Consider the following 288,358-nt stretch of genomic DNA (forward strand, 5'->3'; position numbering starts at 1 on the left):
CTAAGCTTGCACAGTGCACAGGCAGGGTGGGAACATGCTCGCCTGCAGCTGGCTGAGATTTGGCAGCGAGACTGAAGGAGAAGCAGGCATACCCCTCCCACCCCCACCCCTGCACCTTATTCCAGCCTCCTATCCACAGACTAGAGAGGAAAAGGACTTATTAAAAATTGAACATAATCACAAGTATCCTACATTTGAAATATGCATGTAGTCATTTTAATTCTGTTTGTTTGATTTAAATAATGAAATAATTATTTTTGTAAAGAAAAACTGTTAAATGTTAACCCCCCCTCCCGAAAAAATTTTTTGCACATGGAAGAAAATGTTAATCTAAGAAACTTTTCAAAACATATTCATTTAATATTTTGAGTGGTTTTACAAATATTTCTAAATGTAATTCCCATTGAATGCAATATTTTGCACTGCTGGGTCTGTCTCTTAAAACAATTATAGTCTTGGATAATGAAGTGGACTCCCAGACATAATTTGGATCCCATGTGAAAAAGGTTTAAAAAAAACCCTGATAGTATTCAAGTTATACATCTAAAATAGTTACATAGGTTTAATCTGTGTATTTATATGATGCTTATATAGTGCATATTGTGGTTTTCCTGGGAAGCTTTGAAAGTGCAGTAGAGGTATTGGATCTGTTTTCTGGAAACCCATTACCCATAAAGCTCTGAATTATGGAAAGGCCATCCTCCTGAGGACTCCATTTTATCCAAATTTGTAAACATTATTTTCTTTTTCTCTGTAATACTGTATTACAGTACCTTGTACTTGATTCAAACTAAGATATAATTAGTATATATATTAAAATATATTTACATGATTTTCTAGTCAACTTTAAGGGGCAGATTTATCAAGGGTCGAAGTGAATTCGAGGAAATTTTCGAAGTAAAAAAATTCGAAATTCAAAGTAATTTTTTTGGATACTTTGACCATCGAATAGGATACTACAACTTAAAATCGTTCAAATATTCGACCATTCGATAATCAAAATACTGTCTCTTTGAAAAAACTTTGACTTTAATACTTCGCCAAATTAAACCTGCCGAAGTGCTATATTAGCCTATGGGGACCTTCTAGAGAAGTATTTTGAAGTCGAAGAAAAATCGTTTCATCGATGGATGAAATACTTCGAATCATTCGATTCAAAGGATTTCATCATTCGATCCAACGATTTTACTTCGACCGCAAAGGGCCAAATTTGATATTCGAAGTCAAAGTATTCCAATTCGATGGTCGAATTTCAAAGCTTTTTCTACTTCGAAATTCAACCCTTGATAAATCTGCCCCTTACGGTTTGAAGATCCAAATTACAGAAAGATCCATTATCCGGGAATCCCTAGGTCCCGAGCATTCTGGCTAACAGGTCCTATACCTGTATTATGCTTCCTGATACTGTCTGTGCCCTATGCCATTAGCTAAAATAACATCTGACTGTATTTGATGATTTCACACAGTGAAGAAAATACCACATCTAATTTTACCCTAAAGTAACTCATGTCAACATGGGAGAAAAATCATTCCTGACTGTAATATTGCAGTTGGGCTAGTTCCTTGAATAACTAAAGGGTAGATAATACCTAGAATGAAAATGCCTGATGCCTGTTGCATATGGAAATTTAAAAAAAAAGAAGCTGTGAGTGAAATTCCAGGGAAGACAAAGATCAGCAGGTGGCTAACTAGTGTGATATTTTTATTGTATTATTTCCATAGTTCATAGTTGGCATGCTTTTAGTATCAGCTTGGGGAATTGTGAAAACATTCAACTCAATTCAGTGAGCAAAAATAACCTTTGCATTCATTTCATTTACATTTGAATTGTATATAATAAAAGGGAAATTTAATGGTTTTGCTTTATAGTTACACTAATGCAACATCTGAAAATGATTGTTTATATAGGTTTTCATTGTAAAGGTCACATGGCTTACAGAATTACAGAAACCTGTTCCATATTTTTTTAGCTTGGCTTATGATGTAACTTATTTACACACACACACACTTCTTCCTTGCTGTCATTGCCCATGCTTGCCATACTACTACACTTAGGGGCAAATTTACTTAAGGTCGAATATCGAGGGTTAATTAACTCTCGATATTCGACTGTCGAAGTTAAATCCTTCGACTTCGAATATCGAAGTCGAAGGATTTAGCGCTATTCGTTCGATCGGACGATTTTTATTCCATCGATTTTTGTTTGACCAAAAAAAGATAGCTAAGCCTATGGGGACATTCCCCATAGGTTAACATTGACTTCGGTAGCTTTTAGGTGGCGAACTAGGGGGTCGAAGTTTTTTTTTAAATAGACAGTACTTCAACTATCGAAAGGTCGAATAGTCGAACGATTTTTAGTTCGAATCGTTAGATTTAAAGTCGAAGTCGTAGTCGAAGGTCGAAGTAGCCCATTTGATGGTCTAAGTAGCCAAAAAAACATTCAAAATTCAAGTTTTTTTCCTCTATTCCTTCACTCGAGCTAAGTAAATGGGCCCCTTAATGATTTCTTAGTAGAATGCTACAGAATTCAGAATTCCAATTCTGTGAATAAAGAAATAATAAAGAATAAATTAAAACAACTAATGCTTGAAAATGGATAACTACTGCATGCCATCTTAAAAAAACATGTATTACATGAAAGTATATACTATTTACTGAATAAGCTGTTGCGTTGGGTACTTTGCTCCACAATAAGCAATTTGTTACTTTGTGGGCAAATTCCCCTGTAATTTATTTACACTCCAAATTATTACACTATTTTTTTTACTTATTTAAACTTATTTACACTTCAAATTAGAACTGCCAATATTTTGGTGTGCTGGTGTTGATTACGATCATTTGATTACCTGATATTATTGACTTGCTAATTACTGTGGAGTTAATGCAAGGAAGGAAGAAACCTACTGTGATGAACTACTTAACGGAGGTTAGAAAGCATTCTCCAGCTATATTATTAATCACATGTATACAATACAAATATTTCTTTGTTTGCCTTTCTTTGGTTCATAATCTGAGAAAATGGGTAAATGTATTTTTTTTCAACTACATACCCAGGTCTATAAAAGTGGAAAACATTTCTGAATAATGGGTTCCATGAATTCCATTTAAATAGTTATTGATTCTGAAGCATATGACAATTCACAGCATGCGCCCCCAAGCTTGTATTCATGAAAAATAACATCTCTTCACACATTGTTATTCTCTAATGCAGATACATATCACACACAATAAAAATATATTGTACCACCATTGTCACTCAAACACTTTCCTTTAATATGTTACAAATGCAGACTTCTATTTAAACTATGTGGTTATTTTTGTTTACAGGATATGAAAAAATGGCTTTACAAATATACAACCTGATGTAGAGCTCACTGATCCTTTACATCCTTGGCATGGTAACACAATTAGAAACCTTTTGGGCACAGTTTGTGGATAGCAACTCTTCAGTCCATTTTCCTGCTATTGATCTGCAATACATCTTGATACACAACAAGTCTCAAGGCAGAATTGCATGTTTGTTTCAAGTTTAACGGGGACATTGGATAAATAAAATCACTGTGACGTTTTTTTTAAGTGTCTAACTTCTTAGCATTGACAACTTGCAGTACTAACCACCTTCTATAAAATGTATATATTCCAATGGCACCTATAAATCATAACACAATTATGTGCTAAGTTACTCTTTTATTATACCTGGTAAATATGTTTGCCAAGTGTCTCTCCCTGCTTCCTTTGTCTGCCTGAGACTCTTCTCCATTAATTTGGTCTTTTCTCTTCTAGTTTCCAGCCTTTTATTCTTTTCCTGTCAAGCACACTCCTACCGGTTTTGTTTCTCGTTTTTCTTTGTCCAACAACTCTCCATGCTTTCTTTGACTCAAATTAAACCAAAATTCTCACAATATCAGCGTGCAAAGTCATCAGCCTTAAAGGACCAGTATCAAGAAATGTAATTATTTTAAAGTAATAAAAATATAATGCAGTGTTGCCCTGCACTAGTAAAACTGCTGTGTTTGCTTCATAAACATTACTATTGTTTATATAAATAAGCTGCTGTGTAGCCATGGGGGCAGCTATTCAAAGGAGAAAGGTAACACAGCAGATAGCAGATAAGCTCTGTAGAACATAATGCTATCTGTTATCCATTATTTATCCTGTGCCATATAGCCGTTTTTTCAATTTCCGCCGTTGCTACTCAGCAGCTTGTTTATATGAACTATAGTAGTGTTTCTGAAGCAAACACAACAGTTTTACCAGTGCAGGGCAACACTACATGATATTTGCATTACTTTAAAACACTTTCAGTTTTTGGTGTTACTGTTCCTTTAAGGTGGTAATATCTTGCCTAATTGTTAACAATCAGAACTCCTCCAACAATACAATTAGGCTTGCAAAAAAAAATGCAAAATGTTAGCCCTCATAGACAATAAAGAACAGAAAAAATAAGAATGCAGTATTTTTTTTACATACAAAATAAGATCTACACAGTCCCAATCAGATGAATAACAATGGTTCCGAAGCTATTTGCAGTTCAGAAAAGAGAAAATGAGTACTTTGTGCTCTGTGAAAAAGTACATGCAGGCCTCCTGTGATTCTTCTACTTTACAGATCTTTTCATAACAGAACATGCATTGTAAGTGCACTGTTTATATATATATATCATTGCAAAAGTATTCAGAACCTCAAAAACATTACTAAACTAAAATATTGTTCTGTGTAATATTTTTATTTTAATCACTGAAACGTAAAATTAGTTTTATATGTGATATTATTACACGATAAAAGTTTTCAGTTTTTGAAGGTATGTATGTTTTGAATTTGCATGTTATTCGGGTGTTTTTTTGGCCAATTCTAAGGCCTAGGGCACATGGGAGCATTGGCTCAGTTGCTCTCAACCTGTGTTTTCTTTGCAGGCTGAGATCTGCTCCTTGCCCCAGTTCCATTAACCTTCGCTGAAAAGTACAGTTTCTGCTTCAGTGCAGGCACACGCAGCAGAGTGGAGTGGAAATCTGTATAAACCCAGGCATTTTCGGTCCTACTTTACTAGTAATGTAGCTAACCCAGCCTATGTCCGGGTGCAGGATGTGCAACTGGGCCCCCCACCCACTCCAGAGGGAATTTTCTTACTGGCAGAGCTTGTGCATGAAGAAAGCTGCTTTGTTTTTACTTCTCCGACAGGCCTAGAGGGGGTGCGGAGCCAGGCGCAGTTGCACCCGCAGTAGCTATGCCACTGACCTTTATTCATCTCCACGTACACAAGCAGGAGCTGTACTTTCTAGTGCAGATCAACAGATGGGGCACAAAGTGGATCCAATTCTCTCAACCTGCTCTGTGTGCCCTGGCCCTAATAAGCAAATTTGCTCCAGTTTGTTCAAGGTAGATTCATTTCAGTTAAATATTGCAACTGATTCTTAATTGGAGTGATATCAGACCTTTGACTGTGCCAGTGTATGGTTTGGTATTGTTCTTGAGCTGTTCAGTGTTTTACCATACTTCACTGCAGAGCTGCATCTAGGGGTAGCAGGGGTAGGCAGGATAGGCAGCTGCCTAGGGTGAAATTCCCCTCCAAAAAAATAACTGCATAATACACACCACTCCTGTCTGTACTTTCTTTCTATAAACTGTTTGAAAGGGTGAGCAGGAGCAGCAGTGAAGGGGGAGGAGGCGCTAGTATGGGGAATAGGCCAGATGACTGGCTGTTGTGGTGGCAACACTGACAGACAGGTAGGGTTGCCACCTTTTCTTAAAAAAAATATTGGCCTTCCTATATTTTTATGGATTCCCCCTATTAATAATATTGGGATAAGGCTTAATTTTTACCCTATAGGCAGGTCAGCGGGGATGAGAGTACCTCTTAGCTTTGTACTGCTTCACCAGGCAGTAGTTTGAATGAGAGACTTTAATATGAATAGGAGAGGACCTGAATAGAAAAAGAAGTAATTAAAAGTATCATTAACAATAAAAGTGTAGCATTACAGAGCAATAATTCTTTGGCAGCAGGGCCAATGAATTGCTCAAGACTTGATCAAAAGGTGGATTTGCAAAACATGAGGATTCATTTTTACCCAAGCAGCATTCAAGATTTTGTTCTAAAATCAAAGTCATTTAAAAAATGGCGAGTTTCAGCGCTTTGAAGTCAACATAGGAAATTGTTAAGGGGACTGAATACTTAAGGGAACTGTATAAGATGAATGATGGCCTCCAGTCTTTAACGACCAAGCAATGAAAATACTGTAAGCTTTATTTAACAGGCGTCCTGACATTTAGTAACTTATATATAAAGGCTGATTTTTTAAAATCTATAATGTTTTAGAAATGTTGCTTACAAAATGTCAGAAAGACAAAGGGCTCCTAACATAACATAATATGTGGGTCATCTGATAGCGCTACCCACTGTCTTAGAATATCTCAATATAATCTATTGTTCCTTGCATCCCTTGTTATACACAATGGCAATGGTGTTAGTAAAATCTTGATTAAAAACTTAACATAAATTTTGAACATGTCATTTTTTATATAGTATAACTAAATCCTTCTACAAAAGTTACACCGTGTGAGGCTGTGAAGGGCAATGCTTAGGCAATGGATACCATCTAGTGGTGAACATTATTGTTTCTTAACTGCAAGCGAAAAACAAAGTTTCAGTCACTTGCAGAATTTGATCCAACTAAATCTGAACCAAATTAAAATAAGATTGTGGCACTGAACTATAGAGATTACCTGTTAGATCTATGGGATCATCTTTGCAAAGTAAAAAAAGTAACGTTCTAAATGTAAATCATGTTATTAATTAATTAATAAGTCACACAAGTTCGACCTTTATAACAATTGTGTAGCATGATGATCCATAAGATCCAGTATACGTTGGTACACATATTATTTGGACACTGATTAAAATGAGAATTGTACCTCTGAAACACAGAGCCATGCCTCATTTCACTCTGAAGTGTTTATGCATTGACACCTGGGGGAATATTTATCAAGGAGTGATTTTACACAGATCACCAGAGCGGAACTTATCAGCTCTCTATTCACTTTTATAGGAATTTTCAGGGTCATATTTAGGGGAAAATAAATTTGCTTTATTTATTCATTCCCTCTGGCAAACTGTAACGGGGTATATTTTAACCATTTACTCCTTTTCCTTTGGCAAACTGTGAGTTCTATTTTCACCCTATGATAAATATAGCTTTGTATTGTTAAAGGGCAACTATACCTACATGTTTACTTCCCATATGGATTTTGTCTTTTAAAGCTAAACACTTTTTTAAAAAAAATTTGCTTTGTTTTCCAATAAGCATCTGCAAAAGTATTACTGCAAATTATCTTTAGCCTAAGCAGATATACTATATAACAAGAATATACAAATATATAAGAATCCCCAGCTGGAGCTCTGGCTGCCAGCAGCTCCCACTACAGCAGTAATGTCCAACCAGTAGCTCGTGAGGAAAATGTTGCTCTCCAAACCCTTGGATGTTGCGCTCAGTGGCCTCAAAGCAGGTGCTTATTTTTAAATTCCTGGCTTGGTAGAACAAAACCCATTACAATGTTTAAACATTATAAAAATCTGAAATATTTTCAAGTTCTTTTTAAAACTAAAACCCAGAAATGCTTAACAGGCCCTATTCTTCTCTCATTTACCATAATAAACATCATAGCTAGCTCTGGTTCCCGACCCTCGTGCTTGGTTATGAATTGTCTGGTTGCTTCTAGCTCCTATCTTTGCTGGAGGTCTAACTACAAGCAAGACTTCTGTTACTGTGCTTAGTGTTCCTGCAAATTTTCCAAGTGGCAGTCTGGATTACCAATCCAACAGGTTTAGTGGGCATGACAGTGATATAGGCAGGATATCTTGAGCTTCACTTGGGATGTGATGCTTTATGGCCTCTGTAATTAATGTATTTGTCATGTTGCTAAGATTTGTTTTCACCTCCTTAAAAATGTCTCGATATAGAGGTAATAACCAAAAATAACTTCAAAGTAGTGGAAAAAGGTAAAATCTTTACTGCTGAGCATACATAGTTATCATCAAATGATAAGCTAAGGCCATAATGTTTGCACAACCTCACAGTCCCTGTCCTAACTCTGACTTGCTTTACACAACAAATATTTGAACTGGGACAGAACAAAGTTTGGATTTAGAATTTCAGGGGAAAAAGCGAGCTTATAAACATCATCCAGAAGTGGAGTTTGCTTCATTTGAAGAGAGTCTTCTTTTGGACAGCCAGGGGGGTTATACCGGCTTCAGGGAGACAACATGAAGCCCCTTGTGTGTCTCTTTTTATTATTCTTTACTTCTGAAATTAGAAGCTTTGACATAATAATAGAGGAGGCTCCCGAGTCAGCCGTAAGTATCACGTAGAGGTGTAACATGGCTTTATTTTATTGGTGTTGATTCACAAGTGTACTTATATTCTACTGTATTGTGAAGTATCATTATTATTTCACTTTGCTATGAGCTGTTATTGCTGAGGATTCAGGGTATATATGGGGCCACTTGCTGTGGATAAGTTGTTAGGTTTTTTTTTTTTTATCTTTCTTTAATTAACATTTTATGCAATGAACTGGTTGTACATTTCCCTTAATAAAACTACTCATGATGGATTTGGCGGTCCAATGATATATAGTTATCTTTTCTATGATTCTCAACCAAAATTTAAATATTTCATATATACAGGACAAAATATATTTTAATACATAGCATAGATTTAACATTACAGCAAGTCATACATATAAGAAGTTGTGTTACTGCACAAATAATAATTACAAAAAAAAAAGTATTTGTCTTAAACATCCACTCAACAGATTGGCGAATGTAGTCTGTGATTTTAAGTGAGTTCAAGTAATATAGTGAGGTGCACACTAGGTGGCACTACAGTAATTTTGTAAAAGGAATACAGAGACTATATTTGCACATTGAAACAGTGCTAAACTGTGCCATAGGAAATTGTTTTACCCACCAAATTGTTTTACCCTACCAAAGGTTTTTTCATCCAAGCATGAATATTATTTAATGGTCCTGCTATACACAAATATACTTTGGGGCAGATTAATTATGCTATGTAAAAAATGATGGCAAGTTTCCCACACATCTCCAGGCTATAATTTTAATGTTTTTTCTAAGAGCGACTTCCACCAGAAATTAAAGGTTGGCAGTGGTGTAAAAAAAGATTCACTATCAAGTATTTGGGGCTGTTTACGAAGAATTATCTTTGAATAGTGCTATAGTCCCCAGAAATCTTCTTTTTACAAACAGTAATTAATTTTTTTTCGACACCTCCTCAAAATCAGCAAAAGAAAAACCATTTTCGTACCACGCTGAGAATCCTTATCGTTTTGAAAGGCCACTTTTGCTTAGAGGGTTTTGTTTCTGTAACACCTGGGTCTACTGCTTTCTTCCATCAGGTGGTTCTGATTGAGTTTCATCAAAAAAAATAATCTGTGGCCAGAAATTCCTGTGTTGTGTTATAAATCTACTGCAGCCTGGCTATTTGTTTGCACAATAGTGAAGGAGGTACGAAAGGTTAAAAGAAGGGGGAAAACAAATCTGCAGATCATTAACAAATATATTGTTATGAAACAAGATCACTATTAGTCAATGAAATGAAAACAATAACACTATGGGGTATACTTATCAAAGAGTGAAGTTAGAGATCGCCACAGCCCACTATAGTGAAATTCCATCACTCTCCATTCTTTTCTATGGGATTTTGAAAGGCTTATATATCAAAGGGTGAACTTTCACTTTCACCCATTGATAAATACTCTTTTCGAAATCCCATAGAAATGAGTGGCAGAATTTCACTCTAGCGGACTCTGGCGATCTCTAACTTCACTCTTTGATAAATTTGCCCCAGTATCTGCAATATACAGTGCAATATATGATGACAATTCTTATCATTTTTATCTCTCCAAGCTTTAGTATGGTAAAACAATACCAGAACTTTTGATAAGGACCACTCTGCTTGTTCTACTAAATAGACATCTATAATCCTTGGACTGTAGGAAACTAAAGTAGAAGCATTACATTTATTGAAATATATTCAAATTATATGAAAGACATTTACCAATGGGACTGTGGTTTTTTTTTTGTATTGTGCCCTTTTGGCGCAAACTGCTTGGAAATCCAACTCCTTTTTCTCTAAATCTATTTTCTTTCCTAAGAGCGCTGGGATTTGTGGTTTTATAGTTAGCCAGCTCTTTCCATCAGCTAGATACGGTTACCACAGAGACCACCGTCCCAGTGTCCCTGACTTCTCCTCTTTGTGGGGTCCCTCAAATAGAAAAATAATAGACAGCTCTAACGGGACTTCTCCACCATCTACCATTTCCTAATCATTCTTATCTGTGAAATCTGAGCATTGCTATTACTTGATTGAATTAATTAAGAACGTACTTATAATTAAGTCACAATGAAGTGTTGTTAAGTAATTCATAAAAGTAATTAATTTTTTAAGGGGTAATTTAGAATTTACTCACACATTATCCCATGCACTAAATCACTTTATTAGGAATGAGATAGCCTGGAAACCAAGGAATTTTACTGAGCACTAAATCAATTTTATTGCGGATAAGAATTAGTCAGTCGTACAGAATTATTATTGCACTAGCACCTTATAATATTGAGTAATTGAGTAATTTATGGAAGCTAATCCCTGATTTTTTGTATTACTTTTTCTTCTCTTAAATATTAGTAAATATTAATATATGTTTAATGGAAAGAGGGGCATACTTAATCCTCCACTGCCAGAAATGAGTATATTTATATAGTTATATATATTTCCAAGGAGACTAGCAACACTGAGACTTTGTGCAAAGAAATAAAGATTATATTTTATGTGAGCATATAATTAGCCAACGTGATGTTTCTGTCCACTTCAAGGCAACCACACCCCACAATTCATTTAGTTTAAATAGCCAATGATAACCAACCAATTAAGGAGTGACATCACCATATCAAAGTGACTATTGCATTTTAAGTTACAATAAAATTGTTAGTCGTAAAAGTGATTAAAATACAATCATGCTCTAAAATTTCAATGCCAATCTATCATATGTATATAGGTGCTACTCATTAAAGTGCAAAGTAAGACAGTAAGGTTAAAAACATATGAGCAATCAATTACAGTCCATCTCCTAACTCTCTAGCTCAGTATTTGGGGACCCCCTCCCTATCTGAGTTTTCAGCTACATATCCATATATAAATAACCTTTATATTTACAACAATCACATATTTACCATTATTATTGTGGACTCAAATAGCCCAAAAGTTTAGGCACATACTTAATGAATTCCAAATACAGATATATAGCATGCTCATAAGTAAAGGGTATACATAACAACCCTCAATATTAGTAAGCCATACAGTTCAATCTGTGGGCAAACTGTACTTGAAGCAGAGTATATATATATATATATATATATATATATATATATATATATATATATATATATATATATATATATATATATATATATATATATATATATACACACACACACACCACCTTTGCTAGGTAAAAGTACATTATGTTTAAATTAATTTATTCTTTGTGTTAGTGTCCCTTTAATGATATTGGTGAAAAATTCTCCAATGAACTTACACACAACAACCAATAATAATTCTGCTTTTATAATTATAACTACACTAGGTAAGTTAAAGCAAATATGTGCATGCCATGGGTTGTTGCATTGGAACAATGTTTGCATATTTATATATTTTTTGCATATTGTATTAATGATTGATATTTTTAGATATTGATTTATATCTGAACAAACAGGCTCCAGTTAATATTTGAGTCTGGGTTTTTCAGATATAAAATTTAAATACTTTAATTCTAATAGCAATGTTCCTTTAAGCGGACAGTTCAGTTTATTATTGTGTATTTGCATGTTTGGCACTATGGACCTAAGACATTTTGCATTTTTGTGGGTGTGCATGTGGTTTTGGATTATTTGGGGTACATGGTAAAACAGAGCTGGTTAATGGATATTCAAGCAATAAGGTAGGATGCACAGTGGCAAATATGGCTGATATACAGTGTTTTTCTTCCCTATCGCTAGTTGTATACAGACAAATGTAAGTAAATCAGTAAATAATATTACACTGCTTGTGATTTTAGATTTTATTAATAAAAAAGAAACATTATATTGATGTGCAGGATTAAAAAATCACAATGTAATTCTCAGTCAGTTTCACGTCTTCTTATCCTTTTGCCTAGGACCTAGGTGAACTACTGAAAGAGTTTGAGCCCAGTCTTGCTGAAAGAAACAAGGTACATTCTGATCTTTGTCTCTACAATGTACATTGAATTGAATGCAAATTTTAAGGCAAACATTCATTACCCAACTTGTTATTCAGAAAACTTCGAATTGCGGGATGGATCACCCATAGACTGCATGTTCTCCAAATAATAACAGGTCCCTTACCTATAGTATGTTTGCTTGTTTTACTAAGGGAGATGGATGATTGGGGGAAGTAGGGAAGGGGCACTAAGTCCTCACTGTTGCTTTATTCCTACAGTTTAAACTGAGATGATATTACCTCCCAACTCAAATCATTATTGTTTGCATATTCACTGGATTGCACAAATCATACATGTTCACTTAAATGCACTTTTAGCTAGAAGTATTTATTCACCTACATAACATCTATAAAATTAGTCCACTTATCAGAAAATCACTTGTGTATTTCTGTAATTGTCTTTTTGCTTTTGCATAAATGTGGATATAATCTTTGCCCTTTAAATCGACTCTCGTGTATATGGCTTCAATACAGATAACAGAACTTGCACAATGTCTCACAGAGTTGGACTTAAACAAAATTTCACATGTACACAGTCCAATGTCTATGTTTCATGGCCATATATGTGTTTTAACTTGGAATCAATATCATATAGATTTGCAATGTGAAAAAAATGTGCAAAGTTCTACTCATATTTATATAAAACGAGAATACAATTTTTTTCACTGAAAATGAAAGTTGCAGGGGTAGGGCTAGTTGTTTGAAGCACGCAGCTGGAAAACACAAACCATAGTCCAAAAAGCTCTAAATAACCGGAAGGTCACCTCCCACGGACTCCATTTTAAAGGAATAATTTCCTTTTTCTCTGTAATAATGGAACTGTACCTTGTACTTGATCCCAACTAAACTGCATGAACCCATATTGGTAGCAAAATAATCCTAACAGATATATTTAAGGTTTAATTCATTTTTAGCAGACTTAAAGCACAAAGATCCAAATAACAAATAGATCGCCTATCTGGAAAACCCCAAGTCCCACACATTACCCTACCGGCAATATTATTAATAATAATAACAATAACAACCTCCATCCTGCAGTTGACAGGTTGTTCTCTATAGTACTTAATGCTATGGCACAGACACTAGACACTCAGCCTTGCCATTGCTTCACTGCTCCTATAGACTGCATTTTTGCTTCTTCTCTACCAAAGTTACACTTTTTAACATTGGATATCACAGTACAAACAATCCTGTAACCAAGCAATAATAACTAAAAATTAGTACCAAAGGCACAGAAGCAGGTATAGATAACTTATTTAACAACTGCATGGACCATTGGATTTTAGGATCACAAATCCCCCCTAAGATATTGGTTTCTATTGCAACTAATTTAATCATCCAAAGATAAGACAGGAATAAATATATATACTGTATATATACATTACCACAGCTGGTTGTCCCAAAATTTGTTAATGGCAAAAACTGAATGTTTCTCTGCAAATGTGTGATTTAATGTATATGGAGGCTACATTGGATGATATAAGAGTATCAAAGAATACATTAAATGTTAAGTCTGGAAAATATAATAGTTGTGATAAAGAGTAAACTATTTTTTCTTTTTCCTTTTAATAGAGAAGTGTACTCAGTGACGATGATGAGAGTGAGGTATGTGATTAACTAAACATCCAAGGTCAATTCTGGGTAACCATTAGCTTTCTATGACTGGAAGGTCACTAACTTGCTTTAGGATACAAAAATGTATAACTCCCTCTGTTATTCACATGTAGGACAATGATCTTGGTACAAAAAAGGGACCGAAACGTCGGTTTTACACACAAAGTAACTAATACAGAAGTTGTTTTGCACAAAAAAAGTCCCTTGGTGCTGTTTTTTTTTGTTCAAGTATATATATATATATATATATATATATATATATATATATATATATATATATATATATATATATATATATATATATATATATATATATATATATACCATTTGCAATTTAGTGGATCTAATCTAAAGGCACTATTTGGATTATTTGGATTGTCATTGAATCTTAAATTAAACTGCTGACAGGTACTATTCTATTTGCTAATTTCCGAGAAGGTTTTGGCTTTTCATTTGTTTTTTACTCCCTCCTACAGGTTTTTACAGAAGATGCAATTACTCTTCACAGCTACAAAGTTGAATCCACTATAACTTCACATTTTGTAAACACCATGATTAGAAGCAAAGTGGTGAACAATGCCAAGCATTCACAGAACATGGTATTTGATATCCAAGTTCCTAAGGGAGCCTTCATCAATAACTTCACTATGTGAGTTGTAAAAGTGTGAACCATGGTTAGCTATAAGCTTCCTATTTATATTGTATGCCACTAAGGTTGCCACTGGTCTTTTTAAATGTGTTTGTTTTGTAGTTAGCTTTAATTACTAATGCAATTCGTTTTTTTTTAAACATAACTATATTTCATTAGATCCTGCCAAAAAACAATTGGCTTATATCATTATTTGGTGGAAGATTGTTCTGATGCTTTTATTTATCACTGTGTTGTTATAAATTGACATTTTAAACGATTATATCTGTAAAAACAGTTTAGAAAAGAACTCCAAGAAATCCATTAGTTAGGAAGGACAAGCCTTATAGACACCATAGGCAGTAATTTCCAAATGCTGTCTCTGATAGAATACTGCTACATGTGGCTCCTTACCTCAGCTGGGCCTTTGCAGTAATATTGCAGGGTCTCCAGACTGACCTATAACTATCACACATACACTTTAGCAAATGATCTTGAGAGATTTTGAAAGAGCGAGTTGATTCATTAAAGGGATACTGTCATGGGGAAAACATTTTTTTTCAAAATGAATCAGTTAATAGTGCTGCTCCAGCAGAATTCTGCACTAAAATCCATTTCTGAAAAGAGCAAACAGATTTTTTTATATTCAATTTTGAAATCTGACATGGGGCTAGACATATTGTCAATTTCCCAGCTTCCCCTAGTCATGTGACTTGTGCTCTGATAAACTTCGATCACTCTTTACTGCTGTACTACAAGTTGGATTGATATCCCCCCTCCCTTTCCCCCCCAGCAGCCAAACAAAAGAACAATGGGAAGGTAACCAGATAACAACTCCCTAACACAAGATAACAGCTGCCTGGTAGATCTAAGAACAGCACTTAATAGTAAAAACCCATGTCCCACTGAGACACATTCAGTTACATTGAGAAGGAAAAACAGCAGCCTGCCAGAAAGCATTTCTCTCCTAAAGTGCAGGCACAAGTCACATGACCAGGGGCAGCTGGGAAATTGACAAAATGTCTAGCCCCATGTCAGATTTCAAAATTGAATATACAAAAATCTGTTTGCTCTTTTGAGAAATGGATTTCAATGCAGAATGCTGCTGGAGTAGCAGTATTAACTGATGTGTTTTGAAAAAAAACATGTTTTCTGATGACAGGATCCCTTTAAATAACTAACACAAGCAAAAAGGGGACTTCCTTTGTACACTGAGGGGGTTTACTAAAATCTGAAAATGTCTCACTATTTTCTTAAAACCACTTTGTCCAAACTCCCCCTTATATTTTTACCATATTTATGAATACATTTAGTTGAAAAAATCTGTCACAGGACTCGATAAAATTGTAAAAAATCTTAATTGTACGATTTTTTTCACATTTGACGCCCGAAAACTAATTATTTTTGGATTATCTCCCGAAAACCACACATTTTTCATATTATTGTTAACCAAACCCATCATGATATCTTCCAATAGGACATCTGCCATTGACTTCTACATGACCCCGGCAGGTTTGAGATGCAGTACTTTTTTATTCTGACTTTTGACATCCTCTGATTTAATAAATCTCTAAAAATTTGAGGGTTTTTTTCTCCGAAAAACTGTGTTTTTCCCCAGTAAAACTTTGAACAGAAAAAAAATCTGACTTTCCGCATTCACACTTTCCCCAACTGGCCTAACTTAGGGTCCTACCTTCTCAAGCCTCAAGCAGGAGATCAAATAAACAGAACCATTTATAGACAAGGGGACTGGGACTTCCCATGCTACTCTTGCTAAATTGAATACCTCCTTCCCACAGGGCATATGCTACACTTTCTCTCTGACTGGGACACAAGCCTAAGCCTTCCTACATTGTTGTGGTGATAACTCCAGTCCTGCTTAAAACATATATAAAAAAATATTTTTCAGGCAAACATTTATTGTTGACATGTTTAATATCTTGATGTGAATTTTCTGTCTATTTAGGAATGTAAATGGCATCACATTTAGTGGGTCAATTAAGGAGAAGTCTGTGGCCAGAAACCTGTACTCAAAAGCAAGGGCACGAGGCAAAGCAGCTGGATTAATGAGGTAAATAATTAAAGGGAGCATATTGTGTAAGAAAACAAGAATGTGCTATTGCATTATATGACTCAATAAATAAAAATCCACATCTCGCAATGTAATATTGTTACTTAAACTGTTATTGCAATGCGAATTTTAATTGTGCACTCTTAAGAAGAGATTGAAGGTGTTGTAATCTTTTGGAGCAAACATAACGACTTTTTCAGTAAGAAGTTTTATTACATTGACTGCGCATTGGCTCAAACTATAAAATTATCAAATGGTCTTCCACTGTTGGAAGTGGTCACTAAACAGTTTCCGGGTTTGCAAAAGCTATATTAAATTTGTGCAAAGCAAAATTTGTTCCCGCAAAGGCATAACTTTTCGCATTGCGAATAGTTTTTCTGTTACCGACTTTTATTGCATTCCCCCGTATGTGTCTATACTTTTGCCTGAAAATAACATATAACATTGTGTAAAGTAATGTAGTTTAAAAAAAAACAACAACTTTTTACTACTGCAAAAGTGCAGGAAAGGTATGCATAGGGGGAGAGGGGCAGCATGGCATGAACTGCCTCAGGGCAGCTCTTAGTATAGAATTGTCCATGTAAAAGGCAAAGTAGGATTAATTACACTTTAATGCTCATTTACAACCACAGCCATAGTTGTAGTCGCACAAAAATAGATGTAATCGTCGCATATATTGACAGCATTTATTGAGGTGCTTGTGTCCAAAAGACGCGCCTATCCCTGTATCCTCCTATAGCTTAGAGCAGTGATCCCCAACCAGTAGATCATGAGCAACATGTTGTTCTTCAACCCCTTGGATGTTGCTCTCAGTGTCCTCAAACCAGTTGCTATTTTTTGAATTCCAGGCTTGGAAGCAAGTTTTAATTTCATAAAAACGAAGTATAGTGCCAAGCAGAGCCTCCTGTAGGCTGCCAGTCCACATAGGGGCTACCAAATAGCCAATCACATCCCTTATTTGGCACCCCAAGGGACTTTTTCCTGCTTGTGTTGCTCCCCAACTCATTTTAAAATTGAATATGCTCACGGGTAAAATAGGTTGGGGACCCCTGGCTTAGAGTTACCAGATCACTTGAAACTCAGGGGCATTTCTAGAAAATACACTTAGAAGGGCTGCACTGATTTCACTTAAAGGAGAAGGAAACCCCCAGGGCGCTAAACCCCTCCCCCCCTCCCCTGTGCTGCCCCCCCTCCCTCCTCCCCCCTGGCCTACCTGTCCCCCTGGGCAAATGCCCCTAACTTTTTACTCACCCCTCTGCGCAGGTCCTGTCCACGGAGTTCGCAGTCGCCATCTTCTCCCACGCGCGTCTTCTTCCTGCTCTGACCGGCGTCTTCTGGCACATGCGCAGTAGGAACAGGTACCGGTACGGCTCTACTGCGCATGCGCCGAATGTCACGAAGTTTTCCGATTTCACTTCGTGACATTCGGCGCATGCGCAGTAGAGCCGTACCGGTACCTGTTCCTACTGCGCATGCGCCAGAAGACGCCGGTCAGAGCAGGAAGAAGACGCGCGTGGGAGAAGATGGCGACTGCGAACTCCGTGGACAGGACGCAGAGGGGTGAGTAAAAAGTTAGGGGCATTTGCCCAGGGGGACCGGTAGGCCAGGGGGGGGAGGGGGGGCAGCACAGGGGGGGGGAGGGGTTTAGCGCCCTGGGAGTTTCCTTCTCCTTTAAATACAATGAGTGCAGCCCTGCAACATGCATTTATTGTCCTCACGTGTTCTAGTAACTCTACCATAGTTGCACTTGGTGCCTCTGTGTGCACTTTATTTTAATGCAACAATCTAAAACGAACCATTCAGACATAAATTGTAGAATTAAAGTAGGAAAAATTACAAATCAGAGCATGTTCTGCCCATTAATTAACAGACAACAATAGTTATGTTGGAAATAGTAGTGATAGTCACCCATGTACTGTATATTGTAAGATAGGCAAGACATACAAAGATGTTATTATTACCTGTTGTTTCTAACTTGCCTGAAAGTTTTTTTTAATGATTATTCCAAAGGCCACAGATGGCCCAAAAATTGTACAGAACTTTGTTTCATATGACTATACCTTTGGTTCGATGGCTTAAATTTATTAAACTACTGTTTGGAATGCATGTGAAATACATTAGGAAGCTAAGCTGATGAAACGCATCAACCTTATTTACTTTATGTAATGTTAACCTTTAGGGGCAGATTTATCGAAGGTCGAGGTTAATTTTCGAATGCAAAAAAATTGAATTTTGAGCTATTTTTGTGTACTTCGAATAGTCCAAATTCAATTCGAATGTGAAAAAAATTCGAAAATTCAAATATCGAAATTTATCATGTACTGTCTCTTTAAAAAATCTACTTCAACCATTCGCCATATAAAATCTGCCGAATTGCTGTTTTAGCCTATGGGGGACCTCCTAGAATTGGTGGACTTTGGAAAATCTATGTTTTTTTGGGAAAAGCTTTGATTCATTTAGATCAAATGCAATATTCCTTCGATTTGTGCGATTCAAATTTGGGCGAATACAGACCTGTTAGATCGAAAACTGACCTATCCGACCCAAAAAAAACCTTCGACTTAATTTCAATTGGTCTTTTTGAATTTGAATTTCGAAGTTTTTTCAATTCGAAATTCGACCCTTGATAAATATGCCCCATAATGTTCACATGATTAAATGTGAACATTAACTGTTCAAGGGCTTAATGTTCACAGGCTTGGATACACAGCATCCACTGTAAAATAATCATTATTTTCCAATGCAGTTATAGGGAATACCTCACTCCTATAAGGGGTTATTTTATCCAAGTTTTGAAATGTGAGGAAATATTTCAGCATGCTGTACAAGTAGCAGTGCATAGGAACTTTAAGTAATAATTTAGGTAAATGATTAGGTAAAGGATATGCTTAGTCCTGATCATGTAATCTATAGTTTATATAAAAAATAACCAAACTTTCATTGTATGTTTACCATACATGATGTTAAAAAATGTACTCAGAATATGCAATATTCCTTAATCTCCAGATTTTGTTATTTATAGGACTAATTCCATGGATATGGAAAACTTTAAAGCGGAATTGAATGTGCCCCCAGGAAGCAAAGTACAGTTTGAAATTCATTACCAAGAAGCCCTGCGTCGGAAGTTAGGTGTTTATGAGCACGCTGTCTTTATTCAACCTGGCAGATTAGCAAGGCATTTAGAAGTAAGTAGCACAACCTAAATTGTAATATGTTATGTTTTCATTTCACAGCAATGTACAATATAAGGACATGGATCAATCAGCATCATTTAATTTATTGATTGTTGTGCGGGGTGACATTATAGTAGTGTTTGGAAATACACCCTATTCTAAAGTAAGACACATGAATTATGCTTGAGTGATTTTATATCCGTCTGTTATTTATTTTATATAAGTTGAGGAGGTTTTGAATCCTTTATATAGTGTATGGGTCCAATATATTTTAGGTTTTTTGGGTCTTAAGCACTAGCTAAATGAACCATCAAGTATACATATTAGAGGGTATGTAAGGTGCAGAGCACTTGGTGCACACTTCTATACCAAATATACCAAACAATACAGAGAAAAAGTTCAGGACTCATACATTTAAGTAAATATATTTCAGCATTGCAGCTGAGTTAAAAGACTTTCCTGATGAAGGCTTAAAATTAGATTTTTTTTTACTCAATAAACTGTACTTTTTTTGAACTGAGAGTGGTGATCTTTTTCTCTACTAAAAGCCTACTAAAATACACTTAACCATTTGGGAAATTAGTATTGTTTTGCTTGCAGCATAGATTTGTGTACCTTAGTACACCTAGTACTAGTTACTGCAATTACTATTATATTAGAGATCAAACAAATCTAGAGAAATTAAGAACTGTTATAGGACACAACTGGAAAACAGCTGTAACGGATTTTTTCAGCAAACCCTTTTTTGTTTATTTTTCAGGTTGATATTTATATTACAGAACCCCAAGGATTTAGTTTTGTTAATGTTCCCAAAACAATTACAGAAGGTTTTGCTAAACTCGTCAAAATTACACAAGGAGATAAAAAGGTAAACGCTTATGATGATCAATATTATGAATGATATGTATTACAGGTGTAGAAGGGGCAAACATACCTTAATTGACATGATTCTTCTTAGGTAGTATTGTTATTGGTAGTGCCATTATTTGTATTAATATTATTAACAACATATTCCCCAGCACTGGGTGTATACATCAAACATACAAATTGCATACATAAAAGCAAGCAATACAAAAGGCAAAAAGGGCAGTGCTCAAAAGATCTTACAATCTAAAAGATAAGGCCCTCAATGGCTACATGAAGAAGATTTTCATTGCTGACATACAGCCAGAGTTAGACAGAGCGATATCTTTACATTCATTGATTTGTTGCACTATGTACATATATCTGTACATTTAAATCAACTGGAAGTGTTCTGCTGAAAAGGAGAGTGATTATGGTTGTGGAAAACATGCCAATGGGGTTGTATGGCCAATTGGGAGGCTTTAATTACTACTCAAAGCCAGCTCCCAGGCAATCTAACCCTTCACTATTTTCAACCAATGAGCCTTTAATTTCATACCTGTACTTCAAATACTTCTTCTTTGTGCAGATGTTTTATAACAACCATATATAGACAAGAGTGGCAGGAAATACCAATTAATATGAGATAGAACCTCTAAATCTTGGACAGCTTTTCTTTTACAATGGTTTTGATCTCTGGCTCTCTGCCCCAAAATATGTGTTTTAGAATATTCCTCAATAATGTTCTTTGGCTTTCCTTTGCTTCTTCATAAGGCTCACATTTCATTCAAGCCAACTTTGGATGAGCAGCGACAATGTCCCACATGCTCCACCACAGCTGTGAATGGAAACCTTTTTGTAAAGTATGATGTTAAAAGGGAAGAAAGCAGCCACCTTCAGGTAAGTTCACAGTAAAATGTTCATGCAGGTATTCCTAAGGGTCCTCTTCTTCGGCGGTTGCCTATGTGTCCCCCAGGCGATTTTAATTTTAGCCGGCGGAGGGCAGGGAGAAGGCAGTTCGGGGAGATTGTCGCCCCGAAGAAGAGGAGATTTGTTGATGGGGTGACTAATCTCCCCGAATCTGGTCGTGTGGCCAGACCCTTAGTCCTGTCACTAAATCCTCACAAAAAGTAGCTGCTACTAGTAGCTCCAGAGCTAAAAGTAGCAGCTACATTTTGTGGCTACAAAAAACCCTGCCATAGACAATACTAGAACTGCCTCTTACTAAAATACACAACGGGGCACATATACTTAGGGTCAAATATCGATATTCGACCGTCAAAGTAAAATCCTTCGACTTCGAATATCGAAGTCAAAGGATTTACCGCAATTAAAAAACGATTAGATCCTTTGAATCGAATGATTAGAAGGATTTTAATCCATTGATCGTACGATTTTCCTTCCCCATAGGCTAACATTGATGTTCAGAAGGTTTTAGTTGGCGAAGTAGGGGGTCGAATTTTTTTTTAAAGAGACGGTACTTCGACTATCGAATGGTCGAATAGTCGAACGATTTTTAGTTTAAATCGCTTGATTCGAAGTCAAAGTCGTAGTCAAAGGTCGAAGTAGCCAATTCGATGATCGAAGTAGCCAAAAAAAACGTTCGAAATTCGAAGTATTTTTTCTTCTATTCCTTCACTCGAGTAAATGTGCCCCTAGTTTCTTAGCTAAATCAATTATCACTATTGTCTATTTTGTAGCCGTGACAAGTAGCTGCAACTAGTAGCTCTGTGTGTCTGTCCCTGAAGGCAGTGCAATATAGAATGTGTCACATCTTCCACTGATCATATAATAGACTATAGGCCTTGGTAGAATTCATGAAGTGCTTTATTGCTCTTTCTCAATTCAGTCACTGTTCTTCAGGTTTTCAATGGATATTTCCTCCACTTCTTTGCTCCAGACAATCTGCCTACTCTTCCTAAGAATATCTTATTTGTCATTGATGTGAGTGGCTCCATGTGGGGTCTGAAGATGAAACAGGTAAGAGGAAAGAAGCTTTACTATTTGAAACCAGCACACTCATCTCAGTATGATATAAAATAAGATAAATATGGAAAGAATTTACTTAAAAAATAAAGCAAGAAAATTAAGATCAATTAAAAGCAAAAATAAAAGGCAAAGCAAGACATAACGCCAGATGAGATTTATGTATCTGTTTGGGACCTTTGATTCCACCTCATTGGTTCTTTAGGCTATGGGCACATGGAGTTAAGGCTGTGCTGCTCTCAGCCTGCGTATTTTTGCAGGCTGAGAAAAGCGGATATGCTCCATGCCCCCATTCCATTTATCTGAGCTGCTTTCACCTGCATGCAGCAGAGTGGAGGTTGGCCCAAAGATGCCTCCTTTCACATATTTGGGCTGACATCCGTTACTGCTGCGTGTGAGTGCATGCAGGCGGATATAATTTAAATGAATGGAACAAGCCACGGAGCAGATCTGCCTCTCTCAGCCTGAAAAAATACGCAGGCTGAGAGCAGCAGAGCCTTCAGTTCCATGTGCCTTAGAGCAATTGTGGTTTGAGAAGTAAAATGAGGATCTTGCCTATACAGGGTTCATTACATTACTCCCAGTATTACATATAATGATGCAAATAAAAAAAGTCAATCCTCTACACAAAAGAATTCAAATAAAGGATAGGGCTGGGAAGAAAGAAGTAGTAAGCTTAGGGTCCTGGTCTTTCCCGTACTACCAAGTATTGGGGATCAGTCCATGAGTACAGTCCTGGACCTGGTACACCAAGACACAACCTTTCTTGACTAACAAACATTGCCTACGATAAGTATCACTGGTTCCCCTTTCCAATCAAGCTGCAGAGAATCTGTGTCTATTGTGGAATTAAAGGAACAATAACACCAAAAATTAAAGCGTTTTAAAGGAATGACAATATCATGTATTGTTGCCCTGCACTCGTAAAACTGATGTCTTTACATCAGAAAGAAAACTATAGTTCATATAAACAAGCTGCTGTGTAGCCATTAGGACAGCCACTCAATCAGAGGATAGACAGTAGATAACAGATAAATTCTGAAGACTCCCATTGTATACTACAGAGCATTTCTGTTATATGTTGTTTATTCTGTGCCTTTTTCTCTTTTTTTAGCTTTGAATGGCTGCCCCATGGCTACACAGCAGCTTGTTTATATAAACTTTAGTAGTCTTTCTGAAGTAAACACACCAATTGTACCATTGCAGGGAAACAACTTATTCTATTTTCATTACTTTAAGACACATTTATTTTTTGGTATTACTGTTCTTTTAAAGAGACTTCGTTCTCTTGAGGTGACTGCATATAGCAATATGAGTGTGGATAGCTTAAATGTGATCTTTTTTGTAGGTTTTACTGAGATTTACAAATTTACAAATGAAACAGGCTAAACTCAGGCATATGGTTCTGTGTGCACCAGATTCTGTATACACTTTTTGTAAAATATACATATATTTTGTGGAAATTTCCATATCAGTGTGCATGTCCTTTTAGACTGTTGATGCTATGAAATCTATTTTGGAAGACCTGAATTCAGATGACCAGTTTGGTATTATTGATTTCAACCATAATATTCGGTGTTGGAAGGATGAGCTGGTTTATGCCTCATCTGTAGAAAAAGGGGATGCTTCAAAATATGTTCAAAGAATCCAGCCCAATGGAGGTGAGTGTTAACAAATAGCTGATGATTGAAATATTTTCCTGATTGTTTAAAAAAAGGTGAAAGGAGTGTGTGTGACCCAGTGGTTACACAGCTCACAGAGTCACACTTCACGATCATCTTCTATTACTTCTGCACTCTTCATATAGCCAGCACAACTTGACTGACCTATCATACAGCCTCATAGGGGAGTAGCCCAAAAGCACACAGTGAAGGACCTTTTGGCACCTTGGACAATCTTTTTCTTGTGTAAGCCTCCAGGTAGACAACTGTTTACCTCTCTTCAACATTTGCTGAACAATTGCTCTTCAGGATCCCAGGACCCAACAGTCATATGAAAACTTTTGGGAACCCCTCTCAGCCTGCATAATAATTTACTCCACTTTCCACAAAAAACACAACAGTGGTATGTCTTTCATTTCCCAGGAACATCTGAGTACTGGGGTGTTCTCTGAAAAAAGATTTTTAGTGAAGCAGTATTCAGTGGTATGAAATTAAATTAAATGTGAAAAACTGGCTGTGCAAAAATGTGGGTACCCTTGTAATTTTACTAATTTGAATGCATGTAACTGCTTAATACTGATTACTGGCAACACCAAATTGGTTGTATTACTGTGTTAAGCCTTGACCTTCATAGACAGGTGTGTCCAATCACGAGAAAAGGTATTAAAGGTGGCCAATTGCAAGTTGTGCTTCTGTTTGACTCCTCTGAAAATGACAGCATGGGATCCTCAAAGCAACTCTTAAAAGATCTGAAAACAAAGATTATTCAGTATCATGGTTTAGGGGAAGGCTACAAAAAGCTATCTCAGAGGTTTAAACTGTCAGCATCAATTGTAAGGAATGTAACCAGGAAATCGAAGGCCACAGGCACAGTTGCTGTAAAACCCAGGTCTTGCAGGCCAAGAAAAATACAGGAGCAGCATATGCAAAGGGTTGTGAGAATGGTTACAGACAACCCAAAGATCACCTCCAAAGACCTGCAAGAACATCTTGCTGTAGATGGTGTATCTGTACATCGTTCTACAATTCAGCACAATTTGCACAAAGAACATCTATATGGCAGGGTGATGAGAAAGAAGCCCTTTCTGCACTCACGCCACAAACAGACTCACTTGTTGTATGCAAAAGCTCATTTAGACAAGCCACAATCATTTTGGAACAAAGTGCGTTGGACTGATGAGACAAAAATTTAGTTATTTGGTCATAACAAAAAGTGCTTTGCATGCTGGAAGAAGAAACCACATTCCAAGAAAAACACCTGCTACCTACTGTCAAATTTGGTGGAGGTTCCATCCAGGTCCGGACTGAGAATCAAAATTGGCCCTGGCATTTCAGGTACACAAAGGCCCAATCAGCCCACACCAGCCCACTTAATACTGACTTTCTATGGCAGCTTATAGCAGCCCCTCTGGTATTTGCCAGGACCCACAGATTGCCAGTCAGGGCCTGGTTCCATCATGCTGTGGGGCTATGTGGCTAGTTCAGGGACTGATGAATTCGGGGGTCAGATGAATTCAACCCAATATCAACAAATTCTTCAGGATAATGTTCAAGCATCTGTGACAAAGTTGAAGTTACGCAGGGATTGGATATTCTAACAAGGCAATGACCCTAAACACACATCTACAAAGGCATTTATGCAGAGGGAGAAGTACAATATTCTGGAATGGCCGTCACATTCCCCTGACATGAATATCATCGAAAATCTATGGGATGATTTGAAGCAGGCTGTCCATGCTGAGCAGCCATCAAATTTAACTGAACTGGAGAGATTTAGTATGGACGAATGGTGAAAAATTCCACCATCCAGAATCCAGACTCTCATCAAAGGCTATAGGAGGCTGTTACATTTGCAAAAGGAGGCTCAACTAAGTATTGATGTAATATCTCTGTTGGGTTGTCCAAATTTATGCACCTGTCTAATTGTGTTACGATGCATATTGCATATTTTCTGTTAATCCAATAAACTTTATGTCACTGTTGAAATACTACTGTTTCCATAAGGCAGTTATAAAATAGAAGGAAGTTGCAACTTTGAATGCTCAGCCAATGATGAACAAAACTCCAAAGAATTAAGAGGGGTTCCCAATTTTTTTCATATGACTTTAAATCTACATACTGGACTTCCCAATGTGGCAACACATTTGTCATGGCTTCTACCCTCCTCTCCACCCTTATATAGCCTCCAAGGCCTAGACAATTCCCTGCTATTAACTTCTCAGAGTAATCCCTAGACATAGCCAAAATGAAAATTACACCCAACTATGTACAAAATGTATTCTGTTACCTGACAGATGTTTACCATTATTGCCAATAGATATTGCCTAAAAATGCAGCTTTGTTAAATAGCACAGCTATGGTATTCATGTGATGTTAGTCTATATCTATTTCTGGTATGTGCTGAACCTGTAAATAGTTGTTTCATGAATTAAAGGTGTTAACTTGCTCCTCATGTTAACAGGTACTAACATTAATGATGCTCTGCTTCGAGCAATATTCATACTTAAAGAAGCCAGCAACAAAGGTCTACTGGAACAAAACTCAGTTTCTCTGATTGTGCTGGTGTCTGATGGGGATCCCACAGTAGGTAAGATGGAAATATCTTTATACTGTGAAATATCTTTGTAGTGGTAATAAAATTCTTAAAAAAAAACGTACAATCCTCTGTTATAACAAGTTCTCGTAAAGAAAAATGTTTTTTAAGACAAAAAAAATTCATTTCAGGTGAACTAAAACTGCCTAAAATTCAGAAGAATGTGAGGACAAATATCCAAGATGATATTGCTCTGCATTCCCTTGGCATTGGATTTGATGTGGATTATGATTTCTTAGAAAGACTTGCCCAGGAGAATCATGGAATGGCTCAGAGAATTTATGGGAACCAGGATACTGCTGCACAACTGAAGGTTTTTAATTACATAACTATGGCTTAGTAATTTTGGCAAACAAAATATGTATCAGAACTGTTCTTGCATTACAAGTGTTCAGTGTATGAAAAAGTGGCAGCTTGTAAGGGGTGATTTATTTTGCAAATAGAGGTGTAGTGTAGTACTGCATGTGGGCAGGCCCAGATTTGTGTGCAAGGCCACAAAGGCCCAGGCCCAGGGCTGTGAAATTTTAGGGACAGCATGCCACCCAGCTGCACATGGAATGAAGTGTTCCTGAGCTGCTCTCGCACGCGTGGGGTGCCTGCAGACTACAGGCACTAGGACCGCGAGGTCTCGGACGGTGGGTGCTTGTACTGTGAGGCCTGAGGGAGCCTGCATGTGGGCTGTTAGTTGCTTAGGATTAACAGGGGGCAGGTTATGGGTCCCTAAATGTATTATCCAAGGACACCAGTACAGTTTCAGACAGGCGTCTTGTTCCTAAACTAAACTGAATTGAGTAGATCGCTGAGCAGGACTTCCACAATGCTTCAGATTTGTTCAGCCTGTTAATAAATCCACATGGGCTATGTGCCCTTGAATGCAATGGGCTGGGCCTTCTGCTTTCCCAAACATTGGGGGAACATGATCTGTTTAACACACACGCATCTTGAGAGTGCACATTAGTTAGGACTGCCACCAGATTATCTCCAATTCTAAAGCATTGATTTCTTTTCACAATGCCTAAACCTGGTGTTTTGCTTGTGGTTCTTTGAGTCTCTTGGAAATAATTAACCCACAACACTTAAGTACAACCAAAGACTTTATACAGATAATAGAAAAAAAGATATATATCACCATTTGAGCAAAATAAGCTAGCACCTTCATCTGCAACAAGACTGGGAGATCCCGATTCAGTTGGCAAAGAAGCCTCAGTCAGCAGAGAATCCTCAAATGGTGCACCAAGGTTCCTGGGCATTATGCACGCCTACCCCCACAGGAGAGATCTCAGCGAACAAAATGGAGACCCCCGGTTTTATATACTTAACAACAGATCCTGCTTCCCATGGGCTCATTAGGATCTAGCCAGACTCCCAACAAGCACATCCGAAGCAGAGATCTTATCCAATCGGTTATTAGTATCTGAGTACGTATTCTGAATAAAGGAAGTTCTCGTGAGAACTTCATGACGTCATAAACATATTAGAAACTAATTGGAATCATAAACATATTAGGTCATTGAGTAATTAAGTTCAGTAGTTCCTCTCCTACAAAACTGTATTATACAAGTTATTGGGTTTGAGAGTTCTTTCCTACATAGTCACCTCATACAAGACATTTCTGAGGACACCTACTAAACAGCTCACCTTAACCCACGTTATTGTTTTGTCTTTTCACATTTTAGGTACCACTTATGGGCAAATGTCTTACAAATTTAATATATTCATTTTTTTACCTTTAGGAATTTTATAATAAAGTATCTACTCCCCTGCTGAAAAACATTGTTGTTAACTATCCAATGGAATCTGTCTCAGATGTGACCCAGAATAGTTTTCACAACTACTTTAAAGGTGATGAGATTGTTGTTGCAGGTAAACTAAAGCCTGAAAGTATTCCAAATCTAATGAGCATCGTTAGTGCAAGCTCGGTAAGTAATCAATTCAACTGTGCCAGAATCTAATGTTATATTTATGTCAAATAGTGATGTTTGAAATTAATGAAAAACATGCCTCCAAGATGCCTGCCGTTTTTTTTTTGTGCATACATTTAGGTAAGCAGTTTTGCATGTATCATGCTCCGCTCAGTAGTGCATTTCAAAGACAATAATATAATCACTATATATATATATATATATATATATATATATATATATATATATATATATATATATATATATATATATATATATATATATATATGATTCTTTCAATATATTTACTGCTAAATGTATGCAACAGTACAATGTGAATCACCATAACAAGTTGCACAGAGGGCAGCAAAGAATAATCATATACTCAAACATGAGTTAAAATCTGTTTCACATTTCAGGTGATCTCACAGTATTTTCTTCTTTTTCCATTCAGGCAAATGCTGACTTAACATATGAAGTAATAGAGAAAGCAGAAGAGCTAAAGGAACTATTTGAGGAGAGCAAGCATGCATTCCCTGACTTTGCCAGACAATATTGGGCTCAACTCACCATCAACCAGCTCTTAGCTGAGAGGTAAATCAATAAAATAAAAGTCCTTTTAAAACTGAAACCCAAACTATTTTGTTTGTTAAAACATTTATATCTATAATCCCAGTTAAAAATGTAATATGTTTTATTTTCTGTATTTCCTTGTCCCTGCCCTGCTCGCCTGCCTCCTCCCTTCTCACTGTACATGGCATGTGCATCAGGTTCTCATTTCTGGTGCTTAAGCTACATTTTGGGATGATATAAAAGCTGGCTAAAATGGCATATGCATGTAGGCTTTATGTGGATTCCAAAAGAATGAAGGAAATACATTTTAAATCATTTATATAGTGCAAATAAAGTTTTTTGCTTGACTAACACAATCAAAATAGGATTTAGATTAATATCTTAAGGTGACAGGTCCCCTTTAAAGTTACAATTTTAAGCAAAAGTCAATTCAGCTTCTTGTGGGCTCTGTGGTTTATAGTTTACAAAGTGCAAATGGCAGCTGGCTTGACACAAGCTATTTTATAGTAAGATCACACCATAAGTGTAAATTTGTTGTATTCAAATTCCAAAATATACAGACAGGTGAATAATTATGGGGTGCCATTTGTCCCAAATACATTCTGTATACAAAACCATCCCTAATACACAGAATGAATGTCTCTCATGGTATATAAGTATTTGTGACCATACACAGAGAAAAAAAATATACAAAAGACTTATTTCTATTAAAGAATGAAAACAAAATCTGGTTAGTGCACAAAAGGATGTCAATATATCACAAACTCCATTCTGTACAGTTTAACAAGCAATCTGTCGCCCAAATGTATAACCTCCATGTAACGGACGCACTTATGTGCAAAGTTACTTACAGAATGAATTATGTAAATACAAAGTTGGACATAATATATAATTGTGTAACTAACTAGTGCTTGTCAAGCTAGATTTGACTGACAAAATAGATATTTGTGACAGAAAGCAAGATTTTATAGTACAGGATTCATTCTTTCCACAAAATGACAGTTTTGTTTCACAAAACAGATAAAATAACCATTCTGTGAAGCAACACTGTCAGTCACATTCCTGAACCAATAAGAACAAAGCTTATTGCCATATACAAACAAGATGAGAAGTAGCCAGCTCTGCTCCACATGGCTAAGGCAAAGTATCTGACCTGCTATAGAGGGCGCCCTCTAATGTCCCCTGTGCTGCATAGTAATAAACATGAACAAACCTTTCCTAAAAGAGCTGCTGTTAAACACTACAGGTTCATAAATGGAAATTTTACAAATGGCTGAGAAATATAATGCTGCACTTATAATGATTGTAGAAAAAGAAAAGTATGCAAAACTTATATAAATATGATAATTTTAGGTGATATGGCTATTCTTATTGTAGTAACCTGCTTGTGTGGCCATTTTGGTTAAGGGCATTCCTGCTGTTTTGCCATTATCTTATGACTCACACCTGTTCCTCTTTCTGTCTAAGCTGAGAGTAATAATGGGACAGGCCACACCCACCTGCGATGTTGTATTAAATGTACCAGAAGTAACTGTGCTTGTCTGGCTGCTTTGCCTGACTCTCAGATAGGGTTGCCACCTGGCCGGTATTTTACCGACCTAGCCGGCAAAACACCTGCCAAGGCCGGGGCCGGTATTACAAATTTACCGGCAATGTAGCTGCCGGTAAATCTGTAATACCCTTATCAAAAGCCCTTGGCCTGCCCCCAATTTGCTGAAAACCTTTTTTTCAGCGTCTGTCCAATCGCGTGTTGTGGCTCCGCCCCCCTTTGACATCAGGGCAAGCCCCCTTTGATTTCACGACACACCCCCTTTATTCCCGCCCCCACCACGGCCGGTGGAAATCTTTTTGAAAGGTGGCAATCCTACTCTAAGAGTCAGTTTTAAGTTTTGTATATGATAGTTAGACTCCAATGTCTCCTCCTAGCAGTAATCTTGCACCAATTAGCTTGTAGTAGTCTCTTAATAATGTGCTTAGCTATAGTTCAACTACTACAAAATAGCTTTAGCCAGAGACTTGGGACTGATCATGTGCACACACATTGTGTTTAGTATGATGTGTAGGTTATATGAGCAGCCACTCCTGAGTACACTGGCTTCAGGACTTCAACTTCACCTCCTTTCGTGAATTTGGGTCTTTTCGCCGCTTCAGGACTTCAGCTTCGTCTTTTCGGCACTTCCACATTCTGTAATATGTGAAATGGCCGCATGGCTCGGGCGCTCGTAAAGGGGACCCGGCTCTTTGAAAAATGCAGCAGTTCTGGGCCCCCCTTCAGGCCCGGAACACTTGTCCCCCCTGCTGGCGGCCCTGGACATGCATGTGACATGGGCACAGTTGTGCTCTCTGCTCTAGTGTTGTGCCCCCCTCGACCCACTCTGATGTGAAAGGGTCAAAGGAGAAGGAAAGGTTAAAACTAAGTAAGCCTTATCAGAAAGGTCCATCTAAATATACCAGTAAACCCCCAAAGTAGTGCTGCTCTGAGTCCCCTGTCAAAAGAAACACTGCATTTCTTTCCTTCTATTGTGTACACATGGGCTTCTGTATCAGACTTCCTGCCTTCAGCTTAAACCTCATTGCCCTGGGCAAGAGCATGCTCAGTTTGCTCCTCTTCCCCTGCCCCTCCCTTCTCTACTGTAATCTGAGCCCAGAGCAGGGAGAGACTCAGGCAGGAAGTGATGTCACACCACATTAATACTGCAGCTCCTATCCTAAACAAACAGAGAGTTTTTAGAGCTTTTTACTCAGGTATGGTAAAACATTCTACAGAATAAATATAGCATTCTAGCTTGCACTATTGTGGCTAATCTATTGGCAATAAAATGCCTCCGTAGCTTTCCTTCTCCTTTAAGCACTGGGCAGGTAAGGGGACGGCATCATTAGAGTCTTTTGTTATAAATAAATATAAAGCATTGTGCAGCTTGTTGCTTCTATATAAATAGATTATGATCCCCTAAAATTGCCCCTCCTAAAGGACCCCCTTTTGTTTACACACAGTACTCAGGAGTGGCTGCTCATATAAACTACACATCATACTATATAGAGAATGCGTGACTGTGCACATGATCAGTCCCAAGTCTCTGGCTAAAGCTATTATGTAGTAGTTGAACTATAGGTAGGCACATTATTAAGAGACTACTACAAGCTAATTGGTGCAAGATTACAGCTAGGAGGAGACATTGGAGTCTAACTATCATATACAAAACTTATAACTGACTCTGAGAGTCAGGCAAAGCAGCCAGACAAGCACAGTAACTTCTGGTACATTTAATACAACATCGCAGGTGGGTGTGGCCTGTCCCATTATTACTCTCAGCTTAGGAAGAGGAACAGGTGTGAGTCATAAGATAATGGCAAAACAGCAGGAATGCCCTTAATCAAAATGGCCACACAAGCAGGTTACTACAATAAGAATAGCCATATCACCTAAAATGATCATATTTATATTAGTTTTGCATACTTTTCTTTCTCTACAATCATTATAAGTGTACTATTATATTTCTCAGCCATTTGTAAAAACTTCCATTTATGAACCTGTAGTGTTTAACAGCAGCTCTTTTAGGAAAGGTTTGTTCATGTTTATTACTATGCAGCACAGGGGACATTAGAGGGCGCCCTCTATAGCAGGTCAGATACTTTGCCTTAGCCATGTGGAGCAGAGCTGGCCACTTCTCATCTTGTTTGTATATGGCAATAAGCTTTGTTCTTATTGGTTCAGGAATGTGACTGACAGTGTTGCTTCACAGAATGGTTATTTTATCTGTTTTGTGAAACAAAACTGTCATTTTGTGGAAAGAATGAATCCTGTACTATAAAATCTTGCTTTCTGTCACAGATATCTATTTTGTCAGTCAAATCTAGCTTGACAAGCACTAGTTAGTTACACAATTATATATTATGTCCAACTTTGTTTTTACATAATTCATTCTGTAAGTAACTTTGCACATAAGTGAGTCCGTTACATGGAGGTTATACATTTGTGCGACAGATTGCTTGTTAAACTGTACAGAATGGTGTTTGTGATATAATGACATCCTTTTGTGCACTAATCAGATTTTGTTTTCATTCTTTAATAGAAAAAAGTCTTTTGTATAATTTTTTCTCTGTGTATGGTCATAAATACTTATATACCGGGAGAGACATTCATTCTGTGTATTAGGGATAGTTTTGTATACAGAATGTATTTGGGACAAACGGCACCCCATAAATAATTGCCTGGGTATTTGTCAATAGGTTAGTGTGACACAACAAAAGGCAGAGTCATATACTGTAGGATGGAAGAAAAAAAGGGAATATGGTATAATGAGAATTTTCTTGTATATAGTCATTGTTCACATTAATTAAAATGAACCCAAACTAGTTTGTTAAGCTGTTGTTGCCAGTTTTTCTATGTGAATTCAGTGATACATATATAACATTACATGGTGTGATCATTTACTCCCTGCAGGAATCTGGCAGTTACAGCAGCTGCTAAAAGGAACATTACACAGACTATACTTCAAATGTCTATTGATCATCACTTTGTGACACCCTTCACCTCCCTACTGATCGAAAGTGAAAATGGAAATGAAAGGATGCTGGCTGATGCACCTAGAGATCCCAAAGGAGGATGCTGTCAAAGTCAGTTTTCATTTTATTAAATCATAAGACACTATGGAGCATATTTAATTCAAATCATGCTTTGTGTTTTGTGGGAGACGTTGCTGGTATTTGCTAGTGCATTTTCCACAGACAACTATAGTGGTGAAAATATGCTGGAAAATTATATGCCATAATAATATTGCGCCACTGGGAAGCTGAAGCAAAAGGTATCAGGTGTGTGACATCACTTCGGGTGAACTGCAAGCAGAAAACGCCAGCTATACCTATAATAATCACTGACTCTTTGGGGGTTATTTATCAAAGTCCGATTTTATCTCAACATTTTCTGTTACAAACTCAAAAAACTGATCAAATCCACTTGGGTTTTTTGCGCTTATTTATTTTTGCTTTGTGGGAAAAAAATCAGATTTTGACAAATTTTTGGGATTTTTTACCAGAAAACTCTGATTTTGCTGGATTTTTCACCCGAAAACTCTGATTACTTATGCTTTTTGCCTGAAAGCTTTGGGGTATTGCACGAAACCCAGCACACATCAAAAAATCATTGGTACTTCTACCATTGACTTATATGCAACCTCGACAGGTCTGAGATGCCGGATTTTCCAATTCTGACTTTTCCATCCTCATGGGTTTAATAAATTCTGAAAAATTTGTGATTTTTTTAAAAGTCCTATTTTATTAAAAAAAACATGAATTTTTGGGATTTATGCATTTTCGGAGTTCAGTAAATAACCCCCTTTGTGTATTGCATAAACCAAGTAAGCTTCCACAGTGCCTACTTTTATGCAATACTTTTATACTATGAGCATGGCCACTGTTCTCTAGTTCTGCTACCAGAGCATTGTTTAAAAAAAGTCTACATGTGATTTTATTAAGAGCACAGTGAATACTAGTGGTCTATAAGTAAGCATTTCTACTATAAGGGGAGCAGAGTTAATTCCTTCTGTATACCTGGCAAGACCCAGGTTCATTGCCTTTAAATGCACTTAGGGGTATTTTTATCAGAGTGAAGTTAGTTCCAACAGATAAACTGAAAACAACTGAACTGAAAAAAATGTTTGAAAGGTGAACAACCCAAATAAGGATTCCCCAAAGCTGGCATTATGTTTAAAAACTCTTCATAATAAACATACTATTAGGCCTCGGTACATATTGAATAAAAAAATGTTTAAGTTTGAGACACTTCAAAAGTTAACTGCCCAGCAAATAATTTTTACGGAACACCTGATAGAAAAAGATCGGAATTTGGCTTCTTTAAGCAAAAATAAGTAGACTTGTGTCTTTTAATTACAAATATGAGGCTGCATTTTGGGATTGATCCAATCATTTATAACAAACTTTAAAAAAGCCAAGAATAAAAAGTGTAAATCGATTTACATAATTAGCATTGCCTCAAGATTTCCCAGTCTGATTTTTAATACATTAAAGACTTGACACTTAAGTTTTAACAAATGAGGACATGGTTAAATAATATTAAAAATATATATTCGATATAAAGCTTTTTTTTATATTGTTTCTTGCCCTTACATGTTGAAAATAACATTTTTATATTTTTTTTCTTTTCAACAGCATTGGTTGTGAATTCCAGGGTACCCCTAAATCTACCTCAACCAACGCCAGGGCCAGTAACTGAAGAATTAAAAAGAACATCCACTGAAATTTATATACCTAATGGACAAAAATTAGGTGTTTGTTTTTTTTTACTTCTTTACATAAGGTTGCTTTGTGTGAATATTTTATACTGCTTACATTTTGTAAAAGGAAAATGTCTGATGTTCTGTCATAAATTTAAAAGGTGTTATAGTTCTTTTTGAGACATCTAACTGCATGTAACCCCCTGCAGGTACGTTAGCCCATATACTTGCAGCTATCTGTTTTAAATAGCAGTGAGTCCTGTTTTGTTTCTCAGAAAAAAAACATGAAACCATTGATGAAACCATTCTTGAACGTTCAGTTTATTATTTTTTTATTATAATTGTTTTGTAATAAGTTACATTTTATTTTATCTTTTCTGCACCTTTTAAAGGAAACTAATTTAGTGATATATTACACACACAACTGCCTGTTTAACTGTAGGCCGTCTCGTTTTAGCTCAGGCGGTATTTGTAGAAGTTCTGCCTCTATCTGGAGCTAACTTGATCTGGTACATTTATATAAGATATTTAGAGTAGTAATACCCAAATTGAAACCTCTTAAGGTGGGCCAAATCGGTTATTGGGAAGGCTCAATCCAAGTGACAGTTAGGGGCCTATTTATCATGTTGTGTAAAAAGTAGAGTGAAGCATATAGCAACCAATCAGCAATTACATTTCAACAGTTAGAAAACAAAAGCAGAGATCTGCCAACAGGAGCAGTGGCAAAGCTCAGCCTGATGGACAGTTAAAGTGAGACAATGTCTATTTGCTCTGCTAGATACTTCTGAGAGCTCAGCTAGAAAGCTGGATGGCTAAAATACCATTGATTTCTTGTAACTTTGTTATAAGCTAAGGTGAGCTCCTTGTGCCCAAGAGGGGCTTGAACTAAAAAAAAGTCAGACAATCAATGACATGACTTGTATGTGGTTAATGAAATGTAAATTGCTTCTGTAAAAGAGGTTTTAGGCAAAAATGTACAAGTTAAAATTGGAAACAGTGGTCACATTTAGAACTATTATTTATATTATATTAACATGAAGATATTTTTTTGTCCTAGTTGATAATGATCCACACTTCATCATAAACTTGCCAATAAGTCAAATTAACGTTTGCTTTAATATTGACTCTCAGCCTGGAAGTATCCTGAACTTAGTATCAGATCCCAAACAAGGTAAGCAATGTGCAAAGATACATTCTGTGCTGTAATTTGATTATTTGGATTTTATGCAGAGTAATTACAACAGAGAAGTAACGGATCTTCAGCTACATGCAAACACAGGGAATTTATTTCTTTTTCCCGGGAATACAGTTGAATATACAGTAAACTCCCATTTTACAATGTAAAATCAGAGAAATGTACATAAATACTTTGGGGCAATATGATGTGATCAGATTTATTGTTGGCTGCTGCGGATACAGGTAAAGATTGGAGGCAATATGATGGCTGAAGAAGGGCTGTATGATGCATGGCTGCTGAGCTTGCTGGTACAGGTACAGGGAGCAGTAATATAAATGAAAAAATGTTGTACACTTTCTTGCTCTCTTTATTTAAAAACCATCATGGTAAGGAGGGAAATGGTAATGCAGGACAGGGGGGCACTGATTGAAGCTCTTGTCTAGGGTGCCAAACTAACGTGTGCCTGCCCTGGCAAGGATGTCACTCATATGTGAAAACAGCTAAGTCATATTAAGACATACCCATAAATCCATATGCCTCCTCCTCCCCTGTGTGTAATACAGTACCCCAGCATATGATTAAACACCTTAGGGGCCACTAACAATAATTTTCAAATGCTAACAACCCCCCTGAACAAATACCAAGCTTATGTTCCATAGGGATCATAGGTCAAGCAAACACAGGGTGCAAAGAGCAGGCAAAGTATGACACACACTGGGAGCATAGGGCAGGCAGAACAGAGCAGGAGACAGGAAAATCAGGACCACTCTAATATGTACTACATACAGTGACACAGTGCTGGTGCCCCATTAGCATTTTCAATGAGGTGTGAACAATGTGTATAGAAAAGATTAGCCAAACAGCACAGGCTGGTGTAGCAGAGATCTCCCCTGCATGTTTATTTCGTCAAGTGATGTAACGTTTCGGGGGCGTGCCCCTTCATCAGACATCTGATATTGCTGGGAGAGGCGCCGACCCCTCCAGCCAACACCAGGCACCTATTACCAGGAGAGACCCAGGGGAAATTAGGTAAAAAAAAATTGCTGTGTGAACAATGTGGGCAGTTCAGCAACCCCATAATGTTGCACCCTAGGCAGGTGCCTCTTCTGCCTACCCCTTGTTCCAGCTCTTGAATATGATGCAATGTTTGTTCTAGATACAAGAAAGTAGCATTTTCTATATGTAGTGAATATATTCTAATGATATTGAACATTAGTAATTCAGCATAACAAATGGTAGGGACTCAGGTGTAGGTAAATAAATAAAAAAAGATAAAGTGGTAAATATTATTCCTGTATTCTAATATTACAATGCTGCTATATATATGTGTGTGTGTGTATATGTGTGTACATAGTCAGTGTTTTGTTTCTGTACCATGTAGGAATAACAGTGAATGGGAAAATTATTGCGGCCAAAAAGGCCAAATCTGGCAAACTGAACACTTACTTTGGGACAATTGGAATGTATTTCAAGAAAGAAAACATGAAGGTTGAAATTAGCCCTGAGAAAATTACTGTGAAAGATGCATCATATAGCAGAACTATGTCATGGTCAGAATCAAGCAGTATGAACCAAAATGGGTAGGTTTCCAAAAAAGTTCATATTGGATAATTGTTTTTGACAGACGTTTTCGAAAGCATGTGACTTTTACAATCAGTATTAGGGCTCTGTGTATTATGTAGTGATTTTTAAGTCAATAAGGCAGAATTACAAGTATTTAACAGGTCAGAAATCTTCTTACTAATGGGAGAAATCAGAGACAGATTGTTTTTTTTAATGTAGGAAATGCTGCTATTGCTAATGGATTTTACTCATTATAAATGTTTAAGGTTCCTTGTATCAGTGAAGAAGAACAGCAACGTCACCATTACAGTTAATGAAAATATAAGGCTTTTAGTGATTCTTCATCAGGCCTGGAAGAAGCATCCGGTTAATGTAGATTTTCTTGGACTCTACATACCAAATGAAACCAAGTTGTCGGCTACCACTCATGGGTTAATTGGTATGTGCTACTTATTGATTCCTGTAAATCCAAGTTGCGCCAGAGGGACTTGCCCCGCCTTCAAAGGCACCCACAACATAATATTATATATATATATATATCTATACAAGTTAGGGACCGCCATTCGGGGTTTACCTTGACGTGGTATGGTGGCTTATCAATTTTATGATCATAACTTTGTAACAAAATAACCCCTGTTTTGGGTACATATGCAATAGCATTTATTATACTTATATATACTTTAAAGCCTTTAGAGTGCTCCCACAACCCCCCTGTTTTGATATTGTATATATATATATATATATATATATAGATATATAGATATATATATATATAGATATATATATATATATATATATATATATATATATATTTATATCCAAGATGTATGTCCCAAGGCTCAATAATAATTAAAAAATTAAAATTGTATTTCAGTTCACATTAAAAAGGTACATAGTGACCCCGCATGGCCCTCCTTATGCAGAAAATATAAAGGGATTAACCCAGCTTCCTTTACATCTCACTATTTTATACCTATACAGGGTCCTAGTGCCATTTCCTTTATTATTATCAGTCATATCAAATGTAATACTCGTAACATCATATCTCAATAATTAAATAATATAAGACATAGTGTATTCTTTGTTTAAACATGTTACAGTCTATAGGAAATAGTTACATATCTAAAAAGTTTTGCACTGAAAAATACAGTTATAGATACATAATAAAAGCCGTCACTAATCCATCAAGCCTCATCTATGCGTTGTAGAATAAACCGAATTCAATAGAACAAAGCAAACCCCATTCCTATTGTGTTTAAGGGGGAGATTTATCAAATTGAAAAAACTTTGAAATTAGAATTCAAACAGACCAACCGAAATTAAGTCTAAGTTTTTTTTGGGTTAAATAGATCCATTTTCGATCGAATTGGTCCATAATTGGCCGAATTCAAATCGAAGGAATATCGAATTCGATCGAATTCGATTCAAAGTTTTTCCCAAAAAAAACCTGTTTTTCAAAGTCCACCAATTGACACCAAATGGGTTCAAGAAGGTCCCCCATAGGCTAAAACAGCAATTCGCCAGGTTTTAGATGGCAAATGGTCGAAGTTGAATTTTTAAAGAGACAGTATATGATACATTTCGATATTCGATTTTTTTTTTCAAATTCGAATCAAATTTGGTCTATTCCCTAATCGAAGTACACAGAAAATTTCCCTGTACCTGATCATTTAAAGTTCTTAGAGACTTTCATATGCTTACAGGTAACACATTTGTGACTACCACATTTATAGTTGCCTATTGATGTGAGTGGTCCAAAATCCCTTTTCTGCTTCTCCTTTTTAAACAGACTAGGCGATAGCATGTCTTTTAGGGTATGCCCCTTTCAGGAATAACATTAATCCATATGCTCAATACCTTAAAAAAGTGCTCATTACCATAGAGAATGGTTAGGAACTTCTTGATAATTCTAAAAATCTCAAAAAAATTGTTTGCTGTATCTGATGGTAAAAAACACCTTTTCAGACCAATCTTTACTTTTCTCCCTATTTTTTGTGTAAGTGGATCTTTTCTATCACTCCTTTTCACTCTCTGAAATGCCTTTTGTATAGTTTTTTCCTTATACCCTCTCTCTTAAAACCTCCTCTGCATATCCCGTGCCTGCCACCCAAAGTCACTACCTATATTGTATACATATTGTGCATTATACTAGATAATGTATGAGGATATTAGATGTCACCTCGGAGTTCCATGACCTGTATAAAAGCACTCGGCCTTTGGCTTTGTCCCTTTATATGGAACTCCTTTAAAAATAGGTGGCACATTATTCACTATATACAGGTATACGACCTGTTATCCAAAATGCTCAGGCTTTCCAGATAACAGATCTTTCCATAATTTGAATCTCCATAACTTAAGTCTACTAGAAAATCATGTAAACATATAAACCCAGTAGGCTGGTTCTGAGTATTTATTATATCTCAGTTTGGATAGTGTACAAGGTACTGTTTTAAATAATACAGAGAAAAAGGAAGTCATTTTTAAAAATTTCAATTATTTTGATAAAATGTCTATAGGAGATGGCTGGAGTTCTCCGTATAACAGGTTTCAGAATAACGAATGCCATAAATATATCCTATTCAGAAAATAGTAACTCATTTTTATTGGAAAAACTTGCTGATTTAGAAATGTAATTACAAAGTCCAGAAACAAACAACTCCACAAAGAAGCATATAATAAAGAGCCCTTGTTTACTAAGCTTAGGACCTATCCATGGTGCTAGTAGGATCCACCCATTCCTTACAAATGCATGTTTGGAGCAAATAGACCAGCACCTTTGGATGTAAACCACAGTGTAGAGTGCAAAGTTTAATAAAAAATGGCACTAATATATCAGGGACATGTCATCGACCTATATGTACCTGCTCTATTAAAATTGACCTAAGTGCAGATAAAGTTCTCTATGAAATGCTCTCGCTGACAAATTAGCCAGCGTTCGGCTGCTGAGACGGAACTTTGCATTTTAGTGAATTAGCGTTTTGGATGTGAATTAACGCCTGACGAAGTGGCGCAGAGTGTTCACAGTGTTCGAAGATTCACCCTTTAGTAAATTTTCCCCACTTGGTCACTCTGATGGCTCAACAAGTTTCCTGGAACATGTCCAGTGCATTTAATTTACTGTTTTTATTATGCACTGTGAACTCATTCCATGAACAAGAATATTGGAAAAGGAACAATTAATGCTGAATAATCACAAACTGCTCATTCTTGACAGAGAGGCCCTTAATTACTTTTGGCAATACATTATGTTCCTCTGATACATGTGCTTGTACATATTATTTGTACTTGTGGCCTGGGTCTCTTGATCACTGCATTGATATGCCTGCAGGCAGCGCCAGAACTGGGGTGTGGCAGAAGGGGCAGCTTCAACTTTTTGGTTATTAATCTAGGAGCTCTTTCTTTACAACTGATTCCATTGCATTGAATACTTAAAGTGATACTGACACCTAGGGGCCCATTTACTTAGCTCGAGTGAAGGAATAGAGGAAAAAAAACTTTGAATTTCGAATGTTTTTTTTGGCTACTTCGACCATCGAATGGGCTACTTCGACTACAACTTCGAATCGAACGATTCGAAGTAAAAATCCTTCGACTATTCGATAGTCGAAGTACTGTCTCTTTAAAAAAAAACTTCAACCCCCTAGTTCACCACCTAAAAGATCCCAAAGTCAACGTTAGCCTATGGGGAAGGTCCCCATAGGCTTGGCTATCTTTTTTTGGTCGAACAAAAATCATTCGATCGATGGATTAAGATCCTTCATCAGTGCTAAATCCTTCGACTTCGATATTCGAAGTATTTAACTTCGACAGTCGAATATCGAGGGTTAATTAACCCTCGATATTCGACCTTAAGTAAATTTGCCCCTAAAAAACTACTTTATAAAATATGAATGTACATTAAAAGTTCCCTATAGGTCATGCTGATCATGCTCATCTTTTTTGTGATGTTTTATAGTCTGGCAGCATTTATTTGATATGTCCCAGATAATGATTAGTAAATAAAAGTTAATTTTTTATGATCAGTAAAACTGTAGGAACCATTTTACATTTTTCAGGGGACCAGGTAAAAAAATGTTGTAAAATCTGGGAAAATTTAAAATCTGGTAAAATATATGTATAATATATATGACAGGCCACAAAAAATGCAAACTGAGGGGAAAACTTAAAATCAGGGGGTATAAAATTGAGGTTACACTGTATATCTGATCCTAAGAGGAAACAGAAAAGAAACTGCGATATTGTACCTTTACTCTATATTGGTGTAATTCAGATGTCTAGGAAAAAGGATCCTAGAATATTTGACTCTCTCTTTATATATAAATACAAGTGTGTTTGATTTGTCTATTTATGTGTATCTCTATCCCGCTGCTTTCAGGCCAGTTTAGAAATGAACCTGAAGTCAGTGTTTATGATGTGAGAGCAGGGACTGACCCAGAGAAACCCATTGCTACAATGAACATAAATGGAGAAAAATTTTCGGTAACAAGGTGGGTATGACACATATCTTATCACAAGGATTTTAGTTTCAACCTTTGGCATGTCCCTTTATGTTCATACCATTACTAGTGACAAGTTCTGATACGAGTTTTTTATATTTATATTACATTTCATCTATTTATGTCCCAAAACCAGCTGATGTAGACAATTCATGAAATTGTGATTAAAAGGAATTGTACAGTGTAAAAATAAAAACTGTGTAAATAGATAGGCTGTGCAAAATAAAAAATATTTCTAATATAGGAAGTTAGCCAAAAATTTACTTTACAAGGGCTGGAGTGACTGGATGTGTAACATAATAGCCAGAACACTACTTCCTGCTTTTCAGCTCTCTTGTTTACCATTGATTGGTTACCAGGCAGTAACCAATCAGAAAATTAAGGGTGGCCACATGGGTCATATCTTTTTCTTTTGAATCTGAGCTGCATGCTCAGGATAAATTGCAAATTCAATGAACAGTAATGTCCCATGTGGCCCCCCTTCGGGTCACTGACAAACTCGGAGTTAGAGAACTGAAAAGCAGGAAGTAGTGTTCAGGCTATTATGTTAGACATCCAGTCACAGGAAGTTATATTCTGTTCTGTTAAGACATCAGTTCACTCCAGCCTTTATAGATTACATTATGGCTAACTAAATACATTATTTTTTTTTTTATTTTGCACAGCCTGTTTACTCTGTTTTTTATTTTTGAAAACACTGAACTGTTCCTTTAAAAAAAAATTCTTATTGATAAATACCAAGGGGGTTATTTATTAAAGTCTGAATGCCAAAAATTCGAAAAAAAAAATTCTTTTTACTGTAAAATCTGAATTTTAAGTGAGAAAATAACCAAAAATTTTTTGTGATTTATTATATCCAGAGGCTGCAAAAAGACCCATTTCAAATCATGATCTGCTCTGAGTTTCAGCAAAAAAACTGAAGAAATCAGGGGTTTCGAGCAATTTCATGAAAGAATTTGAGCGTGTCAGGCATAAAACCCAAAAGATTCGGATTTTTATTTTTCACAGTTTTCCCCCGAACCGTTGTTTTTTCAATGATAAATAAGGTCAAATCGTGAATTCTAGTTTGGCTGGACTTTTTTTTTTTTTTAACTTTTGATAAATAACCCCTTGGTTGTACAGAAGAACAGTGGTTATTAGCCTACAAGTTACAATCATGAATTTATGGTTAAAATATACATACTGTAATTTAAGTTTTTTAGTATTAGCAGCTAAAATATGACAGTTTTTTTTTTCTTTCTAAATCATATACTGAGCAGTTCCAAACTTTGAAATAAAACATGGGAGAGATTATCAGTTCTAGAATATCAGTTGAGCCTATTTGAAGCAAAACTGCATCTAACGTTGAACTAATTCTTTCAGAGGGACACAGAAGGAGTATCAGACACATCCTGGGCTGTCAACTAGTGTTACCTGCTGGTTTGTGCACAACAATGGAAAAGGCTTCATTGATGGACATTACAAGGATTACATCGTCCCGCAAATCTACAGCTTCTTTAAACGACATTGAAAAACGTGACATAACTTGAAAAAAAAAGTGTGTTGCATTTTGGCAAATATTTTCTTTTTTACTACGATGAGAAATAGTAATACAATACATGTTCGACTTAATAGATGGGCTAAATATTCCTCAAGGAAATTTCCATGTTTCACACCAACATACAATAAACATTAGCACTCCCCATACGGTATATCTGTTAGACAAATATACAAATCACCCATAGCCCACTTTTCAAAAGGAAGTGGTTTAACCAGCCCATAACAACGTATACTTAATGCAATTATTGTCTCTTTCCAATCACTAGTAATAAATAGACTAAGGTTAATATTTAAAACAGTCTCTTGTATTCTGTGCTCTCTAACTGAAAATCAGTTTAAGTATAAACCGTGTGTCTGTCTTTTGCTCTTCTATATAAAATCCATATTTTATGGCAGATTTTTTTTTAGATGGGCTTCTTGGCAAAAAGAATGTTTAAATTAGACAGATTCTTCAAACTATTCTTCCTCTAGTTGCTTTACTTTTTATGCAAAAAGGGAAAACGATTCAGTAAAATTCAATAAGGAACTTTATTAGAACGAAAAACATTATTTGGTTCAGCTTTTGGTCAGGACCCCCTTAGTTTGCAGTATGGATATATATAATATATTTTATTGACCATATTACAAAGAAAATGTAGGGTTGTGTGTGCTCTAATTGACCTATAAGCTAGGCTTCCATAATATTCTAAAAGAGCAAATAGGCATTCTTACAGAACTGAACTTCAGACTGCACTCTAAGGGGCACATTTACAAAGGGTCGAATTTCAAAGTGGTAAAACTTCGAAATTGGACCATCGAATTGTAGAAAATGAGTGAATTTAGCCGTTTTCGATCAAATTCAAACCGAATTTTGGTCTATTTGATGGTCGAAGTACCCGAAAATTACTTTGAATTTCAAAGTTTTTGAATTTGAAAATTCATGTCGAATTCACTTCGACCCTTAGTAAATGTCTACGAGACCAACTAGATAGGCCCAGCCTGTAGTTTGGCAACCATTGCTCTAAGCCAGGGGTCCCCAACTTTTTTTAACCCGTGAGCCACATTCAACTTTCAAGAGTTGGGCAGCTGCACAAGCATGACAAGTTTGTGGGTGGCGCCAAATAAGGGCTGCGATTGGCCATTTGGTAGCCCCTATGTGAACTATCAGCCTACAGGAGGCTCGGTTTGTCAGTACACCTGCTTTTAATGCAACCAAAACTGGTCTCCAAGCAAGAAATTCAAAAATAAGCACCTGCTTTGTGGCCAATGGGAGCAATAACCAAGGGGTTGTTGAACATATTGCTCACGAGTCACTGGTTGGGGACCACTGCTCTAAGCTAAGATAAAAATGCAGCTGAAGACCTAGAAGATGGTTGGTGTCAAATGTTTTGGCACCCAATATGAAAGACAATCATAAAATATGGCATCACAAAAAGTTATTAGTCATTTTTTGAAACAGCTAATATTCTTTTTATTCTTTCTTTAAGAATTTTTCTTCCACCCTTTCCTTCTTCTAGTTCACATATCTTATGCAGTCTTGCACACAATGCTTGTTTGAGATCTTGCCCCAGATTTTCAATAATATACAAAGCACAACACATCCATATTTAACAAGCTAGACTCAATGTGGAAAGTGCAAAAAAATGGTTGAATTGTCTATTTTTTGCACTCTGGCAGGACACAGGATTCTCCTTGAGTGCTACCTAGCATGTTCATTATTGAAACACACAGGCTAGGAAGCACCAGCGGCTGCAATGTGCAGGAGCACCTTTCTATGATGTTAAGAACAGGACTGCCATTCTGCAGACAGTGCTGTGCTTGAAACTTTGTGAGCAGTTGCAAAGGTGAAGGAATTAAACTCTTAAGGTGTAGTGATACTTATTTCAAGTCAGCAGTGTGAACTAAAACAATAATTAGGAAGAGCAAAACGTTTCGATTTGTATTTTAAAAACATTTATTTAATGTTCCAAAAAGGTAAACAACCGAGAATCATGTTAGAGCAAAATATTGAAATCTGGAATAATGAAATATTTAGCATTAACATGAAGTGTGCAGCCCAACCATTCTGCCATTTATGGTCTTAAGTACATAAAATATTTATTGAAACTCTGACACAGTAGAGTATTGTATCTTTCCAGCAGACACAGATCTGGTAATAGTTAATACATCTAGGCAACTTTGGATATGTCTTCATATGGGATGCCCTCCACTTTCCGTCCTTTTAATGGTCCCTGTCAAGAGACATTTGGTCAGTAGAGTGAAAAAAATCACACACAGACAAGAACTTGTTAAACAATGTTAATGACAATGTTAAACAGGAATTTTCAACCCGTACTTCTCTCAAGTTGTGTTTAAAATGCAACTCAAAAGCAGGCCCCACAAAATTAAATACATAGTCAAATTTAAAGAACAATTACCACCCTCTAGTAAAAAGTTGTTTTGAATGATCACACAAATATAGAAAATAGGTCCAAAAACATCCCAGACCTGGTATATGATGTAGCAAAACACATCTTTTGGTCATATTTATATGATTAAGACAAATTTTGTGATCATTTAAATAACCATCCCCGCATTTAATAGTATACCCTTTGATAGCCTTTTCTTATTTGTACAGTAAAGACAGACAGAGGTTTAAATGTCGCATCTTTATATTGCTTATGAAGTCTACAGATATGTTAACTTTGCCTTGGATAAGCTTCCTTCTAATTTAATAATTGATTCTGTCATGAACAGGTCATGAAACTCCATCCAAATCAAAAAAAGTGCCAATATCTTTTCCAGGAGTAAAACTACTCTACATTATATTTTATCTTACAGACACATGTAAAGACTTTTTACTAAATAACCTATTCCTTTAATTCCACCATAGAGTCTAGTATCCACAAGCTACACATATGGTCGACCAATGAATTAGGTTCCCTTATTAGTATCCTTCACCATTTATCAAGTAACAAAGTTCTGTTGCATTGTTCTGATAATGACAATATCAGACATATTCCCTCCCAAACTATATACTCACTGAGTCGATTTCTATTGTAGCAGAAAATCTCTTCTCAATGATGCCATCTAGGATTCCAAAATGTCCTTTGTAACCACCATTTAAAACAAGAACTCTCTTTCCTGGAAAAAGAACATTTTAGGTTGTATTAACTTTTTAAAATGTTGCATTATTGCTGTAACCTATATATGCTGTAACCATTGAGGTTCTCCCTTTGGCTGTTTTAATCAGGTGTTATTGTATATGTATTTAAATACTTCAATACCGTGCAGACTCTTACTATTCTTTATCCCATTTTTACAGTTGGTAAGTTTAATAACATTTTCCTAGCTGATCTTGTTATAGTTATTTTCAGGGTAAGCAAACTCTTTACCTGGTGCTGGGATAACTGTCTCTAAATGGCTCTGATCCAGCTTTAATTTATCTCCAGAATCAACAAGTTTCACAATTGCTGTGTATCTGTCAATCACTTCCTATATGAACAAATAATTCATTAGCTTTAGTTGTAGAACACATTTAGTAAACAAACATGTATCATGTTCATTGATGACTTAAGAAATACACATTTTTTAAAATAGGTTTTTGATTAGCAAAACTGTCATTTGAAAACCATAACATATATGCAATAGGAGCAAGGAGTGTATGAGACCCAGCCATAATGGTATTATAGGAATGAACATGGGATCACTTGGGGAATCCATAATTTCTAATTTGTTTTTACAAGCCCTATTCAGTTAATAATATTTTGTTGTTAAGATTCCATAACGTATGTCAAACCTCGACAGTGAAAAAAAAATCTGAATATTGCTACTTTATCGACCGAATACCGCAACTTTTCCGTGGTCGCAGGAAATCAGGATATCTTTGGGGCATCTCCCATTGACTTCTACAGGAACTCGGCAGGTTTGAGTTGGAGTTCTTTTTTATCTGGACTCTTAATGCCCTCTAGGTTTAATAAATCCTAAAAATTTACGTTTTTTTTTTCCACAAAAATATTTTGTTTTTCCAAAGGTCAATGAGAAAAAATTGGACTTTAACAAATAACCGCCTTACGGTCTGTATCATGTAAAAAAGTTATATGCAGTGGATAGTTTTTTAAATGCAATTATTTATAAACAGGAAAAATACATTACCTTTACTACAGCTTTTTTCTTGTAATATTTTTCTCCCAATCTTTTTGTAACAATTTTTACAACAATATCCTTTAAATAAAAAAGAAAATCCAGCTGTTAAATATACATAGGCTATTTAATATTCCAACATTATAAACATATAGTAAAAAAAGATGACTGGCTGACTAAAGAATGACAACTATAATGTTGTGAAAGTAAATTTAAAGGCTGGAACAAGCATTTGGCCAGCTGCGAGCATATTCCATTTCCTAAAATCGTGTAAATAATTATAATTTAGCAAAGGATAACTCACTGGCTGTAACCAATAATCTGTGCGCTCAGTCTTCTTCTTTTGTTCCTCCATCTACAAAACAAACTAACTTCAGTACACTCTTGCAGGTTCTCTCATTTGCATTGCATCATGAGTTGTATGAAAGAGGACCTGTCACCGTAAAAAATAATTCCACATCCTCTTTAATAATCTTAGTCAAGCAAAATAAACACACTTAATATTATTTCTTTAAGTCTTAAAAATTCACAATCACATCAAGCAGGCAGGAGCTGTTTTGTGGAAACTTTGTTATTAAGGCAAGTTTTAGCTCATGCCACTCATGTACCAGAATGGGGGCACCTGAATGGTGAGAAAGGAAAATTATGGAAGGGGTATATAATGGCATAAAAGCAGGGCAGGGAATATCAATTTATTATATATGATAGATATATATATATATATATATATATACATACATACACACACATACACACACAACAAGTATAGAAAACAGAGAAAAAAAGAGAGAAATTGGGTTTCATGTTTAATTTGAAATGGACTTTTATTAAACAGACTTTAATGTTAAGAAATCATTTAATCCAATAAGGTTTTATTCACTGCATTGTCAATACTGAACCCCTTACCTCCATAATCTCATCAAGAGCCGATTTCTTCTTCTTTTCCTTTGCTTGACCCTGAGAGGTGTCTTTTCGTTTTACTGAGCCCATAACAGCAGCAGACTTAAGTGCGTTGGATGCATGAGAACTAGAAAATAGGCATAACACTTAAATTTAATCTATAAAGACTGAAGTGACTGGATGTGTAAAATAATAGCCAGAACACTACTTCCAGCTTTGCAGTTTTATTGGTTTCCACTGATTGGTTACCAGGAAATGGTTACCAGGAAATAACCAATCAGTGACTTGAAAGGGTCATATCTGTTGCTTTTGAATCTGAGCTGCATGTTGAGGATCAATTGCAAACTCACTGAACAGTTATGTACCATGTGCCCCCCCCTTAATGTCGCTGACTAACTCAGAGTTAGAGAGCTGAAAACTATTATTAAGCCTCTCCCCTACAGCACTGAGACCATACAGTACCTCCTCTGATGAATTGGCCAATGGTGTAAAACGCGTCAGGAGGGAGTGGCTGACATGAGGTATGCAGACAGAGGAAGGACCGGCCATGTGGTATGATATGATGCAATGCCTTTATATTGATATTCACATGTTTTGATATTATTTGCTGTGGTGATTTTTCCCTAATAAATGTCTACAGTGAGTTACTCTGCATCTTTTATATTGATTATGTGCAAAATGATTTTTAGACCATTGCACAGTGCTCACTTGTAGACGGCATAAATCCTAAATTTTAAGTACATCTCAGCTTCAAAGAAGCGCACACTCCACAGACCAGAGCACGCGCTCCTTTGAAGGTGTCAGTCATTCGAACTCTCCTCTTTCTGCGGGTTCAAGGCACTGCAACCGGTCCACCAAAAAAGGAAGTGAGTGACCCTGCTTTATATGAAGCTGCATCAATTTTTCCAAGCAAACGGTACGGGCATTGGGCACCCGAACCACTAGTTGATATTTGGTGAGCGTTGTTTGTGGAACCCAAAAATAGTGGGTGTTTGGATATGAATGCCTCTTTATGTGTATTTACATTATTTTTTTATAAGCCTTATGAGCACCCAGATTTTTTTTTATTGAACATACAGTATATCTCACCTTGATGCAGTGGTTCCTGAAGTACCTGCTCCTTTGTTTAAATTAAATGCAACTAAAGACAAAAGAAAAACACATATGAAATGGGTTTTCAGCATGCAGGCTATAAATCACTACATGTAAACACATTTAAATAAAAGTAATTTAAAAAAATGATCTATATATATTTTTCCCCATACAATAAGAGTTGTTTAGATTTGCTCACAAATCTACATTAAGGGGCACATTTAACATGTCCAGATAAAGTTACAGATTGTTACCACTCAAGTTTAACAATAAAGGGCAAATTTATCCTTTCAGTCGAGTGAGAAAAATAGAAGAATTCCTAATCTAGGTCTGGTAAAATGTAGTGAGAATTTACAGTTCAACATTCCTGAGCTCAGGGCTGTTGCTGGGGTGTATCACCATCTAGAACAGAAAGTTTTTTTGACTACCGAAGCAGCCAAACACATTCTGTGGGCTATGGCAATCACTGCAAACATAGTGCATGTATTTCAACACTGATTCACTGAATCATGTAGATCAGGGATGATTCCTTGGAGATCACTTGCATATGAGCAGTGTCAGACTGGGATGCCAGGAGCCCACCAGAAAATGTTAGTCCAGGGGCCCATTCTCTAAACTATTTCTCCTCTTCCTCACCTCACTCAACCTCTATTTTTCAAGTCTCTTTTCTTTCTATTATTTATTATTCTTTATTTATTTATTTATCCATTCTGTTCCCATACAGAAGTAGGTAATGACCATGAAACAGGCCAAATGGTTAGAAGCAGGAGTTTTCCTGGTATCCCGGTGGGCCAGTCCGACACTGCATATGAGGCGAGGTTAAAGTGGATTTGTTGTACCTTGTATATACTCTCTCTTTTTTAATTATTAAAAAGCTGTCTTTATAATAGACAGTGGATGGGCTGGCTTTTATAGTAGATTAAGCTTTAAATTTATAATATCAAGAAGGGAATAGCGGGAATGCCAAGAGGCCTGATTTCATAAATGTCTCGGTTCTTTGCAGGATTGCTATCCAAGGACATTCACAATGCATTTTCTTTGCTTTTACTTAGCTCCTCCTGGTGTCAGAATGCTGAATCTATTCATAAATATGATTGGATAAGAGTAAATAAGAAAAAACAAACAAACCCAAATATTGGGGGCAGATGTATCAAGGGTCAAATTTCGAGGGGTTAAATCCCTCGAAATTCAACTGGGGAATAGAATCGAATAGGCAATTCAGGCGAATTTACGCGCCGGCGAATAGTCGAATGGGCGAATATTCGTCTGGCGAATAGTCGCACGATCGAATATTCGATCGAAGGATTTTCATTTGATCGAATGATCTATCAAATGCCTTTTTATTCAATCAAAAAATTAGAAAACAAGCCTATGGGACTTTCCCATAGGCTTTTAAAGCAATTCGGTAGGTTTTAGGTGGCGAAGTAGGCAGTCAAAGTATTTTTAAAAGAGACAGTACTTCGACTATCGAATGGGCGAATAGTCGCAGCGTTTTTGCGCTCGATCTATTCGAATCATTCTACTCAGGCGAATTTACGCCAATTCGATAGTCGAGGAGCACAAAAAAACTACTCGAAATTCAAGCTTTTATCCTTCTATTCCTTCACTCAAACTTAGTGAATGGGCCCCTTAGTGTCCTGTTAAATGTGACTTGAGATTGAGAATTTCTGCCTGACAGCAGCAGAAAACTTTAGGGAGGGATGCTAGTTAATATGTCCACATATCCTCATGGTTTGAAAAGAAAAACCTACCTTTCTCTTCCTCATTCTGTCTGCTCAATTCAGTGAAGGTAGGGGTGTTCTGCAAGTTCAAACAGGCAGAATTATAGAAATCAAGTGGTGCATAAAGCCCACATTGAAAAGATCATAAAAAACTGAACATCAAATATTTTCAATAATTAACATATGAAGGGGGATCTCACTGACTGCATACCAACAACTGAAAAAATAAAAGCATATAGTGAGATCCCCAAGCAATCAAAACAAAAAAAAAATATTTAATTTAAATAGTTAAAATACAATATCATTTATAACAACATAGGGAAGAGGTCTAATGTGTTTCGTGCCTACTGGGGCACTAACTCATAGGCTACTGGGCACACCACCTACACATAGCTTGTATAGGGGTTATGACCATTGGGGGTACACTCACATCTACCAATCAAAAGACTGTTAGGTTTGATGTAACGGTCTTTTGATTGGTAGATGTGAGTTGAGTTCTCTCTACAGTCTTTTGTTTTTTAACAGGCATAACTACCCAAAATAAGTGACCATCTAGTCCTTTAAATAGACTTTGGGTTAAACCAACAAAAACAGGGTTTTTTGGTCACCATCTAGACTACAGAGAGATTTGAGGACCATTTTAATCAAAGATGGCATTGTTACGATTGAAAAATTTAAGAGATTTGCTACAAAATAAATATTGGTAATGTTATGCAAAAAGCCTCATGGGACACCTATACCTTCTGGGGTCTGCTTCCTCTGTAGTTACACCCCTGCTAAGAAGATTTCTCTGAACAGAAAATCGGTTTCCTCTCTTTGTGCTGCATATAAAGTTTAATTCAAGAGAGAATGTTTGTTACATGGCTCCCTGCAGTTCTGTGCAGTAGGGATGCACTGAATCCACAATTTTAGGATTCAGCAGAATCTTGAATCCTTCACTAAATATTCTGCTGAATACCAAACCAAATTCAAATCCTAATTTGCATATGCAATTTAGGGAAACAAGGGGCAAAAGGCCAAATCCCAAACTGAATCCTGGATTTGGTGCATTCCTACTGTGCAGGCTAATTAATTAAATGTGTCCATTTAGGTACTTTTAAGTTGCTCACTGGCTTCAAAAGCTCTGTTGTTAGCTCCCTGATAGATTGATAAAAAACAACTCTTTCTTTCCCCTATGCCAGCCCCCCACTCCCCCTGCAATCAGCATCGGCCGTTTTATAACTTTTAAAGCTCCGTTCTCGATTTCACAAAGCTGCTTTCCTTCTGCAACTCCTCCCTCTCTCCCAGAAAGGCATGTGGAAATAAAGGTAGACTTTGGAAATGCGAGTTTCTTACTAGCCGCACATTCGTTTGTATACGAGCACAGACGCATGAGCTGTGACCGGAACCTTGGCGTTTGTTTGATTTTGAGATAATGAACGTAACAGATAAAATCCAAAAGAATAATTTATCAGGATTTTGACATACCTGTTCAACTCCTTCCAAGCCCTTTTTAACTTGATCCTCAATAAATTTAGCAGTTCTCTCTTCATCATCCAAATCTTGTTTTTTCTTTTTTTCCTGTTCCTGCTGTTTGCGGATTGTTTCTGGATCTCTGTCTATGTACTGAATGTACCAGCCTTTTGGAGTCTCATCTACTTTACAGTACCCTAAGTACAAAACCATCAGAATAGAAAGAATTAAGGCTGAGAAAGACAAATAGTCACGTAGCAGTGATTACTTACCTTCCTAAATGTATTTTTAGTACACATAAAAACTTTTGATCCTCAAGTGTCATCTATAATGCTTGCTATCTCGTAGTGTCAGATTGCTGTTAGTGATGAGAGATTGTGCAGTCCTCAACCAATTTTCAAACCTGCCTCATAGACATCTGGCTGATAGATATCTGCCTATACAAAGTCAAATAAGCTGCCAACATGCTTGGTCAGGACCAAATCAGCATACTGAATCTGCCCGTATGTGGCCGGATTTACTGATACAATCTGTAGGGGCAGAGTTGGTATATAAAATCTAACTGTGTATTTAATGACAATACATTACAAAATAGTTTTATTTCCTAGTATCTAGGAAGGCTAGATGTTGCACAACATAAAAATGACTTACTTTGCTCTAAAAGTCACATGCTACACCTCATAAAGCCATGTGTGTTTATTTTAAGACTTACAAATCCTACATATTAAATTATGTAAAATTACAAATATGTCAAATGCCATGCATTAAATGAAAATGATAAACACAATTTATAAAAATGTATCTGAAGCTTACCTTCTCGACCAAGCCATTTGGTGAAGTCTGTCAGTGTTTCCCACTGGGTGGCATTCATGTGAACATGCTCCCTATGGCCGATATATTCATTGTATACAATATTATTATGTACTCTCTTGGTTCCTAGAAGATTAAAAATAATCAAATTGTTATACGTCATGTATTTATTGATCCAATAACATTTCAGCGCGTTAAAAATAGTAAGTGAATCCTTGGGATTATCGTATAATTTGAAGGTAAAGTCAGGTGTTTTTAGTCAATGGGAAGACAATCAGGTGTGAGTGAGACCATGTTTAATTTAAAGGAAAAGTTCAGTATAAAAATAACTTAGTTAATAGATAGGCTGTGTAAAATAAAAAAAAATTGCAATACAGGTATGAAAAAGGTTATCCAGAATGGTCAGGACCTGGGGTTTCCAGATAACGGATCTTTCCATACTTTAAACATTAAATAAATCTAATAGGCTGGTTTTTCTTTCAGTAAGGGTTATTTATATCTTGGTTTTCATCAAGTACAAGAAACTGTTTTATTATTACAGAGAAAAGGGAAGTTCTTTCTAAAGATTTGGATTATTTTGATAACATGGAGTTTACGGGAGACGGCTTTTCCGTAATTCGAAACTTTCTAGATAACAGGTTTCTGGATAAACGATCCTATACCTGTATAGTTAGTTAACTGAAAATGCTGTAAAGGCTGTGGTGACCGGATGTCTAACATTGGTTACCAGGCAGCAACCAATCAGTGACTTGAGGGAGGGGGGCTGTTTGCTTTCTGAATCTGAGCTGCATACTAAGGATTGCAAACTCACTGAACAGTTATGTCCCATGTGGCCCCCCAAATATAATAATTTGTGTTTCATTTGTTTAACTAGATTTTATCCTACTTTTAGGACTTGTTTGAAGATAAGACTATGTTTTAGGTCACATCCATATTAAAATATAGAAAATTGTAAAGGGTTCACAAACTTTTAAGCACACACACGGGATATGCACATCATGCAATGCAGTATATACACATCATGAAACTCTGAAAGGATATCCAATGGCTCATTTACAAGTGTTCAGTGGAATCGTGGTCATGGAAAGTACTAGCTGCATGAAAAATAATACCCATTAAAGGTACTTGCACCTAAAGCTCCCTGTGAAGCAGCATAGCTGTGCTCAGCATCCTCTTTTGAATTGTGTGCAGTTCGCCTATTGACACACAGGAACCCTGGTGCTACTGCTCCCCTTGAAGGTAAACAAACTGATTCTACAGAAAACAAGCAGTTCCCCAATATCTGTTAGCGAAGTAAGCAAACTAATTGCCACAACAATACTGTATCCGCAAGTAAGCCAACTCTATGCACAATAATAATTACACAATTGCAACAAATAAGGGTGAAATGTATCTAGATACATTTCCCCATATTGTTACCAGCAAACCAGTTCAGATACCGATTGTTACAAAATACAGTTCCCCAATATACCTTAGACAACCCACCCGTACCTTGTTCCATTCCACTCCCTGTGCTTTTTTTTTTGGGAGGAGGGAGGTTGGTCTACGCAGGGTAGGGGTTTTTTTCTAGTACGGGTTTGTTTCTCTTTTAAAGGGGGTGTTCACCTTCAAACACTTTTTTCAGTTCGGTTGGTTTCAGATAGTTTGCCAGAAATAAAGCATTTTTCCAATTGCTTTCTATTTTCTATTTGTAATTAAGAGTACAAGTGGAGCTCACCAAATCTCTTTGTCGGATTTTCCCACTGGGTATCCTGTGCGTGATTTCCCAATTAGGTCAATCTGTAGAAATATGTAGAGGTGGGGGACAAATCCAAGGCAGCAACTGGACTGCAAAACTTATTTGTTGGGGATAGAGGTACACAATATGTTTCGGGCAGCGCCCTTTTCTATTTGTGACCGTTCTAATATTGATGTGTAATTTTTCACCTTCTAAAGCAGCTCTGGGGGGGGGGGGGTCATAGACGTTTTAACTGTTCTAAATTGATACATGCAATTGCTACATTTGTTATCTTTGTCCCTGCTGAGCAGAATTCCTGAGCTTTCTGAGTGTATCATCTAAATGTAGCAAATTGTAACAGTTCAGATGCTCCTGGAACACTGAGCTGCCAGACTGAAACACCAGAGACAGGAACATTAAACTTAAATTATGGGAAAATGGTAAAAAATAAAAGATGGCAAGCAATTGAAAAAAAAGTCTTTGTTTATGGAGAACAATCTACTGGAAAACAACTGAACTGAAAAAAGGGTTTGGAAGGTGAACAACCCCTTTAAGGTGGATGGGGAACTGGTGTCTCTAAGCAGAACTATAATGGTTCTCTTTCAATCCGTGTGTCAAGTATATTTTTTTGTTTCTGATAGTGTTTATGCACCCTATCTAAATAAGTCCAGTTAAATAAGCTTATACTAAAAAGGGGGGTTTCCTTATTTAGCTTTTTTTTTTTTTTACTTATGCCTAAGAATAAAAAACAAAAAAATTCAAATCATCTAAAAAAGGATAGTGTGTTATTTACTCACCAAAGCGACGTTTTAGCAATTCTAAAAATTCTGTTCGAAACTCACTGCAGGAAACAAAGCATAGAAACGTATGAATGACAATATAATGAAAACAAGTTTTGTGGCACTAAAGTGGATCATAAAAAATGACAATTCTTTATCTACAGCATTATAAGACCCAATTTATAAAATGATTACAACAGGAAAGTCTATATTATGTTGGATCATTCCAGCATGTAAAGAATTTCACCAGAATATATTTTCATGAACTATGCTTTCTATAATTAATTTTTTAAAAATGTATTACAAATGCTTCCATTATCCCCAATTTGCTTCCCATTTACCTGCTGTGAACCCAATATCATTGCCCAAAAAAATGCATGTGACAGTAGCAAGTGCCAAACATTGTATTTACCACAACCTAGGTTGTGCTCCCTAGTAGTGACCTTCGGGTCGGGCGGGTTCAAGCCGACCTCGCAGCTCCGGTTGCAGGTCTGGGTTGAGCTCTTCTTTCTGCTCTCCACCTTGCACTGCAGGTCTGCCAGCTTCTGACTTCCTTTTTTTTTTATATATATAAAGACGTGCGCTTTATCGCCCTGCAGGTCGGCGCGGGTCTTTAAAAGGAACACAGAAGATGCGGGCGCGCAAGGGTTCCCAGAGCACAAGTCACAAGACTTGAGGGCATCTGGGAAACCGACAATATGTCTAGCCCCATGTCAAATTTCAAAATGAAATATTAAAAAAAGGTTTGCTCTTTAAAAAAAAAAAAAAAAAAAAAAAAGATTTAAGTGCAGAAATCTGCTGGAACAGCACTAAAAAAAACTTTTTTCTGTGAACGTATCCATTTAAATTGTAAGCTCCACTGGGGCAGGGGATGATGTGAATAATGAACAATCTTAGTAAAATATATGTAAATAACTTAGAGCTAGAAAATTAGATGGATAATAAAAACTAAAGTTGGAAGGGCTACAATATCCCTTTGTTGGGTCCTGTGTTATACTTTAAACGCATAATTACAATATTAGCAGAGCTATTTCAATGAAACCAAAAGCCTGAAAGCACAACGGCACATACTGTATTCACCACAAATATAGAAAATGCAACCGACAATATTTCCTAAAACATTTTCATACTCACTCTGAAAAAGAATCCATAATCTGCTGAGGATTTTCAGAAGCAAGGAGCAGTTGTCTTTGGTGCGACTCAGACATGCAGTGGCATTTAAAGCCATTCTTAAAGAAAAAGAAAGATAATTATGTAGTAAAATGTATAGCACTGGTAGCAAAGTAATGGGCATGTGGGAGGCTGGCTGGAGATGCCTGTCCCCACCCCTGCTCTTCACTAATACAAAACGGACTAATGCAGTGAAGGGAGCTGTGGCATAGTGAAGGGAGAATTGCAGGTCTCTGGCCTACAAAAAACCGATGCAAACTGCATAAAAATGGCCAACTGCAGCCTTTTTTGGCACTTTTTGTGCTGAGCCTGGGTACACAAATGAGAAATGAGCCCCAATATCTGGGAAGTGGGAATTATCCCTTCTTTATTGTGGGTACATACAGTTTTAACAATAATGTTTAGATTAGGGGTCTGCAGCCTTTTTAACCATGAGCCACATTCAAATGTAAAAAGAGTTGGGGAGTGTTACAAGAATGAAAATAAGGTTCTGGGGTGCCAAATAAGGGCTGTGATTAGGATGTGGACAAGCAGCCTACTGGAGGATACTTTGGCAGTAAACTTTTATGCAAACTTGCCTTCAAGCCTGGAATTCAGGCCATTGTGAGCAACATGCAAGGGGTGATGTGTAACATGTTGCTCATGAGCCACTGGTTGGGCTTCACTGGCTTAGAAGAAATGCCATAATAAAACTATTGAATAGGCATAAAACTAAAGCACACCCACCCACCCTAGACTATTGCAATTGGCTTCATGACGGGTCATGTATAGGTGAGTATGAGCACATTTCAGTGATATAAGTGGACTTTGTTTAAAGAAACAGTTCAGTGTAAAAATAAAAACTGGGTAAATCAATAGTATGTGCAAAATAAAAAAACGTTTCCAATATAATTAGTTAGCCAAAAATATATAGTGAATAAAGTACCTCCTCTTGTAAATTGTAAGGATATTATAAGTTAACGAGGAGTTTGATGACCATATAACAACACGAGGCCGAAGGCCAAGTGTTTTTATACAGGTCATGAAACTCCGAGGTAACTTCTAATATCCTCATATTTTGCAACTGGGGGTACTTTATTTTAATACACAAATTTCAGGGAGTCATGTGACAGAAATGACATCAGAACTCACCGTTTATAAGGATATAATTTACAAGATATTCATGGCTTTTGTGTATTATAATACACAAAAGCCATGAATATCTTGTAAATTATATCCTTATAAACGGTGAGTTCTGATGTCATCAGTTATAAACAGTGAGTTTATATATATATATATATATATATATATATATATATATATATATATATATATATATATATATAGATACTCCATAAAGGCTGGAGTGAACAGATGTCTAATATAATAGCCAGAACACTACTTCCTGCTTTTCAGCTGTCTAACTCTGAGTTAAGATGGCCATAGACGCAAAGATCCCATAGTACGAATCGAGGATTCGTACGATTTTCGGACCGTGTGTGTGGAGAGTCCCGTCATTTTTTGTCCGGTGGAGATCGGTCATTTGGTCAATCGGACAGGTTAGAAAATTTCTGTCGGCTGCGGGTAATATCTCTGCATGTATTGCCGATCGTAGGATTTTCAGTGGGAGACTGTCACTAGCTTTGTTGGACATAACTTTCATACGATTGCTGTCAGGGGCAGAACATTGGCTGATCTTTATTTGATCTGAATGGTAAGACTTTGATCTGAATGGTAAGTGGCAGATCAGGAGATGGGGAAGTCCGATCGTACAATCTGATCTTTGCATCTATGGCCAGCTTTAGTCTGAGTTAGTCAGCGACTTGAAGGGGGCCCTCATGGGACATAACTGTTCAGTGAGTTTGATCCTCAGCATTCAGTTCAGATATAAAAGCAACAGATATGACCATGTGCCACCCCCCCCAAGTCACTGATTGGTTACTGCCTGGTGCATATTGCCAATCTGTTAGCCCACACTTAGCTAGATTTTAAATGTTTGTTTACATTATAGCACAACATTGGAGCACAACATTGGAGCAAAATTTGGAGCACAATATTGTAGCATAATTTGTAGCACAACATTGTAGCATAATTTGTAGCACAATTTGTAGCACAATTTGTATCAGCTGCAGATTACGCTATACTGTGTGTGCCGTATAAACCAGACTTCCATGTTGTTAGTGCTGAACTCACCTCGTCCCGGCACTGTTTCTGGCACATCTGGCAGTACCATCGCAGTTTCTGGAGTCCCTTCGATTTAATACGATTACCGATTGCCTTTGGAGAAAGAAAGTCCGCTTTCCCCATGGCTACTGTGAGTCCGTTTCAATCCGTCGGATTTACCCCCCACACACACACACACACACACACACACACACACACACACAACGTCTCTTCTCCCAAAAGCACTAAACGACCCAGATCACGGAGGGAGGAGCGAAACATTCAGGAGACCAACTACGAGGGGGGCTGCCCTTACTTGATATGGCGTCATATCGCGAGGTTTCCGTCTGGCGCGCGCATTTCATGACCCTGTTCCGTGCATGCGCGTCCTGCATAGACTGACCTTGCCTGCAGTCACCATGTTGTCCCGAAGCAGCTTCCTCGTCTTGCAGTCACAATGGTAAGTCTGCCTTTGAAATGTATTTGTAGCCCTAAATAAACAAGGTTGAGCGGGACCAAGAGATAAACAGTCGGTCTGGGGGTAAACTCAGTCTGCAATGATAGTTTTGTCGATTTGTCCCCTACTAGGCCGCGGCCGGTCCTTGCCTGACAGGCTGCCATGAAACGGCTACTGATTTGCAATGTGTGCCATTTAGCGCTGTGCCCTAGAATCGAGTCATTCGTTGCTTATTGTCGTTGTTTAGAATGCGTGTGGCTCCTGGAATAGACTGTTATTTGTTCTTTCCACTGTGCCTAAAAATAACGTAAAGTAATGTAGAAATGGGCAGCTTGACTTCTGATTTGTCTCCCAGAAGGATGTGTCTCAGTGACAGCAGCTTTGGCAGATTGTTTGTAGAGGTGGGAGGGTGTCAAGCAAATAGCTGTCAACTTGGTGTATCCTGGTTAAGTTGTTCCCATAGACTGGTGCCACATTATATATCATATGCTATATTACACACCCTCACTTTAGTACTTTGTAATCCCAGAGAAAAACGTTTCTTAAATAGTATCAGTGCCATATCTCCCCCCATGACCTTCACCTGTTGTTCGACTACAGCTTACAACCTCTTGTACATGGAAAGTCCTCCAGCTGACATACCTTTTTAACAGGACAGTAGCCATACTTCCGTGGCTACTTATGTGGAAAATGGGAAGTTCCATTGCCATTTAAAGAATTCTTAACACTCATTAACTAATGAGGATATTCATCATAGGAATATTTAAATAACTAGCATTTTGGTACATTATCTTCCTTTATAGTTGTACGAAAGTACACAGGTCACCTTGCTTTGTCTTCAGTTACTTATAAGAAAAAAACTGGTTCTAGTATATCAAATAAAAATATATTTTTAGAGGAAGCTGGGTATTTCCTGCATCACATATCTTCATTCTCATCACTTCTCTGAATATAACAGAAATTATATTTCAGAAAATAATGAGATACATTTGGATTTTGATAACCCCCATTGTGTTGAGCAAGGTGTGGTATCTCATAAGGTATCATACAGTATTATGAGTGTCTCATATCCAACTTACCTTTCATAGCAGGTGAAAATGTAGCAGTGTGTCTTCTCCTCACTGATTGATATCACATTAGTCAAAGTTGATTCACATGTTCATTTTCTATTTCATTTTCTGTTTTCAGGGGCCAGGGCCAGGTCAGGAATATGGCAACATTAAAGGACAGTAAGTATTGCTTGCTGGTAATGTAAAAGGAATTGTTTAATCACTTATAAATTATTTTGAGTAAAATAACCCAATTGCTGTGTTTTTACCCAGCTGATGCTCCTTTTAGAAAAAAAAACAGCACTGTCCTGGGGGGAAAATTTACTTCTGTTCAGTTGTATTTAGTGTTGACTGACACTTGTGCATGTGCAATAAAATCAGAAGCTTTACTTGGCTGTCTAAGATGGGGACGCCTGAGAATAAGGTAAAGTGGTGGTGAGCCGTTCTTTGTTTTTCTTTGGCCGGTGCTTCTTTTCAGGAAAAAAAGTAACAATTTAAGTTCACCTTTCCCTTAATGAGAGCAGGTTGTTCTGCAAGCTGTGGTGTATTTGATGGCTTTTTTTATCTTCTGTGCAACAGTTACAAGACGCCTTAAGTCTATCAAGAACATCCAAAAGATTACCAAGTCTATGAAGATGGTGGCAGCTGCAAAGTACTCCAGGGCTGAGAGGGAGCTAAAGCCTGCTCGAGTCTATGGAACGGGATCTCTGGGTAATATATGATAACCTGTATTTATTCATAGCCACAAAAACACTTCCTGCTACAATAAATATCCTAGAAATTTATGAAAATAATTTAATAACACTAGTGCACGACTTGATGTTACATTTATTTTACAGTTGAGACTCTTCTAGGTAGTTTACTTTTATTTTTGCATGGATTTTACGTGTTTAGTTAAAAAGATTTTCCACTGTTCACCCATAAATTAATGGTTAGTGTAAGCCAGTGGGAATAACACAGATTTTTCCATTCTAGCATTGTATGAGAAAGCTGAAATCAAAGCTCCAGAAGACAAGAAGAAGCACCTCCTAATTGGTGTATCTTCTGATCGAGGTCTCTGCGGTGCAATTCACTCTAACGTGGCAAAGGCAATTAAAAATGAAATCTCTTCCCTTTCTAATGCCGGAAAGGAAGTAATGGTTGTTGGAATTGGGGACAAACTCAGAGGACTGCTTCACAGGTAAATTTCAGTCTTACGTTTTTATAACTGTTCTGTTGTAACTTCTGGTACAGAAGCACAAAACATAATGTAAAACAATTTTAACCTACTTCTTTAGTTTTACTTTCCTTGTCCTTTAATTGTTTTATTTAAATTTCTCATGAACTCTGGCTGAAGATACTAAGATACTAGAAAATATTTTTTTATGCATGATTTGTCTCTTCCAGAACCCATGGCGGACATTTGCTCATAACCTTCAAGGAAGTTGGCCGGAAGCCACCGTCATTTGGTGATGCCTCTATTGTTGCTTCTGAGCTTCTCAACTGTGGCTATGAGTTTGATCAGGGGTCTGTGGTGTTCAACAGATTCAGGTTTGATAATTACATTCCTTAGTTGAGTAAAAATACAGTTGTATTTTCCAAGCATGTGTGTAAATTAAAACACAAAATAGGAATGGTGGCCCTTTTTACACACATTTTTTACTAAGGCTAACATATCCCTGCCTGGTCTTAGGGAAAATTTACTCCCAAAATTGCATTGGTCCTGCTGGCAGATTCTCTTGTGGATTTCTGTAGAGAAAATAGATTTGATAGATTCTGCTATTAAAGGAACAGTAACACCTAAAAATGTAAGTATTTTAAAGGAATGACAATATCATGTACTGTTTCCCTCCACTGGTAAAACTGGTGTTTTTGTTATAAAAACACAACTATAGTTTATACAGTATAAACAAGCTGCTGTGCATCTATGAGGCAGCCGTTACACGGTAGATAACATATACGTTCTGAAGACTCCCATTCTATATTACAGAGCTTATCTGTTATCTTCTGTGTATCCTGTGCCTTTTCTCCTTTTCAGCTTTAAGTGGCTGCCCCCATGGTTACACAGGAGCTTGTTACTGTATACTGTATAAACTATAGTAGAGTTTCTGAAGCAAACACAAAATTTGTACCAGTGCAAGGCTCTACAGTACATTATAGTTTCATTACTTTAAAACACTTTAATTTATTGGCATTACTGTTCCTTTAAAGGTGTGGGTTTAATGGTGAATTCTAGAGCATGTAGATAGACATCCAGCATTAGATTTAAACAGGCTTACTTCAAGGGGTGCACGCCAATTAATGTGTTTACCTTCACATTCTTTCAAACGACATGGAAAAGAGGTAGCAGCACTCCCATCAAAGAATAAAACCGCCTTTTATTTCAGAATTACATCTGGCACAGCAACGTTTCAGACCTCCTGGTCCTTTTTCAAGCTGACAAAGTATCTTATCCACAGAGTATATTTTAAGCTTAGCAATAACCATCTGTAACCAATTACAAGTACACTTTTTAAATACAATGTTAAAGTTCACTTATTTGTTACATAAAGGCTAACTTAACTTGCCTGGTGGTTTGAATAAGGAATATGAATTGTATCCTCTGTTATAAATATGGCATTCTGATTTTTAAACTGATTTTAATATGACACATTGCTTTGCTTCTCTTTTAGTGACTACTAGATACTATTGAAGCAACAAGAAGCTAAGTTAGCCTTTATGTAACAAATAAGTGAACTTTAACATTGTATTTAAAAATTGTAATTGGTTACAGATGGTTATTGCTAAGCTTAAAATATACTCTGTGGATAAGTACAACCACTAGAGGGCATTGCTAATGTGGGTATTTAAGGAAGTTACATTCTGCAGTTTTATACTTCAGCTTGAAAAAGGATCAGGAGGTCCGAAACGTTGCTGTGCCAGATGTAATTCTGAAATAAAGGCGGTTTTATTCTATGATGGGTGCTGCTACCTCTTTTCCATGTCGTTAAATGGTGAATTCTCTGTCCCTTTTGACCAAAGCCTAAGTACTCCTACAACCCTATTGTATTCTTGTACATTTCAACAGTAATATCCTGAAGCTGTAGCATGGCCTTCCTGTCATTGTTTTTTATAGAAAAGCATGATCCACCTGACGCATTTCACACCCTCTTGTGTGTAATCATAGGAATTTTTGCCAGCAATTACCAAAATTTGAAACCCAGGTGGTCCCACCCATTTGCTTATAAATACCAATTAGTAAGGTTAATTCTTTGGTTTACACTATGCTTTCCACGGAGACAGCATAATGTAAACCAAAGAATTAACCTTACTGATAAGCAAATGGATGGGACCACCCGGGTTTTAAATTTTGGTATTGAGTAATTGCTGGCTAAAATTCCTAGGATTAAGCACCGGACGGTGTGAAACACGTAAGGTGGATCATGCTTTGCTATGAAAAATGGTGGCTCATACGGGGTCAGTATGTTTGTATTTTTTACTATTGATTGAATAAAATGTAGTATTTTTATTTTTTATGAGCATCGGGACAAATTTTGTGTATTGACAACATTCCCAGAAAAGTGTGCTGCTATTATAAGTTGATAGACAAAGTTAAAAAAAATGTAAACTTGTGCCAATTATTTCAAGTTTTACAAAAGTGTTTTGTTATTTTAGGTCTGTTATTTCTTACAAGACCGAGGAAAAGCCTTTTTTCTCACTTGACACGGTTGCAAGTTCTGGTAAGCACTTTAATATATTAGATATACTCCATAGTACATTTTGCAAGACACATCACCCATAATTTTGTTGTAAGTTTCCCTGCCACCCTAACCATGGATTACATTTTTCTGAGGAGAAAATTTGTTGTTGCTCATAGCCATATCTATTGCATTTTGAAAACTGCATCAAATATGTATTATATCATAACAGCTTATAGTTTATTGTATTAAATGTATTTGTGTTTGTGTTGCTTGGTATCCTGAAGTACTGTAGTAAAGTGAATATGTAGTATATAAAGTTTTTAAATTATTTCACAATATCCATAACTATGATGCTAATATTGATAGTGTAGAAGAGACACAGGAGAAAATAATCTATGAATTTAAGAAGCATACAAAGGGTTCTTTGTAACAATTCAAAAAATGCCTGCTGAAGCATTTCCGAGTATCCTGATACCATTATTCCTGGATTTGGACAAATATTGAGTTTTCCAAAAACAAACTATTAAAAAAAACTCTTGACGTCTACTTTGTATATTTAAACCCGAGGAAATTCCTCAAACATTAGCTGTCCATATGAAAGAAGCAACAAGGGTTAAACCAAACCATGTAAAAAGCAGATATATGGTGAAACATGTTTTGGTACATTTTCATAAGTTTATCAAATCGCATGAAAAAACAGAAACACGTCTAATAAATGCACAGTTCTTGACTGCTCTGTTTAAAAACTAATGGCATCTCCCTGTAGTCTGTACCACCCTTCTAGCTGGGTGTGTAAAAGTGTTCCCAATAATTTTATGAGCTGTAGAAGATACTATCTCAGTGTACCATAAAGCAGGGCTATACAGCTATATAAAGAATGCTCACTATTGTGGATAAAACATAAGAAGAAATGACAAAAGTCTAGAATGTGAATATCGCTTAAATAATATGCTTCAGCATACATTTCCAAATTAGATTTCTCTATTTTGAAGTCTGGCTATTTATGCTTTCTCTTGCCTAGATTGGGGGACACAGGCACCATGGGGATGAAGATCCTGTTGCTTGGAGAAAGGACACTAAAAGGTTAAAGTGGCTCCTCCTCCTCCGGCTCTGGGCTTCATCCCCGCCTACCTCCTCAATCCTCAGTTTTCTTTTAGTGTCCTCAGAAGGAGGATGGACACTTCGTGGCTGGGAGCAATGGTACAGATTTATTCAGTATCATGCCACTACTAGGGGTCAGTGTTTCTCTTCCAGAACCCCTCCAGCCAAGGACTTCTGATCTGAAGATGCTCTATAGCCTTCCCGCTCTACGGAGGCTGCAGGCTGGGGAGCTCCCCCCCACACTACCCTGGGCACTGGTTCCCGCTCTCCGGAGGCTGCACCAGTAGCCACGACGGAGGGTATATCTTTTATTGAGCATTCCTGGCTGGCACGAGGAGGTAAGTCAATTCCCTCCTCCCTCCCCCCATTACATGCTGCCTGTCAGCTCTGCAGAAAGGCATTTAGTTTCACTTTCACTGCTATTCTCTCACACAGATTTTCCTAGGCATTTAGTTTCACTTTCACTGCTATTCTCTGACAAAGATTTCCCTAGGCCAGGGATGTCCAAAAGGTAGATGGGATCTACCAGTAGACCTTTAGCTGGTCATCAGTAGATATAAAGACACTGTCAACACACAGTTTGTCTAAATCACCCTCCTGTTTCATGCTTTTTATTTGATATTTATGTTAAGGTTACAATATAAATTTCCTCATGAATCAATATTAAGTAATATTTTCCATAGAACAGAATTCTAACAATGCTTTTATATATGTAGATCATAATGGGACAACAGCACTAAAAGTAGTCCCCGCATTGGTAACTCAGTGCCATTCCCAGCGATCTTTCGTGCCACCATCTGGCGCTGCGTCTATTTCATTGTGCACGAGTCGCTGCACACGCGCCTCACGGGCGCCATCTTACTAAGGTACTATACCAAAGCCCGGGAAACCTCTCTGGCAGCCATTTTGGATCCGCATCTCTCTCTCCAGTACTGAGCGTTTCCAGCCTCACTGTCTCTCACAGAGAAGAACAAGGCACCATTCCTTCCTACCTTGGTGAATAGGTAGTTACACTTCCCTTACTCTTTCTCTAGGGGATTAACACTTCCCTCTCTCTATGGGACCTACTGTGGGGTTTTTCACTACTTCCCTCTGTCTCCACAGATCGCACTCTAAGGGAGAAGTGGTTCACTCCTCTGGACTCTCCTAATATTCCCCAATATCTTACTTACTGGGTAGCACTACATAGTATAGCCATGCAGGCAGGGCAGATGACCAGTCCCTTCCCAAGCAGGCAACTGCATGTACCACCAATGCAATTTAGTATTTGGCATGGGCTACTTGCAGACCTAAATTTGCTAGTGTTTTGGCTGAGCCAATATGTGAAGCCTGTAAGACTGCAGCAGTCACTGCACAATTACAATCCCACACAGCCCTACCAGCCAGCTCTGCGACAGCTACGGCTAATCAAACGAGCTTGGATTCTGAATTGGTGTGCGCTCTATCTCTAGCTGGTCTACAAAACCTAGCCAGAGTTCCAGAGACTCTAGATAAGGTCCTACAGCATCTATCTACAGAGCCTCACAGACCGGTCACTCAGCAGTCGGCCACAAAGCGACCTCCCCTTTCCCCACCTGTTTTGCCTGATGAACAGGAAGAGGCATTGGGAAGAGGGACAGATCCTATCCGCAGATGAATAGGATCAGGATACCCCTAGATCACAATGAGAGGTCGAGAGCCTGATTCAGGCACACCCCACCTTTAGCAGAGCGAACCAATAACATTTTCAAGAGGCAAAAGAAGTCTTCTTGTGTCTTTCCAGCCTATGAACAGCTGGGTGACATTGTTAAAGCACAATGGAAAACGCCAGACCATAGAGTCCAATTTTCCATCGCTTTACTCAAACTTATCCTTTTACTTTACAGACCTTGGTCTTCACCCCCAGCAGTGGACCCACCGGTCTCTAAATTGTCAAAGACCACCACCATTCCAGTAGTCGACGCGGCTTCCTTTAACGATCCTATCGACAAACGTCTTGAGGGTTTCTGCAAGTCGATTTTTACAGCAGCAGGCAGAACTCTACGACCTATTATTGCCACCCCATGGGTATCCAGGTCAATGGAAGTTTTGGTGGAACAGGTGGCCCAACTCATGGCTCAGAAGACCCCTCCACATACCTCTTTCTAGCTCCGATAGCGGACACAAATACATAAATTTGCGTAGCAGTCCTGGATGCGGCTAAGCTCGTCACAAGGGCTTCGGCATAATCCATTGCAGCCAGACGTTTCCTTTGGCTAAAAAACTGGTCAACAGATCTTACCTTGAAGTGGTCTCTGCTTGGTCTCCCATTCTCTGAAAAAAAAAACAAAACAAAAAAAAAACTTTTTGGTGCTGAACAGAGAAGGAAAATTCTCAAGCTACAGAGCCAGAGGTCCCAACATGAAAAGCAACAAGCTCCGACCCGCCCCAGATTCCAGTCAAGGCAGAGCACTTCTTGGTCAGGAAGCAGAGCAGCACCTAAGCCCGCACGGGACAAACAGCCTCCGCATGAGGAGGTGCCCACCCCTGAAAGCTAAACCTTTGGGGGACGCTTAAGTCACTTTCGGGAGGTGTGACGGCATAGAGTACTGGAACCCTGGGTCCTACAGATCATTTCTATCTCATAGAATTTGCTCAGCTACCTCCGAGGTGATTTTCCATCTCAAGGCTCCCTACCACAGAACCCAGGCACTCAGCTTTCCATGGGGTTCCACACGCCTGACTGCCTCCGCGGTAGTAATGGCGGTCCCTCAAGGGTAAAAGGGGCTTCGGTTTCTACTTAAACCTGTTTATAGTACCCAAAAGGATGGATCTTTTCACCTGGTGCTAGACCTAAAGGCACTAAACGACCATGTAAAGAAGCACCACTTCAAGATGGAATCCATCCAGTCAGTCCTAATGTCCCTGGACATAGAGGATTTCAGGGCGGTGATCGACATCAAAGATGCATACCTGCATGTCCCCATACATCCCAACCACCACTGGGTCCTTCACTTTTCAGTGGCAGGAGAACATTGGCAATCCCTGGCACTCCCCTTCAGACTATCCTCCGCGCAAAGGCTATTCACAAAGGTCATGGCTGCGGCTCTAGAGGACCTGCGACTTCAGGGAGTGAGTGTCATACCATACCTGGACGACCAACTGGTAAAGGCCAGTTCCATGGCACTGGCCACAACTCATCTCCAGACACTAATGCTGTTAGGTTGGCAGATAAACTTCCAAAAATCTCGATTCATACCTTCCCAGAGTACAGAATATTTAGGGCTTGATCTAAATTCTTCATTGGGAAGAGCCTTCCTTCCCCAATCCAAGATCACCTCCATGCAGGGGCTCCTGTCATCTCTGCAGAAAATGGATCAGGTACCTTTAAGGTTGTCATGAGAGTGCTAGGGACTATAGTGTCATCCTGCGATTCCATATGCGCAGCTCCACACCAGAGCCATGCAGAGCCTTACTCCAACACCAGAGGAGGAACTGAGCGAACCTAAACTGCAGGATTCCCCTATCAGATCTAGTTTGAACCTCTATCAGTTGGTGGCTTTGACCAACAACACTTCCGTCAGGAAAACCCTTCCCCAATCACCAGTGGACAGTCATCACAACAGTTGCCAGTCTAGAAGGTTGGGGAGAAGTATTGGGAGACCTAACCGTACAGGGACGTTGGTCACAGAAAGAACTACTCCCCATCAACATCCTGGAATTAAGAGCAATCTACCTGTCATTGCTCCAATGGTCAGGCAGACTTCAAGATCTACCTGTAAGAATACAGTCAGGCCATGTGACAGCGTTGGCTTACATCAACCACCAAGGAGGCACAAGGAGTCAAGCTGCCCTCGCAGAGGCACAGCAAATTCTTCTGTGGGTGTAAAACACGGTACCCAGCTATCTCCGCAGTATCCCTGGAGTGGACAACTGGATAGCAGATTTCTCAGCCGAGAGACCTTAGATCAGGGAGAGTGGAGCCTACACCCAGAGGTTTTTTGATTCTGGCAAGGCGGGGCACTCCGGAAGTAGACTTAATGGCATCCAGGTACAACAACAAGCTTATGAGGTTCTTCACAAGAAGCAATGACCCTCTGGCCCTAGCATGGACACACTGGTGGTTCCGTGGCAGTTTCACCTAGCATATGTCTTCACACCACTGGCACTTCTGCCAAGGGTAATCAAGAAGGGTAGAAACAGTTGTAGTGGCACCCTAATGGCCACACCACACTTGGTTCGAAGAGCTCATAAGTTCATCAGTGGACGCACCATTCCACCTTCCAGACAGAATGGATCTGTTATCTCAGGGACTGATCCTCCACCTGAGTTCACCATGGCTGGATTTAACGGCATGACACTTGCAGCCATAATCCTAGCCAGATCAGGAGTTCCAAAAAAGGCCATACCGACCTTACTAAGGGCCAGAAAGCCCGTCTTCGCACGCATCTACCACAGGGTATGGAGGACATTCATATCCTGGTGTAAATCTAAGCCAAAGACCCACAGTCCTGGGACGAAAGTAGCCTATTGTTATTCCTTCAGGAGGGTTTAGAAATAAGGGCTGGCACTCAGCTCACTGAATGTTCAGGTATCAGCCTTATCTATCCTTTTTCAGCAGCAGCAGCTTGCAATGCTGCCCAACATAAAGACCTTCCTACAGGGAGCATTGAGGATGATACCTCCATACCGTCATACAATCCCTCCCTGGGATCTCAATATGGTACCTTCTGTATTGCAGGAGCAACCGTTCGAGCCATTGGCTCAATTCCATTAACTCTGCTGACTCTTCAGGTAGTTTTCTATTAGCCATCACTTTGGCTAGACTAGTTTCAAAACTAGCAGCTCTATCTTGTCGTCCACCATTTTTGATTTTTTACAAGGACAAGGCGGTGTTGAGACCTACCTTGGATTTCTTCCTAAGGAGTTCTATCTTAACCAGGACCTGCTGGTTCCTTCATTTTGTCCTGAACAAAAGACAAATTTGGAACAGTTACATACGTAGATGTGGTTCGTTCTCTCAGAACATACACCAGGGCTACCAAGAGTAGAAGGAAGCTAGACAACCTCTTTGTCTTACCAGAAGGACCACGGAAAAGCCTTAAGGCATCTAAGGCTACCAATGCAAGATGGATTAGGTCAACAATCTTGAAGGCCTATGAGGTACGAGGTAAGGCCACACCCTTCCGGGTTCAGCTCATTCTACTTCTTCACTCAGCACTTCTTTGTGGTTCGCCTCCAGGCTTCAGCAGAACAGGTCTGTAGGGCTGCAGTGTGGTCATCCACACACACCTTTTCCAAATTCTACAAGGTGCATACATTCGCCTCAGCCGAAGCGAGCTTCGGCAGGAAAGTGTTGCAGGTGGTTATTCCCTGAACACTAGGGGTAAAAAGTCCCGCCCTCATGGTAGCTTTGGACGTCCCCATGGTGCCTGTGTCCCCCAATCTAGGCAAGAGAAAAATAGATTTTTGTACTTACCGTTAAATCCTTTTCTCTTGTCCTACATTGGGGGACACAGGCCTTCCTCCCTGTATTAGTTCATGTTAATATTGATCAGGTAATATCTTATATAATTTTTGTTGTTCAAATACCAACAATTTCAAACAGCAGGTGGTTCATACCGTGCGTAGCTTGCATTGGGGTGGAGCTCCTTCTCTTCACATGGGCAATTGGTAGGGCTCGTCATCTCTTCTTCGGTCAGAAAACTGAGGATTGAGGAGGTAGGCGGGGATGAAGCCCAGAGCCGGAGGAGGAGGAGCAACTTTAACCTTTTAGTGTCCTTTCTCCAAGCAACAGGATCTTCATCCCCATGGTGCCTGTGTCCCCCAATGTAGGACAAGAGAAAAGGATTTAACGGTAAGTACAAAAATCTATTTATTTTTTATTTTCTCAACTAATAAGACTTACTTATCAATATGCATTTTATTTTGTTTTTAGAAAGCATCAGTGTTTATGATGACATTGATGCCGATGTGCTGAGGAATTACCAGGAATTTACTTTGGCAAATATAATCTATTACACATTGAAGGAGTCTACTACAAGTGAGCAGAGTGCAAGGATGACTGCTATGGACAATGCCAGCAAGAATGCATGTAAGAGTTTTGATTTTTATACTCCAAATTAATATAGTGCAAACTCACCATGACTGGTGGCCATTGTGCCTGGAGACTGTGCATAACATATGTATAGGTAGAGCAGATTGGCACATTAATCTGCACTTTCTAATTTCAGAATTAACTACACCCTTGGCGTGGTTAACTTTTTTTTTTTGTTTCCTTTTTCTGTGCAGCTGAGATGATTGACAAACTGACCCTGACATTCAACCGCACACGTCAAGCAGTTATCACAAAGGAACTTATTGAGATTATCTCTGGTGCTGCTGCTCTGTAAGTAAAATATATAAATGGGTTCCCACCTTACAATTCCTGTTCCACATTGTGTGCAGCAAAAAACTCTCTTGGAAAGTAGGTAGCTTATATAGTAGGTTATAGGTTCAAGGAGAATTTGCCTGTAAGTTTCATAAACACCAAAATACATTGAAAAATTGAAGACTCCATTTAAAAGGCTTTGGCATAAAATTTGCTAAAACATTTAAATGTCTTCCTACCATGTTTAGCACTTATTGCAAAGGAATTCAGATTGATCTATAATGTATCTCCAAAATTCTTCCTTAATCATTTTCTATTAAAAAGCAAGCACTGCATGAAAGTTGCTTTACCTACTTAGTGCGGTCACCTCATATTTACTCAGTCTATGGAAATCTCAGCATTTTTTAACATGTGTGTGCATGTGGGTACTTAGTTTTGTGTTACATCATTTGCCAAATGGCTAGATTGCTAGAGATTTTGGTAGTCATTAACTTGAAGTAATCTTGTAGTTTTGTAGTTTTGACCAGTAATTACAACTTTCCCAATTCACAGACTGTGGTAAGGAAATTTCAATTAAACTAATTTTGTGCTTATTTTTTTTTTTATATATATATAAAAACAAGACCAGATATATTTAAATGTTAAAGGATGAGATTTAAGCACAATTTACGGGGTCAGAATATTTTTATTCTGACCTATGCTTAAGAATTTTGTTAAAGGAAAACCTATATCCTCTGAACAATGCACGTCTCTTTAAAAATATATTCCATAAAACCACTCATCTGTTAAATCCTGCTTCATCTAAATAAACCATTTTTATAAAATATTTTTTTTAGTAGTATGTTCCACTGGGTAATCATAAATAGAAAATTGCTATTTTAAAAAAAAAAAAGGCCACCCCCTGGGATCATAGGATCAAGGTGCACACAAACAAACCATACATCGTAGGTCACATGAGCCAATTAACAGACAGAGTTCTGTCTTTTGCTTCTGCACTTCTTCCTTTTACAGTTAGAGCTGTAGTATTTCTGGTCAGGTGATCTCTGAGGCAGCACACAGACCATCATGAAATGGTGGTTCAAGGTAAGAGCTGTAAAAGGGCAATATTTACTTAAATATAAATACAGTAGAACCCCCATTTTTCAGGGTGTCAGAAAAAATGGTGTAAAATCCAGGAAAATGTAAAATGAGGGAAATGTATTATTCATAATAATATATATTTGGGACCACGAAAAAACTGTAATGTAAAATGAGGGAAAACTTAAAATCAGGGGATGTAAAATTGAGGTTCCACTGTAGCAGTTTGGTAAGATTCATTAATATGCAACTTAATTTGATATAAACTATTGCTAAAGTATTCATTTTGGGGGTATAGTTTTCCTTTTAAATAAGAATATTTAACTGCTAGTTTAAACCTAACCCGAATGAATGTGCACTGAACAAACATAATGGTATGATGTACGGCTAATGTCTTGTCCTGTGATTAAATTTTTAAACTAATTGTAGCCTTCCAAGGATTTCTTATGGCTACATTTTAATTGGCTGTTGTTTACATGTTGCATTATAGCATTGCAAATGTATGACATGAGTTGTCTGTCAGCATTGACTGCTGTTTGTTACTGCATGGTGTGAGATTTTTAACCTGCTTGTTTTGTTTTAAATTCAAAGAAATGTGAGTTCCTTTGCAAAAAAAGTAAATAGTTTTGGTGGGTAAATGTAATTGTTATCTTCATGCATTTAATTGTAATATGCATTTGAACACCATATTAAAATACGCCCCACAATTAGATATTGAGATACCGAGGCTAATCTTATGACAAAGTTGCAGCTGAGCTAAATGTAATAGCTGGTTCTAAAGTCCTCATATAATTATCTTAATAACCTCTGACCTAGTGACCCCAAAACACACTAATTGAGGGGGCAGTCCACAGCCAATCAGTGTTTTTTTTTTTTTGGCAAGACGCAGAACCTTTTTATTTCTCATACTTGTATGGCTGATGAGTAAAAACAGCTTGGGTTCCCCTGCTCTAACTATAGAAGCCTTTACCCTAGTGTTCCTTGCTTCACAGGGTACATGTAACTGTTTTACACATACAGCATGACCAACTGGTTATTTCATTTAACCTTGCCAGGCAGCATTCAGTAAAACTCTTCTGGTGCTCAAAATATAATTACCAATAACTTTTTAGGAAAATGGTTTGTTTTAAACCTCAGAAGGAAGGTTATTTTGATCCAAGTCAAATAGAAAAATTGTTTGTGCAAGGCATTGCAATAAATGCTCCTGAATGCTGTTGTGTGCATAAATAATTCTTCTGTGATAAAGCAGCTGCAGCATGGTAGGGCACAGTGTTTTTGTTCCTCAGGTGAATGAACAGAGCATTAAAGTGACTTTCATAGAAGCACTATAATAAAAACTTCCTTTAACTTCCCTTAACAGTGTACAACTTATATGAAATATAATATGAAAATAAATGATGCTGATAAAGAGCTAAAGTAAAAAGAAATGTATTGTTTTTTTTCAATGAAGAATGGTTCCAAACATATGATAAATCGTTGTATTGTGTTTTATTTTAGGTAATGAACCTCTTGTTGGCTTTCAAGACCTGAGGCTCATTCTTCAAGACCTAGAATGTGCTGGTTTATTTTAAGAAGATGAAAGAAATTGTAAATTATATTACAATAAATTGCTTACGTGGAAAAACTTTGTGTGGTAATCACTTAATCACTAATTCTGTTTTCCATTTATTATGGCTTTCAACATTTTGCATGAACAATTAAAATTTATTATGAATTATATGAATACCCTTAGTTGAAAAACAGTGTCATACAGTGTTTCAGGAAACACTGGTCTACACGTTCTGTACTGTCTTGTGCTAACAAGTGTAAAAAAAAAGACTCTGTAGGTTGAACTTTATTTGGAGGGGGGGGTCAAGAGTCAACACTAAACATGTTGTCTACTTATAATACAAATTGTGACCCTTTTATTGTATTTTTTATATATATTTCAAACACTGGTTTTTCAGCCAAGAAGCAAGGTAGAAGCCATGCCTCCGACAGCACTCCCCTGTCTTCTACAGGTTAAGGCAAATTACTACTGCAGGAGTTGCACATATATTTTCTAACTCTAAGAGCCAAGTGTCCAATTTTTCATTATTGTGCACAGCAGCACATAGACTACGGTCACGCCAACTGTTTTTGGGCCTGTGTATAAATGCAAACCGAGAAACGGCTGTTACATACTATTTTTCTTGGTTCTGTATCACCGCTAAGACTGCCTGTGTGCAAATACATGGAGCAGATTCTGGTATACTTTTTGTTTCAGCACTGAACTACAGTACATTAGAGGACATTATAGACAAATAGCAGGGGGCCTTTTTACCCATAAATTGGATCACCGTACCAGAGGCCACCCCTTTAGGTTAGAAGAAAATAAATTTAATTTGAAGCATCGTAGGCGGTTCTTCACAGTTAGGAAAGTGAGGTTGTGGAATGCACTGCCGGGTGATGTTGTGATGGCTGATTCAGTTAATGCCTTTAAGAATGGCTTGGATGATTTTTTGGACAGACATAATATCAAAGGCTATTCTGATACTAAACTCTATAGTTAGTATAGGTATGGGTATATAGAATTTATGTGAAAGTATGGAGGGGTGTGTGTATGGATGCTGGGTTTTCATTTGGAGGGGTTGAACTTGATGGACTTTGTCTTTTCTCAACCCAATTTAACTATGAACTCTTCTCTTTTGTCTACACTCTGCCTGTCCTTGGAGAGACAGAAGATAAGAGTGAAATGGATCTGTGTCAGGTGTAACTGTAGTCTTAGTTGTGTAGGAACAGCAGGGTCCTTATACCCACACTTTGTTAGAGTAATGAAAAGAGTAAATAGCTTAAGAATTACATAATAAACCTGTTAAGCTGGTTTGTAAATGTAGTTAAGATTCACTGTGGACAACATCACACTATTTTGTCTGTCCAACTGAGTGGAGAGCTACAGTGTGACTGTCCTTACAGTCATATGAAAAAGTTTGGGAACCCCTCCTAATTCTATGGAGTTGTTTCATTGGTTGAGCTTTCAAGTAGCATCTTCCGTTTAATATATAACATGCCTTATGGAAACAGTAGTATTTCAGCAGTGACAGTTTATTGTTTTAACAGAAAATATGCAATATGCATCACAACAAAATTAGACAGGTGCATACATTTGGGCACCCCAACAGAGATATTATATCAGTACTTAGTTGAGCCTCGTTTTGCAAATGTTACAGCCTCCTATAGCCTTTGAGAGTCTGGATGGTGGTATTTTTGACCATTCTTCAATACAAAATCTCTCCAGTTCAGTTGAATTTGATGGCTGCCGAGTATGGACAGCCTGCTTTAAATCATCCCATAGATTTTCGATGATATCCAAGCCGGGGACTGTGATGGCCATTCCAGAATATTGTACTTCTCCCTCTGCATAAATGCCTTTGTAGATTTGAAAGTGTGTTTAGGTTCAGTGTCTTGTTGGAACCCCTGCATAACTTCTACATTGTGACTGATGCTTGAACATTATTCTGAAGAATTTGTTGATATTGGGTTGAATTCATCCGACCCTCAACTTTAACACGGGCCCCAGTCCCTGAACTAGCCACACAGCCCCACAGTATGATGGAACCTTCATCAAATTTGGTAGCAGGTGTTTTTCTTGGAATGCGGTGTTCTTCTTACGCCATGCAAAGCGCTTTTTGTTATGACCAAATAACTACATTTTTGTCTCAGGTGTCCAAAGAACTTTGTTCCAAAATGATTGTGGCTTGCCTGGATGAACTTTTGGCGTGAGTGCAGAAAGGGCTTCTTTCTCATCACCCTGCCATACAGATGTTCTTTGTGCAAATTGCGCTGAATTGTAGAACGATTTACAGATACACCATCTGCGACAAGATGTTCTTGCAGGTCTTTGGAGGTGATCTTTGGGTTGTCTGTAACCATTCTCACAATCCTCCGCATATGTAGCTCCTGTATTTATCTTGGCCTGCCAGACCTGGGTTTTACAGCAACTGTGCCTGTGGCCTTCCATTTCCGGATTTCATTTCTTACAAACCTCTGAGATGGCTTTTTGTAACTTTCTCTAAACCATGATACTGAAAAATCTTTGTTTTCAGATCTTTTGAGAGTTGCTTTGAGGATCCCATGCTGTCACTCTTCAGAGGATAGTCAAACAGAAGCACAACTTGCAATTGGCCATTTGTCTAATGGAAGTTTAAAGTTTTCTTTTTTACCTCATTATGTCTTTCTACTGCAGCTCTGTGAAGGGGGACACCAATCTGTACACTGTTCTAAATTGATATATTAGTTGATGCATCTTAGGGCCTTCAGAGCAAAAACCCTGAGTTCAGCTGGTGTACAAAGGATAGTCAGTATTAATTTTCCACAGATGCTGTTAAGAATCTTCACCTGGTCATAGAGCTGCCAGACTGAAACCCCAGAAGCAGGAATCTTAGGGCGATTTTCGATGGATCATCTTGTGGCGACAAGTCGGATGTAGTTGCAGGCTTCAAAATATAATGGGATTGAATATAAAATCGCAGGTAAAAACTACGTTCCACAAAACACGACTTTCGAAAGGAGAAAGCTGCGTCTTCATCTGACAGTCTTATCATGTAATTTTTACCTGCGACTTTTCGTTCAGTCCCATTATATTTTGATGCCTGCGACTACATCCAACTTGTCACCGTGAGACTATCTGACGAAAATCGCCCCTCGAGTTCAGCCCTTCAGAAAAGTGTTAGGAAGGTGAACAAACCCTTTTAAAGTTACCCATAGGTCGTGTTTGCTTTTTGCTTCTAAATCTACTTTTATGAATAATTTACTTGAGGTTCCCAAACCTGATATCTGTATCTCTTTAAGACAGACTGCTGAAAGAAGCAAAATGTGCCAAAAGAATAGAAAAAAAAAACATTGAAAGAACATGTCTATAGGTAATATACTCTTACCTTCCTGTCACTCTTGGCAGAAACAAACACAATGCACTTCATGGATGGATTTCGTTAAATACTTTTTTTTGTTTTTTTTAAACCATGTTTTCTATATTGGCTTAAACCAATGTATTAGAGACTAGTTTTGATAATGTGCATACAATAATTTAAAATAGCAGCAATTGTTCCCTGCTTTATAGCAGATTCTGGCTTTGCAGTTGAGATTTCCTATCTGGAAACTAGATATCCAGAATGCTCTGAATTACAGGAAGGCCAGAGAGGCCCTTTTTTTAAGCAAATAATATGTTTTAAAGCGGATGTTCACCTTTAAATTCATTTTTAGTATGATGTAGAGAGTGATATTCTTAGACAATTTGCAGCTGGTTTTCATGTTTTATCTTCAGGTATATTCAGGTATTTAGCTTTTTATTCACCTCTCTCCAGTTTTTGTGCATCATAAAAGAGCCCAAACTGATAAATGAGTAATAAAAATGGTAGTAATAACCATAAATGTGTAGCCTTACAGAGCATTCATTTTTTAGATGGGGTTAGTTGACCGCTGTTTGAAGCTGGGGAGAGTCGGAGGAAGGCAAATAATCCAAAAACTATACAAAAAAACATGAAGGCCAATTGATAAAGTAGCTTAGAATTAGCCATTCTATAACATACTACAAGTTAACTTAAAGGTGTATCACCCCTTTAGTTTAATGGGATATGTGATAATAAAACTGTATTTTTGATAGTAAATGAGCTGCATATATTGATATTTGGTGGCAAAATTATTTATTGGGGTTTATTTAGTGCACAAATGTTTTTGTAGACTTAGAGAGATATGAAGATCCAAACTATGGGGGGGGGGGGCTTATCTGACAAACTCCAGGTCCCAAGCATTCTGCAAAATAGACCCCCCCCCAATATTACATACATTGCAAAAAAGGGGTCTGGGACTTGATCTGACATACATGTGTACTTTGCTCTGTTGGGGGGTGCGTGCAAGGCACAACTCCATGAATACTATTGCTTACTTTTAACACTGGGCCAGCTCCTCTTTTTCATGCTGGCATCTATGGTTATTCTAAGGCAGGGATCCCCAACCTTTTGAACCCGTGAGCAACTCAGAAATAAAAGGAGTTGGGGAGCAACACCAGCATTAAAAATGTTCTTGGGGTGCCAAATAAATGCTGTGATTGGCCTTTTGGTAGCCCTTATGTAGATTGTTAGCCTACATTGAGGCTCTGTTTGGCAGCACATCTGTTTTTTATGCAACCAAAACTTGCCTCCAATTCAAAAATAAGGCTACTTTTGATGCTACTGGGAGCAACATCCAAGGGGTTGGTGAGCAACATGTTGCCCAAAAGCTACTACTCCTTGCAGCTGTCTATGATTACATCCACTTTATGGATGGCTTAAGATTGTGTGCAGATGTAAACACAGGCACACCTCAGCTTGCTGAAAAATGGAAGCAGAGTAGCTGAGACACAGCCAGTGGCATAACTAACTACAGAGGATGGGGGAATGTCTGACTGCACCTGTGCTCCCCCCCTCTCTGGGCCTAGCAGCATTCTTCAAGCTTGTGCTCCATAAAAACCATTTGCTCTAGGAGGGAATGGGAGGGAAGGCCAGCAATAGTTAGTTAGGTTAGTGGACACAGCCAAGTGTGCCATTAGCCTTAAACCAGAGTTTTAATTTTACTAAGATGCTCTATGCATATGTATGGTCCCTGACAAGGCCTCTAGGATATGGCTGAAGATGCTGAATATCACTACACAAATTGGGGATTATGTGCACCGTATCTTAAGAAAGCACAGTTTTTTTATGCATGCTAACTAAATTTGGAAAAAAAGTGTCTCAATAGAATCTATAATCAGATTGTAATGGCAGTACACACTCAAACTGAGGTTATCAGCAAATCATATCCTTTTATTCAACAATAACAAGAGGTGGCTGGCCAACCTAATAAATTAAAACATTCAATTAAATAAATATATATTAAATTGCTAAAATCCTCAAATTTACCAACATCTAAAATGTGTGCTGCTCAACAGATAAATCCTTAAAATGTATACAAATATACAGGCAGAGAAAGACTTATCAGTAATACTTTTTCACCTTTCCTTAATGTACCTACTGTAACTAATTGTATTTGGACAGGCAATTGTAACTTGCTAACAAAAGTTACTTTTTAAGAAAGCCTTTGCTTAGGTTTAGCATCTAAACATTTTTTTAAAGGGATTATCAACCCCAAAAAATATTTTTGCTTAATAAAAGAACCCCTAATTCTAAGCAATATACACTCATTACAATGGTTTTTGAACAAATTGTATATGTTGTGCTATTGAAATCAGTGTTTGTCTGTCCCTCTCTAGTCTCTGCCCTGGTGGCTCAAACTGTTGAAACAATGTCAGACAAGGAAACTTGATTAACAGACCTGTCTTTACTGGGGAAATAAGACTTGAAACATTGTTTAAAAAATAACAACCAGGAGTTAAGGTGGCCATACACGGATAGATCCGCTCGTTTGGCGATGTCGCCAAACGACCGGATCTCCCTCCGATATGCCCACCTTGAGGTGGGCAATATCGGGCTGATCCGATCGTGGGCCCTAGGGCCCAACGATCGGATCCTAGCGTTCGCCAAACGGGCGGTCGGATCGCGGGACCGCATCAACTAACAGATGCGGCCGCGATCCGACGGGATTTTTAATCCCATCCGATCGAGATCTGGCCGACTTTCGGCCAGATCTCGATCGGGGAAGCCCGTCGGGGGCCCCCATACACGGGCCAATAAGCTGCCGACACGGTCTGTCGGCAGCTTTTATCGGCCCGTGTATGGCCACCTTTACACAAATGCTGCTTTCAATGCCAATTGTTTTTACAAACTTTAAAAGCACTAAACTGTTTAATAAATGCATAAGGGCTCTTACAGACAATCGTTTTTACCTGTGCTCCCCTGCGTTCTGATTTCATACGTTCAGCCGCAGGGGAGCGCACTGAATTCTTTTCAATGTGGCTGTACTCACACAGACGCATGTAAACGACAAACGCAGGAAAAATGCAACATGCTATGTCCCAACCTGCGTTCGGCGCTTACATGCGTCAGAGTGAGTACAGCCACATTGAAAAGAATTCAGTGCGTCTACTCCCGGCTGAACGCATGAAACCAGGACGCAGCGGAGCGCAGCTAAAAACGCTCGTCTGTAAGAGCCCTAATGAAAAGTTGCTTAGAATTATGTTTTCTGTTATTAGGTATAGGTTGACTTGTTAATTTCCTCTATGTTTGTTCTTTGCCAAGTAGGTAATTAGATTATAATAATCCTTATAAAGGGTGAGTAGTGATGTTATCAGTTTTAAATGGTGAGCAGTGATGTCATTTTTGTCACATGACTCACTAAAACGTGTGTATTATAATAAATAAAGTACCCCTTGTTGGAAAATATGAGGATATTAGAAGTAACCTCGGAGTTCCATGACCTGTATAAAAGCACTAGGCCTTCGGCCTCATGTTTTTATATGGTCATGGAACTTCTCTGTGACTTATAATATCCTTATATTTTACAAGAGGGGGTACTTTATTTACTATACTACAACACATATTCCTGCATTATGAACTCCTCATAATATGTGCACAATCTAATTAGTTTATATCAAATAAGATCCACTCGAGAGTTAAGTCAATGCAATTAAGTAATTAGCTACCTTACAAGGACTAAACATGCAGTTGCAGTACCTTTAATTTCCCTGTTAATATGAAGGAATAACAAAAAACATAGGCTTTTCCTTATTAACACAATAAGTAAATCAAAAGTTCAGCACAAGCCCCAGCCCCATTCATTGATAAAGGAGACATATAGGATAAATGAAAAAACCCTAATTTTGTAGGCAATTATGAGTAATATATGGTGTTGGTTATCTTTAAAAATAGCCCTTTATTAGAGGTCCCCATAGATGTTTTCTGGTCCCTGTCTGTGTTTCAAATGAGGGGTGGGGGGTGTCCTAACGATCCCTGCACAGTAGGAGGGGGACAGCCAATCACAGCCCTGCAGTCACACAAGCACAGACAGGCTTTAGTTCCCCATCAGGTCCTGCTAGCTGCTGATTGGTTCCTGTCCTACAGTACAGTGAGCTCAGAGCCAATGGCTCCCCTGCACAGCCTGGAAATTCAGGGAGCAAGAAGTGGAAGCGAAGGGAGGGATTATTAGGGGTTTTGTAGAAATATTCGATAAATCAGCCTGAAACACTGCTTTTTAAGCACAATTCTTCTATATGTAAATGAGTATAGTGCACTGGTACATTCTTATTTTCTACACAAAATGTCTCCTTTAAAATGGTGGTATTCTTTAAGTCACATTTAAATCTAGAAAAAGCTATAAACACCTGTTGTTATACTTTTGCTGTAGAACACAGCAGGACATTTCTTAGAAAATATACAAGTTTAGTTTCAAAATCCATACTTCAACAAAACCGTAGGGGTAGATCACCTTTGAGATAACTTTTAGTATGATATAGAGAGTGATATTCGAAGACAATTTCCAATTGGTTTGTTTTTTATTATTTTTTTGTTCTTTAGCTTTTTATTCAGCAGCTCTTCAGTTTGCATTTTAAGCAATCTGGTAAGTAGGGTCCAAATTACCCTAGCAACCATGCATTGATTCATACCTCCCAACATTGTGGAAGTAAAAAGAGGGACAAAAAATGTTTTCCCGCATGTAGCGCAGCAATTTTTTGACCACACCCCTTTCTGTGACCACACCCCCCTAATTACCATGTTCGTTTTACAAAATTTGGCAGGTTATGAAAGTTTGAAAATATTTCTCCTTATCTAAACTGTGTTTTTGTGTCTCAAAATTGTTACAAAGTATTTTATTTGCACCTGTTAGCTGTTCTGGGCTCTCTGCTAAAAGCCAGTTAAGTGAGAAACTTTGTTACTTTTTCTGGCTGTTCAGTGCAGAGAAAAGAGGTTGTTTCCAGTACAAATGAGGGACTGCGGGTTGTGCTGTCAAAAGAGGGACTGTCCCTCCGAAAAAGGGACAGTTGGGAGGTGTGTATATGATTTGAATAAGAGACTGGAATATGAATAGGAGAGGCCTGAATAGAAGGATCAGTAAAAAGGATCAATAAAAAGTAACACATAACAATACATTTGTAACCTTACAGGGCATTTTTTTTTAGAAGGGAGTCAGCAACGCCCATTTGAAAGCTGCAAAAAGTCAGAAGAAAAAGGCAAACTATAAAAAATAAATAATGAAACCCAATTGAAAAATTGCTTAGAATTGGCGTTGTATTATAGCATAATAAAGGTTACTTTAAAGGTGAATCACGCCTTTAATTGTTTGAATACAACGACTTTACCTTAACGCACTCCGTAAAACACATTTGCCTTTTTTCCTCCCAATGCATTTCTGCTGCAGTTTCCAAAAGCGAAATATGGGCTTTGTACCCAATCAAAGATGGACGCCCTCATCTTAATGCGTCACCTTGGAGTTTCCAAGGCTGATTTCCGAATTACAGATCGCAACCGGAAGTAGTGAGTTCTGTTGTCTGCAATGGATTGGTGGAGTCTGAAGTTTCTGGTCCAGAACAGCGAGGGGAGGAAAAGTAAAAATGGCGGCTGCGATGAAAGCGCGGAAAGGGCCCAGCGGTTAAACAAGGGAAAAACGTAGAACCCGGGGCTGGCTGACCGTGTAATGGGAGCGGGATAAGGCGGGATGTGCGAGAGCTACTCACGCTCGCTGTTGCGGGTGTCGGTGGCACAAATCTGCCAAGCTCTGGGATGGGATTCCGTTCAGGTTACCGCCTGCGACCTGCTCACCGATGTGTTGCAAAGATATCTGCAGCAGCTGTGCCGTGGAGCTCACCGCTATTCCGAACTATGTGAGTGATTCAGACAGTATGAAATGTCACTATTGGGGGCAGAGGACCAAGGGACAGCGTTAGGGTAGCGCCTGTTCACTTTATTAGCTGGAGATGTGTAGGCAGTAGCTTTAGCGGAGAATGGACATATGCTGTATAATATAGGGCTTAACACACAACCAGTACATAGGAGAAATGTTCCCGACATACACAATTTAGGAAACAGATGCAGAGACTTCTGGGAGCAATTGGGCAGTGTGGGGTTTCATTGTAGCAGTCCTGTATATTTACACTCATTGGGCCACTGTCAAAGTCAAGGCTACTGCTTATTAGACTACAGCAATGCCACATGGTAGCCTGATCTTCAATTCTGTGCTTTTAAGTTGAATAGGGTTTCATTATATGTATCTGCTCTGGAGCTGATGTGTTGTCAGAGTGCTAAATATGTTACTGGTTGGAATGTGCCACTCCTGCCTCTTTCCTTGTATTAATACAAGTCCAGGATTCTGTTTTTTTTGGCTATTGTTGCATTATTTAGATAAATGGCAGTCCTATGATCGCTCCTTGGGCCAGTGGTTTTCATACATCGTTACACAGTGGTTGAGGTTAAAAAAGGTATATGCCCATCAAGTTTTGTCGCTGGTTTTTCCTGGCCAGATGTATGGATTAGTCTTTGGATCAACATTGTACTAACGGTATGTGTCAGGAACTTTTTCTCCCTTGCAAAAAAGGCATCCAATCCTTTCCTGAAACAAACTAATGTATCTAATATGTCCAAAGATTTTTAGATTTTTTAAGATTCATTTGTGTCCGCAAACCTTATCCAGTTCACACTTGTATCCCTTCAAGCACAAATTTCAAAACCTAAAAAAAAGAGCCAACGGCACAGGACCAACAAAAAAAAAATGTAGGGCAATATTGTTTTAAACAAAACCACCTTAGTGCTCAGGATCTTGTATTTATTCCACCGCTGTGTAATAGACCCTTACTAGCTACATCACCCTTACTGTATGATAACTTTATCAACTTACGATGAAGCCTCCCTTCTTCTAATAACAAAGAATATACTCCTCCTCAAGTGAGATCTGATGGCAAATAAGGCATTTTTTGTATGGTTCCATTTATCAACAATGAAAACCTAATAGGCAATCTGTCGGGCCTGTGCTTCTATTTAGAAAAAAAATGCACCATGCCAAATGCCATGCCACAATTTTTTTTATCTTTTCACCTATTTACTGCAGGCATTCTAATACTGCAAGGCTAGTCTGGTCCAAGGAATCCCTTGGGAAATAAGGGTAAGATGACGGGTGATCCGAGATAGAAAGAACCCTGAAAAAGTGCAGTTTTCTCCAAAGACCTGCTAGAGGAAATGTGAGCCGTTACATTCCCTGGGGCTTGCATAACAAATTGGTACTCCTCTGTCTGTTAGGCTTTTCTTGTTCTTTAAGTGCCAAGAGTCCGTACAGAAAAGAACCACAGGCATAGCAGAGCTGAAAATATTTATTGTAAAATATAATTTCATAAAAAATCATTTGTATGAGAATCGGACAGCACCTGTGCAGTAGCATCATACAAGCTGTAAGCATGCCCATTCTGAGTTTCTCTTCTCTGTATTTAATCTATTTCTGTATTGTCTATTTTGTGTTTGGGTTACCTCCTGTGAATCTATAACTCCTTTTTAGGACAATACCTTGCTGCTTCTTGCTACTGGCTGACATTGCTTGCTACAGCTAAGTTTATTATCTGCAACTAAGTTTACTGAAATGATTAAATTCCAGGTGCATAACTTTACACTTATCAACGCTGATTCATTTGTTTTATATAATGCCATGACATGCCCAAACACAGATATATTGTTTAATACACTACTCCAAGTTAGTAATTAACAGAAAGATTCATGTTTTCAATACAGAACCTACTCCAGTTACAGAAGATATTCAGATAACCACTTTATGATACGTCCGTCAGTTCTAAATCCTTGAAAAATTAGCAAGACCAACACATCCTTAGTTTAGAAACCAAAATTGCATTGTCTCATACATCTTAAGCAGTATTAATTTGAATTAAGTTGGTTTGTGCTGTTATGAACTCAGCACTGTATGTTTTTGCAAAGTATAGATTGGGGCACAATGTGTGGTTGCTTTGCAGTTTAAGTAAGCTTTTTTTTTCTGGCGGGGTCTATACAAGTTTCACTTTTGTATTTTGGGTTTTCAGCTGTATAAGTCAGGAATCACAAATCTGGTATTGGGATGCTGGGGAATATAGTGTATATAGAGTTTAAACAACTTGGCAAAAAAAGTTTAAATAATACACCTGAAGATTACTTTTTTGAGTTACTTATAATTTTCTTTATACTTTTATAAAACAAAAAAATAAACATTTTTACCCCCTCTATTAGTTTCTCAGTAGATGGTCCATGAACTGCTTTGTTGACCTTTTAAACTGTTAGTTTGATTAGTTATACACTGTTGCATCACCCCAAGTAAACATGTGTTTCAACTGATACAATTTGATACATGAGTTGCTGCCATATTTGTGATGGTTATTATGTATTGGCTAATGTATTACATTTTGGTAGTTTAGAAAGTCATTGACCTGGTTTATAGAGAATGTGGGAAATTAAACACCTTCATTATGATTATTGCAATACAATTTAAATTGTAGTATAATATGTGTCAAAATCTGGCCATATGCAGGCCAACATTGGCTGCCAATATAGTCTCTCTAGACTGTGTTTGCTGCTTATTGACCTAAAAAATAATTTTTAAGATACAGTATGTCAGGAATTGGTGTTTTAAAATTCAACATTTTTACAAATTATAATGCACAGTTACAGTTTAAACACTGTAAACTTTAAAACATTGATACAAATGAAACCATAATTGAGCCCACAACAAAAATCTAGTAGCATATTGATTGTCAATTAGTGGATAAGTGTTTAATGCATACTTACCCAGGCAGATGTTTCTCAATCAGGTGCCCAGCATGTGACTTTCTACTCGTTTCGGTTATACACACTCTTTTTGCAGGGTTCCTGACCCTAATTACCTCATTAGCCATTAGAACTAGGGGATCTTGATACAATAACTGACGCACCAAAGTCAGCTCACAACTAGGGCTAAAGCTGGCCATAGATGCAAAAATCTGATCTTACGAATCAATGATTCATACGATTTGCGGACTGTGTGTGGAGAGTCCTGACATTTTTAGTCTGGCGGAGATCGGTCGTTTGGTCGATCAGACAGGTTAAAAGATTTCTGTCGGCTGTGGGTAATATCTCTGTATGTATTGCCGATCGTACGATTTTCAGTGGGAGACTCACTAGCTTTGGTCGGACATAACTTTCGTATGATTGCTGTCAGGGGCAGAACAAGGGGCTGATCTGTTCTTTTACTACTTTATTTGATCGGAATGGTTAGTGGCAGGTCGGGAGATGCATCTGTGGCCAGCTTTACAAAGCAGAGGAAGGCTATAAAAACATTATAAAACTCTTCCAGCTAACAATTTCCACTGATAATAATGTCATAAAGAAATGGCAGTTAAGAGAACTGTGGAAGACCAAGAAAACTCTTGAGAGAACTGCTTGCATGCTGGCTCGAGGCAGACTGTCCTATGACTGTAAAGTATCTGCAGGAAGGTTGGCTTGTGCAGGAGTTATGTTGCACTGTTCCATGTTGCAGCTTTGTTTGCACAAACATGATCTGTATGAAAGAGGAATGCAGGGGAAAACCTTACCTGCAACCTCATTACAAATGTCAGTGTCTAAGTTCTGTAATACAGCAGCTGGATAAGCGATATAGGCCTTTTGGAAATCCGTATTGGGACTGATTTATTAATAATGTAAATCTTTTGCCAGCTTTAGAAGAAAAAAAGATGCCAAATTTCTTAAGCACTTGCTAGGGGTGAATCCATTATCCTTTAGGGCTGTGGACAGCCAGTGGCACAGGAAACATTATATATTTTTGAGGGAAGGGAAACAGTCAACCAAAAAGCAGAATAACTCCAATACAATGCCCCTAAACATACCTCAAATACTATAAATGTTACCTGAAGAAAAGCAAACTGAAAGTTATGGTTTTGAAATGGACCTCGTAGTCCCCTGAATTGAACATCACTGAAAATATGTGGCTAGATCTTAAATATGCAAGATAGCCCAAGAAGGTCTTGGCAGTAAATCTAATGGTGGCCATACACGGGCAGATTAAAGCTGCTGATATTGGTCCTTTAGACCAATACGGCAGCTTATCTGCCCGTGTATGGGGGCTTCTGACTGGTTTTTATAATCGATATCTGGCCACTATATCGGTTGAGAAGGTTTAATTTTTCAGACGATCGACCTTTTGGAGCCCATTGCTCCTCGTTGTAATCATTGTTCGGCCCTAGGGCTGAACATTTGTCTATAGCCCTGCTGTTGGTGGGCATATCTGGGAAAGATCCGCTCCTATTATAGTGATTGGCCAGTTTATGAGTGGGCAAAAATCTCTACAACAAAAATTGAAAGACACTTGGCTGGAGACCAAAGGTGTTTACCAGTTGTCACATGTCCCAAATGGGTTGTTACTAAATACCGACATACTTGGGTGGCCAAACTTTTGCACATGGCACAATTACTATTTTGTTTGTTCCTGTATTTTAATGTTTGTGAAATTAAATTTACCTGTTAGATTAAAAAAAAGATTCTTGCAGTAGCTGTTTACTACTGTTTACTTACAAAATTAAATATGACATTTTTCCAGGGGCACCCACAATTTTAACTTTCAAATGTTTTCACTGTTTCATGTGAGTTCTGTCTTCTTCAGAAAGGTCTTTGACAGAATGCAGAGGAATTGTTCAGTGTAAAAATAAAATCTAGGTTAATATCCTTATAGAAAATTTAGTGACTGGACATAATAGCCTGAATCCACTTTCCATCAGTGACTTGAGAGGGCCATATTGGACATAACTGTTTGTTTTTTGAATCTGCTAAGGATTAAGAGTGAATTAATTGAACATTTGTGCCCCATGTTGGCTACCTTCAAGTCATTGACTAAGATGTAGCTATAAAGCAGCTATGTTAGCTATCCATTTTCTCCAGCCTTTAAATGGATCAATGATTATCTGCCTCTCCAATTTGAACTCTGTAGCTCCACTTCTTGCTATTACGATCATTTAACTTTTTTGGATTGTATTCTAACTTGGCCACCTTGCGCTTCATGAAAGTTTTTTGCTGACCAATCAAACTTTACAGCCTTGTATGCAGTTTTTTTTATTTTTTTCAGTGCTAATCTCTATTAAACCAAAAAGATTTTGCTTTCCTGCATTTTTCTGTTTTTTTGATACTTGTTAAGGCTTAAGGTTTGTCTAAGCTTTTTAACCCTTTAAAAAAGTCTGTCCCAGTTAATATGCTACCACATCTAAAAATGTATGTCTTATCCACCTCTTTAAACAATTGTGTCTGCAATGTAGTCTCAAAAGAAACGATGTTATGATCAATGCTCACTAACAAAGTTTCGTATGACATTATGTGCGTGTAATGGTGGCAGATGAGGCAACCATTATATGCAAAAGCCTTGGCTATTGGTGGCCTCAATCAGACAGGATGGAAATTATTTACTGGATGACTTTGAAGGCTTCCAAACATCAGCCAAAGGTTCTGCTGAATTGTCAGGGAAGAATTGTTTTGTTTCTATCTGCATATCTGACGATTCAGTTCTTAACATTAAACCTATCTTTCCTGTGACCAATGGTTGGAGGAAAGATTTGTATGGCCACTGCTGGGCAAATTGTGAGAATTTCCTTGCCAATTGCAAATCTAACTGAGCTGAATATATGTATATGTATATGTATCATTTGCTCCACCTCAGCTGAGCTTTCTTTTCTCCCTGAGAAATGTGTTTTCTAGCAGTTCTACTTGTTCCAGAAAACTAGTAGTATCAGCAGCAACATGCATAGAATGGCCAGGTAATGGTACACCTGCACAGTAGATGTGCTAACAGAAGACACATTTTTATGACATTAAACTATAACTAAAGCAGGCAAATTTTATATAAAACATACAAATTTACTGAGAATTGATTTGGGGACTTTAACTCAGGGTTGCTTACAATCTCAAATAACCCTATAGCACAAGTTAAGGTGGCCATAGACGCACTAATAAAATCATACAAATTAATTTTTGTTTATGCTGGGAGGCAAGAAAACTGATATATGCATTAGACTTAGATATTGGTCGGCTCATCGATCGCCCTGGCCGGAATATTTTGATCGGGCTCATTTGAAGGCACCAGAACATCAACCAATGTTAGTGCTGAATCGTCGGATACAGGTAGAATTCTCCTGTTTCTACCTGTATATCTGACAATTCAGCTCACAAATGTGTATTGAAATTAACAATCTTTTTTAGAAAGATCTTTTCCAGGAGAGATCGTAATTGTAACATCTATGGCCACCTGTAGTGGTTGGTTTGTGACATACTTATACATGGGTGCTAATTGATATATATAATAGGTACCATTTGAAGTAAATGAGTTTTCAGATGATGCCCCAGGAATAATGACTCTATGAATTGCCACCAGCAGTTTAAACACAGTGTGTGCATATAAATACATAAATAATATAGTGAAAAAAGTACCCCCTATTGTAAACTATAAGGATATTATAAGTCACAGAGGAGTTCCATGACTATATTTATACAGGTCATGGAACTCCGAGATTACTTCTAATATCCTCATATTTTCCAACAAGGGGTACTTTATTTATTATAATACACAAGCTTTAGCGTGTCATATGACAAAAATGACATCACTACTCGCCGTTTATAACTGATGACATCACTAGTCAATGTTTATATGGATACAATTTACAAGATATTCATGGCTTTTGTGTATTATATATCAATAAATTGAGCCATGCAGGTCATGCTGTTGTTCTTGTGTGGGTTGCTTATCTCATAGATGATGCATTGAAGAAATAGCCTTCTTGGAGATACTGCTAAACCTTTTTCTCTGAGTAATATTTCCTTGTAGTGACATCTTGTGGATACTCTACTGACATGCAAATGTTTGAAAGTACTCATGTACCAGATAATAAGACCGCAGCACCATTGTCTTGAATGAGTGTTTGTATGAAACCCGTTTGTTGTGAAAGGATCCATAAGGAAAAAATAATTTTGATAAAAAATAAGCATTAGTGTGTGCTTAAATAAATATTACTTTTTATTGAATATATGGCTTTGAGTGCTTACTACATTTACAGCTTAATTTATTTTGTTAAAATGAGCTGAAGGATGGCAGGTTGCATGCAAGTGAGCATTTGTTTTGTGGCCCTACCAAATTTGTAGTTTTCTGTGTGTGGCTACCTATGTTAGACTACTGAGCTATAGCTTTAAGCCACTCTCTAAACTATTTTACTAACATAATTTTGTGTGTAAAACTCACAGGGATGTGGAATTAGTTACTTGCATTCCATAATTATCTTCTTTAACTAAAATACCTTTTAATTTCTTTTCCAAGCTTTAACAATATTGTGCTGCTTACATTTTCCATTTACTGTCCCATCCTTAAGTGCTGACTCCTTCTGAAAGCACATGGCCAGGCAAAATGACCTGAGATGGCTGCTTACACACAAATATTACAAGTAAAATATATGCTTGTTGGTTCAGGAATTTAATTTTATATGGTAGAGTGGATTATTTGCAGTGTAAACAATGACATTTAGAAATAAAACTACACCATAAAAATCATGACCATATCCTTTTAACAAAGATTTGCCGTATCCCTTTAACAAAGAGCTTGGGTAGAAATGCTGTACACTGTTTTAGGGTTTTATAACCAGCCCAAGGCAAACACAGCCTTTAGCAGTGAAGATCTCTGTTACAGAATATGCCTCAGTAGCTCCCCATCTTTATTTCTGCTGATTCACTGCACATGTTCTGGACTTCTGAAGCTAAGTTTAACAACTGCTCAAAGCACACTGAGTAAGTGCATGTTAATTAAAGGGATACTGTCATGGAAAAACATGTTTTTTCCAAAACACGTCAGTTAATAGTGCTGCTCCAGCAGAATTCTGCACTGAAATTCATTTCTCAAAAGAGCAAACAGATTTTTTTATATTCAATTTTGAAATCTGACATGGGGCTAGACATATTGTCAGTTTCCCAGCTGCCCCAGTCAGGTGACTTGTGTCTGCACTTTAGGATCTAGGATCGAATTACTTTCTGCAGGCTGTTATTTCTCCTTAATAACTGAATGTGTCTCAGTGGGACTTGGCTTTTACTATTTAGTGTTGTTCATAGATCTTCCAGGGAGCTGTTATCTTGTGTTAGGGAGCTGCTATCTCGTTAACTTCTGTTTTTAGGCTGCTGGAGGGGGAGGGAGGGGGCAATATCACTCCAACTTGCAGTACAGCAGTAAAGAGTGATTGAAGTTTATCAGAGCACAAGTCACATGACTGGAGGCAGCTGGGAAATTGACAATATGTCTAGCCCCATGTCAGATTTCAAAATTGAATATAACAAAATCTATTTGCTCTTTTGAAAAATGGATTTCAGTGTAGAATTCTGCTGGAGCAGCACTATTAACTTATGTGTTTTCAAAAAAACATGTTTTCCCATGACCGTATCCCTTTAAGCTCACTATATAAAATACTCGGTATATAAAATGTGGCATGTCTAGCCATATTCGTTTTAAGGTTCTCCTTTAAAGACTACACAATTGTGTCTTGTCATTTAATATATAAACGTGCAGGGTACTTTTTGGATTAATCCAGATGATTAAACTGATACTTCCTTAAAGGAGAAGGAAACCCCCTGGGCGCAAAACCCCTCCCCTTTGTTGCCCCCTCCCTCCCTCCTCCCCCCTGGCCTACCTGTCCCCCTGGGCAAATGCCCCTAACTTTTTACTCACCCCTCTGCGCAGGTCCTGTCCACGGAGTTCACAGCCGCCATCTTCTCCCACGCGCGTCTTCTTCCTGCTTTGACCGGCGTCTTCTGGCGCATGCGCAGTAGGAAAATTTACCGGTACTGCTCATGCGCCGAATGTCACGAAGTGAAATCGAAAAAACTTTGTGACATTCGGTGCATGCGCAGTAGAGCAGTACCGGTAAATGTTCCTACTGCGCATGCGCCAGAAGACGCCAGTCAAAGCAGGAAGAAGACGCGCGTGGGAGAAGATGGCGACTGTGAACTCCGTGGACAGGACCTGCGCAGAGGGGTGAGTAACAAGTTAGGGGCAATTGCCCAGGGGGACAGGTAGGCCAGGGGGGAGGAGGGAGGGGGGGCAACACAGGGGAGGGCTTTTGTGCCCAGGGGGTTTCCTTCTCCTTTAAGCATTTTAACTATAATCACATACCCCTTTTCATCTGATCTTTTCATATGTTGCAGATGGACGTACAGATCCAGTTTTGGACGATGTTGGTCAAGCTTTCAAGTTGATGGGAGTAAATATTAACGAACTAGAAGACTATATACACAATATAGAACCAGTGACTTTTCCTCATCCAATCCCTTCCTTCCCTGTCAGTAAGAATAATGCTCTTCAGTTCCCTCCTCCTGGAAGCAAGGATGCAGAGGACAGAAAAGCATATATCCCAGATTACTTGCCTCTTATCATCTCTTCACAAGAAGGTACTACTGTGATTAAACTGATTTTGAATTAAAATATGTGCTTCAGTATCGTAAAGCTAATGTATGGCTAACTACATAGGCCACTGGTCCCAGCCCTTTCTGATATAGCCTGTTCTTTAGAAAAGGCAGTTAGATTATAAAATCAATCAAATGGGCCAGTTGTGTGAGGTGAATCTTGGGATTGTCACAAGTATTTACCTGGCCTGTAGCTGTTTCACTGTTCCTTTAGAAAGGTGTCCATGTAACTTCAGCCTAAAGGTGATTCAGTAGAATGGTTCTCAGGACTCTTGCATTTTCGAGCAATAATTACCTGGCCAGCAAGTACACTCACAGGCACATTCATCCTGTTTACTGTATTTTAAAAATCCAAAGCAGCATTGTTTTAACTACAGTGAAACGTCTGTTTTACACCCCGTGATTTTATGATTTCCCTCATTTTACATTGCTTTTTGTGGTCTCAACTATATGTTATGCATAAGACATTTCCCTTACATCTTCCTGAATTTTATACGATTTTTTGTTCCCCAAAAAAATTGGGGTTCTGTTGTATTTGTCCCACCTGGATTCCAATTTTTATTTACAGCCCATCTAGTAGTGGCTATGTGATTGCTGTTTTTAACCACCCAATTTATGTACAGTTCTATGGAAAATATTGAAGCCTTTTAAATAACTGTTAATAGATGGGATTGCGTTTTTTTCCGCTTGAAAATGTAATAATTTAGTTGTACTAGACCTGTTATCCAGAATGCGCGGGACCTGGAGTTTTCTGGATAATAACTCTCTAGAAAAACCCGGGGCCGTTGCAGTTTTCCGCTGATAGGAGCACTGGCCCCGGTTGTCAGGTAAGTATATACAATCACTTGAGGGTGCCTAACTTTTGTACATTAGTACAAATGAAAGTAAAAATTGATACACACCAATTCCAGTACCAGTAATTAAAAAAAAAAATCTTAACATTCTCACCTTCCTTTTGAGGTGATTCTTAATCATCCGTACCCTAGGAACTTTAAAAAGAATGTAACGTTTTTTGTTATTTTTTTTGTTTTTTTTTTAAAAAAAAAAAATTTCACATGGGAACCAAATTAAAGGCGGATGAAACCCCATCATGACCCTCATAATTTCCGTCACCATGCCACTCACGGGAAACTAAGATGGCAGATGCATACTGGAAATCGGGATACAATCCTCTTCTAGTGCATGTAGAAAATGAAGGTTCACTGGAGAGCAATTGTGTTTAATTTAAATTGCTTTTTTTCTGGGTGCATAGCACAACATGTTTCGGACCTCTTGGGTCCTTCCTCTGGTGCAGTTCTTCTAGTGCACATTGAGGCTCATTTATTAACGCAGCGCAGCGCTAAAAAGAGCGCAGAGGTCTGATATTTGCCCAGAGCATGCGAGTATTTATTAATGTTACGCACAACCCTGCAAGATACCTTAAAAAGTGCGATTCTGCGCTGTTGTAGACGTAGGCAGTTGAGACGGCGCGGAACTGCGTCTCAGTTGTCGCAATGCTTATAATAAATTGTGCGCTCTGGAAGTCCGCAAAGGTAAGGCTTAGTTGTGCGCATGTATGAACGCACATCTTACGCTACCTATCGTGCATATTGCATTCAATGTGCCCCACCTGCGTTTATTTTTACGCAAATATTTCTTTACTTCCAAAGGTTTTTCGGCATCCTGGAACTCTTAAAGGAACCTTGGTCTCTTTTAAAATGTTGGGGGCGAGACCTGGTTGCTTGTTCTCCTTTGAGTTATCTTTTAGTTTAACATTTGGTTAGTGCTTATCATTTTCCATTAGTTGTAGAGTTTGTTTTAATTAGCTTTTTATTTAGCAGTTCTCTTGTTTGCAGTTTTAGCAATGTGTTTGCTAGGGTCCAAATAACCAAGCAAACATGCATTGATTTCAGTAATAGATTCAGATATGAAAAGGTTAGGCTTTCAATAGAAACTGGAGTAATAGACACAGCATTTGTCATCTGAAAAACAAACATCCCCACCAACAGGCAGCAGACACTAATTGCCAGAACCCAATTTAGCAGTATTGCCCTGCACACATAAGTAAAATTGACATTCAATCAACATGAATTGCAAAAATGCGAACAAACTAGCGCAGCTATTTTGAAGAGCGTTACTATTACGCCACCAAGAGGCTGTCGTAAAAATTGTGGTGCTGTTGTGTGGGCGCAAATGTGCGAATATATAGACGCAACTCTGTGACGGCCGCAGTACAAGCGCATTGTAGCCACGCCCCCAGACACGCCCCTCTCAAACACGGCATAGTTTGCGACATAAATGCCCAATCTTTTGTGCAAAGCGCATAAAAAAAGCCATCGCAAAAGCTAAGTGATAAGCGCAATAACACGCAAATATATTTGCGGTGTCGCTTGTGATGGCGCAGTCAAATTTTGCGTCCAATTATGCGCTGCGTTAATAAATGAGCCCCACTATCCTTTGTGATCAGCCCTGGGACACTGACATGTCACCTACGCTGCTGTGCTACTTTGCTTTGTCAGACTAGGCTCTACTATTTTTTGGTAGCCCCCCTAAATACAAATTTCATCATCTTCACCTGGTTTTGGTTATTGCTAATTGCAGAACTGACTGTTTGCAAGCTCTAGTAGTTAGGGATGGGTGAATTTTTTCGCCTTGTTTCACCACAAAAATGACGCCCATAGACTTGTCTGGCGTTGTGCGTAAAAAAAAAAAAAGACGCACATCTAAAAAATTTCGCCGCACGACAAATTTTTGAGCGAAACGGGTCAAATTCGCCCATCCCTACTAGTAGTGTGTGCCGATGCCATGTGACCGACACTGTTTGACCTGCTAATGAAAACATTGTAGTTCTCTGTAACAGTGAGCATGTGGAGGATTGAAGGCAATGTTGTAAATAACTGACCGACTTTCAAACTATATAACAACTTATAATGTGCCACACACTACAGTCGTTCTCAAATGAGTTGCTTTTATGTTTTTTAATTACATTTTGTAATGGACTTTACTTTTATCAAGTCATTTGCATGGGAAAAAATATGAACAAGTTATTTTGCTGCACACTATTGATCTCACAACCCTAAATCCATTGCAGGCGATATGCACTGTTAAAGATCCCGGCAGATGCAAAATTTGCTTTGTCTGCACACTTCAGCTGCAAGGCAACTTTTCATCAGCAGGCGGCAGTATTGTCACATATACAAAACATCCTTAAACTTTCTTCTCCATAATTCACCTAATATGGATCTGTATTTAATAAGATAAAGTAAGGTTTAATAACTGCATATTTAACAGTTGATGAATTTGTTGAGTCCATATTAAGAACACGCACAGACACACTTTGACTTACTGCTTGTGGCTCCTTATTTAGGTGAAAGGTAAGTGCTACATAGTTCATAACAACCAATAAAGCAAACTATTAATTTCTTGCCAATAATTTGGGTTTCTCAAGGCCATAGTCCTTGGTTTGAGTAGGAATATATATATCGATATAATAAAGGAGTATTTATTTAAAAAATTCCTTGTGTGCACCGGCATCTACTTACCTATATTTGAATCTCTGGGAGCACCAGGGTATGTAACTTATCGGCAAGCGTGTGCAGTGGCCTTGCGGTGTGTGTGTATGTATGTGTATATATGTATATGTATATATAGATATAGATATATATATATTTCACATAGCTAAATGTCTGATTCAAATTTTATATTTAATATCAATTCTTTCAAAACGTTGAAATATTTTATTACTGTGTTTAGGTGCTTAATAACGAAATGTCAAAGTTTATACTTCTTTTTTTATCAATAGTATTGTACAGGTATGGGACCCGTTTCCCGAAAACCTGTTATCCAGAAAGCTCCGAATGCCAGTCTCCCATAGACTCCATTTTATCCAAACAATCAAAATTTTTGGAAATGATTTTCTTTTTCTCTGTAATAATAAAAACAGTACCTTGTTTTTGATCCAAACTAAAATATAATTAATCTTTATTGGAAGCAAAACCAGTCTATTGGGTTTATTTGATGTTAAAATGATTTTCTAGTAGACTTAAGGTATGAAGATATAAATTATGGAAATATCCATTATCCAGAAAACCCCAGGTCCCGAGCATACTGGATAACGGATCTCATACCTGTACTACATACATCTTTTATCTTAATGTTTACATTTTTTTTTTAAGCCTGACATTTTTCACGACTCCACTTGGTGTCGCCATTGATTCAATAAACGTACAAACTGCTTGATAATAATGTGAAGAACTGTCTTGTTATGGTAAAATCATTTTTAATTTGTCTTTAAAATTGTCACGTTCACACTACTGATTTTGCCCACATATCTGCCATTTATAAGGCTTGTGCCAAAACAATGCTTGTTTGTTAACATGCACAGCACATTTTTTTGCCGTGGGATCAACTATGCAGCTATGTGTAACTAAATCCATTTGTTTTCTTTATGTCTAAATTCTACTTCATTATAGTTCTGTAGTTGAGGTTGCATTTCTCCTTGCATAAAGCTAAGCTAATTTTAAATGGCAGTTTAGATAGTCCCCCCCCCCCTCTCCCCAAATTGATAAAATTCGAAGAATTGCTGTAGGCTTATAAACATTTAGACACATTTATCAAAGGGTGAAAAGACATCACTATTTGTCAGAGAACGCCACAGCTCTGTCTTCACTTGCATAGAATTTTTAGAGTTCTCCTTTGGTGACCTCTGCTTTCCTCCGTATAATTATCATAAATATGTTGCTTAATGTTTGCACAACATTAAAGAAATGCTGACAAATAATGTACTTCACATGCAGTGCCTAAGTACAAAGAAAAAGATAGAATTGTGGTGCTCTTTATAAAAGTACACATATAGGATAGTTTACCTAGGGTTTTCTGGATAAAGGAATTTATTTGTCACCACACCATAAGTTTGCTAAAAATAATTAAACCCAGCAGGATTGTTTTGCCACCCGTATCAATTTATGCCGATTAGTTACCATCAAGTACAAGGTATTTTATTAAAGAAAAAATTTGAAAAAAATCTTGAATTATATGCTTAAACAGACCCTATGGGAGATAGCCTTCCCATAATTTGGAGCTTTCTGGATAACGGGTTTGTGTTTAGGGGATCCTTAACATACTGCATTTTTTTGTAATGCATTGGGTAAAAGAGCAGCAATTTTAGTCACCAGGGGGTGCTTAAATTCCCTCCTCCAGTGTTTTTACATTTGATTCTCCTAAATACTTGTATGTTTAAGCAGTTTTATGGACATGATTAAAATATAATAGTCCTAGGCATGGTGATTTAAATAACAAAAAAAGAGAGCCTACATTTGGACAGCTAGTTCTAGATTGTTGTCTGTTAATGCTTAACCACAAAATCCAGCTCTGCTCAGAATTTTAATGGGAAAATCTCCTATAGCAAGCTGAAGGTTAGGATGATTCTACAGCATTTGGGCTATAACAAACCCAAATTTAATAATGTCCTGGTAAATCTTTCTATATGCCTCTGTATTTTACTTCAGTACAGTTGCTCATACTCGATGAATATTGGCAGTTCATTAGGAGTATAATTTTTCTTGATCTTGTATGATTGAATTTCTTTCTCTTTGCAAACACTTAATTCCCATGTACTTTTTAGTGTCACACTATATTTCAAGTCAGTAGTGATCAGTGGAGTTTAGCCCAGACTCTGTGTATTGAGCACAAGGTCAAGATAAGTTTTATCTGCATAGATAAGTCAAGTGCAATGCAATCAATACTCTTACTGTAAACTATATTGACAAAATGTATTTCTGGCCTCCTATACATTAAGCCTGGAAATGATTTTCTGTCTTGGTTCTTTAACAAATAAGGCTATATGTAAACTGTCAGCTCTTCCTTCTCTTTCCACTGTTTAACCTGATGCCCTTAACTGCATTTTAGAAAACTATGGTGGGTGTCTTTTTTCCTCTACTAATTACACTTTAAGGCAGGGCTAGTACTTCATACAAAATGTTTACTTTATCAATCTTTTTTTTTTTTTTTTTTGTTTATATGCTTTGATCAACATAAGTTAGTATTTAGCTGTATTTTATAGGGGAACAACACTGACTATAATTGTTTTATTTTTGTTGTGATAGAACATATATGAAAACTGATGGATAACTGTTTTTCATATACTTGTAATAGTAGTTTTCTAGTGTTTAGTTTGAGCTCTTTGTTTATTATTATATGAACCCATGCAGAAAAATAAACAAGACAATTTTGTCATGCTTTTTTGTAACTAAACAAATGACAAGATAATATAAACACTTAAAAAAAAAAAAGGAAAATGTATTCAAAGAAAGGTATTATGTGAAAAAAATCCATAGCCCATAATGTATTTCTATTAATAGCAATTGTTGTGCTTTTTTATTATTTGTATATCATTTTTTTTTTTTTTTTTTACATTTTTGAATTTTGGAATTGTTCATTGAATCTGCTCCACTGGTTTATAATTTGGATGTTCATTTTCTTCATACTGCATACACTTTTGTAACATGCCACAGGTTTATTTATTACAAAGTTTTTGGCCTATTAGTCAGTATTAATATGGAATAATCATTTTACATATTGTTTTGTGCAAATGTATGTATTGTGTTGTAGTTCAGCATTGATACTGGATATCCTCAATTTCCACAGAATTATCAACAGTAGTATACGTTTGCCAAAAGTAGTTTTCCATCCTCCTGTAGGGGGTTAATTAGGTTTCACTAGATATTTTTTTTTTTTTCTTTTTAAGAAATGTGGCCTCGAACAAAATAGGCAAAATGGTTCAAATAATGATTAAATATTTCTGTTAAACAGGACAATTGTTCAATTGTGAACAATCAGACTTTGATCAAATTCAACCAATTTTACTAATTTAAACAATGGTGTATAAACTGCCCCCTTTGCAGACATACACCAGCGTTACACTGATCATCACGTCAATGCATATGCTTTAGATTGTCAGCTGTCTGTTCCAGATGTTTTATTAAGCAGAATGAAAGGTTGATTTTATGTAGCTGTCCTTGTTGGCCCTGTTTCCACCTCTGACTTTTTAAAGAATGGTTTGGTACCTACATGGAGGGTTATTGGTCATAAAAAAGATTTTATGTATGAAAGTATAGTATATGACCTGTAGAATGTATCCAACCTTTAGAATAAAGGATTTAAAACACATTTTACTAGAATAATCACATAGTTTGCCAGAAAAAAAGACTATATCTGTATTCTCCCATGTGAGTTGGTAGAATTTGTGTAGTTGAATTCACAGAAATTGGGTGTTGGCCTTTAGAAGTCCTACTTACCAGCATAAAGTTGTAGTTTCTTTGTTTTCCTGTTAAAGTTTAGCAAGCCGTATTGCTATGGGTTTTTATATAATAAAATAAATGGGCTCTGATGTAGAGCCCTTGTGTACTGTGGTGTTTATTTTTCATTGACTTTATCCTACACAAACTCTCAATCATATTATGATTATAGATATTATAAATTATAATCATTTCTATAAGTCCACCATAGTCTGCAGCACTCTACAGAGAATTCAAATCAGTCCCTGCATAGGTAGAGCTTGCAGTCTAACTCCATATCACATTCACATACACAATGGTCAAGTTTATCAGTACCCAAAGTTCTCTTGTTTCAGTCCATACCAAACGTGTTTTTTTTTTTGTTTTTTTTTTTTAAATCTAAAGACAAAATACATTAATATAATTTTAATTTAAGATCTAGATGGCAAGTTTATCAAAGTCAATGGAGCAGTAAAGCTTGCTATATGCTGCAGGTTGACTGCAGACGTAACTTCTTTCTGGGCTCTTAGCTGGCTCTTTATTGTTATTGCTTTTGGGTCTGTGCCGTTTGTCTTAAGCATTAGAATTTGAAGAAACATTTGATATGTGGAATTGTTTATTAGAGGCTAAGGTCAGAAGGTTTTTCTTTGTTTAAGTTTTATCTTACAAACGTATGAACTTAATAAAATTGAAAAGGAAATAATGTGATTAAAGGCTTGTAAAAACTGTTGCAGGCAAAAAGGTCATCCCTTTAATCTTCAGTTTATAACTTTACCCCCCTTTACATGCAACATTCCTCCTCAAGGACAGTGGTAGGCTGTAACCCTTTTCAGAATCTGCCTTAGCTTTTATAATATATATTAATATATATTACTTTAAATGTATAATTATAATATAAAAAAAGTATGCTTAAATTAGTTCCCACTAGTAGATACAGAGCAGTGTCTCCATAACAATATAAATTGACAATATGTCTAGCCCCATCTCAGATTTCAAAATTAAATGTAAAAAATCTGTTTGCTCTTTTGACAAGAGTCTGCTGGATCAGCACTATTAACTGATGCATTTTGGGAAAAAAATGTTTTCCATGACAGTATCCCTTTAAACTTTGGCGCTTAAAAAAGTTAAGATACTTTTTCCTCCAGAATACTCCTAAATACAATTTGCATATATTTAAATAAACAGACTAGACTCCTGACCATAGACTGCTGCCGTGTTTAAACCTTTAAACGAACAACTGAAACTAGAGTCCTGCATGGAACCAATTTCTAAAATCCGGACCCGAACCTACAGCCTGCGACCAGCCCGCATATTTAGCCACTTTGATCCACTACCCAACCCGCAACTGCCTTATCCGCAACCTGCCGACCACTATCAAACAGGAAGTGACGATGCTCTAATTCGGAAGTGACCATCAAAAGTGGGCAGGAACAGAAACAAGTTTCGGAAAACCTTAAAAGGAGTAAAATATAGACAATATTACATAAGATAAGACATTTAGATGAGACTCGTGAGCCCGCAGACCCACGAGCCCTGCGGGTATACCCGCACCTGAAAATCCTCCCCTCATTCCGCAGGTGCCCACTTTTTTTACGGGTACCCGACCCGCTGCAGGACTCTAACTGAAACTATCCAGTGGAATGAAACTAAGCCATAACTGTAAAATCTGCAAACTTCTGCATTATTCTTCTATTCAGTTCAGTTCTATTCATATTCATCAAATCATTCTTCTTTTATTAAAGGAACACTATAACCCCAAAATGAATTTTTAAGCAACATATTTTATATCAAATTAAGTGGCATATTAAAGAATCTTGCCAAACTGGAATATATATTTTAAGTAAATATTTCCCTTTTACGTCTTTTCCTTTGAGCCACCATTTTATGATATTCTCTGTGCTGCCTCAGAGATCACCTGACCAGAAGTACTGTAGCTCTAACTGTAACACGAAGAATTGTGGAAATAGAGCTTTGTCTGTTAATTGGTTTATGTGACATAACAACATGTTTGGTTTGTTTGTGTGCACCATGAATCCTAGGATACCAGGGGGTGGCCCTTATTTTTTTAAAAATGGCAAATTTCTATTTAAAAGTCATACATTTAAAAGATCATTTCACGATAAGCTTGAACCTTTTAGAATTCTGAATGTCTATGGCCTTTCTATTGTGCTGGGTTTGACACATGGGAATATTTTGACCAACCTTACTTATAGCATCAAACACAAAGCTACCTGACACATAAAACTGCACTATTTACCATAGATTTTTTATTCCCATAATAAAAGTAATGGTTGCTGAGAATCGATACAGGGAAAACATTAAAGTTGCATTAATATGTTCAATAGCATTTTCATATAATTATCGGATTTGAGCATTTTCTGTGCAGCATTCTCAGTACCACTCAATAAGGAATTTTCTGTAATTTGTCTCCTCCATTATGGAGGCGCATAGAGGAGACAAAAAAAGATAGGAGACCAAACTAGCTGGACAAATATTTACCTCTGGTCAGTAACCCATGCTTTAAATGGGCCCATATGCGTCGGTGCCCTTAAAGGGAGAATGCCAAGTGGGTCATCAAGTCACTTGTAGTCCCAGATGCATCCCAACCAAGTAAAATGTACAAATGTGAAAATTTTAGTTGTGTTTTTTTTTTCTCTTCCTTCCTTCGTTCCTAATTGGTGCTGGACTGTTTGTCAGGCTGTATTCACACCATAAGATTTGTCAGCACTGGAGACAAAATGCTTTGAAACTTTGCCAAGAGTTTCCCATTCCCAAAATATCAGTGCCTATTGTAATATTCCTGTATTCTCTCCAAAACTCTCTGGAGCAGCTTAATCCTCCGTACTAGTGGTATGCACGTCCTGTACTATGTAATATTAAATTCATTGTTTTCTAATAAGTTACATGGTTTGAACTGTTGAATGCTTACATGACCTGCTGGAATTCATGGTTGGTGAAATGTTGACATTTTTTCTTTTCAGCCCAACAAACTCTGCTCTGTATGAGTTAAATTACTACACTCAGACGAGTTCACAGCAAATGGCTTTGCACATGCATACACCCAATCCGCTAGACTTGTTATAGCATTTTTTTCTTGGTTTTCCTTGCTGGGACCCTGCTGTGGGTGGCCTGACCTCCCTCTTTAACAGGTCAGTAACCCATAGTGCTTCTGTCTGCAGTCTACAACACCAGAGGCCACTGGTGGATTGTTTATGGCTTCACAGTGGCAGCACACTTAAGACATTTTGGACCCTATGCATACATAAACACTTTGCAATCAACAAGTTTTTGCTTTATCATTTGTTGCATAGCTTTAGTCTCACTTAGTAGCTAAATAAATGTTTTTATGTCCTTGTGCGTGTATTTGGAATAGAAATAATTCAGAAATTTGGAATTATTCTGGATACTGAATAATTCATGCAGGATTTGTGCAAATGTGAAAATTAAAATATAAAAATATTTTTTTTTAATGTATCATTTGTGAAAACAAAGGCTGAGTTCAGGTGTCCTGAAGATTTTGGTTGTGTTTGGCTAAACACAGCCAGATCTAATCCTATATATATATATATATATATATATATATATATATATATATATATATATATATATATAATCCAGCTGACGAAGATTCCTGTGCGGAATTGAAACGTTGGTCCACCAATAAACCTTTCAATGATCTAATGCTTTATTCAGTTTATTTGACTATGGAGTGCTGTCCACAATGGAGATGTTTATGTTTATATATATATATATATATATATATATATATATATATATATATATATATATATATATATATATATATATATATATATATATATATATATATATATATATATATATATATATATATATATATATATATATATAAAGTCCAGCAAATGAAAGCACTCACAGCTCCATTATAAAGTTGAAATTTAAAAGGTTTCTTTATTAAACCCACATCAGATCAACGCGTTTCAACCCCCACAGGGCCGTCATCAGGATAGTGCAACCAAGTGAAACACCCATTTTAACCAGTGGTAATCCAATCAGTGATGTGTGATCGTGATTACATCATCATTCATCTATTAACCCATGGCATACCAACTTTAACACCAATGTAATCACGATCACACATCACTGATTGGATTACCACTGGTTAAAATGGGTGTTTCACTATATATATATATATATATATATATATAATATATATATATATATATATATATATATATATATATATATATATATATATATATATATATATATATATATATATATATATATATATATATATATATACCCCAATATGAACACTTGCACTCCAAGTCTCAAGCCGGGTGCTTAGTCAATGTGTATTGTATATTTTTCAAAATGGACCAGCACACCGTTTATCTTCAATCAAAAATAGTGTTTATTCTTCATACACTGAATAAACACTATTTTTGATTGAAGATAAACGGTGTGCTGGTCCATTTTGAAAAATATATATATATATATATAATCTCTATATAGATATCTCTCTCTCTCTCTCTCTCTATATCTCTCTTAATGATAATAAAATATATAGACTAATAGTCTGTGATTAGTCAGATGAGTCAATGGGAGATGACCTTTCCTTAATTTGGAGCTTTCTGGATAACGAGTTTCCAGATAACGGATCCCATACCTGTGTATATATATATATATATTACCCAGGCAATTAACACATAGCATCACAGTGCATGGGGTTGACAAGGAGCTACTTATTCTAATAGACTTGAATGCCCTTCTTGTGATTTCTAGTTGCAATTTTATAAGACTATCGCTAATCTGGCAATCTGTTAGCACACTAGCACTTTATCATTAAAAGCAGAGTGTTAATGGGAATTTTAAATCGCTGCATACACAAGTGTCAAGTGTCCTCCAAATTATCAAGTGCAACAAATCACTATTCTGTTAAACATAATGTGAATTAAATCCATTGGTATTGTTATAAGTGAAGTCTGACGGACCTATATTATTTTGAAAGAAAAGAAAAAATCTACCTGCAATATTATCAAAAATACTGTGCTACCTTCAGAGCCAGGCATCTAGGTACGTTTCTTTCCTTGAATGCACCTAATTAGCCTCAGGGTTTTCATGTTGGACTGCTCTTAAAATCCCTATAAAAACAAAGAAATTAATTACCTCACTTAAAGGAAGGTCCTGCATAACCTGGCGAACATTCAATTAACTTTTTAGTGCTTGCTACTTAATGTTTTGCACAGCAAGCCAACCATGGAGAACAACTTTCCTTTGAAACTCCTGCAGATGCCCATTGCACGCTAGCGTTCCCGCCAGTCTGTTTCTCTAACTCGTCAACATTTTCCCATGATATTTAGGCCTTCTAGCAGTTACAAAACTGAGCACAGTTTCAGCTTTTGTGATGGCTATATTGTTCCCTCATGGCTGATGTTTTAAAGGAGAAGAAAAGTCGTCTTGCACTTGGGGGTGCCAAATGTTAGACACCCCCAAGTGATTGTATTTACTTTCCTAGAACCCCGGGCCGGTGCTCCTATCAGCAGAAAACTGCACTGGCCCAGGGTTCTTCCAGTGAGCACCATGGAGAGATCCTCTTCTGGCTTCTTCTTTCTTCAAATTTCCCAGGGCAGAAACTTGCGCAGTAGAACGAAATAGCCGAGTTAAAGTTCGGCTTTTTCACTCGACTGTCCATCTGTGGTGCTCACTGGTAAAACCCGGGCCGGTGCAGTTTTCTGCTGATAGGAGCACGGGCCCGGGGTTTCGAGGTAAGTCAATACAATCACATGGGGGTGCCTAACATTTGGCAACCCCAAGTGCAAGAAGACTTTCCTTCTCCTTTAACACAAAGATTTGCAGAACCTCTGTGCCAATGCTGATACACTGTCTATAATGTAATAAGATATTGGTAGCAATATAGCATGGGACATGTAGATGAATGCATGTTATAGTTCTTTGTGTTAAAAGAGCTTTAACCCCCAAAAAATAAGTGTTTTAAAGTGATTAAAATATAATGTACTGTTGCATTGGAAAAAATTGTGTTTTCTTGACAAATACTACTATAGCTGTGTAGCCAGGGGGCAGCCATTCAAAGCTGAAAAAGGGAGAAAAGTCACAGGTTATGCTCTTTAACATAATAAAATAGTATTATTGTATTATTGTATTGTATAATAGTGCTATGTAACCTGTGCTTATAATGGCTACCCCCATGGCTTCACAACAGCTTGTTTATGTAAACTATAGTAGTCTTTCTGAATCAAACCGAGAACTTTTACCAGTGTAGGGCAACAGTACAATGTATTTAAATTACTTTGATGCACTTGCATTTGTTACTGTTCCTTTAAAGGCTTGGGCCAGAATTCAGGTGGATTGGAAATGACATTATATACAATATTTGGTATCAGAGCAGAGTATCCATAGAACATTTGGTTAAGTGAATAAGCCTGCCAGCACAATTATGCTGAACTTGTGTGTAGAGAGTCTGTGAGTAATGACCAATACGGTGGCTGATGATGTTGAGATGTGACTAGTTATCTTTTTATATATATATATATATATATATATATATATATATATATATATATATATATATATATATATATATATATATATATATATATATATATATATATATATATATATATATATATATATATACACCCATCTAAGTTGGGTGCAGAGTCACAGATGCCATCTCAAAAGTAGTTCGGTGGTATGAGGATTGAAATGTTCAACCCCACCAGCCTTCCATAGGTAAATTCTGTATTTAGCCTTCAGAATAGAAACATAACTTTTCATTAATGACTTTCAGATAGTATCAAATGCTGCAAAATACAACACTTAAATCTATAGCTAAAGTGAAAGCCATTGATATCCCAAGGCATTTTGTGTTAAGAGCAAAACTTGAAGTCCCAGTGATGAATTGCCTTTAGTATATGGCAAAGCACATCTTGACTGTGTCGGCATAGATTTCACAGTAAAGCTTCTAATTAATAAGAATGGTAGACTGGGTATTTTATGGGAACTTGATATCTCCAGACAGGGCCAGTATCTTTGGATTTTCTTATTTTGTTTAATTAATATTTTTAACTGATCTATCAGCAGGTAAACCTAAGCACGGAGTCGCTATAGAGGGGCAGAAGAGAGTGATTACTTTGCTAAGTGCGTAGAAACTCGCTCAGAAAACAGAGGGAATTATCAGAGCCCAGCACAGAATGCAAAGGTTGGCCTGCTGAATACAAATAAAGCATTCACATGCAGTTCTGGCTCAGAGAGCTGGCACGGTTAGTAATGCTGTGATAAATGCACTGATAATTTCCAGCCTAGGAGTGCCATTGCAGACGTTTGAAGAAGGCTAAAAAGTGTCCGGTTGGTAGGAATTGCATTGCTTGGTTGAGCTTGTTGGAAATAACTCTTTCTCTGTCAATGAATATTTAAAGACTGAGTTGATTTTAATGCCACTGCAAATACTGCTCTTAAAAAGGGAAAATGCTGATGATGAGCAGGTATTTCATGGGCTTTACTACTGTACAGTTGGAACACCTGTAAAGGAAACAACATACATAGTAACATAGTAACATAGTAAGTAAGGTTGAAAAAAGACACATGTCCATCGTGTTCAACCTTTTTTTTTTTTTTTTTTGTTTATTAACTACCTATCTGCCAGTTGATCCAGAGGAAGGCAAAAAACCCATCTGAAGCCTCTCCAATTTGCCTTAGAGGGGGAAAAATTCCTTCCTGACTCCAAAATGGCAATCGGACTAGTCCCTGGATCAACTTGGACTATGAGCTATTTCCCATAACCCTGTATTCCCTTACTTGCTAAAAAGCCATCCAACCCCTTCTTAAAGCTATCTAATGTATCAGCCTGTACAACTGATTCAGGGAGAGAATTCCACATCTTCACAGCTCTCACTGTAAAAAACCCCTTCCGAATATTTAGGCGGAACCTCTTTTCTTCTAATCGGAATGGGTGACCTCGTGTCAGCTGGAAAGACCTACTGGTAAATAAAGCATTAGAGAGATTGTTATATGATCCCCTTATATATTTATACATAGTCATCATATCACCCCTTAAGCGCCTCTTCTCCAGCGTGAACATCCCCAATTTGGCCAGTCTTTCCTCATAGCTAAGATTTTCAATACCTTTTACCAGCTTAGTTGCCCTTCTCTGTACCCTCTCTAATACAATAATGTCCTGTTTGAGTGATGGAGACCAAAACTGTACGGCATATTCTAGACCTTTCCTTCTGCAGATAACTGCCTGTCACTATGAACTGGCATCCTCATAACATATTTTCCCACAAACGACACTGCTTTTCTTGGTATCCCACAATAAATACTTTTGTATTCTGATGAAAATATCTCCTTAATGCATTTCCCAGAGGTTGTTGTCGAGTGTCTATGATCATTCGGTTTATGATCACTGCTTTACAAATATACATGACATATTACATTACCTTCATGTTTGAAGCATTTACTGTATTTTGCGAAAAATGCAAAATCTGTCATTTTATATTTTGAGCATCTCAAAGCTACATACTTTATAAATGTATGTTGTATATATTTACTTGACGGATGTAAAATGCATACTTTGTCATTGTACTCCAGAGAAAGTGCTGGGTTTTCATTTGGAGGGGTTGAACTTGATGGACTTTGTCTTTTTTCAACCCGATATAACTAAGAGTTGCTGTTTTAGTAGTTTAAAGAATACAGGGTTGGTAACAAGGTCTTTGTACTTCAGAGGTTGTAGTTTCCAAAAATATTGTTTACTGTGATTATTTGGTAAGGTGGGTTTCACACATTACACAAAACAAAGCATGGGTATTGTTTGTAGAGGCTAAAGTGTGAACCATAAAATTCACATGCCCTATTTATAGTTTCTTTAACGTACATCGTTGGGTAAATGAAAGATCTGCTGTGTACTGAATTTAGCTGGAAAATATAGATTGTTAGTATGTATGGGATTTAACTTCTGTTGAGATGCTTTCAGCCTGCAAAAGTATATCTACGCATATGAAACTATCTACTTTTAATGACCACGTGGTATGGCGCCCAATGATTCCTTTGAATATTTGTCTTGGGAAAATACAAATACTTAAAGGTAAAATCACAGCCCTAATAGCGCTTACTGACTTGATCTTTTTATGGGTTTTCAGGTTTAAGTAGTTACTTTTTGCACTGGTTTGAATTATTTATTCACAAGCCTTTAATAACCTTTTTTTACCTCCTTGACCTTGACGACCTTTATTATAATTTATTAAATCCGTTTATAGACACTTTGTAGTGCAAGAGTTTGCTGATGTATGATTGCATGGAAAGGTCTATAGTGCATGTTATTACAGTGTCTATTAAGTAGGCATGTTAAACAAGTTTATGTTTTATGTTGCAGCATTGTGGGATGTAATCTCCGTGTCTCTGGCTTCAAGAGGCTGCTTGAGGCAATAACTGCCCCATAATAGCAGTAGAAAAATTGGCTCTGATTTTTATAGTTTGTAATATCTGAAAGCTACATCGTCTTATAAAAATGATGTTTCGTAAGGTTTAAAGCATGGGTCATGTGAAACACTGCATATGAAAAGAAATTTAGTTGTTTAATTGAATTTGTATAAACAGGTATCTATAGGCTATCGTATAACTTGGAAAGTAATACATAGATCAACACAGATCTGCTAATGGCCATATTCCACGCACACGCACACGCACGCACACACACACACGCACACTGGGCCCGTCACCCAAAACAATTATTCAAAATCCTATTTTATCACATTAGTCAAGCAAAATGAACTTTATTTACACTATATAAATTATTTGAATCTTGCTTCCTTCAGTCTGGGAATTCATAATTATAGCAAGCAGGCAGGAGCCATTTTGTGCACACTGTTATTAAGACGAGCCTTCCATTATCTCAGATTGTTAACCAGAATGGGGGACCTGATGTCAATCCACATGCCCTGGCTACACAATTATGCCTAAGGCATAGAGGAGGGGCAGACCATATTTGATTGACAGCTGAGATTTTTAAATGAGTTTACAACAGCTATGAATGCTTTAATAAAAAATAGAAATTGGATTTCATGTTTAATTTTAAAAGGACTTTTATTATACAGATTTTTGTGTCTGGGTGACAGGTCCACTTTAATTATATAAACTGTAGTAGAGTTTCTGCAGCAAACACACCAGTTTTACCAGTGCGTTGTACTGGTAAAACGGCAACACTACATCATATTTTTTTGCTTTTTGGTGTTACTGTTCCTTTAAAGGGGGAACTGTTATAATTTGAGCTTCAACTCATGGAAATAAGCAATTTTCTAAATGTAATCAATTAAATTGTGTACCATTTCTGAATTAATCTTGTAGCTCCTTAGAATCCTGCTTTCTGCAGGAGTCATAATATTTTTTTTAAAGACCAGAAACAAAAAAAAAATTGACCTGACATACTAATACTATTTAGTCCTATCCTATGTGTAAAATTATATTTGAAGCAGAAGTGACATAATATATATATATATATATATATATATATATATATATATATATATATATATATATATATATATATATATATATAATATATATATATATATATATATATATATATATATATATGTTTACTATAAGCTCTAACAAACTGCTCTTGGCCATTTGTGTTCAGTGGGTCAGTTGGACCATGCATAATACATATTAAAGGATTGTCCCCAAAAGCACTGGCAGAAAAACTACAGATATTTACATTTTAAAATGAATGTGTAAATGCTGCTATAGCATTTTTAGCTTTTGCTCTTACTTGTCTTTAATAAGAAAAAATGCATTTTCCTCTTGTTTCAATGCCATGCCTGCTTCTGTACATACAGATAAGAAACCTGCAGGGACTATAAACAAATTAAACCATCTTTATTGATTAATAGCCTGAATCCTCCTTGTGAACATTCATCTTCCAGATATGTTAGGATGTGTCACCTTGCACCAAATTAGTGGCTTAGTAGCCAGGCTTAATAGCAATTTTATAAACATCTTTGGGTTTCTAGTACAAAGCATTGTGCAGCAAAGTTCAAGTGAAAATAATAATTACTTGCATTAAAAAAAGTAAATTGCATTCAAAATTCCATCCCTATCCTATAGAAAGCTTTTAAAATCACTATATCAATCACGTTACGTTAAAGTAACGTTAGTGTTTCTAAGAGCAATGCAGAACTGACAATGAAGCCTGCTAAAACAAGATCTTGTAGCATGAATTCTATTATTGAAAGGCCAGACATCAGGTCCCAGGATTATTTTATTATGAGAACAACAAATTTGAAGTCTTTACAGGGACAGCGTACCTACCCCTTTTTAACACAAGCTCAGTGAATAGGGCTTCAGTTGACTTATTGTTTGCCTGTTGTTTTAATCACAAAAAAAAACCAACGGTGTTAATTTCTTGAGCTCAACAGGGCAAACGGGGAAATTGGAAGCTACTACATGTTCCTGGATATATTCCTTGATACGCTTAAAGTCGTTAAAGTAATCTGTCATCACGAGCACTGGAAACATTTTTTGTACAATATAGAAGAAATGACTACCATGTAGTGTTTTTTTTTTTTTTTCTAACAGTGTTATTTATGCTTGTATATGAAATAGTTATAAATATTAATACAGGTATAGGATTTCTTATCCGGAAACCCGATATCCAGAAAGCATCCAAATTCCAGAATGGCTGTCTCCCATAAACTCAATTTTATCCAAATAATCCAAATTTTTAAAAATGATTTCCTTTTTCTCTGTAATAATAAAACAGTAGCTTGTACCCAACTAAGATGCAATTAATCCTTATTGGAAGCAAAACCAGCCTATTGGGTTTATTTAATGTTTAAATAAATTTCTAGTAGACTTAAGGCATGAAGACCCAAATTACGGAAAGATCCGTTATCCGGAAAACCCCAGGTCCCGAGCATTCTGGATAACCGGTCCCATACCTGTACATTATTTTTAAAATGAGTATTCAGTTATTGCAATGTGTACTGCTAGGAGATAAGAAGTGGAACACCATTATTGCTTCTTGCATATGGGAGTCAGTGAGGTGTTTTTTCTTTTTTTTGTGTGTGAGGTGCATAATGGCCTAAAATCTGTGATAAAGCACAACATCTTAGATTTTAATCTTGCAGACTATTGGCATTGTCTTTTTTGCTGTACATGCGGGATATCATTTCTGCTTACTCACATCCCAACTTTTTTTTCCCCCTCCAGCCCTGTTACTATCCTCCCCCTTATGTCTCCTTTCCTGTGTTACATGGGGGTACACACAGGTTTTTTTTTTCCACCTCTCTCTTAGGAATACATGTCTAGATTGACGCCACCCCCTGCTTCACAGATCTTTAGAGCTTTCCAAAGAGTCAAACCTTGGAGACTAAACAGTCTCCCACATCCTCTGTGTCAAAGCCAGTAAAATGCTCACACATCACATTGCTTACAGACAAAGGAATGTTTAAATCATTTGCTTTGTGTATTGCTCTGCAATATGCTATGTTTATAGTATGTGGTATCTCCTATCCATCATATAAGGTTTAGGTTTAAATCGACATTTAGCTTACAAGAGTGTGGTTCTGTTATTGGAGGTTTTAATTTTGATAATGGAAAATGCATTCATTTCTATTCCTACTAATTTCGAAACTAACTGTTTTAAAAAAAAAAAAAAAAAAGTTTTAAATATATGTGGTGTTATTGACTTATAGAACAGAATGCTGTGACTTTTGACTTGTATGTCACCTTTTAAAGTCCAACAGCAAGTAGTAAGGGGTGTTTTAAGATTTTAATCTTAAAGGGATCCTGTCATCGGAAAACATGTTTTTTTCAAAACGCATCAGTTAATCGTGCTACTCCAGCAGAATTCTGCACTGAATCCATTTCTCAAAAGAGCAAACAGATTTTTTTTTTGTATATTAAATTTTGAAATCTGACATGGGACTAGACATTTTGTCAATTTCTCAGATGTCCCTGGTCATGTGACTTGTGCCTGCACTTTAGGAGAGAAATGCTTTCTGGCAGGCTGCTGTTTTTCGTTCTCAATGTAACTGAATGTGTCTCAGTGGGACATGGGTTTTTACTATTGAGTGCTGTTCTTAGATCTACCTGGCCGCTGTTATCTTGTGTTAGGGAGCGGTTATCTGGTTACCTTCCCATTGTTCTTTTGTTTGGCTGCTGGGGGGGAAAAAGGGAGGGGGTGATATCACTCCAACTTGCAGTACAGCAGTAAAGAGTGATTGAAGTTTATCAGAACACAAGTCACATGACTTGGGGCAGCTGGGAAATTGACAATATGTCTAGCCCCATGTCAGATTTCAAAATTGAATATAAAAAAATCTGTTTGCTCTTTTGAGAAATGGATTTCAGTGCAGAATCCTGCTGGAGCAGCAATATTAACTGATTCATTTTGACCTTTAACCTTTTTTGAGCCACATAAAAATATTCCCTCAGAAGACTGAGAAAGGCAGAGACTGTAAGTGAAGGCCTATAGTAGTGTTTAAGACCCCTTTCCTCATTACATCCAGGTTGAATGATCTGTTTTAATATTTCTCCACTAAGGAACAACAAAGATTAAGTAATGTGCGTTGACTTGTTTATCCGTTTGACTGATTTTAAAGCATCATTTGTGAATTGCACAGTTGATTGTATTTATATTAGGAAGGAGCATGACCCCAACAGTGTATTTCTATGCATGTATATATAACTGCTATTTTGCCTGTACCTAATAAGCATAAACCCCAATTTATTTCTGGAGTCCATTCTCTACAATTTTATCATCTATTATCATGTCCTGTGTGAGGGGTTTTTAATATTTGCATACAGAAGGAATTATTAAGGAAAGAAGAATATGAAGCAACAGGGTTAGTTGAAGAAAGCAGAAGAGACACAATAGAAGGTAAAGCTATAGCACATTTCATGTCCACTTGTGTATAGTCCCAGGTCTCTTGTATATCTAGCAATGGCTATATGGACAGGACTGTGCTATTTTATGCACATTTTGTCTGGTTTGCCAGTACTCTCTGCATGTAGAGGGAGCTGAAGCCTTTTTCTCTGCTGGATGTGCTATTCGTTTTACTTTTGATGGAAGCTACCTCCAGTCTCCCAACTTTGTTTAGTCTACAAAAGTACATTAAAGGCCAGGTAAAGTCTATTTCACTTGGGAAGGGGGGGTGCCAAAATGTAAGGCACCCTTTGTTAAATAGATGGCTATGATGTTTGATGGGCCGGTGCTCCTGTTAAGTGTGTGCACAGGCTGGTGAAATTTTCTCCTAAGTGCTAGCATTTCCTAACATCTTCATTCCTTTGGTGATTTGCGATCATGCATGCAAAATGGAGTAAAACTTGCCAAGGTACTTTTGTAGAAGCTGATCCACCTCAATCTTCCTTCTCTTCAGTCTTCTTTCTTCTGGGTGTAGGCAAGCTCATACGCAGTAGAGTGAAAAAGCCATCTTTCACTTTACTGTAAATGCCAGCTGAGAAGATTGAAGAAGCCATAGATGATGGCAACTGTGGATAGGTAAGTGATTTTAATCATTGGTGGGTGCCTAACATTTTGGCACCACGTCCAGTGATTTTAAATTTAGTTCTCCTTTAGGTTAAGGGCACATGGGGAGATTGTCGCCTGGCGACTAATTGCCTCTTCTTCTTAGCGACAGTCTCCCCAATCTGCCTTCCCCTACCTTCCCGCCAGCCACAATTAGAAATCTCCAGCGGGATGACACTCGCGGAGCTTCGTTTTCCAAAGTTGCCTCACAAGGAAACTTCGGGCAAATGTGTAAAATGAAGCGCCGCGAGTGTCATCCCGCTGGAGATTTCTAATTATAGCCGGTGGGAAGGCAGATCGGGGAGATTGTCGCCCAGAAGAAGAGGCAATTAGTCGCCAGGAGACTAAATCTCCCCATGTGCCCTTAACCTAAAAAAAATGTTTTTTAACATGTTATACTGTGCATTTGAATTTCATAATATTCCCTCATAATTAAGTGGATAATACAAGGATCGGTTATCTGGAAATTTATCTTCAAAGCATGGAAACGAGGCATCACCATCTGTGATCAGGCCGTGGCATTGTTGTAAATGTTCTCACATTTGTTAATAATGGGAGAACATGTTATAAATACCATGCTCTATATTTTATCAGTGAATTAAAAATCATGTATTTGTAGGAAAAACATTTAATTTGCCTTGGTAAATCTGGATGCTTTTACTCCGTAATATTACCTTTAGTTGTTCTTATCAGATCAGATATAACTGATAAATTACCCTCCATCTGCATCACCCACAAAAACTGCTATCTGATTGCATTGATTTTCTTTGTGGTTAGAGCAATGAAATCGGTTTTGCTTTTATGCTCCTTTGTGGAGTAATTCATTTTGTTTGAGAGAAAATCCTGTCTTCATTAATGTATGTTTACTCAATGTCCAAGAAATTATGTTTAAAGCTAACGATTCACCAATCAAATGTATGCTTTAAAGGAGAGCGAAGGTGTCCATACACCATATTGGTGGGATGATTAACTCCATAATCAGAAGATTTATTTGTCCGTAAAAGTCAGTTCCATCATAGGAGGCATTCACTTTGCTGAAATATAATTTGGTAAATAAGCCAAAATATGACAGCTCTTAATGAATACGGAGATGTCCTTTTTGTGTGTTTTTTTTCTTTTCAGAAATAGTGGCTAAAGTTCACTACAGAAGTAAATCTGCTTCAGTAATTAACATGTTCACACGCTTGCTATGTGATGTTAATTTGTTTATGCTGTGAAGCTGCTGTAAAGATTTTGAAACGATTTCCTATGTTGCATAAGGGCCATTTTACTCAAAAGACCTTCTCTGTTGCCTTTGTAGATTTACAATCTATTTTCATTTTCTTTTCTGTTTTAGATTTTTGACTTTCCATGTGAACTCTGAGTGAATGTAAACATTAACTTTGGGATATTTTGATGCAGACCTAGCAAATCTGGAGAGTATTAGCTGGCTAGGATTTTGAGGGAAGGAGTATTCCCTTGGTAATTTCCATGAACCTTCTTCCAACCCTAAGGTTTTTGTAACAGTCTTTGTATAGTATACAGAAAGCACAATAGATAAATTGCAACAAAGGTTGGATATTTTTAAAATATCCCTTTCTGTTCTCTGGTTCTCAAGTCAGCTCTCCTCTAGTTATTTTAATCAACGGGGTTAAGCTACATTTTTAAGCAATTCTAGCCACGAGTGAAAAAACATTTACAAATGTATATTGGAAGGTTAGCTTCCACCGTCAACACTTTTTCCAGTTCAGATAGTTTCTGATTGTTCACCAGAAACAGACTTTTTCCACTTACTTTCTACATCTATTTATAACCATTTTTCTAATATTGAGGTGTAAAGTTTCATTTTTCGCCTTCTAAAGAAGCTCAGGGGGAGGTCGATGACAATTTAACTGTTTTAAATTGATACATTTAGTTGATACATTTGTTATCTTTGTCCCTGCTGAGCAGAATTCCTGAGTTTCATTAAAGACAGCTGTTATAATTGATACAATAGTTGCTAATATTCCACAGATATTGCTGAGAAATGTATCAACTAATTGTATCAACTAAATGAAGCGCAACAGTTCAGAATGCTCCTGGATCACTGAGCTGCCAGATTGAAATACTAGAGACAGGAAAATTCAACTTTAAACTTACATTTTCAGAAAATGGTAAAAAATAAAAGGTGGAAGGCAATTGAAAAAAAAGTCTGTTTATTGTGAACGATCTGAAAACAACTGAACTGAAAAAAATGTTTGGTTTATTCAAAATGTTGCCAATGTTTTGCCAGATAGCAATCCGGCAGCCTGTGGTGATTAACCTTTCATGGTACAATAAGCTGCAAACTTGGTCTGGAGGTGCTTATATCTGTCTGTGCAGGAACAGGTATTGTAAGAGCACTGACTCTTTAGAAAAATTGAGCCGTAATATAACTAATAAATATTATTTGAGATTAAAGGGATTCTGTCATCATTTTTATGGTGTCGTTTTTATTTCTAAATGACACTGTTTACACCACAAATAATTAATTCTACGATGTAAAATTTCATTCCTAAGCCAACAAGTGTATTTTTCTTTAATTGTAATATTGGTATGTAGGCAGCCATCTCAGGTCATTTGGCCTAATCATGTGCTTTCAAAAAGAGCCAGTGATGCACTATGGAACTGCTTTCTGACAGGCTGTTGTTTCCCCTACTCCATGTAACTGAAGGAGTCGCAGTGGGACATGGATTTTTACTATTGAGTGCTGTTCTTATATCTACCAGGGAGCTGTTATCTGGTTACCTTCCCATTGTTCTGCTGATGTTCTGTTGGATGGGTAAGGGAGGGGATTATATAACTCCAATTTGCAGTGCAGCAGTAAAGAGTAACAGAAGTTTATCAGAGCACAAGTCACATGACTGGGAGCACCTGGGAAACTGACAATATATCTAGCCCCATGTCCGATTTCAAAATTAAATTTAAAGAAGTCTGTTTGCTCTTTAAAAAAACAGATTTCTGTGCAGAAGTCTGCTGGAGCAGCACTATAACTGATGCATTTTGGGAAAGAAATGGTTTCCCATGTCAGTTTCCCTTTAATTCTCTGTTATGCTTACTATCATCAGCAGGCCAGTAGCACTTAACTTACTTGTAAGGGCACAATAGCACAATCGGAGGGCTTTGGTGGTATTCAAGGGATTGTTCACCTTACTACAATTCTTTCAGTTGTTTTCTGATGGTTCACAAGAAATAAACCCTTGTTTTTCAATTACTTTCTATTTTATGTTTGTTTTTCTAATATTTAAATTTACATTTTCTTATTTATGTCTTATTAAAGCAGGGGGACCAGGTCGCCTATTGTAAAAGTTATAAATTGATCCATTTCATATATTGTGTTTGGCCCTGAGTTTCATTCAAGGCAGCTGATACAATACTTGCTAATATTCTACAGATGCTGCTGAGAAATGTATCAACTAATGTAACAGTTCACAGTCTGCACCTGGATTACTGGTATGCCAGGCTGAAACACCAGAGACACGAACATTAAACTTTAATCTTCAATTTTGGTTAAATGCTAAAAAAGTAATGGGAAAAAGTATTTACTTCTGGTGAAATAACTGAAAAACATTTTTGCAAGGTGAGATACTGAATAATGCTGAAAATGGCATCAGTTGGTAAGACCTTTGCAGAAGCTGCAGATAATGTATATTAAATCACTATTTAATTTATCCTATACAAATACTGTGGTTCAAAAAAACGCAGTCTCCTTCTTTAAGAAGTTAGCGAAAAGACAAGTCAACCACAGGAGGATGCCAATTTTATTAGACACCACGCTAACAAAATTTGCCAATATTCTGGGGCTTTTTGCTGGGCTTATGCACTGTGCTGTATGAATTCCAGTTCTATACAGACCACAAGGTATGCCTCAGGCTGCAGGAAAGATCACACTACCACACTCTGAAGCAATATATTCTAATCTAGATAAATTTTCTGTTTCCTGATCAGTAATCTTAAATGTGTCGGCACGTATAAAATATACCACAAAGTAATACTTTTCTTTTAGTAAAAGCATTAAACTTTTGTAGTTTAAACTTTTTGTAGGTTTTAAGTCCCTGTAAATCTCTCACTGTGCTTTAGTAGTGTTGAATTGTGTCTTGTAAATAGTTCGTTTAGAGAGGAGAAAGTTGCAGATGGTGTGCGTGTACTCGTCTTTTGGGCTGATAATGAGAATATAAATGATTTTGATAATTTTATGGAGTTTCAGCTTTATAAAGATGCAGGGTAACATCACTATAAAAATGTCTTTTTCAGTGCATTTGACTCCTAGATGTGTCTGTTGGTGAACCAATATCAGTGGGCTTGAGTGTATTGTTTAAATTTCATGTCTATTAAAGCGTATCAGAAACCAGAAAGTCTGGTTATAATGACTGCTCTGTCATCAAGTACAGAATAAGCCTTCGCACTGTGGAAGATGTAACCTGGTAAAACAGAGCATCACCTGACCATCCAAATTCCACACATTAAAAGCAAAGGGCAAATCAAAGTCGCATGCCATTAATGGCTCTGCACTTCATTCCACAGCCCTAGTTTATTATTTACTGTGTTTAGCTGGCGCCAGACAAGGAAGGAAAATATATATATATATTAAAAACCCTAATTAAAAAAAAAAACTACTAATACATAAAATAAAACAGGAGCCTGAAACATTTGGGTGTGTGATTTTTTTTTTTTTTTGTTTAATGATTCCGTTTTTCAACAGTTAGAGTAGCCCCCCTCTAGTTCGATATATATGTCTGTGTGTGTTTCAATAATTTGTGCATTAAAATATTCTGTGGGTGTGCTTGCCTGGTCATTGGCTAAATAGTCACCCCTTTATCTCTTGGTGCCAAAATAACCTTTTCTAACTCTCAGGTCATATTTAATACCGTGTGAAGCTTTATAGAAATGTAACAGTCTAAAATCTTATTATATATAATATGTGTGTGTGTTCAAGTCCTGTTCTATAATATCCAGATGCTGACTCTCCTAAGCATCTATGTAGCTTTAAATAAGTTATCTATGTAGCTTTAAATAGGTTTATTTGAGAGTACAATGAACTGCTACCTTAGCTGCTCCAGGCAGACTGTTACTATGGTTGAAAAAAAGACACAGCCATCAAGTTCAACCTTTTATGTTAATATCTACCCAGCCTAACCAACTACTAGCTAATTCAGAGGAAGTCAAAAAATCTATGTAATTTTCCTCAGAGGGTGAAATAATTCTTTCCTGGATTAATTTGTACTATGTGCCATCTCCCATAACCCTGTATTTCCTTTCTTACTAAAAATCCATCCGACCCCTTCTTAAAGGAACAGTTCAGTGTGAAAATAAAAACTGGGTAAATAGGCTGTGCAAAATAAAAAATGTTTCTAATATAGTTAGTTAGCCAAAAATGTAATGTATAAGGGCTGGAGTGACTGGATGTGTAATATAATAACCAGAGCGCTACTTCATGCTTTTCAGCTCTATAACTCTGAGTTAGTCAGCGACTTGAAGGGGGGCCAAATAGTACATTTCTGTTCAGTAAGTTTGTAATTGATCCTCAGCATTCAGCTCAGATTCAAAAGCAACAGATATGACCCATGTGCCCCCCCCTCAAGTCTCTCATTGGTTACTGCCTGGTAACCAGGGCAACCAGTCAGTGTAAACCAAGAGAGCTGAAAAGCAGGAAGTAGTGTTCTGGTTATTATGTTACACACCCAGTCACTCCAGCCTTTATACATTACATTTTTGACTAACTATATTAGAAATATTTTTCATTTTGCACAACCTATCCCAAGTTTAATTTTTACACTGTTTAATTTTTTTTTTTTTTTTTAATTTTTACACTGAACAAATCATTTAAAGCTATGTAATGTATCAGCCTGTACAACTGATTCATTCATTCCACAACTTTTTTCCTCACTTAAAGGAGAACTTGACCCACCCGCCTCCCCTCTGAATTCTGTCCCCCTCTCCAGAGTTCTGTTCCCTCTTGAAATAGTGACGGCACATGCATAAGTGAGTGGTGTAATAGTGCATGCACAGTTGGAGCAATCTTCTGGTTCACGACAAGTGCGCATGCGCAGAAAGATATGGCAATTGTTGAAGGGGAAGAAGAAGACATGAAGAAGATGGCGCCCGTTAGCTTCGCTGCGCTCACTCTGCATGTGCGGCCACTATTTCAAGAGACCGAATTCTGGGGTAAAACCTTACAGGGGGAGGCAGGGAGGGGGTCAGTGGGGACTTAACATCAGAGGGGTTTAGTTCTCCTTTAAAAAAAGAAAACTCCTTTTGAAAATTTAGCCTGAACCTCCATTCATCTAATTTGAATGGATGCAGCTTTATTTTAGCACAACTTTATAGTGATGTCCTTTTTTTGTTTCTTGCTTGTTCTGTGTAATTTCTGGGCCAGCAGATGAGCCTGGAGTGAGGTGGATGTGTTGTTATGTTGCCTGGTTTATTGCTGATGGTTGCTTAACAGATTAGATCAGCAGATGCTTGCTTTGTCTGTAGCACAGCTTTCTTTCCATTAGGCTGCAAGTCACATTGAGGTGACTGAATCTTATTGCTGGTCCAGGTGCAGCCAGTTGCACTGAGAGACTGTTTTCATGACTGACACTTTTCAAAGAAAGCAATCAGTGACAACTTCAGTAGCCTCTTTCACTGTTTAATTAGAACATCACTAGTCTTCTGTAGAGCAGGAAGGTGGGCAACATTTTTCTTTTTCCTTATTTTTCTTTTTAAATATAACACCCATCATTGTTCAAGCAGGCATAGACATTAAAGGGCTTCAAAGTACATCACTGGCTGAGTTGGCTGTCCATAAGGAGAAAGTGTGTACAGTGTTGAACGCAAAAGGAATATACTGATTAAGTTATATAGAATTTCTTTACCTAATGTAGAGTGCATTAAAAAATGACTTTATTCTAGTGGGCTAGTTAGTTTGTTTTATAGGCTTTCCTTTCCAAACTGCAGCACATGGTAGCTTGGCTTAGCATTAAAGTTTATGATTTATAAAACAACCGATTGTTGCTTTGTTTTGTCTTGGAGAACAAAAAGAAAGGTGCATACCAGACTTCCATAGAGGAGCCAGTCTGCCCAGGCTGAATATGCAGGTATTTACACAGCCTCATACAATTTAGTATTCTCGTCTAAATGTGGAAGAATTTGCAAGCGCTGTGATGGTGGTGTGAAAGCGGGAATAAGCAGGTATATAAACAGAATTCTTGAATAATGATTTCCTAAATTAATTGTCCTCGTACTCATGCATTAAATGAAGATATGTGTGGCCACTCTTACAATTTCTATTTGGGATATATTTTATCTCTTTTGTTAGTAACAACTTTAGACAAGATGACATCCATATGGTCTTTTGTTTTGTATTCAAGCTCCAAACCTGTAGTAATGTGCCATTCTATGGTCACATAGCTCTTTGGAGACTAATGTTGTCTTTATAAATCACAGTTGGGGCTGCCTTTTCCACTATATAAGTTTTATGAAATACAATTTGTGAACTCCACACAATAGAATATATAATCTGCTCACTTCTTGCATCCATATTTACATGGGACATTACAGTACTGATTGTACGCAGTGCCATGTGATCCAGCCACAAGATTCCTAATTTGATATTACCCTATAGATCTTAATAATAATGATGAAATGTTGTCTGTAGCTGTCAAAAAAGCTTTACAACGTTTATGAAAAACTATTGTATCATTGCAATTAGGTTAACATGATTTAATAATTATCCCTGTCGTGGTCAGTAATGGAATATGGACAGTTATCTTCAAGCTAATCCTCAAGTAATAGAATTGGAGTATCTCTGATTTCTCTCTTCAGTGTTCCCAGAGTGCAAAGGAATGAGACAACAATTATGGGAAGAGAAAAAAAAAGTCTTATCGAAGGCAATTAATCAAGAAATTTATATTGCAGAACAATTATTCAAATCTAATTTTAAAATAGCTTTGTAAAGCCTTAGGTCCTGAGATACTTTTTTCAGAATATTGTCGAGGTCATATTATGCGCCAGGCCAAGTTTTGCATTAAAACAAGTTGGTCAAGACAGCAAGTAGTAGCAAACGGTCAGCAGTTGGGTTACACTGAAACTATTAACGTTTTTTAAAAGTTATGACGATGCTTTTTCTGATCCATTTAAAAAGGTACCTTTTCTTTTAATGAAGCAGGAAAGTGTAACAATTGAAAATGAAGACCATTTTCCTTCAATTTTACTTCATAATGGGACAAAACACCAACTATCACTCACACAAGGATGTTAAAATATGAAAAAAAGTTTTTGTGGATTTTTAACGGAAATATTAAATTTAGGCTTTAGTAAATGGATATTATCAAAGTACAATGTTGCTTTTGTTTTAAATCTATTTTCCTTGATTTAGCACAAGATTCTGAAAAGGAAATCGCAATGTTGTACTAGCTTTTTAAACAAGAGCACACATTGTGTATCAAACACGTCTCTCTGCCTGCGGTTTTTAGCCAGCCATAGAGTAGATCCAATGTAATCAGCAGCTTCTTTACTGACAGGCACAGCTTTGGCCTAACTAAAGCTAGATAGAGAGAGATTGGCCTGAAAAACCTGAAATCAGGCATTTTTCAGGACAATCTCCATGCAGTGTAGCGGCACTCTGGCCTGTCAGTGCAGCCTGCTGATTACGTTGGATCCTGATTCTCTGTTATTGCCACTGTCACACACAGAGATTAGTCGCCCCAAAACGAATCTTCTTCGGAAGCTTTCCTTTGACAGTAATGTAAATCACCAGTGGGAAAACATATTTGAGTTGATTCAGCTTTCCGAAGTCTCCGCAAGTTGCCTTGCATGGAAAGTTTGCGAGACCTTGGCGATTCACATTATTATTGGTGGAAAAACTTTCAGAGGAGATTAGTTACCCACGCTAGAGGAGATTAATCGTGGGGTGACTAATCTCCTTGTGTGTCAGTTGCCTTATGCAACCCCATCCATATCTTGTTCCATTTTAAAGTGATGGATTCTTGGACTTGAAGTCATTTTCAGAGAATCTGTGCACCACCTACTTTGGTAAGCAGAGAATTCATTACTCTACAATAGATCAAAGTGAGGGAGGAGTTTCGTTGCGTCCTTCATCATAAATATATCATATATATATATATTCCATCCCAAAGCCGGCACTCTCGACAGCAGGTTAAAAAACAAAATTTCCAACATACAAGCAAGATCCGCACTCACAGGTCTTAAAAATGAATAAAAAAAATTTTTATTGTAGAGGGCTGACGTTTCGGCCTCCTCCGAGGCCTTTTTCAAAGTACATAATACATAATACACACGCATTAAATACCCAGGTTGGCGGGAAAACAGGCCAACTTGAAAATGACGTATACCCCTCATCATCAGAAATCGACTACTACTAAGTTGTCAAACGTTATACAATTTTCACATACTAATCAGTGACACCCAACAAATAACATAAATAACGACAAACTATTTGATACTAGTTAAAATCAAGATACTGTGCAACAAAGTTCTTAACTCCCTTTTTTTGGATTGCTATAACATTCATGTTGCTATCTATGTTACACAATGTATCGACCTATTGAAAAGAGGTGGGAGGTCTGTACTGGTGCTCCCTCAATCTTAAACATACTCATATCATTATATAGTATACCTTCCCAATAAACTAGACTTAAAAAAATGTAATTAAAAATCTAATTAAAAATTTAATTAAAAATCTTACAGTTGTTACCCGCCTGCTACAGCTATGTAATTAACCCACTGAACGGAGCTATCAACTATTGAACATTATCAAATCCCTCATATATTAAGTGACATCTCCAGGCCATTAATAAAGGAATACACTAACCAACCCCTAAGCTCATCGTGGTGGCTATGTTGTATATTTACCCAATCGATAGATTAACCCTTTCAGTGCCACTAACTAAACGACCCACACCCTCACCACTATAAGATCATCAAAAGTTAGCAACCAAAATTAAAATATGCTATAGAAAAATACATAAAATACAATAAATTACTATTAGACCGTGAAGAACATATGCATAAAAATAAAAAATCAGAGAATAAAGATATATATGTGTAAATCACCGTGTCACTAAACAATATATGTATAAATCCCAATAAACGCCCAATGAAAGTCACTGTGAAATCGTCCATAAAATAACCAGTGTGAAAGTCCTGGGGGTATCTGGTTGGTAGTCACTTCGGTGTGATATTAAAGAACACATCCATTAATCACAAACGTGGCAATCACCAGAGGGTATACCTGGCGGTATCTGGTTGGTAGTCATTTCGGTGTGATATTAAAGAACACATCTATATATATATATATATATATATATATATATATATATATATTATATATATATATATATATATATATATATATATATATATATATACTTGCAAAGAAGATCAGCACTTCACAGGTCTTAAAAAATAAACTTCATTTATTTAGCAACAGACTGACGTTTCGGCTGACTCATCAGCCTTTCTCAAAGTGCCAAATACAATTTAAACCATGTCTCGCTGGCGGGAAAACCACCAGCTGTAACGATATTGCATGCTTAGAGTTATAGTTAAATATCAATTAAATATTCGGCTATGATTACATCTGGTCGATTTGCATACAAAATATCAGTGCATACACATCAGATTTATTACACAGACGATTAAAAAAAAAATCACAAAAAGCAATAATGTTGTTAAAACTATCCTGTTGCTTCACAAAACTGTTCATAAATGTTACCAGTTCAATCTACATTTTTTCTATTCACCTTAAACTTGCACTCAGGGAAATGGTTAGTTAAATTGTTCCTGTGAAAATCATTGAGACAAACACAACGGGCTCCTCTACTTTAGTTGAACTATAAAACTTTACTTATATTGGTATCTTAAACAATATAAGTAAAGTTTTATAGTTCAACTAAAGTAGAGGAGTTTTTAATCTTGTATGTGTAATAAATTTGATGTGTATGCACTGATATTTTGTATGCAAATTGACCGGATGTAATCATAGCCGACTATTTAATTGATGTTTAACTATAACTCTAAGCATGTGATATCGTTACAGCTGGTGGTTTTCCCGCCGCCAGCGAGTGTTTAAAAGACATGGTTTAAATTGTATTTGCCACTTTGAGAAAGGCTGAGGAGTCAGCCGAAACGTCAGTCTGTTGCTAAATAAATGAAGTTTAATGCGGTATCCCAGTCCGTGACTTAGTCCAAAATATGGACAAAACATAAAAAGTCCAGACTCCAATTGCAAGCAAAAATTGCTGTGAAAAAACATTGGTGCGTATTACACTAGAACACTGATTACACCTAGGTGTAGGGATAATCAGTGTTCTAGTGTAATACGCACCAATGTTTTTTCACATCCTTATACAGGAAAGAAGTTTGATATACAGGGCCACTTCACTTGTGATTCAGAGTATGTCGTGTACATGTTGAAATGCCCGTGTGGGCTGGCTTATATTGGTGAAACCATACAACCGATCCGTGATAGGATCAGTCAGCATAAATCTACGATTCGTAAAGAGATGTTGAAATTGCCAGTTCCACTTCACTTTCATTGTGCGCAGCATACAGCAGCAGCCCTAAGATTTTTGGTGATAGTCTGTTGCCCCCCCACGTCGGGGGGGGCAACAGACTCTTGTTACTCCAAAGAAGGGAGAAATTTTGGATACATACATTACAGACACTGCATCCTAGAGGTCTCAATAGGGAATACGACTTGTATGCTTTTATGTGAATATGAATTTTGTGAATATGGGGTGGGCAAAGGGACTTTGTATGGTAACACACATGGAGATACTGTTATTCTTTTCTGATCCTATTAGGTTTGGCTCACTAATGATATGAGATATAATGTGTTAGGATGTCCATAGTGCTGAATATGTATTAATGACATGATGTTATGTGATGAGAGAGAGAGAGAGAGAGAGAGAGAGAGAGAGAGAGAGAGAGAGAGAGAGAGAGAGAGAGAGAGAGAGAGAAGACTGTAGCTCTGCAATAAAATATTTTATTTCATTTGAAAAAGCTGTGAATGCGGATCTCTTTGGAATGGAAATATATATATACATACATATATGCGTATATATACATACACAAGATTAGCATGCAGACCTGTTCTAAAAGATATAGAGTTCCCAGAGAGGCATGCACTCACTGGATTTACAGTGAGAAAAAAAGTCTTTATTTCAGCAAAGAAATTGCTAATGTGCTAGAGTGCTAGCCAAAACTTTAGCAGGCACCCTTTGTATGCAGATCAAATCACACTGGGTGCTGTGCTCAGTCCTGTGAGTGCGTGCCTCTATGGAAACACTCACTCACTTTTCTCTCATATTTTTTATTCATACCATACCCAGTAATGATCTACATTGGCAAGAATAGGTCATACACTTTTGATCATCTTTTGTAGGTCCTTACTACTACTCCTACTTTATACATATAGGAACATATAGGAACCTCTGTGTTTCCTAGCCGTACTCCTTTTTCCTCCTACACTCCAAAAACTTACATGCAGGTCAATTGGCTCCATATGAAATTGACCGTAGTGCCATGTGTGAATGTGATAGGGACCTTACACTATAACCTCCACTGGGGCAATGACTGATGTAAATGAATTATAATCTTTGTAAAGTGCTCAGTAAATGTGTTGACACTATATACAGTAAATAACAGGATTATTAGAAGTAGTGTAAAAAAGTGGGCATTTCATCTCTGAGTTTGATCTACATGTTTGTGTATGTATTGACTTATTAAACTTCCCCTTCCTTATCAGTACATGCAGTGTTAACTTTAAGAACAGAGATTAATGATTCCAATTTGTTTCATCTGACAGGCTGGGAATATTGGTGAGCATACTGTATTCTTAAATCAAATTTCATAAATCAAATCCTAAATAACCAGTGAGATGCGCTTTAAAAATCGGTGGTGTCAGAGCAAGACTGTTGGTACCCTAGTCCTACATGTATCCATAGAAACTCCAAAATCACGCTGTTATCTGGACTGGCTGCGGTTATTTGTTACAACATTATTACCATATAGATTAGTCCATTTATAAAATAATGTGTCATTTCTACTTTCCTTGTCCATGTAGCATCCTTTCATTACTCGCTAACTTTTTATATTTGTAGCTGGGAATATCGTGCATAATTTTTGAGGGATGGGGAGGAGAGGATGTTATATATCGCTGCAAGACTAATTATTATTTGAATGCTGTTACTTACTTTATTACACTTCTTCTTTGAATGTATTTGATGAAAGCTTGTTCATATTTACTGTTTTTGGTCAGTAAGGCACACATCATGTATCTATTAATGCTATATAATATCTGGTTCTCTATTTACTAGTACATTTTTAAACTTTTGTCATGTACTCCCATTATATTTAAACACTGTAACAAAAATAAAATATTACATTTTAGGAACCAGTTAGTGTTGGGATGTCACATCTCTTGCCATAGGGTCAATGCCTAAAGGAGATGTAAAGTGCATCCATCCATACATAAAAAGGCTGCTGTTAAAGTTACAGTTGTATGGCTCACTCCTGCTGGATGAACAAACCCTTTCCTAACAGTTGGGAGGAGCCATCCTCACTGTGCAGTACAGCAAGCCAAGGGCTTTAAAAAATAAAAAAAGGACCAACGTGTAAGATTTTTAAAATGGCATCTACATAGAGCAGCAAGAATAGAGAGGCTATGTACAATTTGGGGATTGTTATATCAGTATTTTAACTGTTGTATTTAGGATGGGAGGAAGATTGTAATGACCACCGAGATGTTTTACTTAAGTTCCATTTATGTATACTTTGTAAAAGCAATTAATATAATGATATATCTCCAATAATTAATATTGTTGATTTGTTTTTTTTTATCATTATTGCTTTTTATGCTTTGTTGAGAAATTTAACATGGGAGGGTTTTGTGTAAACACAAAGTAGTTTATGTATAATTGGTTGTAGTGCCGGTGTTTTATTGAATGGCAAGTGGTACTGAAAGTAGGAGGTGGCTTTTTATAATCTTTGTATACTCAATATATTCTCTCTTTCCATTTAAAGAGGAAGAAGAGGAGCAGGTGCCCACAGATGGAGGGACATCAGCAGAAGCTATGCAGGTTCCACTTGAAGAAGAAGAGGAAGAAGAAGGAGAAATGGAAGATGAAGAGACTGTCAATGATGAAAATTATTTAAGTAAAAGACCACTGGATAGTCCAGAAACTATGGAAATGCCTTTTGCAAAACGAACCAGGTTAATGAATAATAAAGGTGATATTTTAGATGGCTCTTTAGAACCTCGAGAACCACTTAGTTCAATTAATTCCCAGAAAGTTCCATCTGTGCTTTCCCCTGCTCATAAACTGGACAGTCAAGACCTAGATGTCTCTTCCTCTGACCAAATAATGTTAAGTCCTGTTTCAAAATCTCCTGTTCCTCCAACCAAACCCAGTGATTCAAAGTCTTTGATTTCCAAAACTAAATCAAAAGGCGGTTCTCCTGGACAAAAAATTAAGTCTCCTAAAGCAACCCCAATTCCATCAGTTCTTGGCAGTCCTATACGTTCACCAAAAAGTGGACCAAAAGAGAGAAAATCTCCTGGACGTGCCAAAAGCCCCAAGAGTCCTAAGAGTCCAAAAGTTCCTTTGGCTGCTCCGCTGCCTGCTGTAAAAACAGAAACTCCAAATCGGACTCCATTAGCTACTTTAAGTGAAAAAATTGGCAGAGAGAATATACAGGTAAAGCAAAATCAAACGCCGCTTGATTCTGACCAGTTAAATCTAGAAATCCCCTCAAACAAACCATCAATAGCTGATAATACCATTGAAGATTCAATTGATGCAGTAATTGCTCGTGCATGTGCAGAACAAGAACCCGATCCTTTTGAATTTTCATCAGGCTCAGAATCGGAGGGTGAGGTGTTTACTAGCCCTAAAAGACTCAGTATTTCGGAGCCCACCACACCTAAGGTTTCAGCATCTGGCATCAATCTGGGAAAAACCTCAAGTACTCCAGTACCAGCTTCTGGGGGCACCTCTAGTTCTGACATTTCATGGACAATGGATGACTCTATCAATGAAGTGATCCGAAAGGTCAGCCAAGAAACCCCAGCAAATACACCTGCAAATAATCCTCCATGTTTTTCTTCGCCTTCTGCTTCACCCCCTACTCCAGAACCTCTTTTGAAGGCTTTTGAAGACAAGGTTAAATTGCCTTCTCCAGTTGAACTAAAAAAAAAGACAAAAAAAGAACAGAGAACAAAAAAGAAGAAAGACAAAGACAAGCTAAAGGATAAAGACAAAGAAAGGAGTAAAGACAAAAACAAAGATAAATCTAAGGACAAGGAAAAAGATAAAGAAAAGGATGGGAGCAAAGATGGAAAAGTTTTATGGAAGGACAAAGATGCGGATACTGAGCTGCACAGATTTAAACTTAAAGACTTTAATGAGAATGACTCTAAAACCAAACAAAAAGAAAACTGTGGAAAGAAAGACAAAGAGAAACATAAGGATAAAAAGAAAGATAAGGAAAAGGGGAAGAAGGATAAAGACAAGAAAGAGAAAGGAAAGGACAAGACCAAGGAAGAAAAGATGAAATCTCCATCTACTCCTATTATGTTATCATCTAAGGACATTGCGTTGCCCTTGATGATAAGTACTCCAAATGCAGTCAGACTGCCTTCTCTGCTGTCCTCTATGTCCCCTCTTCTTCCAGAGAAACTATTTGAAGAGAAGGAAAAGCCCAAAGAAAAGGACAAAAAGAAAGACAAGAAAGAAAAAAAGAAGAAGAAAGACAAGGAGAAGGTAAAGGAAAAAGAAAAGGAGAAGAAAGAAAAGGAAAAAGAGAAGGATAAGAAGGAAAAAGAAAAACATAAGCATGAGAAGGTAAGCTTGCATTTGTGCTTAATAAAGCAACTGTGTTAGTATAAATGCTAGCACAGGTATGGGACCTGTTACCGAGAATGCTTGAGACCTGGGCTTTTCCGGATAACTGTTCTTTCTGTAATTTGGATCTTCATTACTTAAGTTTTGTTTCCCATGAGGATGAATTCTATTTGTTTGGATCAAGTACAAGCTACTGTTTTATAACAGAGAAAAAGGAAATCATTTTTAATCATTTGGATTATTTGATTATAATGGGGTCTATGGGAGACAGCCTTTCTGTGTTTTAGATCTTTCTGGATAACTGGTTTCTGGATAACAGATCCCATAACTGTGCAGTACTGCATTCATTTGGCCTTATCTGTAAAGCTCCGCCTAAATGCAATGTGTGTGAAATGTGAAACCCTTGTAGTTTCTTGTTGTGAAATTCTTAGCTTTTCTACGATTTAAAAGGAGGAGGGGGTGAGAAACCGAGGAAAGCAATAATAACAGATTAAATTGACAAGACTGCCCACTAGCCATCAGAAAGCTCCTGTCAGGAAGATAAACTATAAAGCTCACATGCCCAGAAGAATCCTAGCATTGAATGAAATTGTAAAGCTGATAGCTGATAAGTGTTCCTGAAATCCATCTTTCTCCTACTACAGGGATTATACTTTTATACACAAGCACACACTCAATCACACGCATACACACAATGTCTACCTCTTTAAATTATGGGTATTTTGGCAAGACTGCCTTGTGTATAGGGAAAAAATGTACAGCTAAAATTTGTTATGCTTAAAATGTATGTGAAAAGAAACCTAAATCTTTAACGATGGGAAAGAAAATGCAGCATACAATTAAAGGAACAGTTCAGTTTAAAAGTAAAAACTGTGTAAATAGGCTGTGCAAAATAAAAAAAAAATTCTAAAATAGTTAGCCAAAAATGTAATGTATAATGGCTGGAGTGACTGGTTGTGTAACATAATAGTCAGAACACAACTTCCTGCTTTTCAGCTCTCTAACTCTGAGTTAGTCAGCGACTTGAAGGGGGGCCACATGGTTCATATCTGTTCAGTGAATTTGCAATTGATCCTCCGCATTCAGCTCAGTTTCAACAGCAACAGATATGACTCATGTGCCCCCCCCCTCAAGTCTCTGATTAGTTACTGCCTGGTAACCAGTCAGTGTAAACCAAGAGAGCTGAAAAGCAGGAAGTAGTGTTCTGGCTATTATGTTACACACCAAGTCACTCCAGCCTTTATACATAATATTTTTGCCTAACTAACTATATTAGAAACATTTTTTATTATATTCAGCCTGTCTATTTTAGAGTGAACAATTCCTTTAAGGGGTGTAGATGCCGGTAGGTTTAATTAGTGCTTTATATTAGTTTGCATACCCTTGATCAGTTCACTTATTTTTCTGAATATCAAATCCTACACTCACATTTTGTTCAGTATTCTTGTTTCAGTGCATTGAAATTCAAAAGTTTTTTTTAATGTCATCTTGTTTTAGGTTATAAGGAAATATTAGGAAGTTAAATATTTTATATTAGTAATGACCATAATATATTAATACAGTGTAAGCATAATGTATGTAGATTATTTAGTCTAAAATATAGGATGTTTTCAAACAAATATAGCCTTTTCTGTTATGATGGTTTTTTTTTAATATCTATCATATTACCTTGTGTTTTTTTTATTGTTCTACTCATGAACATTGTCTAATTTCTACTTTCTATAGCAGGTTAAAGCAGAATTGCCTATCCCTGCTCCTTCTCCTGTTATCCCAAGGTTAACGCTGAGAGTGGGTGCTGGCCAAGACACGATGTAAGTGCTAAAAAAATTCAACAGATTTAAATGTAAATACTAAACATAAAGGAGTTTATTGGAGCAACACCTGGTCTCCATGACCTGTACAATCTCCTCAATCAGCCTGTGGACCAGCAGATTAGATGCAAATAACGTAGCGGTGGCAGATTTACTGAACAACATTTTAACCAGATTCTTGGTGCGACAGACTTGTGCAATGTGGCAATGGAAAACAATTGTGTTTTCAGACTATGGTGATTAGGTGCAGATTTTCGGTAGTTTGCAGAAAGTATGCCAGAAAAAAAAAAGAAAAATCTTAGTTTAATAAATAGGCAAATTTGTTTTCTGAGAATAGTCTGGCAAAGTTTCTCATCACACTTTAGTAAACCGAGCACATGTTATTGTTCCCCTTGAAAAGACCTTTTAAGTACATTTAGTAGAACAGTTATGGGATCTTTTATCCAGAATGCTCGGGACCTGGGGTTTCCCGTATAACAGATCTTTACGTAATTTGGATCTTCATACCTTTAGTCTACTCGAAAATCATGTAAACATTAAATAAACCCAATAGGCTTGTTTTGCTTTAATAAGGATTAATTAATTAAATATTAATTTGGATCAAGTACAAGGTACTATTATTGTATTACAGAGAAAAAGGAAATCATTTTTTTTTAAAAAATTGGCCTACAGTATTTGGATAAAATGAAGTCTATGGGAGATGGCCTTTCAACAATTTGGAGCTTTCTGGATAAAGCGTCTCCAGATAAGGGATCCCATACTTTTTTTACACGGGGTTCGTAGTTAAGACATGAAAATAAAGTCAAATGGATTTACACATTTTAAAAAAAAAAAAAAAAGACTGTAGCCACTTGCAGTTATTATAATATGTTATACCAACTCAAAGCAAAATGTTGCTGCCTACTGTGCATGCCGAGGCCAAGCTAGCTCTGCAGAGAAATGTACTGTATTCAATTCTAATGCAATTAGACCTCATTTTGTTCTTATCATAAATAAAAGGTCAGTCTGCAAATTAAGCTTATCTCTGGCCACCGTTTCCATAAACTGTTGCTATGTTTTTTTGCAGATCTTATCCACAGTGGTCTGGGTGGTGATAGCTCGTATAAACCTAATATTTAAAATTGTGAGAATTAAGGAATGTCTTACAGCATTCTCCAGATCACTAATTCATTTGATGCAAGTAGGCATTTAGCATATACCCTCTATGAGTAGAAATGTAACTGATTTGCCCCATATCTTTGAGCACACCAGTTTTATGGAAATAACTGACTGTATAGATCAAACCAATATCAATTGAGTTGTACAATTATTAAAGCACCACACTGGAAATAAGCATGCATCAGTTTGTAAGGCCAAAAATGCCTTTAAAAGTAAAGTGACCCCGGAAAACCAGATGTTATTTAGAAAATACACTTTCTAGTTTCAAAATGTGTATAAATGTTTTTGTACTCCAATCTACTACAACTTTAGCAAAGCTTTGAATATGGATGCCTGAACAAATGAATTCATAATATGCATAGGATTGTGTACCTGGTATGTAGGGGCCTCAAATTATGCCTCAATACAATTTTTTATGGCTGACATTTTATCTGTTCAAAATACAAGAGCTAACGTGGAATTCTGTGTAGTAAACACCCCCTAATACAGAGAGGAGGGCTGCCATGTGGTCTAAGGTGGGTGGGGAACCATCTGCAAGGACAGTGGTAGAATGACTATGAAGATTTTATGAACTATGGTAGAAACATAGTTTTCGTATCTCAGAACCCATAAAAGCACACCGAAGTGCTTTAGATCATAAAATCTACATTTTACGACCTTTAGTCCCTATTTTTACATAGATTATGTGAGCAGCAGAAGTTAAATGGCTAAATCAGGAGATCTGTTTGGCAGGATGGGCAAGTTTTCCCTATCTGAAGTTATATTTGCTTGTTCCAATCTTACCTAAATGTAAGGAAACATTAAATATTTGCCTTGCCTCTCAAAAGTGCAAATATAGCACCTTTCTCTCCATGGGTTATAAAGCTACCATTTTGGTGTTTGCATACATTGGAAGACTAGGGATCATCAGAGGCACATGCAAATTGTGTTTGCCCTTCACCTTGGCTTTTTCTGTGTAGCTGAGAAGGACAGGTAGCTCTTTAGTGACTTGCTAGGCTGTGGGTTTGCATTTCAGGCCAAGCATCTCATGACCCACTCTATTTATTGCTCTGTTTTGTGGTGGGGAAACAGGTAAAGGAATCCTAAAGAATATCCCTCCTTCTGCACTTTTTTATGAATAAACCTAGTGTCTGAAGCAGTTAGGCCAGCGTGACCAAATCCTCCATAAACGTAATGCTAGCAGCATGGGGCTATTGTGGGACACAGCTGTGGGCGGTGTTGGTTACTCTGCTAGAGATTGCTCATTCAACAGGAGTCTATGAAGGAGAACTCGTAGTGGAATTAAATAAGAAGGGGGAAAAAATGATACCGCAGAGAGAAAATGCTCAAGTATTTACCACAGCTTGGAAAATGTGAAACAATGGAGACTTGGCAATCACAGGCTGTTTTTATTGCTGTGCTAATGGGTCTCCAAATTATTTTACGGTGTGGAAGTAGGTGGTTTATTGCTGAAAAAAAAAAAATTAAAACTAACAGCTGCATGGTTGCTTTAAATACTGAGTGACTGTTAAGTGCAGAAATCTACAGCAATGGCCTTTTACCCAGTTTTATACATCTGTATTTAGGGATATAATCTGCATATCTTCATCAGAAAAGAAATTTAGAATTAAAGCATTTTATGAGCTTTAACGTTTTCATTGGGGTTTATAAGCAGACCAGTATAAGAGACCAGCTCTCCTTTGTTTCTACTTTAGTTCACCAGATTCTGCATATGTTTATTAACTTGGGAACCAATTTTGGGGGCACATGGTAAGTCTGGGGTGTTCCCTATTCTGGCTGGTAGCAGAGTCAGTAAAGGCAGGCTGGGAGGAAAATGGAATGGTATGAAATCTCCAGTTTCAGCTTTGAATTGTCTGATAACAGCACAATAAGAAACAGACCACAACAGTAAGAAGTAGGTGTTGTTTGGATTGTTAAGAGAAGCTGCATGAGTTATTAATGAGGTGGACTACAAAAGCCAAACACCACGGGAATTTAAATCTAATTACTGCACAGAAATAGCCAGTCTCTGATAAGAGGTTGTTTCTGTATATACTTTCCTGTGTAAAGATATCTTTGTCATCTGGCCTTAGTTAAGCAGTATTTATTTTGCAATGGAGTATGAGTCTAGTGCGGAACATAAATAAGGAAATTTTCATTTCCAAAGCTTAAATGATTACTTGGCACTGCCCATTTTTGACTGATAATTCGAGTATCTGAAACTGGACCCACAGCTTTCGTTACATTTGCCTGAATGGCTTGTTAAGGCAGGACTCTTTCATGGAGACTTGCTAGAGGTGTTCTTTCCAGAATTCATTCCTTCTATGACCAAGCTTTTCCAAGTACACAACCCTATGTGTACATGAATATTGTACAGGTATGGGACCCTTTATCCAGAATGCTTGGGACCTGGGGTTTTCCGGATAATGGATCTTTCCATAATTTGGATCCTCAAACCTTAAGTCTACTATAAAATCATTGTAAAATTGAATATACCCAATAGTCTGGTTCTGCTTCCAATAAGGATTAATTATATGTTAGATTGGATCATGTACAGGGTACTGTTTTATTATTACAGAGAAAAAGCAAATCATTTTTAAAAATTTGGATTATTTACTGATATACTGAATTAATAAGGCTTTTATTTGTAATCTGGATCACCCTTAAAAATAAATAAATAAACCCAATAGGTTGTTTTTGCATCAATATAGAATAATGCAACTCATTTTTTCCATTAAGTACACTGTACTATACAGTTATATTACAGAAAAAGGGCAAATGATGTGTTAAAATTTCGAATTATTTGCTTAAAATTGACTTTTTGGAAGATGGCCTTTTTAGTGTATCCATTTCTGGGTTAAGTGCTTTGCTGCACTTCGCCAGGTGTAGTTTCGCCAGCGGTATGCAAATTCACTAAAATGCGAAGTTGCGCTCAGGGAAGCGAACGGTAGCGAAGTTGCGCTACCGTTACTTTGTCAGGCAAAGCGAAGTTACGCTAGCAATGCCTAATTGGCATACAACGCAAAGTTAAAATATAATGGACGTGTATGCTGCAGCAACTACATTACACTACACAAGCCCAGGAAACCTTTAAAAAATAAAATAAAGGTCTTCTATTGCCCTACACATGTGCCCCCTGTATCATTGAGTTGCCATATGTTAGGTAATGTAGGGGGAAGGAGGGTACCCCAAAAAATATTTTCACTAATTTTCATACTATCACCCTTAAAAAAAGTAAAAGACGCCAGCGTTTTTTGGGACAAACTATCTGTTGTATTAAACTTCGCCTGGTCTGACCTGGCAAAGTAAAGTTTGGCGCATGAGGGTAACGTTCAGTAAAATGCACAAGTTAGTGAATTAACATAGTTACGTCCCTTCGCCAAAGCGCAGCTTCGCCTGGCGTAAGGGTGTGAAGTAGGTCCACTTCGCTAGGGAATTTATGCCAGCACCCGTTAGTAAATTGGCGAATTTGCACTAGCGTTCGCTGCTTCGCGCTTTAGTAAATTTGCCCCATAGTATTTCTTAAAAACTTCCTATGCTGAAAATTATAACCAATCTGTTAAAGAATCAGCTGGCCATCTGCCTTTAGTATAAAAAATAATTGTAGTAGTATTCTGGAAAATTGAATGGACATGGCCTAAAAAGTATATATTAAATATTTTTTTCTCTTTTAAGTGTCATCAGCAAAGTGGTATCTGCTCCAGAGTCTAAAGCAGGCCCTCCAGCATCATTGCCCAAATCTCCACCTCCTACACCATCTCCAGCTCCAGCGCCTGTTCTTGTTGTCCCCCCTCCAGCACCACTGGCTCCAGCGGCTGCATCACCTGCTCCAACTCCAGCCCCTTCTGCACTCGCGTCAAATGCTGGTTCCTCTAAAACCCCTGTCAGAAGTGTTGTGACAGAAACGGTCAGTACCTATGTGGTGAGTACACACCTTTTTTTGTCTTTCTTTTAACTGGCTGAAGAACACACTTTATAAATTGTAACTCCAGTTTGGTACTTGCTGCCATACTTTCTTGGATTATATGGGTAGGTCTTTATTTGTCACTTATTTTCAGTTTGATATAGATGACCTAATGAATATGCTCTTGATATTTTATCCTTACATTGTCCCCAATTTGTATTAATCCAGAGGAAGTCAAACACGCCCACAGTGATGTAATACTATCACAGTCTCAATCTGGAAAATAAAGACTTCATCATACCAATAATGTATTCACATTGTACATAATCTTGGATACAATCAGCAGCTAAAACCCCTCCTCATATACTGGGACACTTCAACTATAGGCATCAGTGACCTTATTCTAAAGAGCCCCTTCCTTGGCTGCTGGTTATATATACGACCCATGGCTGTTTAATCTGCAGTATAGCATTTATCAAAAATATTAACTGGCTTGGACCTCGTGCTGCTTTACTCCCGAGAATTTCCTTTTAATATTTTCTACTTGTTTCTAGGCAACTATGTTAGTAGTTCAAGAACTTTTCAGTTTCAAAATTGCTGCATTTCCAGCTTAATTTCACTTATCCCTGAATTCAAATTGTTAGATGTCATAAAGTAAACGGAAAGTTACTGAGTAACAACTTTTTATATCCTTGATCTTATCAGCAAATTGAATAGAACCATTTTGGCTAATAAGTAAAAATGCTAATAAGGAACAGTTTCCTATAGTGCATAGCATACTTATCTTGTTCTCTACTTGTAATGCACAACTATAAAGTGGCAATGCAATGATTTGTTCATGTACTGGACAATTCTGAAATAATATATTTACTTTGCTTTGAGTCTTCAATATATAAACATCGGTTAAATGAAGGATAGCTTCAAAGTCTCAAAATTCTTACTTCAGTTTAGACCACTCTGCTTTTTCTGCATCGGAGCCCACTGATGCACCCCTGCTATTGTTAGAAGCACTTCTTACTTAATAAACTCTACTGTAATTACAAAAGGCATTACACTAGATCCCTGTAAAGGTTGTCTCTTATTTGCTTGCTGAATACTGTAAAGATTGTACTACTAAAAACTCTATTTTAGATCCGAGATGAGTGGGGTAACCAGATTTGGATTTGTCCCGGATGTAACAAACCAGACGATGGCAGCCCAATGATTGGTTGTGATCAGTGTGATGACTGGTACCACTGGTAAGTTCTTTTGTCTTACAACCTACTTGTAAGGGCACAAGATTTGGGGGTATTTATTTAGTCGCCCAGCGACAAAGCGCCTCTTCTTATGACTACTAATCTCCCAGCAATGCCTTCCCGCCGGCTAGAATCGGCAGCGGAATGGCACTGGGATCGCTTTGTTTTCTGAAATCGCCCAAAGTTTCCTCGTGAGGCAACTTAAGGAGACTTCGGAAAACGATGAGCTCAGAGTGGCACCCCGCCGCCAATTTATATTCTAGCCGGCGGGAAGGCATTGCGGGAGGATTAGTCGACGGAAGAAGAGTCGCTTTGTTGCCGGGCGACTAATCTCCCCAAATAGCATTGTGTGTCTCTACCCTTAATGTTCTGTATTACTTTTCTCCCTTGCTACTGACTTTTTGCTAATCTGCCATTTTTGTTTACTAAAAATTGTAAATATGGGATATATAGCTTTTTTTCAAAACGCATCAGTTAATAGTGCTTCTCCAGCAGAATTCTACACTGAAATCAGTTTCTCAAAAGAGCAAACAGATTTTTTATATTTAATTTTGAAATCTGACATGGGGTTAGACATATTGTCAGTTTCCCAGTTGCCTCCAGTTATGCGACGTGTGCTCTGATAAACTTCCATCATTCTTTACTGCTGTATTGGAGTGATATCACCCCCCCCTCCCCAGCAGCCAAACAAAAGAACAAAGGGAAAGTAACCAAATAGCAGCTCCCTAACACAATATAACAGCTGCCTGGTAGATCCAAGAACAACACTCAATAGTAGAATTCAGGTCCCACTGCAACACATTCAGTTACATTGCGTAGGAGAAACAACAGCCTAAAGTGCTGGCTCTTTCTGAAAGCACATGACCAGACAAAATGACCTGAGATGATATTACAACTAAAAAATAAATACACCGCTGGTTCAGGAATAATATTTTATATTGTGAATGAGTGAATTATTTGCAGTGTAAACAGTGTAATTTAGAAATAAAAACTACATCATAAAAATCATGACATTATCCCTTTAACCTTTTCTTGTTGTTTCAAGCTTGTTTCAAAAAATGAACTCTAAAAAAGCAGCTTAACTAAGGAACTACATAAGAAAGGTTGTACATTATTTTTTTGTGTTCTCTATCAGTCCAAGATAGCCACAGTTCCTTTGAATTAAAGATCTGTGTCTCTGAAGATGCCCCCGTAGCTGCCCATCTTCTTTTCTGCTGATTCACTGCACATGCTCTGTGCTGCTGTCACATACTGAGCTTAGGGACCCACTCACAATATACCAAAAAAATAAAATAATAATATATACCAGCATCAGCTTATATGATAGGCCAACCTCGTTATCTGTGTGATAATTTGCTTCTTAACAGCTGTTGGGAAACTCCTGTGACATGTTTGAAAGCCTGAATCGTTATTACTATAGAGATGCTGAACCTTTAGGCTGCACCTATGAGTTCAGTATATAAAATATAGCATTTCTAGCCATATTTATTTTTAGGGTTTAGTTCTCCTTTAAATGAGACAACATTTTAAACTACGTGAATTTGTTTACATTGTTAGTGGGATGCAAGGAAACCTAGACAAACATACTCACTTTAAAATAACAAATTTGAAACCTTTTGTTTGCATTTTGCAGGCCATGTGTTGGATTAACTGCAGCCCCACCAGAAGATGATCAGTGGTTCTGTACCAAGTGTGAAAGCAAGAAGAAGGATAAAAAGCACAAGAAAAGAAAGCACAAAGCTCACTGATATTTCCAGTTGTCCTCACTTCTACCCAAAATGTGTGCCCACTGGCAGCAGCTCTTTGTGCAGTTGTGGATGTCACTCCTGGGCCAGACTCTTGAGGAATGCTGAGCTTCAGTCTGAAATCTTTCAAGACGTTTAGGATTGATGCGCCTGAGATCTGTTCAGCAACAGGATGCTGCCCTAAATTGTGATTACTCTTATTGCTGTTCCCACAACAGCTTTGTCTATATAGTAGATGTATTTTCATCTCAAAAAACTGAATCTGAAGCATATTTGATCAGAGAGAATTTAATGTGTAGTGTATGATTTTAAAACTGCTTTAGAAGGACTGCACCAAAATTTGCATTGAATCCCATCGCTGTACTGGATATATCCAAAAGAAAAGCAGTTCTAAGCCTGAACCCTTTACCAATATGTGTCAAGTACATATTTTTGTTATAAGAATATATAAATCATTTTCATTTTTTTTTTTGTGCTAATATATAAATAAAACAACTTCTGGCTTTGTGAAATATATATATATATATATATATATATATATATATATGTATATATATATGTATATATATATGTATATATATGTATATATATGTATATATATATATATATATATATATATATATATATATATATATATATATATATATATATATGTGTTTTTTAAAAACTGTTTCTACTGTATCCATTTATTTCATAGCGGATTTCACTGATAACTGTAATAGATTTTAGATTTCTTTTGGTTTTATGTTTTTTTTTTTAATCGTAGTTGGTGTCAGATTATTTGATTCATTATTACAATCTCTCTCCGTCCACATTATTTTTTTTTCCTTCTGTTGCACTGATATGCATTTGTACACTGTGCTAACTCCCAATAGTTGCCATGCAGGGACACATTCACCACGGTTGCAGGATGTGTAAATTCAGGAACATTCAGGCCTCTAAACATGTTTTGCCTTGTTTTCTAGGTCCTCCAGTGCTGGTAAGTGTACAGAAACATGAATCTGTTCGTATTTCTGCTTGTTTTGCACTAAATCCTAAAGCAGCATTATATGTGTCCTATTTCATCTGAGCATATGATTTTGTAAATATTAAAGGTGTGTCTGAAACATTATGTGCCTACGTTATTTTTCTGATTTTGTTGATGTAACCATAACGGAAGGTCTGTAACTGGTTTGAAATATGTAAATTACTGTAGTCAGGAAAATAACGGTGTATTACTGCCACTTTCTCTGCATGTGCTATACATAAATCCTTTGTAAGCAATGCATGCAGGGGGAAGTGCTTTGCTTTTTCTAACAGTCAGTTGAAATGCATTTGTTTTGGAAAAATAATTTTGTTGGAGTGCCTGCTTTTATAAATTGCAATTTTTATATGTCACATTATTTACAAGAATTCTGCCATTACTTTACACCTCTCCAGGCTGTGAAGACTTTCGGAAGTGTAAATGTTGTGTAAGGTTGCATATAAAATGCTGCCACTAAACACTTAGCGGGTTATTAATCAAAATCAGAGTTTATCTGATTTTTTAAAATAAAGCCCAGCCAAACTAGAATCCACGATTTGACATTATTTAGTATTAAAAAGGGGAAAAACTCTATAAAAACGAGCGAACCTCTGAATCGTACATTTTTTTTCTGATTTTCTTTTCCCAAATCGCTAGGTTTTTTTTCCCAAAAAGTCAGAATATTTAGTCGGATTTTCAGCTAATTCCAGCGCAGACCACAGAAACTTCCAAATAGTATAGGGACCTCTCCCATTGACTTATATACAACCTTGGCAGGTCTAAGATGGTGGATTTTTTTATTCTGGCTTTTTAAAGCCTCGGGGGGATATAATAAATATTGAAAAATTAAAGTTTGGGTTTTTTTTCATTAAAAATTCTGATTTTATAGTAAAAAAACCAAAAACATATTTTTTCAAGATTTTAGCTTTCGGACTTTAATAAACCCCCTTAGTGTCAGATTTTTAGAGCTCACTGCAGAAAAATCTGCCCACTTTCTATTAATTCCTAATGGGTTTTTAGTAGTGTATATATTGATGGGTAAAAAATCACCATTGATCTACATTTTATCCCAATAATACACATTTTTATTTCAATTATTTCCTTTTCTGTAATAATAAAACAGTAGCTTGTATTTGATCCAAACTAAGATATAACTAATCCTTATGGGAAGCAAAAACAACCTATTGGGTTTATTTAATGTTTGCATGATTTTCTAGTAGACTTGAGATCCAAATTACGGAAAGATCCCTTATCCGGAAGACACCAGGTCCCGAGCATTCTGGATAGCAGGTGCTTATTATCAAGACATTGACTGAATTGTCCCTGTGAGCCCTTAAGTTTTTCTATGTGAGCAGTTTCCATTGCACTTATACAAGTCTAGGACCTGTTATCCAGAATGCTCGGACCTGGGGGTACTTTCCAGATATGGGATCTCTCTGTAATTATGATTTCTATATCTTAACTCGGTTGAAAATTAAACATTGCATAAACCTATTAGGATGCTTTGGGCTCCAATAAGGATTAATTATACCTTAGTTGACCTGTAGGACTTTCTTTTGCATTTTTCCTGCAAATAAGACATTGCCACAAGTAATGTGATTTATGTGCAGTAAATCAAATGTAAGAGAAGGGGCTGGTATTTTCATGAGATTTGTCCAATCCACTTTCTGTTATCACCACTTGGGCCTGCAGTGTGATTGGATTATTTCATAAGCAAATAGGAGCCTGTTTGCAGAACAGGTGACTTGGTGTCCTTTAATTATTAATTAATACTGGATACAAAGAGGTTTATCACAGTCCTGCAGCAGATAGCAAAAGCCCCTTCATCCCTCCTGCCTTTGTTTAGGATAAGGCCAGTGGCATATACAGTGCTTTGTCCACTTAATGCACTTAACGCTAAACTATTGATTTTTGCACATATACAAAACACTGCTGACTGTAACAGATTGACCTTTTCTCCGCTGGTGTGTGGCAGTGGCCTAAATGCAGTATTTATGAATTTACACTTTGCTCTTCCTATCAAAGATGCTGCAGTGAATGTGATAAATTCCCCCTTCCCCCGCCTTTATGCTCTCCTTGAAAAATCCGTTATTTTATTGTTGTGCAAAGCTGTCTTTTAAAGGGATTCTGTCACAGGATTTTTTTTTTTTTTTTCAAAATACATCAGTTAATAGTGCACCTCTAACAGAATCATGCATTGAAATCCGTTTTTCAAAAGGACAAACATTCTTATTTAATTTTTGATGAGGAACTAGCCATGTTCTTAGTTTCCCAGATGCCCTCATGTGACTTGTGCTCTAGATAAACGTCAGGCGCTCTTTACTGTTGCACTTAATGTTGGGAGTGATATCAACCCACCAGCCTAACAGCAGAACAATGGGAAGGTAACCAGAAAACAGTTCCCTGACTCTGGCAATGCTTAAAAAAAAAAATGCTCCCATGCCCCACCTAGTGGCAGATATTGCACTCAATAGTAAAACCCCCAGGCCTGACTAATGTTACATTGAGTATGAGAAACCATAACATTTTGAAAGCAGTTCCATTTTGAAATGCTGATGCTTTCTAAAAAGCATAGGATCAGGGGCAATGACTTCAAATGGCTGCCTACACACCAATATTACAGCTTAAAAAAAATTAATGATTGGCTTTCGTCCCATATGATGTATTTGCTTATACACCCTCTAAGGCAGTGGTCCCCAACCAGTAGCTCGCGAGCAACATGTTGCTCACCAACCCCTTGGATGTTGCTTCCAGCAGTATCGAAGCAGGAGCTTATTTTTGAATTCCTGGTTTGGAAGCAAGTTTTGTTGCATAAATAAACAGGTGTACTGCCAAGCAGAGCCTCCTATAGGCTACTAGTCCATTTAGGGGCTACCAAACAGCCAATCACAGCCCTTATTTGACATCCTCATGGACCTTTCCCTGCTTGTGTTGCTCTCCAACTCTTTTTTACATTTAAATGTGTCTCACAAGTTAAAAAGGTTGGGGACTCCTGCTCTAAGGTATGTGTTGCACAGTATTTTGTTTTGTGTGTACCTCAAAGCAACACAGCTGTTTGCAGCAGTCAGTGAAGCAATTGAGTGTCATGGGCCCTACTACTCACACTCAGTGTAACCATCCTTGAAAAAGATGCATTTTCAACCATGTCAGAACTAGGGTTGATTCAATAACAAAAGGTGGCTTTTCCCAAAGGTCACTTTGCAGTTAATGGAATGAACCCCAGTGAATCTACAGGTAGTGCTAGCTTTAGGCTGTGTGAATTCACTGAATTATCTGTCATCTAATTATGACATTTTTACAGAGATTGTTAAGAGCTTAAAGGAGAACAAAACCCTAAAAATGCCATATTTTATATAGTGAACTTATTGCATCAGCCTAAAGTTTCAGCTTGTCAATAGCAGCAATGATCCAGGACTTCAATCTTGTCACAAGGGGTCACCATCTTGGAAAGTGTCTGCGACACTCACATGCTCAGTGGGCTCTGAGCAGCTGTTGAGAAGCTAATTGTCGCTAGGGTGACCAATTCCCCCCCCCCCCTGAATCTCCCAGTGTGCCCTTACCGTTCGGGGTCGTCGCAAATTATCAAGCAGAAAATTAGGTTGGCGGCACTTGATTTCTCCTCCCTGGCTATCTCCTATAGAAGGCAGGGAGGTGAAATCGAGCGCCGCACGATAGATCGTCTCCCTGACGCCGTTTCAGAAGAGGAGCGCATGCAGAGAATCGGTGTGTAATAATAACAGCTTTGCGAATTAAAAGTTTAAACTGTGTTGGTGGTTTTTTTTTCGTTTTAAAGAAACTAAATTTTAAAAAAAATACTGTTACTGCCCCTTTAAGCTTTAGTTCTCCTTTAAAATGTATTTTATAACGTTAGGGGCCTGAACAATAAGGTGAATCAGGCACTTGTGTTTAACTACCTTAAAAAATAAAATACACACCTATGTATCCTATGTTTTGTAAAACACAATAAAAATTATTGAAATAAAAAAAAAAAATACAATACACACGTTTGCTACAAGAAACTCACCTAGTAGGAGGAAGAGTATTAGCTAATAAGAAACCATGGGTAGCATACATGTACCATACATAGCTCCGAACGCTGGTTTCTTGCATCAAATGTGGGATTGCCCTGCTATATACAATTTTTTGAGGGAAATTTTGACTTTATGGCTTTAATGAACTAGCATTACCCCAAGTGCTCAACCCAACTACCTGCCTGCTAGGCCTCCATGACTCCCTGGTGCCCAGGATACACACCAGATGTCTAATGAGACTGCTGCTATTCTATGGCAGAAAGACGATTGCCCTGCATTGGATGGGCCCATCACACCAACCCTCAATCGGTGGATCAAGCTTGTCAACTCGCAATTGGAACTGTATAAACTCACAAACCTATCCAGAGGCTGCCCAAGCAAATTTGAGAATATATGGACTCCATGGCTTGACTCACCAGCCACCTCCTTCAACTAATGGACACTAAATCCAGCCATTTCCTCCATTCCTTCTTTACCCCCTTCTTTTCCGTTCTTTTAACTGTTAAAATTCAATTAAAAGCATTCTAATAAAAAAAATGTATTTTATGTCTCAAACAGTTTGCAAATGGTTCCATTGTTTATACTGTGTGGCTTTTAACATATATATTTACTTAGATCTGTTGCTCCCCAGTTTTGTCAAGTTAATACATCAGGGAAGCAGATTTACTGATCCTAGCAACTAGCCAAGGGTTTAAATGACAGACCAGAAGATAAACAGAACATTCACCACAATATTGTATTCTGCTGCACTAGATACTAAAAGTACATTTTGCAGTGAAATTCCCTTTTCAGCAAAGAATATACCCACAGGGGGTCACCATCTTGGAAAGTGTCTGTGACACTCACATGATCAGTGGGCTCTGAGCAGCTGTTGAGAAGCTAATCATAGGGGTCATCGCAAATTATACAGCAGAATATGAGGTTGGCCCAGGGTCAGAACTAGGGGTAGGCAGAGTAGGCATGTGCCTAGGGCGCAAAGCTGGGTGGGGCGCCAGTCACGCACCTTCTCTGCCTCTCCTACCCCCTAGTCCATTCCCGTCTCTAGTTGGCGTGTCAGTCTGTCCCGTTCAGGGCGCATCTTTGTTTTGCTTGCACGCAGTTTTTCACGCATGTGTGCTCGTGGTTTTTCACGCATGTGCGCTCACAGTTTTTTCGCGCATGCGTACACCTATTGGGCACTACGACCGGCCAGACTGCCTAGCAGAGGCGGGCCATGCCGGCCAGGCGCCCCCTCCTTCTCCTGTGGATCGTGGCACAGTGACACTCGCCGACTCCTTCTCCTGTGGCTTGGTGACATTGCACGCATATGGGCTGCAAAATTTTATGCGCATGCGCAGTGACGTCACACGCGCCTGTGCGCAGTGACGTCACACACGCGCGTGCGCATTGACGTTGCGCGCGTGATCGAAAGGGGAGCAGGCAAGCTGGGTGTAAGGTGCGTCCGGTCCAGAGGTTGGCAGAAGAGGCAGCTGCTCAGCGCCCCTCAATCGTTGCGCCCTAGGCAGCTGCCTCTTCTGCCTACCCCTAGTTCCGGCCCTGCTGCCTAGGATGCACGGCCCAGCTGGGTTGGCCTGTAATATAAGTTGATGCTACAAGGCTGATTATTAAATGCTGATGCTAATTGCACTGGTTTCTGTGCTGCCATGTAGTAATTATATGTATTAATTATTAATTAGCATTATACAGTGACAATTATATTCTATGTGAACTGTATATTAAGTGGGTCCCTAAGCTCAGTAATTGAAAGCAGCACAGAGCATGTGCAGTGAATCAGCAGAAAAGAAGATGGGGAGCTACTGGGGCATCTTTGGAGACACAGGTCTTTACTGCTAAAGGACTGTGGTTGCCTTGGGCTGGTACAGAAGCCCAAAACATAATGTACAACATTTCTAGCCAACTTCTTTAGTTAAAGGAGAATTCAACTCCTCCAACTAATAAAAACGATACCCTCTATAGCCCCCCCCTCCCTGCTCCCCCCCACACAGGTGTCACTTTCAGGGCATGCGCAGTTATCACGAAGCGGAAGACTGCTCCAACTGCGCATGAGCCAATATGGCGCTTACGTTCCAAAGATTACCGAAGCGCTAAAGATATCGCCCGTGAGCTCCATTGCGCTAACTCTGCACGAGGGGTAATTGCAGGCTTAGGGGCATTTACAGGTGTTAACACCTGTGGGGAGGGGGGACTATGGAGGTTGGGGTTTTTATTAGTTGGTGGGTTGAATTAACCTTTAAGCTTTAGTTCTCCATTAAGGGTTCAGATTTGGAGTGGCCAGGGACTCAAGACACATGAAAATTTCCACTCATAGCACCATTTGGCTGTTCATGCCAACCAATGATGGCAATACTCCTTGCTTCTTGAAATGGGATAATGAATACTATAGGAACACCATGGCAGGTAATAATGAGCTTGTGGCCTACCTGCCAGTAAAGTTGACCGATTAAGCTGTTGATTCAATCCCTTCAGACCTGGGCATCAGCTAATCAGTCAGAAATCAGCCACATATCCTTGAGCAAGGTTTGAAAATAGGATATTCCTCTCTCTACAGGTCTGCATAGGCTTCTGTAATGATCCGATAGTTGATCCAGAGGCCAAGAGATTGAATCAGCAAAATTAGCAAAGTGGCGCTTTATCATTGCTTACTGTGTTTCAAAATTTTCTGTACGGAAATTTCGAATTTCAAATGTTCAATATTTATAATAGGGATGCACCGAATCCAGGATTTGGTTCGGGATTCGGCCAGGATTCGGCCTTTTTCAGCAGGATTCGGATTCGGCCAAATCCTTCTGCCTGGCCGAACCGAATCCGAGTCCTAATTTGCATATGCAAATTAGGGGCAGGGAAGGAAATCACGTGACTTTTTGTCACAAAACAAGGAAGTAAAAAATGTTTTCCCCTTCCCACCCCTATTTTGCATAATCAAATTAGGATTTGGATTTGGTTCGGTATTCGACCGAATCCTTTGTGAAGGATTCGGAGGTTCGGGCTAATCCAAAATAGTGGATTCGGTGCATCCCTAATTTATAAAGTGCAAAAAAAAAAAATAGATTGTCTAATTTTGGGATCTAAACGTTTGCACGTTCATATAGAGTTCAATGGGAGTTGTCCTCAACAAACTTTTGAAATTTTTTTTTCAAATTACATTTTTTCCAAGATTTTAGATTTTTTTTTTTGAGAGCCTGTAGGCCTATTGGAAATGTTGAGTAGAGTATGAACTTGAGGCATTTGAGGTTTTTTTCATGGCTTTATTTAATTGAGTTTTTACATTCAAATTTTTAAATAAACAAACATCTAAATATGTAAAAACTTGAATTTAATCGAATTAAAAAAAGAAAACCACTATAATTTAAAATTTTGATAAAAAGTGATGAGTATGGCCATCTCAATGGCTCTTAATTGTGTTTATTAATTGCCTTTTTTTTTTTTTTTTTGAAACACTCGTTTTTGGGAGTTCCAAACAAGACCCTCTATTCTGCTGTTCTTTGAATGTATGACAAGTGCAAGAAAATGCTTCATGTTGCGTCTAAATGCAATGAAGCCTATAAAAAGCAACGTTGAACGCTCATGAGTAGAATATAGTGGGATCAATTAGTTGATGTGTTTAGGTGCGCTCAAACCTGTGCCTCAAACATAAAGAGAAATACCCATGTGCAAGAGCCCTAACAGTGGCTGCTTAGGCAAAGTCTAAAATTCCAAGCTAAGTAACATCTTTACTCCGCTTTTGTCTTTCCTACATACATACCTAGAATGACTGAAACATGCAGCTGTAAAGACACAAATATTAGGAACTATATTGTCCACTGAAAAACTCTAGTTCAATGAAAGAATCTGTAAAATAATGCAAAGGGTTTCCTGGGAACATTGTGTTTCCATTGGTTCTGAAAATTCCTTTATGCTGTAGGAATACTCCTCGTTGTCTGGGTTTTCCAGAGATAACACATAATGTATTACTGTATCACCTAAACCTGCTTTGTTCTTTTTTCAATAGGATGATTATACAAAAGATCTACTCACCAAACACAAGTATAAAATGAACATTGTGACATAGAAACCTCACCGGTCAGAATGATAATGAATGCGCTCGCTGATGGCAAGCTGCCTTCATTGCCTCGGCATTCAATACCAAAAGTTTTATGGCCCACTCCCTTTAGATTACTGTAGATTTCCAAACGTCGTGGAGCCTTATTGACCATACAATGTGCCTGATAATGGCCCGCAGTTTCATTATGCGCCTGGAATATTCTGTTCTTTGTGAGCCTTTCTGCTCAGTGACTCGTAAAAGAAGAAAAAAATTGTAAAGGAACTATTATCCGGCGAGAGAAGAGAAGAAAATGTAAGAAGAAAGTTTCAATGACAGAACAATTTGTATGAGATTAATTTGTGATAGGCGCTTTAATGGGAAACACTTGGTTGAAAAACCTGAAGCATATGCCCAGACATCATCTGACTTACATCATTCTTAAATGATTTTCTATTGCCTTTTCCATTTTGCAAACCTATTTTCTCCTGTCTCTTTTATTCTGGGGGGAAGCTCAGATGATTTTTTGATGGGGCAACATGCAGAAGGCCCTCAAGCTTTAACTTCACAGTAATATTTGTCACTTTTTGAATGATACTTAGCATCACTGTTTATTGTGACTAGAATGGAAACATAATCAGCAGTCACTAGAGTTATGTAGGAATTCCCTGTAGCTTCAGTTTTCAGAACCAAGGAGCCAGGACTTCTATTCCTCTCGCCAATAAAGAATTTGATTAACCCCATGTTTATATTTTTTTTTCCAGGTACTATAGTTTCCACCCACACTCTAATAGAAATAAACAGGCAGTTTAATTGGTTGCTGCTAAAAGTCAAAATAATATCTATGTACTATATGTAGTGTAGTACAGTAGTGACATATATTGTAAGCTCAAATGGGCAGAACTGCTGTGAATGATGTATAGCGCAAATAATTATAATATATATATATATATATAAAATATAATTATATTAAGATTATCACACAATTAAAAAATGTAAGTAGACTCTTTCATTATAATTATTTAACATCACAACGGCCCCTCATTTCCACTGTTATTGCATTCTTTCTGAGCAAACCCTACCACTATCCAATGCTAGCTGCTGGTTGCTTATTATATTTTATTTTCCCATGTTAAACTATTGCAGAAAAAAGCCCACAATAATGAATAAGAAAGTCAGAAATCTCTGAGTTTCCGCTGTTGCTCTTAAAGACCGGAGACTGAATGAAAAAGGAATAGGTTAACGCCACTACGCTGTTATATTTATGGAATCTATTCTCTGGAATGCTCTAAAATAAAGGAACCCAATTCAGTCCTATTTAAGTAAACGATTACAGGTATGGGACTTGTAATGTAGAATCCTTGGGACCTGGGGTTTTCCGGATAACAGATCTTTCCATAATTTGGATCTTCATACCTTAAGTCTACTAAAAAATCATTTAAGTATTAAATAAAACCAATAGTCTGGTTTTGCCTCCAATTAGGATGAATTATATCTTAGTTGGGATCAAGCACAAGCTACGGTTTTATTATTACAGAGAAAAAGGAAATTTTTTTAAAAAATGGGGATTATTTGATTATAATGGAGTCAATGGTAGACAGGATTTCATGTAACTCGGAGCCTTCTGGATATTGGGTTTCTGGATAACTGTACTATACCTGTACTATTTTAGTAATTACCCTTAATTACTTAATTATAATTATAAAACAATACCTTCTACTTCATTATAACAGATACAATGTTTTGAGTAGCCTTAAGGTATGGGTTAGAGAGAGTGTTAATGTTTTTTACTTACAAAGTCTACATAATTCTATAATTAAACCCATGAGATACATATTTTCCTTTTAAATGCTGCCTTAATTCTATCACTTTTCTCCAGTGTGCATTGTTTTTGCACATGTAGCTTTAAAAGCGACAGCCACAAAATCACATGTGATCTGTTGCTTAAGAACAATGTCACAATCATTAAGCTTTGGGTTTAATGTTGGTTTATGTACCTGTGCAAATTCTTTCCCATGACAACATAACTGAGGTGTTTATACAACAAGGGAAGGGATAGATGGCAAGATAATATCATAGAAATACTTTCATACTTATAAAAATATGTCGCTTGTTTACAGAATGTATATAGCATGCGACTGGTGAAAAAACCTCTGCTGTTTTTCTGGGTTTTGTTTTTTTAGCCTTTCACTAACTAATTTGTGAATAACATTGCTCAAAATAAAAAAACAATTAATGAGGAAACAATGCCATTCTCTTTCTCAATTTTTTTGATATCTAGAAACCTCTAAATGAAAAGACAATCTAAATATTTATGCAGAATGAAGCACCTAAACAATACTTGTGATCTTTAAAATGATAGCATTCTCTGCAACTGAGATCATACAATGTCACTCACTACGAAAGTACGTGAGTTATTTTTTGTGTCAATTTGGAATAATATCCAGCACACTTACAGCTTAAAGGATAAGTAAACCTTAAAAATAAGTTAATGTAAAATTGATAAAATTAATGAGAGTGCTGTTCTAAGCACTTTTGCAATGTACATTTTTTTTTAATTCCAAGATATTAAAGGAGACATTTATTGTTACATGAATTCATTTTGTTACAACAGACCCACCTGCTGGTCATTTTTGGACCAGTCTGACCAACAAATAGTCAAGGAAGTTGTCAGGAGAAAGATGCTCTGATGTTCTTCTAATTAGGAAAAAATTTAGAAACCTTTCTCAAATCTTTCCTAAGCACAAGAACATCAGAGCAGCCTCTTTCTTTCTCCTGACAACTTCTTGACTACTGATTGTCAGAATGGTGGGAAAATGACCAGCAAGTGGCGCTGTTGTAACTAAATTCATTCATATTAACAGTACATGTATATTTTGGAATCCTTAGAATTAAAATAAATAAATAAACAATGAATGAACATTGCAATAGTGCTTAGAATAGCACCCTCGTCAGTTTTACATTCACAAGGTTTACTTATCCTTTCACTGCTTACCTAAAGCTGTGGTAGCTGGGTCCTCAGGTCTGACAACACTTGCAATGTGCGTATTTAAGCCAGATATTGGGATATCCAAACTGAACTGCTATGAAAGTTAATACCCCATGCTGTAGTTTCAGATCATTTTGGAACTGTCAAGGGAGAGTCTGTCTCTGTCGATTCCTGTCTGCAGATTACTTCACACATCTGGTAGAATAGCTATGAAAGGCAACATACAGAATTAATGAACGTGCCAAGCCTGCATGTTCATCATTTCATCAAAATATGTTGACTGCTTTGTGAAGTCAAATTCCATTCTGTGAGTGGGGTGTTAGAGCTCACTGCCAGTGACGACCTCTAACACCTTATCAACTCATTACATCTTAGTGGCCTGTAAAACTATATTACATCACAGAGATCCTTGCTAAATCATTTTAGCAAATACCATGGTCCAGGCCCTCTCGCAAATTAAGAATATAACTAGAACTTTTTATCAGTGTAAAATGTGAATAAACTTTTGTATTGTATGTGGATTAGCAGGCTGGTCAGACTCAGTTTTTAGTTAATAATTGTGTTATATTGGTGTAAAGGAGAGCTGTAGTTTGTTTTCCTTTTGATTAGGGGTTCTTAGTTGCCATTGGTCCCTCCCTGGCCAATAAGGTCTTTATTTATACTGTATCATTTTCACAAATATATATTTGTGTATTTTGTCAGGAGTCAGGCAGGTTTAAAACATTTCATCTGAAAATGCACAATATTGACTCAGTTCATGATGAATTGGAAGATGAAGAAGTGAAGAGGAATAGCAGGTAGAACACCAATGCTTTTTTTAATGTTTTTAAATATTTTATTGGGCCCATTACTACCAATGTTTTTTTTTTAATCTTCATTGTGGGCCATAGCCATATGGGGCCCCTGACCACCAATAGTTTTTTTTTTAACTTGTTATTGGGGAGGGCCTTGCCACCAATGTTTATTTTTACCTTGTAGGGGGGACCCCAGCCACCAACAGTTTTAAGTGCCCATGTCTGTGTGGCTTTTTTCATTGTGGTGTAGGGGTGTGTGGGGCCTAGAAAATTTTGTTGTATGGGACCCAGTGATTTATGATGGCAGCCCTCGTTTCTAAAAGAAAAGTACACTGGCACTCGCGGCAATTCAAGCAGGGAGGACCCCTTGCGTATTTATTCCCAGGAACGCAACATTTCAGGGCTATACCCCTTTGTCAAGCAAATGCTTGACAACGGGGTATAGCCCTGAAATGTTGCGTTCCTGGGAATAAATACGCAAGGGGTCCTCCCTGCTTGAAATGGATCATACAACACATGCATCTTTGCCCTTAAGGTGACTATTCCATCTCATCCTTTTACAACAGCCTTTGACATAATTAACCAACTCATCCTAGATATGTATGTTTTTATTTATATAGTGCTACTTGTGTATGCACCGTTGTACATTAAAACAATACAATAATAGTGCAGTCAGCCTATGTCTGATGTCACAGCACAGCACTTGGATGATGGTGTCTAAAACCTTTCATGAGGACCAAAAACCTTCCAGTGAATCAGGCACTGCAGATGACCTCTCTTCTTACAAGAGTCAACAATTTTCTCAACTCCTTCAAAATCCTGGAGGCCTTCAACAGAAACAGGAGGGGGAGGAGAGGCAACACAGGTAAATACTTTCTCTACCACTTGTGGAGGGAAACATATAAGGAATCTAAGATGTCCATGATGGCAAGAAGATGTAACTTGACACTTGACATCACAGATGGCAGTTTTAGCAGCAGGAACATTAGCCTTTACTAAAGGTAGAGCAAGGGAACAGAGTCCAACCTTGCAGAAAAAGGGAGAAAACTCCAAGTATTTATGCTAAAGATGATTGAGGTAAACCAAGCAGTACTTCAGACCAGATATCATGATTCTGGGAAAGCAGCTAAGGAATTCCTCCAAAGTTTGGTTAACATTCTTTCAGGGCAAAGTACTGTACAGCTGAACAATAAATTTAGTAGAACAAACATAGGGTCATTGCAATAATAAGTACAAATCATTTTTCCAGGTAAACTCATTGGCCAGGATGCAGAGATCAAATGCATATTCTGCAACAGAAAGAGTACCTGGAGTATTATGTTTTGGTAGCCGAGGATGAGTAGAGTATAACAGTGCTTTATTAGCAGATTCCTGCAGCCATCACACTTCAACTCTAATACTTTAAAACAGTCTAGAAAGTACTATGTACACATTATAACTCTTGTGCACAGTGTCACCTACAGGCCCTTTGTATAAACACCACATATTCCCCCTATAGTAGGAAAGCATTTGGGCAAATGTAATAAACAGCAACAATTAAACAGTATGCATCTTAAAGCAATATTATGCACTATTCACATCACATAGTCCTTGGTCCATGCAGGTAGTTTTCTGATTCTCTCAGTACGCCTTATAGGTTCACTTTCTTCAGGCCTATTGCAGTGGACATCAGGAGTAGGAAAATGTCCTTCATCAAATGGAGCTTCTCCAAACTCATTCCTAACAGGAGCAAGACGACTTGCATTCCATATGCATCAATCAGACAGTTCATATGTGTATGGTCCTCGCTGGCCTCTCACTTCAAGTGGTAAATTTAGATTGTCCTTGTTTCAGTATTTCTGGTTTCTTAATTCTGACTAAAGATCCATACTGAAAGTACTTCTCTTGCACCACGTTTTCTGTCCGTGTAAGCCTTGCATTTGTCATGTTGAAGTTTGACAATGTCAGCAGTAGACAATTTGTAGGCGTTGTATTTTGTGGAAGTTTGATGTCTGCAACATGTAACTTAGTGCGCATCTGTCTGCCATGTAATAATTCAGCTGGAAATGATTGTGTTGTTGCATGGCATGTTGCTCTGTAGTTATGTAGGAACTCTGTTGTACACACTTTCCAAGATTTCACAGTAAAATTTGCTGTCTGTGGTGCTTCTTTCAGACTTGTAGGTAATACACTATGAACAATATTTCTCTCTCTCAGAAAGAATTCAAACTCAGAGACAAACTGTGGCCCATTGTCTGATATTAACTGCTTTGGATTACCTTCTCTGCTGAAGACTGTAGACAGAAATGTTATTACTGTGGCTTATGTTATATGAGAAACAAATGCAATTTCAGGCCATTTACTGTAATAGTCTATCAAGGTTATAGCAAAGCTATAGTCTATAGCATCTGCAAAAGGACCACAATATCAATAGCAAGTTTTTCCCATGCCAAATCAGGGAATGATACTGGCTGAAGTGGTGGTGTATGTGTGATAGCTGTTTTGTCATGATTCTGACAAGGAACACAAGAATGAATGGCAGTTACCAGATCGGCATCCATTGCTGGCCACCAGTATAGTTCTCATAGTTTACGTGTTGGGTGGAACAGACCAAGTAGACGCAGTGCTCTGCTACAAAATCCTTTATTTGACACTACATGTTTTGAGCCAATTTGGCCTTTATCAACCCAACACGTAAATATTGACTATTTTGTACCTTGGACAGGATACAGGAGCAGAACCGTCAGGAGTAAAACTGTTTTGCGATAAAGATACCACAACCAGTGGAAACAAAGTGACTTTATAGTCACATCTCATAGTCTTAGTTTTGTACGTACAATTCCTTGATGACTCACATGTTCAAGTTGTATGAGCTTTTCTCGCAAGGTCTCTGGTACCAGTAAACAGTGAGCTCCACGGACAACATAGCCATTTACTAAGGACAGTTCATCTCTAATCCTGTAGTAAGGTTGAAGATCAGGACTGAGTTTCTTCTCAGCATTTGGCCATTTGCTTTGTAAGATGTCCTGTAGTTTTACTTGAATTGGACATGTGAGGCAAGCTTGGTTAAAATCAGCAGCTGTAACTGTAGATGATAGTAAATCAGTCAATGCTACAACTTCTAAGTCCTCATCCAGTGTATCAGAAGCTGCAGGTAAAGGTAAATGTGACAAACAATCAGCAGTAACATTTTGTAATTGAAATTCAGTAGCCTTGCTGACCATCTAGCTATACAGATTCCAGCTCTTCCTAGTCCAAGGAAGAGGCCACTCCTAAAGGCATTAACTGAATCAGCCATCACAACATCACCCGGCAGTGCATTCCACAACCTCACTGTCCTGACTGTGAAGAACCCCCTACGTTGCTTCAAATGAAAGTTCTTTTCTTCTAGTCTAAAGGGGTAGCCTCTGGTACGGTGATCCTCTTTATGGGTAAAAAGGTCCCCTGCTATTTGTCTATAATGTCCTCTAATGTATTTGTAAAGTCTAATCATGTCGCCTCAAAGCGCCTTTTTTCCAGCGAAAACAACCCCAACCTTGATAGTCTACCCTCATAATTTAAGTCTTCCATCCCTCTAACCAATTTAGTTGCACATCTCTGCACTCTCTCCAGCTCATTTATATCCCTCTTAAGACTGGAGTCCAAAACTGAACTGCATACTCCAGATGAGGCCTCACCAGGGACCTATAAAGAGGCATAATTATGTTTTCATCCCTTGAGTAAATGCCATTTTTTATGCAAGACAGAACTTTATTTGCTTTAGTAGCCACAGAATGACACTGCCCAGAATTAGACAACTTGTTATCTACAAAGACCCCTAGATCCTTCTCATTTAAGGAAACTCCCAACACACTGCCATTTAGTGTATAACTTGCATTTATATTATTTTTGCCAAAGTGCATAACCTTGCATTTATCAACATTGAACTTCATTTTCCAGTTTGCTGCCCAGTTTCCCAACTTAGACAAATCACTTTGCAAAGTGGCAGCATCCTGCATTGGACCTATAGTTCTGCACAATTTAGTATCATCTGCAAATATAGAAACAGTACTTTCAATGCCCACCTCCAGGTCATTAATAAACAAGTTGAAAAGCAAGGGACCTAGTACAGAGCCCTGCGGTACTCCACTAACAACACTGGTTCAATTAGAAAATGTTCCATTTAGCACCACTCTTTGTAGTGTATCTTTTAGCCAGTTCTCTATCCAGGTACAAATACTATGTTCCAGGCCAACATTCCTTAATTTAACCAGTAACCTTTTGTGTGGCACTGTATCAAATGCTTTAGCAAAGTCTAAGTAAATTACATCCAATGCCATCCCAGAATCGAGGTCTCTACTTACATTCTCGTAAAAAGAAATTAAGTTAGTCTGGCAAAATCTATTACGCATAAAACCATGCTGGCACACACTCATATTATTTTGATTTGCTATAAAGTTAAGTATCTTAACCTTTATTAACCCTTCGAAAAGCTTTCCTACCACTGACGTCAGACTAACTGGCCTATAGTTTGGAATAGAGGCACCACATTAGCAATTCGCCAGTCTCTCAGCACTATGCCAGATCTCAATGAATCCTGAAAAATTAAAGAGGTTTGGCAATCACAGAGCTAAGCTGGCTAAATACCCTGGGATGAATACCATCTGGCCCCGGACCTTTGTTAATCTTAACATGTTCTAGTCTCTTTTGAATTTCCTAATGTGTGAACCATGCATCACAAAAAATATGAGTTCAGAATCTGCACTTTTATTTTGTTTTCATCAACCAACTGACCCCCCCTCTGATACTAATAGGTCCCACCCCTTCCTGTTTCATTTTTTTACTATTAACATATTTAAAAAATAATTTTGGATTTTTTTTACTGCTTGCTGCAATATTCTTTTCCATATCAATTTTAGCTTGCCTTGTAGCTTCTTTGCATGATTTATTGGCCTCCTTGTACCTTATTAACGAATCGGCTGTCCCATCTAACTTGAAAGCCTTAAAAGCACGTCTTTTCTTACCCACCTCAACACCAACACTTCTATTGAACCAAAAAGGTTTCGCTTTGCAAAGACGTTCCTTGCTTACAAGGGGAATATACTGACAAATATATTTATTAAGCAGCATTTTTGTTCTGTGTAACTCTCTCACCAGTGCCAGCTATTGTTATTTCTTTAGTGCATGGCTTTAATTCAGGCTTTACATACAAACACACTCATCCACCCTTTTTAATCCCTCTTTCCCTCCTAAAAAGGGTGTAACCATTTAAATTCACAATCCAGTCACATGTTTTATCCCACCAGGTCTCAGTGATACCAATTATACCATAATTTTTAGATCATGCAATTAATTCTAGGTCTCCCATTTTACCTGACAAACTCCATGCATTTGCCAGCATACAGCGGAGGTTACTACTTTTACTTTTGAAATTTGCATTACTTAGGGGCCGATTCACTAAGCTCGAGTGAAGGATTCGAATGAAAAATACTTCGAATTTCGAAGTATTTTTTGGGTACTTCGACCATCGAATGGGCTACTTCGACCTTCGACTACGACCTTCGACTTCGATTCGAACGATTCGAACGAAAAATCGTTCGACTATTCGACCATTCGATAGTCAAAGTACTTTCCCTTTAAAAAAAACTTCGACCCCCTACTTCGGCAGATAAAACCTACCGAAGTCAATGTTAGCCTATGGGGAAGGTCCCCATAGGCTTGCTAAACTTTTTTTGATCGAAGGATTTTCCTTCGATCGTTGGATTAAAATCCTTCGAATCGTTCGATTCGAAGGATTTAATCGTTCGATCAAACGAAAAATCCTTCGATCGAACGAACGAACGTTTAGCGCTAAATCCTTCGACTTCGATATTTGAAGTCGAAGGATTTCAATTCGAGGGTCGAATTTCGAAGTATTTTTTACTTCGAAATTCGACCCATAGTGAATCTGCCCCTTAGTGTAGAATTATATGTTAAGTTAGCATTATTCTGTCTTCCTTGTAACAGAGGGACCTCCTTAACCAGTAAACTGTATGCCCCCCTCACTCCTCCCCTATGACCCCTTACTAATCCCAAAATTTAAGAAAAGATGACATTGGAAGACCTTTCCTTGATCTTCGAGCCTAGATCCCTGAAATCACTCTTTAAGGTCTTCCATCTACCATTTATTTTGTCATTAGTACCGATATGCACTAAGACAGTTGGGTCATGCCCAGCCCCACCAAATAATTTGTCTATCCAACCAACCACATGCCGAACCCTGGCACCAGGTAGAGAGCAAACTGTTTGGTTGTAGCGATCTGGTCGACAGATTACCGTATCCACTTTCCTAATAATTGAGAAAAGCTATGTTGAGCAGTCTCTGACCACACCAGGCTTAAAGTTCCATGTAGTAGTGCTCTAAGTGGCTCCACAACTGAAGCATAGTTGGGAATAAACTTAGAATTCTATGAAGTAAGACCTAAGAAAGCTCGCAAGGACTGGAAATCAGATGGAGTACGTACTTGTGTAACAGCGTTGACATGGTCAGGCTTTGGAAAGGTTCAGTTTCAGTCCTGCAGAATCAATGCATTTCAGAACATTTTTTAGGTACTTGTCATGAAGATCCATAGTTGGAGCATAGACAATTATATCATCCAAGTAGCATTCTACACCAGGTATGCCATGGAGTATAGAAGACATCAGTCTTTGAAAACAACTTGGTGCTGAAGCCAGTCCATAAGGTACACGCTTGAACCGAAACAAACCATCATGGGTGATAAATGCAGTGAGGTCTCTGCTTTCCTCATGCAGTAATACTTGATGATCAGCACTCTGAAGATCCAGGGTTTCAGAGTTCTGAAAATATTTCCTCTATGTGTGGCAAGGGATGATTATCCATAGCAATTGCTTCATTAGGTTCACGGAGATCAACACACAATCGAATGCCTCCAGTTTTCTTGGTGAAACCCATTCGGAGAATTCAGATTCACATCTTGCTCTACCAGTTTCTTCAGTTCCTGTGAGACAGTCTCCCTTATAGAGTAGGGCAATAACCTCAATTTCTGGTGTACTGGTTTTACATCTGGTCGCAACTTAACTTTGTGTACAAAGTTCTTTGCACAACCCAGTGATGCTTTGTGGTGAAATTTTAGACACTGGCAGGCACTGATGCTGTAGTAATGAGACCATCAACTAATTGTAGGTTTAATGCAGCAAAGAGATCCCTTCTAAGTATAGCAGTATCCTTATTCACAATGTAAAAATCACATTTTGCAGTATTTGATTCAAATTGTACAGTCACTGGCAAGCAACCAAGCACAGGGATTGGATCCTTTAAGTGATTGACCAGTCTCAGGGCTGGTGCAATAAGCGGAACTTTTGCAAAGTATTTCAAGAAAATATCCTTAGGTAGTATAGAAACAGCTGAACCTGTATCAAGCATCAGGTTAATGGAGTGTCCCTTGTCAGCAGAAGCAGTACTGTCACTGTGCATATAAACTTGTCTGGAATAAATGTGTCAGCTTTATCCACACTTAATACTGTAACATTTGTAGTAGTGACTTCATGAACATCTTTAGCAGAACTACAGCAGATCTTAGCAAAATGTCCTACTTTTTTACATTTGCGGCACTGTACAGCTTTTGTAGGACATGTAGCATAATTTGCAGTGTGTTGTGTTGAACCACAGCAGAAGCAGTATTTTTTATTTGTATTTGCTGCACGGTTTTGCAGTGAATCCCTGTCCTTAGCACTGTATTTTGCCTGTGACTGTGTATTATTAGGCCACAGTTTTGAATTCACAATCTGTACATTCCCAGCAGTTCCCTGACTGCAGGCCCGGATTTGCGGCAAGGCCGCATAGGCACGGGCCTAGGGCGGCAAAAAAATAGGGGCGGCATGCCGCCCAGCCGCACTATGGGGACGCGTGCGTCCCCATTCAATTACAGCAGCTGCGCCGGCGAAAAAACGCCGGCGCACTGGGAACGGGAGGTGAGGTGGGCGCTAGGACCGCGCGGCCGCCTGGTCGGACCGCGCGGCCTAGGGGCGCCGCACATTGAAATCCGGCGCTGCCTGACTGCGAGTTTTAGCCTCTGCCACTGCTGTTTCAATTTGGCTAGCAACTGTAATAGCCTTTGCAAGGGTTAAATCCAGCTCTAGGAGAAGTCTCTCTCTCTAAAGCGAGGTGAGTTTGGTCTCTTAGCTTATCTTATTTCATCTGTTAGATTCCCAAACTCACAGGTAACAACCAGCTCTCTCAAAGCTGCTACAAATTGTCCTGTGGATTTGCATTATGTTGTCCACATTGGCGGAATTTATATCTTTCAGCCACCACAGTTACTCTTGGCACGAAAAAGTTCTTTATAGCAGTAAGTGCAGTTTCATAAGTATAATCAGGTAATGGTAATGTATAGAATATACGCTGTCCCTCTGCTCCCAGGCAGTGAATAAGTAAAGCACGCTTTCTAGCAGCAGAAATTTCCCCTTTGTCAGCAGTAATAATATAATTTTCAAACATACGGATTCAAGCAATAAAAGGTATGGTAGGCTCACCAGGGTTTGGAAGAAAAGCTGCAGGCTGCTGCAGAGGTAGAAGAGATATCTCGTCGCCAATATGTTATGTTTTGGTTGCCGAGGATAAGCAGAGTATAACAGTGCTTTATTAGCAGGTTCATGCAGCCATTACACTTCAACTCTAATACTTTAAAACAGTCTAGAAACTATGTACACCGTATAACTCTTGTGCACAGTGACACCTACAGGCCCTTTGTATAAACACCACATGGAGAGATTCTCATGAGGCAACGTGATGCATTAATATTTCACTCAGGAGCATTAAAACTCACAAAATGACCCCAACAATGCATGGTAGCAATGATATCTATTGCTCCATCATGCTGCTAGTGGATTATTTACCAGATAATTAGCTTCAAAAATAAGATGGAACCCTTCACTTGTCTGCATACCTGAAGCTCTTCAACACTCCATTGCTGTCTTTACCTTGGACATGACTGCAAAATACACAGGACTCACTCTAAATAATAATTTTGCAATTGAATCCTCTTCAGACAACATCCTTATATACTTAACCTCTCCCACTGCTACTTGAGGTGAATTGTAAATGTTCTCACTTCTTTGCTATCTGTGGTCAACATCCAGGCCCAATCATTAACATCTACTGATAGAACTGAAGGTCTGAAGGTCTAATAGAGAACATGTCACGAACAGCACCCTAAATCCAGAACCAATGCTAGGCTCCCTGGTCTCAACTCTTGCTTCTGCCTTTAACAGCCAAATAGAACCAACAAATAGAACCTAACAATAGGCAATGAGTTTCCATTCAAAGCCCCTTTAAATACTTTGAATTTCGTGGCATTGCACGATGATGTCATTACGCCGGCGCATAAGCGTTTCTTATAGAACACTCATGCACTATGGTTCTCCTCAAACATATCAGCTTGAATTTAATATAGTCTCAAAATTATCACATGAGGATTCATAAAAACTCTGAGATTTCCTGAATCTCTTTTGCCTTTTAAAATCAAAAGGCTCAAATCAAGGCACTGTAACAAATGTAGTTCCTTCTTGCTTCTCAAGTACTACATCTAGCTAACTTGCTAACTCTCATCCCTGCACATCTTTAACAGAGCAGTCATAATCATCAATAAGCCTTCATCTGCTAGTTAATGAGTTTTTACATTGTTTGTCATGTATATATATTATTATATACTATTATTATATACTGTATATACTGTTAGCAGAGAGCTGATGTGAACTGTATGTGCAACTTCTCTATAAGTGAGGACAGACACATCAACTTCTGTGTGAACAGTTACTTGGTTGCTTTATAGAACTCAGCATAAACACTTCAGCATAACATGTCTGCAACCGGAACTTTTCATAGAGAGCATACACAGGAAGAGGAGGAAGAAAATCACACAGGGTTACAGGTCAAACATGAATTAACATTGCTAAGCAACAATAGACCCTCCCTGCATTTTACTGTGTGTATATATATATATATATATATATATATATATATATATATATATATATATATATATATATATTGTTTGTCATGCAAAAACATCCACATCCCCAAGAAATATTTTCTCTTCTCTTCTCTTTTTATACTATTGAGGACAAGGCAAAGCTAATTTACATTCCCAGCATGGATTGCTCAAACTCATCCTTTAAGCACAAAGCAGAATGTTCTGGCCCTTGACACCATTTTTTAGTATTCTTGCAAGGATATTACATGATCTTTGATAACATTGCTAAGAAATGTGTTTTTATTTCATTTCTGGGAAGTTGCTGAAGTATTTTTCTAGATAAAAGATAATAGGGTCCAATTAGATGTCAGGTTATCTGTGTGATCCTATCTAATATGTTACGTCACTGCTAAGAAAACCGGCTATAAGGGTTAAAAGATGTATTAAAAAGCTACAGTGATGACTGGTGAACCATAAGCCGTGACTTAAAGAAATTGATTAGGGAACATTATTAGACCTGCCTCACTAGTGACAGGAAATATTCTACGTAATAACCAAAGCAAACAAAGGCTTAAAGGCCAGTAACAGTAAAAGGGAAGGAGTTTTATATTCATTTACATGTCTCCAAAGCCAATTGCATGTGTTTGCATGTGTTTTTGTTAGTTTATTTATCTTTTTCTTTAAGGAAAAAAATATATACAGTAATCTCACTTAGCTTTATGGTGTATAGGTTTATAGCAAATGTCAGCAATTTCCATTCAAAACAGAGAAATGTTTTTGGAGAAAATTATAAAAATTATGTATAACAGCAAAAGCAATTTGAAATATCACATAGACTGCTGACATTTGATCCTAGATCAGCCCCATCCAAAAAAGGGTCAGTTTTCTGAAATATCTATGTTTTCTTATTTTACAGTTCTGTAATGTAAAGATTTGTTTAAAAAAATAGATCATTGGCCTACAATTTAATTACCTATGCAGCATTTGTTAATGTAGGAAAAATGGTTCAGTATAATCTGTAAATCCCTTCACTTATACCCTCCACAGGCTGCAGGATTGTCAAGTTGTGAATTACTTAAGTATGGATCACTAATCATGTATCATTTTTCTCCTAAAAACAGCTAGACTGGAAGGAAACAGAATGAAATATGTTCTATTCTGCAGGAAGAAAAAATTACTGTATCTTAAAACTAAAAAAATATAAATCAACATCAATTAATCTAATTAATTTACCATTACACCTTATTTTAAGGTGCAAATAAAATCTATTTTAGCAGGGTAAAAATATAATTTCAACTGTTTAAGGGCCAGATTCACACCACAGCATTTCTCAAACAGGGACCTGGAAATGTAGGAGCACCAATACAGCTGTACTTTTATGTTGGAGCCATAGGTTCTAAGGTGGGTGCCATTTAAACGGTTAAATGCAGAATAAAATAAACAATGCTTTAATGTATTCCAAGCCTCATCTTAGTGTTACAGAAACGGTAACCCAGTTGCCACAAAAGCAAAGCCTTCATTTGTATACTGAGAAATATGTGTAGGGACCCCGCAGGGTTAATTTCCCTTTCAGTCGGAGCCTCATGGTTGAGAGACAGGGTTTCCTAAGGGACAGAGCCCTTGATTGGTGCAGCATGGTTGATCCCAAAGGCAACCACGAGGTGTTGCTGTGCACCAATATAAAAGGAGAATGCCATGTGCTTACAGCCATTACGGTTTTACAGTTTTGCTGTTGTCTTGCTGCTGAACCTTGTTTCACTGTGGAGATAGTGAATCCTATCTGGTAAAATGTAGGCTAAAAGGGAGTTTGATAGCCCTGCCAAGGCTAGGCAGGATCCTCCAGTGCCTGAAAGCTCAACCAAGAAGGTTTGGAGTTTGGATTGCTTGATTTTCATGTTCACACTATGGAGAGTGTTGAGAGCTGCAGTTCAGCAATGGATGCCGAGCTCACACTATAGACAGGGTTGGGAGCAAATACCTGAGTGTTACCTGAGGAAAGGGGTAGGAAAGGATGAGGATCCAGCGATCTCCTGTTTGGAAAAACAGGCTTTTTTGTGTGCCTGTCACGTGGAAGCAGCACTTTGTCCTGTTGGGAAAAAGTAATGGGGCAAGTAACGCTACCTGGGACATTGTACTCTTTGGGGAAAGGGAATTAAGACTCTTGTCTGCCAAAGGAGTTACTGGACTTTGCCTGGCAAGGAGGGCCAGGATACATATATATATTTCTCAGGGCATGGGTAATGAGAAATGTAAATGTGTTTATTTGATCTTTAATGTTATATAAAGTTATTTGTTTCACAGAATAAAATGTGTAAGTGAATGTTTTTCCTAATGGGCCAACCGCAGGTTTATTCCCGGATCCCATAAGGTGGAGGCACTGCCAGAGAGGAGTTTCCCAGTACCTTTCACTTAGCAAAGGGGACTCAGGACCTGCATGGTAAGAATTGGTGTGATGTATAACCTTTGGCACAGGGGGGTGGCCAAAAAGGGGTTACATATGTATAGTTATGCATTTGCAGTATAGACACCTTCTGCAGTGCAGAACATCTTTGCTACAAGCTTGCTTCATTACTCAGTTGTTTGCTAGTGGGATTCTTAAATTCAGCACTGTATAAGGATAAGTGCATAGATAAAACAGACTGTGTCCATCTCTGGCAAAGAAAATAAATATAAACTGTTTATACACTAATCAGTCAGCTGGCATTTTGAAAAAATAATTACAGGTGCAATTTCTGTACATATAATCATCTTGTTATTGTCTAGGCAACACTGAACCTGGTCTTCATTATATCTGCCACAAGTTTAAATTAATTTATAAACTTTATTTTTTTTAATTTATAAACATTGCTTTAACATCTTTAGCTTTAAGCCCATTTTAACACAGTGGCTCGGAGACTGGGAATAGACATATGAATAAAATATCTAATGTAATGTATTAATGGGGGAACTGGAAATCTGAGAACACAAAATGCTGTATTTCTAATACATCAAGGGAAACGTCCCATCATTCTGTGTAGAGAGCAATGCCCAGTGAGGTATCGCAGATGGAAAGAACAAACCATGGAAAATGCTAATGAGACGAGAGTGTGAAGAAAGAAATAGTGTCACCAATTCCACTTCTCATGGAAGAAGCTTCTCATTGGGATTGTGTTTGCTGGGTCACAGTGAGGACATATGGAGTCAGGTTACCAACATCAACAGTACCATATTACCATTAATATGTGATCAATCCATGAGATCGCTCTTTCCTTCACTAGGCACCCTGATCTGGCCCAACACCCAATGACTAAAGACTTCTGTTTAGAGAATGGAGAGTATGCTCTTTCAGGTGCTGGGGAGCAGTTTGGGAGGAAGGGTTAGACAAAGATTCCTTCTAATCAGTATAAAGCGAGAATTTATGTAACAAAGAATAAACACACTGAGGATTTAAATCCAGAGTACAAATACATTAAGTCAGTGATCATTGTTTTTGGTCCTTGTATGAGACCTTTGTCATGATATCTGTTGTGTTTTTCTCTAGAAGCGCAACAGGAAAAGAAGAATACACAAACTATATTTGCACGGGAACTCAAGTTCTTTGGTTACTCATTATCTGTTTTAAATAACAAAATAAGTGGTCTTGATTTGCATTGTTTCATGAGTTGTAGTTTACATAAAGCTGACTTTTATTGGAAAGTCTTACAGTCTCTAAGACTACTGTCACACAAAATGTACTTATTCACACTGATAAAACACTGATAGGGTTGCTAACAACATTAAATATTGCCTCTGATAGAGTAAGATGCACAAATACGCAAGAAATCTGATTTTTAGACAACAATAACAAGCAGGTCTTAATAATAATCACTACATGATGGCTTGAAAACCTCTGAGCGTTTACCTTGCTATGTGAATTCACTACTTAGATTCATAAATACACATCCCATGAATAAACTTGCCCTACGAATAACCTAACTGCCCAGTCATCTAAAAGCCCATTTTAGTACTGAAAATGTTCTACTATTTTCTTCTGCTGATGATTTTTCTTGCATGCAGTGAATGTAAACAGCAGTGTTTGTTTACAAATGGCTGATTTGTAGCATAAATGTCTGTTTAACAGAATAAATTGCTGTTTTGCATACAGACCACCTTAAAAATTGAACAGAAATAGTGCACAACACAGTGTTTCACTTGGATACTTTGGGACCACCAGTGACCCCAACTTCAAGTGCTGACAACCCCTCACTACTCAAATTTCCCCCAACCACTGTCAACTTCTCCCGTTGGCCCGGTTAGCTAGATGGACTCTGCCTTCACTCAATTTAGCCTCTGCTTCCTGTATTTTTTCTTCTTCCCATTTACTTCCACTTTGCATTTTTCTCTGCTTAAACCCCTTTTTTCTCTTTTACTATATTTTTCTTTGCTTTTCTGATTAACAGTTGTTTCCCCTTCTTATTTGTCTTCTCCATTCCCCATCATGCTCCTTATCTCTTTTGTTACTCTAGCTTCATTTATGCTTTGCTTCACCCCAAAGACACCAGAGCAGAGCACAATCCTGGGCAGTTAAAGATTGTTATAACCCTTGGTGCTCCAAGGGACTATTGGGGGAATGTAATAAAAGTCTGTAACAGAAAAACTATTTGCAATGCGAAAAGTTATGCCTTTGTGCAAACAAATTTTGCTTTGTGCGAATTTAATATAGCTTTTGAGAACTCGGAAACTGTTTAGTGACCACTTCCGACAGTGGAAGAAAGTTTGCGAATTTTATAGGTTGTGCCAATGCGCAGTCAATGTAATAAAACTTCTTACTGAAAAAGTTGTTATGTTTGCTCCAAAAGATTACGACACCTTCAAGCACTTCTTAAAAGTGCGTAATTAAAATTCACAATGCAACAGTTTAAGGAAGAATATTACATTGTGAGATGTGAATTTTTTTTCTTATTGGTGCAAATTGTTTTTCTCTTTGCGACTTGTATTACATTCCCCCTTATGTGCTTCATATTCTCTGTGCAAAGACTTACTTGCTGGCAGACTGCAGACATGCTTAAAGTTCTTATTACAGTAAGCTTCTCAGTCACCTGAAATGTACAGGACAGAAATAACAAGCAGTGAGGCTTCATTCCTGGAGCTTGTGACCAAGATAAATTAAAGTCCCTGTCCTAAAAATTTGAGTAAGACCCACCAGCACAGGGATTCAAAATAAACTCCCATCCAAAATTTTGCCTTATTTATCAACAAACTAACTCTAAAATAACGCGAAAAAATTTTTGCAGAAAAAGACGATAAAATTGTGAAAAATTTGAATTATATAAATTTTTTGGATTTGACACAACCGAACTCCAAGTTTTTCAGACTACTCAGTGCAGATCATGATATCTTACAATTGTAAAAGGGACATCTGCAATTGCCTTCTACAAGAACTCGGCAGGTTTGAGATGGCGTATTTTCTGATTCCGACTTTTAGCAGCCTTGGGGTATAATAAATCTTTTTTTCCACAAACATTTTTGTTTACCCCTTTAAAACCCTGACCAGAAAAATTTGGGTTTAAGTAAATAACCCCCCCCCCCTTGTAATGTACATGACAAATACTGTGAAGCAGGTATTAAATAACGTTATTACAAATACTTTTCAATTTCAATTTTTTTGTTAAGTGTATGTCAGCAACAACAATCTAGTGTATAGCAATGTCATTCAGTGTTTAGTGATCAGTTGTATCATATATGACAACATCACATGCACATATTATAAGATACAATATATCTCCAGGGGTGCTGCACCAATGAGGCAAGTTGAGAAACTTGCCAATGGCAGCAACTCCCTGTTGGTTGGCAGGGACAGCAAATATGCTCTTCCTGCTAAATTTAAGAGCGAAATTATCATTTCCAGCTCTTATAGCGCAGACAGGGCTGCTCCTGCCATGAGGTAAGGTGAGAATCTTACCTCGGGTGGCAGTGATCAGCCAGTTACCAGGGGCAGCAAAAAGCTGCCTCCTGTAACTTTAAGAGATGAATTCCCAGTACATTGCACTAGCAATTCAGCCCCCCGTTGACCCACTCTGCTGCTAAATTTTTAATCGGGGCCCTAGGATCGCCCCTGAGTGCATTTCCCCATAGAGCTCAATTGCAGCTCTCTGTGCTAGCATTATGGACCACTTGCTGCCCCTGAGCTCAACTTGTTAGCACCAGAGGGAGCCGGGTGTCCTCTGAGGTTAGCACAGAGAAGCACAATTGAGCTCACTGCTCAGTAATAACTGTATCGTCCCTGACTACCCCTACTGTAATAAAGTCTGAGATACTTACGCAATGCAGTTGAACTCTCTGCGCTATAAGTGCCGGATTGCACCTGACTACTCCTACTGTAATAAACAGAACATTAGTAGTAGCTAACACAGGTATCGACTCTGAAACCCCATTATCCAGAAAGGCCATCTCCCATAAACTCCATTTTATACGTATAAGTAACCCATATTTTAAAAAATGATTTCCTTTTTCTCTGTAATAATAAAACAGAACCTTGTACTCGATCCAAACTAAGATAAAACTAATCCTTATTGAAAGAAAAAACAACCTATCGGGTTTATGTGATTTTCTACTGGATCTTTCCAAATTACAGAAAGATCCGATATCCAGAAAAAACACAGGTCCTGAGCATTCTGGATAACAGGCCCCATACCTGTACTTGTTAGATTATAGAGTAAAGCTGTACAACATGTAATTTCCCAAAATGAGGGCAAATATTAAATGTCCCTAAACAATGCATTCATATATCAAACTGTAGGCTAAAAATATATTTCCCCTCAGAAATTTTTTGGAAATTTGCATTTACTCAGTCTGGGTGCAGCTTATAGTTCAAGAAATAAAGCCGACATTTCCATAGTAAATGGATCATTGTATAAATATTGGCGATTATATGGTGACTGAAGATCTATAGTTTGCAGTTGTACAAACCAGTCTTGGAAAAACAAAGACTCACTTCATTTTTAACTTACTTTTTTAAGTTGCCTTGAAATCTTGTCCATGCATTTCCATTAATCCTATTAGCTCGCAGTGTATCTTTCTGAAAACTGCTGATGTAAAACGTTAGAAAGAATTTCAATACGTGTTTCAATAGACAAGGGAAAAAAAACAGAAGATATATGAATGTGTCAGTGTGGAAATGATCAAACACAGAAACGGTGAATTAACTTCAGACTCGGATTAATACAGTATAAGTTCCTTGCATTCTTCATCTACCTGCAATGCTGAGGTTTCAAGCATGAATTTGTAATGTGGGTTTTGGTAATGCAGATACATAAAAATATGACTTCCAAGTGAATCCGATGTGATTAATCCTTTATTAACTACAGTATCTGTCAGTTGTTTACCATGGAGCTGCTTATTGGAAATGTGCTAACTCTGCATGGAATGGTGGTGCAATCACATACACTGGGCTAAATTTGTCTGTATTTATGAAGCAAAACGTTTTATTTTGCCCACCTCCACTGTAACGTGAGTCTTGATATCTGGGAGGTGTCTCACTCAAAGGGCATATTTATTAAGCAGAATATTCCCTCGGCTATTGCTTTTCCCTTTTTTATCCAAGTCTTCTATTTAATAGCAGCGATATTTATTTGAGGTAAATATGGGCAAATCTACTGTAACCTATAGCAATTTATTAGACATTTGCTTTCATTATTCTACATGCAGTAGACAAATGGAAGCTTATTTCTAATGGAGTGCTATAGGTTCCTACATTGGGAGAAAGTATTACATTTGCACAGAGTTAGTAAATAAGGCCAAAAGATTATGGAGTCATCGCTTTCTTTTTCACACACTTCAGAATTTCAAGAGAACATAAAAAAAAGACTTTTTAATCAAATAATTCTATTTTTTGAAATGATTTCTTTTTTTCTGTAATAATAAAATAATAACTTGTACTTGATTCAAACTAATATAATTAATCCATATTGGCAAACCCATCCTATTGGCTTTATTTAATTTTAAATTTTTTTGTTAGAATACAGCTGGGTGAAAATAGATGGGAACTGAAATTTTATACTGAAGTTGGAGGCTAGCATTTGGAGCTTGTTCCCAACCCCTACCCATTTATGTGAAAGGTGGAACATAAAATGCACATATGTCCTTGTTTTTAGGTCTCTCACCCATACTATATAAGATGATTGTGTCATAAGTGAAAGACCCACCTCCAGCAGCTACTGAGCCAGTCCTCCAGCTGTTATAGTTTGGGATAACTCCAAAATCGAGTCTAATATATGCCAAATCCAAGTAACTCAAAGCCAATAAATAAGAGCTTGGGGTATTATGGGGAGTGTTCTACCTTATCCTCTAGGCAGACCTTGTTACAGAGAGCAGGCCCGGACTGGCCATCTGTGGGTTTGGGCAAATGCCGGTGGGCCATTTGCTTTAAAATGTAAATAGGCGGCTCACCTGAAAATGCAAATGAGGCCCTTCTTTAATATGTAAATGAGTCGCTAGTTTTAGAAATGTAATTGAACTGTCCAAACAGACACCTACAGCTAAACCCATGCCAGTATTTGTTAGTGCAAATGCCAGTTTTATGGGGTGGGACCAGGAATTTTGATATCTACCCAATATTCACAGAGTAGAGCTAATCCCACCCCTTGCTAAAATCTAAGATCCAACAAGCAGTGCAGCTTTGCCTTGCCTTAGCCAATTGGAAAAGAGCAGACTTATTTTTGGGGTCCATGCTGAGTTCCTGCTAAGTGCTTGGAGTGACTATACTGACAAGGGCCCATTCACTAAGTTCGAGTGAAGGAATAGAGGAAAAATAGTTCGATTTTCGAATGTTTTTTTTGGCTACTTCGACCACCGAATTGGCTACTTCGAATCGAACAATTCGAACTAAAAATCGTTCGACCATTCAATAGTTGAAGTACTGTCTCTTTAAGAAAAAACTTCGACCCCCTAGTTCGCCACCTAAAAGCTACCGAAGTCAATGTTAGCCTAAGGGGAAGGTCCCCATAGGCTTTCCAAGTTTTTTCTGATTGAAGGATAATCCTTCGATCGATGGATTAAAATCCTTTGAATCGTTCGATTCGAAGGATTTAATCGTTGTGCAAAATCCTTCGACTTCGATATTCGCCAGTCGAATATCGAGGGTTAATTAACCCTCGATATTCGACCCTTAATACATCTGCCCCAATGTATATGGCCACTAATCCAATTAAAAGAATAGCCATGATAGAAACTGGGGTGAGATGCAAGGGCCAGTTTCAGCGCATAGAGTGTATAGGTGGACCCCTGCTTGGTCCAGGAACTAGAGCTCTATTTATTAATAAACAGTAGTTCTAGTTAACATTGGGGTTAAAAATATTTATCATGCGCGTGAATACATGGGCTGCTTTGATACTTTTGCTAGGGCTGTTTTTTCCTCCCAGTCCGGCACTGACCGAGAGTCACAGTATCTTCTTTACCACAACGAGAATGTGTGAAATACAACATGCATATAAAGGTTTTATGAAATTTGTATATTTCTTATGAAACAGTAAAATATTGGATCACAACATCAGTAAATTTTAGAATTTGCAGACATTTACCTGAATACATTTATAAAACCATTAAAGTTCACAAACAATCATATTATATTTCTTTTATCAATGTGGGTTTAAAAAATCACCTCCCCACTTACATTAATACAACTGTACTGCAATCTTACCTTATATGTAATAAAAAGCACTACGTTCACCCAGTTGCAACCAATAATATGACAGCTTTCAAACAGATGACCAACAAGCTCTACCTGCTGATTGGCTGTTATAGGTCACTGCTCCTGGGTAAATGCAGTGCCTTTTATTACATAAACCCCTAAATGGCTGCTCTCTCCAAAAGCAACTGAAAACATATTTTTACAAGTGTATCATGCAATACACAAATAACTACATTTTAAATTTAGTTTCCTTTAAGCTAGATACACGTGATAAGTCTGTGATACGGCTCTGGTGAGGAACAAGTTAGCATCACTGGAAAGACACTCATTGGAGGCTTCCCACTGCAGCCAGGGGTCTGTGTAAAGCATATTTGGAAACTCTCTCACACTGTTTGAATTTCAAAAGAAAGTAAACCATATGGCCCCAGCCTTAGATAACATTTCTTAGGTATCTCACACTGGACTACTGCAATTTTCCTCTGGGAAAATGGAATATTCAATGTGTCCCTGCCAAATGCTTCTCATTGTTTTATCCTTAGTCATTTTTCCACCTTTTTAATAGGTTATATTGCTGTTAGATATATGGTGTTAATATCAACCATAGGACTTAAAATGGTGGGTATGTTCAAAGCATTGTTTGTGACAAAATATTCATTTTGGAAAACCAAAAGGAAAAACAGCTTGTTTTTATTAAAAATGGTCTGTTAAAAGACACTCTACCAGTGCTCACATGGATTAGTGTGTGAGATGACTGTGTGCCTTCCTTTAATATTAATAACAGATGTTCATGTTATAATGCAGATGATAATATTGCTTAAAAACAGTTTGTTATGCTTAGTCACTGTTTTAATAAACTGGGAAAAAATAAAATAAAATTGGAATCTTCAGACAGTCCCAATCTTCAACAATGACTTCTGTTGACACTCACCAGCTTTTACTTCGAAGCTTATTCATGCAAATGTTTGGTTTTTTTCTCTTTCATAAATCACAACTTATGTAAAAAAAATATTCTCGAGTATATTCATGTTTGCATTTTTCTCCATGTTTATTTTTTTTACCAGAGGTACCACACAGACTATTGGCTGGTTTCAAATGCCAGATACATGGCCCATCTAAGCTCACCAATATTTAAAATAGTCCATGATTTCTTGAATGTAGTGATTATCTTTACTCTTACTAGAGCTATTCCTTCATTTTTCAGCTACCATCCATTAAATTCCCTTGAAACTGAAATGCTGAACTGTGCGGAAAAAAATATTATTTATTTCACAAAAAGAATGTTTTTATGGAATCATTTCACAGACATTTTCACCGGCAAATGCAGTTTTTCTTTACCACAAGTACCTGCCACCTTTATAATTTAATGTTACATTTTAAATCACATATTCATATCAGTATATATATATAAAAATACTTGCAGAAAAGTCTGCTGCTATGTTATTAAATAAATATTGGTTTATTTTTAAGACCTGAGAAGTGCTGATCTTTTCTGCAAGTGTATTGAGATGTCCTTTGATCGTGCACCCAGGCAAATTACCTTTTTTTATCGAGAGTGCGGACTTCATGTGGATTAGTATATATATATTATTGGCATAATAGTATCTTTTCTTACAAATGTTAATTTGAACCACCATTTTGAAAAAAAGACCAACCGAAATTAAGTCAAATTTTTTTGGCGGAATAGGTCAGTTTTCGATCGAATCGGTCCGTATTTGGACAAATTCGAATCGTACAAATCGAATTAATAGCGCATTCGATCTAATTTGAATCAAAGTTTTCCCCCAAAACAACTTCAATTTTTCAGAGTCCACCAATTGACTCAAAATAGGTTCAAGGAGGTCCCCCATATGCTAAAAGAGCAATTCAGCAGGTTTTAGATGGTGAATGGTCGAAGTCGAATTTTTAAAGAGACAGGTCATGATAAATTTCGATATTCTCATTTTTCAATTTTTTTTTTCCAAATCGAATTTGGACTATTCCCTAGTCAAAGTACACAAAAAAATAGCTCGGAATTCGAAGTTTTCGAATTCGAAAATTAACATCAACCTTTATAAATACCCCTAATGATCAGTGTTGTTTACAGTTTATTATGGTTTCATAAAGGGCAATTGTTGGCTAAATATATCATCCCCAACCAAAGATGTGAGCTAATAGAGTCAGTAACAATCATTTTTTTTTTTTAAAAAAAAAAATTGCCCCTGCGAGTGCTAGGACACTATGCACAAGTTGCGGCATTCGCTCATTATGCACATGCATGTGCCCCAACATGACTGCTAGCAATGTCCTAGCACTGATGGGGGGCAATTTAAAAAAAACTGTTAACCCCCAACTGGAATGTGGGCTTAAAAGAATTGTTCAGTGTAAAAATAAAAATTGGGTAAATAGATAGGCTGTGCAAAATAAAAAATGTATCTAATAAGTTAGTTGTAAAAATGTAATGTATAAAGGCTGGAGTGACTGGATGTGTAACATAATAGCCAGAACACTACTTCCTGCTTTTCAGCTCTCTTGGTTTACACTGACTGGTTGCCCTGGTTACCAGGCAGTAACCAATCAGAGACTTGGGGGGGGCACATGGGTCATATCTGTTGCTTTTGAATCTGAGCTGAATGCTGAGGATCAATTACAAACTCACTGAACAGAAATGTACCATGTGGCCCCCCTTCAAGTCACTGACTAACTCAGAGTTATAGAGCTGAAAAGCCTATCTATTTACACAGTATTTATTTTTACACTGAACTGTTCCTTTAATTAGCCCGCACCTTTCATTGGGGATAATATATTTAGCCATGTGCCCTTTAAGGAATTTATGTAAGCCATGGTAATACCAAAGCACTGTATGTGCTAGAGAAATAGTTTGCCCTGCTTGGAAAAGAGCAGGCAGCAAAATCTGGATAACTGGTAAATCTGTCCAGAACAACAGACATCAAGCTGACATAGAAACCTGTCAACAAATCAGGATCTAGTGATGTGCAGAATATTTCCATCAACAGGTCCTAACAGACAAATCAACACGCTGGTTGAAAAGTCAATTTAACCAGAACTAAAGCACTTGTAAGACTGTACCCTTTCTGTCAGGAAGAATTTGAGATGACATGCATAGCTATCCATCTGAAGGGTGACACTGGGCACATTTATAGGACAGCCATGGTCTGGACTGTATAAGAGATATGATATATATGAGGTTGCAGACCAATCGATGGCATTTCTTTTTTTTTTTTTTTCAAAGCCGTGACTGCCAGGATTTCAAAATGTTCTTCTAATAACTTCCAGTGTGGTACAGTGAATATCTGTATAAACATTTTGTTTTTTCCCCTGTGCTGCATTATAATATAGATTTGCCAAATTTCAGATGTTTAAAAGAATCCAGTTTTTATTTATTTACTATTTTTTATATATATATATTTATCTTGTTAGACTTGGTTTGCAATTGTAAATGATAGAGGGTCCTTCTGCATTCTCTGTACTGTACAGTACTATTGAAATGATTATAAGTGATTTAGGTTTAAAAATGACTGCAACAAATAACACTTAGGATTTGCTAGTTACAGGTATGTGGGTGAGGGTTAATACAGTGTAGCTGCCATCACTTTAGCTGTAAGGCTCCTGTCCATGTGAAATAATTAAGCAGTGTTATTCTTCAACACAAGTTAAATAAATAAGAGGATTTCTCCATAGTGCTCGCTGGAAGAACCCCAGGCCTGTGCAGTTTTACTGCTGATAGGAGTACCAGGCAAGGGTGTCAGGTAAGTAAAAGTAGTCACTTGGGGTTCCTAACTTTTGGCACCCCCAAGAGTAATATGCTAATATTCTTTAAAGTAACAACACCAAAAAAAGTAAAGTAGTGATATAAAGTAATGAAAATATAATGTCATTTTGACCTGCACTGGTACAACTAGTTGCCTCTTTGTCTACACAGCATTATGTTTATATAAGCTACAGTTGTGTTTCTTAAGCAAACACACCAATTTTACCAGTCCAGGGCAATATTATAATATAGTATAATTTTTTGGTTCCTAACTTTTGGCACCCCCAAGAGTAATATGTCTACACAGCATTATGTGTAGGACTCCGTACTTGTGAAGTTCCTAGACAAAACACCCTCCTGTGTTTAAAAGAGGTAAGAGTCTGGCGTCCCATATTTCTAGAAGTTTATTCACGTCTAAGGGACAAAGTGAGAGCAAACCTTGGTTAAAATTTAAGGGGGTTTACAAATGTGGCCTACCAGATGCAAATCATGTTCGTGGATAAATGTATCTAAACAGTTTCAGAGCTCGGTGGTGGGTACCGTATATGACATCAAGGAATATTTTAATTGTATGTCGAAAGGTGTGATCTATTTGGCGACATGCAAGTGTGGGGCCCAATACGTGGGTAAAACCATTAGAAGGGCGGGTACCAGTATCTTAGAACATATGTCAGCAACTGACCGATTGGATACTAAATCGGCTATAGCAAAGCATCTACTTGATAAACATCAGGGGTCAGATGGTATGTCTTTTCAAATTGTAGATAAACCCCCCAGAAATATGAGGAAGGGTGATTTGGATCAGAAATTATTAAGGCCTATTGGATTTATTATTTAAAAACTACAGAGATCTATGGGGGCCTGAATAGAGAATGGGAGTTATCTTGCTTCTGTAACTGATGCATTTCCAAATATTTAGTTTTGTATTATTATATGTGGTATTGATTATGAATAGTTAAATATTTTTCATATTGTTGCTATTTAAGTATATTTATATATAATTTCTTATTATTTTTAGATTTTTTGATTTTTTGATTTTCGACTGATTTTTGTTATCCCCACGTTATGAACTACGTAATAATCTGTGATCTAATATGTGATTTTCTGTGAATTGGCTATTTATACAATGTTGCAACTCAAGCGTGCACATTTTGATAAGCTTGTTGCAAATTTGTTTGTGTAAATTGTGACGAATTTCTATGTCTCAGATTAGCCTTGACCTGCCCAGTAGGTAGGGCAACAGAGTCACCTGCTGTTGCAGATCTATGCACCTTTTTGACCATCTGATGGTTGTTATATATTAAATGCCCTGATTGGGTTAAACGGTTTTATGGGGTGGGGCTTAGTGGTTTTAATAACGATGTTGGGATGTGTATATAAGCTACAGTTGTGTTTCTTAAGCAAACACACCAATTTTACCAGTCCAGGGCAATAGTATAATATAGTATAATTTTTTGGTGTTACTGTTCCTTTAGCCAACTACATGCCATCTACATGCCATCTATTGCACATGTACCAAACGTATGGATCAGCAAGGGGTAGAGTAAACAACTGCTAGTGTTCCTATAACAAAAACTGATTTATGAGATTGCTCTGGCCCAATGTTGTTTATCTCTCTGGTAGTTTTTACCTGACCTTTGTCCATGCAGCTTATAACTTGGAGCACTCTGGCCCCTTGACAAAAGCAGATGTTGCCTAGATCTTCCAGGGAACTATTATACTACTTATACTTATACTACTACTTAAAGGTACAGTAACACCAAAAACTGAAAGTGTATCAAAGTAATCAATATATAATTTACTGTCGCTCTGCACTGACAAAAGTTATGTTTGCTTCGGAACGACTATTACAGTTTATATAAGAAAGCTGCTGTGTAACCATGGGGGCAGCCATTCTAGCTGAAAAAAAAGGGAAAAGGCACAGGTTACATAGCAGATAAACACCATTGTATTGGACAAGGCTTATCTGGTATGGGCTATGTAACCTATGCCTTTTCTCCTTTTTCAGCTTGAATGGCTGCCCCCATGGCTAAAAAGCAGCTTATTTATATAAACTATAGTAGAGTTTCTGAATCAAACACATAGCTTTTAACAGTGCATGCTAGCAGTAAATTATATGTTAATTACTTTAAAACGCTTTAATTTTTTGGTGTTACTGTTCCCTTAAGGAACCTGATACAATGCACTGTGGCTGCACAGGAATACTTGCAGGTAGTCTTGTGTGTGTACATTATCCTACATCACTGAGATCAGAGAAAAACAAAAGTGTCAAATTATTATTGTTTAAATTATTTATTATTATTATTATTATTATTATTAATATTATTATTGTTATTAGTATTAGTATTATTATTAGTTCTCAAATGGACCAGTTGTGTAACCCCACACATTCAGCCTTCTTAGGTATGAGACCACCAAAATTCAACATTGGATCATTCCTCACTCCTCAGGGAAAAAAACATTCTAAAGATGGCAATATTCAGTAAATGTGACCTGAAGGCTAAATTATAATAATCTGACATGCACAGTTTTACTCTATTAACATAGCACACAATAGTGGGTATGATTATTTCTAGAAGGTGTGTTATAAATGCCCAGAATTTCCTTTCTCTCTGTCCCTCTGAAGTTATGTTAGCGGCAACATTTTATTTTAAATTACATTTAAAGATGACAGCAGCAATTAGAAGCTTAAGTGTGTGTGCATGTATATGTTTCCATGAAACAATGACAAAATATATGTAATAACTAAAAAAAATATTTTTCTCTTAAAAAATCATATGAAATAAATCTCTGTCAGACTCCCGCAGCCTCCAGTGACAAGAGTATCATATGTGACACCTGTGAAAGCAACAGAACAAGCGTGGGGCCTGATTTTGTGTTGAAGAAGGGAAAGTTTGTGAAAGGCGTGCTGTGTTGTGGATGACTTTGTGTCGACCTTTGTTGGAAATGGCCTATGCATGCAGAATAATGGTCTCCTTGCAGAGAGGGAAATGGCTTAGTGCTATCACTGTCACCATGGCAACCATCGGAGTCCCCATCTAGCAGAGAGAAATGAGTTATGAAAAGGCTTGAGTGAAGAAGGGATTAAAACATGATCCCAGGGACAGCATGTCAATCAAAATCAGCCTAGAAATTACACTTCTCCAGGTTAGAATTCCTCTCCTGTTTGTTTAGTATTTTACCAGAAAATTATCAAATTAGAAGGGTTATTTTAATGCAACGCCTGCCACTTTTCTCTCCTTGCATGTCAGCTGTGCACACAAACTGTGTCTCCTATAATTATGGTGCCATTCTTACAAATGCACCTTTATAAATTGAAAGAAATGTAAATGTGATTATCTAGCTCACTGTTTTACTGCAACAAATATACAGTGCTGAATTGACTTTCGCATACATGGAATGTTCTACAGAAATCATGGGTTACACTTACACACTATACAACATACTATAAGCCATGAGAGGGCCTCATTTACCAATGAAGGGTAAATGTGCCTTAGTACAATAATACATCCCAAGCAATCAGAGATTTGCCAGTATTCATTATCCAGAATGCTCAGGAGCTGGGGTCTTCCAGATAAGGGATCTTATATAATTTGGATCTCCATATTTTATGTCTAAACATTTGCTAGAATTTCAAGATTGGCACTTGGGGTCTGGAATTATTTTGATATTGCACGTGCACATAACATCATAGATAATTATATGATATATACAGACAGGCATTATGCCATACGCCTACATTTTTACAAGGATATTTTGGAAAAATACTAAGGCTAGCTTTTATGGGTGTGCTACAGTTATGTCAAAAATTAAATTTTACAGAACAAATTATTGCAATTTCCTACCTCAACTATTAACATTTGTTACACTTATAATATTAATGATAATACTAATACTATATACCAGTGGTCCCCAACCGGTAGCTCATGAGCAACATGTTGCTCACCAACCCTTTGGATGTTGCTCCCCGTGGCCTCAAATGGGTACTTATTTTTGAATTCCAGGCTTGGAAGCAAGTTATGGTTGCATAAAAAACAGGTGTACTGCCAAACAGAGCCTCTTGTAGGATGCCAGTCCACATGGGGGCTACCAAATATCCGATCACAGCCCTTATTTGGCACCCACAGAAACTTTTTTCATGCTTGTGTCGCTGCCAAACTTTGTATACATTTGAATGTGGATCACGGGTAAACAAAGTTGGGTACCCCTGCTATATATTCTCTCTGTTCATATACTTAGAGTGTATCTTAGTGGGATTTGTTAGGGTGAAGACACACTGAGCTACTTAGTAGCAGCTACTTATCATGGCTACAAAATTCTAGAAAATACCATACCAAAGACAATACTGAGATGTGTTAAAACACTTAAAAATTATCAGTTCATTTTCAGCATTGTGTACCCATGACAAGTAGCTGCTACATGTAGCTCTGTGTGCCTTTACTATTAAGTTAACTTTTAGCTTGTTATAGAATGTTTAAATAATTTTTTTTAACTGTTTTTCATGTTTTGTTTTATATTTTTTAAATTATTTGTCTTCTTCTGCTTCTTTCAGATGGACCCAGCAGCAGAAAACTATCACTCCATGAGGCTAAAATGTTATAGTTCGTGTTTTTTAGCACCCCTAATCATCCAACAATCTCCCATTCAAACCTCTTCTTGTTGCTAGGACAAACCAAACCATAACTAACTGCTTCTTTCCAGCATCCAGATGTGAGTTAAGGTCCCCAGCAGCAGAAAAGTAATACTCCATGAGGTTACAATTTTATAATTATTGTTAATTTTGTATCACTTATGTTTCTATTTCAGCCCTCCTCTAATCATTCTACAGTCTATCATTCAAACCAATTCCTGATTGCTAGGGCAAAGTGGACCTTAGCAAGTAGATTGCTTCAAAAACTATAAAAATGAAATCCAGTTGAATTGAAGGTGAACCAACCGTTTAAATACATACAGTATGCATCCTTCATACCAGTAGGCCTGTATGCACAGACCATATACAGGCCACTTTACAAATGCATATCACATAAACATAATTCTATAGGGGGCATGATAACTAGCGGACCTCCGAAAAAGTCCTAAAATCAGGAGCCAGGGTTCATGGGGTGAAGGATCCTTATGGCCACACATCCTCCCCTAGATCCGTGCTTTGACCCAGGAAGCCAGTGCACTGAATCCAAATGGTGCAAAATAAGTGCTATATAAATAGCAGGTAAAATTCATAAAAAGCAGTGTGCTGCCCCAGCCTATGGATTTTAAAAATGTCTCAATCACCTGGTACTAAAAAGCTTCTTTCTTCACAGTTTCTGGCTCCCCAGGGGTGCAAATGCTGGGGGCACATCTTTGGTTCAATTTAGCTGCCAGCCTCTATCCAGAGGATCAAGTGCTTCTCTGCCTCACCAGTGAAAGGGCTGAAGACATACCCCCTTAGCTTACCAAATACCTTAGGGTAAGGCCACACTAAGCGATAGCGCGGCGATTTGACTCGCGGCGACTTTTCGCCGCGACTTTTAATCCGCAATCGCTGGCGAAACTTTGGCGCTGGCGTCTATGGGGAATCGCGCAAAATCGCCAGCGTAAAAACACACGCGGCGATCTTTTTTCTATTGTCGCTTGAAATCGCCTAGCGAGGCGATTTCGAGCGACAATAGAAAAAAGATCGCTGCGTGTGTTTTTACGCAGAGATTCCCCATAGACGCCAGCGCCAAAGTTTCGCCAGCGATTGCCGTTTAAAAGTCGCGGCGAAAAGTCGCCGCGAGTCAAATCGCCGCGCTATCGCTTAGTGTGGCCTTACCCTTACCCCCCACCAATAAGAACCAATAGTACACTTAATCTTAGCCAAAAGGTAGGAGCACACATTTTTTCTTTTTTTGTTGTTGAAAGCATGAGTTTGTGTTTCCATTGCACCCAAAGAGCCAAGGCACTTAAGGTGTCCAAAGTCTGTACCCTTGCCGCAGCTAGGTAGTGCACTGCCGTCCCCACTCCCCCCCCCCCCAGCACAAAAGGCACTGGCAGGGGGAATGTCTCTTCAGACTATCTTTGACCTCATGGCTTGGATGAGTCCCTTTAACCCAGGTTCCGCAAAGGGCACCAAATCCATAGGGCACCAAATCTATGGCCTGGAGGCAGAGTCCAATTGAACTCTATGTGAACACCAAGACCCATGAAGTACAGGATAAAACATATTAAAATAAGTGCTATAATAAATAAGTGCTGTGGGTGCCATAAAAGGCTCCAGCCAGCGGCCAAATATAAAAATGTTCTTGCTAGCCAAAAGGCCAGAGCAAAGAAATAAAAGCAATATAAAAACTGTAAAGTGCATGTGCATAGTGCTAGACCCTGCGTGAGTCAGGCACCCCGTAAGGAGCACAAAACCTCGGGCTTCCATAATGCTAGGGCCTTTGGCCAGTGGACCAAGTGTTATCCTGATAAGAACAGATACTTCACTTGATCTTAGCCAAAGGCCAATCAGGAGCAGGCCCTGCCATCCCTGACCCCCATCCAGTTGAAAAATAACACAAGACACATTTGCATCTCTTCCCCTAATATTTACTATCTACAGGTACCCCTTCCAAAGGACTTGTGGCACCCCCACCCCAGCTTTCAAGGCAGACATGATGTTTCACTTTGCAGAGCAGAGCTGGCAGTCCTACTGTATGTTATTACTCCAATTTCAGGTTAATATGCAATATATTTATAAGTTCAGTACCTTCCTTCTGGGCAAATCCCATCAGCATTAACATGGATCTAATATTGTTAGGAACTTCGAGTAGCCTTTCTCATGTCTCCTTGCCTTGTTTAACACTTATTTGAAAAAAAAAATCTCTTCCTCTTTCATAGTTCAGCTTCCTGCAGCCCCACACAGGCTCGATGTAATAGGCACACCGAATAGTTAACCAAATTGCCTTGACCCCTGTGCTATTTGATATTTGCCTCTGACACTCATTTAGAAGTTTGCAGCAGTAGAGCAGACACGGGCCAAGTCCAGGCTGAAACCAAAGCCCTGTGAAAGGAGGAGATCAGGAGAACCTGATAGCTCCAGACTTGCTCTCTCCAAAGGCTTTCTGGACATTTTAGCTCTGCTCAGGAGTTCTATGAGCGCCAGAAAGTCTCCAGCCATGGTGTAAACCTTAAATGTTAGCTATTTGTTCCAGAGATCGCAATAAAAATCCAATCTTTCTTCTGTTACTTGTCCCCCTCTCCGATTTTCTTGAGCAGACATTCCTTAGGCAGCCTAATATCCTACTTAATAGCGATTCCCCAAACTCAAGGTAAAAGTTTGCAGAAAAGGCTTTCTGCTAAGGGGGTTGTTTAACTAATGCTGAATCCACAAACCAGGGGATTATTATTAGAGAGCCAGACTCAAGCCATTATCCCTCTGGTAACTGATAAACGGGTTCTGTATCACACAAAGGCACCACATTGTCCCAAGGCATCAGTAATAATTGTCTGCTTATAGCCATGGGATAGCGATGGGATTAATAACAACTCACCCTGATTGCTGACCCCAGTGTGGTAATTTAACGTCACGCTAATTTACCAGTAAAACTAAGTTGTTATTTTGCATCAGTCTGAAAGTCGAATGGGGTAAAGCTGTGCTGATAGATAGGTGCTGCCACATTCTTCATGACCAAACAGAAAAGTGCTACTGTCAGGGGCACAGAAAACATCGGGTGCTCAGTGAGCTCAGCAGCGTTATATTTGCATGTGCACGTTTTTATTAAGACTATATTTACGTATATTTACGTATATATAAATACAGGCCATTGTTGTGCACTCTCGATCCTCCGTAGGTAGCTGCCTGGGTGCTGGTTATAACATAGCAAATCAAACCAAAAAAGAAGAATCGCACTCCAAGGGTTGTTGTTGAAAATGTATTTCAACGTTTCGGCTCACTGATATGGGCCGTCTTCAGGAAGTGAATATATATATATATATATATATATATATATATATATATATATATAGTGGTATATATATATAGTGGTGTATATATATATATATTTATATATCTGTTCTGAAAGTACTCGCACTCTCCAACAGTCAATGATGGGTGTTCTGGTCAAAAGTAATATAAAACCTTCAAAGTGGACCAGCACTCCAAACGTTTTCTTAATCAAAATATTTTATTGAAACATCACTCGTGTGTGTTTCAATAAAATCTTTGATTAAGAAAATGTTTGGAGTGTTGGTCCACTTTGAAGGCTATATATATATATATATATATATATATATATATATATATATATATATATATATATATATATATATATATATATATATATATATATAATACATCTACTCATTTACCTGTCTATCGTTATCTGTCTTTATATCGATCATAACCACATACGTAGCCAAATCTATCTATCTATCTATCTATCTATCTATCTATCTATCTATCTATTTATCTATCTCAAAACAGGGGGGTTGTGGGAGCACTCTAAAGGCTTTAAAGTATATATATAAGTATAATAAATGCTATTGCATATGTACCCAAAACAGGGGTTATTTTGTTACAAAGTTATGATCATAAAATTGATAAGCCACCATACCACGTCAAGGTAAACCCCGAATGGCGGTCCCTAACTTGTTTTATATTTTATGTGCATTTTAGCATTACCTGTAATCAATGTCCGTTGAACGCTGTTTTTTCACTGAGGGCTAAATCCTCCCCAGCCAGCAATCAGGCTTTTAAAGGAGAGATATTCCCAAAACAAACGCCCAATTTTAAAAGCAAAGGATCACCACAAAGTTTAAAGGGCTGGGGAGGATTTAGCCCTCAGTGAAAAAACAGCGTTCAATGGACATTGATTACAGGTAATGCTGAAGCTATGCCACAGCTCCTGGCTAAATATACAATATCAAAACAGGGGGGTTGTGGGAGCACTCTAAAGCTCCCCATAGACGCGACGATTCTTCTTGCCGAACGACCGATTTTAGGGAAGCCCGACCAATTATCGTGTGGTTAGTGGTATTCGAACGATCGTACATCTTACGATTTTTCGGCCGACATCTGTCGGGAAATTGATCGGCCAGGTCAAAAAATCTTTGTCGGTCCCAGTGCAATCTCTCTATGTTTGCAGGGCCAAGCAGGCAGCTCCCCTTTGTTTTCCTGGTAAATTGGTCTTTTTAGTTGATGGTAAATTCGTACAATCGTACGATCGTTCTGAGAAGATCGCGGTCTCACGATCAGGATCTGATCTTTTAAAAATCTCAACATCTATGGCCAGCTTAAAGGCTTTAAAGTATATATATAAGTATAATAAATGCTATTGCATATGTACCCAAAACAGGGGTTATTTTGTTACAAAGTTATGATCATAAAATTGATAAGCCACCATACCACGTCAAGGTAAACCCCGAATGGCGGTCCCTAACTTGTTTTATATTTTATGTGCATTTTAGCATTACCTGTAATCAATGTCCGTTGAACGCTGTTTTTTCACTGAGGGCATATTGTGGGATGCACCAGTGAAAAAACAGCGTTCAATGGACATTGATTACAGGTAATGCTAGAATGCACATATAAAATAAAATAAGTTAGGGACCACCATTTGGGGTTTACCTTGACGTGGTATGGTGGTTTATCAATTTTATGATCATAACTTTGTAACAAAATAACCCCTATTTGGGTACATATGCAATGGCATTTATTATACTTATATATATACTTTAAAGCCTTTAGAGTGCTCCCACAACCCCCCTGTTTTGATATTGTATATTTAGCCGGAAGCTGTGGCATAGCTTCAGTGGTTGTAGCACCCCATACCCCCCCCTTCAAACTAGTGGTGATCCTATGCGTTTGTTTTGGGAATATCTCTCCTTTAAAAGCCTGATTGCTGTCTGGGGAGGATTTAGCCCTCAGTGAAAAAACAGCGTTCAACGGACATTGATTACAGGTAATGCTAGAATGCACATATAAAATAAAATAAGTTAGGGACCGCCATTCGGGGTTTACCTTGACGTGGTATGGTGGCTTATCAATTTTATGATCATAACTTTGTAACAAAATAACCCCTATTTGGGTACATATGCAATGGCATTTATTATACTTATATCTATATATACTTTAAAGCCTTTAGAGTGCTCCCACAACCCCCCTGTTTTGATATTGTATATTTATCTATCTAATATCTATCCATCTATCTATCTATCAAATATCTATCTATCTATCTATCAAATATCCATCTTTCTATCAAATGTCTATCTATCGATCTATCTATCTATCTATCTATCTATCTATCTATCTATCTATCTATCTATCATTTATCTATCTATCTATCTATCTATCTATCTATCTATCTATCTATCTATCTATCTATCTATCTATCTATCAAATATCTATCTATCTATTTATCTATCTAATATCTATCTATCTATCAAATATCTATCTATCTATCTATCTATCTATCTATCTATCTATCTATCTATCTATCTATCTATCTATCATCTATCTATCAATCTATCTATCTATCTATCTATCTATCATCTATCTATCTATCTATCTATCTATCATTTATCTATCTAGCATCTATTCTATCTCTGTTTATTTACCTGTATTTATTTTGACAACTGTCGGTGTATCTATCCAATATGATTTATGAACGAATACATCTTATATCATGTATGAATTTCTCTACCAATGTCTTTTCATATCTATGCCATGTATAAAAAAATCTAACAAAAAAAAAAAAAAAGGAATATAATATACGTATATATAACCTGTATCTGTATATGTTTTGGAGACTGAAGGGAGCCACTCTTTGTGAATACAGAAGGAACTGCCATGCCCATAGGAACCTTTTTCGTTCACCCTATTTGTTTGCTTGTAGCTTTGGTAAGAATCATATGGGGGAGAAAAATTGCCATTCGGTACAGTGATTTCACTTGGAACACATTTGGGCTACACAAGAAAATCTTAACATGGGCGAGTTCACCCCACCCCCCAAAAACTGAACAGTGGTAAAATATAGAAGGTGGCGGATTATAGATCAAATGCGACATCAATGCCAGAACTAAAACAAAGAGAAATTGGGAGATGCTGATCAGGTAATTATAGCTGCAAATATTATGCAAATATATCCTGGCACAGAAATGCGCAAAGCAAGTTTGAGTAGGGTGTTAATTCTGCGAAATTAAACGTTCAGCTGAAAATGGGAAATTCTCCAAGTCACAGTCATGTGGTTCCATTTAAATGGAGGAGATTCTTCTCTATCAGCTGCAGATCGGGATCGCTATTCAATGGAATGGATGTAACATATAAACTGTATTTATCTTGAAATGTCTCGAAAGCTCTGCCCCTGTTTGTGCGCGTGTGTGTATTAATATATATTTCTATTATATAATTATGGAAAAGTGCCATTGGTTCTAGAAGTGTGTGTGTGTTTAGGTTAAAATGCTACATTCCTACCCTGGTAAGCTAATAATGTCATTGGCTGGATGAGATAAAGGATAAGGTTGGACTGCCCTAGCCACAAAGTCATTTGGGTATTGGCCTCCCCAGAAAGACAACACTGAAGGTAAATGGAACCAGATCAAGATTAAATGGCAAGTGGTATAAAGTGATCATCTTAAATGTACTGAACAGCAAGAAAAGTGCATTACTCATAATGATAAATATTCAGGCACCAGAAGAACCCCCACCCACACACACCTCCTGTCTCCAAATCCATTCATTAAAACCACCCACGTATCTAGTTACCTACTGTACAAAAAAACTACTACTCTCCACTGGAAATAAAGAGGGAGGGGTGTATGCTGGTGCCTAGATATTTGAATTAAGAGGTTTAGGGACAGGTGAAATGTGAGCGTTAAATTTACAGTGTCTCCATATCAGGTTTGAAAATGGTTGAAGATGTGGTCACTCGGTGTATAATGATGTGCTGGACTAGTGGTACGTGTGTGTGTGTGTGTGTGTGTGTGTGTGATCTGATCACTTTGCACCGTTAAATAGTGATAGAATTAGCCAGACAGAATGAAACAGCAGATTGTGTAAACTAAAAACATACACACTACCAGCTTTCTATTTGAGATATGATTTGATGCTGTTGGTAGAAGCATATAATGTGTCTCAGGGTTACTGCTACAAACGGGGAGAGGGGGACAGTTAGGATCTGTGGCCCCCACTTTCATTTCACTCTTGTTTCTGAATCCAAATATCCATGGACACGCTAATTACATTACTTTGGAGGCACTGCAAGGAGCCAATATTGCATCCACACCTTTATCGGATCTGTCTGTCATTTTCCCAATTAAACCTGGTAAAGCAGATCGGGAAAAAGGGAAAGAAAAATAAATAAATAACTCCTTTTTTTTTTTTTTTTTTTTTTTACAGCATTGGCCATCAGTTTTGTAGCATCAGATTCATTGTGATGTATTAGATGCAATAAATTATCCCATGTAACAAAACACTGGGTGCTGAAAGGCTGATAATCTGGAAAGCACAGATAAGAATTCATTATTCCAAATCATTATGAATCCGACGTTGCCTGTGACTCTTCCCTTAATCAGCTCGTCTGATCCTGGTTCTGTGAGCAGCGCAGATAAGGGCGCACTCATTTAGCATTCTCCTCCTCGCCTAATATTTTCATATAAAGTCAGAGGCAAGGAAATGCCATAAAACAGCAGCAAGCTGAAAGGAGCAGAATGAAAAATCACTTCCATGTTATTATAGCCGCTGGAAGATTTAATTAAAATAAAAATCCAGCGCCACGTGTTTTATTATTTTTTTGCACTTTCCATTATGCATAATTGATATAAATGTACAGACAGGAGCTGGATCGGACATGTTAGTTAAAGCTTTGCATCGAGGACTGAACCAGGCTTGCTAATGTCACGGATGGCACGGGCCCTGGGGAGAGGGACAAGGGGCCACACGAGGAGACTCACCTTACCTTACTCTTATGGTTTCCGCAAGTCTTGATAAATTCCCACTTACAAGACTTATAGGGATATATAGAGATGAACAGTGAGAAATAAAGATATGGACACAGATGAATTGATGAGAGAGAAAATCTTTAAATAAATTCTGGATACCTGTGATGCTTAAGAGAAAGATAGATAGATAGATAGATAGATAGATAGATAGATAGATAGATAGATAGATAGATAGATAGACAGACAGACAGACAGATATCGCTTTAAATAACAAGTTATGGGTATGGACAGATATTCGTGATGAATAGATAGATGATAAAAAAATCGCATAAAATAATGGATTATAGAGATGAGCACATGAATAAACAGAGTCTGATACCTTATGAATAGATACATCATGTTCTAATCTATCTATCTATCTATCTATCCATCCATCCATCCATCCATCCATCCATCCATCCATCCATCTATCTATCTATCATCTATCTATCTATCTATCTACCTATCATCTCTCATGTATCTATCTGTACAGAAGGGAGATAGCTAGATAACAATTAAGAACAATTATTCAAAGCGATTGGTTTGCTGTATATAGAAATCTGAGCACTGAAATTATTCCATATCCCTTATATTTACACCAGTGTTTATTATGTGAATGGCAAAATAGGAAACTGTAAAAAAACTATATCTCTAAGTACAGATCAAAAACAAGATGAAATTCTTTACACAAACGCAACTACGCCTATAACTCAGTTTCTTTGTTCTAAATGTGTTCTAGAACATTAATTTGAAATTCAGAAATCTGCGGTTTAAATTACCCTGTGTGCTTATAATTTGATTTGCCAGGTTCTTTCCGTAGTAAGGCCAGTTAGCTACAATAAACCATATTTATGGACACCGCTTTGTTGTTCTAGAGCTGACCCTATAAAGCGGCTAAAGCTAGTCGGTATGGCAGCAGCATATTGTGGGATGCACCAGTCAAACAGTTTGAAGTACAACAGACCCACGGTGCGTTCCCTATGGAAGGTGAAAATGCCAAATTCTGCTAAATAGACCTGCCCACGTGCCCAATTTCCCTGCAAGCCAATTAGCGCCTGCACCATTCAGTGATCTCCACTGCTAAAAATAAAGATTTGTTTCATTCTGAGCCTCATTGTACAGAGAGTGGCAGGTAATCCCTGGGGGCAGCAGTCTCCATCCCAGCCATTATCCCTGGCACTCTCCTCACCCACATGCCCCCAGTCCCTAGGCAGGGTGTACATTTTCATGCACTTACTATCTTGGCATCAACAAAAACGCGCTCTACGTCTGGGTCGTGTGTTTTTTTCTATACAGACTCGTTTGCAGTCTAATTATCTTTAATTTATTACCTTAATTGAATTTGTTTTCTAAGATAGAATTGGAGTGATCAGATTACATTACCCTACACAAAAGAGTCCTATTAGAAAGTGAGAGACGTGTTCCCAAACGTCAGCAGAAAGCAAGCGCTCTATACTGATCCATTACACTGATTTATTAAACATCCCAGGGACGCCGCCCTCTTACTGGGCTGCCATTAACCACAGCTGTATAGGGCCACTCTGCAGTGGGAATTTATTTTATTCTTGCATTTAATTGCTCATAGTAAGTTGATGGTGTTGATGACCTCAGCTCTGATGATAATAACTATACTGGTGCCTTATTGCTCACGTCAAAATTCCTTTAACACAATCATTTTTTAAATGGTTCCCAAAGTCTTTGCACTGCTCCATATTTGCTCTTCTCCTTATTATATATTGTGATTGACTGATGTATGTGATTTCAGTATGATCTTGGGCAGGTTCCTTTTAATTCTTCAGCCTTGTGAGCTCTTTGTACCTGTAAAATGCTACCTATAAAATGCTTGCCCTGCTCTGAAGCAAAATGCAGCTGTTATGATCTCTGGGGATGAGAATAGATTTAAGCGCTTTTCTAAGTCATTTCTTTTAAAGTGGGGATTCTGTGCCTCTCAGCCACGCTGGTATGTCCCCAGGGTGAGATTTCTTTGATGCAGAAGAATAGGGGATGCCTGTACTTGGGGCACCCAGGACTCTTGTATGTATATGTTTGCTCGGATTTCATAACGGTTCCACTTGTGGGTTATTAGTAGCTCCCATCCATCCGCGGGCATGTCATTTCTGTGGACTGGATTATTACTGTAACAAATAAACAGGAAAAAAAAGCCCGGATAAACGCAGGAATGTCCTTGTTTCTGCCTCTAAAATGAATATGTGCATATTTGTTACGCTGATCCGCACCCTGCTAGGCGGGGAGCACCATTTCTCTGTATTTCTCTGAAAACTCTTCGTAATCTCCTGAAGGTGGGGGTATTGTTATGCCTTTTTAATAAGGCAACTAAATAAAATTCTCTCTCTAATTCAGTAAGAACCTCTCTGCTCTCCTTTAGGCTTGAACTTCACAACCTCTGCTCTGGACAATCACTCTCCCGACGTTGCTGTCCTGCTGACAGTCAGCAGGGAATATACTGAATTCTGGAGCTCAAGCGGCGCAACTGGCAGGTAATTGTTCTTTTCCTTCTTCTCTACAAAGGCCCTGCAGCTTCACCTCTTCCAGCATCCTCTAACAGCAGAATTGTGGGAGCTGTTTCACAGCAAACTAAGGGGCTGCAGGTTGTGCAGATAAAACTGATGATAATCATCACCCATAAACTATTTTAATTTAGTCAACCCCTTATCTTAAGAACTTATAGCTTAAAATATATATGTTTATTTTATTACCCCAAACTACTGCTCACCGTCCTCCACTTTTTATCCTATGCTAATAATAGTTAGGCTCCAGTGGGCATCTATCAATTTGGATCCTTTTTAATTAATATGCTTTCTATTAAATATATATATATCCTTCACAATGGACCAGCACCCCAGTAAGATTTTAAATCAAAAGTGTTTATTTAAACATAACTCTCGTGACACACTTTTGGTTTAAAATCTTACTGGAGTGCTGGTCCATTGTGAAGGATACATACTATTATTGACCATAGCACCCACTCCGAACTGTGGAAGAAGGAGTGCAGGTACTTAAAGAACAGACTATATATATATATATATATTATATATACATATATATATATATATACATATATATATATATATATATATATATATATATATATATATATATATATATATATATATATATATATATATATATATATATATATATATATAAAATTTTATACACTGATACAATTTGCAAAAACATTAATGATGTCTGGTACTTTACATTTTTGTTGTAGTTGATTGTATTTAAACCATGTTTATCATGTATAAACTGAAAGTGTCTCATCGTCTATAAACGTGTACTATAGATATTATTTTATTAATCTCTATTTATCAGGCTTTTCCTGTCCCTTAGTCTATCCAGATCGCTATCTTTAATAATTTAAAACCTCTCTGAGATGCTAGTGGTCCCTATGGACTGTATAAAAGCCTGATGAGTTACCCAACAAAACACCTGGAGGGCCGCGCGTTGCTATTGAAGTGTACTATTCCGCAGGGCAGGCTGATACTCTTGAATACTGATTTGCAGCTGCCATTGCCATGTGATTTAGCTTGGCACAACGTAGTCCACTAATGCATGCCATTTGCTCGCTGACAGACATTGGTAGCTTGATTGAAGGGCAAGAGAATGGGAGGACAGTGCGCTGGCGGAGGGCGATTAGAGTGCAATTTGCCAAGCAGGGTTTAGTGATCATATTGCCACTAGTCATGTACCAGTGTGCCAGCACCAGGCTATATATCTTTAGGTGGGTAGGGAGTCACATCTCCCAGGTTTTTATTACGCACTTGACTTTACAATTAATTCCTTTAACCAGCACAATTTGTCATTTCTGTCTCAGACCTGCAAGAGATCAGAGCAGGTAGGGGGGCAAGTTCTGGAGCAGCTGCCAAGGCCGACAGGTACAGGTCAGTGAGTATGTGAGTTCAGATCTGCTGCAGGCAGCAATGCTTTTAGTGTGGAGACAACTAGAATAAAATCGCTGCCTTAAAGGACCAGCTTCTAACCTATGATTTTTTTAGACATTGACTTGGCTTTGTCCTGTGATCTGATTTCTCCTGAACCAGAAAAGGGACAGAGGCTTGATGTTATCTTCTCCCCTCAGTATGTGAGCTCTGTGTTTATTATGGGCACACACGGTGGAGGTTGCTGTCTCCATATATGCACTACTGCTTGGCTCTCCCTTCTTTGTGTTACACCGATCTGCCCTGGGTTTAACTGTGAGCACACCAATTATTTTCTACTCGGGCGTTCTGGTTCTGTGCTCAGTGATAATGTAGTGGTCGTGGGGGCACTGGGTCCAATATGTATAATTGTATAGATATTTTAATTGTATATATATATTGTGTTGAGACAGAGAATTAAAGACAATAGAGGGTTCGCTGCCCAGTCTAGTTTATAGTCTGCTCCGTCTTGGCAGGTGATATTATGTCCCCGGCAACTGCCTTGAACCAATACATCCCATTCATTCACTCGTATCATTGTTCCGCCGTACAAACACAAGTGTACATTTCATCACGATGATAGATTAGCTTGGTGCTGTTCTCAAGGAGCTCTTTTTGATTTGTAATTGCATGAAAAAAAAAAAAATACACATGAATGTGTATGCGTATTGAGATATTACAGTGATTGAATGTGAATCAGTAATTAAATAAAATAATAGTGATCGGTTTCAGTTGCACTCATTCATTAAAATTCGTTTTAAAAATTGTTTCGCTTTTTATCATCATCATCATCACTATTGGGGAGCTATAATATTTGATCTCTCTTATATTTTAAATACCCGGAAATTGTTCCTAACTTGTAGCAAAATATAAAAATGTTACTGATTGAATTATTTAAATCATTTAGACTTCCAGGGGCTGAGAGGTATCGGTTCAGCTTTACACATTGCCCCTTCCTAGAGCAATACATTTATGTACAGCAAACAATATAACAGGTCCTGCTGCTATTGCCCTTCTATAAATAGAAACATGTGCGTATTGATACATTTTACGCAGGCTGGAATTTAAAAAACAGCGCGACAGTTTAACTATTCGTTTTATGAAATCAGACGATCTTTCATGGTTCCAAAGTTTTTTTAAAAAATATATATATTTATTTAGTTTGATGGTATTTTGTTAACCTTAATAATTATTTTTCTCCTGTGCTGGGCCATATCGGTGTGAGCGATCTGCGGGGTGCAACCCGCATGGCTTGACTTTACAGTAAGTGCGTGGGACCAGCTAGTCTTGCATGCTCTTACTGAGCCAATTTAACTGGAACACTTTGCTTTTATCTTTCTCGGCTAATCTACCCCGGTATCACTTCCCAGAGACACCAGATTCTTAGAAAGATCGATCTTGTCAATTGTGAGAAATACCGGGGTGCATCAGCCATTAGGACTTTTCTAAGCAGAAAGTGGAAATAATGGAACATTATACAATACAGAGAGGACCCCAAAAAAATGCATCTCTACCAGCCAGGGCCTACCTAGATATTGCCTACACGACATCTTGCATGCATTGCGCTAGTAATAATCTTATCTGATATGGGCCAGATGTGCATGCTAGGGATAGACGAGCGCCAATACACCCCCAATACACGCCATCACGCACATTAAACTGATCAGCACAATAACATTTGTTATTCTAGGACCTGATGGCTTCATACGAGACTTTAGAACGTATTATATGTCATTTCTTATAATTTGTGTTCATGAGAGCATCTAAACTGTTTTCTGTTTAATCTCACACTAGCTGCATTTAGTAACACTTGCGTGTGATAACAGCATCAGGCGCACAGGGAGATTCTTTAGAACCACAGCCTTGTCTCACTCACTTCACTCTGTCTCACACATACACACACTTTAACACAATCGCACATACTATCTTTCCAACACACACAGACTCACTTCTGATACACATATTTTACATATTTTTTTTTTTTTTACATATACTGTACATAAATTCATTCCCTCATATATAAACCAATACATTCACTCAAATGTAGACACTTTTTCCTATCTGACTTATGCATACACCAACACACACTCTTTTTAATATAATAATACTTAGTTATTTTGCACGCCTTCCTACCCAGCCCCACAGATTATAACAGTGTCAGACTGGGATACCAGGGGCCCACCAGAAAACCTTAGGCTGAGGGCCCACTTTCCAAATTATTATACCTCCTCTCCTCAGGCAACCACTTTATTATCCTAATCTCTTTTCTCTACATATTTTACTCTATTCTTCCAATTATTAGCCTCTTTGTTCCCATAAAGAAATAGAGAATGACCATGAAATAGGCCAAATGGTTAGAAGCAAGAGACCCACTGAAACCTGGGCTCACCAGGAGTTTTCCTGGTATCCCTGTGGGCCAGTCCGACACTGGATTATAATTACGCATGCCCCAAATGCCACGCTCTAATGAGGCCAGTGCTCCAGGCTTCTGGGCAAAATTCTTGCAGTAGCTGCCTGACTGGCAGAAGCCAATAGAGTGACCAGAGGTTGCGCTTTGTGAGATAGGGATCAATTGCACAGCGCTCAATGCAGCCCCACATGATCTCGCTCTGCGCTGCTGCTCAAGGGCTTGCATGTTAAATGTTTAGATTGGGGCTGGAGAAATGTGTCAGCTGAACTGCTCTCAATGGCCTCTGGAGACATCTAACTAAAACACATCTATTCTGAGCGAGAGGCAGACAAAATACCTGTAATCCATTTTCCATCCCAATGATAAATAATGTAGTATAGTGGAGTTTGAAGAGCGGATCACACAGAACTCCAAGCCCATTCCCATAATAATTGTTATTTTGTGTCGCACACCGAAAGGCTGAGATTCCATTACAAGTGAGCAGCTGGGTAGATTTGGACCCGTGAAAGACACATGAATCTAGTCAGAAGTGGGTTCCTATTGACACTGCCCCTTGCAATGACCTCTCCGCCTGTTCCTCTCCCCCCCCCCCGAAAGTTGGTATCTCCCCCAAGACCCTTTACCCTCCCAAGAATTCCAAACACACTGAATCCAGTTTCATTTCAAAATTCAGTGACATAAGGGAGAGCCACTGGGACTGTTCTACACTTGATCTTAATTCAGTCAGCTCACTGGTTGTCTCTTTTTGAAAGCTCACCAAGAAGGAATGAGACCTCTCCATGCACCCCCTTTCTGAGCTGAGCACTTTATCCACATGTACAGTTATCCTTTATTTTCCCTTCTAGGCTGAACAGAAGTTGTTTTACATAGGAAAGTATTGTGAGCTGTGCCCTGGGCCGTGTCCTCTCTATAACCCTGGGATATTCAGCCTCAGGCTGTTTATACAGCTTTACCTGTACTGCTATAGGACCCTGTTAAATCAAACCCCAGGCAAACGTAACCTAATCCTGCCACCATAGCTCCAGCTCTGTGCTATTCAGGGGGCTTCTTCTCCAGCCCCCAACACAGGACACAGAGAAATTCGGACCAGGTGCAGGCAGCCCCTTTAGTTCAGGAGAGTCAGTCACTTCAAAAGAGAAGGAAAGCAAAACAATTCGCTCAGGATCTGGGGGGCTCTATTGTTTCCCATTAGCATCTCTGCTGATTTCCTGGTGCCTGATGCTCCTGACCCTGGATATATAACCTCCTCTAATCCAACTACTGCACTTCATTATTACCATATCGTGTCGAGTTTAGGGCCATGGAAGCCAGCGGGATAACGTTCTTGTGTACACACTGCCTGGTGGTGATGTCACAATGGTTTGCTCAGGGGCTAACCCTTTGACTGCTTTGTGGCAAGAACGTTATGGAAAAACAGTATTAGTCATTTGTTATTGTTATGCCTCCCTGGTCATCCAAGGCAACCGAGTATGACGTCATGCTGTATAGTGCAGATATTTGCTGCAATGGCTATAACACTAATATAATAAGAAGATGATTTTAGGTGCGCATTGAAGCCAGGCTGCAACGACCTCTTTTATTACCCACTACAGACGGTCTTTCCAAAACAGACCCCAAAGTCTGACCCACCCTGGTGTGTTTAGTGGTGCAGCCCCCTAGGCCTTTCCAGCCAGTCCCGGTCTTATTTTTGGCTCTCAGCTTGAAAAGATACACAATCTGCAGGGATCTCACTGCCAAGTCTCTTAACTTCAAACCAAATTAAACGCTTTTTTCCCGCTATTGTTTTTGCTAATTGCACTAACAAAGACGCCTATTAGTCCTGAGCTGTCAATTAGGAATGGGTGGGGTGCCTTTAGTGGTCATATTGCCCAGCACACAGTCTCCAAACATGACTTGTACATTTGTGTAAGACCCCCACCCCCGGTTATCTCTCACCCCCAGGCTCTTGCCGCTGCCCTGTCTGTGCTTGTGGCTGTCAGTCAACACTTTCTACAGTCCTGCCCAAATCAATTGCACCGCTACCGTCGCGCCTCCTCCAGGAGACCCCCGTCACCTCTCCTCAAATCCCCGTTTGTTTAAGATGTAACCTTTTCTGACCTCAATGATTTTCATATTCCCTCCAGCTGTTAATAACTAATACATGATGAGAGCCATATTGGTGATGCAATTGTTTCTTAGAAGGACAGACATGGGGTGATGTCTATTTCAAAGTCCAATGTCTGTTGTAAAGTATATATATATATATATATATATTAGGCAGCCTTAGAGAGAATGGGTTAACCGTGAGAGAATGGGTTAAAAAAGCCTTACTGAACAGATTTTTTTCACCTGAACTGGTTGTTTGTAGCCACTGAGCAAACAGTTGCATAGACTGCAGCGAGGCAGCTCTAGAACTGACTGGTTGCTCTTTGGGGTTAAAGATCTTTGCGACTCGGGAATGACATCACAAGGCCTGTGACTCACATGGGGCAATTAGTAGGCAGCACATTGTAGGAGCTGATACGGAGTCAATCAGCGCGACTACAGATGTAAGAATGAAAAAGTCACAGGCAATGCGGCTGCCGGCACTAACTGTGCAAGCGGGGTAATGAGAGAATGGCAGGGAATCATAGTTCTTTGGCATATGACGTGTTGTACTTCCCGGGCCCCAGGTCCAGCTTCGTTGCGCTCAGGTGTCATCTACTAACTGACCCTTATTTCCTGGCTCTTCGGTTGGGGGCGTGACGTCATCTCTCCAGGCGTCAGTCAGGCTGGCCATAGGGGGCAATGTAAAGCATCAAAAGAGCTCGACTCGCCCAGTGACATACAGTCATTCTGGGAACTGGCACATCGAACACTGGGTGCTGACTGCGCTAAGATTATTCTCCATCTTGTTTCTTATAGATGATAGATAGATGGCTGTTTTTTTAATATGCTATTTACATAGAGCAAACGTATACCGCAGCGGCGCTTATCAGAGAAGACGCGTCATTCATATGAGTCCCTGCCCGAATGGAGCTTACAGTCTTGATCATTAGCGAGATACATAATGGATGGATGGAGAGAGAGGGATGATAGATAGATAGATAAATAGATAGATAGAGGATAGATAGATAGATTGATAGATATATAGATGATAGATAGAATATATAGATGATAGATAGATAGATAGATGATAGATAGATAGAAAAATAGGTAGATAATAGATAGATAGATAGATAGATAGATAGATAGATAGATAGATAGATAGATAGATAGAAAATAGATAGATAGATAGATAGATAGATAGATGATAGATAGATAGATGATAGATAGATAGATGATAGATAGAAAAATAGATAGATAATAGATATATAGATAGATAGATAGATAGATAGATAGATAGATAGATAGATAGATAGAGAAATCGATAGATAGATAGATAGATAGATAGATAGATGATAGATGTATAGATGATAGATAGAAAATAGATAGATTGATAGAGTGATAGATACATAGATGATAGATAGATAGATAGATAGATAGATAGATAGATAGATAGATAGATAGAAAAATAGGTAGATAGATAGATAGATAGATAGATTGATAGATATATAGATGATAGATAGATAGAAAAATAGATAGATAATAGATAGATAGATAGATAATAGATAGATAGATAGATAAATAGACAGATAGAAAGAAAATTGATAGATAATAGATAAATAGATAGATAGATAGATAGATAGATAGATAGATAGATAGATAGATAGATAGATGGATAGATAGATAGATGATAGATATATAGATGATAGATAGAAAAATAGATCGATAATAGATAGATAGATAGATAGAGAGATAGAAAAATCGATAGATGATAGATAGATAGATGATAGATAGATAGATAGATAGATAGATAGATAGATGATAGATAGATAGATAGATGATAGATAGATATAAAATAGATAGATAATAGATAAATATATAGATAGATAAATAGATAAATAGATAAATAGATAGATAGATAGATAGATAGATAGATAGATAGATAGATAGATATGATAGATGATAGCCTGTTCTCATGAGAGGCACTGGGATAGTGGTCAGTCCATGAACCCTTGTGTCAGTGTTTGCTTTCCTTATTTAAGAGGTTCTCCCCTTCATGTATTGTTGTGTTTGCAGTGACTGTGACGCGCTCTATACAAGACAGTGTCAGTGAAGCAGCACATGCTTAGGATAAGGTTCATGTGTCCGGGGGTGACTGATTTCCGTTGCCTTCTCTCCAGCCCAAGTCTACCATATGAACTGGGGACGCCACCCGTTAGTCTTTCTTACATTCCATGGCCCACTGGAAATGAAGGGCCTTGGGAATGTAGTTGTCAGAATGTATCTACAATTATCTATCTGTATAGATGTTATCTATCGATCCTTATATCTTCCTGCCTGTCTACCACCTATCTTCTGCCTATAGGTAAGATTCACCTGCTGGGAGAATCGATTGTAAATGGGATGTAATCTTACTTTATATCCCTTTTTAATTATGAAAAAACAATTTGATTTCTATGGTATATTTTAAATAATAAAGAAATATTCGAATTAAAAAGATTGCACATATCTGGCCAGTTCTGTTGACAATCATTTGCCCTTCCAAAAATGAGTAAACAGCAACTGATTAACTGATACCTTTTTATTCCAGCAACACCTACAGATGGGTAATTCTGTAGAAGAGGAGAATTTCACTGGGAGGTTAGTCGTGCTTGTGAGGAAGAGAGCAAAGGGCTCCCCTTTTTACTTCAATATAACCCTGATTAGATAGTTGCTGGAATATTTCGAGTGTGTGCCTAGGTATAAGCCAGTAGTTGCTTATTGGCCGGTACTGTCTAAAGAGGAGGCTACAGACAGGTAACCTGCAGAGGGAGGTGCCAACAGGTCGCTCTTCTGTGCCACTAGGGCAGGAATCCCCAACCTTTTGAAGCCGTGAGCAACATTCAGAAGTAAAAGGAGTTGAGGAGCAACACTAGCATGAAAAATGTTCTTGGGGTGCCAAATAATTGCTCTGATCGGCCATTGGGTGGCCCCTATGTGGATTGTCAACCTACATTGAGGCTCTGTTTGGCACTGCACCGGGTTTTTATGCCTCCAAAACTTACTTCTAAGCCAGGAATTCAAAAATAAGCTCCTGCTTTAAGGCCACTGAGAGCAACATCCAATGAGCTGGAGAGCAACACGTTGCTCACGAGCTACTCGTTGGGGATCGCTGCACTAGGGGATGCAGTGACTCAATTCTCAGAGCAACAGAGCTGCACAAAAGTTCTCTACTCTAGCTTCTCATCCATATTATCTGGAAGTGCTAAAAAACATATTGTAGCCCTAAAACTTTCACTGTTCCATTTTTATCCAATCCCCCTCAAATTTAGTCAAACAGTAACTTCATCTGCAGCTTGTCTTTTTTGCACAACAAACACACCAGCCCTTATCAGTTTTTGTACTGTATGTGGCAAGTTAGAACAAGCATAACACCTGTATGGAAAACAGCTCTGCCTATCCATGTATCTTCCTGCTTTCTCATATCATCTATCTATCTATCTATCTATCTATCTATCTATCTATCTATCTATCTATCTATCTATCTATTTATCCTGTATGGAAACCAGCTCTGCCTATCCATGTATCTTCCTGCTTTCTCATATCATCTATCTATCTATCTATCTATCTATCTATCTATCTATCTATCATCTATCTATCTATCTATCTATCTATCTATCTATCTATCTATCATCTATCTATCTATCTATCTATCTATCTATCTATCTATCTATCTATCTATCATCTCTCTCTCTCTCTCTCTCTCTCTCTCTCTCTCTCTCTCTCTCTAAACATTATTTAATTGTAATTACCTTAAATGGGAATTTGTTTTGGCCACTAATACAAATTAGAGCCATAAAGATGAAAGGGCACACATGAGGATCCTGCCAAAATGTTGGTTTAGCTATCTATCCATGCATATTCCTTATTTCTATCTATCTATCTATCTATCTATCTATCTATCTATCTATCTATCTATCTATCTATCCTATCTATCTTCTTTTTCTTCATCATCATAATCATCATCTATCTATGTATCTTTTTCTTTCTCATTACAAATCAAACTTTGCGCAAATGAAGTTAGACACTCCAGTTACTTTTTCCATATGAGTGGACTAGTGACACCCACATTATATACATTCGAGTGTACGAGTGGGTGCTCCTGGTGGCACGGCAGTAGCGCAGGGGTTAGAATGCAGTTTAGTAGCAGGCAGGCACATTGTGGGCGGGTGAAAGAGTGAGGAGGGGAGGGGCTGAAGTAGTTTGTTGAGTTTGGGTGCCCCGTTCCCTCCCTGCTCGGTGACAGTCCCCTCCCCTCAGCCCTGATGACAGTGGAACCTCCTTAAGTTGCGTCTCGCCACAGCTGTCTGCGAGCATTGAGCCGCCTGGCGCCATCCTGCTCCTATCAGAAAGAATGCCTGCACTGTAACAAAACTAGGCAGAGACAGGGAGAGAACAGCACATCTGATCAACCACTTTCTGCTTCATCTTCTTCTGGGATCACACACCTCCTTCCTATACATCTCTGTACTTTGTGCTGCAGGCTGTTTGCTGGGGGGAGGACCCCTTGCGCCCCAGGTGGCACAGCTTAGTTCACTCCTGCTCATTCCCTGGAGAACTTTTTTGGACTTTACATCAGTGCAGAAGCTTAGAGCCTGGCACGGCTTATTAGCGTTACTACTTCTCTTGCATGCTTTGAAGAATCCCCTTCAGCTTGCGTCTTAAATTGTTTTTTTCTTTCCTTTGTAGGTCATAGATAGCTCTGGAATTTTCTTTTTTTATCCTTGTTCTGCACACATTGGACTTTCACTCTGCGCCGTAACTAGTGATTTTGGTCAGTCTCTGCAGACAAGTGCGTATTGGTGCTGCTGGCCATGGAGGTCTCAGCCGAGCAGCCTCGCTGGGTCAGTCACCCTCACCACCCGGCTCTATTAAATGGACAGCACACAGACTCCCACCACCAGGTCCACAACTATATGGACCCCTCACAGTACCCTCCGCCAGAAGACATGGATGTACTCTTCAATATTGATGCACAAGGAAACCACGTCCCTTCCTACTACAGCAACTCTGTCCGGACGGTGCCCAGATACCCTCCGCCACATCATGGTAAGTAATGGCATGTATTCACCTTACTCTACCAACCCACAGCTAATCGTTACTTACGTGCTCCTGGCTGCTCACTCATCCCTCTTGCTTGCACTTTCCTGTTGCACCCATAACATACAACTACCAGGAACCTCGGCTCTCCAGGTGTCAAAAATGTGCACATTTAAATATATACATTAGAAATTGATTTCACTATATTTTTTCTTCAAGAGTTGTGACATCACAGTGATTTAACGCGTGTTAGTTGTATCACTGACTTTATGCGTTTAACTATGGCACAGTCATCATAATTATTATTTATGTGTCTATGTATCTGGCTATCATTTATCTACCGATAGATCTACATTCGTCACTTATAGCTGAACATATCCGTAATCTATTTTAAGTGATTGTTTTTCGCTTTCTATCGTCTGTCTGTTATTACTGATTACAAGAATGTTAAGAAATACACAGGTATGCAGAATCTGTACCCTCTCTATTCTCACTGGCCTGTGGCCCTCATTGATGCATCGCAGGGCCAAAGTACATAGCGTTGCTGAGCGCTGGGGGTTGATGTAAAACAAGCCCAGTTCTAGTAATTTTCACATTTTTGACAACTTCCTGCACTAGCTTGTTTGTCACTATCTAACCTCCATCCTCTTCCTTTAGCGTGTTTTATACCTGTAAATGAATCATAGTCTCTAGGTTAGCCCACCTACTACAATTCTCACAATTTCATATGCATAAAAGTTATTTGATAAGTAAACTGTACAGAAGGTGACTTTATTCTGCTGCCAGAATTTTAAAAATAGAAATCTTTCTTTTGGAAGAATTTATTCTTTCAGAAGAAAACATTCATTTTGTTGCTGTTCATGTTGGAGACATATCCAATTTAAACGCCATACAGTAAAACCAGCCTGAATTAGATTAGACACTGCTATACATTGTAACTTAATGTAACGCTTCAATGTAGCAAATACATGGCAACATTACTCTCCATTAAATAGGCATTTCTGAATCATAGAAACGCTTTGCTGGAACTTAACCAAATCAAAATATACCCTTTGAAATTCGGTTAAATAACTACTAGGTACCAAACATTAACGATTTATCGATGACTGTTAACAGCCAGGATCTATCTATCTATCATCTATCTATCTATATCTATCTAGGGTTAATAAATATTATTTAATTGTAATTATCTTAAATGAGAATTTGGTTTGTCCACTAATAAAAATTAGAGCCATAAAGATGAAAGGGCATGAGGATACTTCCAAAACCTTGGTTTAGCTATTTATCCATGTATCTTCAATCTTTCTCTATATCATCTATCTATCTATCTATCTATCTATCTATCTATCTATCTATCTATCTATCTATCTATATCTATCATCATCTATCATTTATCTATCATCAAAAGTATTACTTCTCGTCTACTATTAGTGTGTTAACATTGATGAGCTTTCCGTATGTTCCCAGGAAGCCTAGTGTGCCACCCTTCTATCCTACAAAGTTGGACAGATGGGCGCAAGTCTTTGGGAGGACCCCACGCTGCTTCAGCCTGGAATTTGCCCTTCACCAAGCCTTCCATTCATCACAACTCCCCCGGAGGACTTTCTGTCTATCCCCCTGCCTCCTCGGCATCCCTGGCTACAGGACATTCCAGCCCCCACCTCTTCACCTTTCCCCCCACTCCACCAAAAGATGTCTCCCCGGACCCTTCTATTTCCACCTCTGGTTCCACATCCTCCAGCAGGCATGAGGAGAAGGAATGTGTAGTGTCCAAGTATCAAGTGTCCCTGGGCGACACTGGCATGAAACTGGAATCCTTACACCCCAGGAACAGCATGTCAGGAATTGGGGGAGTCTCTGCTCACCACCCCATTACCACCTACCCTGACTATTACGGCGCAGGGCTTTTTCAACCTGGTAGCATTTTGGATGGTTCTCCAACTCACTTCTCCAGTAAGCCAAGGCCCAAAACTCGCTCAAGCACAGGTAGGATTCATCTACAGTTCTGTTTTTTGATACTTCCTTTTCCTTACATGTCTTTTTTTAGGAACCTACCAATTAGATCTTATTTTCAAATATAAAAAACAAGAGATTTCAATAAGTATTTATTGAAAGACCCTTGTGGTTTTTATGTAACACAAACTCAAGAAAAAGAACAGGGGCATTTATACTCTTGTCCCTCAGTCTGTTGTGAAACCCCGACTGTAAAGATCCTTGGTGATAAAAAAAACCCTGAATATTTGAGTAGATAATTTCCCAGACAATATCATTGAGGTGAGGAGGGAATGTTCACTATATTAACGTTGTTGGACTCGGCATAAGAATGTCCTGTTTGATCGAGAGTGATATATATGTATATATAGTTCTGGGGATGACAGACAAATGTGTGGGCTATTCAAGTAAAGTTAATAATCCATATGTTGCTCTGGATTAACAATATATGAATGGTTATGACCATATTACATTTGAACATTCCATATTACATAGAAACAAGATAACACCGCTTTCAAACAGCTAAAATAAAATACCATTGTTTTTATAAATCAAAAGCGAAACGATTCTAAGTGTCAATTTGCCCGATGTCCCCAGATTCAAATATTCCATTGTGCCTAAAAAACATATTGAGGCAGAGATGTGATTTCAGGGGGTTTTCCAGGGTTACATTTTCTTTGCCTGTCTGAGCTGGGACTGTCTCTGTTTAGCTGATATGTTTGACTTAATCCAATTATTTTCAGACGGCTGCACGCGACAGTTTCATTGTTTACCCAGCGCCAAGGAGTTTAATAGAGTCCGGATGTGGTCAGGCTGGGCACAATAAAGCGCAAAGCTGACAAGGGGCACCGGGAGGCCCTGACTATATAAATATATATGTGTGTGTTTATATATATATATATATATATATATATATATATATATATATATATATATATATATATATATATATATATATATAGTAACCCAATCTATACCAGTATATAGGAGCTGGTTAACCCCCCCCCCCCTTTTTGACTTGCTGTAAACATGAAAGCAATAATTTAGCTGTGAGTTCAAATACAACGTAGTTTGACAACATGCCATCTGCAGTGAAAGGCTGACATACATTTATAACAAGGGCAGCCACACTCTTCCACACTTGTGCACTCTTTTAGTCACTACTGCTGCACTTGGCCATTACTCATGTGCTAGTGTCCCAGCAGCATCCTGTTAGTAAAACTGCTGCTGTGTGTCTGGTCACATGCCCAGGACAGGAGAGCAGTTGCACACAGGCTCAGCCAAAGCACTTGATTTTCAATCGCACACTCGGAGTCGATGCAGGATAAGAACTGAAGAAAATAGGTCAATTTTAGCGTTGAATTCAATTCTCATAGGCTGCGGTTATCAAACCCTAAACCACCAGTAAATGCGCGAGCTAGGAACTTGATGATGAAGGTGGTTAAGCCCATGTTAAGTGGCTGGGCTGGATAATAAAATTCGCAGGAGCGAATCTTTGGAAGAAAGAATAGCTGCTTGAGATCGGGCCACGGGTAACTGCGACAGTTGGGGAATCGTACAGTTAAAATAAACGGAAATAAAACAGTCAATGGAACTGCGCAGGCAGGGAGAGGGCATGGATTCGTTGGCACTGCGTTTATTAATAGATGGCCGTGGGGACTGACAGATAGAAAACACGAGAAATACAAGGAGGGTGAGAGGTGCTGCTCTGCCACAGTTGGGCCGCTGTCATACACTCACTGTCAGTCACACTTGCTGGAAAAGCAGTTAAGGCTTGTGGTTGTGGTACACAAGTCTCTTTAGACTTCACAACCAAAGCGACAGATGAGCCAGTAGCGACCCCCATGCTTTTAACAATGGCCTAACAAATCTAAAAGCTGCAAACTGTTTTAGTTCTATCCCGAATTATTTCTCCTTACTCAGTCATTTACTCTCATTTCTGCTTATCTCAATGTCTTTCTTATCATATTATCTGTGTTATGCCCATCTCGGCTTTCTCCTTTTCTCGCCATCTCTCTCTCACTTTACCTGTTTCTTTATCATCCCAGCTCTCAAAGCCTCTTTACATTCAGCAATGGACATTCAGCAATGTCCATATATTTGCATTCCTTTATACACACAGCCCACTCCATCACAGGGTTAATGCTGTGCAGCTGTCAGAATGAATTTTCATCTTGTGTGACTGACAGATAACCTGGGGCTAGTTAGGCCTTGATTTTACTCTCTGCCCCACACTTACATTCTTTATAGCAACTGACAGAAAAGCAAATGATACCATTTTATAGATGCTGTCCCCCTATGTCATGTACACAACAATCAGGTAAACTAAATATATAAACAACCCTCTTATGAGAATTAACCAAATAGAAACAAATGTATTGATGTTAATTTCACTTTTATATTATATACATTCAAACAGTTTTCCAGCTCTAGTTGTCAATGTCTTTTGCAGCTAGTCAGTATATTTGTGATGTCTGTTTGTTTGCAAGAAACATTTTTAACCATAATATCAGAGTAGAGCCAATTAGGCTGCAAGCCCAACATTCAGTCAGGAGGGCCAGGGAAAATGTACAGTGCCCCTCCATTATACTCTCTGAGGAGCAATGCATTAGGGGCATTATTTTACAGAAATGAGTGCTTACAAAATGGACATAGAGCACCTCAAATTAAATATATATGGAAACACTTTATAGCTCCAGGCTATTCCACTGCTCGTCAGATATAATTCTTATTGACTGGCTGAGGTTGCTGGTAGCTGTAGTTTACTCAAGTTGGTTTTACATCTCCCAACTAAAACAGCTCTGTTTATATAGTAAAAGAGAAGTACGGTACAACTTTTCCCCCAATAGTAAGCCTTTTCCTGAGGTCTTTTGTTGTATCCATTCAGAAGCACTTATTCTCTGCAAAGAATGAACGCTAAAGACATGGTTGTGCAAATCAATATTTGTGTCACACTTTACTTAGCAAGAATGAGTATGTTTCGGTTAGGGAACAAAAGAGCTTGTAATGTTACCTAAACAAGAACTCCAAGTTGCCTGCTGTAGATCAATACAACTTTTAAGAGCATCCTCTTCAAAACCATTTGGTAAAATAACAATAAAGGATTTAGATGATGCACATAGCTAATATGTCTCTGTGTTATATATGTGACATGGATTATTTGGAATACTCAGGATTTGCGGGTATCCTGAAAATAGATCTTCCATTTATTTGGAGTGGCATTCATGTCTAGTACATAACATTTAAACATTAAAAAATAGGAGTGCTTTGCCACAAACATATATTTATGAAGCTTAGTTCTATAAAGTACAACATGAATGTCTTATTATAACAGAGAGAAAAAAAAGCATTAAAAAAAGTAAGAATTTTTTAATAGGACTTAAGGCTTAAAAATGGAATTCCCATATTTATAAGTGTGTGTTCTATTCTTTTTAATATAAAGATTAACATGTAGTTATAAAGCTCATTATAATACCATTATGTTTTATATATATGTTTTTTTCAATGTGAAATATATTTATACTTCAGCTTAATGTCAGTCTCCTCTGTAAAGGTCCCTGTAGATGAGCTAACAATGTAACAACCCATGCTCGCTACATAACATAACATTTAATCTGAATGGTCTGAATGGCAAGGCTTTAATTATTTTGAAAGCTACTCATTGACAATATGTAACAATACATCTTGATTCCTTAAATACAACTGACACCAGGAAGAAATAATGATCTAGTGCTGGTTCTGATAAATGATCTTTTGGCGTTTACCAGTTTGCTCTAAAGTGAACCATGATCTGGCAAAGTCTCTTGCTTGAAAGTAAAAAAAGATAACTGTTTTTTTACTAGACTGTTCCTTTCACAGTATATGTCGAGGAGCAGTGTAAAAAAAAATATATACATACATATTTTTATTTAATCTAAACTGGGTAGTTTACCTCCAAGGTGTCAGACCTTCAAAGGAAAAGAAACCACCTCTGATTATAAAGCACTTTGAAAGCAATTGTATCACAAAAGCAACTGAGTGATTGCTTGAGATAACATCCGCACGATTACTCAAGTGCTTTTCATCTGTTAGGCCTTTACAAAACTAAATCGCTGCCTCTCAAATACCATGTAACCAATAAAAATAACATCCTCTCATCCTAAAAAAAATGCTGGACTTAATGAACTATTTAGCTGTGACATTTATATTGGTTCATACTTAATCTTTCATAATTAAAACAATGCATTGTTCAACTTTAGGTGCTACAAAGATTAGAGAGAAGGACCAGTGCTCCTATAGACCATAGTTCCAGGGTTTTAATACACTCGCATCTCTGTGCATTTTATAAATGTACTATAAAAAGTATGTCACTATTTTTTTCAATAAACGTATTCATTTAGTTCCAATTCCAACCTATTTTATGGGTCTGTCCAGTCAAGAGTGGGCTACATACAAATAATATACAATATACAGCTGATTTTAACCATGTCACATACACATAGTTATACACCATTGTCCATATTTCTGTGTTATTTAAGAGAAAAAAGTCTAGATTATACATCGATTTTTAATTTTACATGTATTTTTAATGGTCTTCCCTACATGCATGCTTTCCCTTCACTTTGGAAAAATCCACAAAAATATGATGTAAGGCAATGCATGGTGTGCAGTTAAAATACACCCATTTCAATGCTTACAAAAATACTAGTGTTGGTCCACTAAGCAAAAGCACATTGGAAATCTGCCTTTATATATATCTAAATCCTTATGGTAACTTTAAGCCTAGTTTACACTCACTTTAGTCAGATTTTAACAGAAAATAATCGTCCCTGTTGTTTGCAGCACCACAGAAATGCATGAGCTGGAATGGCTGATCCTTTTAATTGTGGCACATGCAAATACCCTACAGGCCAAATCAGTATGCAAAATTACTGGGATAATGCTGAAAGTTGTAGTTCTCCATGTATTATAGTTTTGAGTGCCTCCAGTTAAAAACTTTGGGCCCAAGAACTGGTCCATGGGATGAATACATCCTGATTAGCCAATAAACCCCACCTGGGTCAGATTTGTAAATCCAATCAGTGTAATTCTTAGTGTATTTTTAGTAAGTAATCCAATAATTTTTGCTCCTATCAGGTCAAAATCAAAATTTATCAAATGCACCAATGCAATCAGCCCCCTTTGTAGGTAGCTTCTGTTTATTTTCAGTACATGCATCTGCATGCAGAACAGCTCTTGTTATTATCACTGACTGAAACCCTGAAAACATGAAAGGTTTTCCTGTTTAATATTCATATTATGCTGCTCTTACCACAGGAAGGCACAGTCAGCATGCTGCACTTTCACTTCTGAAATAACCAGGTATATAAAGTAGTCTTCAGGAGAGGGTATAGATTATTTGATTTATTGCCAGCAAGATGAAACTGAAAACCCTTTCCCTATACAGACCATGATTGTGAAACTCTGAAGTCACGGCAGCACAGAATATAAAGAGAAAAATCTCTTGAACACTCACATTTTCTCCTGAAAAGTGTAGAGTATCCTCTCAACTGGTGGGAGGAGATGACCAAGCAGAGAATGGAGTCTTAATATTCAGCTAGACCCGAATATTTTACTGCAGAATATGTTGCGGCTTTATAAATACGTGATAATAATCATATGCTCAGACTTGGCTGTAACCTATATATTTTTGCTGTTACTTACAGTCATGCAGTGTATGTTCCAATGCTATCCACATATTAATATAAAATGGAAAATTCATCTTGGTGTGTGGGACCACGGTGCTGTAGTAGGGGGTCACAAACCAATAGAATTTAAATTAAGTTCAGTGCTACGGCCTTATCTCTGCCATATCTTTGTTCAGATCAGGATAACTGGTGTTTCATTTGTCCCTCCACTTCAGTGAATTACTGGAGACATGATTATATTTCTTTACCTTAAATATCTGGCATCAACAGTTATATATAAAGGTTCCTTATAAAAACATATAGCTAATTGTATAGTGATTGTTCATATACAGGCCCGGATTTGTGGAAAGGCCTCAAAGGCCCGGGGCTAGGGCAGCAGGATTTTAGGGAGGGTGGCATGCCGCTCAACAACAACCGCATTGGTTAGGAAGCCATGGGCATTCTCAGGAGTTACAATAGTTTTTTAAAATTTTCTGTGCACCAATACTCTGAACCTGATGCTGAAAATTTGCTCATGTGGACAAAGGAAGGGGAGAGGATAGGGGCAATGAACTACAGTGGGCCTAGGGGCGCCTGTTCTTCATATATACTGTACAGGAAGGGTCTTTAGCCTATTTCAGTTACCATACTCCAAAGAGAAGTATACATCTTACTTTAGAGATTCCTTAACACTTGACACCTGCAGACTTTCAAGTATACACCACACAATATGGTTTTATTGGATACAAATATATGCCACATTCTGGATTCCAATTTAAAACATTAAGATGCCCATCTTCTTTTTCTTAGCAACCAATACTCAGTTGTAAAGTATGTCCAAAAGGTAGTGCTCACAGGACTGGTGTAGTTGCAACCAAACTAACAATATTACAAATCTCACCTTATTTATCCCATTGTCCTATTTAAGTGATTATCGTGAAACCTGAAACCATTGCAAATGCACATTGTTAAGAATATGGCTGTTGCCTTTTTCCAGGCAACAAAGGAATTAGCCCCCAGTAGTCATTTTGTCCATTTATTTGACCTTATTTTCCACTCTGACCCATACATAAAAAAAAGGTCTTGCTTTGCTGCTGTTGATTAACAATATTATTGTATCTGAATAGAGCTGATAGAGTAAACAGGAGTGAACTGTGAGGCAAGTCATGAGGACTAAAGGTGGCCATAGACGCACAGATATTATTTGTACAAAACTTTTTCATATGATATTCAGTGTGTGTATGGCAGGAGATGAGCTGACCAATATCAGCAGAAGACTTGGATACCGATCGGCTCCTCGATTGGCCCAAGTGAAAGATTTTGATTGGGCACCTTTGAAGGCACCCGAACATCGCCCACTATAAGTGCTGAATTGTCAAATACAGGTAGAATTCTACCTGTATATCTGACGTTTCAGCTCTACACGTGTGTATGGAAACAAACAATCTTTTCCAAGATAGATCGTAATTGTAACGATCACGTATTTATGAATGTATATGGCCACGTTAACTCAAAAGCACTGTGTCATATAATCAATACTATTGGGAAGTCTATAGTTATGAGTACGGTCTGGTTGATATGTCACCTTAATATTTCCTTTTCAGCTTTTTTTTCCTCGAAATACAATACAAAGCTTAGGCCTCTTCTTTTTTTTACCAATCATTTATAGCAGTATGATTAATTTCTCACACTGCAGATTTTTTTTTCTTAGCCTTTCTTAGCTGACCGATTTTAGAAATACTGTTAGTTATATACTATGTACATGGGAAATGCAATAAATGTAATAAAGATATATTATTTAAAATTATTTTATACAATGCAAGAACAACATATTCTGACCTCGTAATTGCCTGAAATTTTAGTACATATTATTATGTTCTGTTATAAAGCACCAACATATATTACAACATTATATTTAAGATCACCCCTGTTCCTCACGTTTTATATATGGGAAATATTTATCTGACATATTTGACACACAGGGAGTCTCATGGAGACATTCCTGTGAGTATGGGTAATACTCTTTTATTTCACAATTTACAAGAAGGGGTTAAACGACACACCCTTATGCCAAATCTCACATGACATTTTTTAGTTTGAATAAGGCTGCTTGCAGTTATCTGGTTATTGCTGCTGTGTATGTAAAGGCAATGGTGGCGTATGGTTTCAATTCCAAATCACACAAAAAAGCCTTAGCCTATATAATGTCAGGGATTTTAGTTACATTATAACTGTACGTGCTTATCAATTTAACCAATATCTTTCAATTTTACCTCTCCTTTCAATTCATATAAAAATATACAAACTTGTCTGGTAGTCCATATGTACTCAACAGGCGCCTTAATGTATCACACTGTACAATAATTCCTTGGTGGAACTGCTGTAATATTCTCTGTTTGTACGTTACATTATTATAATTTACCGTAGGTTCTTTTACAAAAGAATCCTCCTGTAGGCCCAAAACTATCTTGATCTGTGACCATATAAACAGAGTGCTTCCAGTACCTGAGGTGTTTTCAGTCCTGTTAAAGGACCAGTAACATCAAACAATGAAATTGTTTTAAAGTAATATAAATATAATGCAGTGTTGCCCTGCACTGGTAAAACTGATGTGTTTGCTTCAGAAACACTACTATTGTTTATATAAATAAGCTGCTGTGCAGCCATGGGGGCAGCTATTCAAAGGAGAAAAGGCTCAAGTTACACAGAAGATAGCAGAAATGTGCTGTTTTTTAGTGTAACTGTTCCTTTAAAGCCTTTCAAAGCTCAAACTATCAGCCTTCCAGTTGCTGTTATGTACAACTCTCAGTGTGCTGAATGACGGGGTTGTAGTTCTCATCAAGTAAAAGGCAGTAATTTTGGCATCCTTGCTTTGTACCTCAGTATTTGATTATTCTTTTATTGATTTTTCTTATTAATTATACTCCCAATCACATTGACCAGGGCTGCCAACCATCATGTAACCCTCCAGATGTAAATGATCTTCATCTCCTAGTATACCCTGACAACCAGTCTACAGTATTGTAGTCCACCTACACCTGGAGTAGGGTTTATATTAAGCTTCCCTGTTATTGTCAATGGGACAAATATACTAATAATGAAATTTAGTCACTTTGCATAAGTCAACCATGTGTAATCTTGTTTTCAGAAGGCAGGGAGTGTGTAAACTGTGGGGCAACTTCAACCCCCCTCTGGAGGAGAGATGGCACTGGACATTATCTATGCAATGCATGTGGACTCTATCATAAAATGAACGGCCAGAATCGACCCCTCATTAAACCCAAAAGAAGGCTGGTAAGTGGTGCTCACTATTCAAACACCAATCCTCTTCTTTCTTTAATTTCCCCAGCTCAGAAAGGGAAGCTTTCAACAGGAAATTGGCATCCAAACGAAAGGAATTGTTATAGTGACCAGAAGGAATGTTCTCAAGTAAGGAGGATTAGACACTATTGGTCCCATATTACCCATTGTATTTCCATCTGCCAGCGTTTGAGAGGGCTCACTTTTCCATATGGGGGGGGTGGTTGTAAAACATATTCGATTCCCACAAGACTTGGCCCCTGCTACCCTTAGTAATTAATCCTATTACAATGTGGTATTAAACAATAAAAACACGTTAAAGCTGTAATATTTTGAACAGCCTGAAACTATAATAACAGAATTAATTTCTGTGTGGCTGTAATGGCAAGCTCTTACAGATGCCAGGGGAATCATGGGAGAAGAGGAGGAGCCAGCCTATAGCTAGAGATAAGAAATACAAAACACACAAACTTTTTTTTCTCTTTTGTTTATATACAAACAGCAGCTTTTAAAATATTGTGGCTTTGCAAAACTGTCAGCCACAAGGTTAACACGCAGGTGTAAGAGGCATGCTGTATTCATTTTAACTAGTTTCTGAGGTGACAGTGTCCCTTTAATGTGTTTTAATCAACTGGAAGGATATGAATTTAAAAGACTTATGTAGTAGGCACTTGGCTAATATGCTGCTGCTTTATAAACCTTTTTTTATATGTATCTGTACATGGCACTAGTTGTTGTGAATGTGTAAGCACACTAAGTTCCTTTGAGGTAGCGGGACATTCAGTTACACACCAAATGTCTCATGGGGTAAAGAAGGGAAATGAAAGGACCTAAACATTTCTAGGAATCATTTCTAGTGCATAAAATAGCAGCGCTATTTGTTTGCCTAATTTCTAATAAAATACACATTCAAATTCCTTACTTTTGAAAATATTGCTAATTAAGAAATAGGGTCTTTGAAAACCACAAGGGTGAGTAAAAAGTAATTTTTCTGAAGGGCCTGTTGATGTTAGTGACCACATTGTAATGGAATTTCTATTTCTCATGTCCTAGTTAGCAAAAGGGGAAGCACTTTCTAAGAGGAGGAAATACTCAAAGCTTTGATTGTTGGCAGCCAAACCTCCATCTCGGCTCTCTCCTTGTATGAGAAGTCGATTTCCCAGGAAATATCTGCCGGAAATCTGATCCTTGCAGATAACTCCTAAGCAACAATCATTTTCATAAACTACATCATTAAGGTAGCGGGGGGAGCAGAGTAAAAAGAAAACTGGAGACATTTAAGTGGGATACATGTCATCACCTATAAAAAATGGTCTACATAAGGCATAGCTAACCTTTGGCTGTCCACTTGTTGCATAATAGTCATACCACTGTGCTTTAAAAGAGGAGGCTGTCGTACAGTCACCTTCTGTAATATTTGTAGAAACAGCTTTTTAATCTGTATTATTGAAAACCTGTTTCGTTATTGACCATGAAGCCAAGAGCAGAATGCAAACGGTATAGCAAAGTTAGATGAAGGTGCCTCTTATACGTTGCTACTATTATAACGTAGGACTACAATACATCACAGTCTTTCTTTTCTATATTCTAATCACTTCCCTCTGTATCTCATTTCTGCTTGCTTACATTTAAATGCCTTCATCATGGCTGAATGTTTGTGCCGTATTAGTAAAGCCTTTTTTTTGTCTTTTTCAGTCTGCAGCTAGGAGGGCGGGTACATCCTGTGCAAACTGTCAAACCACCACCACGACACTGTGGAGGAGAAATGCCAATGGAGATCCTGTGTGTAATGCCTGTGGGCTGTATTACAAGCTGCACAATGTAAGTGCAAAGCCATGTTCCAAGAAAGCTCCTATTTGTACTTGACAGATGTTTGTCTGTGTCATGAAAAATGTGCTTCAACCAGTTCAGCTCAGTGTAGGAAAGTAATTGGTGATTAATTATCAGGGTTTTTTGCAGAACAGTTCCTCAGAAACTTGTAGTGACAGAATGTTTTCCATTCCCTCGTTCTTCTCCATCACACTGTCTTTAGTTCTCTAGATGTAATGCTTTATATCCTTTAAGCTAAGACTATTTTCCTTCCTACCTCACTTCAGATGTATATTAACCTATTCCGAGGATAGGAATTCACATTGTCACCCTTGCAGTAAGAAATAAGTGTAGCAATTTATCCAGTTGTCGTGGCAGTACAATTCAAGACGCAAATCAATACACAAACACTTTTGGATTTACATTTTAAATGGTTGAAGGCCAAGAATTATTCCTTCTTGGAAAAAAAGTAAATACACACATATGTGCATGTACATAAATATATAGAATAATTTTGGCTTGTTTTTAACTTCTTAATTAAATTCTTAAATGCTTAAACACTACAGTGCTGGGATGTATCAGCGGTCAAAGGTTCAAGAAACCCAATGTTTCTTTTTAACCTTGGTCCAGCCATTTAGCGAGTTTATGCATAATTTTAAAGTTACTAATGGTGTGATCCTAAAGTCTCTGTACATCACTCTAACAAAGTGATTTCTCTACAAAAGGTAGAAAGAACACGTGTAGTCCCAGCTCTACTGTTTAAAGAGTTTCTTGGCTTTATGTGCCCTTTTGCACTTTCATGATATAGTTTTAGCTTCATAGAATATGTAGAAATTCATCCAAAGTAACTGATATTCTCCATTTTACATTTGTAAATTAAGGCCTTCCTAGGGTAAAATATAACATGTAAAGCCATACAAATTTTAAATGAAGGGTTCACATTATATATATTTTCAGAGACAGTGACCTTAATTTAAAAAAAATGTAATTTCATATTTGTAGCAGCGCAATAGCCCTTATCAACCAATACAAGATCCCGACCAGTCCAAAACAACTGGCAACTGGTTGTTATGGGTTAAACAATTTTATTTAAAAAAATATGAACTAAGTAGCATGTCAATTATAAAACTTTCTTATATTACTTATGCAGAAAACAAATTCTTATGTAGAGAACACAGACAGTATTTCCGTGATACTTGTGTGTAGCAGTTTTACCCTAAAAGAAAACGGATCATGGACCCTTTCTTTTGAATAATACAGGAAAATGACTTGCATGTGTAATACATTTTAAGGCAATAAAGAGAGAGGCATTGAGTTAATGTGTATGAGCTCCCATAGTTTCTGCTGCTATTAAAAGGCATGTGGGAATATGTGCCTGTAATATAGATACATACGATTGCATGCCTTTTGTAATATGTAGAAATCGTGCTGAAATTTAGTACATATTTGTCACGGTTGTTCAGTTTAGGCCTGCAGGGATTAACACTGTCATAAAAAGACAGTGTTTGCCTTGAAATGCATGCAGGGCTTGTATATAATATAACATTTATCTCCCAAATGCACCCGATTAACTTCTGTGGCTTTTTTTATGTTAATTAGTCTACCAGTTCCTCTGGGGATTACAAAACTACAACTGCTAACAACATAATTTTTGTTTAATTATAAATTTACCAAAGGACAATTATCTAGAAAACAAAATACAAAAAAAAAATGAAACTTAAAATGGACTGACTTAAAAAAAAAAATTGCCTATTTATATAGGCAGCTGTGGGCCAGAACATTTGCCTTAATTTTTAAGAAAAAAAACCCAGATAAGTTATGTTTTTTTATTATTTTATGCTAAATATGGCTAGCCTCGTCAACTCAGAAAAATTACATTTCACTGATATGACATACATTATATTTTAAAAAAGCCCACTAAATAACATTGACTTTTTCTAGACAGATATGCACAGACACACTTAAACACACAAACATCCCTGGTGAGAAGTCAATTAACATTTGTATTCTAGGTTGGTCATTAGCACACAGATGTCCATTTTTTTGTTGCCTTGGTAACGAAAGAAATTAAAAATAAAAAAACCCAAGTCACAATGAAAAAAAATTAAGACAAAAATCTTTTGCATCTTGTTTGTGGTCATTCAAAAAGAAGAAAAGTGGTCATTTATAGAATCACATGTTGTAGAAAAAGACTTTTTTTTTTTGTCTTCAGAGATACGGACCTTAAGAAAACAGTTTTGGCAACCTTTTATAAAATACAATAAAAAAACAGTTGACTATATTCCTTTAGATATGCTGTATAGTGTTTAAAAAAAGTATATAGGTCATATTTTTCCAATCAGAGATGACTTGTGTTCCCGTAAAATCCATATATTCCTCGAATGTAAAATGTGCCTTTTAGTGGAGAAGAAAAGATGTTTTAAACCGGTTTCCATAAGTATTTTTATGTGTTAAAATATTCTTGACATAAAATATATATATATATATTTTAAGCATTTAGAATTTTTTTTTATCTAAGTCACTGAGATATATTTCCCTGTTATTAGTCCTAGTCACGGCATTCCCTGTTAGCTGATATAATGTCGCTGGATTGGAACTGTTAAAGAAATGGTTCATTAGTTCATAACTTTTTAGCTCAATATATACACACCTTTAAGTACAAAATGGCTTCAGATACCTGGAATATTTGTAGTCTCACTACAGATATGTAATGGTTTCAATACCATATTTGCTTCACGTATTTAATAACAGCTGTCTCATCCATCAGCTAAAAATAAAGATTTTATAATACAGTGAGCAGTGTACATAATAAAACTCCTTTTAGAAACTGTCATTATTTTTGGCATAAAAATGCTACCTTTTAAATATTTTTGTTTTAAGTCTGCAAAATATTTCTTTTGTTACCTTTATTTCATAATATGGCTGATTTTTCCAAGACTGACAAAATGTCTTAAACGTTATTAATTAATGTTATTTACAAAAAGATTGCTTTATAGTATATTTTTGAAAATGAATTTCATTCATCCTGAATTGTTGCTAAGCCCATAGATTTCACTAGTGTATGTATTATACCCAGTAATATTTGTGAGCAGCGGTAGTATGCTTTGATTTCTAAACAGGTCTGTCTAAATTTATAGTCAATATATGGTTGTATTTTAAGATGAAGGGCTCAAGTCAATTTACTCTTTTTAATTTTAATTCCCAAATGCAACAACAGTGTGAATGGTATATATGGGTCATTTTTTCATCCATTGACTGGTCAGGCATCACTTTCCTAACTGTCAAGCAAACCCTAGAACTGACCACCTCTAACAACATGCGTAGCTAATTACTTTGGACTTGCCACACTCTGAAAGGCTCATGCACAGCAGGTTGTTAATGCGGCACACTGCTGTTTTATTGGATGACCTCCCAATGTTACGGTCACCATTTATAAAAAAGGGCAATTTTGAAAGAATGTGTTAATTGTTATGTGAACAGCCCCAGCCTGTTGCTTTGCATGGCAGCATGTGCAATCTGACAGGACCCCTGTGCGCTGATTTCTTGCTGATACATACAGCCGCCTGTAAAACAGAATCCCAGTCCAGGGAGTGTGTGGGCTTTTTGTGTTAATTCTGGTTCACAGCACTAAACTGGGAAGTGCTGTATGTGCAGTGCAGAAGTCACAGTTCATGGATAACGAGATAACTAAAATCTTGAATGGGGTTCTAGTAATACAGAAGTCTTTTTTTCTTTCATTTAATCAAGCTAAGAGAAATAAAGCTTGATATATAAATGATATAAATAAAACATAATAAAATGATACTTGGAAGCATAAATGCTCTGTGTATTATGAATTATCAATCAATCTGTCCTTCAACATCATACTCACATAATTGTTTTGTTAGTCTCTACTGTCTTCAGAGCATGTGACATGCTTTAGATCTGTTCAGTCCTCACCTACCAATAATTGATGCTCTTTGTGGCTATAGATTGCATCTTAGATTCTCAGTATCTTGTGTCTGCTATTGATGTCAATGTCTTGAATTTAATATACGAGTTACAATTCTCCTGCCAAAGGTCTGCATGCATACAATTACATAGCAATAAAAGTTAACAAGAAACAAAAACAAATAATCGATTTTTGTTTAGATCAACAGACCACTGACGATGAAGAAGGAAGGGATTCAGACCAGAAACCGAAAAATGTCTAGCAAGTCAAAAAAGAGCAAAAAGTTCCACGACAGCCTGGAGGACTACCCAAAAAGCAGCTCATTCAGTCCTGCTGCCCTCTCAAGACACATGTCTTCACTCAGCCACATTCCCTTTAGCCACTCCAGTCATATGCTAACCACACCGACACCAATGCACCCTCCGTCCAGTCTTTCCTTTGGACCTCATCACCCATCCAGTATGGTCACTGCAATGGGTTAGTCTTTGTACCTTCCAAAAAGGACCTCATCTATATTTGCATTTTTTGCTGGAGGTTGATGATCTCTTTAGGATGGAAACAAATTTTATTTAATTGCTTACACAATGTTGGGTTTGCCACTTTTATAGGAACTCACTATGGCATCTACGCTTTCTCAACCACTGAATCTGGATTCCATTTGTGAATAAGCCATTTAACCTTCTATTCCCTGTTGATAAGGGTTTCTAGTGCTGTGAACAACAACAAAAAAAAATAATGATGAACATTTCATCTAATATATCATAAGAAATACTGTATATATGGAGAATTTACTGTCATTTGGCATCTATAAAAGGAAGCATGAAGGACTAAAGGAGCTTTTACAGATAAGTCAAGGAGAACTATAAATTGAACATTGCCAGTCTTTTTAAGTAAACAAACAAACATATTGCTGGCAATGTTTTCCCTTTCTTGTGGGTGGAATCTGTTTGATGCATTTGTAGAGAGTTATTCTATTCAGACTGTGGTGCCTCTCCTAAGGAAGTGCTATCAGTCCCAGGCAATCAGTGTTAACATGCGGATATTGCCAATAAGGATTTTGAGATGGTCATTCTTCAGGCCTATATGCATTGTGAATAAGTTCCTGTAATTGTTGTTTGTATGTATAATTCAAAAGCACCAAATAAAAGATGTAGATTTATTTCATCATATTATACAGACTGAATGGTTGTATAAATTTATTTACTACTAGTGTAAAGAACTGCCTTTATTGTTTTCATATTATTTTTCTTTCTTCAAAAATAAAATAGACAAAATTCTGTTGAAACTATTTTACTGGTTTCTTATTTATTGCCATTTTTGTTTCTATCCACAGGGAAGGCCTTTAGTGTGTTACTTATTTAAAAGTGCTTGGTTAAGGGGAAGCTGTCATTAAAAAATTAGGATGAATTTATAAATGAAAATAATATGCAGTGCATACTAAAGCAGTCATTTTGGATATAGTGTCTGAATTGGTAAGTGTAATTAGATGGGTGGGTCCCCTTCCTTTCTCTCACAAAGCAACAGCTCTGTTATTCTTTATGGTTTAAATTCTACCTACCTTATATCAGTGTATTCATGGCACAGTGGTCAGTGACTCTTTAGCACTAAAGGTGGCCATAGACGCAAAGATCCTATAGTAAGAATCAAGGACATTTTTCAAGTCCCGTCATTTTTCGTCCGGCGGAGATTAGTCGTTTGGACGATCAGGCAGGTTTGACTTTGTCCCGACCGATCCCGCCGGAGCCCATTGCAATCTCATCGTAATCTGATCGTTCGGCCATAGAGCCGAACGTTCAGATTACCCCCGATATAGCCATGCCCGTTAGTGGCATATCGGGGAAAGATCGGCTCCTATGGCGATGTCGCCAAACGAGCGGATCTTTTCGTCTATGGCCACCTTAAATCAGTAGATCACAAACTGTGTGCCTACACCCCGCAGGGAGGTGTAGCGTCAGGTAGGAATGGTTATTTAGTCTAGATATGCTTTATAATGTTGACATTTTACAACTGTGTTATATATATCTGTACACTTGTTATGAGATTGGGTTGCTGAAAAATTGCCCAAAACCAAGGTCATTGAGCACAAAACATTTTGATAAAATAGAACAAAGTTTATCAAGGCAAAGGGAACAACCTACATCAATATGTATTATTATCATCATTATTATTATTACTACTATTTAATTACTTATCAAGCACCAACCTATTTTACAGCACTATACAATAGAAGGCTGTATACAAACATTCAAGTTACATATAATTACTGACTGATACAATAGGTAAAGAGGACCCTGCTCATTAGAACCTTATTTATTTATAGAGCGTTATTATAAAGATTTATTTAATAACGCAAAAATTCCTAGCACTAACTAGAAGAACATAAAAAGTGAAATAATAATGTTGTAAAAAAAGAACATGATAGAATGCATTTAAACATGGAATCATAATAAAATCTATACAGTACCTGCTCATTACAAGACAGTTTTTTAAAAAGTACCTAGCATTCAATCAGTTTACTCTAATTATTATTAGACTGTATGGACAATTAAATGCTTTTGTCCAACTAATTGTATGTATAACACAGTGGAAACTCCTGCAACGTGTATTACAAAATATCCCTTTCTGCATGCCCTACTCAAGTCACTGAATAAATAATTATTTCTAAAAGGGTAAAGATATACAGGTATGTGATCCATGATCTGGAAACCCATTATCCAAAAAGCTCCAAATTATGGAAAGGATGTCTCCCATATGCTCAATTATAATCAAATAATGCAAAATGTTTTAAATTATTAAATTTTTCTCTATAATAATAAAACAGTACCTTGTACTTGATCCAAACTAAGATATAATTAATCCTTATTACAAGCAATTAAATGTTTACATGATTTTCTAGTAGACTTAAGGTACAAAGATCCAACTTATGGAAAGATCCTTTATCTGGAAAAGCTCAGGTCCTGACATTCTGGATAACAGGTCCCATACCTGTACATGGGAAGTAGTTTAAAACAAACAAAAAGTAATTAAAACATATATTTTTACATGTAGACGTTGCATTCAAAGTAGCACTAAGTTAGTGTAACATCCTGCTTGGAGTTGGACCAGAGACCCTGTAGTTCTGTATTGTCTGCATTACCACTGCACTATGTGAGCAGACAGCTAAGGTTCACTACTACTTTTCATGTATTTGCGAGTTGGCTTGGCTTGTTTCACCTGTTGCCAATCTGGCCCCATGTGATCTGTGTAAGCCATTAAGCTGGCTATAAAACCCCCTACTCTGCACTGACTCATTGACCAACATAGGTCTATTTTCATAGTTCCTGGATGTGATTTTTGTCAGATTTCCTCTTCCTGACCTTTGCCCGTTTTTGACCTTGCTGCATTGCTGCCTGAACGGACTCTTGCCTGATTGACCACTGGATCCTGACTTTCTACCGTGATGCTGATTGGTATTGACCCTGGCCTATTTATCCTGACCATGCTCCTGGTTCCTGATCCTGTACTGCACTGACTGGTACTAATCCGGCCTGTTTATCCTGACTGGTACCTTCCCTGCCAGTTCCAAGTCTGTTCCCCATTATACCTGTATACTTTATGGTTCCCTTACCTGCCCAGAACTTACCCCTTGGACCTCTCACTTTAAGACCTTGCAGCATGCGAGTAGCTCCTCCTGAAGCCAAAGGCGGTTGTTTAGAGGCAGAAGCGTCAGCCGAGACCAGGACTTTGGGGTTAGTTTTGGGTTTTGGGATATCATACATGACAGTTTGCCTTTGCCTGTTCTGGATTACAAATTTACAAAATGTATAAAATACATGTTTAGAACAGGGTGCTATTTTATTATCATATCACCTAAATCCAATTTGGGTTGATCTGCATATGAATTTAGTATTAGAACATTCCTTAACAGCTGCAAATGAACTTTGAATGGTATATTACCGTATTGCAATTCATTTGACATGGTTTTCAAGCAAACTGCAAATTTTCAATTTTGAATTTTAATGGCTGGGATTTTTGTGCAGGAATTTAACTTATTGTAACATAGTAACATAGCATACCTCCCAACTGTGCTGTTTTGAGCGGGACAGTCCCTCTTTTGACAGCTCAACTTTCACATTTCATCTCCTGCACTGAACGGCCAGATTCACATACATCAGCAAAACTGTCATAATTGAAGTATAACACAGAAATGTGTTCAAACTTTTATAACCTGACAAATTTTGTAAAATGAACATGGTAACTAGGGGACTTGGCCACAAAAAACGGCCATGGTCAATAAAAAATTTCCATGCACTACACACACCAACTCTTTTTGTCCTTCAAATGTTGGGAGGTATGACATAGTAAGTTAGGCTGAAAAAAGACACACGTCCATCAAATTCATCCTTTTAACCAAAAAATCCCATTTGGATCAACTTGTACTATGAGCTATCTCCCATAACCCTTTACTCCCTCCCTTGTTGAAAAGCCATCCAACCCCTTCTTAAAGCTATCTAATGTATCAGCCTGTACAAATGATTCAGGGAGAGAATTTCACAATGTTACATCTCTCTCTGTAAAAAGCGCGGATTGTTCTTAAATACGAAAATAGTTCTTGTTTTGGAATTTTTTACCTCAGCACCTCACCATGTAATTTTGTCACCTGAGAGACCAGGACAAATGCAGATGATGCAAAGATCATGTACTCACAGATATATTTCTCAGCTGATATGGTGCAGCCTGCATGCAGATTCCATGTGGTATTGATTGTGGCAGACTTGAGATGTGGGGACAAATTAAGCTAATTTACAAGGTACTGATGGAAGACACACTATTTCCTACATTCCTTGTTTGTCATGAATCTTCATTCAGCCTCCCTTCTTACAAATTGTTCTGCTGCCATATGTATGTGCCATGTGCACAAGCCAACATATTGCTGTACAATTTGCAGTCTCCTAATTATTTGGCTTAAATCTCATTTGCAAGCCTCTTGTGCATTATTTTTTTTATTGTGTTCACACCAAATAAATAACATTATTAGTTTCTTGTATTTGTTAAGTCGTTTGTATGGGGTTTTCTACCACAGCCCAATTCTCTAATTGTTATTTATTTGGGTTCCAGTAACATCTTGGGTAAGATTAAATCGTGCAAAGTTAGTACCTATGTTGGGAATGTGCTAAAGGGAAAGTATGGCAGGAAAAGCTTGTGTTTTGTAGAACATTTTGTAGTTTCAAAGATGAGTGGGATCTGGTATGCTGCATTCAGCCCATTTTCTAGTTAGACAGGAAAGCCACTGGGTACTGCACTGGAAGGAAATGACCATTAACCCACACCCCTCTACCCTGCTATTGCATTCTTGAAAAAAATGCATAAAATGTACCAAATTCTGTATTCCAACATCAACAGGAAAACGCCTCCTCCTTATATTCTATTGGCTCATTCTAAAATCATTTTGTAAATAATATTTGCCTTCCAGCATTTGTTAAAAAGCCTGGATACATTACCATTTCCTGAGAACTGCTGTGCACATAATACACCCCGGTTAGATTAATATAAAACATTTGGCAATAAAGCAATGTTGCAACATGGTTTAAAGGAACAGTAACACCAAAAAATGGAAGTGTTCTAAAGTAATGAAAATATCATGTACTGTTGCCCTGCACTGGTAAAACTGCTGTGTTTGCTTCAGAAATACTACTATTGTTTATATAAACAAGCTGCTGTGTAGCAATGGTGGAAATTGAAAAAAGCCTATATGGTTAAATAGTGGAAAACAGATAACACCATTATGCTCTACAGAGCTTATCTGCTGTGTAACCTGAGCCTTTTCTCCTTTGAATGACTGCCCCCATTGCTACACATCACCTTATTTATATAAACAATAGTAGAGTTTCTGAAGCAAACACAGCAGTTTTACTAGTGGAGGGCAACACTGCATTATATTTTTATTTCTTTAAAACACTTTTATTTTTTGACATTACTGTTCCTATAAATAACTCTACTCCATAATAATCCATGGCAACTGATCACCAATAATCCTAGAGCATCTAGATTATATATTTTATTGATCCCAATCCCAATGGGTTATATTTGATCAGAATTTGCCATTTTAATAAATAATTTTAGATGAATCTAATCAGAGGCCTATCTAATCAGGCTCTGTGACTCACTACTCACTGATAGGAAATATCTTGATCAGCTACCTTTAGAACTAATTGCCATTAATCCCTTTATTTATCTCCTCTGCAGATGAACTGGTTCTTACAGGTTATGTCATTTGTTCTGCTTAAGGAAAGTCAGTTATAATTAACCTATACAACCTGCCCAAGTATATTATACTACGCATGTGCATGCAAGAAATGGGGGTGATGGTAAAAAGGTGAGTAAAAAGCCCATGTGGTGCTTAGACATTGACAAGAGCACTGGCCTTGGGTGCTTAACATTTTGGCTCCCCCCCATTAAAAAAAGACTTTACATGATTTTAGAGTGATTTGTGCTACATAATAAAAATATTTTTACACATATTTAATCTGTCATATATTTAATAAATATTTAATAAATAATAAACATGCAAATTAATTAAAAGTAAACTTACATTTTAAAAAGCATACATGTAAATGACCCTGATACCTGTAAACATTTAGCACTGTCATATAGATCTGCATATATACATAGATATGTACACATAGGTTTCATTTACAGTTGCCTATAACTAATATCTTATTTTTTTGTGTTTTTTTTAGGGTCTAAGCTCTTGTGATCAAGGCCCCGTTTTTATTCAGTAACCCTTGTATGTTAATTTATTCTAAGACCCTGTTTGTAACAAATGAATGTAAAGAGCTGTGTAACTTGCTAGAGCTATATAAATAAATGATGATTCTATAAAGCAGTGTTTTACCGCATGTCTCAGAACTGAGGTGCTACTTCTTTCTGGTTTCAGTCTGTCTGGTGCCAGAGCAGAGAAGTTCATCAGAATAGGGAATTCTGGGGAATGTAGTCTGTCTTCCATCTTGATGCATCTTGGAGGGGGAAGGGCTGCAAGAGCAATTATATAGCTGCTAAAATAAATTTCTACTATTTTCTTTCTGACTCTTAATTACATTGATCTTTATTACATGAGCTTTGACCTATCCCAAGCCACAATAACCTCTAGGCCAGTCCAAACAAATTGCATGAAATGTGTACTGTTTATTTATTAAAACTCAATTGCAATTTTTAGTGAAAAAAACCTATAATTTAATAGAAAAAAATACAACATTTTTGGAGATTTATTATGGCCTGAAGATGCTAAAAGTTTGAATATGAAAATATTGAATCTAAAACCTGTCAAAGTCATGTAAAAGTCAATGGCAGCTGACCCTTTAACCATTTGAAGATGTAACCTTCACAAATTTTGGGAGTTTTGGGAGTTTTGGGGTGAAGCTGGTTTTCGCTCGAACAATCATTGAATTAACTTTTGTGGCATTCCAATAAAGTACTATGATTTGAATTGAAACTCGAGTTTTTTGTTTTTAAACTTGAAAAATGTTTTTCTTTTACCATCCGATTTTTTTTTCCAACCTAAAGTAAATAAGCCAAATTTGTGGATGGGAGTTAGGTTGAGTTTGCCATAAAGAAGAATATTCTGTTGTGAATGCTGTATGGTTGCCTTATCTTTCCCTTTAAATCCAGAAACGTATAAAAGAAGCATGCTGAATGGCTAGAGAGCATTTCTTTAAATGTGTACTGCACACTATCATTTATTTAGTACTTATTTATTAGTGCTAAAAACACACAATTTTTGTGCTATCATGCATGAATCATGCTGCCTTCTAGGACAGGAAATGCTGGGTCCAAATTAAGGTCAGAATTTAACTCTTTACAATGCATTGCTCTGTATATTCATTGGCCTTCATTTGCAAAACAGTGGGAAGGATCAAACAGGTTTTTCTGGTGTTTTATTTGTGACAATAACATTCACAGGCAGGTCTGGACTGAGATTCAAAATAGGCCCTGCCGTTTCAGATTCCCAGAGTCCCATATGGCTAACACACAGGCCCAAACAGACCCCCACCAGCCCACTAAATAGTGACTGTCTATGGCAATTTACAGCAGCCACTCTGGTATTTGCCACAGATTGACAATTAGAGCCTGTTCCTGGGTGATGTAAGCACACAAACAAGCAAAAAGAGTTATAGTGATTTGTTTTCGAGTACTTGTAGCACTGGTGTAAATTAAATACATTTTGGATTCAAGCTTTTTCACATTCCATTTGTAGAAAAAAAAGTATTAAACTTTATAATGTTCTTTTGCGAAAAGCCATCCACATAAATGCCTGTAAAAATTGCAATGAAAATGGCATCGTTCCTTTAATTATAATAAATCTGACTATTTACAAAACTCAAAACAAAATTGCATGAATGTTAAAATACACCTCCCTCAATCTAAAGTGTGAGTTTGGAAAACTAAATTTCAAAACTCATCATGTTTGATTAATAGATATTGCCCCAGGATAATTTAGTTATTAAAGGGATACTGTCATGGGAAAAACATTTTTTTCTCAAAATGAATCGGTTAGTAGTGCTGCTCCAGCAGAATTCTGCACTGAAATCCATTTCTCAAAAGAGCAAACAGATTTTTTTTTCAATTTTGAAATCTGACATGGGGCTAGACATATTGTCAATTTCCCAGCTGCCCCAAGTCATGTGACTTGTGATCTGATAAACTTCAATCACTTCAATCTTTACTGCTGTACTGCAAGTTGGAGTGATACCACCCCCTCCCTTTTCTCCCACAGCAGCCAAACAAAAGAACAATGGGAAGGTAACCAGATAGCAGCTCCCTAACACAAGATAACAGCTGCCTGGTAGATCTAAAAACAGCACTCAATAGTAAAAACCCATGTCTCACTCAGACACATTCAGTTACATTGAGAAGGAAAAACAGCAGCCTGCCAGAAAGCATTTCTCTCCTAAAGTGCAGGCACAAGTCACATGACCAGGGGCAGCTGGGAAATTGACAAAATGTCTAGCCCCATGTCAGATTTCAAAATTGAATATAAAAAAATCTATTTGCTCTTTTGAGAAATGGACTTCAGTGCAGTATTCTGCTGGAGCAGCACTATTAACAGATACATTTTGAAAAAATTATTTTTTCCCATGACAGTATCCCTTTAAGATTTAGAGGTGGCATACTCTTTTGACTTTTTATTTTGTATTTTTTTCATGCTGCCCACATAACAAAGCATTTGTTGCCTGCTATTGGCCAGCAAATAGTATGCATTTTGTATTGGATAATACCTGAAAGATAAGATCTTTACTTCACTGGTTCATGTAAGATCTTGGTGCACATAGGTATCTGCATTAATATAACTCCCCAAGGTTGTATTACTCCAACCTTAAAAATGTTAACCAGGTTATTTTTCTTAGTTCAGTTAGCTCAGTTCCCTCCCCTTGTCCCCTTGTTGAAACATGAAAAAAATGTTTATGATAAGGGTTGCTTGGGAATATGCATCTCACCTTTGGGATTCGCAGTGAAACAAATGTCATACTCGTGTGTTTAAACCCCCACCATTGTGACCTGTTCACCCCTTTGAGTTCTTCCTGTACCAAAGTACACCTCTTTGTAAAAGCCCTCATCAAGACGGTGTTTTGAAACCCACATGAAAGTATGTAGATGCTTTGCAGATTTGTTTCCTTTTCTTTGGGCAGTTGCAACCTTTACTGTGACCCACAGTACTGTGCTTCCATCTCTATTAACTCCTTTCAGTTATTAACCATTTGTCTGTCCCCATTCCTCCGCTCACGTAACACTCTGCTAATGTAACACTCAATATTTGTTGTTTTTGCACAAAAACAAAGTTCAGCTTCCATGTAAAATTTGTTACGCATTACAGACATGATTAATGATTTGATCTTCATGAACTCAGCAGAATTTTATACGATTTCCCACGGGCATACTCTATCAGCTCAGAGTTAGTATGCAGAGCTAGGGCATTTCAAAATAGCATCTCCCCTTAGTTTTGTTAACTCTTGGAGATCCATAGACAGCTCAGAATTTTAATGATTCTGAGATTTGTGTTAAAAACACAGCAGAATCAGTATTTGGGTATCTCTGAAGAGGACAAGGTTTTAGTTCTTTAAAAAATGAAAAGCCACAGAATGTTGGAGAGGCTTCTCATAACTTAGCAATTATGCACTCGGGTTTCTGACAAGTTAGAAAGGATCTATTTGTTCAGAACAATTTAGAGTCAAAATTCCTTTGATGTTTCATTCTTCCCTGTCTATAGAAGTGTTACTCAGCACTGCTCTTGGCCTGTTGCTGGTCCCCCTCAACAATGATCCCAATCCCAAGACCCTGGAGGGCACTGGGAAGAGCCACAACTTCTATAAATCTACTGGATACTGGTAAAAACACAAAACGCTAAAGGCAATAAGGAAAAGCCAATAGAGGAGATAGGCTAAAGGAAACTGGATGACAGCTTACATCTAGTGATTAATAATGTTTGCAGAAAATAAAGATCTATAGATAAGAGATGCAAAAGTCATAGATATCCCTGACCTTTTTGGCAGCAGTCTTGCCTGAAGGGGCATTGTAAAGTGAATTTAACATGGATGTAGTAATGAGCTACATTGGTATATTGATCTGAATTGGTCATTTTTTATGCGGTGTTACATCCATCAATGTTGGTTTGTTTTATTAGATATATGAGAAAAACGATATCATTTCCAATAGACATAGGACATAGAAACATATTATTTCCTATAAAAAACTTTCCTGTGGATTTCTCCAAGCAAGAAAGGATTTTCAAGTTTCAAGCAAAATGTTGTTGCACGAAACAACAGCTACAGTTTTGCCATACTGAAGGTTATAATGCAAACTCAGAGCAGATTTCCTGAGGGAAATGTAACAAAAATGATATAAAATGCATTAATTATCTAAAAAAATGCACAATTACTTTCTATTTAAAATTTAAAGGGATACTGTCATGGGAAAAAAAATGTTTCAAAATGAATCAGTTAATAGTGCTGCTCCAGCAGAATTCTGCACTAAAATCCATTTCTCAAAAGAGCAAACATCTTTTTTTATATTCAATTTTGAAATCTGACATGGAGCTAGACATTTTGTCAATTTCCCAGCTGCCCCCAGTCATGTGACTTGTGCCTGCACTTTAGGAGAGAAATGCTTTCTGGCAGGCTGCTGTTTTTCCTTCTCAATGTAACTGAATGTGTCTCAGTGGGACATGGGTTTTTACTATTGAGTGTTGTTCTTAGATCTACCAGGCAGCTGTTATCTTGTGTTAGGGAGCTGTTATCTGGTTACCTTTCCATTGTTCTTTTGTTTGGCTGCTGGGGGGGGGGAAGGGAGGGGGGTGATATCACTCCGACTTGCAGGGAAATTGACAATATGTCTAGCCCCATGTCAGATTTCAAAATTGAATATAAAAATTTGAATATACACATTTTTTTTAAAGAAAAATGTATTTTGTATTTACTTTGTACTGACCTTGTCTATTTTAGTAATGTAGTTTTACTGTGCTGCCATCAGAAGCAGGGTTATATAAAGACATGCATAACAATGTTCTGTATTCAAAACCATAAACTACCTGATTTTCTGTTCAAGCTGGAACATTTATTTGGTCAATGATCATGTCAAACCAAGGAATGTTGTCATTGGTTGAAAAGTCTGCACAGTACCCCCCAACCCAAGGAATCTGCTTATTTGCCTAATTGCCAAAGACTAGACTTGATCAGTTTTCTACTTAAAAATTGTTGCCAGATTCTAGGTTTAAAGAAGTGAAAGAGAAAGGAATGTTCAGAAACTGAAATATTTACATCACCTGCTTACAAACTGACTTTCAGTGCTAGGACACATTAATCCATATCCTTTATAAGATCTACACAACCATATTCTCATCACAAATGCATTGTACACCCACAATAACAAAGACCATGCTTGGGAAAACAAGATTTTCTGTAAGACTAGGCCTCTGTGGATGACTGAGGCACCCATTATTTTTCTAACTGATGTAGCCAGTTCCCATAAAAAAGTAGCTGCTTAGGCGAGAAAAATTTTGGGATTGATTGGTCTGTGGAGAGAGAGGTGGAAGTTTGCCATTTGAGGGCTCCTCATGATGCGGATATTGCAGGAAGGAGAATTGCAATAGGCTGTATTACTTTCATACAATTAAAATGAGTGCTGTGGAGTTCCTCACTGGTGAACTTGGCAAAGTTTATCCTCACCCTTTGGTAATATGCTGCTATGCGGTACTGTTGTTTTGTGTGATTTTCAGCTGCAAACCACCAATGCACACCAACACTTTCATGTTTCCAGAACGGCATATGAGTCCCTATAATGGACACTCCCTACATCCTTCTAAAGTAAATGTCTTAGCAGACACAGCTCATGTATCTGCAGGTAAAGATAATACTGCAGTGCACATTTGGGGACTTTCTTACAGCCTTTATAGCAGAGAAATAGAGGTGAGATTATTTTCTGGATCAACCTCCAACTTGGTCATATTCTATGACCAAGTAAACAAGCAGCTAAACGTATACCAGAATGTTTATATTTTCTACTGGTAGTTAATTAAAACTGAGGAAACCACATACTAAAAAAAACTGTTAAGAAAAGTGGGAAATGCTAATACTGCTTTGTGTGAAAATAATATCTATTTTTAAGACAGAGGAACAACTTGTACAAGGAAATAATAAACACTTCCCTAATGTTAGTGACATTTAAAGGAGAACTAAACCCTAAAAATGAATATGGTAAAAAATTACATATTTTATATACTGAACTTATTGCACCAGCCTAAAGTTTCAGCTTCTCAATAGCAGCAATGATCCAGGACTTCAAACTTGTCACAGGGGGTCACCATCTTGGAAAGTGTCTGTGACACTCACATGCTCAGTGGGCTCTGAGCAGCTGTTCAGAAGCTAAGCTTAGGGGTCGTTACAAATTATCAAGCAGAAAATGAGGTTGGCCTGTAATATAAGCTGATACTACAAGGCTGATTATTTAATCCTGATGCTAGTTGCACTGGTTTCTGTGCTGCCATGTAGTAATTATCTGTATTAATTCCTTATAGCCTTATATTGTGACATTTATATTCTATGTGCTGTATATTGCGAGTGGGTCCCTAAGCTCAGTAAGCGACAGCAGCACAGAGCATGGAGACACAGATCTTTACTGCTAAAGGACTGTGGTTGCCTTGGGCTGTTACAGAAGCACAAAAAATCATGTACAAAATTTCTAGCTACTTCTTTAGTATGGCATTAGTTTTCCTTTAAAATGGCAAGATGAATAGGAAAACTAAAAAATATTTTGTTCAGGAAGCAATTCTATAATAACCCCTTTAAATGTCATAGTTGTAACACCTTGACATTATAGTATAGGGGAAAGTTGTGGCTTTTTTCCATGGGACACAGCTTTCCGCCTCTGTACATTAAACTGCTGACTTGTTCTTCTTTCACTGGTATTTACCTGCAGGTAAAAAAGGAAACAGCTGAGTAAAATAGTGTTAAGCTATGATAAAACATGTTGATACCAGGTAGTTACAGCAAAAATAAATAAGGAGTGTCTATACATTTTTTCCTTTTTGTGTTAGAAAAACTGTTAAATGTAAAAAGCGAACCCATATATCTATAAGATAACTTTAATGGATGTTCTTGAAACTATAGCATGTGACTGTCATGACCATGTTTATTATATAGCTGTAAAGCTGATAAAAACTAAGGAGCTCTAAGCCAACATTGGCCCAATAAATGCACATAAACCCAACAAATCTGAAAACTTCTGACCTACATTTCTGAATAGTGGGGTGCCATCCAAAAATCTGCAACTAGCCACTAACTGAAGGAAAAGGTACATGGGTGGTTTTATTGTGATCAACAAGCAAATACACAAAAGCTTAGCTGCCATTTGATGTATCCATTTACAATATCCATTGGGTTGAACTATTTACTTGTAGAACAAAATAAGTTTAATTCATTTCGCACTCATCAGCAGCAGATCAGCTCTTAAGGGGTGCTATTTTTTTTTATACATCATAGATATATCAGTACCAAGTAAATGCAAGTAAAGATGGATTGCATCCTAGATTGTATGTATGTATACATTTATTTGTATAGTGCTACTAGAATAAGTAGTAGTAGAAGCAGCACTATGCATTTTTACAATACATAGATATATAGATTAAGCCGTATGTGAGCTTCCAGTCTAATCACAATGAAGCTCAGAGTCAGGAAAGACTTGACTTCTCTCTGTTTCTCTCAGCTCTCTATATCTTTTTAATAATAAGGGGAATAGTTATCATTTTCTTTTCTGCAATTCTATTTTTTTCCTCTAAAAAGCATGAACGTGAAAAATGGTTTAAAAGTACAAATCTTTGGATATTTATTAAGTAAAAAAAAAAAAACACAAAAAACTTGAATGTGAAACTTGGGCATCTAAAAGCTTTCAAGGGCTTGTAGATGTCAGTGGCGGCTGTCCAAGCCAAAACTGAAATGATTTATTCTGAGTTTATCAAGATTTTTTAATCAATTTTTAACTTGTAAACTTACTAAAAAAGCATGAATAAATGAGTTTTCCCCCCCACAATTTTATTCATTTGAGATGTTAATTTTCAGATTTTATAGTAAATAAGATAACATTCAAGTTTTTTTAATTGTGAGTTTATTTGAAGTAGAAAAAACCCCCTACAATTATGCACATTTTAATTTTGATAAAAAAGCCTCCCTGTCTTGCACCTTGGCATTCCTGTGTCTGCCATATTCAAAGAAATGTCTATCTATCTATCTATCTATCTATCTATCTATCTATCTATCTATCTATCTATCTATCTATCTATCTATCTATATCACCTGGTTATGGGTGCTGCTCATTAACACACTATATAAAATCAAGGAAAACATAGGTAGTTATTCTAAAACTAATAATTATCTCAATTTTACATTAATGTAAGTTATTTTCTCTGTTTATTGAAACAGTTTTTACTGGAATAGGGAAATGTAGTTATAGGGACGGCCTGGGCCAGTAGGGCACTTGGAAAAACCCTGTGCGACCTGGCCTTGGATTACGGTGAAGAAAAGTTATGTGGAATGGGTGGGGGCGTGCATGCACACATGGGCACTGGGCTTGCAATACACAAGACTTGCGACTGGGTTGTTACATGGGAGAAGGTAATGTCACAGACTAGGCATATTATTTTGGTATAATTATGTACATACATTTGATAACCTGTATACCATACACATTATTAAATGTATGCAGATATGTTAAACACATTAAAGCAGAGTGTACAGAGCTAAACTACAGGAGAACTGTGACTGTGTTAATATTTAAATTGGCAGTAACATAACCAATCTCTTCTGGGCCTGGGTTCAGGATGTGCACCTGCCCCCCCATCTAGACACGCAGTTTCCTAACTGCCACGCAACGGCACGATCTCTGACAGGCCTCGAGGGGGAGCGGGCCATGGTGCAATTGTACCCCTTTCTCCCCTGGTAGTTACACCACTGTAAATTGCCAAAAAGACAAACTCATATAAGGGCTCCTGCACCACCCAAGTTTCTTGTATTGTGTGTGGGAAGTCAAGTATCATTTCTCTCTGAATTTCAAAATCATCAAAATGCCAAAATCCAAACAGAGCACATGTTTTCCTTTTACAGCTCAAATTGATTAAAAAAAGAAACACATTTCCTATAACTATACTTAAATAACCATATTATTATCCTTTATTTATAAATCACCAACATATTACATTGCACTTTACAGAGATTGTTCATTATAGAGTAGACCTCTAAATCAGGGCTGTCCAACTGGTGGCCCCCCTTATGTGGCCCTCCACATTAAAGTCTGCCTGCTGTGTCAGTTTACCATATGTAAACTTTAATAGCTATCACTACAGAGATTAATTGGCCCCTGCATAGTTTAAACCTCAAATTCACACTGTAATTGTAATTGTTCACACCTTTAACACCTCTATGTTCACACCCCTAAAGCCCTGTACTGTTCACACCTGAGATCCAGACTGAAACTGCCCACATTGTTCTCCTGTTCACACCTTATTAAAAATGCTAATGGGGCACCAGCACTGTGTCACTGTATGTAGTACATATTAGACTGGTCCTGATTCCTGTCTCCTGCTCTGTTCTGCCTTCCATATGCTCCCTGTGTGTGTCATACTTTGCCTGCTCTTTGCTCCCTGTGTTTGCCATACTCTGCCTGTCCTATGATCCCTATGGAACATAAGCCTGGTACTTGTTCTGGGGGTTTGTTAGCATTTGAAAATTATTGTTAGGGGCCCCTAAGGTGTTTAATCATATGCTGGGGTTCTGTAATATACACAGGGGAGGAGGAGACATATGGATTTATGGGTATGTCTTAATATGACTTAACTGTTTTCACATATGAGTGACATCCCTGCCAGTGCCTAGGCAAAAGCTTCAATCAGTGCCCCCCCCCATCCTGCATTACCATTTCCCTCCTTACCATGATGGTTTTTAAATAAAGAGAGCAAGAAAGTGTACAACACTTTTTCATTTATATTACTGCCCCCTGTACCTGTACCAGCAGGTCCAGCAGCCATACATCATACAGCCCTCGTGCAGCCATCATATTGCCCCCAATCTTTACCTGTGCCAGCAGCAGCCAAAAATAAATCTGATCACATCATATTGCCCCCAAGTATTTACGTACCCGGACCAAATCTGTACCTGGCTGTGCCAGCAGGAAGCTTCACACTTTCACAGTAATATAAAGAATGTCTTCAGTTCAGTGCAACTGTGCAAGGCTGAGAGCAGCAAGCATGAGCCTCACCAAGCAGGCCGCCAGCTCTCTACCTCTCTCTGCCACCCAACCGCATCAGTGATGTCATTGACGCGTATACGCACGTCGTGCTGCCGCACCGCACAAAAGGAGCTATTATTTGCTGGCAAGAGGGAGAAGGTGAAGGAGGGGGATTCCACCCGACTGAGTGACCATGATTACTGAGACAAATTATTAAATAAATGCTTAAAAAAACGAAAAATAAAAAAAAAACCCCATTAAAAGTGCACCCCTCAATTATACCGTCCTAGACAGCTGCCTACTCTGCCTACCTCTAGTTCCGGCCCTGATCCCTGCAGTGAGCACCAACCATCTGTTTTTTTGGTGTGCTATTAATGTGGTCATGGTCTTGTGGTGACATGGGTGTGGTTTAAAGTGGGTGTGGTCTAAAAACAGGGAGTGGCTAACACTGGCTTCCATTATCTGCCCTCTACCATGTAGATTACCATATAAATTGGACAGCACTGCTCTAAGGTATATGTAATATGCAAGTTTTTTTTATGTTGTTGGAGTTCAGATCACTTAAGTAACTTCTTTCCTCTTTTCTTTTTGGAAAATGGAGCAGGCCCCCTGGGAGAAAACTGCCACTGAATTAAGCACTAAGATCAATAGAGATTTGTTACACCTGCCATTTAGCGCCGTCCTCAACCTACAGCGAAGTTTGTCTTGTAATTATAAAATAGCTTGCAGGAACCAAACCATATAAATCTTGCAGCAAACTACAATTGCATGACACCAAGTCCAAGTTTCCATTCAACTTTTTTTTGACTGTCGTTATGAAACCCCTCTGCAAAAATGAACATGAGAACTACTTTAGGATCACTGTTTTTATTTTATTTTGTCTCCAGAAAACTTACATAAACTTCAGTCAGCATGTCAATCTTGTTTCAACATGTCCAAATTTGGAATATAGGAAAGAGTTTGTACATTCCAAAAAAAAGAAAACAAAATTAACATTGAAGTCATGGCACAGCTCTATGGAACGTAGATTCAAGCCCCCACACAAATTTATGCACTCTCCCATAATGATAAAATGAGAATAATTGATACTAAGCTAAGTGCACAATTTCCCCACTTATTTAGGCATGACTTGTTAGACCAGCTATACACTAAAGGCTTCAGGCCAAGCCGAAGGTGATTAACAATCTAGCATGTCTTTGCTTGACTGTTAAAGACAGACACATATGTATTTACAGAGTGCAGTCAGAATTTTGAAATAATGTAGAAATAAGCTGTAAAAAATATATGAAGTGTCAGAAATGAATTACAAACCAGGAAAAGCATATAATATTTAGGGATGTAGCGAACCGCCGAGTATGTGTTCGCGAACGCTGTTCGCGAACACCGGCAAAAAATGCGAACAGTTCGCGAACTGTTCGCGAACTTCGAACATCCGAAAATCGTTCGATTCGAATGATCGAAGGATTTTAATCGTTCGATCGAAGGATTTTCGTTCGAATCTAACGAAAATCGTTCGATTTTAGCGATCGAATGGTTGAATGGTCGAACGATTTTGACGCGAACGCCTATTGGCGAACGTCGCGCGACGTTCACGAACTTGCGGCGGATGCGAACAGTCGAAGTTTGCGCGAACTAGTTCGCCAGCGAACAGTTCGCTACATCCCTAATAATATTATATATTATTGAATATATAAATAACAAATATAAATACATCATATTATTATCACAATTAACATATTATATCATTACATATTATTATCACAATTAACACAATCTAAAAAAAGAAATATTTGCTCTGGAGCAGTTTCTGCAATTTGTAATGTTAATCGTTTTATTTTATCATCTCCTACTACAGTGTTTTAAGTTGATCCAAAAGCAAATGGGAAAATACCTATAGAAACGCCAATTGCCTTTTTTGTATACACTCAAAAAAACTCTCTCTCTCTCTCTCTCTCTCTCTCTCTCTCTCTCTCTCTCCTTCATAAAGATATTGCTGCACAACCTTCCAAATTTGGTGCAGGTAGTCAGAAAAAAATGCCACTGCTGAAGTACCGAATACTATAGTCAAAAAACAAAATAACGGACACAGCATTCAAGATAGTACTGTAAAAGCAAAAAGTTTTAATATATTAGAAAAATCATACCACAGCCCATAGGGCGACATTTCAGCGTTCTCAGATCCCTTTCTCAAGCCAAGGGCACAAATAGCAATTACAAACAATAACTAGGGTTGCCACCTGGCCGGTATTTTACCGGCCTGGCCGGTAAAATTTAAGCTTGATGCCAATGTTATTAATAGGAAAAAAGGCAAGTATATAGGAAGGCCGGTATTTTTTTCCAGAAAAGGTGGCAACCCTAACAATAACACACATGGACTTATACTGTACATAGTAGCACAGGAAATTGCATACAGGAAATGACCACCAATGGGTAATCTCTCCAGTTAACCCCTTAGTTACGGAACAATGTCCACAGATCCCAATCTCCTATCCCCATTCAACTGTGCTATGGGCTGTGCTATGATTTTTCTAATACCTTTTAACTTTTTGCATTTACTATCTTGAGTGCTGTGTTAGTTTTTTGGCTTTTTTAATTTACATATATATATTTTTTTTCCCTGATGAAAGTTCCAATTAGGAACTGAAACGTTGGATATTAATAAACCTTTTTATTTCACAACTATTACCTGGTTAAAATCCCTTGGAGTGCTGTAGTTGCTGCATTTTATATATATATATATATATATATATATATATATATATATATATATATATATATATATATATATATATATATATATATATATATATATATATATATACTGTATCTGGTAATCTTTTCACCTATTGTTTGCTAATTAAAAGATTTGTGGGTTAACTGTTCCTATTACGAAAAAAACACCCAGATAAGCCAAGTTGTAATAAAGTAAAATGACCAGAATGACTTGACATGATGATAGGCTCATAAGTGGAACCTGTTGAGTGATCTGTTGTTAGCTATTGTCTTAGGGCTATGGCATATGAGCTCTTTTTTATTATTGGTAGTGACAATCAAAATGCAGTGTAAACCCCATATCTTATTTTGTTGAATATTTTGGCTAAAATGAATATGGCATAGTTCTATAAATTACATTTTATGTTAGTAAAAAAAAAAACTCTTTATTTTTTTTCTGCATAATTTTAATTAAAGTAAATTAACATGAAGTTATACCAAGACAACAGCAAAGGATAATGGGAACTTCTAGCTAAAGAATATATGCATGTGGTCAAATTGTCAGCCTAATAACTAAATGGGATAAAGTTAGGCCCGTAGTTGCCCAATAAGAAGGTCACATTGTAATGGAATCCGAAGGTTCTTACCTGCATGGCGTCCAAGATGGCGACCAAGATGGCGTCCCCCTGCTCCACCATGTGGTCCCTGCTGGTCGCAGGCCATCACCGTCAAGATCGAGTCGCCCAGGGATTGGTCGCCGGCGACGGAACGGACGCCGGCGTCAGAATCGGGCGCCGGCGTCAGGACGTCAGCGTGGGGACGCTGGCGTCTGCGTCTGACGCCAGTGCGTCAGTTTTTGGCGCCAAGCCCAGGACTATTTTAACCCCATTCCCCTTTTTTCATTGCCCGATTATAGGTTCCTTTACTGTGTTCCTGGGTGTTATCATTCTGCTATATTTTCCTGTGTACCGTTTATTGCCTGTTTCCTGGACTTTGCTGATTGCCGCCTGAACTGACCCTTTTGCTTGTATTTGACGATTCTTCTGGATAAACCCTTTCTGTACTGCGAACCTGGTCTGGTCTCCTCTTTGGTCCTTACTATTACTGTGCCTTCGGGCCCGTTACAGTATAATCGGGCCATGGACCCTGCGGAGGAGACGCAAGTTACGCCCGATGTCTACCAAGCTGTCCGAGGATTGTCTTCTCGTCTTCTCTCTTATGAGAACCAGCAATCTCAGTTCAGCCAAGTCCTTCTGGCGATTCAGGAGAAGCTGTCCGCATTCCCGTCTGCAGCCCACGCCCCTGTTCCTAGACCTGCTACACCGGTATGTGTCCATGAGCCCCGCATACCTGCACCCCCTCTGTATTTCGGCGATCCGGAAGCATGTCGCGGATTCATCATCCAGTGTGAAATCCAATTTGCTCTGCTTCCCGGCCAGTATGTCTCAGAGCGTGCAAAGGTGGGCTTCATCATCTCCCGGTTACAAGGGAAGGCTCTGGAATGGGCATCACCACTCTGGGAAAAGCAAGATCCAGCCATTGACGATGCAAAAGTCTTCATCCGGGATCTCCGCACTGTGTTTGACGCGCCAGGTCGGTCTGCCTCGGCTTCTGCTCGGTTGTTCCAGTTACAGCAGGGAACTCGCTCTGTGCCGGAATACGCCATAGAGTTTCGTACCTTGCTGGCAGAAACATCCTGGAACAACGACAGTTATCACGCTGCCTTCTACAACGGCCTGGCAATGCGTATCAAGAATGACCTAGTGTCCCGCGAGATCCCTTCTTCTTGGGAAGATTTGGTTTCCTTGGCTGTAAGAGTCGATACCCGGCAGAGGGAACATCTTGCTGACTGTGAGCGGGTCTGGAAATCGCAGAGGTCTCAACCAGCTTTAGCTCCTCGCTTCCAGAGACCCATACTACCTCCCCAGTCTACTTCTACTTCTTCTGTTTCTCCTCCTCTGCCCGCCAAGAAGCAAGTTCAGATTGGTCGCTCTCATCTGTCTGATCAGGAGAAGCTTCATAGAAAGGCTACTGGACTTTGTTTCTATTGTGGGGGCAAGGCTCACTTCGCTCTGGAATGCCCCATTAAGCCTGGAAACGCCAGAGCCAAGGTTGGGGAAACCTTTCTGGGAGGAATTGTCCCCTCTCCACAGTCTTCTGCCCATCGATTTCTTCTTCCTGTGCAAATCCAATGGGGCTCCCGGAAAGTCTCCCTGCAAGCCTTCCTTGACTCTGGGGCCGCTGGAAACTTTATGGACAAGGTCTTCGCTGCTAATCACGCTATTCCTCTTCAGCCCATGGCGAATCCTCTTCGAGTCCTTGCCATCGATGACCGTCCTCTGTCTTCTGCAATCATTTCCCTGTCTACACAAGAACTTTCGCTTAAGGTGGGCACTATGCACTTGGAGAGACTGTCCTTTCTTATTATTGACTGCCCTTCCACTCCAATTGTTCTGGGGCTTCCATGGTTGTGTACCCATAACCCAGTCATTGATTGGACCTCCTCACAAGTCTCCCATTGGAGTCCTTATTGCCAACAGAATTGTTTGCCTGCTGCGCCCCTTGTCAAAGTTTCTTCTGTGTCTTCGAATCCTTCTCTTCCCCCCGTTTATCAGACCTTCTCCGATGTCTTCAACAAAGGCTCTGCTGAGACTCTCCCTCCTCACCGTCCTTACGACTGCCCAGTCGAACTTCTTCCTGGTTCCATGCCTCCTCGTGGTCGCACCTATCCACTTTCTCCCTCTGAGACTGCCGCCATGAAGACCTATATTCAGGAAAATCTTCAAAGAGGTTTTATCCGCCCTTCTTCTTCCCCTGCGGGAGCAGGGTTTTTCTTCGTTGAAAAGAAAGATGGAAGTCTGCGACCTTGCATTGATTACCGGGGGCTTAATAAAATTACCATTAAAAACCGCTATCCCCTCCCGTTAATTTCTGAACTTTTTGACCAGTTGAGAGGCGCCAGTCTCTTCACCAAGTTAGATCTTCGGGGCGCCTACAACCTCATTCGGATCCGTGAGGGGGATGAGTGGAAGACCGCTTTTAATACTCGTGACGGGCATTACGAGTACCTAGTAATGCCATTCGGTCTCTGTAATGCCCCTGCGGTCTTCCAAGAGTTTGTAAATGACATTTTCAGGGACTTATTGGGGCAAAGTGTGGTCGTTTACTTGGATGACATCCTTATCTTTTCCAAAAATCTCCAGGAACACCGTTCTCAAGTCAAAGAAGTTCTTCTTCGTCTTAGGAGGAATAATCTGTTCGCCAAATTGGAGAAATGCTCTTTCGAAGTGCCTACCATTCCCTTCCTTGGTTATATCATCTCCCAGCAGGGTTTCAAGATGGATCCCGCCAAAGTCTCGGCAATTATCGATTGGCCTCTTCCCACCTGTGTCAAGGCCATTCAGAGGTTTATTGGCTTCGCCAATTATTACAGACAGTTCATTAAAGGTTTTTCTTCCAAGATTTCTCCAATTCTTGCTCTAATCCGTAAAGGGGGTAGACCTCAACACTGGCCCCCTCAGGCTCTGGAAGCTTTTGAATCCCTTAAAGAAGCCTTTTCATCTGCACCAATTCTCAGGCACCCGGAACCTCTTCTACCCTTCTTCCTCGAAGTCGACGCCTCTGATGTGGGAGCGGGAGCAGTTTTGTCTCAAAGGTCCTCTTCCGACGGTAAATTACATCCCTGTGCTTTCTTTTCCAAGAAATTCTCTTCTTCTGAGCAAAACTACGATGTTGGGAATCGTGAACTACTTGCTGTCAAGTTGGCCCTGGAGGAGTGGAGGCATCTACTGGAAGGGTCTTCTGTTCCTGTAACCATCTTTACCGACCACAAAAACCTCGAATTCATCCAATCCCTCAAACGTCTCAATCCACGACAAGCCAGATGGTCTTTATTCTTTTCCCGTTTCAACTTCATCATCACCTTTCGTCCTGGCTCTAGAAACAGAAAGGCTGATGCCCTGTCCAGAAGTTTCCTTTCCGAAATGCCTAGTTCCGAGGTTCCTGAACCCATTGTACCTTCTTCCAAGATTATCGCTGCCTTATTTCCGTCCTTGGCTTCGCAACTCCTCTCTGCCCAGACCTCGGCTCCTGGAAATGCCCCCTTGGGGGTTGCTTTTGTTCCTCCAGATTGTCGTCAATCCATTTTGTCCCAAGTCCACACCTCTAAGCAAGCCGGTCATCCGGGAATTGAAAAAACCACTGAACTACTTTCACGCCTGGTGTGGTGGCCATCCATGAGAAAGGACGTCAGAGACTTTGTTTCTTCCTGTGCCACCTGTGCTGTCTCTAAATCTGGACATTCCTCCCCCAAGGGTCTTCTCTTGCCATTACCCATCCCATCTCGCCCTTGGACTCATTTGGCGATGGATTTCATTGTCGACCTGCCCTTATCCTCCGGCCACACTGTCATCTGGGTGGTGATCGATAGATTTAGCAAGATGGCCCATTTCACTCCTCTTCGAAAATTGCCTTCTGCTCCTGAACTCGCTGAACTGTTTATTAAACACATTTTTCGTTTACATGGTTTCCCTGCCGAGATTGTGTCAGATCGAGGTTCTCAATTTGTCTCTAAGTTCTGGAGAGCTCTGTGCAAGGTTCTTAATATTTCTCTTCAGTTTTCCTCAGCTTATCACCCACAGTCTAATGGTGCCGCTGAACGGGTCAACCAGGCTTTGGAGCAGTTTCTTCGGTGCCACGTGTCCCTGTGCCAGGATGATTGGTCGGATCTTCTTCCCTGGGCTGAGTTCGCTCATAATAACGCTTTGCATTCCTCTTCTTTGAAATCTCCATTCTTCTGTGTATATGGTCGGAACCCGTTGGCCTTCCCTCAGGATCTTCTCCTTACCAACGTTCCTGCGGCCAACGACCAAGCTGCTCACATGTCGGCTATCTGGCAGGCTACTTCCTCTAATTTGGAAAAGAGTTCTTTGGCTCAGAAAAGGTTCGCCGATAAGAAGAGAGTTCCTTCCCCACCATATGCTCCTGGTGACAAGGTTTTTCTTTCCACCCGCAACATTCGCCTCAAGATTCCCACTCCCAAGCTTGGTCCTAAATTCATTGGTCCTTATCCTATCATCGAAGTTATCAATCCGGTGGCGGTCCGTCTTCAACTTCCTCCCGAGATGCGGATTCCTAATGTCTTTCATGTTTCCTTACTTAAGCCTGCCATGTCTTGTTCCTCTTCTTCTTCCCCCCCAGCTCCTGTCCTGGTTGATGGTCACCAAGAGTTCGAGGTCAAGAGGATTCTGGATTCTCGCTTTTCCAGGGGCACTCTTCAATATTTAATCGAGTGGAAGGGTTTCGGTCCAGAGGAGTGTTCCTGGGTAAAAAACTCGGATGTCCATGCACCTACCCTGGTCCGTAAGTTCCACAGACTGTTCCCTTCTTCCCCCAGTCTCGGTGGTCCTGAGGCCCCCCCTAAGGAGGGGGGTACTGTAATGGAATCCGAAGGTTCTTACCTGCATGGCGTACAAGATGGCGACCAAGATGGCGTCCCCCTGCTCCACCATGTGGTCCCTGCTGGTCGCAGGCCATCACCGTCAAGATCGAGTCGCCCAGGGATTGGTCGCCGGCGACGGAACGGACGCCGGCGTCAGAATCGGGCGCCGGCGTCAGGACGTCAGCGTGGGGACGCTGGCGTCTGCGTCTGACGCCAGTGCGTCAGTTTTTGGCGCCAAGCCCAGGACTATTTTAACCCCATTCCCCTTTTTTCATTGCCCGATTATAGGTTCCTTTACTGTGTTCCTGGGTGTTATCATTCTGCTATATTTTCCTGTGTACCGTTTATTGCCTGTTTCCTGGACTTTGCTGATTGCCGCCTGAACTGACCCTTTTGCTTGTATTTGACGATTCTTCTGGATAAACCCTTTCTGTACTGCGAACCTGGTCTGGTCTCCTCTTTGGTCCTTACTATTACTGTGCCTTCGGGCCCGTTACACACATACCCTAAAAAAACAGTTCAATTAAATGTATGTTATTTGGCTACAGAGATGAAGATATCCCTACAGTGCAGTCTATTAACTTGGTGCACTTTGTGACCAATCAGACTGTTGTGCTATATTTAGTGAAAGTGTATGAACAGGCATGGGGAACACAGTTCTACCATCATAATGCACATTGTTGCTGAGGGGGCTTAAAGGAAAACTATACCCCCAAAGTGAATACTTAAGCAACAGATAGTTTATATCAAATTTAATGACATATTAAAGAATCTTACCAAACTGGAATATATATTTACATAAATATTGCCCTTTTACATCTCTTGCCTTGAACCACCATTTCGTGACTCTATCTGTGCTGCCTCAGAGATCACCTGACCAGAAATACTACAACACTAACTGTAACAGGAAGAATGAGGAAGCAAAAGGCAGAACTCTGTCTGTTAATTGGCTCATGTGACCTTACATGTGGTTTGTATGTGTGCACAGTGAATCTTACGATCTCAGGGGGCGGCCCTTATTTTTTAAAATGTCAATTTTCTATTTATGATTACCCAATGGCACATACTACTAAAAAGTATATTATTATGATAATGGTTCATTTACATGAAGCAGGGTTTTACACATGAGCTGTTTTACTCAGTATCTTTTAATAGAGACCTACATTGTTTGGGGGGTATAGTTTTCCTTTAATGATTGAAAAAGCTACTATTGCTCCTGAGTACTAAGGGTAAGTGCACACAGTTCTACCATAGAGCCATAATGTGCATTAGTAAACGAACTGCCGTGTGTAATTAGCACCTGCGTTTTTTCAGTTTAGCCGGCGCAGAGTGAGGAAAGGCGTTTGGGGAGATTGGTCGCCGCAAAGACGAGGCGATTAGTGGCCAGGCGACCAAATCTCCCCAAAACGCCCAGTGTGGCCTTACCCTTAGGGTGGCAGAACTGAGATTGCATACCCTTGGTATTCAAGAGCAATAGGAGTTTTTAATCATTAAGCCCCCTGCAACAATGTTCATTTTGTCCAACTGAGTGGTGGAACCATATACATCTTTTGCTCCGAAACTCTAGTGACCAGCAAACAAGCTTTTAAGTCCCCAGATGTTAAGCTACAGTTGTGCCAATAACAGTACCTTGCCAACTTAAATATTCTATTCCCAATTTAAGTTAGTAATAATCTACAACATTGTAGTCTAAAGCAAAAGGACTCAACTATATGGAATTTGGTATAGATGTTGTCCATTGTAGGAATTATGTATTGCAGACATGCACTAAACATGAATTAATTACAATATGCATCAAAAGAATGCTGACATGGAACATCAGCAGAGACACCCACACAGAGACAGTCATTACTGTGATGAAAGAGTAATATCTTACTTTTAAAAACTTCTCCAGGAAGCATTTGCAATCTTGCATAGTAACAATTTTGGAATGAGGATGTTCTTAATGTTTTTCTTGTACAGTTTTAGGTAAATATCACACAGTTTTGCTTGACTGCCAATTGCACCAGCAAAGTCCAGCCATTTTACTTCAAGTTAATAAAGGTGAAATTCTGAGCAGTTTGACATCCAAATTCCAAGATAAGCAGTCTAAATACAGGATGGCAGAAGTTTCTTAGCACTTTCCACAGTGCTTCTATTAGGTTAATAATCCTAATCTTAAAAGCGAGAAGCCATGTCCGACTGGGGTGTTTGGGGTCCACCAAGATGGCACCTTAGGGCCCCCCTAAAGGTGGGGCAGCCAAAGATCATGCCAAATAGGAAGTGACGTGCCTGGGTTGGCAGACCCCACTGGCTAGAAGGGTCTGGCCTGACAGTTAATAGGAGTGGCGTGATATCTTTGGGGCTGTGGTTAGATGTACATGGTTGTAAATGGCACCCTGGGACAACTTTTTTTATAGGCATTACAGAGAGATACCTTGTTAGTAACGGTATTCCCTTCTCCTGGCCTTACAGTTAATAGAAGTGGTATTATATCACATCAACCATTAGACATGGGTAACAGAAAATCACACGTGAAAGTTTTGCTTAAATACCTAATTTCCAATGTTTGTTTTCTTAAACAAACAATAGACCCAACTCTTGACTTGTAAAGGTGTTACAGCAGGTGCACAGGAAGCAAAAGTCCTTCAGATAACCCACAAACCTACTCCCTCTCTTTACCACACCAGCCATATGCTGTAAACATTTCACTTCTAGTTTCTCACCAAGCTAATATATCCCAATAAGAGTATATGCTTGTAAAGCATTTCTCTCTATATATATATCCATTAATATTTTTTGTTCTTTAAGGCTTCTGAAAAATGGCCATTTTTCCAACATAATGGCTTGGAAATGTAATATGTGTTTTTCTGGCAAATTCCTTCTTTTTTTGCTTTTAAAGGATTTCGTACAAATCCACTTAAAACATGTATGAAGGTTTTCATTCATCCAGGTCAGGATGTACAGTAGGACTAATTTGCAATGCCCCACACAGTGTGCAAAAGCCTGCAATCAGACATTGTTTGCACTTTGTCCACTGCATGGCACAAAATAGCTGTAAGCTTCTTCTGACTGCTCTGCGAATTGATCACTGCCTGAGTAAGGACAGGGCTACCATTGTGTGTGTATTCTTGCAAGACCAAGAATACGCACATGCTCGGTGTGGTCTTGGCTTCAGTTGGGAGCTTATCCTTAGGGATCGTTATAAATTTTCAAAACAGCACTAGTCAAATAACATCTGCCACAGAAGCTGAGACAGCAAGACTGATTAATAATCAGAATATGCAGACTGCAGTGTGTCTGTTGATATAAATCTCGATATGGTCGCCGTCTGCTCTAAAGGGAATCAAACAAAGCGGCTCCATTTCTGGCAAGTAGCCGTTTGAAAGTATGATTGTTTCCCTGCAGAGCAGTTAGGGACCATCTGAAATTTCCTATCTGTAGCTGTCAGAGCAAGTAACACGAAGGGGGAATTTCACTGCATACAGTCAGGTTTATTATAGAACACATTTTTTAATGGAAGTAGATTGGAGATAGACAGGGGCGTAACTATAGAGGAAGCAGACCCTGCGGCTGCAGGGGGGCCCAGGAGGTATAGGGGCCCCATGAGGCCCTAATTCATATACAATTTCAATAAATATTGGAGAAACAAGTCAACCTCTAAACATTTTGGGGGCCTGAAAAATAATTTGCTGTGGGGCCCAGTAATATCTAGTTATGCCACTGGAGATAGATTTCTTTTTCATGTAAACATGGATTTTTTTTGTTGCCATTACAACCCCTTTAAACATCATTCACTGCCACAATAGAGCTTAAAATCTAAAATCCCTATCTAAGGTGAACTCAGCAAGGCAGAAGTGCTACCCTGTAAGCCACCATATTAAAAGGAGAAAGACATCTTCAATCGATGGGGGACAGGTCCGGACTGAGAATTAAAATAGGCCCTGGCATTTCAAGTACACAGAGGCACAAACAGCCCCCACCAGCCCACTAAATACTGACTTTCTATGGGACCTTATAGCAGCCCCTCTGGTATTTGCCAGAATCCACAGATGGGGGATGCCAAATGTAAGGGCAACCCGCAATGATTTTAATGACCTGATACCCTGGGTCGGTGACTCGGTGACTCGGTGTTCCTGTTAGCAGAAAACTTCACCGGGCCGGGAACTAGTGAGCGAGCATTCCTCTTCCTCCCTTCTTCTTTCTGGCCAACACATACACAGTAGAACAAAAAAATCTGCTTTTTTGTTAAAGTCCATCTTTTAACTTTACTGTGCATGTGCACCTGTGCAAATAAAGAAGGAAGAGAATCACTCACTCGCTAGTGCCTTGGGCTGGTGCAGTTTTCTGCTAACAGGAGCACCAGCCTGAGATATCATGTCAGGGAAGTCATTACAATCCTTGGGGGGATGCCCTAACATTTGGCATCCATCGATGGGAGCTTCTCTTTTTAACTAACTCACCTGCATTGGTATATGATACATGCTTTGCTGTAAATGCAAGAATATTCCAGCCTCAATATTTATTTTGCAGTTTGCCTCTTCTAGCAGGAGATGCCATTGCTTTATGACTTGGACCCAAAGGGAAAAATAGTGTGGGTCTGTTGCTTCCTTTTGAGTACAGTGGGAAGGACTATGATTGGCTCAGCTGCAATAATTATTGCCTTGAAACATAAATAAAACAATTGAAATAAACACATTTGAAACAACTGCTGTAAATTGTATTTCCTGAAGGACACCACAATTGCTGCTTGGTTAGACCAAGGCATTTTAGTTCTTCTGAATGTTAGCTGACTTGCATGCCACATGACTCACCTCTTACCAATATTGTGAATTCCCTGTTGCTATCCCTTTCTAAAAGTCAATGACCATAGTGTGGGCAGAAAGGCAGGTGCAAAGTATTTCAGCATATTCTGTATATTATGACTATGAGGCATACATTTTTATACAATGCTACCACATCATCTAGACCTCAACATTTGTTGCTCACATTGTCTTTGTTGAGGTCTTGCAATGAATCCCTGGACAACAAATTATCTTTTTGGTCTTCATCATTGCTTTGATTTTTCTAACGTCATACAAAGTCAACCATCAAAAAGTCTACAACTTGCAACAAAGCATTATTTGTCCTACAGTATCTTCAGGATCAAATACATTCTTAAAAATAGACAATTGGTGCCTTCACACTAACAAATCATAAAGTCTTAAGCCTAAAGAATAACCTGAGTACATTGAACATTTATATTCTTGAATCTGTCTTAAAGATTAAATTGAAAATGTCATTTTTCTTTTCTCTGCTCTAGAACTTAGTCCACTTTGGTTTTCCATTGACATACACTGTCCTTGATTAGCTTTAGGCCATAAATCATCTACAAATTGAAATCAATTCTGGACAAAATCATTTTGTGGGCTCTGTAGACCTGAGATTAATATGTTGTACAAATTTCAGAGAAAATGCTCTTTCCCCCAGGTACTGGAAATAAAACAATGGGCACATTCCAGGACTCTTGGTGGACAGAGACATACACAAGATTCCATGGAGCTTTGCTTTATTAAACATATGAATTAAGGGATATGTACAGAGCCATTCCTCCTTCCAATTACACTTGTTATCAATGACTACCTTTTGTTTGCAGATTGGATAACTGACGGCATGTTAGCAAAGACATGAGATATTTGAGATCTCAAATGTCTGTTCCTCAGATCTAATCTTAAGCTGTACTTCCTTTCCTTGCATCAGGCTGACATTCCAAGATAAACACAGAAGCACTACTATTTTACAGTGCAAGTTTTTAATAACTTTGTAACTAGTATATTGGTGTACAAATACAGCAAACGTGAATGCCTCTGCCAACCAATGTTATCTACAACTGTGCAATGGGTCACATGTGCCAGTATGCACCCATAAACAATACACATTGTTTTATTATGTAAAAAGTAAATTATGCCTGATCCAATAGACAATGTAATACTATGTCTCTCAAAAGAAATTCCTTATGCACTGTAGCTGGTCAATAAGGTTTTTTGTTGGGATCAGCTCCACTAATAGATTTAAGGCATTAAATCTGTGGAAGAGTTTTGATTAATTAGCCTATTATGACAAACATATTCTTGGAAAACTGTCCTATCACCTCTAGGGCAGAGAACCTTATTTACGTAAACAGAAAGATTCCTCAAACATGGAAAAGGTAAGTGTACAAAAATAAACATGTGGCAATGGAATCCAAAATGAGGTCACAGGAGTGTTGTAACAAAGAGAAGACGGGCTTGAGAGCTTTCTATGTCACACAACTTCATGGGAGTAGCATCATAAAAAAGCAGAAAAAATAACAGTTGTTTACAGATCAATCTTCTGTTAGCTTGATAATTTCATTCAATATTGAGTAGATGGAAACTACCAGCAAATTGTGTCACTGTGGGATCTGAGATCTGGAGCAAGTTTTTCACATAGGTACAAACCCAAACATTGCTAATGAACATCTGAAGGAATGATAGTACTTAAACAAAGGATTCCCAAGGTGTGGCCCACCAGCTATTGTTCCTTTACCACCCCCAACACTTACTAACAAACATCAGATGTTATAGGTGAATGGATGGATTCTGGACATCCCTGATGTATTAGTGATCCTAATTTAGGTCAAAGGTAAATTATTTGAATGTTGCATGCGATTTTGCTAAACGTTATGAAGTTTTTTTCTAAATAGGAGATTTAGATGTTGCATCCACATATTTTGTGTGAATGTCTAATGCAAGTGATTTTTATTATCCCACTTTTTTATAATGCTTCAGTAGCCTCATTTTTCCACAAAACACAGATGGCACTTTCCATTGTACAGTAAAGAAGGTAACAATAAGCATTATTATCATTGAAAATGACAGATAGTATCACACTTGTTAGGGTTTACATTTCTGAAAGAACAGAGTAATATTTCCTTGTTTTTAAGGAAGTTTAAAACAAATATTTGAAAGTGTTATCTGAGTTTATGCAGAACCTTAAAACAACCAATATGTTGTAGCCAGTCAGGGTAATAATACTTGTCTCAGAAAGTCATCATTAAGTAATGTATTACTGGGTTTACTGTAATTAAGGCATCCAATCAGGGATGTACAAAAACATTTTTTAATAACATAATTTTTTATAAATCTTCTATTTATTTTAGTGGCAATTGCCCTGGACCCACACTTGTATGGCAGGTTAAATGATTGCTGCTCAAGAATGCTTGTAACTACCAAATTTTCAAGCAAGAAACCTTGAATTGCCTTTGGATTGCTTTCAATAGTTTTTTAAAAAACTTTTTCCCCCTTAAATTTCCCTTCTAAACTGAATTGTCTGTTGGCGTGGTTTTGTGCTTTCTCCTTCTAATGTTTCCCAGCAGCTGGAAATAGTAACAGTGGCAGCTGACTCTCTAAATTGTTACAGTCTGATACATTAGCTGCTAAGATTTCTAACCACACAGGAACAGCTCAAACCCAACTTGAAACTTTGCTAAAGTCTGTTACACTGCAACTAGTCAGTAACTGCCATATCACATTGTAAAAGAATATAGAGGCAGTAATGAGGTTTACAGAACTGCTTCTGGGAAAAAGAAATGGGGGAAAAATGGTACTGATTTTAAAGATGCAATGTTTAGAAATCTGGTAAAAAAATAAAAATAGCTGTATAAAGCAATTATTTGTGGTTTACTTACTTAATACAATCAGGGTCATTTATCAACACTGGGCGAATTTGCCCATGTGCAGAAACTTATGCCAACCAATCAAATTGCTGCGTTATTTGTTCTTCTTACAGTTGGCTTTAAAAATCTAATCACTGATTGGTTGCTATAGGTAACTGCCCATGGGCAAATTTGCCCAATGTTGATAAATTAACTTTGACACAAGAAAAAGACATAAACATAAAAAACCAAAAGAGTTTTGTATACATTATAATATAAATTTCTGTTACTATACTGGTAAACAGGTGTACTACTTTCAGAATTGTTCATGTTGTTTCTATACAATAAATAAAATATCATGTTTTCATGGGGACTGCCATTCAAATTCTAGTAGGTACCACATTTGTGTAGCAGATATCAGATATAAAGTAAATTTAGTACATAAATGGAGATCAGTCGAGGTTGAAACCCTATTCATGGTTCTTTAAAGGGGTGGTTCAACTTTGAGTTAACTTTTAGTATGACAAAGAGAGTGATATTCTGACATCATTTGTAATTGTTTTTTATTTCTTATTATTTAACATGTTATTTAGCTTTTTATTCAGCAGCTCTTCAATCTGCATTTAAGAAATCTGGTAGCTAGGGTCCAAATGACCCTAGCAACCATGCACTGATTTAAGTAAGACTCGGGAATATGAATAGGAGAGGCCTGAATAGAAAGATGAGTAATAAAAAGTAACAATAACAATACATTTGTAGCCTTACAGAGCATTTGCTTTTTAGAAGGGGTCAGTGACGCCCATTTGAAAGCTGCAAAGATTCAGTAGAAAAAGGCAAATAATTAAAAAAACTATAAAAAAATAAATAATGAAGACCAATTGGAAAGTTGCTAAGAATTAGCTGTTCTATAACGTACTAAAAGTTACCTTAAAGGTGAACCAGCCCTTTAAGATGAAAAACTTAAATTAGTATGGCTGTTGCTGTCAAGAATTATTTTATATACTTTAAATCTAAATAAAATATTTTCACTTTATTGGCTCTTAAACTGAAAACTGCTTCTCCTTAGCTGAGAAATCTCTTTGCTATCACACAAACTTGCTGCTGCATGGATTATTCAGAGCTTCTGGCAGAACCTCTTTATTAAATAACTAAAAATGCATTTATATTTTTTATGCAGTATTTGTGACACCATCCCCATGTACAATATTATTATATCCATTTATTTAGATAGTCTCAATGTACTGTACAATGTAAGTTCCCCTATTTGATTCACATACACAAAAGGGTCAATTATATCAGTAGCCAATTAACCTGCCTGTATTTTATTTCAACAGATTGTTTTCTAGGGCTGTATGCTAAATAAGAGGGTGAAAGCAAAGCAGAGTGTAAATCTAAGGCATAGTTTGTTTTTCTTTCCCCCCTGTAACTTGTTAGTAAAATTCCTCTCTTGTCTTCATTCAGCCATGTCTCTAAGCAATAGAGACTTTTGTCTCAGAAATGTATAGAGTATTAAAACAAAGTCCAAGCTCAGAATTTAACATTACTGAAAAACTGCAATAACCGGTATTGGCGACAATAATGTTGACATTTCTATAGTGATTTGTGGAGGCAGAAAAATGTTCTAATATTCTAATGATCACATAAGGCCAGAGAACTTAAATGAAGGTGGGTTGAAATAGAATTTATTAAGCGATATATATTAACTGTGTTGTAAGGATTTGTTCACTTTGAAATTTAATATTTGGAATCCTCAAGTCAGAATCCAGCTTTTCTTACCATGAATTTGAATGTCAGCTGACAAGCACAGGTCCCTCCTACTATTTGAGAGAAACTTTTTGTTACCTTTTTGTGACCCTGTAGAACACGGGCAGCAGGTATGGTGAGCTACATAGTAGATGACTTTCCTACCACTGTTGAAAGACAGGGGTGATACATTTTATTGTTCTCCTTCCCTCTAGGCAGAATTTAAGAATCTCAGGTACGTGGCATTGAGGGATGATGATTCAGAAGGCCTCCCACAGCACACTCTTTGTCATATAAATAAAGCTGACAGGTTTCACACAATGACCTCAAGAATACTCTGAGCAAATTTAAAGGGGAACTGTTATTTTTGTAAACACACAGCACTCTGTTTTAGTAGTTTCACATAAAGTCATTATTTTTTCTTACAGTTGTTTTGATATTTAATGGTTTATTTGTGAGTTTCTCATGAATAATTTTGGAAACTGCAAACTGCACACTCAGGCTATGATTTGCTGACAGATTGCACCTGACCTGGTCTAACTGGCTAATACCAGTACAAGTAGGCTATTTACAATGTACAACTGACAAGCAGCTTGGCTGAAAGTTTTCAGTAAAATAAATCTTAGGTTGAGGAATAAAACCATTTTCAAAAACTATAAGAAATTGTAATGGCACCTATATGTGCAAAATAATTAGTTTTGCGCTACAACTTGTGTATGTGCTTGTAGCAATGACAGAGTCTCTTTAATTACCACATTTAACAATTCTACTTATAGCTTTGCAAACAAGGGAAAGTTGTGCTCACCAGTATTTTTTAAAAACCATTAGGCGGGGTGCAATGAGGGTGTGACCACAAAATACATATAGTCAACTACAAGAGTCCTCTGCACTCAGGAGTGAGTGAAGAGGACTCTTGTAGTTGACTATATATATATATATATATATATATATATATATATATATATATATATATATATATATATATTTATATATATATATATATATATATATAAATATATATATATATATATATATATATATATATATATACTTAAAAAGTAACACACTCAACAGGCTCAGTTAGAGTAACTGATTTTAATAAACAAGCAAAAGAATTTCTTTTGCTTGTTTATTAAAAACAGCTGCTCTAACTGAGCCTGTTGAGTGCTGTACTTTTTTGTTATTTTGTACGCATTTTACCTGCACCCAAGTATGCTGTGTTTCTGTTTGGTTAGTGCTCCTCCACAGTATATGCCTGAAAAAAAAATTAGTTAAGACCATTTATGATATATTAAAAAGCCCAACGTCAGATATCTTATAGACAGACTAATTCTATACAGCTTTTAAGTTGTTTTATTTTTTTTTACTTTGTAGGGTTTTTGATTTAATAATCTTTTCTTTCTGTTTGTTTCCAGCATGTCACTGAACTTGCAATCTATCTTCAAAACGTATATATTTATTGTGACTATTAAAGGAAACACACATCAGATATCACTGGGGAAGACTGAATGGTTCCCCATTTAGCAAAACCTTTCTGTCAGGAGCATTTATAAAAAAAAATATAACTGTGTTAATTCATCAGAATGTGTTTGACTGCTTTGAGAAGTTGAACAATATTCTGTTTAATGGGGCGTCAGTGCTCAGTGTAGCTCAGAAGCAGTGCTGAACATTAACATCCATCCAGTTTTCCTAGTTCAAGCAGATCTGAACAGCTGGCTGAAATCTGTATCATTCAAATCTGTGGAACAAGGGTAGTAGGATCAGATCTGATTCCCAGGGTTTTGGGTTGCGCAATGCTGTTGAAGCTGGGTACATGCACAGTACAGAAAGTGCACAATCACACTCTTGAGGTGAGCCAGGGAATACCAGAAAATGGCATTTATTCATACCTTTTGAAGAAACCGGTAACTGTGATGGGTATATTAGGGGTTTCTGTGTTATGTGGGCCTCTTTATCAAATTTTGGTTTGGAAGCCGGAGTTCCCCTTAAATGAAACCATTAGAAAACGTACATGGGTTTTCATTAAAGATGCTTGTGCCGAAAAGCCTTAGCACGCTTAAATGGGTATATAAATTAGTTATATAAATTGGAGTCTATATAGCCATGTGGAAAGTTTGCGCAGGCAAAGTAGAAGCCACTAATGACCCTTTGTTAGAGTAAGGGAATCAGTTTTCCCTTCTTTCTTTTTTAAAATAGCTGATTTATAGTGTGTTAATATTAATTTGAGTAATAGACCAAACGTCTTCAAAAAAGGGTTAAGAACATTGTTGCACATTGTGGCCCACCAGGTGAGAGTGATCCCTCTGTTATATCAGGTGCATTCATTTGTTACTCTTCTGTGAGACACTGTGAAGAAGGATCCACTCAGCAGCCGCTGTGATGAGATCAAAACATTACAATTTGATTCAGTTTATCTTTTACATCCACGTATCTTTGTTTTCCTTTTCACAAGTTATTACAAGTCACTGTATAAGGGAGGATGGGAAATATTACCTACTCACTCATATACTGTAGCCCTTTCAGCGATGTACTGCTCAGGACACAGATATAAATATGTCTGCTCTGAGGGCCAGATCCAAAGAAACTTATAAACACGAAGGTGTATTATAACTAACTTTGAAAAAGCATTCTTTTACTCTTATCACTTTAAATAATTGTTGGAATCAAATCAATCCCATTTTCTTAGAAACACTTGCCAATGGCAACAGTGGTCAAAACACCCTCATTGACATTAGCCTTATAGTAAGCATTTTTTAAATTCAACAGTGTTATTCTTGGCACATGTAGCTATAGCTGTATTTGCACCATCCTTTGCAAACAGTCTCATATTTCTAATGCAGTGAGGCTCCATTTTCATTTCCATACATAGTTACTACCTACACTGATTTCCACTTACACAAATAACACTAGCATTGCTGGTTGAGAGCTGTGATTTTCCACAGGTTAGATTCAGGGTCATGTATAGAATAAGGTTTACCAGTGTCAATTTGTTCCCATCCTTGCTAATGGGTATAATAAGCAATAAGGCAGGTGCTAAATATGCAGTTGGATGTTTCTCTATCTATTGTAGTTAACTCCAGTTAAAAGCTATGTATTTCAGTGTTGGTGCTCACATTTGGTGAGTCTTTGTGGTCATTTCTGATGTTGCAGTAAGGCTTGTGGCAGTTGGCTGTACTAACACACGGGTTCCCAATCATTTTTAATATGTAAACCACATTCAAATGTTAAAATATTTAAGCAGCAACACAAGCATGAAAACAAGTACCTGGGGTGTCAAGTCAATAGGAAGGTACATGTACATAGTTAAATAGTTACATAGTTATATTGGGTTGAAAAGAAATACAGAGTCCATCAGGTTCAACCAATTCAAATGAAACCCAGCATCCATATATACACACACCCCTCTATACACTCACATAAACTGCATACTGTATACTCATACACTAATTATAGATTTTAGTATCACAATAGCCTTGGATATTATTCCTGTACAAGAAATCATCCAAGCCATTCTTAAAAGCATTAACAGTATTGGCCATCACAACATCATCCGGCATTCCACAACCTCACTGCACATGAAGTCATACATTTCCAGGTTTCTTTTTTTTTGGGGGGGGAGCAAATACTGCCTGCAGTGTTGCCCTGTGAGTCCCTCTGGTAAGACAGAAAGTGGTTGTAAAATCACAAGGTGCATGTTGCCGAAGTGATTCATAAGCTTATTAAACATAACAAAATGACAGGATCTGGTAGTGATACTAATGTTATTTGAGAAAATAAGAGAAAGGCCCGTTATTATACCCAAGTGAACTTGCTCTGATTACTAAGCATATGCCAACAAAAGGTGAAATGAACAAGAGGCAGAACACCTTTCAACCAAAATCCCCTGTTTGGCAGAGTATGGCACACACAAGGAGCATAGGGCAGGCAGAGTATGGCACACACAAGGAGCATAGGGCAGGCAGAGTATGGCTGTTGTCATGATACCATGGTGTGATCAATTTACATTATATTGGCACATACACTAGCTAGTTATACAGGTTTCCAGTTGTAGAATATTTTATATTAATGCAATACTTACGCCTTCAAAACCGGATTTACCTTATTTTCCCCCCAAAGGGTCCCACACTAACTAATAATTCCATCTTTAAAACAAGATAATAATAATTTCACCATTACAGCCATCAGCCACTGTTTCTACAGAATGCAAGCACAATAAATGAATTCCATATATTTCTATTTAACAGTCGTGGCTGCATATTTTCTGTACAGGAACCTTGGTGGCATCCTACAAATCTACAGATGCTTATAAATGCCAACCAAGGCTGAATATATATTCTCCATTTAAGGAGTTTGTTTGCCATTAATTGCTTTGCAGCTATCATTTTAACAATCCCCCTTTGAATAGATCCGATTCCTTATTAATGTTATCACAATCTTTTCACGCCAGAAATGCCTGAGGATTGTGAAGTGTGGATTAATTGATTAATAACAATCACAGGAAAGTTGTATTTCCTATTAGGTCATACTGCTGACACCATTTTCCAAAGATGATCACATGCCAGATGCTGCATATAAGAAGAGACTCTTTACAGAGATTTCACCATATGTTGTGATCATATCAAATGATGTACAACATACATCACCACTATGAATGTACAATAAAGTCCAGATGGGACAGCAGGATACTAAGTGGGGTTAGGTAACTGGTGACAATGGCCTTAATGTTCATTGGGAAAGGTTTCTTTCTCCCCTGAAACATAATAGAAAAAAAAATTCTTCTCCTGGGAATAAAACAAAGAAAACCACTAATGATGAAGCAACGAAGTGCAAACTACTGTTTGAGAAGTGCCAAATATTAATTATAAATGAATAAATAAAAATAATACTAAAATGCATTAATAGATTACAAAGCAGACACATAGGATTTTCTGGATATATCTTTCAATAATTTGGATCTTTATACCTGAAATCTGCTAGAAAATAATTTAAACATTACATAAACCCAATAGGCTGGTTTTGCCTCCAATAAAGATTAATTATATCTAAGTTTGGATCAATTACAAGCTACTGTTTTATAATTACAGAGGAAAAGGAAATCCTTTTTAAAATGTTGGGTCATTTGGATAACATGGAGTGTATGGGAGATGGATAACGGATCACATACCTTTATTATTATTCTCACTCAATTTATTTGGCATATTTTGCACCACTTGTCATTTTCACATCAGCCACAATAACACATACTGTACAACAGAATCAATTTCATCAGGAGTGCATTAACTCGTCTCCATGTTTCTGGACCTATGGAGGAAATCCATTCACACACACACACACAGAAAAAACATACTCCATGCAGATAATGCCTTTATGCCAATCAAATCCAAGACTCCAGCACTGGAAGGCAGCAATGCTAACCATGCCACTATCTCAAATCTGTGCCTGAATCACATATTAGTGTTACAGCACAATTGCAGAGAGAGCTACTCAACTTTTCATAGCTTAATATTGCTGAGTTTAGCCATAGTTCTATTAAGTTGCTGCTCTGACTGTCTCCTCTAAACTAATTCACTGCTATTCAAGTCTGACAGTTTGGTGTGGATGAGGTATATTAAGGGGCAGATTTATTAAGGGTCGAGGTGCAAATTCAAATTAGAATTTTCAATTTCTTTGGTCAAAACTCTCTTCGAATTGTGAATAATCCAAACTCAATTCGAGTTTTAATTCGAAATTGAGATTTATCATTCAGTGGCTCTTTAAGAACTCGAATTTGATTATTTGCCACCTTAAACCTGCCAAATTGACATTTGAGGTTTTTTTCAGAGAAAAAAACGTGAATCGAGTTTTTTTTTAATTTGATTCAAGTTTTCGAGTCCATTCAATCTGACCGAGCTGCGAAAATTTGATTTTATTAATAAATTTAGAATTTATGGGAGTTTTTAAAAACTCTCCATGAATTCGAAATTCGACCCTTGATACTGTAAATGTACCTCTAACTGTCTAACAGAAAAATAATATATGTATCAGCTTTACTTAAACGCAATAGCTCTTTGTAAAATCTCTGCAAGAATTTACCAGTAAAGCTATAAAGGGGCTAAGCATATTTTAGTTACATGGTGAGTTTGATGTTCTTGAGTCAGTAGTGGCTGTGTCCATGCTGTTTGACCACAAGAATATTTCTGTGGAAGCTGTTTGCTTAGCAGGCGACTTAAATTGAAATGTGTTGACAGAAAGAGTCTTTCTGCTTATTTATAGTTTAAATATATTTCTGGTGACTTAACCTGTTTGTTTCTGTGAGGGGAGACAAACATGGAACCCGGTGATATCTAGATTTGTTATTCAGCAACAAAGAGGTTAAATAAATGACTGGCAAATCTACTTTCTTTAAGCTCTTTGTAGAATATAAACTTTTGGAGCTAAAATTAGTCAGGGTTAACATTATTTACCTTGAAAATTATATGTAATACCAACACATTTTAATAAAGACCTATAAGCCTGTTGTTCATTGTGTATTCTTTATTCATTTATTAACCCTGTAAACGAAACTTTCTGGGGAAAATTTACTAAAGGGCAAAGGGACTAACGAGGGTGAAAATTTGCGTGACGTCATTTCGGTACTTTGTAACTTTGCTAGCGAAGAAGATAGACTCTAGTGGTACTTTTCTCCCTAACCACTGACGAATTTGCGCTCTGGCAAATGGACGTAACTACGCAAATTCACTAAGATGTGGATTTTACTGAACGTTACCTCTTGCGCCAGACTTGCCTTCGCCACCTTAGACCAGGCAAAGTGCAAGAGAGTAGACAGAAGTTCCTAAAAAAATAGTTGAAATTTTTTCTAAGTCGCAAAAAACACTAGCGTAATTTTTTTTTTGGTGGTAACCGGCTTCCCCTCCTACATTTCCTAACATATGACACATACCACCATATGTAATAAATGGCACTAAGTTTGCCCAGGAGCAGTAACCCATAGCAACCAATAAGATGTTTGCTTTTAAACAGGTGACCAGTAAATCCTAACTGCTGATTGGTTGCTATGGGTTACTGCTCCTGGGCAAACTTAGTGCCCTTTATTACATAAACCCAATAAACTTAACACCAGGCTCTGGGATTATGTGTAGGGCAATATAACAACTCTATTTTCTTTTATTAAGGTTTCCTGTGCTTGTGTAATGTAATGTATTTGCTGCTGCATATATGTCCATTCAACTTTAACTTCCCGCCGTATGCAAATGAGGCAACGCTAGCGCAACTTCACTTCGCTTGCCGCAGTAACACTAGCGCAAGGTCGCCAGCGTTCGGAGCCCTGGACACAACTTCAGATTTTAGCGAATTAGCGTTGTCCTGCCAAATAGTTACTTTGCCCCTATATGAGGCACTTTTAGACTAATAAGTGATTTCTAAAAGCATGTAGCTACTTTATATCTAGTCATTATTTGTATGCTAAAATCAGTTTATTATAATTTATGTTTAACTGTGTTAAATAATGATCTCCTATTATGAACTTTAATAGTGTTCTGTTATCAAAAATAAGTTTCTTCCAAACAAAATAGTTTTGTTTCTCTGCAATCTATAGTTTTTTGGAATAACCTTGCTAATTCTGCTTTTTATATTGAGAGACATATGTATCTCACTGCAAAGGCAGTCCAGGTCCTGGAAGTTTCTCAGGGACAGTTTTTGGCCTGTTTGACCTGGGAAACTGCACATTGTATCACATGGAAAGGGGGCACTGGACTGACCATTCTCCTTTTGTCAATACTGTCTATAAAGTTTCTAATAAACACTTGTTTACTAAAAGGGATGATAGCATACTTTATACATACTTTATATAAATAAAAAACAACAGGAAGTTGTTCAGTGCGAGGCGAAGCAAAACATTAACTCAATATATATATTCCATGTTGTATACACCACATCCTCCATTTAAGCCCCCAGTTTCTTATTTTTTTTGTAATACCTCTGCATATGTTGTAGAGAAATAGGAAGGAAACAAATCCCAGTTCATAGGAGTCCACTTACTGCTTTATTTAAAGGTGCACTCATTACTACTACAGGTTTATTTTCTTCGTCACAGAAGATCTGAAATTGCAACAATTATTTTTGTAGGCGTCAGACTCCTGAGTTGTGCAAAATAAAATAATAAGGGAATAGGTAACAAATATTGCTTTTCAGTATTTGGCATGCAAAAGGGGGTAAGGGTACATTTGTATGGGAATGTAAGTCTATGTGTAATTTGAACCTTGTTTGTGATGTCAAATAGCATTTTATTAAAATGAACATGAAAAAACAACTTTCTGCAAACTAGTACAGCTTGCCTGGAGGTTGCTATTTCAAGTAATTACATGAATTAAATCTGCTTCTTCCAGATTAAAAAGATTTTAGCAGACATTTCTCTACTATATCATGATTCCAACTTTTAATTAATCTGTTTAAATAAATAGAAAAAGCATTATTAATATATGTTCATGCAGTTACTCTTATTGCCCCATTATAGTCTTTTTGTTTTTATTGGTTTGAGGGGAATGGAAAGCTTCTGTGCAAATCTATTTTATTTAATCAGAATCAATATTTGGAGAGGGAGCTCTACTTTGTAGTACATAAGGTGGTGATTTTGGGTGCAGTATTATGTGATGTGCTCCCTGTAGGACAGTAGAGAACAATGGAATTGAGTTAATGCACTGCACTGCACTGAGTTAATGCACAGAGTTAGATGGACCTCAACAACAACTTCCATGGGGGACTGTCTGCTAACATCTCACAGTTTGCTCTCAGCTGTGGATGCTAACATAAATGGAGAAAGTCATTAAAGCACCGCTTCTATTTGAAGAAAAGGGTAATTTCTTGGCGAGCAAATCTGTGCTATGTTTCTTGTGTAGAATCAGGCTGGTTGCATATACAAGGTGATAAGACATTCAAGAATACATATACTGTGCATGAGTCTAGTCCAAGCATGTTCAAGAAATTCCTGGGAATAGAGGAAACCATTGGGCACAGTGGTTCCCAAACTCCCCAACAACGTACTCAGTACAAGTTTAGCACTTCTGCTCATTGGGCCGGAGAAGTTGGGATCCACAATTTTAATCTTCCTTCACCACTGTTCTGTTCCCAGGCAGAAATGCAGTTACTTATCACCCTGTCTCATGTATGCATCTAAAAAAACACTACCTAACAGAAAAGTTGACGTGCAGTTCCCACCAGTGTCCACCGTTGTCCATCAACGAGTGAGGGTATCTTGCTTGTATTCAAAGGGCTTACTTTGTTAATTTAGTTTCCAGTGGCAAAGTTACAATAGATAGTGAGGTCCTCATTTGTTAGGAGTTTGCTCCAATTAGCTCCTTTTCCTTTATTCAAAAAGTACGTGGTTTATTGGATATTGTGTCTGTGGTATTATCTTTCCTATTGACCCACTTGCACTTGTAATCCTGGATCTCACTCAGTGGTATTGAACCCTTTACCTCCCAAATAACCAGGTTCATCCCAAAATAACTGGCGAGTGCCACACGATATTTTCAATACTACCAACATGGGTTATCAGCAGGGTTACAGTAGCACCCATACCATGACACTGAACATTTCATTTTGCACATTAAAAAATGTTTTTAAAATAACTGCATTCGCTTAAAGTGGTACATTGTTCTCTTTTTTCTAATTCTGGCAAGATTTGTGGGCAATGTTAATGGGCGGCATAAACAGATACATGTAACCTCTGTGTGGTACAACCACAGACCATCTTGAAATGTGGTGGCCAGCATCATGCTTCAGGATGTGGTATAAATTGTCCCTTACTTTAAGTCTTTAAAGTGGACCTGTCACCCAGAGACAAAAATCTGTATAATAAAAGTCCTTTTCAAATTAAACATGAAATCCAATTTCTATTTTTTATTAAAGCATTCATAGCTGTTGTAAGCTCATTTAAAAATCTCAGATGTCAATCAAATATTGTCTGCCCCTCCTCTATGCCATGGGCATAGAGGCGGGGCAGACAATTACTTTCACTTTCCATTCAGCACTTCCTAGATGTCACTGCTCTCCACACATTCCCCCGTTCTCTTTCCCATTTAATTGTGTAGCCAGGGCATGGGAATGGACATCGGGAACCCCAGTCTGGTGCACAAACAAGATTCTGAGATGATACAAGGCTTTCCTTAATAACAGTGTCCACAAAATGGCTGCTGCCTGCTTGCTATAATTTTGAATTCCCAGACTGAAGGAAACAAGATTCAAATCATTTAAACAGTGTAATTAAAGTTCATTTTGCTTGACTAATGTGATAAAATAGGATTTTGAATAATTTTTTTGGGTGACGGATCCCCTTTAAAGATATATGGTAGCCTTTATGGAGCACAAGCCTGAACACTGAAAGCATACATAGAAACTTATATCTAGGAGTGAAGACTGCACAAGCAATTTATAAGTTCATGCCATATACAGTATTTTCCATCTGAAGTGGAAGAGAGAAACTAAAAACCAGCTGAGCCAGGTCAAATGTGGAATGTTCCATGCCACTAACCTTTTTTTTATGCAAAAAAGACATTGAGTTTCCAGTGAAAATATAAGTATGGGCTTTATGTTTAATGTAATTTTCAACAAACAATTTGGTATAAGGGTTGAAATACACTGGTTACTTAGAGGCCTAAGGGTGTGGGCGTTAAATCTCCTAGGGAAGTGGTATGACATATGAAACTCTGTGTTTTACACTTAAGGTTAACTAAACTCTTTCAAGGTGAAAGCACGTCAAAGGATGCTTCTGTCATCTAACAGAACCCTTTCAAAATGACTCAAGCTAAGACACATCCGCACATAGTATTTGTCTATCTATAGTTGCATGGCAACCATGTGGAAGGGGGGCAGATGGAACTGCTGTTGGGGACACAGAAGGAAAGTGGAACTCAGGTAGATTACTTTTTCTTGTTTTTAAGAGAAATATTCTCCTGTTTCCAATCAAGGATGACATTGACAATATTTGGTGGTACTTACAAAGCACTTGCTGCGTAATGGGGCGGGGGAGTTGGTTGCCATTATCATTCATATAGATCTTGATATATACAAAGTACAGCAAGAGGAAGATCAATGAAAAATCCCAGGGAAGCCCCTTCGCTTTTTTGCAATGCACCTTGAACCTTATTCAAGGTATTTCATTTGTTTTTTTTTTCAAAGTACTTGTAGTAGATTATAATGAAGCAGAATTCGTAATGAATCAGATGAAAGTGAGTTTAGGACTGGCCAGATTAGGGATGACTTTGACATAGTTGGCCAGCTGAAATATATTGCAATATATAGGCAAACAATTCCTGGCCAGTATTTTTAGTAGCTTTAGGGGGTTATGTAATAAAAGGCACTAAGTTTGGCCAGGAGCAGTAACCCATCAGCAGGAAGGATTTACTAAAGGTCACCTGTGTAAAGGACCAATCAACCCTGTAATAAAAAACCTGTACCCCTCCCCCCCAGCATAATTGCCCCCTCAGGGGAAATGCCCCATATTTTATACTTACCCCTCAGCGCAGATTCAGGCAGCGAAGTTCCACGCAACCATCTTCTAGGTCTTCGGTAAGCTGACTGGGAGAACAGTATGGCGGTGCATGCGCAGTTGGAATAATTTGCCAGTTTGCGTCAACTGTTCCTTTCCCCGAAATGGACGGAAATTGCCGATCTCCCAGTCAGCATACCGAAGATGGCTGCGTGGAACTCCGCTGCCTGAATCTGAGCCAAGGGGTAAGTATAAAGTATGGGGCATTCCCAGGGGAGGGGGCAGTTATGCTGGGGGGAGAGGAAGGAGGGTCTATGTGGGGGGGGGGTTACGGGTTTTTTATTACAGGGTTAAAATCTCCTTTAAAAGCAAACTTCTTAATGGTTGCTATGGGTTACTGCACCTGGGCAAAATTAGTGCCTTTTATTTCATATTGAGGTTAGTGCCTTAATATCCTTAATATATAAATATGAGTGAATTCAGAGGATCTTGTATCACTGTCTATATGAATTTTGTCGTCACTCATTAAAAACACCGCTACATGGTTTTAAATTGTTAGTGGTAAGCACAACTTTTTCCTATAGTTTCTTCTAGGCACACCAATTTACTCCTACGCCTTAACACACCTCTCCCGCCATTCCCATAGGCAGAAATGCCCAATAGAGTAAAAGTAACTGCTATAAGGGAACTTACCCCATTTATTACCACCATTATTCCGTCAACATTATATATATATATATATGGCCATGCGTTGTTAGCCAAAAGCTCTATCAGAGACTTAACTACATTAAAATATGCACTCTTAACAGTTTAGTAACAGTTAGAGCATAGTTCATTCACATACGAAGACACATTAGACAACGAGGTTTGGTCACTTTGGGATACTTTAATAAGGAATGATAATGTAATACCAATAGAATTACACTTGTTTATTAATGCTAGCAATTCTTGTTTTATTCCATTTTAACTCCCCCGTCATGGTTTAACTTGCATTGTCTGGTTAACATATCTGTATAATTTTAATTAGATGCTGTGGTCAACGCTGTTCCTGCTGTTTGAATGGACATGATGAAAATGATTCGCTCCAAGTGCCATCCCATCGGCGATTTACATTTTTGCCGGCGCGAAGGCAGGGGAGGCAGTTCGGGGAAATTAGTCTCCCCGAAGCAGAGAAGATTTGTTGCCGGGCGACTAATCTCCCCGAATCTGCCTGTGTGCCCTGACCCTTAGGGTGAAGAGAAACAGAGCTATTGGTAGCAGCTACAGACTAGACATTAGTGATAATTTGCTTTGCTAAGGCACAACATGTGTTTTAGCAGAGATAATTCTAAATATTGTCTATGGCAGGGTATTTTTGCCATTTTGTAGCCACAACAAGTAGTAGTAGTAGTAGTAGTAGTAGTAGTAGTAGTAGTAGTAGTAGCTGCTACAAATAGCTTTGTGTGTCTTCAGCTTTATTCTTACTAAATTTTCCCAAAATCCTTTAGTGCGTCATGGGTTTGTAGTATTGAAAAAAAGAAGACTATACTGTATAAGAACAACAGCCTCAATATGTATGAGGTAGGCGCACCAGCTAGTGCTGACTGGCTCTCAGAGTATCATGTTTCTGAACATGCCAGCAGTTAAGGAACACTGTTGCGTTATGAAAGCAAAGGGAACTTACTTAAAATGCTTAATCAGCAGCATGCTTGCATGGAAGGGAGAGGGCGGCTAAACTGTATATTTTAGGTGTGTGTTATAAACAATAATGTATGCTCAATTAAAAGTAAAAACTATTGCAATGGTCACTTTGGAGAATTATAGGCTTTTTTATGGTCACAAAAAACTCTCCAAACACTCATGGTTCAAGCTGCCAGTGTCATTATACCAGCTCTCCCATCCACCCATATTTTTCAACCACGGCATTTGAATTGTGATTTGTCCCCTTCACAATGCATGTTATTTGAGTTTTCTTTGTGAAATTACATGATTCTTGCCATGGCTATGGAGCTTGGGAGAAACCACAACCTGTGCTCCTTCTGTAGATTTGTCATGGCTTTTGTACTAATTAATTATTTGTTACTAACGATACTGATAGCATCTGTACTGTGACTGAATGTTTAAGGCATATTTGGGGGACTGTAATAAAAGTCGGTAACAGAAAAACCATTAGCAATGCGAAAAGTTATGCCTTTGCGTGAATAAAATTTGCAATCCAATAACAGTTTAAGGAAGAATATTACATTGCCAGATGTAAATTTGTATTCTTATTGTTGTGAATTGTTTTTCTCTTTGCAACTTTTATTACATTCAATGCAAAATCCTACCCCGCTCCACGGCGCAGATCGAAGACAACACAGGAAGCGATATCTTTCAAAATTCTTGTGGCTTTATTCGGTACATCTTAGTGAGTATTTGGCAGTGGGTTGGTGTAAAGAAACCTACGCGTTTCGTGCCCTCCCTCCAGGCACTTCTTCAGACCCTGAGTTGTCTTCGATCTGCGCCGTGGAGCGGGGTAGGATTTTGCATTGATTGTTGCTTCCTTGCCGGAGTGAGGAGGATCCCGCGAGAGCTGCGGTCGAAGTGGGAGACGTTTCATCTAAAGAAGGGGTGAGCTCCGATTTGGTTTCTAAACCTGTTCTCTCTTTGTGAACTTTTATTACATTCCCCGATTGGGTTTAATAATCTAGTAGTAGTATACAGCCAGTATTGATATGACTTTGCAAATACTTTCCTTTTGTGCCTTGCCTAAGAATAAATGATGACTGTCAAATATGTGCAGCCTTGTCATACAGTTAATTCTAAAATGTTGCACTTACTGCTCCTTTTATTTAATGGAAACTGATGAAAGGCTTTCTCTCCAACCGATAGCAAAAAAAAACAGTGGAGGGGAACATTTTTCAACCTATTGACTCAACATTTTTAGAGAGGCTGTGTAACAGAATGCTTTTAAAAAGGAGACTCTATACCAGCATAACTAGCAACTTGCAAGTTTCTTCTGTTCGCAGCTGAAAACATTTTCTGACCTGTTTTACAAGCAGATAGCTTAATTAATCTAATTGCTTGGTATTACATATTTTTTACTTTCAATACATTTGTTAATAAATTCAACAGGAAAATGCATATTGATTTTACTAGACTATAATGCGTAACAATAAAAATAATTTCACATTTTACATTTTAAGTAGGATTTAAGGTAAAAGATAAACATTTTTGGACCTAGTATATTACACTTTCATTTGTAAATTATGTTGATTTAGTCTGCGTATTGGCTAATTGGGCATGATTTCTAAAAATCACAATGTATCTCTTTGAGAATACTTGTAGTTGTAGATCTTCTGGTAGGGCCTTTGGGGCAGTTCATGAATATGTATAATCTAAAACTATAATGATCACAAAAAAACAGGTGTGGTTTTATTTAGACAACAGATAAAAGATGGCTGAGCGCAGACCGCTGAATTGAATAGAAGGACTTGTGCCTTACATTTAAATAACTTAAGCATTTTCTCCTAGCCTCTCACTTTGTAATATAAACTGCTATATGGTTACTAGGGTCACTCACTCAAGCAAACTGGAGGTACTTGTATATAATAGGCTTGGAAGGTGTCTGAGTAATACTTAAATTAAAATAAAAAGAAACTGGCCTTACCTTCAGTTTTCTTGTTTGCTACAGTCATTAATGTCATTACCAATGACGTATCATGTTAAAATTCTAGTAGAGCCCATTATGTGCTGCTGTTAATATATGATCGGAGGTTAAGGTGTCTTGTGCCTGTCTAAAAACCTATACAATAGGGGGAATGTAATACAAACATTATTATGCATGGATAGCCATCCTGAAATTCAGCTTATATAATCACTTGATAGTAAATGTTATCCAAAAGTAATATAATACATGTTACAAAGTGTGCACTGACTCTAATAACCTATCGACTACAATCAACGAGTAGCATTTTCTGATCACATGTTTAAAACTTTACTTACTTTTATTACAGTAGCCCAATTCAGGGTTATTATATGGGATCTTTTGCTTGCTGCAGGTAAAAGAGTTTGCATTACATAGCACAGGGCATCTTATTTGGGTATAAAAAGCTGCAGTCTGCTACCTACATTGAATTTCTCACTATTTTCTTAAAACCACTTTGACCAAACGTCCCAGTGCACATTATTACCATATTTATCAATAAATTTACTCAAAAAATCTGGTGCAGGAAAAGACTAGATAAAATTGTGAAAAAATCTGATTCGTACAATTTTTTTCGTATTTGACGCTCAAAAACTCGGACTTTTTTCAGATTATCATGTAAAAGCCACAAAGTCTTCAGATTATTGTACAAAACACAATGCTGCTCATGAAATCTTCCAATTGTAAATGGGACAGCTGACACTGACTTCTACATGATCTTGGCAGGTTTGAGATGGAGTACTTTTTTATTGGGATCCATACGAAAAAATTGTGTTTCCCCCCTTAAAACTCAGACTAGAAAAGATCAGACTTTAACAAATAACCCCTTTAATGTATAGGTATCTTAAGAATTTCATGGGGATAGGTGGTCTTGGGCCATGGGCAGACCAGATTTCCCATCAGGGCACCCAGAGGCTGGACTGGAGTCAGCCACCGCCCCCACCTAGACATGTTCCTGAGCTCCCCCCAGGATTGTGTGCACACAGGGGGACAGGAGGGGTCAGGAAGCACAGAGATCTGTGTGTCTAGACCCCAGAATGCCCTGAATGTGGGCATGCAGCATGCCACCTCTTTATTTGTGCCACCTAAGCCTGGGCCATTTTGGCCTTGCCATAAATCCAGTCCTAGTCATGGAAGCCATGGACACAGAGCAGCCACTTTAAGGGGGTTATTTATCAAAATCCGATTTTTTCTGATGTTTTAAATAAAAAAATTCTGACCAAACTAGAATCAACTATTTCCCCATTATTGATAATTATAAAAACATGAAAAAATTGAAAACATTAAATAAACCCAATAGGCTGGATTTTCTTCCAATAAGGATTAATTATATCTTAGTTGGGTTCAAGAATAAGGTACTATTTTTTTATTACAGAGAGAAAAAATAGAGGAAATAAGAGGAAATTTGGATTATTTGGATAAAATGGTGTCTATGGGAGAAGGCCCTTTCCCTAATTCAGAGCCTTGTGGATAACGGGTTTCTGGATAACTGATTCTATACCTGTATTATACTATACTAGTTACTTAATTTATAGGTGAAGTTATCCTCTAACCACATCATTATTTGTCCTACACACAGTATTCAATGCAATAGCTCAGCAACTCAGCATATAATTGCAAATTGTTTGTAAAAGGACTCTCTCTCTTAAAGATGTGGGTGCCAGATGGGCAAAGCAAACCAAGCTCAGGCACACATTTGTGGTCCATCATTCACAGGGTTATAGAGTGTATTCCTAGCATGTGAGAAAAAACCATGGGAGACCAAAATAGAAAAAAAGTTAATGTAACCCCATAAAACCACACCAGAACAACAACCTTTCAATTGTTTTCACCATTATACTGCCCAGCCTTCTGGGACTACCCTGCAATTTCCCAGAACAAGCAGTAATAGAGCTTAAGGAATTAGAGCTGAATGAAAGAGTTCTGGTTGACCTAGTGACCTGGGGCAATATGTGCAGTCTTATCAAACAACAACTATGTTTCATGTAGGTCAACTGACCTTATCTCTTAATTGTTGGGGTTTCCACAGAAAGACACTCGGCACCTATTTTGGGCTTTTTAAAATATATTTGCTTTAATTAGGCCTACAGTAAATGAGATGCGTCTGCCTTGACCTGGGTGGGACGCACAGCTGCTGGCAATCGCATGGCAGTTTTTTTTTATGGAAGAGAAAACCTTTACCAAAGTCAGAAACTAAGGACAAGCTAATAGAATCAACTAAAGTTAATTTTTCCCCTTTGTACTGTATATCCAACATGGATTCACCAATATATTTTGATAACAGTCAGAGAAGCCTGTTAATTAAAGGTTGAATTTTAGTGGTATTAGAGCTTTTTCAAACCAGGATTAAACTTATTTTCTCTAAAACAACGAATGCCATGAAAGTTATTAAAAGATCCGAATATAAAAATTGTGAACTGAAAAAAAGCTGAACAAATGTGCTATAAAAATAAAAATTATTTAAAAAAACACAAATTAGTTGAGAAAAAAATACAATTCGATTTAAAATGAGCCCCTACAGTTGAGCTTAAATATTGCTGTATATTTGTTAATGTTGTTAATAAAAATACATTTTATATATATATATTTATTTTTGTATGTGACCAGAAGATCGGTTCTCCAAATATAAATATTTTTGTAATCAACCTTATAAAAGGAGTGCATCTGCAAAGTTGCTGTATACATGATATATATGTTCTAGCTATATCTGACTAGGAGAATGAACCCAAAAGAAATGCATTCATCTACTTGTTGTGACCGGTATCTTAGGTCACTTAGTGCAAGGTGTCTCCCTTTTCACATGAGCTCATTCACTTGAAAACAGAGATACACTATCATAGTTTCCTTTCAATATGTGGAATTAGGTATGTCTATGTGAAACATACATTTGCATTTATTTCTGGAAATTCAGATTCTGTTTATGCGCCTTTCTACGTAAGCCCAGTTGAATGTGCTCAAGTAAAAAGGTAGGTATATTTTCCCTTGAAGGCAGTACCTTTCCCTCAAAAAGACCTAAGATAGCATAAATCCATGATGATGGTAAGTTCCTATTAGTTTTATTTATATTCATGTTTGTTTATGATGCGTTGATTCACTACAGAAAGACCCTTTAATCAGAAAACTCAAGGTCTCCAGCACAATAAATTCCTTATAAATGTTTATATTTAAGAAATCTCTGATCAGTTGTGTAGTCCTGTGTCTCAATGTCACTGAGCCATAAATCTACAGTTCTCAAAATACTTTTCGCCAAGTTCTCACAGGCTTATCATAGTAAACACCCAGGCCTCACCCTTCTGAAAACACCACTACTGAACTGACAATTAGGGTTGTGTCAGGAAACATGTGAATCGTTCATTGCCTATGCAGAAAAAAGTTGTAACCAGAGCAGTTTGAGCCCAAAGATTTATCATTGAAATCAAAATAAAATCTTATTGACTCACAGTTTGACTATAACATCAGCCTCTGCATCTCTGTTTCCTAGTTCATCAGCCTATGCACCTCAATACTAGTGATGGGCGAATAAATTTGTCAGACACAAATTTGGAGTGAATTTCCGTGTTTTGCCGCATGTAAATTAATTAGCGAAACTTTGTCGACAATTCGCCGGCAAAAAAAATAGCATGCCAAATTGCTTCAAAATTCAATCCGCACATAAAAATTGTCATGCGTCAAAATTATTCAAACGCCAATTGACTTTAATGCATTTGGACCAAATAGTTGTGTGTCTAAAAATTGTGCTCGCATTAAAATTTGACACCCCTTGACTTCAATGCATTTTGCGACTTTTTCGATGTTTCGCAAATTTGCCGGTATATTCACAAATTTTTTGGTGAAGCAAAATAGCACAGATTCGCCCATCACTACTCAATACCCACAAAGAGAATTTCTACATTGAGACAAATGCAGCCTTTGCTCTAGATGGAGAAGGAAAGAATGGAAATTGTAAAGTCCTTTAAGCAAAGCTCTGCATGGACAGAGGTGTTCCAGATAAATAGTTTCATTATTTTATTTTTTTTTTGCATATACATATACATTTTGTTCTTGCCAATCTTCAAATAAATTAGGACATTAAAAAAATACTCTTCATCATCAACATTTATTCGGATTGTGTCAGCGAGTTACACTGACAGTTCTATACTATACTAATATCACTAGTGACACAAGCTTATTCTCATAAACAAAGGTGTTTTCAGGTAAAATGATTAACTTTTTCCCAGAGAGAGGTCTACATTGCTGCTTAATTATGATTGACACAATTATGAAATATCATACATTATATCCAGAATTTTTGAAAACGTTTCAGCACTGATCCGCTCAGTAGCAAAATGTTAGACCCATTCTGTCTTTTGTTTCATACAATGAATTCCCTTACATTATACAATAAAGGCAGTTAAAGTTTTCTGGAAACAAAAGGCATTTAGATGCCTCATGCTTTTTATTTAACATTACTTTCAAATAAAAGATTACAGACTTTAAGGAATTATAGTGGACATAATGCCTCTGTGGCCAACTATGCATCCACAACCTCAGGTTACATACTACAATTATAAAATACATTTTCAGAAAATTAATTCCAAACTTACATATGGCCTGTTTCAATTCTGGTAGTGCTTATCAGTGCAAGATATCGAAAAATGACTTCTGAAGATGTAGAACCTGGTGAGAGTTAAAACCTCAAATTTATTTGACCATACTAAGGTATGTCTGTAACATACTAGCATAGTAAGGAGCTTTTTTAATTCCTTTTGGTTTTTTCTGTATTTTCAATTTCCCTACTATATCATTGGATGGTCACTAGTAAGAGAATACTGAGAGTTTTATTTCATCAACAGGTGCAGGGCTGCAGGGTGGGCATCACAAAGCAAAAAAGATTGTTTTTCAGAGACCCTAAAAGGACTTATGCAACTAGAACGTCAGGGAAATATTTTTATGAACACATTGCTATAGACATGGCGAAAGCCTTTTTTTTTTTTTTACCAAGTTATATATCATAGTGAGTACCATGTAAACAAAGAATACATTGCTGGTACCAACAGCCTTCTTGGGAAACCCACACAAACCCATTTTACAATAAAATAAATATGTAAAATGAAATTCTGAAGCATAATTAAAATAATTTAGTTAGAAAATACACAGTTTCCTTCTAATGTTACTGAAGGGAGTTTTTTTCCTAAATGTAGCAAAAAAAAAAAGCAGACCCAAGAAATGTTCCTTGCAAAACTTGGGCCAAAAAATGTTATGGAAAAATAATGCCAAGAGCCAGAGCTCAGTTTTAAGGGCAATATGTGTACATGTAATATAACCAATAGCAAATGTTCATGAATTTAAAAAATAAGCCATTTTTGAATCGAATCTAGAGGGGTACACTAAAACTTTCCTTATGCCCTCAAATTATACTATTACAGAGTGCAGAAATTATCTACAGGCAGTCAGATGCCTTGGTCTTATTTCATATTAAGAGAATAATATGCAATGAGTTAGCAGTTTCCTTAAGAAATGTAAGGCGGTACTCTGACTGATAATGCATTAAATCTTTATGTAACGTTCTAGTTGTATTTACTGATAAAATATGTTGTAAAATTTTGGAGTTAGCTATAAGAAAGCACTAAACACCAGTCTTGCATTCAGTGACTTATGTGCCTTCAGGCATTACATAGCCTATTCAACTTGTGGCCATTGTTTCATAGTGAAGATGAGTGTCATATGAAAGGTTAAAGAAAGAGTCATCCGCTCACTCACCTGAGCCACTTGTCTCCCTCCAGGCCTCAGCAAAACTAGTTATAATTGAAGTATTTTTCATTCCATAGCCTCTTAGATTACCAATGAATGAGGTAGTGCATTGTTTCTTAAGTGTAACATTGATCTTTTACACAAAGCAATCACTTGACAATTATACCTGTAATTTGCATTTGGGGAGCTCTATTTATTCTTTATCTAAAACAAAAAACATCTGTTGGGAAAGAACAGCTTCAGTTTGGACCTTTCTGAGATAAATAAATAATAAAGCAGTATTTTCTATAGCTGTTTTATTTGTGAAAGTATGAATTCAGTCAAGTTTGTGATCCAAGATGCCTGACATATAATCTAGTTTTAAAATGTAATTTATATATATCTGAGTTTGTCCATAAGTTTAATTTTACCCGTCACTTTAGATAATCTTTGGACTAAACAAAGTTTTACTTTTTGATAAACTGCAAAATATCCTTGCCAAATTTCTCAAAAATGATCTCAATAACTCTGTTTTTCAGGAAGGTTAGGCAGGTGTATGTCTCACAGGCCAAAGCTTACCAATTAGTGGCACTTGCAATAGTGTTTCCTTACTCACTAGAATAATGATACTCTAACATGATAATGCCCTACAAAGCATAAAGTATGTCAATAACCAATTGATATTTATTTTCAGCTGACCATTAAATTCTTCCTTCTTATTTGTTGTTATGGATTAATACAGCAGTAGCTAACACGATAATTTCTTGCATGCACTCCACATTTCTCCCTGCCACTACCACATGCATAGAAAAATACAATTCCAATCAATTTCTAGTGATCTTTTTGCACTGGTTATTGGGTTGCCTTGATTTTCATAGTGACCTACTGTATAAAAGGGATGCCCAGCTGAAGGTCCATAGACTGGATGTGGCTCTGCAATGGATATTTGTAACCATATCAGTAATGTCCAGCCCTTGAACAAGGAGTAAAATGAATACTGCCCAGGTGGATATAAAAAGCACCTGCCTAAGTAGGACAAACTGACCCTCTGGTCTATTAAAATTGTATGTTTCTTTTGAACAATAAAGAAAAGTAAAGAAAACATAAAATATATTAAAGCAATAAAATCTAGCAGAAGGTGTGCAGTGGCTACAGACACCGGGCAGACCTATTCTTACAGACTGCCAAAGCTCAAGTAGTACGGGGCTCTGCAGCTGCTCCCTTATCTGAATGATGAGCAAATTACTGGACAAGTAGAAGTGGTAGGAGGGTGGGTATGTTCCATTGACTGCCTAACCCTTATGAATACAGCACTGGCAAATACAAGCAGTATTGCATTCATCAGAGTGACTCCAGGTCTCTGTGCTAAGTTTTGCAGTGTAACAATTCATTTACGTGCAAGGTAGGATACAAAGTGCAAAAATATGTGCCCTGCCATGAGTTAAAAACAATGAGGGGGTATTCAAGCGTTGGCGCGTTGGATTAATTTTATCAAAATCTTTTTACACTTTTTCAGGAATCATAGAACATTACAATTGATGTCTCAGTACAGCTGAAAATTTAGAGACAATGAAGAAGTTATCATGATAGCCTAATCCAAAAAATACTTTGTTCTTAAAACAAAACCAAAAAAGAAAGATAATAGAATGTATCGGATATCTGTTAAAAAGACCCCAGATCTATATTAGAGAGATCCGTGAGGCACCCAGACCTGTGATTCCTGATGACTATTCTCCAGGACTTTATACTATAAAAAGTAACACACAAAAAATGTTTGAATTGCTATAGAAAACATTTTATACAATACAATGTTTCCATTGAAGCATAAGTGCAATATAAATATAAAATCATCACCTTTAAAGAAAACACAGATAATGGTTGTTGGTTCCGGGGTCAATTATTGTATCATTCATCACAGCCTTTTGGACAAGGACCACATCTGTCTGCCAATGGGATCCTCATTTGATGGAATTATCAAACCTGCCCAATTAATCTGAATGATTTTCTATCAGATATGGGTTGGGCAAGCTGTTTGGTAGGCTCCATAAATGGGCTAATAAGCTGCAGACGCAGATTGGAGGAACTGCACTGGCAGCTTTTATGGGGCTGTGTATGGCCATGTTTAGACCAATGGAACCAGTTGTAGATTTCATAATATTTGCCATTCAACTCAAAAAGAGGCAGCAAGCAGTTACTCTATATTTCAGACACTTGTACTAGAGGGTACCTGCATGTGTTCGTGTGGTGCAGATGTTATTGTGTAGAATTGAGGATGCAACAAATTCAGGATTCATGTTTAGGATTGGCCAGATGCCAGCACTTTTGGAAGTATTGGAATAACATGCATGCTTAGGGTTTGGATTTGGTTTAATTGAAAATCATATTACATTAAAACTTGGGACAACTGAATGTAAACATTCTGCTTACAAATGGTGATTATTTTTCCATTTATATTAATAGATTAATATGCAAGTAAGGGTTATGATTTGGCTTGGTATCTAGCCAGATTTGTGACCTGAATACAACAATTATGAATTCATATTTCAAACACTATTTCAATATATTTTCATTAGGTACTCTACCTTACATGCATGCATTGAACGTCAACTTTTTCTAGCTACCATTGTTTAGGAAATCAGATTGGCTTAGTCAATTATTCATTATAGGAAAGTGGGTCAGGAACATGAACCCACTCACAGAATAAAATTCATTTAGTTATACCACAATTCGCTAGTTATTTACAAGTTATTTAAATTAAATTAAAATGCCCAATATCACAACTTTCCACTGATGGTAATAGGAACCACCATGATTAGCCCTTAAGTGTTGGATACCAATAAGGTCGAGGTCTATTCTTAGCACTTTTCATTGTTGTTATTGGTGATTAATAAATGGTTGTGGTCATTTTATTCAACACTACCCAGTCCCAGTCCAGTGCTCAGTGCTGAAAAAATGCCATAGCACTAATGGATCTACAGATCCAAAGGGGGGTGTTATCTGGGCTGCTGCCTCAGGCAGAAGCAGCTCTGAAATCGCCTCTGGGCATAGGGCAGGAAAAGTAAGGCACATACAGGGAGCATAGAGCAGGCAAAGTATGGCACACACAAGGAGCATAGAGTAGGCAAAGTATGGCACACACAGGGGGAAAAGGGCAGGCAAAGTATGGCACACACAGGGGGCATAGAACAGGCAGAGTATGGTACAGACAGGGGGCATAAGGAAGGCAGAACAGAGCAGGAGACAGGGAAACCTATCAGGACCACGTTAAGATGTACTACATACAGTGACACAGTGCTGGTGCCCCATTATCATTTTGTATAAGGTGTGAACAATGTGGGCAGTTTTAGTCTGGGTCTCAGGTGTGAACAGTACAGGGCTTTAGGATGTGAACAATATAGGTGTCACAGGTGTGAGCAATGCTGGTAAATTCTACATTACACATGAAGCACAAGTGCTGGAGCACTTAGGGGTGTAAATTTGTCCCCTGCTTATTTTCGATGCAAGCTGTGCTCAGTGTCTTCTGCTTGCATGGGTACAAGGGAGCCCTAGCCTGTGCTTTAAATTGCCTCATCTCCTACCCATACATCTCCATTGCCATATATGATTATGCAGAGAGAGCCTATGCAATAATTTATAGGAAGCATTGCTTTAAATGGGAGACTGTGTTTATAATACATTCAGTGATTCACCTCCGGTCTAGGTGATGCATGAAATCTCTGGTGAAAGAGAATGATTCAAAAGACTAAATGATAAGAAAAATCTTAAGGGACATTGTTTTTCTTATTAAGAGCAATGATAGTAGAAAGCAGAGTGTAAGTGAGAAGTATTGGGTGAACTTGTATTTCTCTTGGACTCATTCTTCCATGTATAATTAATGTAATCAATGTAATGTCAATCTGATTTGTTAAAATTTTTTTTGATTTGTAAATATTTTTAATTTTCAAATAAAAATCTGCACTCTTTTGTGCCTGTACCCAAAGTCACTATCACTAGTGGACAGTGGAGCATTTTAGAGCTGTTTACTTTTGGTACAGGATAATACTGTAAATTAGATTCAGATTACTATAGTTCACCTGGGAGAATATTTAGATGGCTGGTATCCAGGTAAATTGTCCTTACAATGGGGTAGGGGATCAAGCATTGCTTTCAGCCGGAGGACCCACAAGATTGAGAATGGGCCAACTCAATAATTTAGAAAACTAAATACATCTCTAAAATGTCCACGTAGGGTTTAAAAAAATTACTTCCTTAAATTAATTCAAAGTCACAAGATTGTGATAAAGTTAAAATGTCACCAGGAAGTGAATAGGCCATGAAGAAATAATCTTATAGCTTGTTTTTTGTTTCTTTCACATGTCTTAGGGACATGTTTACCAGGGTTGAATTTAGAGTTTATGGGAGTTTATAAAAACTCCCATAAACTTTCAATTCGAAAAACAAATTAAAAATTAAAAATTTAAATTCAACCCTTGATAAATCTGCCCCTTAATGTGCAATACGTCATAGCTGCTAAATATTGATTTACAAGGTTTTGTTGCATGAATATATATACTAGGCATATACTAGGTTGATGTAACCCTTTTAACAGAATAAGGATAGAAACAGATGAAAAAAGTAGGGCTGGGTCAGTCTTTGTTTGTCATGGGCTATCAATACATGTCTGACAATCGCTTGAACACATTTATCAATGTGTTTCAGGGGCTCAAAAGCAATTGGACAATTGACTCAAAGGCTATTTCATGGCAGGTGTGGACAATTCCTTTGTTATGTCATTATCAATGAAGCAGATAAAAGCCCTGGAGTTGATTTGAGGGGGGGGGGGTGCTTGTATGTGGAAGATTTTACTGTGAACAGACAACATTTGGTCTAAGGAGCTCTCCATGCAGGTGAAACAAGCTGCAAGTAGAACAATGAATGTAGCAGTTTGATTGGTTGCCATGGGTTACTGCCCACTGTTGATAAATGCCCCCAATGTCTGCTCAAATCCAGCTAAATGCAGTCAAATTAATTGGGAGGTGATTCATAATACAGATGGACAATGGCCCAAAACATACAGCCAAAGCAACCCAGGAGTTTATTAAAGCAAAGAAGTGGAATATGCTTCAATGGCCAAGTCAGTCACCTGATCCAAACCCAATTGAGCTGCATTTCACTTGTTGAAGACTAAACCTCGGACAGAAAGGCCCACAAACAAATAGCAACTGAAAGCAGCTGCAGTAAATGCCTGGCAGAGCATTAAAAAGGAGGAAACCCAGAATCTGGTGATGTCCAGGAGTTCAAGACTTCAGGCTGTCATTGCCAGCAAAGGATTCTCAACCAAGTATTAGAAATGAACATTTTATTTTCAGTTCTTTAATTTGTCCAGTTGCTTTTAAGCCCCTGAAATGAAGTGATTGTGTTAAAAAAGGCTTTAGATCCTCACATTTTTATGCAATCTTTTTGTTCAACCCACTGAATTAAAGTCTGCAGTTCAACTGCATCTGAGTTGTTTTATTTAAGATTCATTGTGGTAATGTACAGAACCAAAATTAGAAAAAAGTTGTCTAAATCCAAAGATTTATGGGCCTAGCTGTACCTCCCTAAGAATGAGCGACCTTTTGGTGATTACAAAAAGCTTTTTTCTTCTTGTAATAATCTGAAAGAACACTCCTCTGCAAATCAGAAAAAAAATCATAAAATTTACTTTAATCATAAATTTGCTTTAATACAAATTTTTTTCAGCTGTTACTATGAAATCACTATCACTAACATGAATCTTACTCAGTTATTATCATGACGCTCATTATTCATAAATGTTTTTATATCACTTGATATGCTGGTCACATATTCTTGGTAACTAGGTAAGGGTTTTTAAAATCTCTGTGTTGTTGATATTTCAAATTATTGTTATGCCTAGTCAGAAAAATCACACATCTCCCATTATATATATATTACAAACAGGGATATCAAGTGTCTTAAATTTCGCATCAATAAGCAGAAAATAAATCAGGTTAAGCAAGTTTTATGGTACAGTAGAAATGCTAAGAAAACAGAGGAGAACTTTGCCTTACATAAATCTCCACCCCCAGATTAAATGGTGGATCTAAACAGTGCCTTTCACTTTAGTCTCAGCCGGGTTACTGTTTGTCATGACCTTCATGTAAATATATAAGAACCTCAAAATAAAAAATAACACAAATACTTTGATTGAAGTTTCTCACAATAGACATCAGATGATAATCTTAAAATGGTACCTCCTATGAAAAGGCCACATACCATTGTCAGGAGAGGTCAACGTACCTTTCAAATAGTGATGGACGAATAAATTTGGCAGGCGCAAATTCATTGCAAATTTCCACGTTTCGCAGCCGGCGAATAAATTGTGAAACTGCGGTGAACATTCACCAATGAAAATTCGGGGCATCAAAAAAAAAATGAGGACTTGCTTCAGAATAGTTGCCCACATAAAATGCATCAAAATTATTTGGCTGCCCATTGACTTTAATGTGGGTGTCAAAATTGATGCTGGCATCAAAATTGACATGGACTTCAAAATTCTCATTTTGGAAATTTTCCGCCGCTTCAAATTTTGCGCATTAAATGATAATAGTTTTGTGCTGAATTCAAAATTCCTGATCAAAACATACAACCTGCCATTGGCTTTAATGCACTTACAGTAAGTTGGCCCTGTGATTTATGGCCTGTTATATGCCCCAAAAATGCCTAATTCTGTTTTTCTGATTTTTTTATCAGAAGTAAATGTAACACTTTTGTGATTCTAAGGGGCTAATTTATTAATATTTGTATTTTAATTTCTACCATTTTTTGTGTGCTTAAAATCACAAATTGCAATTATGACCCATTGAAAATTCTGGGGCACATTTACTAAGCTCGAGTGAAGGATTCGAAGTAAAAAAACTTTGAATTTCGAAGTTTTTTTTTGGGTACTTTGACCATCGAATAGGCTGCCACGACCTTCGACTACGACTTCGACTTCGATTCAAACGATTCGAATGAATCAAACTAAAAATCATTTCACTATTCGACCATTCGACCATTCGATAGTCGAAGTACCGTCTCTTTAAAAAAAACTTTGACTACATACTTCGCCACTTTAAACCTACTGAGCTACAATGTTAGCCTATGGGGACCTTACCCATCAGTTTTCTAAGTTTTTTTTGATCGAAGGAAAATCCTTTGATCGATAGATTAAAATCAATCAACGATCGAACGATTTTTCCTTCGATCGTTCGATCGTAGGATTTGTGGTAAATCCTACAAATTTGATATTCAAATTCGTAGGATTTTACCTCGCCCCATAGTAAATGTGCCCCTCTGTGTTTTGAAGTTTTTTCTTATGGTTTTATTCAATTGCAATTTTTATGTTCTGATGTTTTACTTAATAAGATAACATTCAAGTTTTGTAAAGTTTATTGAGTTTATTCAAAGTAGCAAAGATGCAAAAAAGTTAACACATGTGACATGACCGTATGTTACAGTTCAAAGCTAAGGTACATAAAATTGTGTTGAGTGCTTGTGATACAAGTATAATTGATGTGCAGTTAAAATATTTTTTGTTACAGGAATATACAAAATGCCCCGTTCTATATACATTGCCCAAAGTACACAAGAGCCTGACAAACCCCCCAAGCATCCAATTGTGTCAGGTGTAATAAAATGTTTTATTACATGTTTTATTACATTATTACATTTATGGCCACCCTGGCCATATGTAAAAATCATTACAGATTTCCCAGTTTTGCAGGGTTTTAAGGAATAATTCCTCCCACTCTTTATGTGAGAAACAATTATCTGAGATGTGGACTAGATTTAAAGAGACGGGCTATGCTGAGAATCTATTAAGAGAAGCTTTAGATAAAGCTCATGAAAGGTGTCAAGGGGTGAATCGACATAATAAAAAATACTCTGGCTTGGTCTTTATCACCAAATACAATAGTTGTACCAAAAACATCAGTTCACTTGTGTGAAGTCAGTGGAAAAATAGAAGCGCTGATAAGGAGTTGGCCAGTATTATGCCTGATCCCCCAAGATTTGTTGCAAGAGGGGCACTAATTTGCATGACATCTTGGTCAAGAGTGGTCCAATATTTAGTTATAGTAACAAAACACAGATGTGGCTGTCAGGGTCTAAACCTGGGTGTTTCTGTTGCCCCAGTTGCACCTCCTGCAGGTATATGATGCCTGGTCAAACCTTCCTACATCCACAATCTGGCAAAAGGTTTAATATTAGACACCATACTACCTGTTGCACTAGTTACAAAAGAAAAAAACAACGAAGAGTTGTAACTTTTGCAAGATTTTTAGTACCCAAAATGTCCAAAGGCTTCAGCATTCTTAAATCATAAAAATGATCAGACCAGTGTATGTGGCTGTTGAAGGAAGCCCTTTACATGTGCATCCCAGGACGAATTTACTTATGCCTCAGAATCAAGTGCAAGAGTGTAAAATATGACCTTTAGTGATTTGTTACCCAGCACTTGAACCTGGGGCAACACCATACTCGATTAAAAATCGAACGCATGCAAAACTACAAAATATAAGACATTTATCTCCCGTTTTTAGCTCACATGTGTCTCCTGCCCCCATCTCCTTTTAAATTGCAAATTCTAATGATCAGGGCCCTCTTACCTTCATTGTACTACAACATGCCACGTTCCAAGTGCATCATAGCTTGTGGCCTGTTGGTTGTCTGTTCTTTCCTTTTCACATGAATAAGTAGAATTCAGTTCCTTTGTTTTTCCATCTGTAGACAGCATATTTTAAGAAGTGCTAATCTGAATCATATTTAAAGGTGGTTTTTTTATAGTAGTAGAGTGAGCTTACATATAGTTAATGCAAAAAAAGATTTCTACTTGCAATCTGATTACAAACTGCAGATATCTTATGTAATAATGTGATATAAGCATTTAACTGAAAAAAATATGTGCAATGCAAAAAAATCCATTTTGCTTTGGTTCCTTTGAGCTAATTTAATATAGCTTTTGTGAAGCTAATAAAGTAAAGGTATGGGACTTTTTATCCAGAATGCATGGGATCTGAGGTTTTCCAGATCTTTCTGTAATTTGAATCTCCATACCTTACTTCTACTAAAAAAAATATTAAAACACTAAATAAACTCTGTAGAATTATTTTCCCCCCTATAAAAAATAACAATATCTTAGTTGAGAGTAAGTACAAGGTACTGTTTTGGTATTACAGAGAAAAATACATTTTAAAATTACATTTTGAATTATTTGATCCATTTCAATGCAGTTCAAGCAAAGAAAAAAAAAGATTGATAGAAGTGGTTCCATTGACTTTGACATATGTGCACCTTTTTTTTTACTGGCAAATATTATCTACATTGACTCCGTAGTCTTCATAATCATACTGACAATGGACAATGGAAACAGTTGTTTTTACTCATGACCATTACATTACATTTGAAAGTCACAAGGAGCACTCCTCATGTATGCAGTCTGTTTTGCCTTGCCTAAGGGTAGGAGACCTGTCAAATAAATCAAACCTTACTTTAGACTGAGCCATTTCTAAAGTGGATTTACTAAATAATAGCTTATAACTAATTTATAGTAAATAATCATTGCGAAAATTTTGGAAACTAAAGTTAATGCCAAACACGGGTGGAAAAACAACCTTGTGTGCCAGGAGCTTTAGGTGTTCTTTAAGTTGATGTTACAGAGTGCAGAAAGGTGAAAGACAATTCAAAATACTCTCCAGAGTTCCTTGTAAAATCATTAAGGCAAATAGAAAATATACTTGTTGCTGTCGAATGAGTGTAAATATCATGCTTCGGGTATATCATGTAATATAATATGTGTTACTCCTATCTTTCATAAAGAAGGAAAGGCTGTGTATAAACACAACAGGGGAGCTGTCAGCAAGGGTTTTCTAGTTATGAAATCAAATACTGTTAATATGGGCAAATAAACAGAACACAAATAGTCAGACTGAAGAAATGAAATGAATTAGACCAGGAGAAAAACTATTTTTTGTTTATGTTTTATGTATTTCCGGCCCTCAAGCTCCTTTTATCACATGCTTTGCTTTCTGATTTTATAAAAACACTACTGTTATGAATACATTGTATTTTGACAATACAGAGTCATTGCATATATTTTTTATTTATTTATTGTTCCTTCTGTCGGTAGTATTAGTGTACAGTAAAACGTACAGCTCTGCATGTACAAGCTGCACTGTGTAAATATACATAATATTCATAATCAAACACTTGGGCTTCACATAGGCACCAGTTCACAGTAAATACAGTGGTAAAACCTTGCAGGCTATAGCACATTTGGGATTTTGTTGCTGCTACTGAGTTATTTCATATGCTATAATCCAGTGTCTCATGGGATCTGGTATCTTTGGGCCACCATAATCCTCTCTGGGTAAACTGTTCAAATTGGTTAAAATGCAATTTGTAATTAGCAACCACTTCCCGTTCATTAAAATGCTAATGTTTTACCTTTGATCACTGCAGCATTTCAAAGATGCATCACCATCTTTTAGAGACAGCATGCTTCCCATTCAAAGTGGCTTTTAGGGTCAGGCCACATGAGCAGATTTGGGGAGATTAGTCGCCCCAGCGATAAATCGCCTCTTTTTTGAGGTGACAATTTCCCCGAACCCCTGCTGGCTAAAATGAAAATCGCTTCGTTTCTCAAAGTCGCCCGAAGTTTCCTCGTGAGCCAATTTGACAACTGCAGTTCCTGAGAGTAAGTCTTAAAAAATAGCTGGTAATTTTAAGCACATATTTAAAATAATAATGTTTACGATACTCTGAATCAACTTTGTATTTATTATAATCAGAGAAGGTCATTATGTGATGACAGTATCCTTTGAAGCCTCAAGCACTGTAAGATACAGGTATAGCACCTGTTATTCAGAATTTCTAGAATTGCAAATAATGGATCTTTCCATAAGTTGGAGCTTCATACCTTAAAGAGATACAGACACCAGAAATTAAACTCTTTCTTACATCTGTCATAATATTGCCTTTGAAGGTTACTTATAACTTTGCCATAAAATATTTGCACAATGCTTTTACATTACCTGTCTGATGCCCCATGTTCCTGTATGAGGGGGCTGCCATATTTGTGCAGCATTAGAAACATTAACTGACAGGCTGAGATGGGACAGTCAGGTTGGCAAAACTTCAACTAACAATTACTTACAGAAACAAACCTCTCATCAAAAATGATCAAGATGACCTATAGGTAACTTTTAATGTGCATTCATATTTTAAAAAGTCATTTTTTAGTGTCAGTATCACTTTAAGTCTACCAGGAAATCATATAAACATTAAATTAACCCAATAGGTTGGTTTTGCTCACAATAAGGATTAATTATATCTTAGATTGGATCACATACAAGGTACTGTTTTATTATTACAGAGAAAAAATTAAATCATTTTTAAAAATCTGGATTATTTGGATAAAATGGAGTCTATGGATAACAGCCTTTCCGTTATTCAGAGCTTTCTGAATAATGGGTTTCTCGATAACGGATTCATACTTGTATATGAAATGGAATTAAAACCACTCATAAATGGAGGTTTGCCTGTAACTCATTAAATTTGCTTTGCTCTTAGATACCATTATCTATCTAAGTATTTTGAGGACATTAGTTTCACTCTTAGTTTTTGTGCTTTATAGTTAAAAATGAATGTTTGAGGTAATAAATGCACATATACAAAGAATTTTAAGCAACAGGTGCTCAAGATTTTAGATTGGTGATATTTTCTCAGAGATATTCTCCTTTTCTAAATGTTTCAAATTGCATGTAACACCATCTTCAAAGAAAACAAAATTTACCGTTTAAAACCATATACTATGCTAATCATGAAGACATCTCAGATTGTATGGACATTGCTTCCACACATGCAAAACCATCTTTTTTATCTATTTGTTACATTTCTCAGTAACAAGATAAATTGTGCTTCAAAGTAAACAGATTGTGAGTGTGATATCATAGTGTCATGCGTTACTATCATGCCATTGCTTTTGTTAATAATATTTATAATGCAGTAATATTTAGCTATATGGTTTTATAAAGTGAATAATAATATCAAGGTATTCATAAAGCTAAAAAAGAATCTGATTAAAGTTTTGTAGGTAATGCAAACATTTTCTGCAGACTTGCTTCTTAACAGCAGAGAAATAACTGCTAACTTTTGATTGGTTGCGATAGGTAACTTAAACTGGAGATAACTTTGGATTTTATAACATCACCCATTAGTGTTGATACCTAAAATTAAAATTTTTAACATTTGTTAGTGAATGTTCTCATTCA

General features: G+C 37.6%; 6 protein-coding genes across 13 annotated transcripts in view; 4 read left to right on the top strand and 2 right to left on the bottom strand.

Moving 5' to 3' along the window:
* itih5.S (inter-alpha-trypsin inhibitor heavy chain family member 5 S homeolog) overlaps nt 1–55 on the bottom strand; it is a 37,804-nt gene extending 37,749 nt beyond the window's left edge. Inside the window, exon 1 of the mRNA XM_018255716.2 lies at nt 1–55. This exon is cut by the window's left edge and continues 192 nt beyond it. The gene's annotated coding sequence lies outside the window, so the exon portion shown is untranslated.
* An 8,158-nt stretch (nt 56–8,213) lies between these two features.
* Nucleotides 8,214–44,652, top strand: itih2.S (inter-alpha-trypsin inhibitor heavy chain 2 S homeolog). The gene is given in 21 exon segments (NM_001094861.1): nt 8,214–8,347; nt 12,223–12,276; nt 13,878–13,910; nt 14,396–14,568; nt 16,514–16,618; nt 19,641–19,803; nt 20,552–20,659; nt 21,409–21,534; nt 22,498–22,614; nt 24,113–24,281; nt 26,743–26,868; nt 27,006–27,187; nt 28,608–28,793; nt 29,230–29,369; nt 33,793–33,965; nt 35,517–35,633; nt 36,639–36,752; nt 38,140–38,338; nt 38,588–38,760; nt 42,697–42,808; nt 44,180–44,652. Coding segments are annotated over 21 exon segments (2,808 nt in total). The 5' UTR covers nt 8,214–8,257; the 3' UTR covers nt 44,328–44,652.
* Nucleotides 44,653–46,271: 1,619 nt separating this feature from the next.
* On the bottom strand, nt 46,272–60,517 carry kin.S (Kin17 DNA and RNA binding protein S homeolog). Of its 2 annotated transcripts, NM_001094010.1 has the most exon segments (14): nt 46,272–46,566; nt 47,358–47,458; nt 47,710–47,809; nt 48,470–48,538; nt 48,762–48,812; nt 49,364–49,484; nt 50,447–50,498; nt 52,201–52,249; nt 53,638–53,819; nt 54,436–54,558; nt 56,947–56,990; nt 58,063–58,157; nt 60,271–60,423; nt 60,458–60,517. In NM_001094010.1, coding segments are annotated over 13 exon segments (1,164 nt in total). In that variant the 5' UTR covers nt 60,385–60,423; nt 60,458–60,517; the 3' UTR covers nt 46,272–46,503.
* Nucleotides 60,518–60,547: 30 nt separating this feature from the next.
* atp5f1c.S (ATP synthase F1 subunit gamma S homeolog) lies at nt 60,548–75,535 on the top strand. 2 transcript variants are annotated; one of them, NM_001091279.1, is given in 9 exon segments: nt 60,644–60,700; nt 61,886–61,926; nt 62,326–62,457; nt 62,722–62,926; nt 63,133–63,276; nt 65,380–65,444; nt 72,403–72,558; nt 72,756–72,852; nt 75,409–75,535. In NM_001091279.1, coding segments are annotated over 9 exon segments (885 nt in total). In that variant the 5' UTR covers nt 60,644–60,659; the 3' UTR covers nt 75,413–75,535.
* An 8,799-nt stretch (nt 75,536–84,334) lies between these two features.
* taf3.S (TATA-box binding protein associated factor 3 S homeolog) lies at nt 84,335–142,237 on the top strand. 3 transcript variants are annotated; one of them, NM_001377122.1, is made up of 7 exons: nt 84,335–84,658; nt 93,996–94,238; nt 130,062–131,881; nt 133,607–133,692; nt 138,505–138,751; nt 139,865–139,971; nt 141,602–142,177. In NM_001377122.1, exons 1-7 carry the CDS (start codon nt 84,493–84,495, stop codon nt 141,714–141,716), a joined length of 2,784 nt encoding a protein of 927 aa, NP_001364051.1. In that variant the 5' UTR covers nt 84,335–84,492; the 3' UTR covers nt 141,717–142,177. The 3 variants fall into 3 exon arrangements, with proteins under 3 accessions (NP_001364051.1, XP_018111208.1, XP_018111207.1); XM_018255719.2 differs by having other exon boundaries at nt 84,336–84,658; nt 138,505–138,736; nt 141,602–142,237; XM_018255718.2 differs by having other exon boundaries at nt 84,336–84,658; nt 133,610–133,692; nt 141,602–142,237.
* Nucleotides 142,238–203,490: 61,253 nt separating this feature from the next.
* Nucleotides 203,491–222,242, top strand: gata3.S (GATA binding protein 3 S homeolog). Of its 4 annotated transcripts, none has more exons than XM_018254199.2 (5): nt 203,491–204,289; nt 205,748–206,266; nt 215,267–215,346; nt 216,913–217,038; nt 221,158–222,242. In XM_018254199.2, the coding sequence occupies exons 1-5, from the start codon at nt 204,055–204,057 to the stop codon at nt 221,437–221,439; spliced, it is 1,242 nt and encodes a 413-aa protein (XP_018109688.1). In that variant the 5' UTR covers nt 203,491–204,054; the 3' UTR covers nt 221,440–222,242.
* The last annotated feature ends 66,116 nt before the right edge of the window (nt 222,243–288,358 follow it).

The sequence above is a fragment of the Xenopus laevis genome, chromosome 3S (genome assembly GCF_017654675.1).
Source record: "Xenopus laevis strain J_2021 chromosome 3S, Xenopus_laevis_v10.1, whole genome shotgun sequence".
NCBI lineage: Eukaryota > Metazoa > Chordata > Amphibia > Anura > Pipidae > Xenopus > Xenopus laevis.

What these genes read in the sequence shown, in the direction of transcription:
- kin.S (XM_041587654.1), bottom strand. Translation starts at nt 60,384, where the DNA reads ATGGGGAAAGCGGACTTTCTTTCTCCAAAGGCAATCGGTAATCGTATT. An exon ending in ATTATGGATTCTTTTTCAGA is followed by an intron (nt 56,991 to 58,062) that starts GTGAGTATGAAA and finishes TGTTTCCTGCAG; the next exon opens with TGAGTTTCGAACAGAATTTT. An exon ending in CAGATTATTGGTTACAGCCA is followed by an intron (nt 48,539 to 48,761) that starts GTGAGTTATCCT and finishes TTTTATTTAAAG; the next exon opens with GATATTGTTGTAAAAATTGT.
- atp5f1c.S (XM_018254205.2), top strand. Translation starts at nt 60,621, where the DNA reads ATGCGCGTCCTGCATAGACTGACCTTGCCTGCAGTCACCATGTTGTCC. An exon ending in TGACACGGTTGCAAGTTCTG is followed by an intron (nt 65,445 to 72,402) that starts GTAAGCACTTTA and finishes TTTTGTTTTTAG; the next exon opens with AAAGCATCAGTGTTTATGAT. An exon ending in CAATGCCAGCAAGAATGCAT is followed by an intron (nt 72,559 to 72,755) that starts GTAAGAGTTTTG and finishes TTTTCTGTGCAG; the next exon opens with CTGAGATGATTGACAAACTG.
- taf3.S (NM_001377122.1), top strand. Translation starts at nt 84,493, where the DNA reads ATGTGCGAGAGCTACTCACGCTCGCTGTTGCGGGTGTCGGTGGCACAA. An exon ending in GGTGCTGGCCAAGACACGAT is followed by an intron (nt 133,693 to 138,504) that starts GTAAGTGCTAAA and finishes TTCTCTTTTAAG; the next exon opens with TGTCATCAGCAAAGTGGTAT. An exon ending in TGTGATGACTGGTACCACTG is followed by an intron (nt 139,972 to 141,601) that starts GTAAGTTCTTTT and finishes TGCATTTTGCAG; the next exon opens with GCCATGTGTTGGATTAACTG.
- gata3.S (XM_018254198.2), top strand. Translation starts at nt 204,055, where the DNA reads ATGGAGGTCTCAGCCGAGCAGCCTCGCTGGGTCAGTCACCCTCACCAC. An exon ending in TTAAACCCAAAAGAAGGCTG is followed by an intron (nt 215,212 to 216,912) that starts GTAAGTGGTGCT and finishes TGTCTTTTTCAG; the next exon opens with TCTGCAGCTAGGAGGGCGGG. An exon ending in TGTATTACAAGCTGCACAAT is followed by an intron (nt 217,039 to 221,157) that starts GTAAGTGCAAAG and finishes ATTTTTGTTTAG; the next exon opens with ATCAACAGACCACTGACGAT.